This window comes from Canis lupus, chromosome 26 (genome assembly GCF_003254725.2).
Source record: "Canis lupus dingo isolate Sandy chromosome 26, ASM325472v2, whole genome shotgun sequence".
NCBI classification, from domain to species: Eukaryota; Metazoa; Chordata; class Mammalia; order Carnivora; family Canidae; genus Canis; species Canis lupus.
In genome coordinates, this window is record NC_064268.1 from 1,550,448 (window position 1) to 1,834,612 (window position 284,165).

The 284,165-nt window shown below is 50.3% G+C and overlaps 3 protein-coding genes and 1 non-coding gene across 13 annotated transcripts; 2 read left to right on the plus strand and 2 right to left on the minus strand.

Annotated features, from left to right (window-relative positions):
- The first annotated feature begins 871 nt into the window (after positions 1-871).
- Positions 872-976, plus strand: LOC112677058 (U6 spliceosomal RNA). Its single transcript, XR_003146827.1, has one exon. It is a non-coding gene; the product is annotated as a U6 spliceosomal RNA (small nuclear RNA).
- A 26,229-nt stretch (positions 977-27,205) lies between these two features.
- Positions 27,206-149,941, minus strand: ADGRD1 (adhesion G protein-coupled receptor D1). Of its 3 annotated transcripts, XM_049101763.1 has the most exons (26): positions 149,180-149,940; positions 149,050-149,086; positions 140,043-140,126; positions 137,753-137,848; positions 135,866-135,988; positions 123,583-123,762; positions 120,018-120,272; positions 116,314-116,378; positions 115,461-115,616; positions 111,622-111,681; positions 108,850-108,967; positions 107,671-107,781; positions 105,912-105,987; positions 100,822-100,963; positions 67,079-67,152; positions 65,681-65,804; positions 51,858-51,961; positions 50,317-50,428; positions 48,248-48,401; positions 44,942-45,008; positions 44,248-44,314; positions 35,312-35,403; positions 33,096-33,222; positions 31,793-31,834; positions 30,443-30,535; positions 27,206-29,192 (listed from the first exon to the last, which is right to left on the minus strand). In XM_049101763.1, the coding sequence occupies exons 1-26, from the start codon at positions 149,240-149,242 to the stop codon at positions 29,097-29,099; spliced, it is 2,718 nt and encodes a 905-aa protein (XP_048957720.1). In that variant the 5' UTR covers positions 149,243-149,940; the 3' UTR covers positions 27,206-29,096. The 3 variants fall into 3 exon arrangements, with proteins under 3 accessions (XP_048957720.1, XP_035562324.2, XP_025329335.3); XM_035706431.2 differs by lacking the exon at positions 120,018-120,272 and having other exon boundaries at positions 149,180-149,941; XM_025473550.3 differs by lacking the exon at positions 137,753-137,848 and having other exon boundaries at positions 149,180-149,939.
- Positions 149,942-206,574: 56,633 nt separating this feature from the next.
- On the minus strand, positions 206,575-210,297 carry RAN (RAN, member RAS oncogene family). Of its 4 annotated transcripts, none has more exons than XM_049101642.1 (7): positions 210,281-210,297; positions 208,822-208,867; positions 208,629-208,713; positions 208,430-208,555; positions 207,414-207,601; positions 207,074-207,244; positions 206,575-206,978 (listed from the first exon to the last, which is right to left on the minus strand). In XM_049101642.1, the coding sequence occupies exons 2-7, from the start codon at positions 208,855-208,857 to the stop codon at positions 206,934-206,936; spliced, it is 651 nt and encodes a 216-aa protein (XP_048957599.1). In that variant the 5' UTR covers positions 208,858-208,867; positions 210,281-210,297; the 3' UTR covers positions 206,575-206,933. The 4 variants fall into 4 exon arrangements, with proteins under 4 accessions (XP_048957599.1, XP_025329337.1, XP_048957598.1 ...); XM_025473552.3 differs by lacking the exon at positions 210,281-210,297 and adding an exon at positions 209,432-209,535; XM_049101641.1 differs by lacking the exon at positions 210,281-210,297 and adding an exon at positions 209,432-209,500 and having other exon boundaries at positions 208,822-208,892.
- Positions 210,298-221,011: 10,714 nt separating this feature from the next.
- Positions 221,012-266,595, plus strand: STX2 (syntaxin 2). 5 transcript variants are annotated; one of them, XM_025473557.3, is made up of 11 exons: positions 221,012-221,131; positions 231,382-231,456; positions 233,443-233,542; positions 239,225-239,299; positions 240,557-240,630; positions 241,390-241,498; positions 242,806-242,879; positions 242,991-243,128; positions 245,122-245,232; positions 265,254-266,235; positions 266,433-266,595. In XM_025473557.3, exons 1-10 carry the CDS (start codon positions 221,102-221,104, stop codon positions 265,425-265,427), a joined length of 960 nt encoding a protein of 319 aa, XP_025329342.1. In that variant the 5' UTR covers positions 221,012-221,101; the 3' UTR covers positions 265,428-266,235; positions 266,433-266,595. The 5 variants fall into 5 exon arrangements, with proteins under 5 accessions (XP_025329342.1, XP_048957730.1, XP_035562103.1 ...); XM_049101773.1 differs by lacking the exon at positions 221,012-221,131 and adding an exon at positions 230,743-230,876 and having other exon boundaries at positions 266,433-266,594; XM_035706210.2 differs by lacking the exon at positions 221,012-221,131 and adding an exon at positions 230,835-230,978.
- The last annotated feature ends 17,570 nt before the right edge of the window (positions 266,596-284,165 follow it).

Sequence of the window (284,165 nt, forward strand, 5' to 3'; positions counted from 1 at the left end):
GACCCGGAGGTACCCTCACACGGGGAGAGCCCTTTGTTAAATCACAGATGAATCAAGATGCCAATGTGCCCGCGGGCATCCTGGGGATACAGAGGAATCAAAGATGAAACCATCTGATCTGGTGGGAAAATTAATTTCGACGTATCATCGAGCACTGTTAGGAGGACTTGCTGGGGCTGAATAGGATTTAGAAGGTGGCTGCCAGGAGGGCCAGCAAGACCCGCCTGCAGAAGGGGGCGGGCATGGGGCCAGGAGGAGCAGATGGCCTTAACTGGGAGCCCCGCACCACTGGTTAAACCATGACCTGAGCAGAAATCAAGAGTTAGACACTCCACAGAGTGCCCACCCAGAGGCGCCCCGTCAGACACTTTTAAAGGTAATTCTCCTGCGAGGAAATAATTCATCCAAAGGGAATTAATTTATTCACAGGGGAAGTATAAATTATCTGGGGAAATTCACTCGGAGATTACTTTCGTCCGGGGATGAAAACGTGAGGCAGACTGGTGCACAGACAAGACCAGTGGAAAGTCACCTCGGGTGTAGACGACGGTTGTCCGGTCTGCCCACTATGGGGATCACCATCATGGGACCGTGGTGCCAGTGGGAGATACCGCACATGCATCTCACCAAGATGGGGATGTGCGGGGGCCACTTTCACCAAGACGTGTGCCCAAGGAGGAAGGTGCCAGCAGGCCAAGCCAATTGTTAAAGCTTCCCGTTTGCTTAGCTGCATAAGCAATGCATATTGATGGCACAGGAGAGGAGCCTGAGAGACGCAGGGGGTCAAAGAAGACATGGAACCACCCTCAGTCCCACCATCAGAACCCAATCACCGTTACCGGGTCACACCACATCTTTCCCTTATTTCTACGAGGTCTTAGATAAAAGCTCAGCTAGCGACCTGGAACCGTACAGAGGATTAGCACGGCCCTTGCTCAAGGATGACACGCACATTCCCAAGGCGCTCCCCAGTTCTCGGTCACGGAGGCAGAGCGCACAGCACAGGGACTACAGTCAGTTAAGAGTCTAAGAACGTTGTCTGGTGACGGGGCAATGACACCCACCTGTGCTAGTAATGCACAGAACTGCTGAATCTGTTGTACACTTCACAGTAACACACGTGTGCTAATTATGCTTCACGAGAAAGAGAGCACACACACGGTGCACGAATATATACAACCCTCGTTACACCTGAGTGGGACCATCCTGGAAATGACACCTCACCTCCTGCCCGCTGAGATCACTGTGTAGAGATACCACGGATCTGCAGGACCACCTGGTTTCTGCAGAATGTGCCATCGAACTCTGTCCCAAAATGCACTGGACGGTCTGGAGTTGGCCCCACAGGATTCCCCAGGGTTTTGATACCCTACACTGAGATGCAGTGAGGGACCTCAGGTCACACGCTCACCCTTCAGCATGACCCTGGCGGTGGCATGTGCGCTGTGCACGGTGACACCTATGACCTTGTCACCAGGCTGCCATTTCCATCCTGGGGCTGAGAGAGGCTCTGGAAAGCTCCCCCTACACCTTCCCTGCCACGGCGACCATCCTGACCTAGCGGTGGGGTTTAGGAGGGAGTCAGGACAGGGGGCCCAGGGAGGGTTCTCGGGCTGCAGGGATGAGGCCCCTCGGTCCCCCGGCTCCACCCCATACGCGTGTCAACTCTCCTCTCAGCAGGGGCAGCACGAGGATGGGGCCTTGGCAGCATGCCCTCCTTGGGCTCCAACAGGGGAGGCACAGCAGAAGTTGCTGCCCAAGCACCCAGACTCCAGTCGAGAGTCACGGCTGTATGCGTGGAGCTCCCGGGATTGTTTTGCAAAGCTCCCACTACACCCTATGGCGCGTTACTTGGATCTGCCCTGAATTTCCTTAAAATCTGCTCAATTACATTTTTCGCATCAGTCCTAAAACTGGCTCCAGAGAAATGTGCATCTGGGCTCACCCGAGTCTGTGGACTCAAGGTCCGGGCTGCCTGGCAGACTGTGGATCTTCTATCAACTGAGACACACTCTGTTTCCCTCCATCCCTCCCCAGATAGGCTTCCCTGTGCACAGCCCCCTAGATCTGCACCCAGAGTGGGATCTCGTCCCCAAGCACCTGTTCCTGGTTTGGGCCTACGAGGTCAATTCTGTCCAAGGACAAGAGACAGGAGGCGTTGTGTGTCGAACGCTCAGGGTTCTCCATTTGTGGACAGACTCACACAGGCCTCCTGCCAGATCCCAAGGGCCGCCCCCCATCTAACGATGAGCCAGCGTGGCTATGGCTCCTGCCTCAGGCTGAGGTCCCGGGTCACATCTGACGTCACCCAAGCCATCCATGCAACGTGGGGTGTGAGCGTGAAGGGACACGGGGCTGGGGTGCACGGTAGGCAGAGACTGCTCAGACAAAGGAGCCCCAGGAGGAGCTCTGGGAGGGTACGGAGGCGGGCTCTGCAAAGCCTGCTTGGAGGCAGCCACAGACCCCCTGTGCTCGCCTCCGCAAATCCCCTCTTCCCCCGCACCTCCACCACCTTGGGGGAGATGCCGTGACTACCCCTCCCTCACGCTCTGTCCTTTCTGCTTTCTCTGGCCAGGCCCCCGGTGCTCTGTTCTTTGTGGGTGAAAACCTATCCAACCTCCATGTCAGGTGATGCTGACATGGACCGACCACAGACCTGCGACCTTCCACAACGTAAAGCACACAAAGTGTGTTACTTCCGTGCAACTGTGCAGGATGGATGGTTAGCTTGACTGGATGATTCTCCTCCGCAGTCAGCCAGGGACCCTGAGTTCTGGTTGCCTGTCCGGCACCAGCTTGAGGCTGCTAAGGACATCAGCACCTCACTCAGAATGTGGGCAGGAGACTCCAGGGTCCAGTCCTGGACGGGGGCCCATCCCTTCTGCTCACGAACCGCTGGACATAACAGGGTCACAGGAACATGTGAATGCTAGGGAGACTGGGAAATGTAGTCCCACTGGGTGTCTGAAGGCAGGGGGGAGTGGATTTCTCCGGATAGCTGGAGGGGTCAGCCACAGCGCCTTACAAAACTCTGCTGTCTGGGCTAGATGGTGTAAACACACGCCCCTTGCTTCTCCCAGGAAATGCACCTACAAGCCTGGACTGAAGTGCGCCAAGCAGCTCTCTGAAAAGTCCGGGAGGTCCACAGTACAGGATGGAGGGGAAGAGAGCCAGAACTTCAAGTACAACCAGTTCAGGAGTAAGTTTCCTTTTTGCCTCTCTTGGTATCCAAGAGCCTCAACATACACAAGGAGTGAAAACGTGAACCACAAAGTACGATCACAGTAGGCCCTAAAACACGCACAGGGTCTGTATTCTGAACACCGACCTCATCGATGGGACAAGTCAAAGAAGGTCTAAACAAATGGAGGGATATACCACCCTCATGGATTTAAGGATCAGGCGTAGTGATCTCTTCTTCCCAAACAGTCTAAGCGTGTAATACAATACAATACAATTCTCGCAGGATCCACGGGGAGGGAGTGACAAGCTGATTCCAAAACTCCTATGAAAAGGCAAATGAAGTAGAAGAGTCACAATGATTTTGAGGGAGAAAAAGAACTGGGGGAATGCCCTACCCAATTTTAGTAATTCATATAACGTCCCAGTAATCAACGGAGTATGTATTGACAAAAAGCAGAAACATGAGGGAACAAAAGATTCAATCCAGAAGGAGACCCGTAACACTATGGAAACTGACTTTTCACAAAGTTGAGGGTACGTCAGCAGAACGAGTCTAGTCATTAGAACTAATGGTGTTGGAAAGACTGGACAGTCACCTAAAAGATCAAACATCGACCAGAAACCCCGTACCTTATACAAAAATACCGCAAAAGTAGACCACAGATGAAATGTTCCACAATTGGATGGAATTTACTAAAAACCATTGAGTTGTAGGCTCCAATAAGTCAATGTGTGGTACGTAGTTGGTACGTCAGACAGCATGTAGAAGTACCACTGCGTACCTACGAGAATGGCCAACACTTCCGACCCACGATACAGGGTGCTGCCGTGCCGTGAGCTGCCCGGAGCTCTCATGCCCTGCTAGTGATCCTGAGAGACGGTACGATTCCAGAAAAGTACTGGTGGCCCGTCGAACAGGTACACACGTCCACGCGACCCAGCCAACTCGCCCCTAGATTCTCACCCAAGGAAAATGAAAGCAAACGCCTAAATAAAACCAGGTCCACAGATGTGCACGGCAGCTTCGTTCGGAACGAGCCACACCGGAAATGACTGAACATCCACCCACAGCTGCACAGATCTACAGGCTGCGGCGCGTCCATGTGCGGACTTGCACAGCCACGGGAAGGGTGAACCACTGACACACAACTACATGGATGAGGCCACAACCATTATTTCGAGGAAAAGAAGCCCAAGTGAGGACAGATCGCAGGCTTCTGTTTATTCAAAAAGAAATCCTAGGAAGTGGAAATGTGTAATAGCGACGGCACACAGAGCGCTCGTCGCCAGGCAGCGGGCAGGGGCAGAAAAGGGAACAAGGGAAGATGGAGGTGATGACGATGCTCATCCTGCTGGCTGCGGTGATGGTTTCACACCGAGTTATCAGCATGAGCTTTGTTTTCTGTCCGCGGTAACTCAACAGAGCTGCGAGAAATAGAGAACAGAGGCAACATGGAAGATTCAGGGCTTTTCCCAGAACAGCGAGTGCCAAAGTCCAGCCTGCGTGAACTGAAGAAGCCTGCGCTGGGCCCGGGCGTTCCGGCCGCTGAGCTCTCGGGAGACGCTGAGCGGGGAGGGCCCCGCCGCGGCACCCGGGCCTGCCTGAGCCGCGCCTTTCCCCCACGACTGGTGGGGGGCACTGATATCTTCCACCGGCCAACAGCCCTTCCAGCCGGGAACAGGCTGCTGGGGGCTCGGCCTCTGCAGTGTGGACAGCTGGAGGGTCTGCCGGGCCTGAGCCTCTGCAGGTCGGATGAGCAAACCCATTGGTCGCACATCCGGTTCGTGCCCCTGTGGACTTTGCCGAGTGCCTACCCTCAGGAGAAAAGCCTCTGGAAGGGTGACTGGTTTCATCTCATGCGGGAGGCTTAGTCCACGTGTCTCATGCTGGAGAGCTGTCACTCAGGGCTTTCTCCCTGGCAGGGGGCAGCCGGTCCGGGCTTCCAGAGGAGGCCATCTCCGGCTCAGCCCTGACAGCTCATCATCCTGAAGGCAGGAGCTCTGAGCTGAGGGCAGGTGGCCCTCCAGGCCGTGGCCGCAGAGAAGTCATAGCTGGAGGGGCACAGCCTGATGCTCTCAGGGAGCTCAGCAGGGCGCACCCCGGTGAGGTGGGTGGGATGGACGTGGCTAAGCCAGGTGAGGCCCCTGGTGATCAAGGTGAGCACCTCCGTAGCCCGAAGGCCCGGGGTCAGCTCTGCACGTCTCCTGACCTCTTGGACCAGTGCGCGGCGGGCAGGCTCCTTTCACGGCTCATCAGAGGGTGTTTTCCTAGATGTGGTGACATCCTTCTGCAATGGGCCCAAACACATCGTGCCTCCGCCCAGTGTCAGGGGCAGCAGGGCACACTCCTGGCCGGCTGTGTCGGGGGAGGGGGACAGAATACTTGTGAATCCCTCCGAAGTCCTCTAGCCTCCTCCCTCACGCGCCATGTGTGGGCCTGGGGCCGCAGGCAGCACTCACAGCCCAGTCCTGCCTGTCCCCTCCGTGGCCTGGAGGCCCTGCCTCTCACCGCCCCTTTGAGGGGACGTGATGACTCCTGATCCCCTTAGGAGATTGTGCTGCTTCCTTCCTATGATGATCGGATAAGCACAAAGCATTTTTGCCAGCTCCTTACAACCTGCCACAGGCTCTGCTGCCTCAGGGGTCCCCGAATCAGTTCAGAGCTGGTGGTGAGGATTAGGAGTCTCTTCACCAGAAGTGGGGTGACTTCTCACACGTCTGACGTGTCACCAGCTTGATCAGATCATCCCACTGAGGACGGTTTTCTGGGTATGCCCTGCATCTGACCAGAAAGCTCGCTATACCCTGATCCCTCACGGAGGACATGCATCGCACATTACTGTTCAGGAGCCTGGGCTGGAGACTATTCTTTCCCACCAACTCCTGAGCACACAAGGTCTTTCCTATAACACAGTCACAAAACCTTCATAAGCAATAATGATGTGTTTATTACAGGACTCGTAAATTAAGCGTCTGAAAAGCAGGGTAGCCCCTGCATGGCTGGTGTCCTGGGGAATGCAGCAGACACGAGGCTCCACCGACTGTCTCAGAGTTGCTGTCTCAGTGGGATGAGGGGCCCAGGTCCTTGCAGGACAGGCACGCCCATGTATTCCTGGGTGCCCAGACCGTGAGGGGGAACGTTGTTGCTCAGCTGTTGCCACAGAATGCTGGGTAACAAATCACCCTCAACCAGAGGCCTAAGCCAGCAGCCACGTGTCCTCACAGGTCGGGCGGCACACACAGATCTCACCTCACACCCAAGACAGCGGCGGGCTGCCTCTGGCCTGGCCTGGTCTGAACCTGCTCCGGAGTCTCCGTGCCACGAGTCTCCTGTCCCCTGGGACCGGCGAGCGAGCCCAGGTATGTCCTTCTCCTGACAAGAGCGGGCACGTGTGTGGGTCCAGGAAACATCAGTGGCTCTTCTGTCCGAAGCAGGGAGCCGGCCCCACCCCTTCAGACTCCGTGTCCTGGTCCAAGCACCACACATGTGCCAACTCAAAGTCCAGGCCCAGGTAGGACGCACAAGGGATGAAGATGAGGGGAGCACGCAACCTGCCATACACTCGACCCTGCACCTCCGACCTTTTCCCCAGATGGGCTGGTTCCCGTTACAAGGAACGGACAGGGCTGAAGGAGAGGAGGGCCATCACAGACGCAGATCACCCCAGCTATTCCGAGCCGCGCCGCCCACCCTGTGCTGGGAGTCGGGGTGTGCGAGCATGAGGTAAGATGCCTGCAGTTATCGTGTGTTTGAACCAACTATATCTTCATTCCACTTCTGAGGATGAATGACCCACAGGAGTCTTTGAGGGAAGGAAGGGGTTTTCTTTTTTGTTATTATTTACTACACGCAGAACAAGGGAGCAGTGTTTTCCCTACAGACAGAATCACACTGTCACACCTACAAAAGACGTTTAATGTCCTAATCCAGTGTGTTGTAATCCAGATTTCATTTTAATTTTCCCCGAATGTCGACAGAATTTTTCTGTGTTGGCGTCATACACAGGGCCCAGCCAGGCCCACCATTACTGTGAAAGCTGACGATTCAAGGGACAGGACTCCACCTGCACCTGTCCTCCCACACATGGCAGCAGAATGAAGCCACTGGGGGCGGAGGCAGAGGAGGGGGGGTAGGCACGAATGGACGTCATTGTCTCACAGCCTCAATGGAACTGAATCCCTGAGCCAGGCCAGCTTTTCAACCACGGATGAGCCCACAGGTGGCCCTGAAAGGGCAATATTGCCTTCATGAAATCACAGACACCTCCGCTAGCCCCAGAGTGGACTCATCAGTTGTGTGAAGTTGTCCCACTTGGGAAATTTTGCTCATCAGATGAGGCTTCTCCCCAGGCCTGGCAACTTCTAGCACAGAAATCAGCAGCAAATCCACCAAAACTGGCAAGTATGAGGTGTGGCAGGTGTGGTTTATGGTTGTTAATTCTAAGCAAACAGACTCGGACCCGCAGAGCAGTTGAGCCACCCCCAACCTCCCACATGAGGGCTCCTCTGGCAGAAGCATCCTTCTCAGCAAGTGCTTCCCCAGGACACCCCCCTTCCCAGGCCTCACGGTGTCAGCCCCATCCCTGCCTAACCTGGAGACTCACAGGCCCCCCTGAGCAAGACCCAAATACAGATGCTGCACAGGTGAGAATATATTTATTGACCTGATCTCCAGAAGCAAAGGCCCGCAGAGGAGGGTGGACGGTAGAGGGACCACACTGGGTGGCAGGGAGCTCTCGCTGATGACTCGGGCCTCCCGCAGGACAGCTTCCCAGGGGAGGAGGACACAGTTCTTGAGGGATAGGTCTCCTGCCCCATGGGACTCCAGATGGGTCTGCAGCTGAGCAAAGGGCTCACCTGCAGCCAGGCCCTTTCTGACCTCAGGGAACATTCCAGCAGCCAGCACCTGATTTCTTGCAGAACTGCAGAGACAGAATCTGAGACCGGATAAGGGGCATTTGTTTCCTTGCTGTGTCCACGTGAGGCCCGCTCCCCCGTGAGTTTCTCCAGGGCAGATCTCACCACATGCCAAGCTCAGAGGCCCCGAGGGGAGCTGATCAGAGCCAGACTCAGCCCGACCCTTCAGGGGGATGAGCTGGAGCTTACTGGGCCCCTGATACGTGCCAGGGCCTCACGGGCACTTCAGGTGGGAGCCAGCAGGAAGCAGCCCGCCCCGAGACCAGGCAAACAGGAGTGACGTGAACAGCTGACAGGCACCCAGGAGTCAGCACGTAGTTACTGGGGCCCCGTGTGGACACGGCTCTGTGGGGAACCTGACAGGGGCCTGGATGCAGAGCCTCAGCAGACACACGTTATGCTGGCAGGGCCAGATGTTGTGTTGCATGGGACTATTATCTCCGGGGATCGAGGGAGGGGGTGACAGAAGATGCCACACTCTCCTGTCACGGAAGGAACATGGCCGCAGATAAGAAACCTTCTCCTTCAGACACAGGCAGCCCACCTCATGTGCTTCCATGTTAGAAGTTACCTTTCATTGCGAAAGTGATGCATGGACACAATTCTAACCCGCCATCCAGAGAGGGGTGGCTCGGGGTGGGGGTGGGGGGGCGTCTATGCCCATCTTCAGTGACATAGATGTGTGCAGACACCTTCTTCTTTTAAAGCTGAAGCACAGTGAGCGCAGCTTAGAGGACTCTCTGGTTGGTCCACGCCTTGCACGACCATCACTGCACCTTCAGGGAGGGCCATCCTCACCCACAGTGTGCCCTCGCCCCACAGATGTGCACAGACTCGTGGGGCTATTGGGGAATACACAGCCAAGAGCCATCTCCTGGATGCCTGGGCAGGACAACCACATCTTCCTGCCTGACAAGGCCTCAGGGTCCCTTCCCTGGTTGTGATGTGGTGTTGCACTTGTGCCACACGTCACCGCTGGGGGACCTGGGGAACCGCCCACAACATCTCCCTGCATTACAACAGCACAAGTCTCCAACTATCTCAAAACCAAAACCTTCCTTGACTGTACTCATCTGGACTGTTCCCTGGTTGTCTCAACTCTGTGCCTTGTCTCCTTGGGCCAGTGTCTCAGGCACAGGATTCCCCATGTTGCACCTGCCTGGTAATGAGCCTTAGTTCAAGGATGGGCATGTGACTCAAGCCAGGCCATTGGGAGACCAGGGAACTGAATTCTGAAACATGTACTGGAGCCAGTGGACAAGTCAAGCACTTCCACCGGGGTTTCTAAGCAAAGGTGCCAGCCCCCCAACTTTACGAGGTACCTTGACACCACAATGAGGGACATCTGTCTGAGGATGCAGCGAACCCAGAGGAAAGCCCAGTACTCTGAGGAGAGAGAACCCCTGGAGAATCTAGGAGATCCATCCATGCCCGAAGCTAATAACCCGGGATGGTTCATCATCTGCATCAACAAACACTTTCGCATTTAAGCCAATTCTCGGTAGAGTTTTTGTCACTAATAACTGAAAATAAATTCTCATTCCACTGTTGTATCTCGAGCACCCACATGGAAGAAAGTGCAGCCAAGAGTAGTAGAGAGACAGAATCCTGATGATAGAAGCTGGTCTCCTAGTCAGCATGAAGGACATCTGGACAGTTAATTAATGAGTAGAAGAATGAAAGCAGACACGTGTGCCGACCCCACCATGTGCTCTTGCTGACCACCCAGGAGAGGACAAACCAGGGCTCTGGGAGGACCCAGCAGATCTTGTCACTGCAGACGGAAGACTCAAGACTGGTGACCTTGAGCTGGAATGTCAAAGAGGGCCCGGGTTTGCGGGAAGCAAGGGTGCTAGGGCCTGCCTGGAGGGAGACAAGAATCTGTAGGTGCTGGGGTGCAGATGCGTGAGGGTGGAGGGAGGAGGGAGGGGGGAGGAGGCTGTAGAGGCTCGAGTCCTGGGCAGGAGCATGCAGAGCAGGATCCAACCAGGTAAAGAGGAATCACTGCAGGTGCTCCACCCTGGGAAGGGTTAATGCAGGCCTCCCTGTGGGTATGCTGGGAGGGCAGACAGCCATTGTGAGGCTAGGGCAGCCAGCCCAGCAAGCTGCCACCAAGCCCTGGTCAGAGAGACCAAGAAAGGGATGAAGTTCCCACACTCTGTGCACAGAGGGCAGAGCCCTGACCGAGATGCAGCCACTACAGGCACAGGGCCCGGACAGAGAGGGGACACTCTGGTTCTCCCTTCCTTACCCACCACCACTGCCTCCTATGACTAACACAGGCAGAGACCAGCTCTGCCAGGGTCTGGGACATGCAAGGGGGAAGGAAGGAGTCTGAGGGAAATAGGCCCAGAATGAGCACTGTCTTTCAGAATGACTCACCAGGGCAAACCCTAAGAGTCCCAGAGCTTTCTAGAAACCCGCAAGGGTGCAACTCTGAAAATATCACTCTTCATGAACGAGGCAGACAGCTGTTAGAAAAACAGCCATCCTCCTGAGAGCTACAGGAAATGTAGTTAAATAATCAAAACTCAGTTCCTCTTAGTCTAGACATGAGATTTCATACAATTATAATTTCAAGTGCAATATATGCATAATGACTCACTCTTTTTTTTTTTTTTTATGATAGTCACAGAGAGAGAGAGAGGCAGAGATACAGGCAGAGGGAGAAGCAGGCTCCATGCACCGGGAGCCCGATGTGGGATTCGATCCCGGGTCTCCAGAATCGCGCCCTGGGCCAAAGGCAGGCGCCAAACCGCTGCGCCACCCAGGGATCCCTAATGACTCACTCTTAAATGTGATTTTCTTCCCCAGAACCGGCTTACTGGGACAGACATAGCCAGGGCACAAATCGTGTTTACAGCTAATTGGGAACAGGTGAGGTCCACACCTCTCTATGCTGAGGCCCCTGTTGATGCAGGAATGTCACCGGCCAGGTCACCTACCTGGGGGCTCAGCGTGGGGCAGCCCCTCAGCCCTGTGGAGGGCCGTGGTGTCCACCACACACACACACACACACACACACACACACACACACACACACACGCTCCCACTTCCCCCTAAAAACCCATTAGCATTCGATCCTTACTACAGGGCAGCCTGGGGAACTGGGCCCAGTGACCCTCCCAGGCAGAAGCAGCAGCTCCAGCATCCATCCGGCCTGGGGCAGTGACTGCTCATTACAGGGTCCTTCTCCCAAACCGGCCTCCACTGGCTGGAGGGTGTTTAATTCAGTTCAAAGGTTTCGTGCAGCAGAGAGACCAAAGTCGGGCAGGCTGGGTTCCTGTGTGCAGCTCCAGGGAAACTCGGGATCCAAGTCGCCCCGTCTCTGCCTCTGCAGGTGTGCGTGAATGAATGACTCTGATTTGCGCGTGTGAGGCCCGTGTGTGCACCAGGGCCCAAGCGCGCAGGGTGTGCCCGGGCACTTGCTCGGGCCATGCGCGTGCTGGCGCAACCTCCTGACCACGGGTTTTCTCTGGACGGGTCCTGACCGCCCGCCCTCCCGGCCGCCCCTCTGAGCCAGCGGCAGGGGGACCCGCAGAGCATCTTCCGGCCCCGCTCCCCAGCAGTGCCTCCCGGGCCTCTGCGCCATCAGGTCCCGCCTGCACCGACCCGCCCGGGGCTGGGCCAGGGCACACAGCACACAGCACGCGGCAGGCGCCCCCAGGCCAACGTGCACGCCCCGCCCCCGCGCCCGCGGCCCGCGGCCCCAGACGCACGGGGGCGGGGCGGGGCGGTCCGGGCATGCGCATTCGCAAGGCGCAAGGCGCTCCAGGAGGCCGCCCGGGCGGAGGTGTGCGCGTCCAGGCGCTGTGGGGCGCGTGGTGGGCGGGGACTCGCGCTCGGCGCTTTGGCCGGCCGCTCCGCCAGCCCCGAGCCGAGGCCTGCAGCGCCGGGGCCCTGCCGGGCTGCCTTCAGGCCTGGAGGCTCACAGGAGGCGTTGGCTGGCGGGGCTGGGTGCCGGGGAGGCCGGGACAGCAGCGGGAGCTCTCCCACCTGGTGCTCACTCAGCATCAGGGGCGTGTCCGCTGTCCACGTGGGAAGGGAGCCCCGGGAACGGGGCTGGGCCTCCTCCACGCGGGTCCTCCCACAGGCCGAGCTGGGGACAGGACCGGGGGCCCCGCCTTGCACCCAGCGCGCACCAGGCCCACCCACCTGCGTTTCTGGAGCATTCTGTCCCACATCTCCATCCCTGCCCAGCTCCGTGTCACACCCTCGGGGAGGCTCCGACGCGTCCCGAGCGGGCACCTCCAGCCCCCATGCCAGGACCCCTCACCAGGCCCTGAGCGCCGACCACACTGCACACGTGGGTCCCCCCTACCACTGCCCTGCCTCCTTCAACACAACATCGGAGACAGGACGAGTCCTCCCTCACCCTGACCTCAGGACCCCAGCAGACCCCCCCAGATCCCCGCCTCGGAGGCTCGGGTGCACCTGGTGCATCTTCCGCACAGACCGCGGCTCCTCGGGGAAAGCTGTCCTGCGTTTCCCCAGCAGGTCCTGCCCGCAGGCTCCCGACTCAGAGCCTGGCCTCTCATGGCTGCCTTGGGGGGGATGGGGTGGGGGGGCGGGCAGGGCCGGTGGTGATGGCAGCTGCGCAGACTGGTGACCGGTCCATGGCCTCTGACGGCAATAGAGCGTCCTCTGGAGACCGCTGGGGCAGCTAGTGATGCTTATGCTGGTTTGTCCCCAGGAAGGCCTGGGGCGGGGCGTCTCTGGCAGGACGTGTCCAGTGGGGGGTCGAGCCCGCTTCCTCCCTTGTGTGGGATGAGGGGGCAGCAAGGAGAGAGGATGGCGAGACACCTGCATCCTGGGGTGCTGGGAACACCTGGGCAGGGCCATGCTGCTGGACCTCAATGCCCTGGTTCCCCTATCCCTCAGACCCAGGCTCTGCGTCATCCCAGGAACATGCCAGGAGTCCTTAGAGGAACCTATCACCTGCCTCAGTCCAGGAGGACATTGTGGGATCAATACCAAAGCTGGTAGAGCTGGTAATGACCAGAAAGGTGGAAGTTCCCAGGCCAAAAGATAAATAAATAATAGTGTGTGCATCGGACTTGCCAGGAGAGAAAAAAAAATGAGCCCTTTACAAAATGAACCGTTTACAAAAAAGAACCGAGAACTTTACAAAATGTGTGAAAAGCGCAGTACATAAAGACTAGGTCCCTTCATCAGCTCAATTTTTAGATGTATCATTTCCACAGGATAGAAAAAGGATGAAGATGAGAACCTTTTAGAAAATACAGAACTTGAGCACATCACACATTTTCAAAATCTATTTCCTTTCTCGCCACTTCTAGGGAGGTCAGTGCCCAGGCTGTGGGGACAGAGGGGCGCAGCCCGTGCGGCCTCTGACCTCCCTGCCCTCTGCGACCTCCTCAGCTTCTGCTGCCTCTATAGGCTCCCCTATCCCCCAGGCCTGTGGCCCCCGCAGCCTCCAGTCTCCCGGCCTCTGTGACCGCCCTGCCCTCCGCAGCCCCCGGCCCGTCTAGGCTCCCTGGCCTCCCTGGCCTGTGCTGGCCAGTGCCTCCGTGGCGTCCACCCTCCCCGGGCTCCCCGGCCTCCGCGGCCTTCCTGCGGCCCCGGGAATCCCGGACGCGACGACCGCACGGGGCCGAGCGTGTCCGCAGCAGACGTGAGGTCCACGCGGCGGGAGCGCCGGGGCCGCGGACACTGCTCAGGCGCAGCGTCATGGGCGGGCCGTGGATCAGGAAATCGTGCAAGCGCTGCGGCCAGCTCACCTGGGGGCAGGTGGTAGTAGGCCTCTCGGAGCCGCAGGCCCAGGTGTAGGCCACGCACAGAGATGCGGTGTAGAGAATCCAGATGTGCAGCACAAGTAAGCAACAACACACAGCAGGCCGAGCGCAAGTCCTGCAGGGGGAACACTCAGGGGACTCTGAGAAAGCGCGGACACAGCGGTCACTGACAACATTGGAGACATCCCCACCACCACCACAGTGTGCACCTGCGGGCTGCACACAGACGGCTGACAGGCGGGCAGGGAGGGTGTGAGCACAAGACTCGCACACAGTGGGCACCTAGAGCTAGCTCGCACGCGCATGAGATGTACGCTCAGGTAGCATGGAGGGAGCATGGCCTCATCAGACACGCTGGAAGCACCTCCTCTCTGTCAGACACACAGGTAACACAGCAGCAGCAGCCCCTGACACCGTGGGAAGTTGAGTCGGCAAGCAGACCGCCAACCTGCAGGCAGTTCCCGCAGGTGACCCAGACGCCTGGAGAGTAGCCACAGCGACAGTGCTGCTGTGACCCGTACACTGGCTGACATGTGTCCCTGGACTCAGACGTCAAATGGCAAGGACCAGGTACCAGCCCAGATCCCTTCCCACCTGAGAGTGGGACGCTCTGGGCCAGGTATTTGCAAACCAGGGTGTGGGGTGGAGAAGGGCCCTCAGCTGGTCTTCAGTGCTTGGTCCTGAGAGACGGAGGTGCTGGTCTGAGTCCTCCTTTGGGAGTCCTCCTCCTGGCACATCCCAATCTAAATCATTACGTTTTGATCTTCCTCAGAGAAAAACATCAGTATGTTTAAGACAATCCTCGTGTGTACATCTCCTTGGCTTCAACCGTGCAGTAAAGATTTGCAGTGAAGCCTTCATCGGTTAGATAGAAAAGCTTAGGTGGAAGTTCCTGGTTGACTTGCTGCATAAATCTTCCCTGCCTGCATCCTGCTGCCAAGGCCTGCCCAGCATCCCTCCCATGAGCATAAATGGGGCTTCCCTGGGAGGCAGAACTGCCCAGTAGGTGGGTGGAGAGCCGTGGGATCCCTGGAGGCCCTGGGTACCCTCAGGGGTTGGGATGAGGGAGGGCCATTAGATGAAGACACACTCAGGTCGCCAGTTGCCCGTCTTGACAGCTCAGAGAAAAGCCAAGCCCGGGCCCTCAGGGGATGGAATGGTGGGGAGCGAGGCTGCACTTGCTCTCTCCATCCTGGGACTGGCTCTGTTCTATACCTTTGAAGTGACCTGCGACTGCTCCTCCTGCTGTGGGTCAGCACTCACTAAGGGGAGGATGACTCACCTGGCTGGACCAATGGAGGAAACTGTCCCTGGGAAGTGGTGTCACCGGCCCAGGAGGGGGCAGGAGGATGTTTGCCTCTGAGGCCCCTCTGAGCCAAGCGCTCACCCTCCTCTTTCCTTCACACTGTGCATAGAGTAGCAGAAAATGGGAAGGACTCTGAAAAGCCATTACATTTCCAAGTGTTTTTCCAGGTTTTCTGATGCTGGGCCCTGGCTGTGGCTCAGGTCTACAGTTTGGACCCAAAGTACTGTGACCCATCCCTGGCAGAGATGGTCACCTGTGGGGGTGTGGCCCTGGACTGGGTTCCTTGGGAAGTGAAGGCCCCTTCCGTATGCTTCCATGACTTCCCCGGCTCGGCCACCACAGGACGGGGGCCCTGAGCCCTCTGCATCCGGATCCTGGACTCCCTAGGGTAGCCCACCCTGGGGCAGACTTGGGAGCTGGGCCATCCCCTTAGGACAGTGCTACCCGAGCTCACCCTCATCTCTGCTTCCACCATGTGCTGGTCCCAGTGCACCTGGCAGAGCACAGGGAGCTGAGAAAGAAGGCTCTGGTGAATTCAAAATGTATGAAGGCTTGAGAAGACATCAAAGTCCATTCCGGTTTTCAAGAACAAAATGAGTGTCTCAGAACATCACTGCAGTGACCTTCTGTCATCAACACTAAGCTCTCCTAGCAATCTATGTCTGCATCCTCTCAGTTCTCACGTGTGATCTTAGGACTGGCACCTGCCTTAGTTTTAAAGAAAAGCTTGTAATGTCTGAGCATATTTAGAGGGAAAAAGGACACCGTTCTCTCCTCTGGGGATAGTTATGCACTTGTTAGAGCCCATTTACTGCAGCCCAGGGAGTGTATGACAGCCCACATGGGCCCCACTGTGCACCCTGCTAGAGCTTTGTCACTGGCTCCAGGTGCCAGGTGGGTCCACGGACAAGCACTTTCCCTGTCAGGTGATGAAGAATATGGACTTTCGACAGCCCTCAGACTACTGTGTTTCAGCGTGTGGCACACGGCCCACTCCTGCAGCCCTGAGTGCTTGGACTGTTCCTCACAGCCTGTGCACCACAGTGACCCTCGGCCCTGGAATCTCTGGGATGTCAGCCACAGTCAGGCACAGTTTCCCAGGCAAGAAGCTGCCCCTGAGTGGCCAGACTGTTCCACTCGGTCATTTATTTATCACATGTTTCATGAGGAGCCAGACTCTCTCACTGGTATTGATGAATCAGCAGTACAGACTCATCCCCTAACGTCAGGGTCACATCCTGGAGAAGGATTCAGAAATGGAATAGCTAATCTAAAAACACAGAATTGCAAACTGTAATGTATACCAGGACAGAAGATTACTGGGAATTCTGGGAATACACAGGAGGCGGCTTAGAGAGCTGGCATCTGAAACTTGCAATCAAGGAGAGGGTTTTCTGTGCAGAGGGAACAGTGGGTGCCAAGTCCCTGAGGTAAGGGGATGCTGAGTCGTCCATAGATCATTGTTTGAGTCCGTGACACTGCATGAGGCTCATCATGAACACATGCAGTTCTTGCTACTCTATGTACGGCGGCTCATCATTTGGCCCCCAGTTCAACATTAGTAGTAAAGATGATGATTCTAGCACTACCACTATCACTGTTCCATAGATGAGGTAATTGAAGTTCATGTAGATAAATGACTGTCCTAAGGTTCCAGCTCAAGAATGGCAGCACCAGGATCAGAATCTGTGTGACTCCCTGTGTTGAGCTTCCTTAAGATCTCAGTGTGACCTGTGCGCCAAGAGGAGATAGAATGTGGATGGTTGGTTGCAAAGAGATTGGGTGTGTGCCCAGAGCCCGTTTGTCCTCCCAGGCTGTTTTGCAGGCTTTGTCTGCCAGGATCCATTCTTTAGGAGCAATAGCACACCTAAACCAAATCAGCATAAGTAAAAGATAAATCATTGGTGCACGTAGTTGGGAAGTCTAGCCTGATTTCAGGCCTGGCTTGACCTAGGGACTCAAGTGACATGGGCAGAGTCCATTCTTTCCTTTTCTGTGCTGGCTCAGTCCGTCGTCTTTAACATCCTCTGATTCAAGATTCAGAAGTCTCAAGAAATGCTGGCTGCCTCTTCACGGCCGTTCAAACAGAAGGCCAGGGTTTCCTCCGCAGGGGCCAGGAGTGCCAGCTTGAGGCATTTGACCTTTCTTAAACCAAGCACTGTTGTGCAGATGGAAGCTCTAATGGGCTCAGACCTCCTGCGTGAGCCCAGAGGGCCCAGAGCAGTGTCACATTTGGAATCCTGGGCCGGAGGAGAGGCTCCAGAGGCGAATGGAGGTCTGGAGATGGAAGAGGAACTGGCAGCTTGAGGCACAGCAAACCCCTCTCAGGCCCTCAGGGTAGGGGCTGGTTGGTACCCCGGGCCCTGTACACAGAGGGCAAGGAGAGACAGAGGACAGAGGTGGCCACTCCAGATGGGCAGGTGGCAAGGGAATTTCCATCGGCGGCTGTCTTGGCCACGGGACTAGGAGATCTCTGCCCTGCCCCCCAAATCCTCAAATCTATAGAGAGCCCTTAGCGGGGCTCCACTGCCACACTCATCCAGAGGGTTTCGGTGTCACATCGTTCTTTCAAGGCCACTTTCTTGGAACAGACTCTCACAGTAGGAGCAGTGGGCAGACGGGACTGTCCAAGGACGGAAGAGTGGGGAGCCCCGGATTGCCTGGGGCCAGCTCTGAGGTTAGCCAGGGGTCACATCCTCTGACCGCCTCCTCCAACAATAGGGAGGAGGTCTGTACCCAAAGAAGAGGGTGTGGCTCTGGGGAGGGGAGGACAGCTGCCAGGACACGGTAGCTCCAGTGGCAGCAGAGCCTGAGCCTGCCCAGCGTTCCACTCGATCCCTGCCCACCCAGTGCTCAGGCTCAGGTGGGACAGAAGTTCCCAGAGTCCAAGGGAGGGGGAGCGCTACACCAGTGGTTCTCGAAGTGGCTGCCTGTTGGAATCACCTGGGAGGCTCTAAAACGACTGGTTCCTCCAGCCTTCAGAGACTCTGGTTTAGTTGTCCTGGGTGCAGCTTGGAAACCAGGATTCTGAAATCCCCCAGGTGCCTCTTGTGGGTAGCCGAGACTGATCCACAGACAGACACGGTCTGCGTGCACAGATGGCGTGTGCATGCCCCAGACCACCCAGGACCCTATTCTGTGGAAGATTGTCCCCTGCCCACCTGACTCTGTTAATTTTTTTCACACCCTCCCTGAGGCTCCCCTGGGGGACAAATCAATGTCTGACCCAGACAGCCCTTTTTTTCTCATACTGTGCTTATTTGTTAAAGGTTTTCTGGGTGACGCTGAGACTGTGACTGGAATTACATGGGTCCTCGCTTTTCCAAGGCTGACCAGAAAGGAAGTGACCGAGAGGTGGCCACTGACTTAGCTTTCAGGGCCATACCAAGCTGGTCATACACAGCGGGCCAAAGATGTTTCCTCCACCTGCATCCACCCATCCATCCCTCTGTCCATCAATTGCCCATTGGTCCATCCATCCCTGCATCCCTCCCTCCAGCCACCCGGAAGAACCAGCTTCTGATGGACATCTCTGCAGACATCTATGTGGAGGGACTGACGGTGGTGAAACTAGATGCATCCAGCCCTGCACCTCCTGGGAGATGGAGGTATAGTCTGAATGACTGGGTCCAATCATGACGTGACACATTTACGCAGAACTGACCAAGACAGGATGTTGTGCAGTCAGTTAATTTGAATGTAGAAATTCAAATTAGGTGAGTTCTTAAAAAAAAAAAAGTTTCATTTTTGCATGGCTCAAAATTTGAATCTGCTTCATACAGGGTCAATGGGGGTGGTTCCTGAAAATATGTCCCAGCTACATGAGTCAGAGCACCAGGTTGAGCAGGTTCAAGTGTGGATGGAGAGGAAAGATCAGGATGGGAGTCAATGAGAATCCAGGCCTTTTAGCACCATGTTCTGAGATCCTGGATATCGATGTACACAGTAAGTACTCAGCAGTGGCCTGGCAGCATGGATGTGTGCAATAAGTTCTCAGCAATGGCCTGAGACTGTGGATGCATACAGTAGGTGCTCAGCAGAGGCCTGGCAATGTGGGCCCATGCAGGAAGCACTTAGGGATGGTCTAGCACTATGGGTATATGCAGTACATGCTCGGTAATTACCTGGCAGTAGGACTGTACACAATAGGTACTCAGTGGGTCCGCTGGCTTTGTCTCCGAAGCCAACTGCTCAGCAGATGCTTGAAGGGGTGCCAAACATGGGGAGGGGACTCCTGGAACCCCTGACAGGTGACATGCCCTCCAGGTAAGAAAGGGGTTTTAAAGTAGCATCTGGAGTGAGGAAGTCCCCTCTGAGGAGGGGTCAGTGAGCAGTGACAGCCAGGCCCCTGGAGGCTCTTCTGAGTCACATGCTGCATCGCAGATGACCCACTCACCCTCCTGCATACACTGAACGCCTACTCTGTGCAGGCCCTCTTCTGAGTACTCTTCCACTCAACTGAGTAGGACAGGTCAGGGGCCCGTCTCTCCATCACAGTGGAGCACAAATTTATTCACAAGAGAAAACCATTTGAGGTAGTCTCCACTGTCAACAGCATGGCGCCAAAGGAATACAACTGAAATCCACAGGCTGTCGCGGATCCCACATCAGACTCACCCGGTGCGAGTCTGCAAGGAGGAGCCCAGGGATCGCTGACTGTTAGAGGCACCTCATATGACTCTGGCCTTCTGCAGAAGAAAGCCTCATTGTCCGAGGGGCATGGCTAGTGGCTTGAGACAAAGCCACGTATTACTGAACAAAAATGGTTACAACAAAGTGCACACAGTGAGCTGATTTTCCTTTAAAAGACTGACCTCAGGGTGCCTGGCTGGCTCAGTAGGTGAAGCGTCTGCCTTTATGTCCAGGCACACGTTTAGAGGTCTCGTGTTCACATGGACAGGTGCACCCATACCAAGTGCCCCCAGTGGTTCCCTCTGGAGAATGTGATGATGGGTGATTGTTTTTCCTTTTACAGTATTTTGTAAGAAAAGAATTATTTTTAATACCATGGGAAAATTTAAAGTTTAAATAACTCCGGAATACTCTTAATATATATAACTCTTAAATATATAATTATATATTATATATATAATTATATATAAGTTAATATATAACTCTTAAATACTCTTTTTACACAATGAAGTGTATATGTTAGTAAAAGGAAAAACTGATAAGATTGGAAGTGGATTTAAAGAAATACCTCCAGTAGGAGTTTGATGTTCACAGGTGGTTGGGAGATTGCTCAAGCATCTCCCTTAAAAATTGTTTTAAACCAATAATAATAGATCATGCTTTTGGCATTAAGGTAAAATTTGTTTTTTTTTTTTTTTTTTTTTTTTTTATTAAGGTAAAATTTGATTCCTTCTTCCAAAACACCACAAGTGGGAATGTTCTGCTCAGCAAGTGACAGAAACGTCTCACAGGGTGGGAAGAGTGTCGGATAGAGGCATCCGAGGATGAGCCCCAGAGACGGGGGATCCCAGGAAGTGGGATGCCAAGGAGAGGCCCCTGAGGACTGGGGGTCCAGAGAGGCCAGTGGGAAGTGAGAGGGTGATGGCTCTGGTCTCAGTCAGACCTGATGTCATGGAGAGTGTAGCATCCTGAGACGTGGGTGTGGTTCATCAGCCCCCGCCCACAGCCTCCCCGTCTCTAGCCAAGCATCAGAAAACACAAGTGAAGCCCATCCTAAGCCCGCAACCTGGACACCCACCTGCCGCCTCTTCACCATCCACTGGCCCTTCCTGGGCTGTTTGCAGGCCTCACCCGCTGACGCCCCACATCCTGTCCACGGGTGTAAGTCTGTGCCATGGCATGAAGCCAGCGGGAGCAGCCGGGGGAGGGAAGCTCGTAAGGCTCTGTCACTCGAGGCAGAAGAGTAACGGCCTCCAGAAGAGTAACGATCGGTGCTGAGCCCTCGCACCCCAGGGGCCGGGCCGTCCACATTCAAAGCCTCCCTGCTGGTTGCTGGGCTACTGAGGGCAGCAGGTGGACAGGAGGTGAGAAGGCCCAGGCCGGGACCCCTGCTGCCCCCGGTGTGGTCGGGGCCCTGCAGCCCGACGGGCCCGGAGCCTGTTGGGATGCAGGATCCCCGGCCCCAGCCCAGGCCGAGGAGTCGGCTTCCGCCGTGGCGCCAGCCCCGGCCCGCTGCCCTCTGAGCCACAGCGCAGGGCAGCCGCCTTCTGCAGTGGCGCGCCCGGAGGGGCGGGATGCGCCCGCCCGGCCCGGCTGCAGGGACCAGGGACACAGTTGGCTGAGAGCCTCGGGCCCCACAGTCCACGCAGGGGAGCTTAGACAGGATGCAAGCGACTTGTCTCTCACGCAAGCCGAGCGGGAGAAGTGTAGTCCAGGCTGGCTCTTCAGTTCAGGGGCGTAAGGGGAGGACGCTGCTCTATCCCGCCTCTAGGAATGTCTCAATATCGGATTCCTCCTGGCGTTCAGGGGCTGCGTGAGCTCCAGTGCCCACATCTACATTCCAGCTGCCCGGGACAGGCAGGTCGCCGTCCTGTGTGCCCCTTCTCCCCGCCCCCGACATTCTGCAGCACCCCCCCTCTCCCAGCTTGGGGAGCAGCCTCACGCGAAGCCCCGGCAGCCGCGGCCTGCATCCTGGGAGGAGCGCTGGGAGGGCTTGGTCATCCTCCCGGCAGGGCCAGGCAGGGACCTTCTGGGGGCCCCGTGCGCCCCGCCCCCACAGGCGGAGAGGCCACCCAGGGTCCATGGAGAGGACTCACCAGGGAGAGAAGACAGGTGGGCCACTGAGGCGCAGTCTCCCAAAACCCGGGAGATCCGTAACACCAGGAGAACAGAGGGACAGAGCCGTTTGCAATGTGACAAACACGGCTTGTTAACCTAATAGAGGCAGAGGAGGCTGCAGAATATCCAATTATGAGAGCAGGCCACGCAGCATGCAGGGTCAGGCCGCTCTCTCATTTATCGGGACAGACTCCATTAGGCCCGTTAATCTTCTTGATTAACTGTCCTGAAAGGATGCCGGTGGGGAGGGGTAGTCCCCCATGAGCCGGGGAGACAGGAAGGCAGCAGGTGGCGGCCCGCCGGGAATGGCCCTCACAGCCCCTCCACCCCCAGCCCCAAGGCCATGAGGCTGCTTCACTCTGCTCTCAGCAAGGAGTGGTCTGTGACTGGGGGCTCATCTTTGGTTTTCGTGGTATCAGAGCTTGATCCCACATGGGGGGGAGGTCATCCCTTCCAGGTCCCCTGGTCTTCCTCTGTCCCCAGAATGGGGAGAAAAGTCTGCTCACTGGAGAAACGTTCCTGAGGGTCACCACCCTAGACACAGACCCAGTAAAAGATGAAGATTTATCATAAGATCACAGCAGTCCCCCTGCCCCATGTTGTCACCACCATGGCATGAGGTCCAGAGGGTACCCGTGGCTCCAGCTGACAGTGCTGCAAAGCTGCAATCTCTCTGAGGAGCACACATGGAAAGCCCACACTCAGGGGCAAGGGCAAGAACATGGACCATACAGGAATTAGGAGCCTCAGGCACCTGCAGCCCCAGGTGAACAACAAACACAGCCCAGCTCAGGCCAGATAAGTGCAAACCCTGACCCTGACCTCTTCCTACCTCGGTCCCTAGTACCCAATTGAGCCTCAGTCAGCGGCTAGCAACAGCAGCACTGTGAGGCTTCCCACAGTCAAGGAGGAAGAAAGCACCAGAACCAGACTCACACACTGTGCAGAGGTTGAAATCATCCATATGTTAGGAGCTGTAAGAGAAGTAGGCGATACATGAGAACAGATGGGGAATGGAAGCAGAGAGAACAGGAACTCAAAGGACACAACAGCAACTGCTGGAAGTCAAAACCCTTTGAGAGAAATGAAGAATGCCTGTGGGGATGCCTAGGTGGCTCAGCAGTTGGCATCTGCCATTGGCTCAGGGTGTGATTCCAGGGCACCAGGATCACATCTGCATCAGGCTCCCTGCAGGGAGCCAACTTCTCCCTCTGCCTGTGTCTCTGCCTCTCTCTGTGCCTCTCATGAATAAAAAAATAAAATCTTAAAAAAAAAAAACTGAGGCACAACTGACTGAGCCACTCAGGTGCTCCTAATTAAACAAACAAACAAACAAACAAACAAACAAAAAAGAATGCCTGTGATGCTTCATCAACAGGCTACAGGCAACAGAGGAGAGAATCCATGTGCTTCAAACATTACTTTAAGAATCAGTTAAAATAAAAAAAAAAAAAGAATCAGTTAAAATATATATTGGAATCTGTCCGAATTCTACCAAACATTTAAAGATGAAATTATAGCAAATTTCAAGATGTAAATAAATGGAGAGATACTCCATAATCAAGTGTTGAAAGATTCAATACCATGAGGAAATCAATTGTTCAGAATGATCTACAGATTCATCACAATCCCAATCAATATCCCAACAAGTGATTTGCAGATACTGACAAAGTGGCTCTAAAACCTTTATGGAGAGGCAAAGTATCTGGAAGAGCCAACACAACACGAGGAAGAAAAACCTCCTTTGGGGATTCCTGCTTCCCTGTCTCAGGACTTAACACAGCTACAACAAATGGTGCAGGGTCGGAAGGAAAGGAGAGACCGACAGATCCGTGGACGGCATGCAGATCCCGGAGCCAGAACCTCAGATGTTGCATTCTATTTTGCAGACAAAGAGTTTTCTACCACTTTCTGTGTAAGGGACACCAGTGTAGCCAGTCAGCACAGCTGGCAGCCCTCGTGCAGGTCGGGGAGTCCAGCAGGGAGGCTGCGGCACGCGGCTGGAGCTCACACTCTGTGCTCAGCCTCACATCACCCGGGCACCCCGACCCCCACACACAGCCTGCTACCAAGTCACCTCCTGGCCCGCGATTCCTCCCAGGGGTGAAGGGAGAACGTGTGAGTGAGCTGCCCCACTTCCTCAGCTGCGTGGATGCTGCCAGACACCCACTCCTCATCCTCACCGGACTCATCCTCACAGGCCGCAGATGGGAGGACACAGCCAGGGCTCTCGGAGAACATCTAGAGGACACAGATGCTACCAAGCACACTGCAGACTCCATCAGGAAGCTGCACCATGATACCCAAACTGGCCCACAGGAACCCCCAGCACTCAGCACCCTGGCGGGCTCCCTGTGTGCACTCCCCAGAGCAGCAGAACGGCTGTGGAAGGGTGGCTGTTGAGCATGTGTGCGCCAGCGGGTGGGAGGCTATCGGCACCTGGCGGGCTTGGCAGGATCGAGGGAGGGGGTATGAACACATAAAAAATCAACACCAATCCTTCTCAAACCCTTCCAACCAACTGAAAAGGAGGCAACACTTCCAAACGTATTTTATGAGGCCCACATTATTCTGATACTGAAGCCAGAAAAGGGAACTAGAGAAAGGAAACTGCAGGCCACTATCCCTGATGAAATCCTCAAAGAAACACTAGCGAACTGACTTGTGAAAACAGCCATCCCTTACGATCAGCTGTGATTCCTCCCTGGATGCTACGACACACACAGACCACGTGCCACGCCACAGCAGCAGAATGAAAGAAGGGGAACAGACCACCATCTGGGTAGATGCAGTAGTAGCATTTCACAAAAGTCAGTATCAATATGATTCAAAAAACTCTTGACATAGTAAAGTCCACAATGTGATGAGCCCACAGGTAATACACTCAAGAGTGAATGGGTGGAAACACTGTTTCCCACATCAGGAGTGAGACAGGGAGCCCGTCCCCACCCTCCTGTCCAGCCTGGGGCCCGGGGCCGTGGCTGGAGGGTCAAGCAGGAGAAGAAAAGGCACCAAATCCTACAGTGAGGTTGTAGGACACGAAATCCACATCAACGGGGGAACAAAGAAGGAAAACGTACACACAGTGAGCTCTGGCTGCTGGGACAGCATGGATGGACCAGGAAGGTGTCATGTGAGGGAAGTAAGTGAGGCAGTGAAAGATAAACACTGCACCATCTCACTTAAATGAGATAAAAGAAGGCCAGACTCATGGAAGCAGAGTAGGCTGGAGGCTGCCAGAGGCAGGGGCGGCAGGGCAATGGGGAATGGGCATTCAGAGGTGGAAACATCCAGGCATAAAGCAAGGAAGCCCTGGATGGAACAGAATGCGTGGTGGCCACTGTCTGATGCCGTGTCCGTCATCCAAAGCCATGTGTGGTGGCAGATGGGCTCATGGTGGGGACCATCTCACAACGTACATGACCATCAAATTGTGACATTGTCCACCTGAAACTAGTGTGATGCCGTCTGTCAATTCTCCCCCAATAAAAACACAGGAAATGATACTTTATCTAAAGGTAGGGATTGGGCCCATGGTGTGAACAGAGTATCCCTACCCCCCACCCCCCACCCTCACAGCCAAACTCCCTGAACATGGGAGGAAATACCGTAAAGGCCTAAGTGTGCCCAACAAGCTAAGGACCCGCATGTGGACTCCAAGGCGTGCAGGGTCTCTGCAGGATCAGCAAGGTGAGTGGGGGCCAGCCACTGTGGGAGGTGGGGGGCTCCACCTGGGGTGGCCCTCTGCCCACGCTGCACCCCGGCCTCCTATAGCTACCTCTGCAACAGGGCAGGAGGAATGAACAGGAGCCGCACCCCAGATAGACCAGATGCTCAGAGAAGTGCCCAGGCATTTCCACAGGGGTCAGCACTGGTCCATGGTCAGTCTGAGAGCAGAAGGCCTGGAACTACGGTCATCCTGCTGTGGCTTGGGGATGTGTACACACACACACACACACACACACGCACACGCACATGCACACCACACCAACCACAGGATGATGGGACTGGGGGAAACTCAGGGCACAGCAGGTGAGCGCACTTTGTAAGGACAAGGTGTTCAGAATGGCCAGCCCCCTTCTGAAAGAAAGACAAAAAAATAAAGGCAGAGGAAGATCCACTTAGTCCCCGCAGGGATCAAAGAGAGAGATGAGAACAGGTCGCACATACTAAGTTGGCAACAGAAATACTGACAGCAAACACTCTTTGCTGGTAAAATGCTAGAAAGATGAACATATCAGTAATTTCTCACTGGCACTGAGCACTGGCCCCCCACAACTGGTTTGTTGTTTTTCGTTTGTTTTTTTTTGGTAAAGATTTTATTTATTTATTCATGAGACACAGAGAGAGAGAGGCAGAGACACAGGCAGAGGGAGAAGCAGGCTCCATGCAGGGAGCCTGATGTGGGACTCAATCCCAGGACCCCGGGATCATGACCTGAGCCAAAGGCAGACATTCAACCACTGAGCCACCCATGTGGCTACCCCACAACTGCTTTGGGAAGCAATTGGGCAAAATTTTTCAAGAGCCATGTAATTATTTCCTTTTTGATGCAGAAACCCAATTTGAATTTTCAACTGGAAAATCATCAGTATGAGAAAAGAAGGCATAAGCAGAATGACATCAGAGACGTCAATATCTATGGATCCCCTACCTCATATGTGTAGAGAAAAATCTATCAAAACAGTAACATGATATGCATACAAATAAAATACATACATGCTGTACATAACACAAAAGCATGGAAAACATCTTGTAAAATAATTCACGGATTTAGTAAAACATCACACGTAATTGGATGTTTCATTGCATATCCACTACAAGCATAATTATGAATAATATGTAGCAATATGGAAAGTCATCAAGAAGAGCATGAGGAGCCTAAAAGCAGGTGGCTGCACAGGGCATATGATATTGGACGAGGAAAGTGTGCCTGCCTGTTTGCAGGGATGCCAAAGCAGACTGGGTGGCTGGTGCTGAGGCTCCCCCACACCACACATCTATGCAGGGGACACAAGGCTGCACAGACCCTCTCCTTGTCCTCCTTCCCTGGGCCCAGGGGCTGGTGCTCACCCCCCGCTGCCCTGCCCTGAGGAGGGAGGCTCCCAAGAGCCAAGACATCATCCGCCACGATATCCCAGAGCGGATGTGCTGAGTACACAGTGGGCGCTGAATAAATGTCTGCCAAGTGAGTCCCAGGGCAGGATTTCCTCCATGTGTGTTTCTGTACAGGTTTTTGTCATGAGACTTAGTCCCGTTCACATCCCATAAGCAACAGACTTTAGGGCCACAGTTTATCTTAAGGACATTGAGAGTTTATTTCATACAAAATCACAGCATATTTTTCACTGCTTAGTGGCATTCATCATCTTTACTGTGCTGTGAACTACTCTAAACACATGATTCTTTCCAATTTCTTATCTTTGGCCAAATTGCATGTAGATAATAAAGCACTGCAGAAGCCAAAATCTTCATCTTATAAATAAAGTGCACTGCTTTCCTTCATTAGAAATAAAAAGTTATTCCTTCTTTCTCTTGATATATTAGCTATGTAGCGCGAATATGCAGAGTGTAAAACAAAGAATTCCAGCTAAAGTAAAGACACTTCCTTACTTGATTTGCTTCACCAGAAATGAAAGAGACAAAGGTGCAAGTGTAGATCTCAGGAATACAGTGTTCTCACTTCTAAGTGCTCCCGGGCACGACAAGGATCCAAACGCCCAGTTACAAGTGATCTGGTTTCTGGAATCCCGAGAAGCCTGGGCAGGGGCTGGGCACACCTGGGCTCTTCACTACGAGGGGTCTCGGCAGCGCTCTAGCCCCCAGCCCGCCCCGGGGGCCACAAGGTGCCTGCCCTGTCCCCCCTGTTGAGTCAGCTGCACGCCGGGCCTCACTGGGATAGAACAAAGATCCACCTGATCCACATGGGGCTCTGGGTCGACCTCCCCCACGCAGGGCACGCCTATGCCTGACTGTGGCACCCATCATGATCGGGGTGCACTGTTTGGAAGGCCCCCAAGTTCCGGCAGGTATGTGGGGTGGGCAGGGCTTGGTACCACCACGGTCACAGTTTATAGGAAGGTTTTCCAGTATCGGCTCCGGGTCTGAACGTCTGACCTACATGGCTCATACACCGATGGATGGATGCCCTGTTCTGAGCTTTCACAGATATTCAATGGCATTGGGGGTCACATATAGGGTCACAGGCTCCGGTGTCCCAAGGACCCTGCCCACACACGCAATGGTAACAGTCACTCCATTTCCTACAGGGCCGAGTCTCAGTCCACAAACCAGTGGCGATCCGTTCCCAGGCCCCTGCATCAAGCCACCACCCCCCCAGGCCCCTGCGGCCACATGGCACACATACCACTGGCATCTACCCATCAGAAACACAGCAGGTGTCTATAAGTGACCAAGAAGCAGCTCTGGGAAGCGAGGCCGTGGAAGCCCAGTGGCAGGGCAGCAGCCAACTCTGGAGGCCGGGGCATGAGAGAAAGCTCAGGAGCTCATAGCAGGGCCTGGAGTGTGGGGAGAACTGAAGGAGGGCTGAGAAGCTCTCCCCAGTGGCCCCACCTGGCTCTTCACCCAGAAGAGGCATTCCCCTGCGGCCAGGGCCCCCAGCCCAAAGACTCCACACAGCAGAGGCCAGAACGCCAGAGTGGCCTGCAGGGCACCAGCCTGCCAGGGCCCCTCTTCAGTGGGCGCTGGCCTCTCAGAGCTGGTTGTGGCTGATTCAGCAGGTTGAGGACATTCCTCATGCTTCTCACATGCCCCTGTCTGCCTCTGCCTGACCCTCTGGGGGTGCCTGGGGGCCTTCATGCCCTCAGGACCTTGCCCCTTGGTCCTAAGGCCCCATCACGGCACCCAGGCCCACTTGCCCTGCTGGTGCTGCAGCCCAGGGTCCTGTGTGCCCACAGGGGCGGGAATGCCCGGGGCACAGTCACTTGGCCACAGGAGGATCAGAACCGGGAGGGCCACCCACTACCTTATATCAGGCTTTGGGCCCAGCAGGGGGCTCCATCACACAGGGAGTGTCAGAGGCGAGGGTGACCATCATGGGGGCCAGGACACCGTGTCCAGACAGCAGCGAGCAGAGGGTCCCATGGTGAAGGCAGAGTGTATCTTGTGGTCAGTTTGAGGGGTGTGTTCTGAGCAGCAAAATGGCCCATCAGAGACCTCCTGGCTCACACGGTAGACAGGTCCATGCGGTGGGCAGAATGGCTGCCCCTGTCCCAGGGGCTGAGCTTGGTGGACACTGTGCCTGGCCGGGTCCCGTTTATCTGTAAACCACAAAGGAGTGAGCTGGGAAGACACTATCCCCAGATGGGACACCAGATCCCAGTGAGTATAGAAGTGCTGGGCCAGAGAGCTGCAGGGGCTCCCCCCACCCCCGCTGGCCATCAGGACCCCCCTGCTCCCCGAGGAACTGCAGGGGGCATGGAGCTCTCTACCTTCTGCACCGACTTCTCATGGCTTCCAGGGGCTGCTGTGCACACCTGTTCTGGCACAAGTGCATTCGTTCGCACCCCTCCCCATCTGTGCCTGCACTCACTCTGTGTTTACCAACCACACCCCACTGCTAATGTAGGCTCTGGGGTCACAGGAATGAACAAAGCCAACCAGACTCTTGTTCCCATGGTGTACCCGCCAGCAGGAGGTGGGAGAGCCACACGTGCGTGAACAAACTGAACAGTGTGGATGGTGGCAGCAGCACCACACCACATGGGGGGCACCATTACTGCACGCTGCCTGGGGAGTTCTTCCTGAGGACAGCACCCCAGAGCCAGGCCCTGGGCTCAGGTAGCAGGCAGCAGTGTTATGGAAACACCATCATCTGCCCCAGGCAACTGGGGGCCCTGCCTGCCTCTGCATTTCCCACAGGGGGAAGGTGAATCAAGCCTGGTGTTGAGATGACAGGCTTGTTGAGATCCCTGAGTACCAAGAGTCCAGATCTCAGGGGATAAGAGACTCCTCTCAGGGAGAAGCTTCCTGAAGGCTGGGCTGTCCTGGTGACTCTCAGCCTCCCCAGGCACCAGCAGCATGTCCAGTGTCTGCCTCCTGGTCAACTGATGCTTCCTTCCATCCTCCTAAATCAACATGGACCTGGGAACATGACCCTGGGAAATGGGCAAAAGGTGGTGTGATACCACCAGGACAGAGGACCCTGCTGTTTATAGGGCCAAAGGGCATAATGTCACCCCAGAGCACACGCAGCCTGCAGGCCATGTCAGGTATGAAAAGGCTGAGCAGGAGCCACTGGCACCCAAGCCACACCTCCACAACCCCGGCCTGGGCAATCCCCTGTACGACATGGCCCTACCCAGGACAGGCTCAGGGAAGGAAGGAGAGCCCACTGGAAGCTCTGGGTTTAGAAAGCCTAGGAGGGCACAGGCCTAGTGCACCTCAGCAAAGCTGGAAGCCACTCTGGCTTTCCAGGTAACAAGGATAGAAGATAGGAGTCTATGGGTCTGTAAGGGTCAGGGTCAAAGCAAGAAGAGGGGACGCAGACAAGACACTGCCTGGTACTCACAATGTCGGAGCTGAAGGGCTTCACGTTAGTGTTGCGGGAAGAGCTACTCGTGAGGGTCCATACCTTGGTTTTATGTTTGAAGGCAGCCCTCACCTTTGAAGGCAGAACAGAGGACTCGTTAGAAGAAATTTCAGTGGTGGAAAGAGCACCAGTAAGAGGTCATCCTCAAAGGTCTCTAGGTTTTGTGTTGAAATAAAGTCCCAGAATACCAACCACAGGGTATGGGCAGGATTTGGAAGCATCCTATCCGGACTCTGCCTCATTCGGCAGGTGCAGACTTTGTCCCACCCCTGTATCAGGGCCTGCACAGGGAGAAAGCTGGATCTGGTGTGGTCCCTGCTGGCCTCATCACAGTTCTGGACAGGGTACCAGACATGCTCAACAAGGAATGGGGAGGGAACTGGACCGACCAGCCACAGAAACAATGGAGAAGAAAGTCAACTAATGCAAACACGGGGCCATGCACAGCTCAAGGCCACGTCTCCTTCCTACCTTACAGACCATAGTTTTGGGCCTGGGGGCTTCTCCCTGGCTTGGCAATCATGTGACCCCCTCCATCCCTGGTCATCATCATCCTCAGTGACTCACCCTGTCTCCCCAGCATCCCTTCCCTCCCTGCCTGACCTACATCCCTGTACCAACAGACCCTCTAGAGAAACAGCACAGATGGGGTGGTACCTCTCTCCTGTTCCCACTCACCACTCCAGAGGTACCTCCCATGACTGAGCCTGGTGGGGTCTCATACATCAAGCCACAATGTAAGCATCAGTATGGGTCTTGAGAAATAGGATCTGGAGCAGCCTCTACCCTCCCCATGGCCATGTGCACAGCCGGTGCAACACCCAGACTGCACTTGAGAATGAGCCCACTTCCACTGCCCCAATGCCCGTGAAGGACATGTGACACAGTCCCCCCTAAACCCTACAGTCAGGAGACCTCCTTCTTACACCCCAGCCAGCTTCCTCAAGCCTTTGGGACTGTTGAGAGGACATCTACATCTTACTCTCCCTGATGTGCCAGACAGCAAGCAAGCAGGTGTAGATTCTGCAGTTCAGCTGCCCCCCCTCCCCACTGTCTCCAACTCCCCTGTCCTCCACAGAGCCAGCAGGGCCTGTATGATGCTGGAGGCGGGGGAGGGGGAGGAGGCCTGGATGTTGCTGAGCAACCAGGATGCAGGAGAAGGGCTGACAGAAAGCAGCCCCACTGCACACAACTAGTCACCACTACCAAAGCCTATCCAGGATTATGTTCCCAGACACCAGCCTAATGGGGCAAGACTGTTTCTGCTCTCTATGCCCTTCCAGAAATGAAAAACCATCTTCATGTTTTCAAGAAATAGAACAAACATACCTCTGAATTCAGAAAACAATGGAAAAGGAAGATGAAAAACCCCTGGGGAAGAAGGAGAACACAGGATTAGGGCCCTCGCATTTTGTCACAGCACTTTCAGGGGCTTCTTCCCAAGGCTACATGGGTTCTGGGAGTGGCACTGGTGTGGCTCACTGCTGGGGAGCCTGCGAGTGAGCTGTGTGCCAATCCTGTGGTCTGGAGCCTCTGAGGATGGAGGGGCGTCCTGGATCCCACCCTGAAATCTAGCTTAGAAGCAGGCACCACTGTGACTGCTCTGCTGTTTGGGGAAAGGTATAAAGAAAGGTGGATTCCCAGGCAGGACAGACCAGATAATGATAAAATGCTGGGAATGAACAAAGGTGAGGACATTAGACAATCAACTAAACTGAGCCCTGATGTCTTCATCTCAGACAGCATGATGGTAACAATGAGATGGGCATGAGAATGTCTCCCCAAAATTGGAGACAGCTGCAGTGTGTCCAGCACCAGGCAACACCTCACATGGGTTGTCTCATTTAGGGCTGAAGCAGCCCCTGAAGTGGTCCTGTTATTGTTTGCATTTTATGGAGGAGAAGCTAGGACACAGGAGGATAACTGAGGTGCCCCAGGACCCAGGGTGTGCAGGGCAAGGCTGCAGCCAGGACAACTGATCAGATTTTTTTATAAACAGCCAGAGGGAGACAATGCATGGAGCTTGTTAACAAATTACAAGCCCAACACACTTCCGTAAGATGCAGTCCCTAGTCAGAAAGATGCAGATGCAGCAAGGACCACGCACGCTGAGGGCTGGGTGGGCTGTGCTTGCGCTCTCCAGGATTCAGCCTTAGACTCAGCTGTGTGGACTGTGGGTGGTGGCAGGTGCTCACTTCCACCTTTCTTCTGGGGGTTGTGGGTCTAGGGACACAGGCTCTGAGCACCCCAAGTCTCTGGTTTCCGGGCTGCTGACTTCCCCACCCCTCCATGCAGGAGACACACATGAATCCAGACCTGAGGTCCACACTATCACCACCTCTCTATGCTGGGCTCCCTTTCTGGAGCTGCATGCACGTTGATTGTCTTCCCTTTAATTAAGGCCTAGGTGTGCCTCCCAGGGGTACTGGTCAGCACAATGAGGCAGCCCTGCTATGGACATGGGGACGGTGCTATAGGCCCTGTGCGGAGACCCATCGGCCCCAGGCATGCCCATGCTGTGGGCTCACAGATATGTGGCAAGAACAGAGAAGAGAGGATCTCCCTCCTGCCCCAGTGGCAACCTGCTCCATACACATCCGTTCATAAAGCTGACAGTCCCACAAACTCTCACCTGTAAAGAGTTGAGTATAGCAAACACGTACTGGAAGGCCAAGGCCTGGCTGTTGACGGCAAGCACACCAAAGACCCACGAGGTTCCCAGGATGGGCAGCAGCACGGCCACAGCTTTTGCTGTCAACCTGAAAGAGAAGTGGAGATGGCCATTCTGGGGGCCAGGCAAGTGGGGGTGGATCGGCCTCTGCAAGGCCCCTGGATGAGAGCAGACACAGTCCTGCAGGGGGCCAGACCTGGGCTCCACTTGCAGGTAACCTTGAGAAAGGAGTTGAGCACTCAGGACCTGAAACGCGGCCCCTGCCAAGCCAGCAGCAGCCGTGCTTCTGCCCTCTGGCAGCTGGCCCTGGGCACCCAGCAGCCGTCACACCCACTGGGCACCCTTAGCTCATCACCCTGATCCAGCCAGCAGCACTAGTGGATCGAAATGCTGATCCCAGACACCCATGAAGGACAGCAGAGCAAGACTTCAGTGCAGTGGACACATAAGGGTAGGAGGCAGGCCCAGAATCAGCCTCATAGATTCCTTCTCAGAATGTGGGTTCCATGAACATGGTCCCTACTGTGGTCTCTCTGCAAGCCCAGGGCAGGGTCAACACCCAGTCAGCTCCCAGTGAACCTTTGCTGAATGAATGATGCAATGACCATGAGGTCATTGCCATTTCTGACATGTGGCACAGTCTATCCTGACTTCTGAAACAGCTCGGCTTTGTACACTGGGGATTCTGTGCCTGGGCTTCACAGGAAAGCCTGCAGACAGCTGTGAACTGTGCTTGTCACTGGGAACACCGGCTGCACGTCTGCCTCCCTCACTAGACCAAGAGGTCCCCAACGGCTGGACTGGGGCTTCATCTCTGTAACCCCAGAGCACAGCAACGCACCAGGGCCCAACACGCTCTCAGAAAGTGACCCCTGAATGAAGAAATAAATGGGCAAGTGAATGAGTGATGGACAGAGCCCTGGGCATGCACAGTGTTTGGAATGGATTACAGAGTAATTGTCTTATCGATTTGCTGCTGACATATTTACTGCTTTTGCTCTCAGATCAGAAGAGACACAGTGTGACTAAAGTAACTTTAATTACGTTAGGGCTTGGGAAATTGAAAAGTTGCTAGCGTTTTAAATATTTTAAATTCTGTAACATGGAAATGACCATCCATGACCAAATCTCAGCCCAGTGGGACCAGTGCCCCCAGTGCCCCAGTCTGTCCTCACAACTCAGGCCCCTTCTCTGCCCGCACCCAGCTCCTGGGCAAAGGTCCCCTGTGCATTCCCGTCCCTCAGCTGCAGGCTGGGCTTCCCACATCCCACATACCTCCCCCCACCCCCGCCCCATTCTGGAAGGTCTCATCTCAGCTATCATGCCCACGAGCGTCCCTGTCCTGAATGTTCACAACAGCCTCCGGGTGCCCTGTGAGGACCCACCTCCCCCCTTCTTGGCCCTGTGGTTTGGGGGTGCTGAGTGCACCCCAGAGCCAGGATGGACCGTGGGACTCAGGCGCTGGTGAACTGGTCACTTGCATTCTGCGTGACTGGTGCAGGGGTAGGCCCGGGACCCGATGCGAGCCGCCAGCCTCCAGGCTCGGACCTCTGTCTAAACAGGTGGGAGGGAGGGTGTTCCCGTGTCACCAGGAGGCAGGTCCATGTGAGCATGAAGCCGACAGGGCACACAGGGATGCAGGATGCAGGAGGAGCCGGGCCCCCTGGCCTAAGCAATTCTAGACTCCCTCCTGGACTCTGGGACTACCTGTGTGCATCAGTCCCCCCTTTTCTTCAGCTAGTTTGTGTTGGCTCTTCTGTCACCTGCAGTCAGCGGAGCCCTCATGATAGGAGGTCAGGGACCCTCGGGTGGAGCCCCTCCCCAGGAGGACCAGCCCTGGGGCACCTCAGGGAGTTCTTCCCTGAGGAGATTCCTGTGCATGACAGCCCTTTACAGACAGGAGAGCAAGACACTGAGGGGGCTAGTGGCAGGGGCTAAGGAAGGGTGGAATCTAAAATCTTCCTCCTTCGCCTCTACAAGTAGCCTCTCACCCCAGGGATGGAGCAGAGCCCTGCTTTACACATGGGTCAGCCAGGCTGGTAAAGGCTGGTCCTGGTCAGAGGAGGTAGACAGCAGCCAAGCAAGAACACAAGCCTGGGTTCCCCAGCAGCCACCCCCTGCTACACTGAGTAGCTCTGCAGGTAGGACCACCAGCAAAGGCCCAGAGTCCAACTTACTTGAAGGCACTGGGGTCCCCATGTATCTTGTAGTTGTCAGCACTGATCTGCGAAATGACCCTGGTCACAGCAATAAGGATGCCGACATTGACCTGCACGAGGGAAGCGACAGGATTCAGAGTGAGGGCCGGGGCTGTACCTGCAGAGACCCTGATCCCACCAGGCAGCTATCCATCCGCCCACCCCCACCCTGCCCAGAGCTCTGAGCCAGCAGGTGGTGTTTCTGCAGAAACCTGACTCACCTGGGTCCCTGAGCATTTACCTGCCCTGGCCATATGCAGCAGCTGCACTGTCTGGGAGCACACCTGCCCCCCACCCCCCACCCCCGCCCAGGAGCACAGCGAGGAAAGGCCTGGGTTCAGACCTCATTTCAGCTCTGCTCACTGGGTGGGCCACCACACAACACATTTGTGTATTTGCTTCCCCATCTGATGGGAAACAGCAGTAACACCCACAGTGTGAACAGATCATCTGAAAGGATAAGAAATCATATCCATAAAAACCCCTGCATACTACGTGGCTTTCACTCCCTGGCCCACCCAGGCCTGGGGCTGTCTCACCCACAGAGGCCACAGCACCGGGGACTCATCTGCCCAGTGGTGCCTTCTGGCTGGCTGGGAATCTGCAGGAGGCTGGTGGGGGGGTTGTCAGTGGGGCTGGGTGTCGGGGTTGAGGGGGATCTCTGCAGAGGCTCCGGCACAGCCTGTCGGTCCCGCGGGCAGCTCTCCGGGGCCCTGACCTGAGCCTGGCAAGGCAGGAGGCAGCAAGGGGAAGGAGGTGAGAGCCCGGATTTCCTGCTGCTGCTACAGCTGGATTCAGGGCTGCGCTGTGACCAGGACCCTCTCTTCTCTCTGGACGAGTCAGGAGGTCAATGACAAAGTCATTGGGGAGTCCAGCTCCAGGCCAAAATCCTATGTGCACTTTCAGGCCTGACCACAGGCAAGGACAAGGCCGGCTGTATGGGTCTGCAGGCAGGGATTTGGGGCTCCCACCCTGGCAGCCATGCCCATGAGCACAGGTCTGCAGGCCCAGCCCAGGCACCTACATCTGAGGCCTCCTTGTGGGGGCCCAAGCCTGAGGTCTGCCTGAGGCTCCACTGCTGACACCACCTCACGCTACAGCTTGCAGAGACACCCCCCAGCAGAACTCAGAGCTCTTTCACTGCACTCTTCTCAGCCACCCTCCTCCCCAGCCCTGGACACCCGTCCCCCGCCACTCTGTGCAGGTCATGGACAGAGGACCCAGGGTTGGGGGGGTGGCACCCACCCCGCTCAGCTCCAGCCTGTACTATTGCAATCCACCAGGAAAGAACATGTGCTGCAGCACATGCAGCCTGGCTCCGTGTCTTCACTGACACTTCAACCCCTGGCAGCTCGGCTCCTGGCATCAGATGCACATCACTGGCCCTCCTCTCCCCCCGCACAGGAGGATCCTCACAGAAGTCCCCCAGCGCCACGGAAGGTGAAAGAAGTCAATGGTGTGAATGTTCACCAGCAACAGTGCCTTCCACCACTCCACTCCCCCGCCAACCACAAGAAAACCACACTCAGCTACGCTGAGAAAGAGTGGGCAGGGCCAGGGCCCAGAGGTGCGGGGGCTGCTTCAGGGGTGGAAACTGCGTCCAGACTGCTGCCGCTCACAGGAGGCTAAGTACCGCTGAGCGCCAGAGCCGGGGCACTCACACTCCGCAGCACACCTGCGGCTCCCAGCGATCGGAGGGCGGGGCCACCAGGAGCCTGTGTTACACCATGGGACTTGGCTGTTTTCTCAAATAAATGCTTCTTTACTTTATGCCTTTGGGTAAAGCCTAGAGTTCTGAACTGTTTGTGTTTTTACACGTATGATTCTTGTAGGACTTTCTAAGCATTTCAAGGTGAGGTTCATCTTGGTCCTGTCACCTGCAGGCCTGGCCTCTTCCGCTCTGGGATTTACATCCTAGGTTCCTCACACTGGGCAAAGCTGAGGCTTTGTTTGGAACAACAGAAGGCTGGAGATCAGGTGACTGTCCACAGCGGGCAGTGGGTTTGGGAGTGACCGTGGCCTGCCCGCTTTGCAGGGGCCCGTGTCCCTGGCCACTCTTCCCACGCTATAAAGCCAGAGTCCAGTAGCCATCCTGTGGTAAAGGCCCTGGACGGGTGTGTTTGTATTTCTATTTGCTTCTACTGACATAAAGCCCTGAGGATACGGGAGCAATTACCAGCAAGGGTGTCTTTTGGAGGCGGTACAGACAGGGGGGCTGAGAAAGAGAGGTGGGCAGAGGTTCATGTACTTTAAGCTTTTCTTTCAAATTCCTAAGCATGTGTGTTAGAATTCCAGAATCACATTAGTCCCCCGTCAGCCAGTACCCACACGATCCAGGGCCTCACCTCGGGCCCCGCTGCTAGACGAGGCCATGGGGCTGCCCCCGGCGGAGAAGTGGGGGTGCAATTGGGGCTGCCAGCCCTCTGTCACCTCCTGGCTTCTGCCAGGGAGCATGGCAAACGTGGTGAAGCTGCTGGCATTTCTGGCGGCCACCTTTCAGCATCACATGCTGTTTCTATAAAGATTTCTCTGGGGTTTATCCCTCTGTCTCTCTCTCCCCACCAGGCTCGTGTGTTTCTCTCTGGTGAGTATGCTCCCCTGCTTGGGAGGACAGTCTTACCTGCCTGGATAGCAGGAGAAGAGGCGCATGGGCAGAACCCCGACCCCACAGCTCATTCAGGCGGAGGCTGTGCTGCCAGCCAAAAAACCCTAGTGTTTCAGGAACAACCAAAACTGAAGTGGGCCGGTCCCCTCACCCCGGCCACCCATCCTGGCCGGTGCCTGGCGCCTATGGGAGAAGCCCAGGAGGCCCGTGCTCCACGAACACTGGCTGTTTCATCAGCCGGGCACCCCTGCCTGATATCGGCCAGCAAGCCACTGCTGACAGATGCCAGAGGAATAATTCAAGGGCCACGTTCCAGCAGAAAAGAAGTTGGGGAGAGGATAAGCACTTGATATGTGGCCACAGGAGGGGGAAGGGCTGGGCAGGGCTCTGGGGTTTGCAGCAGGTCCTGCTGCTTGACCTTGGGAGAAGCCACTGGGAGGCATGCCACGACTCACGGGGAAAGCATTACATGTAAAAATACAGGAAACACAGCGGGGTGCCTGCACAGCTGTGCTTCCGTTCCTGTGAACCCCTGGATCTGGGCATCTGTGGCCGGCACCATAACCCTGCTGCATACATGCTTCTACAGAGAGGAGAAGGCTTCTCCTCAGAGGTGAAGGCTACAAAACTCCAGAGTTTCTCTCTTCCGGGAACCCGAGGCCCTTGCCCTGTCGGGCCTGCACAGAACAAGCCCCTGGGGGACTTAGGCAGAGTCCTGGGGTCACCATAGGGTCCCTAGTGGGGGTGGGGGTCCAGACTCGACAGCTATACCTGCTGGTCTCGTGGGCAATCCACACTCGGGCATCAGGGGGGGCCATCCAGGGAATGGCAGCCACTTCCCTTCCCGACGGGGGTTGGGGGTGGTGGGAAGAGTTCACATGCTGACAGGCGGGCTGCTGCTCACTTCTGCACTTCCTCACCAGCACGAGGCCTCGCAGGACCAGCCTCACCAGAACACACAGGAACACCAATCCCAACACAAACAGGCACCTTTCAGGGGCATGGTCCAGCCACACCTGGGATTCTGAAACCCCAGGTCTTCACTTGGAAATGAGGGTGCGTCTGGGAAATATGGACAACCCCAGACACAACCAAGAGTCCCTGTGGGGGTCAGAGGTGAGCCCCGCGGGCCAGGCTGGCGTACGGCCAGAGTCCACAGGACCCCAGCTGCAGCCCCTCGCCTCAGGCCGCGTGCTTCCTCTGTGATGGCCCTGTAGTACGTTCAGCTTTGTGCCACATGGTCCCAGTTACAAGTCAAGTCGGCTGCTGTAGCATGAAAACCACCACAGACATGTGCAAGGACCTGGTTGTGGCTGGGGGCCCAGACACTGTTTAGGAATGCAGGCAGTGGGCCACACTGGGCCATAGTTAGTGCACCCCTGCACTTGGCTCGGAAACCACTGAACCCCTTTCAGCCATGCCTCCCTCTCCTGGGCTCCAGGGCTCCCCTATGTCCCAGGGGAGCACTGGGAGCTTACAAAGGCCCAGGTCCTATCAAACCAAAAACCTCCAGAGATGGGGCTCAGGTGGGAACCAGGAATTCCATTATGTGACAAGTCTGAGGACTGCTATCCTTCAGGGTTGATGTTACAGCCAGAGGTGGGGCTGGGCGGGCCAGGAGCTCACAGCCTCTGAGGGACGGGAACGGGCTCCTGAGAGCCTGGCGACACATGGTGCCAGGACCCTGTGCAGGACCCCACACCCTGCTGGGTGCTGGACAAGGATCAAAGCAGGGCAGCCTGCGCGTCCCCAAAGTCAGGTTAACACTCTGGTCACCCGAAAACATCTAGGACAGGGGCTGTGCTCGCCCAGGGCCTCGGGATCAGGAGGCCGAAGGTCACACAGAAAGCACGAGGCACGTGGACTCACACATTCTGTCCCTTCCCGTCTTCCCTCTCATCTGTGACGTCCCTTCACACCCCCTCCCAAAGTCCATGCTCTGCCCAGAGGACTTCGGTCGTCCAAGGGCCGGGGGTCTGTTCTGAGCCTGCTTCTACCTTTGGGCGTGAACTACTTTGGGCGTGTGGGCAGCAGGTGAACTGTCCACCCAGACCCCAGGAAGTGGTGGGAGCCCGGGATCTCTGACCCAAGCCCCTGTGATCCCCTAAATGGCTGGTGAGAAAGTGACTGTGGCCGTGCCTCCCACAGCCCCAGGGACAGGGGACAGCCCTGGACTTGCCGGTTCAGACCCAGTCACTGCATTCCCTCCTGTGGCTGAAAGCCATTCACTGAACACTGGGCAGACTTGGGGCCCCTTTTTCTGGCCGTGGAGGGGCCTTCTGGGCCACATCCTGTCCCGTCCCCGACCTCTAGGCCCTTTCTGAAGGGGAGCCCATACAATGCTCCTCTCCCCCGAGGAAGCTCTTATGTGCCAGGTCCGTCCCCAGAGGGCAGTGGCCTGGCCTTGGGAACCTCATGTCCCCTCACCTCACTGTGATGGGGCCCTGAGCTGGTCGCACCCACGCTGCCTGCCCACAGGTCTCACCACCTGCCCCAGAACAGGGCAAGTGGTGGTGTTACTGGTTACTCTGGTCTCACCACAGACATAGCCAGAAACACCTAGATCTTTACACAAGATCTCCAGACATGTGATGCTAGCCCTGAATTTAAATTTAAACACAATGAAGCTGTGGGTAGTCTCTGTGGGCAGAGCCACCCCTCCATCTGCAAGCTGGGAGATAAACTGAACTTTCCTTCTCTCCTTCAACCCCACATCCAGCACCAGGATGGTCATCTCACCACCTTTTTCTCCCAAATGGCCCTCAAACCTACCCCTCTCTTCTTTCCGGGACCCCAGCCTGAGGTAGGGTCTTCACCGCTACATGTTGGGTCTCAGCAGCATCTTCCCACCGGCTAACCCCCCCCCCCCACACACCTATCTATTCAGGGCATGCCCCCTGAGAACCTTCTTGTTCCCTGGGGGAAAGGCCCTCCTAGACATGTCCACAGAGGGTTCTGGGGAGATGGCAACCAAATGGCCTCTGGTATCACTGTCCCTACAGCCTCTCCTGTGCAGAGAGGCCTTTGGGCTGGTGGGCGGCGTGGTGAGTCACCCCTGGGAGGGCCCTCCACCCCTGGGAGGACTGCAGCCTGCTGCCTGGGACAGATGCTCCCAGCAATACCTGCTGCCCATCCAGGACACAGAGGGACTGAGGGGATGGGGACAGGACACGCACGTGTGAGTCAGTACCCACACCAGCAGAGACTGCTGTGCCCCTCCACCTGCAGAGATACCTGGGGAGCATGGTGGCTGGGGCTGTGACCAGGGGGTGGCCATAGAGGATGGAGTAGCCTTTGCCACCTAGGGTCCTGCACAGAGGAGCCTGAGGAGAAATACCTGGCCTCACTCCCCTCCCATCCTCTCATCTCCTGCTGACACCTTCACAGGCCAAACTTCCCCAAAGCCAGAGAGCAGGAGGCTGGTCCAGGTCTGTCAGACCAGCCCCTGGGGCACAGCCAGGGCAGCAAGGAGATCCCACTGGGACGGCGATGGGCTAATGTCCACACAGCCCCCAACTCCCTGTTACCCAGCCCTTCCATCAGGGCCACTGCTGGCCCACAAGGCTCAGAGCTCAAACCACAGCCTGGCCTTCCAACGCCTCTCCTGTAGCACAGACACTCAGGCACTGCGGCCACAGAGGACCTGGGAGGATCTCGGGACTGCATGTGGGAAGGAAGTCACCTCCATCACCTGTTTATCCCTGTGGACACCCAAAGCATGTGTCACCTGGTAGGAGGTGGGCATAGGGGCCAAGTCAATGCCATGGAACAACAGGGCTGGTATGTGGGGCTGGCACCACCTGCTGTCCCTCTCCTCCCACACTGTCCCTCTGGAAAGCCTTTACCAAGAAGGCACTGCCCCACCAACATGCGGCACTGTCTGCACAAAATTTTAATTAGGAAGGAATAAACAAGTCCTCAAGCACCTTCCTTCACATCCACTTCTAATTAATCACCAGGGCCAAAGGCTTTGGCGGTGCCAACAAACTTGGAATGAAGCCAGGTGGGCTTTCAGATGACAGCCGGCGAAAGGAACAGGGGTGAGAGGAGGAAGAGTATGGAATTTATGAAACCCGGACCTGTGCAGGGAGAAGTAGTCCAAGTCCCTGCTGCCCGTTCTCAGTGGTCACCTGTCTTCAGGTGGTGACAGGGGGTGATGAATGAGTACACTGAAGGGACAGGATCTGAGGAATGTCCCTTCCCTTACCCATCAGCATCAGTAGCCCCCAGCCAAGGTGGGACTCCACACCCTTCAAAGGCAGCAGCTCAGAGGCAGTGCCATGGCCCGGGTGACTGCCCCAGGGTGCATGGAGGGCACGTCCTGGGGTCCCAGCAGAAGGGGTTCACATGGAGAGCCTGTCTAGGAGTCTGAAGATAGGGGTGCACATGGAGGGCCTGTCCTGGGGTCCAGAGATGGGTGCGCATAGAGAGCCTGTCCTGGGGTCTGGAGGCAGAGGTGCACACAGAGAGTGCATCTGGGGTCCTGGCCCAGTGTGTGGAGTGTGTATTCTGAGGTCCCACCTGGGGTTATGGAGATTATACACCATGGATTTGCACTGGGTGGGTAGGAAAGATGTAGGGAGGCCCTTTTGCAGGCCACCCCTTCCTGATATCAGTGCCCTGAACCTCTGGGGAGAGATGCCCAGATGCGATGGCAGAAACACCTGGTCCCTGATCAGGTTCATGCTAGATACACACCCAGGTATTCACCAGGGTGCAAGAGCATCCCACAGCTCCCCACGGCTTCCTGGGGACCCCCTGGCTCTGGCCCCTGGGCAGTCAGGTGATCTTGGCCTGGCCAACCATCTACCTCCATCCCCAGTAACAGGCTCTGGAACAGACATGTGACCCACAGTAGCAGATCAGAACTGCCCTGGGACTTCGGCTGTGACTGCTGGGAATCGTCCTTGTCCCTGCCCTACACTGCACACCTGAAGGACACGTAGAGTGTGGACTCCATTGTACCCCCACAGGGAGAGTCGGCCTCAGGTGCAGCCAGACAAGAGGCATGGAGCCAGCCAGACATATCTGCTGACTTCACTGAGTCCCTGACCCCTGCACTTCCCAGAACGGAGCCTTTTCTACTTATAGGGGCTTTAATCTGGTTGGTGTCCCTGGGGTGGGGGAGGGAAAGGGGAGGAGGAGGAGGACACCCTGACTAATGTTGCTGCCCCTACCCCCAGGCCCAGGATTTGGTGGTTCTGCACTCCCTGCCCTAGGATCCTCCGCAGTACCATCTGTGGCACCCATTCCCAGGGCAGACAGGGACACTTCACGGAAAAGCATGACTTCGGGGAGACAGTCGTACACTGAGCTGACTTCCCAGGAAAGCGCAAGGACACTGTGGGACTCTCCTCCGACTTGGCCAAGAGGACCCAGCACCACTGAAGCTCCCCTGGGCGCTGCCCCCATGTCCCCGAGTCAGGAAAAAGTGGGGCCCCCCGCCCAGACCAAATAGGGGCACAGGTGCGGGCAGAGGGGCCCCATGGCACTGCCCCTCCTCCGGGAACTGCACCCGAAGTTTCTCAGAACTTCATCCCCGACCTGGAGTCCTCGTGCTTCCTGGGGAAATGAACCCCCTACTCCAGCCCCAGGGCTAGTGCTGCGACCCAGGCCTGGCCAATCAGAGCACTCTGCTCCTGTAGCAGCAGCCAGGAGCCGATGTTGGGCCATGTTCCAAGCTAGGCTGATCAGAAATGATGACAGGCACTGAGGGGGGCACTTGACGGGATGAGCACTGGGTGTTATGCTATATGTTGGCAAATCGAACTCCAATAAAAAAAATACACACACACACACACACACACACACACACACACACACACAGAAAGACATGATGAAATTTAACCCCAGAGCTTTCATGGGAAATGTAACAGGAACAATAGCTAGAACCCCGTCCCCCGCCAAGGCGGGAGCACCACACCCCCAACTGAAGACGGAGCCTCTAGCTGGAAGCGGGAGCCCCACCCTGTGTGGCAGCCCCCCTTAAACACTGGGCAGGGCAGAGCAGCCAGCGGCAGGCCTGCCTGTGAGCTCATGGGGCCCTAAAGTCATGCTCTCTGTCCCCTGGGTCTTGGGAAGTCTGCAGGGTGGCCCCCAGGCGTGCATAACCATCTCTACTGCAGGCTGTGAGGAGTACCAGGAGGGAAAGACCCTGGGGGCACACACTGCCCCCCCACAGACTGTCTGCATGCACCTGCCCTCCCCACATGCCCTCTGGGGTCTGGGGGAGGGGGCACTGCAACAGGCTGTAGATGTGGTCATAGGGCCCACACGCCCAGCCCCTCCACACTCACCGGCAGGGACTTACCACAATGATGGACAAGGCAGGGGCCACAAAGGCCCAGACAGCCCCGGTGCTGATGGACAGCCAACAGCTGTGGGCAGAAGCAGAGCATTAGGTTCACCCACTGTTCCTCTGCCTGGGGTCCCTAGTCACCCAGAACGGTTGCTGGGACAGTATCTCTTTCCACCATGGGGTCAGTCTGAGCAGCCAGAGTAACACTGTCAACCCCAATAGGTCTCTGCATCCTATCCATGATGATCTCATGCCTCTCATTTTTGGGGTGCACGTTCCAGGTACCTCCCTGCCCCCATTCTCTCCAGCACCTCCAGGACCATGACACACAAAACGCCCGAGGCAAGGGCCAGCATCTGTTGGCGCCTGCTCTGAGAAAGTGGTTTCTCCAGGGAATACACAGGTGTCTGAGTGGCCCTCTGCAAGCTGGGCAGCCACCCAGGCTTCCGAAGACAGGTGACAGACCCAGAGTAGTGTGCTTCCCTCACTGTCCTGCAGACCTCTACCTGGAGGAGGATCCAATGGTCCCATCCTCTGGCAACCTCTGCAGGCAGGGAGAAGGCCCAAGGCATAGCCAGGCTGCTGGTCACTCTCTTTGGCCTCCTTACTGCCAAGGCCTGGGGTGGGAGCAGCCTCGCACACCCAGACCCGCCCCCAGAAGTACATGGGGTGCTCCCGCCACATAAGGCCACATCCCTGCACTTACTTCATACTGGTTCCATAGCTGCTCATGGCGGATGATACTGAAATGACACAGACCAGGAAAGGAAAACCTGTGCAGAGAGAGCAGGAGATCAGGGCAGCTTGCCTGGAACCCCTCACTCCCCAGGTCACTTGGTCCTTCATGGCTGCTGCATGTGCAGAGCCAGCAGGAAGTGTGGAGGTGCCGAGCAGCCAGCCTCCACGAGCTTTGGTCTAGACCAAGGCTAACTCACGGTCACACATGCACACTCACTCACATGCACACAGGAGCACAGAACTCCGAATCACATCCCCTACAAATCCAAGCCTGGTTCCACAAATGACCCACAGTGGCTGCAGAGAAAGCAGCACATCCTCGGGCCTCTGACCACAGGGAGTAGAGCACATCCCCCCAGCTCCCCAGCCATGAAGGGGGTAGGGGAAGGGCAGCGAAGGATCCATCTACCTGCAGGCTGGCTCCTCCAGGGTGCCGAGAGGAAGGGCTCCTGATAAGCAGGCTGCATCATGCTTGTTCCCAGGACAGAAGCGGGGGGTGCTAACCATGCATGAGTACCCCGAGCCTGTGCTGAGCCCACAGGCCCCAGAGGAAGGATGGGAATCCTGACTCTGCCTGGGTGCCTCATAGCAGCCACCCCCCGGATCTTTCTAAATAGTTCAAATGCATTACCATGAAGGTCCATAGTCTCCTCGTGGAAATGGACATAAGAGCATCGTGCTCCCCATGCTGTTGTGAGGACCCCTGTGCTACGACCACACGTGTGAATAACAAGGCTCCAACATGTCAGGTCAGGCCCTCTAATTATCTGCACTGTTGTTAACCAACTCAGTCCCTCCTCCACTGTCACTGTCACTGGAAACTCGAGTCCCAGCAGCCTCGAGTCCCAGCAGCCTCGAATCCCAGCAGCTGTGCAGGCACATGACATGCTTCTGCAGATGGTTCCGGGTCGGTCTGGCCCTGTCCCATTAGATGTAAGCTTCTTAGAGTTGAAGACGCGCTCCCTTTGGAATATGGTGGTGCTTCCCTGGCATGGGCCTCCTGATGCTGGGGAGGGCCGTGGGAGCTCCCAGCCAGCACAGAGCAGAAAGCCCAGGATGCAGAACATGAAACCTGACACGGGGCAGAGGCCTCCAGAGAAGGGCAGAGAGGCAGTCAGGAGACAAGGGGCTTGCCCTTCTACCAGGGCAGAGGCCCTGGTGCTATCTGCAACATGCTTCCAGGTACCTCTCTGGGCATGTGGGAAGCTCACACATGTCACCCTGAGGCTGTTGGGGCCTGCAGGCTCATTCTGGGCCATAGTTATGGAAGGAAGTGCCGTGTGTCTCTACAGGCTATTTCATTTCCAGTGTGGGGTCCTTCCATGAACTCTCCTCTTTCCCAGCAACCTGCAACCTCCACGCAGTGACCCCTCCACCACCACGGGACTGCCATGGCCACTGGGGACACAAAGTGGAAATGAGAAGTAAAGGCCTGTGGCTTTGCAGCAAGAGCTGGGTGCTGCTTATTACAGGAGCACTGCCTGGTGGCCCTGACCCGCGCACTTGGGCTCAGCACCGCCCAACTCCCCAGAGCTCCAGGGCCACTCAGGGAAAGGTGGGCTGCGTGAAGCATAATTTAGAAATTGTGTATGTGCACCAGATGAGTGTGTGCTCACCAAAGAAAGTGGTAACAGGAAAAGCAGTTACATTTCCCTCACTTCTGAGCTGGTTAGAGATGCACAACTGCTGTACGGATGTGCGGGCTCAAACATCCCTCACAATCTCCCCTCCTCTCCCATGGGGACACTTGGAGGACAGAGATTATAGTTCGTTCACCCTACCAGTCCAACCTACAGCCTGACATCTAACAAAACCTCAAGGTATATTCTTGATTTGACGCCTCTAACCCCCAACTCAGCGTCAAAACAGCCCTGAGGGTTTCAAGCCCAGGGCAGGCCCTGCAGGGAGAGGCCTCTGTGCCAGGCGCTCCCTGCAGCATGGTCTCCCTGTGCCCTGGGTCTGCCTTAGCTCCTTAGCTCCTTCTGCATTAGAACCTGCAGGCTGAGAGGACCTGACTGCCTGCAGATTGTTAGGCCCAGCACTAACTCCACCCTAGTCAGAAGGAGAGATGCAGTTCACAAGCCCTGAGGACATCAGCATGGGGAAGCAGATGTGCAGACCAGCTGCTAGGACCCTGGCCAGGCTCCCTCTACCCTATAGCAGCATCAGGGGCTGCTTCCTCACACACCCACAGTGACTACATTGGTATGAGAAACTATATAGTCCCAGACAGTGCTGTCAAATAGGATGGTAAACTCAGGGTTCCCAGATTGCCTCACTTTTCAAAAGATCTCTAAAATGCATATAAAATCTCAAATATTTTAAATATTGGTAAAAATAATTTGTTTTTTTCTCCAATACTGCAGACCAAATAGAGCCCAGAGTGGGCACAGGCTCTAGGGGTGCACAGACTGGGTGTGGGACATCTTGGCCACCACGGGCAGCTCCCTGCATGGCCCCAGCAGTGGGGAGATGGCCGCGGAAGCCATGAGGGTACAGAACATACCTCCACCGTACTGCCAATACACTACATCAAGCAGCTCAAACCACAAAATAAACATGTTTATCTGCTCCTGCCTGATGGCTGTGAAAATTAAACCCATTTGAAGAAAAGCAGGAATAAGCCTCAGGTCCCTGATGCTGGATGAACGTTTTCTAGCAAATGCAAGCATGGCAGGTGTCAGTTCCACAGCCCATTCCATACAGACTCTGGCAGGAAACGAACTCCTTGGGTCGGGGTAGGCAAAAAGGGAGTTCACTGAGTCAAGTAGGGAGCTGCAAGAGGCAAGCTGGTATCAGAGGCTGCCCGCCCCCCGCAGTGTCGCACTCTAATGCTGGGGTACTGTCCAAGAGAAAGGACCATGGTCCTTGCCCCAGCTCCACAGCAGTGCTTCAGGGACTCTCCCCAGGTATGGAGGAAACAGATTAGCTCAGAGAACCACAAAGCACTCTCCACAGGAACTGATCTTTTTTTGGAACAGAGCATGGAGAAGTTCAAGCCTAAGGGAATCGGATTTCCTGGAGGTGTGTCATATGAAGGTGAAATCATATCCAACCTACTACAACCTGCCCCTTCCCACCCCCCAACCTGCCCCTTCTCATCCCCAACTCCGCCCACCCACCCCCACCTGCTCCATCCCATACCCCCTACCCTCACCTGCCCCCTCCCATCAGCCACCTGCCCCATCCCATCCCATCCCTCCTACCACCACCTGCCCCCTCTCGTCCCTGCCCATCCCCGCCCACCCTCTTACCCCCTCCCACCCCCACCTACCCCATCCTATCCCATAGTAGTAGCGGTGCTTGCTGTTCTCTGAACCAAAGACCTTGATCACCATGCTGTAGAGATGCAGCCCTTCCACCAGCATCCACGCAAAGGCACTCAGGAAGAAGTAGTGCAGGAGCATGGCCATCACCCGGCAGGGCACCTGGGATCAAAGACACAGAGGGGACACCTCCCTTGGGGTGAGCGGTGGGTGAGCAGTGGGTGGGCTGTGTGGGGCATCTCTGGTCTCTGTCCTCCTGCCCCACCCCCAGGGGAGGGGAGGGGTCCCCGCGGTTCAGGGAGGGCACGTGACTCCCACACACTGATGGGCTCAGGAGAGCGTGGGCAATGAGGCCTGGCCAGTCAGCATAAAGGCCCCTGCCCTCTGCAGCCGGGTTGGCTGGGGCTGGGCACTGAGCACAGCAGCCCAATGGGTGGGCTCTGGGGGAATGGGCGGAGCCTGGGCTCTGTGGACACGTGGGGGCAGCAGCTGCCCCAGGTCCCTAAGCTGGACCTGCTCCCAGTCTGGCAGCTCTCTGGCCATGTCCATATGGGGCCGGGAAGGGGGTGGGATAGAGGGAGGAAAAATAATAAGTTTAAATATCACCTTCAAAAATTACAGTAAAGAGGGGAAAATAAAAAGAATTAAAGACAGAGTCGGGGAGGGTGTGATATCTGTTGGGCACCCCAAGCTCTGCAGTCACGGTGGTACCGACATCAGCTCATTCTAGGGAAGGCATCGTGTCCCCGGCATCTGGCTTCCCAGACAGGGCAGAACGTCCCCAATCCACCCCAGGTGTGCACAGAGGAGGCAGGTGTCACAGGTGCAGTGCTCGTCCCCATGGCCCCTTCCAGGGGGCGTCGCTCACCCACCCACCGCTCCGGGACCGACCCGGGGGTCACCCCCAGTCCACCGCGGGCTCATCCCACAGGCCTGTCCCTCCAGCAGGACCTCGGAGCCCTCCCCCGGGGCTTCAGACAGGCGGGCCAGGGGTGACAGGAGCCCGGAGCCCGCAGACCTGCTTCCCTTCCGTGGCCTCGCCCCTCCCGGGGGGTGAGTGGGGGGCTTGCACAGGCAGCATTGGCGTCACTAGACGCCTGATCAAAATTCGCAATTCCAGGCCCCACCCAGAGCTACAAACCCAAACCTGTGTTCTAAGAAAATCCTGAGTGTTGACACCTCCAGAGAATGAGGCTGGTTCATGCCTGGTCCCCCTATGGCACCTGCGGGACTTTTCAGTGGCCCCTCTGGGCCCCTAAACCTGCGAGGGAGGACCCCGAAGCCCAGTAGGGTGGAGCTCTCCCTGGCAGCAGCCCTGGGACAGGCAGAGAGAACAGGAAGCTCTGCTGACCCTCACTAGTGTAGGATAAAGAGCTCACCCTGTGTCAACCAATCCTGCATGAATCTTAAGACCACTAACCTACACTGCTCTTCCCCAGAAGGGCCTCTCCTTCTCTCCTGGTGGGAGCAAGCAAGAGTCCACTTCTCCTTTCCACCAGCTGGGATTAACACCCACATCACCCCAAGCCTGGGTCATTTCACTTTTAGCTCTTAATCTTCAGGGGGTCTAAGACTTCCTAGGTCCCCAGCACAAAGGACAAGGGGAAGATAGGCCTGGGTCTTCACATTCCTCTTGCCGGCAGTGCCCGGCCTCACCCTCAGAAGCAGAGGTGGCTGGGGGTTTGTGGTCAGTGCACAATGAAGAGCAAGGGGTCAGACCTTTACCAGAGTCTTCTGTCACCAGCTCCCACATCTAGAAGCAGGACGCTAGGGCTGTACTGCCTCGGTGGGCCTCTCTTCAGGATGGGAGGGCTGGTCTGTGTCAGCTCTCTGCATCATGCCCTCATGCCACCAGTGCCATAGGGTGAGCTGACATACCAGCAGGAGCACCAGCATCTTTGCCACTGAGGCGATGGTGGGCAGAGAACTCCACTCAGGCAGGCTTGTTTTGTGCCTCTCCTGGATGAGCCACTGCCCAACTATCTGGGGAATGAGGTCTGAATTCTGAGTTGAAGAAACTAGCAGAAGGTGCCAGCCCTGGTGACATCAGACAGCGGAAGGAGAGGGGCTTACTCACCGTGCCAGGCTTGAAGCTGAAGCTGACCAGCAGGAGGATTTGGGCCACTAGGACCGCGAAGGAAAGGTTGGCGTGGATGTGGTAACGCTGGTTCCGGATGGTGCTGACAGAGCTGAGGGCAGAGAGGCAGGGGTGAGGCCCAGGCCCAGCGCCAGCTCGGCTACTGCTGCTCCCTACCACTCCCCCACCCCCCGCCTCCAGAGAGCCCACCCAGATGCTGTTACTCCCTGCTCTAACACCTCGATGGCTCCCTATTGCTCTTAGAAAGGATCTAGTGCCTTCCACAGGCGCTGGCTCAGCACAGCCTGCCACCTGCCTCCCCCTTCCAGCCTCTGCTCAGACTCAGCTTGCTCCTGCTCACACTGGCCCATCTGGCTCACAAGCACCCCAGTCCTCTCCAGTCTCTGGCCTTCCTGGGAGAGGACTTCCTGACAGGGAAGGAGCTCCACCTTGTCTCCCTCAGCACTGCTGGCCTGGAAGTGTGTGCTCCTGCTTCTAAACGCTTGCTCCTGCCCCACCCCCACCCCCGCCCATTCTGTGTCCTGTCCTCAGAGCTGCCAGCCTGGCTGTGGCAGACTTCCTGAGCAAAGCTGAGGGGCGGAGGAACCAAAGAACAAAAGTCTCAGCTCAATGCTGGTCCAGGCTCTTCCTGTCTGGCTCAGATGCCGCCACCCCTATCCTTAGTTCAGGGGAACCAAGGGCTCCTTACTGATCATGCTATAGCCCCTGACCCCGGGACCCTGTAGTCATAGCCAGGACAGGTGCCAGGTGTCCTCAGGGAACCAGAGCAGGTGAGGAGGGGATTCTGAGCTCCAGGAGGAACCCTTGGAGCATCACCACCCCACTGAGGAGGGAGGAGAGGAAATGCCCAAGCAACCTCAGAGGGAGGGGGCCCCATCCCAGGTAAGGCCAATGGTCCTAAGCAGCAGCCAGCATGTCCTCACAGTTGTTTTGCACAGGCGGACAGCGCTCAGTTGTTTTTCATCCCAGTTTGGAAAGGGCCACAGAGGACTCAGCTGCCACCCTCCCCCTGGGGGCTGCGCAGACTCCCTTGAGCTCTGACCACATGTGGCTTCAGCTGGGAGGGGCAGGGGGCCTCCTCAGAAAGGGCTTTCCTGCCTCTCCAGCTGATATCAGGGATCCCTCTCAGAGCTGCTGCTTTGATGCCTTGGGGAAGGGGGTCGTCAGTTCTGGCTCTCGCCAGCCCAAGGGCCAGAAAGCCAATGACCCTTCCAAGACTTTCCGGCTTAACTAAAGCAGGGTGCCCTCCAATGCCACAACCCCTCCTGCCTCTTTCTTCTCTCTTCTCCAGCACCCCATAACCCCTCCCTGCACCCCAAACCTCAAAATGGAAAGTAACTTTGGAACAGTTGTCTAGCTGTAATGCACCACGTGCAGGTTCTCAAAGGGGCAGTCACGCGCCGCCTCACCAGTACAAATGCCAACGGGAAATCAAAGTGGGGCAGGGTTGCACTGACGTCTACACGAGGGCACCAGACCGCCCTGGACACAGACACAGGAGAGAGCAGAGGATGACTCACGAGAGCATGGCGAAGGTGCCCAGCGTGAGCACCAGGCAGACCAGGGACACGGAGCAGCCGATGTAAGTGATGGACAAGAGCGCCATCTTGTGTTCATGCGTGAGCTGCGTGGAAGGCAGAGCAGAGGCGTCAGTGCTGGTCCAGGTCCTGGAGGTGGGAGGTGACCCGGCTCCTGCTGGAGAGGGTCCCAGAGCTGGTGCACAGCTGACTGTCAGGCAGCCGCTGTCCCGGTGTGTGTGTGTGGTGCTGGTCACCAAGTGCTGCCTTTCCCCCACCCCCAGATGCCCTGTTATCACCACCCACAGAGGTTGTGGTGTCAGCCCCTGGATTTACGCTGGAACACTCAACCCGAAGCGCCCCACCAATCACTCAGATTCCTCCACCCCTCCGGCTTCTTTCCTGCTAATGCATAACTCCTGCCCTCCCATCCCACCCCATCCCCACTCCCGCCGCCCAGCCCTGCCGCCTAGTCTAGCCTGCAGCATCCAGGGTGGATCAAGACTTTGGACCCATATGAGCCTGGTTTAAGACCTGGGGCGTGTATGGGGCGGTGGGGGGGGCGGGGGCTGACTCCTCCCTGAGGATCCCACGGATTTACACATCTAAAGTGCCAGAGATGAAGATGAGTCATCTGACAGTTTGTGTATAAGCTGGCTATCATCCCTGATGGCAGCTAGAACATAAAGGAACTTGGTAAATGAACTGGATACAAAGCCACAGAGGATGGTGACACAAGCCAGAGCTCACCTAGCAGCACAACCCCAAATGGTGGCTCCCTCGGCTCCAAGAGCCACAGCCTCAGATCAGACTCACTTGACCCTGGGCTCCAAAGCACTCCATGCTCCCTGAGTCACATGCCTAGGAGACCAGCTTCCCAATGCCCATCCCTGCAAAGGTGGCTGCTGTGCTTCCTGCTGCGGCCTACGGCTGTGTCTGCCCCAGAGATCCAGCCAAAGCCCCTTCTCATCGCCACTGTCTGCTCCTGCACCAGACCTCAAGGTCCCTCCAACCCTGGCCTGGACACCCTGAGGCTTTCACTGTGGCTAAAGCTGCCCTCTTCCCTGCTCATCAGGACATAATCAGGAACAAAAGGAGGCAACTCAGAGGATGTAAGAGAGTGGTCAGAGGACCGTGGGCCCAGGAGGCCCCAATGCCACAGACCAGGGACAGTGAGTCGTGCAGAGCAATTTGGCCTATGGATGGACAACTTAATGGGCTTTGCTTCTTCCAGATCTGAGTCACCACCAGTCAACTCACTCCCCAAGGGCTAGAAAACACTTTAGGGCCTCGATCGAATGCAGGTGGGGAAGGAGAAGCCTGAGCCCACAGCCCAGATGCAGGAGGGGGTGAGGGGGTTCACCCACACGAGTCCCCTAAACAGGAGGAATGCATGTGGGCCAGTGTGTTCTCACAGCAACTTCTTGGCCATGTTGCAGGACCTGGACCCCCAACACCCTCTCTGCACATGAGCAGGCCGCAGACATTCCAATTCATCAGATCCCCAGGAAGGCAAACAAATGTGTTCTCAGAGCCACCTTCCCAGGCTGCATGGACAGATTCTAGGTCCCGCAATGTGTTGTAAGCAGGTCCCTGTGGACTGCTCTGGAGTCTCTGGTGTTAGACACAGCAAGGGAGAGCCACGCTCTCTGTCCCCTCTAATGACGTCAGGGGGTACAAGCATAGTGTCTTCTGAGAAATCTTGCAGGTAAAACCCAAATATTCAGCTATGTTTACCCTGGCACTTGTCACACACTTTGAGAGAGGAAATGAGAAGCTACACAGCATCTCCAGACACAGTTCTGGAAGAAGTGCTCTTACAGAGGTTTTTGTTTTTGAGAAACTAGGAATAAAACCACACATGAAACATTACTATTAAACCAAGAATGTCATCTTTCTTTGCTGTGACAGATAATTGAAAAATCTTGTTGTCACCATCACAATGATCTCTATCACCTCAATGGGACCCACCAAATGGAAATGAATTTAAACAGCCACAGAAGTATGAGCACATGGAGGGTGACAATTGAACCTGCGTCTATGGGCCAGCCTGGCTGTATGACATCTTCACCCCTTCGCCTCTGGGACACTCTCTCCCCGGTATGGCCCTGAGCTGTTGTGCTCCATGGGAATCTCCACAGCGCCAGGCCCCGGCCCTCCCCACCCCACCGTCACCTAGATCTTTCTCCCAGAGGGATGGTGAGATCACTTTAACAAAACTCTGTGTCACAACCATGGCTTTGAGAACACCACTGCCCACAGGTGTCTGCTGAATGCTGGGGTGTGGGAGGGGGCCTGCAAGCCTCCTTCCCTGGTTCTCTCACTGATCCTCCACAAGAGACTGACCTGATCCACATCAGCCTGCCTGCCTGTCCTGTAGAGACAGCAGGACTCTCCTGCCACCACGCACAGACTTGTGGGGATGGCCCGGGGCAAACGTGGGCAGGTTCACCGTGCGCTGCAGCCTGCCGGCCGCTCATCGAAACAAACCCCTGCCTCTGTTCTGCTTGCCTGCTCTGCCTGGAGTTCTAGCCCTAGCCTTGGATCCACAGCCGCCCAAGCCCACTGCCAGAAGACTGGCTGGCTGAGACAGGAAGAACATCACAGCCCTGACTGGGCGCCTGCTACGCACGGCAGTGAGTCCTTACAGCAGCCCTGTTCGAGGAGGGGTGGCACCATGGTTCTCATGTGCTGAAGAGGAGACGGCACAGCTAGTAAGGATGGTGTTATGCCCCAGCCCATGCTTCCACCTGCAACCGGCATGCATTGAGCACCTACTGTGTGCCAAACATGGAGCTCACAGTGTAGTGGGGAAGCAGGCAAATGCACGGGTGAATAAACAGGTTGCTAGTTCCTGCTTGGATGAGGCCTTGATGGACACAAACAGGGACCAGGTCATTGGCGGCCTGCAGAGGACAGGGATTCAGGCACAGCTCTCACATGACCTCTGATCTGAGGGTTCTCTGGGTCGCTCCTCCATCTTGGAGCCCATGCATACCCGAGTGTCTTTGGTTTCTCTGTTAACCCAAGCCACATTCCCTCTCCCCTTCCTGGATTCCCAGAGCCCCTACTCTCATCCTTCCCAGTGCATCAGGGCCACCCTGGGCAGGACGTCACCCCAGCTCACTCACTTCACAGCCCCTGCCTCAGATGAGACCACATTCCTTCCCTCCATGTACATCTCTGCCTTGCACCTGGCCTTTCTGTCAGAGGATCCAGACAGGAAAGGTAGACCCTTCCAGTGACTCAGTGGATGGGCTCTACGTGGGACATGGGTCACAAGGGTGTGGGAGACCCTGGAAAGCCAAAGCAATGAGGTATCCCAGGAACAGGCATAGCCTCCACACCTGTGGGGCAGAAAGGTCAGGGGAGGAGGGGACAGGAGCAGAGCCTGGGGTGGGGCCAGGGAGAAAGCAGGGGCCACAGAAGGGGCCCAGCCAAGGCCAGGAGCAGCTGACAGCAGATGCATCACCCCAATGCCTGTCTCTTGTGGGCTGGACTTGCTGGGAAGCCAGTTGTCAAGGGAATCTAAGGCTGAGCAGAATGAAGGATGAGTGGGAGCCAAGCAGCCCCCTCACTGGGGTGCCCGTGGCCATGCACACATTAAACCCTTCACTGCTCCTGACCCATGTGGTTTCCTCTGCTCCCACAACCCACCCTGGTTCTTTCCCGACTTCTGGTCTCCCAGTGGTCTGAATCCAGGCTCTCATTAGCCTGCATCACTTCAGACCAGCTCTCTGATCCTGGCTGAACCATACAGCTTCCTCCAGCCCGTGGACAGCAGGGGCATGTGGCTCCATGGGCCTCCTGGGTTTGGTGACAGTCTCTGGGCTTCACCAGATGCAGCTCTGCTGGCAACACACAGCCAGCAGAGCATCCAGCTGCAGGGGCATGCCACATTCTATAGGGGTGACGTCCTGCCCAGAGTGGCCCTGATGGAATGTGGCATAGGTACGAGTCCACAGGTCTGAGGCCAGGCAGAAACGGGCTCCCCGGCTGGCTGAGGGGCACTGTTGGGAGCCAGACCTAGCATCCACAGACATGCATTGGAGGGATCTCCCACACACACACAGCCCTACCCCATGCACAAAGACATGGCTCCTCTGTCTTTAAAAAGACTTGTGACTTGCCTTTGTCAGGCTAGCTGCCTCATTAGAGGAGTGAGCTAATGAAGAGCACTCATTAGCACGTGGAACACTGAACCATGTCAAACACACCACCCCCCTTACCCAGATCATCCCACCCAGGCACACACACAGCTGGGAACACAGAAACCACTGCAGCCTTTCAAAGACAGGAAAATTTCAGACAGGGAAGTGTTAACAAAAGGGAGGGGAGTTGCCGTGGAGCTGAAGGGGCAATCCTGGCAGGAAGCCCAAGCCAAAGGCCCATAGTCACTGGGAGAAGCTGGACCAGGGGCTGGAGGAGACATGGCCACTGCCAGGAAAGCTGCCTGTGGCACACTGAGGGAAGGAGGGCACCTGGCCTCAGCCCCTCCCCTGATCTCCTGCCAGAGCCCCAGCTGATGGGGACCCAGCCCAGCAGAGGGAAGCTCTGGGGTATAGACCCCAGCAGGGGCAGGGTGTGGGCCTGAGAGCAAAGGCCCAGCCCCAACACAGCTAGGGCCTGGGGGATGAGGTCCCTAGCCCTAGTCCCTAGCCCTAGGCAGCCACACCCTGGGAGGCAGGGAGCCTGTGGCCCCATCCCTGAGACCAAAGGTGGGACTGGGGAGCTGTAGGCCCCCAAGATGCAGATGGAATCTGTGTGATCACCAGCTGTATACTCAGGGCAGAGGGTGGGCCATGGCAGGAGCTGCTTCAATGCTGCTGCAAAAAGCATGTACATTCTGTTGGGGGCGGCAAGTGCCTGGGGAGCCAGGGACCTAACCCAGCTGTAAGCATTTGTGCAAATCTAAAACTGCACACTGCTTGATGTGCCAGCCCACTGTAGTGATGCACTCGCAGAGCTGTCTCTTGTCTGCAGGGGCCCAGGGCTGTGACCACCGGATCTGCTGCCCAGGATGCAGGGAGCCATCAGCAGCAGGCAGCTGTGCAAGGGTTAACACGAATGAGGCAGGTCCGCCTGCTGACTGAGGAAGAACTACAGAGAAGACACAGAGATCCTGTTTAAAAAGTGAAGCTCTCCCCTGCACAGGGCCGGCCTGGCCTCTCCCTCTGCTCCCAGGGCCACAGCATCTTCCCCACAGATGTGTCTTATCTGTATGGACACAGAACCCTCCTCCCCAACACAGGCCTGGGAAGAGCCCTCAGGCTCCTGCAGGGCCCCACAGACCCAATCCTCCCCTTTCGGCTCCCATCACCATGATACAGAGTCCTGATGCTTCTGACAAAACCTGGTGAACCATGTGAAGCTCCCGCATCACAGCCCAGAGCTGCCACCCCAACCACAACCTGAGCTCTGGGCCTCAAGTCCCTCGCATCAAACTCTCCTGGATGGAGACTGGCCTGCCCCCCCCCGCAATCCTGAGGCCACTGTCCACATCCCCTCTGGAGGCCAGCTCCGACTCCCAACAGCAGCGAGCAGACACTTCTTCCAGAACAGTCTTCAGTAAATGAAGCCATGGCTGCTATTCCTCTAGAGTAGCAACCCGGTCTGGTGGGAGGAAAACTAAATCTGGCAAGAGGGGATCCTGACTCTAGAGGGGCACAGTCCGCAGGGCCACAGGGCCCATGGAAAAGCTGAGCTCCCAACAGCACCCAGCCAGGTGCTGCCCCAGAGTGTGTTCCTGTCCCACCTCCAGGGCCTATTTCCATACATCCTGGGTGCTGAGCACAGGGGTCTCCCTATGTGACAGGAGTGTTGAGGGGAGGGATGGGGCTGCAAGCAGTGGCCCAGAGCTTAGTCAACATGCTTGCCCCAGAGAGGCAGCAAGGTCATTGGGGGAGGGGGCACAGGGGATGGAGGGAGAGGGAGGGGAGGGGTAGGGGAGGAGTATGATAAGAGGGCAGGGTATAGGGGAAGGGAGGAGAGGGTAAGGGAGCAAGGAAGGGAGGGAGGCAGGAGCATCATTAACAGGCAGATGGGTCCTCCAAGAGCCTAGGACTCTACCATCCTTCAAAAGAATGAGTGCAAAGGGGTAGTGCAGCATGGGGGGACTCAGTCTTGACAGGCCTGCTGCACCACCACCCAGTCCTGCTCTTCTGGGATGTCACCAGGCGCCTCAGGCTGGCTCTTCAGCCACTAGGCCATCCCTGGGCACCCTCATGCTCTTTTGGAAGTCATTGTCACCTCAGTCAGGCTGGGTGCTTGGGGTTCAGTTCTTGGGGTTGGTTGCTCAGAGCTCAGTACTCAGGCTGGGTTTGACCCTCACTCAATGTCACAGATGGGGAAACCAAGGCTCAGAACAGGCACTTAGGGAAGGCCACAAGGTGTGTCAGCAGAGGGACCCTGAGCATCTGGCTGACCAGGGGGCAGAGTGGGCCCACTGCAGAGGCAACCAGCAATGGGGACGGGGCCACACACGGTAGGTGCTCGTCAGACTGCTTAAGTGACAGGCATACACGGAGACCTCCACGCAAGGACCCTGCTTACCTTGGTGAGCCAGGCATGTTTGTGTGCTGGCACGGCAGGCCTGGAACACACCCAGCAGGACCAGAGATGCAGCCCCAGCCACGCCTTGCAATTAGGTCCTTGCTGTATGGCCACTCTCGCCCTCCCTAGAGGCCAGAGTGGCTGAGTGGCTTTAGGCAGCTGCACCTGGCAGGATGGCTGCTGAATGCAGGTCCTATGGCCGTGGGCCCAGGGTGGACCAGGGGACTGAGGGATGGGGGTGCTGCAGAGACGAGACTTCCTCCACACATGCGCGCAAGCACCCTGCATCTCTGGCCTTGGGAGGCGTGCTGTGCCCCCGAGATGCCCTTCCTTCCCCATCCTGTGGCTAGATTTAGAAATGCCCAGAAAAGCCTGGAGTTTGCTTTGGGACACAGGCTCCTCTGAGTCACAGACCACAGACTCTGAGGCCGCTGGAGAGGCATTTTACATAAATTCATGAGGCCAGCTGGGAGCCTGCATACATTAGGTCTAAGGGGACTCTTATTCCAGGGAGAAATACTTGTATCTCCCGTTTCCTCCAAAAGCCCCACATAGTGGATATGTGATTTTCCCACCCTAGGAAAGGGCAAGAAAGGTTTTGCAGTCTTCCCTCTGTTCTGGAGCAGAACAACAGGGCCAAGGTGAGGAAGGATGGAGGCTGGACCCCAGTGGGGAGGATGGTAGGAGGCGCTGGGGACTGCCTATACTAGGGGCTTCAGCTGTTCGGTCAGGAAGCTCCATGTGGCCAGACCATTTACTTTAAGAAAATCAAATCCAAAATTTTAGATAATTTCTCTTTTGAGATCTTGGCAAATGAGCTAAAGGAATCATATCCATTGGCCAGCCTCTGGACCCAGGTCTGCTGTGTTGGCGACTGGCTTTCCCAGGTGTACCCATCCTGGCACAGTGCTCCTGCTGTTCCCCAGCCCCCCGCTCGTCCAGGACAGGTGTCCCTCCTGGACTGCTCCCAAGGAAGGGACCCTCTAGAGGAGCTAAGCAGGGGTGAGGGGGCCTGCGTGAGGCAAAGCAGGGGTGAGGTCATCTGTGGAAGCAGCGTACAGGGTGGGCCTCTGGCTTCTGCCAGCTGAGGGGCTGTGCCCACCATGACCTGGCCTTGGGTGGCACCTTTGCCACTGGCTGCAGCCTTGGTGGGACTGCCCACTATTATACAGACAACCAGACTATGCCCCTGGAATGTGAACCTTGGGTGGGGGTCCTAGAAGCAGGGGGAACTGGTTCGTCTCTACAGCTTCCATAATGTCAGCCCCTCACTCCCTCTCAGTCCTCATGGTCCCAGTTTTCCTTCCTAGGAATGCCATCTCTAAGTCGGCCATGGCGGCCTCGGTGACTCCAAACAGGGCCAGGTGATCCGAGACCCACCCCTTCCTGGGTCTGGCTGGCCAGCCCACTGTAGCATCCACCACTGTGGAACCCTCCGTCCCAGTGCCCCTGCTGGCCAGTCCTTAGAGATGACAATTCCAGCCCCTGCCTCCCTGCCCTGGTCCCAGGAGAACAGGTCTGTTTGCCCAAGCCATCGCTATTCACACAGCCGGATGTGGCATCCTGGTATCCCTAAGTTCCTCTCCTGCAGGACTGACCCATTTGTTCATGCCTGGCTCACAATACACACCTTCATGCAGCCTCTGCCGAGTGCCAGCTCCAAACTACTGGGCGTTGAGGAGGGAAAGCCCTCAACACCCCCCACATCTGAGACTGGAACTTATAAACTGCCTTGTCAAGCTGTTAATTTTATTATTCACTCTCATTACCTAATTCCACACAGATGTGTGCACAACAGCCAGGGCTTCAGTCCAGGGCCTCCCGACCCTGCTAACAGCCCAGACATCACCTTTGTACCTTTCTCCTGATCACACACCACAACATGACTTCACCTAGGGGACCTCAAATGACTTTATAGAGATAAGATATTTGGGGACACCTGGGTGGCACAGTGGGTTGAGCATCTGACTCTTGATTTCAGGTCATGATCTCAGGGTTGTGAGATGAAGCCCCACATTGGGCCGGAGCTCAGGGTGGAGTCTGCTTGAGATTCTCTCCCTCTGCCCCTTCCCACCCCCACTTCAAATAAATAAATAAAATCTTAAAAAAAAAAAAAAGATGTCTGTATGCTACTCTGCATCCTGCCCTTTTCACATGATAATGCCTTGGAAATCCCTCCAGATCAGCTGGCATCATTACAATTCACTCGAAAAACTGCACATAAGCTCTTGATGGGATCTTTCTCCTCTTAATGAAGAGGTGAGGAAACTCGTTGTCCTCCTGGCATAGAGGTATCAGAACCTACCCACTCCTTAGCATTAGGTTCGTTAACACTTCGTTATTCTATATGTTCACTACACATAAGGTGGTAAATATTTTACTTTCAGCCTCTACATGTTATCTTGCTTTCTGATTCTTTAAATTCTACGATGCAGATACTCATGGTGTGCTGAAAAGCCTCACTCTATTCTAAACTCTGTTCTGGTTATCTGCTTTCTTGGACTTATGTCCACACCATGTTGTTTTGTCCACAGGAGCTTCATAAGGATCCCCTTGTGCCATACAAAGTCTCTCCTACTCTTCTCCTTAATTTTCTCAACTACTCTTGGAACATACTATTCCAAAATTAATCTGAAGATAATTTTATCCAATAGGAGAAAACTAATTTCTTGGGATTCTTATCGGATTTGGGTTCAATTTTTAAAGATGCAGAAAGTGAGTTTCAGAGGGGGCCCAACTGGCACAACTGGTCATGATCATGGCCCCAGATCTATAGGTGTCAATGCAAGGGCTCACTCCCTGCCCTCCTCCTAGAAATGCTCCCTCTGACACACCTGTATGCCCCTCACACAGGGCTCAGAGCCACCTTTCCAATGTGCAGTGTGTTCCCTTATGCTCCCACACCTCTGCCTCATTCTTGCCGCATCTGCTGCTGATCATGAGATAGGGAGCCCTGGCTCTGGGCTGCTCTTCCGGTCACCTGCTGACAGGAACTAAGCTGGCTTGCCGTCCTCGGCAAGTTCCGGCAGCTCGGTGGTACATGGGCCAGTACACACCACTCTAGGATGACTTCCCGGCAGGGGGCTCTGGGGCACAGGGCTGGACACTTACATAGCTGGTGTGACCAGTGCTGCAGGTCAAGGGGGCCCCATGAACCAGCTGCTGGGGGGACCTTGAGGGGTCAGTACTCGGTGGGAGGGGGTCCAGGCCTGTTTCCTGCTCACCGTGTCTGGAGAACAAAGCATGGTGTTGTCCATCTCAAGGTCTTGGTTGGCGGAGCCCATCGCTGCTGATGAACAAGCAGGGGGCCCACATTGTACTCCCTCCCATAGAGAAGAGCAAGCAGAGCAAGGCCTGGAACATCCTCCTGGGTCCCAGCCCAGCCCCCCAAGCTCCACGCCGGGGAGTTCCATGGGAGACCTGCTGGGGCACGGTCCAGGGCAGACATGCAGATGGGAGGCGAGGTGCGACTGTGAGCTCCAAGGAGAGACCCTGGATGAAGATGTCCCTTCCCCAGAGGCACCCAGGAAGACCGGGAAAAGCCATTCCTCTGTTCTCACTAAATGAACTGCGTCACAGATTCGACACCTACTTGTAACCGCCTTAATTTTTTAATGTTCTTGAGAATGTTCATTTTTAGCATGGATAATTTTGAATCATTTTCAAATCAACCTTTCCTAGCAATGAGCAGATATGATTTGCTTCCACAAAGACACCCACAGACTGTCCAAATCTGGTGTCACCTACATTGAGTGGTGACAGATTTGTATCATAAATGCTGTGTCAAGTTTTTCTTTTTAAGCTCACTGGACTGAGCTGCTTCCTTTCCTCCCTGTCCCACCAACATCCCAAACCCAACTTCCTGCCACACCCACCACCCAGCCGCTCCTTCCACATCATACAGGCTCACAACTTGGACCAAGTTCTCTGCGTACCAAGGACCCAGAGGACCATCTGGACGCCCAGCAGCAGCCCTAGCTTTAGGATCTGGAGAGCACAGCCGAAGCTGGGGCTCTGCCCCTGGTGACCTCTGGCAAGTCTCCAAGGCCCTCACCTGTACCAGAAGGTGGCCCTCACTCTTATGGCTACATCCAAGACAAGAGCAGGCTCCAGGGAAGGTGCCCACATGGGGCCTGTCTTGCCCACACCAGTGCTCATAGGCGGTCTGCTCCCCCACTTCCATGACGTCCTCTCTGCCCCCAACATTTCAGTCTGGGGCTCCCACTTTGAGCCCCTGGCCCCCGCCACTGTGTGCATGAGCCTCGGCACCTGCTGCTTCCCCCTAGGCCCATGCGGCTGTGCGCTCCTCCCTGAGGTTCCTCATCTGCACCAGCTTCTCAGGGAGCCCTGCAGGCTACCCCTCTTTAAAACAGCACCGTCACCAATGGCCCTTCCTCGCCCTGCCCCATATAGCTTCCACATGCACTCTTTGCCTCAGGACAGAGCATGCTTTCAAGTGCAAGGGCATTTGCAACCCCACCCTAGGTACCATGATGATTCTGCTGCTACGCTCCTAAAGCCCAGAGGGAAGGTGTCACCTCAATCCAATCCTTCATTGTTGGATGAATCAATGACCTCAGTCCATCCCCCTCTCTGGGCCTCAGGGTCTCCACTTGCCACAGTGCCTGTGGATTGCCCCCTCCCCCCTGGCACATATGTAGGTGGCAGCCTGGTGCCTTTCCCACTGGAAGGGCTAAAGCAGGTTGCTGACCCCCATGTGGCACCCAGAGGGACATGCTGGAGGCATGTGGGCTGAGGCTCGGGCAAGACAGGCAGAGATGAAGGCACGAGCCTCATGGCAGTGGTGCCCCCATCTCCCTGGTGACAATGTGCAGAGCAGGAGAAGAAGGAATGAGGAGAGACCCGGAACAGGTAGAATTTCGGAGGGCAGCCCATGCAGTCCAGGTAACTGAGGTCCTCTTTCCACTTTGCAGCACTGGTACCTTCTACTCCACCCCTATCCTCTGGTACCTTCTACTCCACCCCTATCCTGTGGGACCTCACTGTCCCTGCACTGCTGGCACTGGCCCACCACCCTGACCTCCCTGCATCTAATCATGCAAAGCCAGAGCACATGCCCCAACTCGGGCAGTACAAGGTAGAGGAGCTGGGGAACACAAGAGAAAGGGGGTGACAGAGGGCCTGGGAGGCAGGATCCAGGAGGAAAGGATGCCTGTCACCTGAGGGACAGCTGCTGCCCATATATCACTCCCACTGGGACCACCTGGGGGCCACAATTATCTGAACATAGATTTACCACGCCGGCCACCAGGAAACAGATGGGCTTGCACCCTCAAGCTGGAGACAGCACCAAGTGTCCAAAGCTCTGAATGCTCTTGCTTGAAAGACACCTGACCTACAGGTGCCCAGTTCCGTCTCATGTGTGGCCAGGACTGCCCTCAGCGACTCGAAGTGACGGGCACTGAGACGTCTGCACACCCCCACCCCCCAAAGCTTCATCACAGCAGAGTGAAGGGGACCACTCGGCTCTGACACGTGGACAGTGCTGGTGTGTCTAAAGGGGGGACTGTGAGGGGCACATGGCACTACCCCCACCCTGACCTGTCCTCCTAGGGAGGTTTGGAACTCCCCTCTCAAGTCTCTATAAGCAATTCACAATCAGGACACAAAGTCGATGGTACGTGTTGCAAATGAAGGGGCCTTCCTGTGCTCACTGCCTCCACCCAGGACACTCCAAGCCCAGTCCTGTCTCCTGCATCTACACTTGCCATTCCTCAGCCTGGAATGTTCCCCTCTGCTCCTCCCCCCGCCACACCATCAAAATGCCTCTCGTTTGGCACATGCACCTTCCACAGCCAATCTTCAATCGTCCCTCACTTGCTGCTGCTGGAAATCACTTGCTGCTGTTTGCTTATCTATTACCTGTCTTTCCCACTGGAATATAAATCCTCAAAAACAAGACCTCATTGTTTTTCTTATTTACAACTGAACCCCCAGAGTAGGTGCTGATAAGTATTGCTGAATGGCTGTGGATGAGGAGTCAATGCTTAGGTAACACCCCTGAGGCTGCTAGGAGTCCTGCCACACCAGACAAGACTCAGTCCTGCAAGGATCAGGTGCTCTCACCAGTTCCCTGGACCACAGAACCCAGGGAAGGGGGTAGGTTAGGAAATAGACAGACCCCATGGGGTTAACATGCCAAAGGAAGGGATAGGGGTGGAGCAGGTCTTGACAGTAGAGGGGGCCCCTCCAGGCCCCGGTTCATTTCCTATGCACAGTGCAGGGGAATGGGAGCTCAGGGCACCTGCCCTGATGAGTGGGGGGAGTGCATGGCTCTGCAGGAGGAGGAAGCCTCTGCTCAGTGGCTCCCTGTTCTGTGCAGAGTCATCAGTACAACTTTTCAATTTCCAAAACACAGTCTGGGATGAGACAAAACCTGTCTACATAGGTGCCTGGCTTTCCAGGGGCCCCAGGAGATCCCTGGACTGATCCCTATGTCTTTTCCATCCCCCTGCCCTCGGCAGAGAAATTCAAGTTCTACTGGGGTCTAGAAGCCAATCAAGTCACTCACACGCAGGGCTCAGGGACTGATCACAGTTGAGAGGATCCCATCCTGGGGTATCTGCAATTTATAAAACATTTTTTTTCTCATCCAAGCTGTGCTTGCCTTAAACCAATGACATGTATGTCAAGTTCTTAGGGCTAACGGTACAGCCTGCCAGATTAGAAACTGAAGCAGAGAAACCCAACCAGTCTCCAGGGAGGGTCATGGCCTATCTAGAGAGGACAGAAGGCTGTGGGAAATCACCTCCCCCACCACAAGGCTTGCTAACCCTGGAGCTGGAAGTCAGGTTAGACCAGTCCAGATCTCCATCTGTAACCCTGTCCCTCTTGTCCCACAGCAGAAATGCTCTGAGGACATGATGTAGCCCCTGTGACACGTTCTCTGGACATTCATGCACCCTAGTATCAGCTTGGGACTCCTGCTGCACTGGATGCACCATGAGTGTCCCACAGCACAGAGGCTCCACAGCCCAGGGACCGAAGGCAGAAAATGCTGACACACCTGCCTTCTGCACACAGATCCTTGAGAAGAATCTCAGGTCTGCACAGGAAACCTGAAGCAAAGTTTTTGTTTTCTTTTGATTTTTTTTGCTAAAGAAAAAAAAAGGAGCTTCAAAATGTCCCTAATTGCAGGACCCCCCTAATGAGTGGGGGCTGCCTGTCTGCCCCAAGCCACACTGTCCCCACCTGCAGCCTAAGGCAGGAAGGGCACTTTGTTGGGGTCCAGGACCCCAACGCCTGGCTCTTACCTCCAGTGGCACCACCTGCATCAGGATGGCGAAGTTGGTGAGATGAGTACAGTGGCAGATAGAGTAGCTGAGGTTTCCTTCAGCAAGCGCACAGCCCTGGTTGGACCAGACCCCTTCTCCGGAGCTGGGGACACAGAACAAAGGAGTGGCCGCTGAGAGAGCAGACATGCTGGTGCCAGTTGGGCCACAGGGAGACGGGCGGGGGGGGGGGGGCACATCCATCAGTCTCACTTCCAGAGAACTCTGAGCTGGGCACCCAGGGGACATGCCTGGGGTCTTTGCCGAGTGACAGGTGATGCCACAGAGAACATTAAAGCAGCCCAATGCCTGCTGTGGGGTGGGATAAGCAAAGTGTGGCAAACACAGATGTGATAAAATGTGATACATCAGTCGGAGATGGGTGTCAATGCCCTGATGCATCATGGTCTGTGCACAGCCGGGGTGGATGTGCAAATGTGAAATAGAACAAGATCACAGATGCTCCGTGAACGTAGCCATAAGCTATGTCTACGGTACTGAGGACACACCCCAGACTGGCCACCTCTAGAGAGGGGGTATGAGGGGAACAGATGGAGGCATCTTTGCCTTCTTATGTTTTACTTCTTTACAGAATTGATTTAGGACTTGTGTCGCTTCTTAAAGTATAAATCCAGACCAAAATGACCAGGAACAAACATGCTCAAGTGCTAACTGTGGTTTCTTCTTATGGTAAGAATATCAGTGATAATAATTTTCTACGGTGTCTCTCTCTGTATTTTCAAATTCCTAAGAAGATGTTTCCATGGTCTATTCAGAAATGACAACTTTGAGTTATCAGCAAAGACAGATGTTTGCCTCAGCCAAAGGCAGGACCCTTGGGGAAAGCTTTTATAAAGGTGAACAAATTAAAAGGCAGGAGTTTCTCTCTGCTTTACATTCTATTTTAAGCTGTGGACGTAGCAGATGAGAAATGTGGCCATCCCGGAGGGGTGCTCGTGTCCCTGGGAGCACACACTGGGGGCATTCTCATTTCCATGCCTACCAGGAAAGAGGGGTTCACCCAGCCCCTCCCAGCCACCTTACCAGCACGACATGAAACCTCAGATAGCCAGCACTGATGGGACCATCCCGAGGCCCCAGTGTTGCCTCGGCCAGACTGGCTGAGTATTTTGAAGTGCACCCCGGGCTTTAAGGGCTGAGTCCTACTAGGTCCCAATGTGGTCTCCAGAGAAAACCTGTCCCTTCTCCAGCTCCATGTCCTGAATGTTCCGGCTTTACAGATAATGCAACAGTGAGGCTCCAGAAGGGTGACCCAGATCATGACCCAGGTCATAACCTGGACCAGCGTGCAGCAGGGCCTGGCCCTGGGCACCATTCCCCTCCCCCACCCTGCCCCAGGGGGCCCCATACAGGCAGTACCTAAAGTCCAGGAAGGCACAGTACAGGAACACCTGGTTGCTGCTGTTGGTGGCCTCGTTGCGCTGCCTGCGGGACTGAAATGAAAGGATGGATATGCTTCATGAGGCCGCTGGAGAAGAAGCCAGGCTCCGACACTGAGCTCAACTCCCCACCCACAGCCCACAGGACCATGGGGTGATGCCCCAAGGGGCCACTGACTCCATCTCAACCCTGTCATGGTCACAGAGGGCCATGACATCTGGCCCACCTCACATCTCCCTCTCCTTTGTCCACACCAGCCCAGAAGCCAGGGCTCTTGCCACAGGGCCTTTGCACCTACCGTGTCCTCCCATGAGAATGCCCTTCCCCCATAACAACACATGCCTGCCCCCATTTATTATAGGTCTGTGCTGCATGTTACTCCCAGAGCAGCCTTCCTGCTCATTCAAAACGGCACCAACCTGGGCAACCCACACCCCTTCCTCTTAGTAAGAGCACACAACGAGCCCCTGTCCAACCTGTGTGCTGCTCTATCCCCCGTGCCTGGCCAGAGAAGGCACACAGCAGGCACTCACTACAGACTGGTTGAAGAAGAGGACAAAGGAACAAACAAGTGACCAGCTCAACCAGCAACCTTGTTCCTAGGACTCTTATTCTCCCCCCAAAAGAGAAACTTCTAGCCCCTGGACTCTTCTGGGATGCCAGCAGGGGCACTTAACTGCAGCTGCTCTGCCCAAAACAAATCACAGGGGGTTGGCCAGGAGCCACTCACAGGAAGCTCGGGGAGCTGGAGCACTGCCGGGAAGCCAGGGCTGCTCCTGGACACATGATGTGTTACAGATTCCCAATAACTAAGTCAGAACCTCTCCTGTGGCCGCCTGCCACTCACTCCATTGTCTCATCTGCTCTCGAGACCCCACCCCCACCTCCATCGTGGGGCTTCACGTGCCAGCGTGGCAGTCAGCCTTCTGCAGGGCAGGTGAGCAACTGGATGGACAGCTCCCTTGTCACCCCAGCACCAGATACATAAGCTCTTCTTTCTGGGTGCCGGTCTGGGCCTATAGCAGCCCTGACAGGTACCCTCGGGACCCACAGCAAACACCAGATGGCTCATCCATCATCTTCTTCGTGCTAGAACCATGGATGACGGACCCCAAGTGCACAACACAATTATATTAATACCATTTATCCCTGATATTTGGGCAAATGTTATCCTTATTCCTTTTGTTTTCCCTTCTGGTATCTTAATGGTTACTGTCATACATTATGGGGTTTCTCAAAATTGCCCGTGCCTGGAAACTCTGTAGAACCTTCCTGCCCAGGACCATGGCTGGCTCCTCCAATCACTCCCATTTTCACCTCCTAGAGATGTTTCCCCATCGCTGTCTCCTTTACCTGGTTCATCTTTTCACAGCGCTCAACACTATATAAACATCCCTGGTTATTGCCTGTCCATCTGCTTATCGCCTATGTCCCTCCACTAGAGTAAGGCCTCATGCAGCAGGAATGCCATCCGTCCCCCAGGGTTAGCCCCTTGCACATGCACAGCATGTGAAAGTACTCACTGTGTGAGTCAGGGTGGAAACACCCCCTTCCAGACAGGTAGGAGCAATTCCTGATTTCCAAGAGCACCTATGGGGATATCCACTCGGCACGGCCCATGGCACTGGACCGCAGAAGAATGTGCCTCAGAAATCTCCGAGTACATGCCAGGTCAGGGCAGAGGGACTGGTGTTCAGGGAGATGAGTCTAGCTGAACCTCACACCCTAAGAGAGGGCAGAGTGGCCCAAGCAGCACAGCCCAGACTCAAGAGATCCATGCAAAACCCTCAAAGGGCTAAACCTCTGTTTATTCTTACTCTGTTCCCAGACTCTGACCTTGTCCCTAGTGCCACCTGGGCCACCTTCTGGTGCTCTTTCCCACGCTCACCACAGAGGTTGGTTTTACAAGTGCATCACCCATCCCTGGAGCCACCACAGGCAGAACCCGGGCTGGGGCCAGTGCCTGGGCTTCTCAAGCTCTTAAATTTGAGACACACGTTCCTCCCCGCCACCCCTCACTCCCCCGCCCATCCCCTCAATGTCCCAGCTGCCGTGAACACTGCACTCAGATACAGAGAGCCCCATCCTGCAGCCACTTGGGAACACAGAAGGTCATTAACAGGGTAACCACAACACGCAATCCCACAAAATCCAAAGTACAAATGAGGACCAGGTGGTGACCTCCACCTGGAATCACTGAGGCGTCCTCGGCCCTGAATGGCCTTGGACTCACTTTCCAGGACACATCAGGTGTCACTGTCCACAGGCAGGTGCACTAGAGTGTTCCTGTGCCCTGGAAAGGCAGGTGGACACCAGGCAGGACTGGAGAGTGGACTGAAGCCAGGATTACACGGGACCAGTGTGCTGAGGCCTCGAGGAAGAAGCAGTGCTCTCTCCCACTGCCTGCAGTGTGGAGCCGGCTCCCCTCACTTCTGGCAGAAGGGACCCCTCCTAGTCCCAACCCTCTGGCTCCAGATCCAAATTCGAGGGGATTTAACAATCATCCCCGAATGCAGCAAGCCAGCATGTGTGTGGTCGAGAGGGTGGAGGGGCAGACGGCGCTCCCTGGGTCCGAAGCCAAGGTCACACCCTGCCAGAGTTGGGAAAGTCCGATTCTGACATCCAAGGTTCCTCCTGGCACGAGAACAGCAGACCGCCTCCCCATGTCTGAGTTTGCAATGCAACTGGAATAGAAGCCCTCATCACGTCTCCAAGAAAGGAGGCCTAAAACATTCCCAGGAGCATGATTTATGAACACACGGGGAGCAGTGATGCCAGAAAGAGGAAGGTGAGTCATCCATGTTATGGCCTGATTTTCCGGAAAAATGTGGGAGGCGTCAACGCCCAGCAGCCTTGCATGTGCCATGACCAGGGAATGGGGTGTGCTCACATGGGTGATGGGGAGAGCCATTATCTGAACCCCTCCTGTGCCCCAAAGCCGAGGCCTGCAGTTGACAGAGAGAGGGCCTTCCAGCAGAGAGCTAGCCCTGCTCTCTGCCCCCTGACTGCCACAGACAAACCCCCCTTCCATGTCACCCAGACCGCAGAGTGCCTCCTGCAGGAATACTCCCTTGGACAACCCTACCGTTCAGTAGATGTCAATGGGAGTAGTCAAGTATTTATTGCCTACTGTTCATAATCAATGTTCAGAAAGGCGTCTGCTCTGGGAGACACATATCAAGAGAGGAGAAAAATCTATCAGATAACCTGTAAATGTTCCTTGCTTAGAAACTTGTTTGCTTTTCACCCAAGTATATAGTTCTTCCTACAAACAAGGTGAGGAGACACTTGCTGTCACTGCCCCAAGCAAACACACAGAAAGCTCCATGGTCCTTAATTCTGACCTCAGTAGAGCAATGGAAGGAGACAGAGGCCCCAAACCCAGCACAGGGGAAGGTGCACGGGAACGTCACCTGGCTCATCTCATAAGCTGGGGGCCAGGGCTCCAAATGGCTGAGATGTCCCAGCTTGGAGGAAAGTAAGACAAATGGAAGTCATGTTGGAAGCTGATGAGGAAACCCTTCAATCAGCCTCAAAGTCCTGGTGTTGGAGGACATTTCTTGCCTTTGTGAGCATGGGAAAGTGGGCGCAGTCCCTCCCAATGGATGCTCACACAGGCCCCAGCAGCAGGGGCAGGGCCCTGATCACCTCCAGAAAGGGCAAAAGGTCGAGGTGGGGGAGTGAGGCCTGTGACCCAGTGGATTGGGGTCTCAGCACCCCCAGCCAGGGCCCAACACAGGTGGGCAGTGCAGGGACACTGAGAACACGTCTGCGTGCTGTGCTCACATGCACACAAGGTCCCCTTCACCCCAGGCTGCATCTGGACCACAGGCACCCTCGTTCAAGGCATCAGTCAGGTCATCTGAGGACACCCTCAAGACCCTGACACAGGCCCCTCACCCCTTCCCTGTCCAAATGTCGCCTGAACCTCCACCTTCCCCAGCCCTTCCAGGCCAGAGGCCCCTTTGAGCTGGACTCAGCTGGACGTGGGTCTGTCCTGTCCAGGGACATGTCGGGAGCACACGATGCAGACGTGTGGTGCCTGCAGGAGCTCATGTCTGTCTTCAGGTGACAGCCCAACCTCCCCACCTGCCTCTTCCATCCACCTGCAGCTGAGCACGGCCTGGAGGTCAACACGCACCATGGCCAGCCTGGACCAGGTCAGAGATGTGCACTGAGCCCTGGGGACCAGGGGCCGTGGGAACGTGGGGCTCGCACGACTCTAAAAATGAGTTTCTCTGTTTTTTTTTTCACTGCCCTGTGGGATTCTGGGACACTCCAGAGGGAACTGAACTCCCAGTGCGATCCTGCAGGGCCTCTCCCATCCCCTGTCCTGAGGACTTGGGACCCCCGGTGGGGAACTCACAGTCAGCACGTCTGCCGGCACCTGGGGGGGGGGGGGGCGCACACGGGGGACGGTGCTGGCAAGTCCCACACGGTCTGCAGCCCACCTCGAGTCATCCCTGGCCCTGGTGACACCGAGTCCTGAAGCTTTCAGGGAAAAGTGTGCCAGACGGGGCCAGACGGGACCCTGTGTGCAGCATGGAGCAAACCAGGGGAGCCAAAGTGGGCAGGAATGTGGAGGCGAAGGCAGCTGTGCGTGCACTCTTATTGGTGTTGGACTTCGGGGATGTTTCCAAAAGTCTCCATCCCCATTTCACGCAAAGAAGTTGCAGAGATTCTTGTTTTTTAATAAAAGGAAGCTCTTGTGTTGAGCCACAGACACTGTGTTTGTTGCTGCCCCTTCCAGTGAGGTGCACGTGGGGTCATGGCACCTTCCTGGCCCCGATGTTCAGTGTTCACCTCGCCCTTGGAGCCAGCCCTCACTGCCCTCCCATTCCAGTCTGAGAGAGGACGCTGGAAAACACATCAGGATTCATCTAAATGAAGACAAATTCACACAAGTTGCAATAATGTATTTCCTCTGCAAAACACGGGATCCTCAGTTTTCTTGAATCATTTCCTCCCATTAGAAAATAGGCTCCTTAAAGAACCAAGTGCCATTCGTGTCTGTTCCGATGCTCCAGAAAGTACCTTCCATGTGCACTTACAAGCCCAAGATCACACGACTGCCCCAGCACATAGGCTGGTTTCCTGAAGGAAAATGAGTTACAAAGACAGGTCCTGACTGGTAGCCCCAGTTGGACAGAACAGAGTAGAGAACCCAGGAACAACCCCGCATGGTGCCGTGAACTCACATCTGATGGAGCAACAGGGTGGCTCCATGAAGGAAGCATAGATCTTCCCACACACAGCACCAGGGCAAGTGGGCGCCCACAGGCAAATACATACAGAAACACACACCCCTCAACCTAATGTCACATCTTATACAAAATTAACTTAAGATGGATCCTCTGTGAAGCATTAAACATGAAACTATAAGAATTTATGAGGTAACACAGGAGAAAACCGTCCATACCCAGAGCCCATCAAAGAGTAGTTGGCTAGGACACCAAAAATACAATCCATAAAATTTTTAAAATCAATAGATCAGACTTCTAAAAATTAAAAACTTCAGCTCTCTGAAACACCCCGTGAAGAGGACACGAAGACAAACCACATATCTGACATGGGAGTGATGTCTAGAATAGAGAATTCTCACAATTCAACTCTAAAAAAAAAACCCAAGAATCCAGTTAGACAATGGACAAAGGCAGGCAGGAGACATCACACAGAAGAGGACACACAGAGAGCCAGAAAGCCCGAGAGCAGATGTCAAGCTGCCAGCCATCAGGGAGTGAAGACCCCCGTGGGAATACCAGGAATAAAAACCAGGCACTGTAACAGATGCTGACGAGCACATGGGTGTTGACTGCTCACACCAGGCTGGTGGGAACGTGCAATAAGGCAGTCACTCTGGAAAACAGCCTAGAAGTTTTAAAAAATATTAAGAATCCTTACCCTATGACCCAACAGTTGCATTCCTGGGTATTTATGCCAGAAAAATGCAAGCTGTTTCCACAGGAAAACCTGCACATGACTCAACATAGCAGCTCTACTTGCTCAAGCCAACACCTGGGAACACCCATAACCTCCTGAGCAGGGGGTGGGTGCTTGAGCACACTGGGAACCCCACTGCCAGGGGCTACCACCCGCCCTCACAAACACCTATACCTGATATAGCAACAACCTGGACAGGCCTCGGGCATTCGGCCACGTCACAGAAGGCAAGCTCAAAAGGCGACACACTGTGGTTGTCTTTCTCAGGAGGACGGATCCTCCAGATGGAAGGCAGTATACTGGTTAAGGATGAGGCAGTGCAACAGGAGACCGTTGCAGGGTAGAACAGGTGGGCAGCACAGTGTCCATGGTGGTTCTGGGAGCCCCACCTGACTTCAAATGACAGCCAATGCTCCTCTGGTTCTGCAGCTACACAATGGGTTAGAGCAGCTCTAACCACAGGGCAGACTGGGTACGGGGTAGGGCGGTCCTCTTCCTACCACTTCTGCAAGCTCCTGTGACTCTAACCTTATCCTGAAATAAGAGGTTTTAAATGGGTTAAACCACATCAGATCAACTCTAAGAAAGCCATGTTTTCCAGCTGGAGGAGCACAGGCTTGAGGGGGGAGCAGGTATGTGCCTGGCTAAGCAGAGCTTCGGGATTTAGGCCTCATGAGGAGGACCTGACTTCTGCACAGCATGTACAATCCTCCTGTGCAGCAGAGGAGCCCCTGGGCAGCTGACTGTTACTGTCACCACAGTGGAAAATATGACCCCTCCCCCGGCTCCCCAGCACCTCCTGCCTGCACAAGCACACACACAAGGCACACCCAGGACCCTGCTCCTCCCGGGGGCTTCCTCCCACCTTCTGGGGCCCTGGTGGCTCTGCCAACACCCACGTCTGCATCCTGAGGTGTATGCTTTGTCCTCACTGAAGCACAGGATCTCTTGTGTGGTCTGGGCCAGAAATGAAAGAAGCAGTTATCCCTTATTCTGCGGAGGGTCCAGCCGCAGCCCCTGTGTCACATTCCATCCTCCACCCACATCAAACAGTCAGACTTTGCTCCTAGACCTCTTTCTGAGATGCTTTTTTCCCAGATGCCTCTTGCTCATGGAATATTTGTGTTATAAATTATTTCTCCCTAGACACCTGGTTTAAATTTTTCAGAAATGTTCTACAAACTTAATTTTGATGTCATCTGTACTGTGATATAAAAACGAAGAGCATCAGAACTTAAAACACAGCCTCAGCAATGGTCTGCTGATCTCTCCCCGACAGATCTCTGCCTTCCCCTCTTGGCCCTCCCTGCCTTGCATGGCCCGCACACCCAGAGCTGCAGTGCCAACACAGTCTCCATAAGGGTAGAAGGAGTGGCTGGTGATCCTGAAATCAATCCTCTCTGTTGGTCCCTGTTTCCAGTGCCACACATGTAAGTGTTCCTACAGCCAGAAAGTCTTCCTGATTTGTGAACTGAAGTTTGGCCTCTAATGTTCATCTGAAACAAAGGGCTGGCAATCAGAACAGATTAGCACTGCTTCCACGCAGATCAGCCCTCCTCAACTGGGAGGGAAATGTATTGTTTTCATTACACAAAGTACAGAACAGAAATAGCAATATAAACCTGTAGCTGCAGGATTTGCAGATACTCAGAAAATTGCAATTATAGGTGTGTCCCAGGGGGCCACACCAGAGAGTCTAATACTTTTATTTTTATGCAGATAATGGTATGGGTTGGAAAGGTTGTAAAATTCTGATCTATTTTACAGCCTGATTCTGTGGCTGCTAATAACAATGGGGTCGTGTTGATGATCTTGAACTCGCCTATAAACCACATTAAAAACGATGCTATTTCCCTGAAAGGTGAGTGGTATGACTCAGAGGATGCAGGAACAGAACCCACCATGTGCATTTCAGAACCGTGCATGACACAGGTGCTCGGGCAGCCTCCCCACCTGAGCTGGGATACATCTCCATCAACCCCCCCACATTTTCCAGTTTGCTACTCTGTTATACACGTTCACAAGTAAAACAGCCTAATCCAACTTCTCCTAGGCCTTAAACACACACACATTCTTTTAATAAAGAATATATAGTCCTCCCTTTCAATTATCTTCCCACGTGTTAAGAGAGCATCTTTCACAAAGGTGAAATCATGACTCTCCAACAGACCTGAAATGAACACGTATTAAAGGAATTATTTAACTCACTAGTGAGCAAGGCAAGTGTGAAGATGTTACTGCCACTTCTCAGGATCCCAATAATCATACAGGAATGAGCCATGGGGATGTTGAAATAAATGTGCTTAGCAGACATGGAGCTGGCAAAGCTGGTCACCATCCCCAGGGAAGTATCATTCAGGTGACTGTGCACGCCCAGCAGATGAAAGCTCAACAGGCAGAGCTAAGAACATAAATACCAACTGCAGACAAGCAGGTAGCGGTCCAGCGGCAGGTCTGACCGAGGTGGACAGGAAACGGTTTGTATGACCAAAAGCCAAAGGCCCTGGCATGTGAGCACAGCCCCAGCAACTCCTGAAACAAGCTCCTGTCATTCTCGGGGCACAAAAGCCATACCAGAGCCTTTCCAAACCAGGGAGGAGCTTCTAACGACACAGACCTTCCTGATCTGGCAGGGCACACTGGTGGAAGTGAGCAGCCATGAACAAAGAATGGCTCTGAGAAAAAATAACTAAGACACGTGTAACACCTAGGGGCATCAATACGAGGGCGAGACATCCGCGAGCCAGCCAGGTGGGCAGGAAGCAGCGCACAGAGTACACGGCCGTGACGCCCTGGTCTAGCAGTGGGGCAGGTGTGACCCCATGGGAGGGCCTCAGAGGAGGATGTGTCCTAGAACTCTGCTTCCAGGCTGCCCATGACCTCGAGTGCTGGGCTCTTACCTCAGTTCCTCTCTCTCTGCCTTCTGTCCCGAGACCACCCCCTGCCGTATCTAAGCTCGTTGGTGCATTTTTCTCCCCGGCTAGTCCTTGGAAAGAGAAGCCTGTCTCTGCTGCAGGAGCGACCTGGACTTGGCAATGTGGCGCTGCCTCACTGTCACCCCCAGGAGCCCTGGAAGCCATCCCTGGGTTCCCCAGTGTCAGTGACAATGATGTGAACCAGGGCAATAACTCCCTGAGGACACAGCACTCCTGCTCCCAACAAAAGGTGTGCGGGCTTCAGAGCGCCCTTTGGGGCAGAGTTCAGGGGCGGATGGGGACATAGACGCGGAAATGTGCTGTGACTCATGGCTGGTCGGTGGCCCCTGACTTCTTGGAGCAGGTGGTGGGAGCTGGAGCAGCTCAGGCCACTGGGCCCTTCCCAGGACTGGACGCTCCGGTTCCCTCAGACACCAGCTGGGCCCTGAGCTGGCAGCTGCAGCAGAGACCGTGCACCATCAGACACAGGGAGGGGGCTCCTGGTCAGGGGGGCAGAGTACAGCCTTTCCAGCTGGTGGTGTGGGCAGTAACCACCTCCGCTCTACTCCTGAGAGCTTGTCCTTTCCAGTCTAATCAAGGGAGTGCTGTGTAGACACACCCAGTTAGGTCGGGAGGCCCACAGCTCAGAGCTCCCAGGGCACAGAAGCTGTGATCTCTGTCTCTGGAGGAGCGACACAAACCATGTGAATTAGGGTGGGGGGGACAGAAGAGGCTACAGCCACCCTCTGGCATGGGCTCCAGCCCATCTCTAGGCAGGTCTCAAGAGGGTGTTCTGTCCAGCACCGGACAGAACACCCTCTCTGATTAGCATATGTTGGTCAGGAAAGGCTATAAAGCCATTGGGGCACCTGGATGGCTCAGTGGTTGAGCACCTGCCTTCAGCTCAGGTCATGATCCTGAGGTCCTGGGATCGAGCCCCACATCAGGCTCCCCCACAGGGAGTCTGCTTCTCCCTCTGCCTGTGCGTCTCTGCCTCTCTCTGTGTGTATCTCTCATGAATAAATAAAATCTTAAAAAAAAAAAAGGACATCTACTGCTCTCCCAAAAATTGTACACTCCAGAAAGTATGTCCTTACTGGGATTTTCTAATCATTTACAGAGAGGACACCTAGCAGAAATTTCCCATTTAAACACAAACATCCAAGTTGTTTCAAATAAATAGCAGAAAATGAAATGGAGCATGCCATTGGCTGTTGCTGGCATCAATCAAAGGAACAAGGATTTCTTGTTTCTTGGAGCACATCAGTGTAACCCTACATCTCACACAGGTGTGAACATCACAGGAGGATGGACCACCATCATCCATCCAGCTGAACCCCAACACTGAACATGGAAGTAGGCCACAGTTCATGATCTGGAAATTTGGGCTAGAAACAGCTAGTTGCATTTCATGTGAGCAGCTCCGGACACCTGGCAACCCTAGGAAGGCACTTCCCAGCTACACATGCGCCAGGGTGTCCCACTGAGAACCACAATGCAATGCTGTCGATTCTCACTCAGGGACAGGATGCGGTTGTATCGTGGGCCGCTGGTAGTCAGCGAGTAAATGCCGCCCTAGTGGGACATGCTGAGTCCACAGCCTCCTGCACAAATGCCTGGAACCGTAAGGTGCAGTATAAGCTCCAAACATTTGCAAAAGAAGTCTTTTCGCCCAGTTTCATCGGGACCAGACCACAGGGACAAGACCAAGCCAAGGCAGAGGAAGGACAACTTCCTGACCACCAAGTGTGACATCTATGAGCCAGAAACAATCGTCCCACTTTCCCAGTATCAGTTCAGACCTTCTCCAGCTGCACCTCCCACTGCACTACTTCTGCCTCTGGGCCAGGGGGCTGCCCATCCCACCACCAGCACCCAGGAGAGGCAAGGCCAGTCCCATCCAACAGGATCCATTCCCACAGGAGGCCCCCAGTTCAGTCCCCCTCTCCCTGCCACTGGCACGGGAGCCCCTATAGCACACACTCAGTGGCTCACAATGATGTCCCGTGGCTCAGCATGGATCCTATGACCGACATTTGCCAGGAGACCGCTCCTCTGAGCACCCCTGCTGCACAAGATCATTTCGGGTGGTACATAGACTTTGCACGTACACCAGACAATGCCAGGACAGGCATTCCATTCCCAGAATCTCCAGCCACAGCTACTTAGAAAAGCGGGCCTTTAGGTTGAAAAGAAGTTTATCAATATAGCGGCAGAGAGGTGGGTGGGGTATGACTGTGCAAACACTGTCGGGTGGAGCAGAACGGGAGATCCTGAGAAGAGTTAGGGTCGTGCACGGCAGTGCCTTGCCCAAGAGCTTTTCGCTGCGCAGTGCCAGCCACCACACTCCACTCTGCTGCACCTGCCTCACACCGTCCGCCGGTGCGGCCCTCACATCAGCCCACTGTTCAGAGGAAGCTGAGACCAGAGACCTCAAGGGTCCAGCCTGGGGCCACACAGCTCACATGTGATGGAGCCAGGACTTGAACACAAGAGTTGATTTCAGAGCTTGCTCTCAGCCCCATGCAACGTGGTGGCTGCTCTCTGTGCTCACATGTTCTCTATTTCCTCCTGCCTCTCCCATCCCTCCACACCAGTTCTCTCCTCACTCTGCTCCTCTTCTCTCCTGCGTGTGGGAGAGCCATGGCCTGGCCTCGCCTCGCCTCAGCAAGGACCCCGGGGCTGCTGAGGGAGCTGGACCCCCGGCACTCAGGAGGATAGGGAGGATAGGGAGACTCGGGAGGAGAGGCAGGCGGCCCTGCTGCCCGACCCAGCAAGACAGGCCCAGGTCAGACTCCCAGCCCCCGAGTGTGGGTTTGTCCCACAGAGCACAGGAGGGCCATGCCAACGTCTAAACATGATCCTGTCCTGCCCAGAAATGAGGAATGGTTTCCCAGAGAACAAGAGTCTTTTATGTGAACTATAAAAAGTTACTGGATCAACAACCTATTATCATCGTAGAATAAATTACCGATCTAAGCGTCATGTGGGACAGCGCCTGGTTCAGCCCTCCACCCTGCACATCCAAGGAGCACAGGTCATGGAAACTCCCTGGAGGGCCCCCACCCGGTACCGGTTCTTCCAAGGAAGGGCCGGCACGCCCCCTGAACAGCTGGGCCCCATCACATCTGCTGCCATGGATAACGTGGAGTAACACACAGCAGGCAGCTCCCAGCCAAGCCCCGAGGATATGTGGCTGATCCCGGGACTCAGGATGCCAGGCTTCCAGCCAGCAGGCCAGACTGAAAGGAAACACTCACCCTAGGGAAGGGACTCAGAGATGACTTGTGCCTTCCACCTGGCACCATCCCCTGTCCCCCTTCATGGCTCCAGGAAGGCTGTTGGCCTGCCATCTCCTGCAGCCCCCCTTCAGCAAACAGGGCCCTGAGTGCCCCTGTAAGGGGCAGGACAGAGCTCTGTGACAAATGTACACCTGCTCTCTGCCATTCAGAGCAAAGGCTCTGACCAGTGGCATCAGTGGACACATGCTGTGGGGGCCTCGGGAGCCTCCTTCTGAGGAGCTGCAGGAGGTCTTGCTGCCCCACCCCCAACCTGTGACATGGAGGTGACAAGCGGAGTGCCATCATCCTGGGCCCAAATCCTGGAAGCCCAGGGGGCATTCACCTCCAGAGGAAAGCAGCCCACCGTGGAGACCACCGTTCCTTACTGATAAGGACACAGGTTTATGGGAGGCTGAGCCTCCTCCTGCAGATTCGTGACTTCCACAAAGCCCCAAGGTGAGTGTTGATGGCCTAGCCAAGGCACCCCAGAGCATGCAGACTAGACGGGAAGGCCCCTCCTGCGGTGGCTAACTTCCACCTGGAGAAGCTGCAGCTACAGACCCATCCTGACCCAGCGGACAACGCAGATCGAGACCGGATAGAGGTCCACATCCCACAGCCAGCAGCAGAAGGGTGTCTGGCTCTGGATGTCCCTATCAGTGATGAGGCCACGTCCTGCTCCCTCTGGGCACCTCCTGAGGCCTGAGTCCAAACTTATCTCCTCAGCGGCCAGCACCCTGGTTTTCTGTGCCCAGTGAAGATCCTGCTCCCCAGCAGGAGGAGGGCATTCCCAGGAAACAGGCTGTCAGCAGGTGTCCCCAGGGGAAGCTAGCTGGGATGATGGCCCCTGGCAGGAGTAAAGGGCACGGTTATCTCTCCACTCCGACCATCCTGCCTCTCAGCAGGACCGGCACAGCCAAAAACCAGAAAATAAGATGTTTGGGTCAAAATGCCAACTCTGAACATTGGCAACAGCTTCGAAATATTTGAAACATAGTCCAGGTCATCTTTGGGCTGCGGATGGCATGAGGGCCATCACCTTACAAGCTCAGCTCCAAAAGTGGACACAACTTTGCAGCTTTGCCATGATGCTCCCCATCATCGGTCCCCTCCCGCTGCCCCATGAGGCTGGGTCACATGCTGCCACCATGTGCTCTGTGTCCTGACGGTCTCAGGGCAGGCACTGTACCCCAAATCTCAGAGCGTGTCCAGGACTACACCAGGGGCTTGAGTTGTCTGACTCCAAACCCCTGCTGGTTCATGCACCATTTCCCCTGGGGCCAGCTGCCCACCCCACAGACTGCAAGATGACTTTAGATCCACATGACTGAGAGAAACGGGCACACTCTGTTTCATTATAACACCTGTTTTCACATGTATTTGAGAAACGTACACTAAACACGTGGGCTTAAGGCTATTACTGCTTATTGCTGTACCCTTACCTGAGGAAGGACACCAGCTGCAGAGAAGGAAGGGGATGAAGGAGGGGGGAGATGGAGGGAAGCCATGGTGACAACTACCCGCCGCCCATGTCCTCACCCGCGGTCCATGTCCTGCCGACCACTGTCTCCAAATCCCCATCAGATGAGCAACAACGCTGGGAAGCCAGCACAGCCACCACAGAGCCTTCCCCCAGAGGCAATCACATCACAGATCTCAAACATGGGCTCCCCAAACAGGGGTCGCCATTGTCCCGGGCTCCTGAGACCTAAGGGCCACAGATCCCAGCAGTTGGTAGCTCAGGTGTGAGTCACTCTGCATTCTCAGAGCCTCCATTTTCCAAGGGAGAAACAGAGAGAAATTCTGGTTTTTACGTGAAATCTCCAGATTTTAAAATGTTTGCAACAAAGTCATGATGCAAAAGCAGGAAAAGGTCTTTGGACCCCAGGGGAGAGGCAGCCTTCTGCCCAACAAGCACTCCTGCCCACGCCCAGATACTCCCTTGGCTGGCTCGGGGTGCTCGCAGTGGGAGCGCCAGGGGAGAAGCTGCAGAAACAGCAGGTGCCAGGCCAGATGTGCTGGGCTGTCCCTGGGCTGGAATCTCTGCTGGGAGTGAGGACACAGGCATCCTTGTTTTGCTTCTTTCTTTCCAGACACAGCTGGCGTGGCCTCAGCCATCATCGGACCACCAGTTGGAGACCCTCAGCTCAGGCTGGGCTGGACTTTCTCCTTCCCGGCCTCCCAGACACCAAAGCAGATACTTTTGCTGTGCGGGTCCCTTGGGATGGGGGGTCCCCACAGGGTTGCTGTGCCACCTCCCGCAGGCAGGGAAAGAATGCCAAGGTTGCACTCAGCCAACTCTGGGCCCCCTGGGGACTCGCAGCTCCAGGGACCTGAGGGAAACGTGGCTCTTCCCCTGACCTTACCTCGATCTCCCCCCGCCCTGCACATGAGGACCCAGCATGTGCCCTATCCACCTGCGTGCTGTCAGTCACATCCCGTTCATGTGTGGCACATGTAAGAATCAGGAAATGTCACATAAAAGCAGTCCCTCTGGGAAAATGGGCAGCCCAGACAATAGGATGTATGCGCACTCAAGGTTGCCCGGTCAGTAGGGTGGGGTCCCCCTGCCAGGTCCAGTTTTCTCCTGGCTGCAAGGTCAAGGATTGGCTGCAGCTCTCACCAAAGCAGAGGAAGGTGGGCCTCTCTGGTCACCTGGGACTCAGGCCAGGCAGGAGCATGTCCCACCAACACGTCTCATCTACAGCCACGTCAGGGGCCACCCAAGGATGGCAGGCCCAGTCCCTCTGTTGTGTGGCCTCCGTCAGGGAGGAGAATGTGCTCTGCTGGCCAGTCCTGGGTGGCAGCAGTAGCCTCCTGCCCTCGTGGGCAACTCTGCTAGTGCCAGACTCAGGAAGTGTCCCCCACTGCTATCTGCATCAGGATCATGGGAGTGGGGAATACATGGACGTGATGTCCACCCTCCTGGGCAAGCAGGCTCACCCCTGATGGGGGCCTGAGCTGACCTGCCCCTCCACCACCATCTGACCACTGTCCTTCCAGGCATCCTAATGCTAACCTCTCCCACCCAGACCTGCGCATCCATATTCCCACCTCGGTCCAAGCCCTGGTGGCCACGTGGAGATGAGCACCTTCCCCCAAACTTCACCCACAAGCCTCACTACTAGTTGACTTTGTGTCCTCTCCAGGCAAACGTCTGGAAAAATCTGAAGGAACAGCAATCATGCAGCTGGCTGGCTGAACCGGATCCCCACATGTGTTTGATGTGGCCTGAACCATGTTCAAAAATTTTTTTAAACTGCATACTTCACAAAAAGTATTGATTCTCTAAAAAAAAAAAAAAAAACACCTGGAAAACTTGTCAACTCTAGAAAATATGTGAGCTGTCCATCAACCACCCCTATACTCTCAGATGCCAAATAAGAGAGACAACACCCAACAGTCAGAGTAAGTGGGATCGGAACTGGGAGAGAACCCCGCCTGCTCAGGTCTGAGCACACCTACCCACTACCAGCCATCCCAAGATCCTGGTCTGTGTGTGGGGCATGAGGCAAGGTGCTAGGTCACTTTAGTCCATCAGCATGGGCTTGGGGATGTGTTTCCAAGAGATTTTAAAGTTCAAACAGAGGAATCGGGGCCCTGCCAGGCTGCACACATGAGCTGCCACGAGGATGTGGTGGGGGGGCTCCCCACATGTCCCTCTTGGGCCTGGCCCAGCCACTTGCAGCTCAAACCCCCAATGCTGGCCCATCTGCAAAGCCCACGTAGGCTTTGCTGTGTTTATGCCAGCAAACAAGAAGGGGAATGAGGTGGGGTGCCTGGTGGTTCAGTCGCTGGAGTGTCAACCTTCAGCTCAGGTCATGACCTCATGGTCCTGGGATCAAGCGCCACATCGTTGGGCTCCCTGCTTAGCAGGGAGTCTGCTTCTTCCTCTGCCCCTCCCTTCACTCAAGTGTTCTCATGCATATAAGTATTTTCCCTGTGTTGTAACCCTGACAGGTGACATGCTCACACATGTGTAAGGGATTGAGAGATATATGGAAAATGGGTATGTTCTTCTTTTATTTTGACTTCTGTCAATGTTATTCTGGCATGGTTTCTTCTGGGGTGGCTCAGTTGGTTAAGTGTCCAACTCCTGGCTTAGGTTCAGGTCATGATCTCGGGGTCATGAGATCAAGCCCCGCATCACACTGCACTCAGTGGGTTATCTGCTGGAGATTCCCTCCTTCTGCCCCTCCCCTGCTCTCTCTCCCTCTCTCTAAAATAAGTAAATACATTTTTTTAAAAAAAAGTTACAGTTTCTTCCAAACATAATAATGCCACAGTTTCTAATCTCAAGTGTCAGAACGACCAAGTGTGTGTCATATTTGGGGGCCAGCCACTAGCCCCGTCCCATTGACCACCTGCAGAAAAGCTCATTGTTCGGCATGGGGAAGTTTGCCTGCAGGGGCAGAAAGCAGAGCAAGTTTGAGACGCAGGTGACGTCTGAATTTATGCCACAGACAGACGTGTCCCACTGGCACGTGAACATGGAGCTTCACAGACCCCCCGAGCTGCAGCCCTGATGCTTGGCTGTGTCATCTGGAGGATGTCACTGTGCTCTCCTTGTTCGCAGTCCCCGTCATCAGGGGTCTCCTGAGTGCCACACTCTGTGCACAGCCTGACAAGCAATGACGTGCACAGGGTAGAGGCTGGTGGAAAAGATAAACCTTCACAAAACAACCACACGAGATGCACAGTGCCACCCGAAATGGGAAACAACAGTGATATCCATCTCATCCAGGACTGACAGCAGAGCTGAGACAGCGAGTGGGGGTGTATCCTGAGGGGCCGGGAAGGGCAGCAAGAAGAAGGTGCCAGGCAGAGGGAACAGCACGTGCACAGACCCTGTCACTGGAGCAGGGGAGGTGGGGAAGGTGGTACAGGGGGCTGAGATGGGCACATGGGGCCAAGGGAGTGATGAAACATGCATGTTACCCATGTCACCACAACTGCAATCAAGATGAAATCAGCTGAGGGCAAAGCCAGCTTTGGAAGCTCTGCCTCCCAGACCCCTCCCTGCCCACCCCAGCCCCTACCTCACAAAACTGAAAATCAGTTCCAACTGGACTTGGCCACGGGGGACACAAACCACAGCCCCACCCATCTCCCTGTTGTCAGGGGCTTCTATGGCAGCAAGGGCCCAAGGCAGGCACCACACCTGGCACTGCTCTGCACAGACCTCCAGCACGGCAGAGCTCCGTGGGCTGGTGGGAACACACCATCACTTATTTGGGTAGGAGCATGACTGCCAGCAGATGAAGTAGCTGCTGTGAGGGTCTCTGTGTTTCTTGACTACACATACGTCCAGGGCGGCAGAAGGAAGGAGAGACCACTGGGAGACCTGACAAACCACACGTATGTGACCCCTGTGGCAGCGTCCACCAAACCCCGGCTGCCGTCCCTCACAACAGGCTCACAGCAGCACAGCTGGGAGTTCCAGCTGAGGCCTCAAGTCCCTCTTCAGAGAACCAAACAGGTGGGGAACCTGCTACCAGGGCGAATGCTCAAGTAAGTGTTAGAAGCCACTGGAGGACCAGGGATGAGCCGCAACTCAGACACTGAGGATGCACGTGTGGGACTCTCTCTGAAGAGAGCCGAGTTCTGCCGGCCCCCTGGGTGTGGGACTGCTACCTGCCAACATGGGCCACTCCAGCAGGGCTCAGTGCTGGTGCATGTCCCTGCTGGCGCGTGGGTCCTCGGGGAACCTCCTATGGCCAGTGCCTGAAGAGCTGCATCTGGAGAGAAACATCACCTGTCTCTGTGAGTCAGACAGTAGGAAACTGGGACCAGAAGGACAATCTGCGGCAGGAAAGAGGCCACTCGGGGGCCATTTTCCGAGGCAACCTGCCCAAGTGGCAGCTAATGGAGGAGTGGCTAGAATGGCTTCACCTGCTCCACACAAGTTGGTGGGGTTGGGGAATAAACACAGGGGCTGCAGATGTTTGGAAGGAAGCTAGCTCACTGGGCATGAGGAGCCAAGGTCTCTGTGGGGACGGGGAGTCGGTGCCCAGACCTCATCCCCAGACCCACGTCTCAGAGCTCTACAGAGGTGGGCCTGGTGGGCTGGGGAAGACCAATGGCAGAGCAAGGAAATGGGGCCCCCATTAAACTACTAGCCTCTTGTGTCAGGGGGGCAGGCATCAAGGCAGGTGACCCAGGAAGGCTGGCATTTGCTAAGACCCCACCTGGTAGAGCACAACAAGCAGGTGGGAATAAACCTGACAGGTAGGTGCATGAAAATGGTCAGGGGCAGGAGGGGCAGGGGGGTACTGAAGAAAACATGTGAGTTGTGAGGCAAGTCACCTTAAGGACGGGTCAAAGCAGCCCCGCTGCATGGTCTACCTGGACCCATAACACCCCCCTGGGCCCTGCAGACTCAGATCCTGGAGGAAATGAAGCTAGGCCCAACAGAACAGTCAAGGGTTTTCGATGGCTCTGCCGTCAGATGTTCAGACCCGATGACACTGTGCTGCAAGACAGCGAGACCAGGGAATGGTCCAGAAAGGCATAAATCAGCAAACATGAACCTCAGCCTCTTCCCCCAGAGGAGCTATGCAGACTACAGGTGGATCCACCAGGGGGACGAGGTCTTGGCTGGTGCTTAGCCTTGGGTGTGGACAGACAGCTTGAGTAATGAGCATTCTGGCTTGTCCCCATGGCCCCCTGCAGTACCTCCCAGGAGGATAGCAGCAATTAGGACACTGTTCGGGATGCCAGGCACCTGGTGGCTGCACCTGCCCCTGAACCACACCATCACCAACTTCTCTGGACACAACAGACCCCCTGGGTTCAGCAAACTCCTGCTTACTTAAGGGCTGGGCTTGGAGACAAGGGTAAAATAACTGGTGTCCCCTGTTTCTTCTCTGCCTCATGGAGACACACCGTAGCTGCCACATGTCAAGCTGTCCAGCAGCCATGTGTGGCCACACATGCCAGGGGAGAGCACTCTGCTGTCTCACTGAAGTGGGCAGACTACTTGTTCCTTAGGATGTAGGATGCCACTGCACATCCCAGCCCTTGACAAGCAGCTGGACAGTGTCCACATCGGGCCCAGCCTGGGCGGAAAAGGGATAGATAACACACTGCCAATGTTTATCAGTCCTTGTCTCCTGTCACATCCATCAGAGTGAGGAGGGTTGTATGCAAAAAGTCTCAGGGGGGACAGTGCCCATCTTGCAGTGGTGGCTGTGCACACTCACAAGTCTGACCACCTGCCCCAAGGATTGGGACAGCATGGATCTGCAAGCGGCTTCCTGCTAATCTGCAGTATCCAACACAGTGCCTGTCCCCCCAAAGATACCCAGAACCTGAGGATGTTCCTTACATGGCAAAAGAGATTTTGTACATGGGCTTAAGTTAAAGATCTGGAGGCGGGGAGGTTATTCAGGTGATCCATCAGGGTCCTTTCAAGAGGGAAGCAAAGGGTCATGTCAGAGATGCAGGCATCACTATGAAAGTGGGGTCAGGAAGACAGGTTTGAAGATGCTGTGCCACCAGCTCTGGATGCAGAACCTAGTGCCTTGAGGAGCAGCAAGAGGCAGGGAAACATTTTCCTCTGGGGCCTCCAGAAGGAGAACAGACCCGCTGATGCTGGTGTTAGCCCCACAAGACTAACCTCAGAGGTCTGACCTCCTGACTGCAGGATAGTAAAGGCCATATTGTTTCAAACCATGCACGTTGTGGTAAATTGTTACAGCAGCAATAGGAAACTAGTGCACCCTTCTTCTGGAGAAATAGTGGACATACCCGACAACACAAACAATTCTGACTTGCATATGGCCAAAGTAGTCAGAATAAGAAACAAGGCTGGTAGATGATGCCACAGGCAGGAAGAACTTGGAAGCCAGTGAGGAAACAAATAAAAATTAAAACTGCAAACTAAAAAGACACCAGCATGATGCAACTTTGTGCCTGCTGGAATGTGCAGCCCTGGGGGAGAGGTGGGTGCCGGCAAGCCCTTCTGGTGGCAGGACACATCACTACAAGCTCCTGAAGGGCAGTTGGCAATGGGTATCAAATATTAAAATGGGTATCTCACTCAAAATGGCCAAGGCAGCCTGGAAGAACGAAGCCAGGGCCCTGAGCAGGTGGCAGGGCCAGTTGGAAGGCTGTGGCATTTAGGACAGCAGACACAGGCAGCAGAATAAACAGACAAGAAGCAGGAACAGAGTCCAGAGACACAGCCACACAGACATGGTCACTTGATTTATGGCAAGGTGACCCTGCTGTGGAGAGGACGCTGACTTTCCTGGAGAATGAAGCCCCGACCCTGCTTCACAGAACACATGGGGACAGTCAGAGAAGTGCTAGAAAACAGTGAAACTTTAGGTAGCCACAAGAGTGCCCTTGTGACCATGGGTGGGGTGCAGATTGCTGTGAGAGCACAAGGAACATGCAGCATGAAGAGGAGCTCAGTGCATCATATTGCATACAGGTCAAAGCTGTGGCTCACCAGGAGAAGCCCCAAGAGTAAACAGGCAAGACCCAGGTGAAAAAGATATATGCCAGTCACATATCCAACAAACGACTCCCACCCAATATGTAAAGAACTCCTAAAAAATCAATAAGAGAACAAAAGCAGACCACCCAACAGGAAAATAGGCAAAAGACTTGAACAGGAGAGACAAAAAAGGGACATCAGGATGTTCAATAAACATACCAAAAGGTAGCCAACTTCAGTAGTTGCCAGGGCAAAGCAAATAAAAACCAAAATGAGACACCAAGAGCCACCAGAACAAATAAGCTAGAAACGACAGACACACCAGATGCTGGCCACTGGGACTGTCATATGCCGATGGTCAGGGCTAAACCAGCATCCACTCTGGGAGCTGGCTTGGCATTTCCTACTCAGGTTGAATACACACGTGCCCTAGGAGCTGGCAGTTCCATTCCCCAGTTCACACCAAGCAGAAATGCATGTGCACTGTTACCAAAAGCCACGCAGTGCTTGAGGAGTGCTGTCATCCCACCCATGTCAGACTGATGGGGCCTTCTGGGAGGGGTCCTTGGTGGGGTGGGGGTGATCTCACCATGTGTTCACCATGCCACACACTCATGCACACACATTTGCGTAAGCTTACTGTACTTCCCTAACACCTACTTTCAAAACTGTGGGGAGAGAAGCCAGGTCTGGAGAGTATGAACTCCAGCTGTAACACATGTTCTAGAACCAACACAGATCTGCCTTAAACACCCACAATAAACTGTAAAGTAGAAGGACAATGTGCAGGCTTTAATGGAGCCGCCCTAAGATGTTTTCCTAAAGTGATAACTGAACAGGAACATGGTGGCTCATTATGGCATTGTTTATGATCATGAAAACATGGAACAAACAACATGTAGCCACACAAAAGACATGAAGAGAAATCTCACAGAGGAAGACATAGACATGGCCAACATGCACATGAGAAAATGCTCCGCATCACTTGCCATCAGGGAAATACAAATCAAAACTGCAATGAGATACCACCTCACACCAGTGAGAGTGGGGAAAAATAACAAGTTGGAAACCACAAATGTTGGAGAGGATGCGGAGAAAAGGGAACCCTCTTACACTGTTGGTGGGAATGTGAACTGGTGCAGCCACTCTGGAAAACTGTGTGGAGGTTCCTCAAAGAGGTAAAAATAGACCTGCCCTACGACCCAGCAATTGCACTGTTGGGGATTTACCCCAAAGATTCAGATGCAATGAAACGCCGGGACACCTGCACCCCGATGTTTCTAGCAGCAATGTCCACAATAGCCAAACTGTGGAAGGAGCCTCGGTGTCCATCGAAAGATGAATGGATAGAGAAGATGTGGTCTATGTATACAATGGAATATTACTCAGCTATTAGAAATGACAAATACCCACCATTTGCTTCATTGTGGATGGAACTGGAGGGTATTATGCTGAGTGAAGTAAATCAGTCGGAGAAGGACAAACATTATATGTTCTCATTCATTTGGGGGAATATAAATAATAGTGAAAGGGAATATAAGGGATGGGAGAAGAAATGTGTGGGAAATATCAGAAAGGGAGATAGAACATAAAGACTCCTAACTCTGGGAAATGAACTAGGGGTGGTGGAAGGGGAGGAGGGCGGGGGGTGGGGGTGAGTGGGTGACGGGCACTGAGGGGGGCACTTGACGGGATGAGCCCTGGGTGTTATTCTGTATGTTGGTAAATTGAACACCAATAAAAAATTAATTCATTAAAAAAAACATGTAGCCACAGAACGGTGATAAAGAGACTGCAATGCAGTCATGAAAATGACTTATGGTCTTCAACTATTGGCACAGAAACACACACGTTAAATGAAAAAACGGAGGCATAATACAGCATGGAGGGTACCCCACTTATAAGAAATTATGTGTAGAGCACACAAGTGTATCTGCTGAGGGAAGCACATCAAAATGTTAACATTGGTTATTGCTGGCTGGTGGGATTTCAATGATGCTACATATGCACATGTGTCCATATGGGCACATGTGTGCATGTATGTGTGCCTGTATGTACATGTGTGCGCCTGTGTGTACAGAGGTGTGTATGTGTGTGCCTGCATGTGTATGTATGTGACTGCATGTGTGCCTATCAGGCATGTACCTGTGTATATGGGTATGTCGTGTTTATGTGGGCACCTCAGTTCCCATCATAGTCTGCAGGGTAGGAATATTCTAGGTCCCTAATGCACCAAAGAGTGACCATAAAAAGGCAATGAAGTGTTTGTCCCACTCACAACAAACCCTAGAGAAGTAACAGCTGCACACAACCTGCCAGGAGAGTTTGTGCCCCAAAGTGAAATCGACCCACTTGCTTGCACTTCTCTTACATCTGGTTCTGAATGTTACAATTTAAGCAGCATAGAAGTGACTCTCACAGTCCACACCCAGAAAGAGCCAAACCACAGGCAGCAGCGCTGAGCCACGACCTTACTGTGTACAGTGATGCAGCCCCCCAGTAGGAGGACCCCCAGCTCCACTCCCCAGGAGCCCCAGGCACTCCCCACATGGTCTGGAGACATAAGTGGCTGCCACACGGGGGCGGGGGTGCCGCTAGCTTCAGAAGGATAGAGGCCAGGGAAGCTGTTCAACCCCCGGAATGCACAGAAACAACAGCACCGCAGCAGGGAAGCCCTGACAAGACGAATTCTGAATTCTTACAACATGACGGGGAGCAAAAGAACCTAGAGCCCTTTGAGTTGGGAGATCCATGCCCAGAAGACAAGCAAATTCCAGAGGTTGAAGCTCAGACTCCACCCTGTGCCTGTGTATCTGAGCCTTGTTCTGCTCACAGGCACGTGGGCGCCAGAGGACTCAGTGTCCCTCGGAGGCCACTGCGGACACTGCTCCTGGTGCTGATCCGCCCTGGTGGACCAGATGCAGGCATGCCGACTCTCAGTGACCAACCACCCCACCCCCCCCACCCCCCCACCCCCGCCGACGGCAAAGCAGGCGCTTTGGGAGGAGAGACTTCTGCCAGGCTCAGAAGGGAATGCTTAACACATCCAGTGAGCCCCCTGGAGGGCACTGGAAGGCCCAAGGCCATGGCAGCCCCAGACAAGACAGCACCGGCAGAGTCATGCCGCTCCCCCCACCCCCGCCGGGTCCTCATTGTGCATGCTCCAGAGCCCGGGGTCTGAACACAGTCGGGGCTTGCCGGCCTCCTGTTCCCACCTGTCCTCTGCAGCAGGACCATCCAGAGTAACCAGTAGCACCCCGAGGTGCACTGGGCTACAGACGGAGCACCCTGAGCGAGGGGGAGGGGAGTGGTTAATGAGCTGTCCTCTAAGGGACTTCCAAGATAGGCTTGGGCTGGGCCAGCTAACACTGTCCCTTGGAGAGCCCTCTGAGTCCACACCGCATTCTGTGCCTCAACCCTGGGCCTCAGGCCTTGGTCCCGACGTTGGAATAAACATGCTGCAGCCTCCACACCACGCCTCCCCCGCCTCCCCTGCGGAGTCAGGGAGACAGTCTGCACACCCCGTGTTTCTTCTCTGCTCACCCCACACAGCCTGTGGGTGAAGGCCTTGAAAAATGCTTCCCATCAGATGAATCATTTTAATTCAAAAAAGCCTGCCTCCAAAAACATCCTCAGAAATGCAAAAGCAACCTTCAAAAGAAAAAGCCCCAAAACCCTAGAGAACGCTTGGCGAAGACAAGCCTCAATTAGCATCCTCTTTGGGTATGATAAAAATTCCTCTCTGCCCCTCCTCAAGATGGGATTCTTTGCTCAAAATCTTTCTCTTTTAAAAATAACTACAGTAACCAACCATTAAAACAAGGACTGCATTTTAATACACCCTTTCTTTTTCTCTGGTTTTGAAACTGGCACCTTCTAACTTCACAGCAGACACAAACGCAGACGCCTATGGAACACCAGCACTGCTGCCCAGGGCACCAGATCCAGACCAGCAGAGCCGGAGCGCTGAATGCTACGGGGATGCAGGAAGAGTCTGAGGAAGGCTGGCCCTGCTCCATGCTCACTCACACTGTCTTCTGGGCCCATCCTGATGCTACTGTGGCAAGAGACTGTCAAGGGCCAGCAAGAAACATCACAAAGCCCCTGCCCTGAGCCTTCTAGAACAAAGAGACACCTTTCTGCCTCTCCAAATAGTCTCTCCTTAGTTTCTTGCATGTAGCATCTTGAGTGGTGCCCCAGTGGTTTTCAATCTCCCTGGAAGCCACTGCCCCCTCTGACATCTACCAGGACCCAGGTCACACTGAGCCCAGGCCCACGCAGCCCAGCAGAGCCGTCCACACCCACTGCTTCCCAGCCTCTCCTTCAGGAGCAGCTAATTCTAGGCTTCACCGCTCCCCAAACCATGGTGAGATACTGACCATCCATTCCTTATTACCTGTGGTTGACAGTTCATAATGTCACATCTTCAAAGGTGAATTAAACACACATGTAGATCTCAAGAGAAGTGGAGGGGATGGAACTGGGCCAGAAGTGCTCATCTCAGAGTTAGCTGACTTGTAGAGACCAAGTATCTCCACCTTCTCTCTGAAGTCTGTCACTCCACCATCCCTGAATGCTGCCAGAGGGTAGCAACAAGGGAGGGAAGGGGCAGGCCTGAGAGAGCTCATTCGCAAAAGGCCTGGCCACTCCCCAAAGGAAGGGGCAGGTTCCTTTACCGCACAAATGCCTAGATGCAGCAGAGGAGCCAAACCGACCCCAAGATAGTTGAAGAAAGCCACACAGTGGAATACTACACAGCTGTAAAAGAGGTGGCTTACAGCAATTTCCAGGATTCCCCATAAAGCAAAAATTGCAACATGTAGAAGAGTTTCTATAGCATGCTCCCCTTCATGGGAGCAGGAGCAGTGAGAAAACACACGGGTCCATTCATTCAGCACTAAAGGACATGAGCCAGAAGTTGGGGGGGGGGGCTGCTCACCTCCAGAGTATAGGTGGGGAGGCGGCAAAAGCTCAGAGGTGCAGACGGAGCAGGGCAGGACTCATCTCACCCTACGACCGTGCTGTGTTACCATCACATACCCCCAAATAAGTCAGTCACTGAGACTGACCAGAATGGGGGCACAGGCAAATATCACTGTATCATCAGGGAATCATAAAGCCACTCAGAAGGGAAGAAAACCAGCCCAGCTAACTCTGTAAAACAAGTTTAACTGCATGGCGTATGGCTTACAACAAAAAGAATGTGAACAAAGACCATCCTCTGGTGAGTACGCTTGCACCCAGCATCTGGACCCTGGTAAACATCACTCCCCAACAGAATGAACCAGGGCTCCTTGAGAAATGGTTGCTTCCACAAAGCTAGAATACCTGTTATGCCAGAAAGGAAGAAAGGACTCCAGCATAAAGGGGCATCTCAAAGGACCCAGAAGCCAACTGGAAAAGGCTCCGAATGGTCAAAGCTGGGATAATCTGAGCAACAAAATACATATGGTAGCACTGGTTTACAACCTATGGAATAAAATAAGTCTTCTTGAGTCATGTTGATATAAATAAATAATCGAGCACACAAATAGCAAGTTGTCCTTCTAACAGAACTCCACTTAAGCACAGAAGCAACAAAGGAAATGGAAAATCGCCTCTGGACATACAGTACAGTGCCAACCTGCAAGCAGTAACACCAAGAGAGGTAAAATTCATGGTGAAAATATGATGAGACCAAGGAGCTGTGAGGTTTTGTGCTCCCCTCCACAAGAGACTTATAATTTGCAAAAGGAACCATAAGTTCAAGGGGATAAACCTAGCAGCCACCACCCGGCCAAGCAATGATGGGGACCATTTGTACTGCCTGTGTCGTGGCTGAACTGTGTCCCTCCAAACCCACACAGGGGCCCCTGAGCCCCGCACTGTGGGATGTGACTGTGTGTGGAAGTGACAGGTGAAGTGGGGTCACCAGGTGGGCCTGTCCCACAGACTGAGTTCCTGAGGAGAACAGGGCAGGACGAAGATGCGCATGGGGCACAAACCCTGAGGACGCAGCCCAGGGGAGGCCTAGGGAGGAGACAACCTGCCACCCTAGGATAGGACCCTGTGCTGTACCTGGACCCCGTGCAACATCTGGACCTCAACCCCATGCTGCACCTGAACCTGGACCCAGTGCCACCCCTGGACCCCACACCACACCTGGACCTCAACAGTGCACCTTGTCTGGGACAGGGACCCCATGCCTTCAGGAATAGGAGAGCATACACCTCTGCTGTCTCAGCCACCCCAGCTGTGGTGCCTTGTTACAGAAGCCACAGGAAACTGATACAGGCTAATAAGACATAGTAAGAAAGGGCCGATTTCACTTCTGTATTTTCCTTGTCAAAGACCCATAACCTCAACCTAATCCTAAGCAGACATCACACTGTTCCAAATTGAGGGATGCTCCACAAAGTGACCAGGTCACGAAGGCAAAGAAGCTGCAGACCCACCACAGGCTGGAGGAGCTCCCAAGAGCCAGATCCTCAACAGGAAAATGCCCTAAGTGGGTAAACTGACAAAATCCAAAGCCTGTCTATGGTGAGATAATATCACCATTTCTAGGCTTCAACAATTATACTTTAAAACAGTAGCATTAAAAAAAAAAAAAAAAAGTAGCATTGGGGTAAAGTAGATGAGTGGTACCTGAAAGTCTACTGTCCTGCAATTTTTCTGTAAGTTTAAAATCATTTCAAATAAAAAGCTAAAAAAAAAGTAGAGCTTACAAAGTGGTGACCTACTGGCTGAACTTCAACCCACAGGTATATTTCAGTTGACAATGTCAAAGGCAAATGTGAATTAGCTGCCAACAATACAAATGCAGAGATATAATTTAAAAGCCAGATTTATGGCTTCTCTTCACAAAATCACAAGTTGTGGCAATACCCCAAGGAAGCCAAATCCCACAGCGTGAGCCGCAGGACCAAGGCAGAGGCCCCCAGCGCCACGTTCTCACGGCCGTGGGCCCTGGACGTCCCAGCTCCTGAAGGCGCTCAGGGCCCCACGCTCAGGAAGAAAGCCTCCATCCACGAGCCCAGGACGTCTCCGACACTCAGGGTAATCTGGCTGCTCATGAGAAAGGAAACCTTCCATGTTTCCGGCTGGGCCCCATGCCTGTGCTCCCAGGTCAGAAGGGCTTCCCACCCTTCAGAGCAGGGGGTCCATTTCTGTCCCGAGCACTCGCTGTACATCTATATCATGAACAAATAACCCCCAAGAAACACATCAAAGTGGAGTAAAAATCTGCTGAAGGTCCCATCCCTCTGAGGCCTGCAAACTTGCATGCGCTAAAAGCACAAAGTCAAGTTTGTTATTTTCTGGAATGTCTGCAGTCACCACACTTTGTGACTTCTGAAGCCACAGAAGCACACACTGCCCCGTATTAAACATCCCTGCCTCAGCTCTCTTCTTTGAGAAGGTGATGCATCCTGGGCAGCAGTCCTCACTTGGGCTCTGATGAGTGTTCTTCTTTGTCTCTAAGAAACTCTACTTTGTTCATTCAACACCAGAATCTGTCACACTTCTGTATGTGTGCCCCACAGCCTGCACAGCAGCATCTCCCCACCGGATGGGGCAGTTGTCAAGTGCACACAGGCATTAGTGCTGGCATGCGGGCCTCCTGCCCATTTACCCACCTCCTGCAGACTGACACTGCACCACGTGTGCTCTTGGGGGAGCGACACCCGCATCCCTGCCACCTACTAGCCACAGTCTCTCACTCTCCCTCCTGGGGCTTTGTGTTTGGATTGGAGACATGGGCACAGAGCACAGGGCATCACCCCTCACAAGGCTGAAGTAACAAAACCACCGCAGGGCCTCTGGCTGAGGCCCCTCAGTGCTGTGAGCTATGAGGTATCCTGGAAAGTTAGCCAAGGCTAGCTCTGTTTCTGCACAGAAGACCAGGGCAGAACAAGAGCTAACTGGCCCTGAGGGTGCAGATTATCAGTCCTATGTTTATTATCATATATGACGAAGGGGAAGCACAGACAGGCTGGTCGCTCAGTCGACATCACGGAGCTGGTATCTATGGAACCAACATATGAGCCTCTCAGACGACTAGCATACCTTCATGTTTACCCATAATGGGTTCACCCTGGAGTTGCTTCACGGCCACCAATATTCCATGCTGCTCTTATCCCAAACCAGCACGGGCTTCTGGTTCGGGGGGGTATGGACGTTCTGGTCGCCGCACACAAGGATGGCAGGCACTGAGCCTGAGCCTCTGAGCCCACCCTGCCCCACCTGGGCAACCTCGCCAACTCACCACGGACAGCCAGATCACAGTCTATGCTCCAATCGTGGACGCTGCACCAGGGGTAATGTCAGGACACACCAAGGGGCAGACCATCCCTTTGTGCCAGATCTCAGAGTCCTGCCACCGGAACACCACTCATCCCGTCATGGGACTCAATCCCTTCCAAGCATCAGGACAATCCTGACCCGTGGTCTGTCTTTGGGATAGATAGTCAGATGGGGTGAAAGCCCATTTGATGAGTGAATTTTAGACAACAGCAATAAAAACTGGCAGCACTTAGCTCTTTGAGGTACTTATCTTGCTTTCTTGACTTTCAAAGTTTCCAGAGAATCTACTTCTCTCTAGCCTTGCCTTTCGCCATCACTGACCAGGGAAAGGTGACAGTTCGATCCTGAGCTACAGATTAGGATTCTGATTAAATGCCGTGAGCAATGTTGGCTGACAAGAACACCATTATTCCAACCCACATTTAGTCAAAAATGGCGGCACCTCCATCCGAGAGAGCTGTGCACTCGGTCCTCAGGGATATCTCCCATGTGGTGTGTATCTCCTTGTGCTCCCATCCCCCTTGACAGACTCTAACCAGCGGCCTGGCCACGGAGTCTGAGCTGTTAAAGTTTGGCAGTCTCCCTAGAGTTGGACGGGAGCACATCCACTGAGGCACCAGTGGCTGCAGATCAGCACAGCAGGGGTGGGCCGCAGGACAGAGGCTGACTGGATTACCAGGGAAGGAAGTAAACATCACAGTGGGGTGTGGACCCCAGACTCTAACACGCACACGCAACTCCAGCCTCAGTCACAGCGACACCGAACAAGACTCAGAGAGGTGCCCGGCCACACTGGCTGCCTCGTCTGTCTGAGCCGGGTCCCCACCCGCAGGCCCATATGGGACCACAATACACACGAGGACCTCAAAGCAAAACCCCTCAATATCAGGGAGGTGGGCTCTGTTTTCAGTTTTGCTTTGTTCTGGACCAGTAACTGACCCAGCTTGTTTCCCAAGGCAGCAGTGAGATTATCCCTTTGAATGCAGGAATCCTGTGTCATGCAGTAGACTGATGGCACAACATCTCACAGAAGTTAGCTGAGTAGAAATACCAGCTGGCGGGGCCTGCTCACCCGGGGTAATGTTTCAGTTTTTGTCTCATCGGTTGAAAAGTCTCTCTGGGAAAACCCTTGAATGAACCTTCCTCCAAAAGTACAGTTTGGATCAGGTGGGTGCTGAGGAGGGTGCTGCACAGAAGGGGTGTGACGGGAGGGTCTCAGACCCAAGCACCTCAGGTGCAGGCTCCCCCAGGAGCACGCAAACATCAGCACCACAATCTAACGATACGCAGTGATCCAGGTTACCTCCTTGCTGCCTGTGGGCACTGGTAAGGAGGGGTCTGTGGGGTTGGGCCGTGGGTCAGCCCCGTTCTGAAAGAGGGGAAGGGCAGGAGGGGTGGGGCTGCACGGTAGGACAGCAGGCAGAGGGGCGGGGGCGGGGCAGCACCCCAGTAAGGAAGGAGCCCTGATAAATAGGACAAATTCTCTTCCCTCTCTGCAAGTTCCAGGGCTCATGCCAGCCTGACCACACAACAGCGGTGGGTATGGGAGTTGTGTGTGTGGGTACATGTGTCCATGTGACCTCACTGGGTGTCTGGACACCACAAAGCCTAGCACCTGAGCTCCATGTCTTCCTCATCGGCACCCCCGAGGTGTGGGTCCTTCACCATCCTGCTCTGTCTCCCACCTTGGCTTCAGGACGGCGTCCCCGTACTCCTGCTAGCCGGCACCCCTCAGCCCCAAGCCCAGTCTGGGCCTCGAAACCCGCTGTGATTCCTGGTCTCCGCCTTCACTAGAGTAGCCTCAACCTCAAACACATGAAGGTTCCAGAGTCTTTCAAAACAGACCTTCTCTGCATTTATAAGCGCTTGATTGTAGACTCGAAGTATCTCTGGGCCACATGATAATACCCTCAACACAGAAGCACTACAAACGTCTCTATCTTGCACCGCATCAAACCTCCACAGCCTCTGGGCTCATCCTCCTGCATGGCAGCAGCGTTCCCACTGTGGCAGGACCTCCACCCCAGGGGTGAGCATTCTCTCTGTGCAAAGAACACCGTGAGCAATGCAGACGACAGACAGCACAGCTCGAGAACAAGGCTACTCACTTGGGGTCTCCAACTTGCAGTGCAGCCTTCACCCACCAGGCTGTACTGAGCTGCTGCCCTGCACCAAAGTTCAATGCCAGGTACTGCAAAGAAGGGATCAGTGGTTCCAAACAGGCCCAGGGCAGCTGTTCAAGAATGCCACGGGCCAGCTCCAGGGTAGGGATGCACAGTCCTCTGTCATGGTGCTGGGAGGGTTTAGAGGGCTCCCGCAGGGGTCTGTCTGGAGACAGGAGGAGGGCATGCCCCGACACCGAGACCAGAACTTCCACTTCACTGGAGGGACAGGTTGACACCGGAAATGAGACTGGAAAGCTTGGCCAGAGATCCACCCCTGAGGCCCAGAGCTTAGATTCTTAAGAGAAACTTGGAAGATTCTAAATAGGCGAGTAGGGTCATCTGGTCTGAGCTTCTGGGAAGATCAGTCTGGGCATGTGGATGGGATGGAGTGAGGCAGAGGTCAGGAAGCCCCTGGCCAGCAAAGCTAAGAATAAGGACTCTGAGCTAGGGAGGGGACAGTCTGACAAGGTCACAGCAGGTCCCACATGGCACACAGACACAGGAACCCACGATGGCACGAGGGCTCAGACCCAGAGGGCAGGAACCCACGATGGCACGAGGGCTCAGACCCAGAGGGAAGGGCAGCAGCAGGGTGGTGGCCAGGAGCACAGAGGATGGGCAGGCCAAGGGGAAGTGTGCCCTGCGGGGCACTTGTAGCTCGGAAACCTGCCAGAACAGGGGCTTTGTGTCAAGGCCCTGGGGCCACTGTGGGGTTGTGTCCTCAGTGACATGTATACACAGTAACACTGACATCTCAGCATTTCTGTGAATTCAAAGAAGTAAATATGCATGTGGTGGTGTTAGGATATAGAGGAGGTGACACTGGAGACAGGTCACCAGGTACAGGGGTGGCACCCCAAAAGGGATGGGTCCTGGAAGCAGTGAGGTAGGGGCAGGGGGCCGAGGGGGGCCGAGGGGGCCTGGGCTTCCATGGGGCCCCGTGCTGCCCATATGTCAAAGACAATGCACACTGGCAACAACCCTGAGCTGGCTGGGCCAAAGCTCTCTGGACACTCTGAGCATTTCTGTACTCAGGAGGGCAGCTTTCATGCAAAGAGGGCAGGAGCACAGTGTCCTCTAGGACTCGTGACCTGGCAGTACCACTGCTTGGCCCACACCCAGAGAGACTGAACACAGGGTCTGGGAGCGATCCCCACACGCCCAGGTTCACCGCAGCCCTGCTGCTGGAGGTGGGGGCAACCCAGTATCCACACATGGCGGGTGGGTACAGAACACGCACAGTTCATGTACACGAAGACAGAACGTTATTCAGCCTTCCACAGAGGAAACTCTGGCACCTGCAACAATGTGGACAGGCCATGAAGACACGGTACTGTGTGAAATCAGCCAGAACCAGCGGGACATGTAGTGTAGGATTCCACTCACATGAGGTCCCCAGAGGAGGCAAATTCAAGGTGGCAGAGAGCAGACTGTGGGTGCCGAGGCAGGGGCAAGTCTGGGGATGGACGGCTGTGCTCACAGCTGCACAGCAGCATGAACATGCTTTGTGACCTTGGACTCTGCACTTGAGAATGGCTAAGATGGCAAATCGTATGTATATTTTACAATAATTGAAAATTGCTTTCATGTTTTGTGATTTTTTTTTTTTTTTTTTAAAGAGAGAGAGAGAGAGAGAGATGCTGTGTGGCAAGGCATTCTGGGGCCGGGACTGCGTGTGCAGGTGGGTAGGAAAGGCCCAGCAAAGAGAGGGGATGAAAGCACACCTCCACATGGGCAAGTGAGAGGAGCCCTGAACCTGGTACGCAGGGGTCTTTGGTTGAGGTTAGAGGGTGGGATGGGATGGGATGGATGAAACAAAATGGAAAATCCTGGAGGGAAATATCTTCAGCATGACTCCAACGACCAAAATCCCAGTGAGTTCTTAAATAAATGCCTTGAAAAGCATGGCGTTCACTGCTGAATCAACACTGTAGTCAGGGCATATACTGGCACAAGAGAAGCTGTGTGTTGTTTAAAGGACAGAGCATATCCGTGTCCTGGTGTACCTGTCATTCTTTGCCACGGACAGCAATGCAGGAAATATGGACAGAATTCCAGTCACGATCCAGCAGGACCAAGAACTTATCAATCAGAACAGTGTAGACGTGACCTACCCTCAGCTGCAAAGTGTGTTTCCTTTTTTTTTAAAAAATTTTTTTTTTAATTTTTATTTATTTATGATAGTCACACAGAGAGAAAGAGAGAGAGGCAGAGACACAGGCAGAGGGAGAAGCAGGCTCCATGTACCGGGAGCCTGACGTGGGATTCGATCCCGGGTCTCCAGGATCGCGCCCTGGGCCAAAGGCAGGCGCCAAACCGCTGCGCCACCCAAGGATCCCCAAAGTGTGTTTCCTGTGGAGAACACAGCACTCCACGTTGCTAATGGCTATGCTCGGGATGAGTGAGAGCTGACCGCCGCACCCCCTCCTCCAGGAAAGACATTTACATGAAGCAGAAACATACACACACACACATCTGCGAAAGCCTTTCCACCCAATGTCAACCTGCATGGCCAACCCCGTGCCGTCGGAGGGACTTCCCGCGGCTGTGTGAGAACTGTCCCCTCGAAAGGCCTCCAAGGAGACAGAAGGGCCAGCACCACGCCATCTGAGGTTTTTTCTCCAGCCCCGGGTTCCTTGGCTTCCTCTATGTGACACTGAAGCAGGGAAGTGAGGCCGCGTACGCTTTCACTCACCAATCTGTGCCTGAGCTGGACTGTCACCAGAGGAGCTCCTGACAGGTTCTGGGAGAGCACGGGTGGTGGGGACACCTCCAGAGAAATCAGGTAGCTGACTGCAGACAGTGTGTGGCTTTTGTAATTTGCTGCCTCTGCAATCCTTGGAAATGAAAGAAACATCATTACAAAAGGGGAAGTGGGGAGGGGCACGCAGCCAGAACCAGGACTTGGAACTTAATGTTAAGGCAGATTTTTGAGACTGAAATCCTCCTTGGATGGAACTTTGTCTAGTGGGGTACACGCTGCTCTCTAAGGTTGGATGCTGGCACCCACAGGGGGATCTACCCCTGGTGCTGCCTGGACTCCATCAGTGGGCTGCATGCCAGCTTCCCAGGCAACCTGGGGCCCTTGACCTCACCCAGTCGATAATTTAGCAGAAGTCATGGCTCAGGGAGTTTGAAGAACAGAAGGATCAAGGCACCACGTGTGACTCTTAGCAATCTCACCTGCTCAGCCGTGTGTGTGACCCTGGGTGAGGGACTCACCCCGTCTGAACTTTAACCTCCTATTTATAAAATGCTGTGATAAATGGTAGTGTGGTGAGCACCTGCTGTTCTGCCACCCAGTGTGCATTCACTCTCCTGAGAAAGGCCCACACTTTCCTCCATGTGACTGCCCCCTGCCTCACTTCTGGCTGGGGAGTAAGCCCTGCTGTCCAGGTCTGGACCTGGAGCGCACGGCCTCCCTCGGGCCATGGTGATTGTCCAGAGGTGAGTATGTGATCTGGGAAGGTCCAAGGAGATGCAAAAGGACTCAGATAGAAAATGCTGGGTCAGGGACCCTCATATCTCTCTGCCACGTGTCTGCCCTGCAGGAGGAGGCCCTGGCAGTGGCTTACAGCCATGAGCGGAGAGATGAACTAGGAAAGGAGCCCATCCCAAGGAAGAAGAGAGACAGAGCTGAGTGACAGCAGCTGGGCACTGGATCAAGCCGCCCCTGAAGCCACTGTGCCTGTATACCCTGCAGCTTACATGATCCAAGTGCCCTCTCACGAAGACACTTTAAGCCACTTTTTCGACATGTACAACCCAATCAAAGGAATCCTGCCTGATATACACGGTCCTTGCCTCACACAGTTACAAGGTCAAAGTGATACTCAGGGCCAAGATGGGGTACAGGATTCAAGGAAGCGCCCAAGCTCAGGGCCTGGCACATGTGTGCAGTGTTTGTATGACTCCATGGATGAGCACCTGTCTGAAGTCGTGCCCTGCTCGCTGCCCCACAGTCCTAGCCCCGCAGTCAGTATTCAGCAAACGTCTGTTGGCATGAATTCGACTTGGGAAAACTGCTCTCGGATGCCTGAAATGTGGAGTCACTGGGCCCACATAGGCCGCCTGGCCCTCTGCTGCTGTCTTGTCTCATCAGGACCTCACTTGTCTCCCACTTGCTCCCCAAAGCCTGGTGCAGGATTCTCCCTCTGCCCGTGCTTGCGTCCACACAGCCACCTTCATAACACCTAACCCGGTCTCTGGGGGCTGGGTATACGAGCCTCCTTCTCCCTTGACTAGTTTTACCTAATAACTAAACTCAAGCCCCTCTCCTTCTCAAACCTACAGAAAATTTGCTAGAAAGAGGACAGTGGACACTCACTCTTCACCTAGATCCCTATCCCCTACCATTCTGTCACATTTGCTGCGACTGGCAGGCTCATACACACACACTCCTGCTGAGCCCCGAGGAAGCACTCATGACACCTCTCCCCCTGAGTACTTCAGCAAGTACCTTTTAACTCTAGAGACAGCCCCCACCATACCACAGCACCATCAGACACTGCTTCAGTATTGTGATGCCATGTCCAATCCCCACCTGTTGCCTCAGAGCTCTGCTGGTCCTGATAAGGTCCATGTATCTGCTAAGGAGATCATCCTTGCAGGCCCACAGCTCTTTCTCCATCATGCCATGGGCATTCAACAGTGCCAGCCACACTTTGCAAAATGGCTCTTTACATTTGCTGGTTCCTCATGAGGAGCTTCAGACCAAGTGTTGGGGTAGGATTATTCCACGGGCCTCGTTAACTCCCTCCCACCATATCACATCAGGGGACATAAGACATCACGTCCCACTGTTGATGTCTAGAGTGGCCAGCTGGCTGAAGGGAATGAACGCCCAATGAATGAAAGGATTTAATGTCCTCTCAGTCCCCCTTTGGGGTGACCTTTGCCTGATAGGTAACTAACTACAGGTAGGGCTGCAAGATGGTGTCCTTCTGATCCTGTCATTCCTTCTGTACCAATTGGCTGGCATTACTCTACAGAGACGATCAAGTGCAGGGAAGGAAGCCAAGCCAAAACCTGTGGGAACTTACTCATCTGAAGCACATGTGAGTCTGCCAATAAGACATTGAGACCTGGAGCATCTCTAGACTCCCTCCCCAGCTTGGATTCCCAGTTGCTTGCCTGGCACAGCATGACCATCAGTAAGAGCTGAGCAGTCCTCATCATGACGGGGCAGGTGAGAGCCCCCGCGTGCAGGCGGTATAGCAGGGACTGGCTAAGTGCCCCCTAGGACCCAAGGACACTCAGACGCTGCCCCTGGCAGTGATTGCTTGGGCCCCTGGCGTGGCCCACCCAAGGCTTGGCTGTAAAGATGGAGACCCCATCCCTGACCCCCATCTTCATGCACTAAACTCATGCACTGACTCCACCCCACCCCAAAGGGGGACTGAGAGGACATTAAATCCCACTGCACCTTTCATTCTTACAAAAACCACAAATGCATGAAGGTTACAGCGCATGAAAGGGAAGGGACTCAGATGTGTAGTTGAGCAGGAACACCAGCATGCTATCTGCTGATTCTACTCATCTACTCATCTACTCCTAACTGTGCATGGAATTTGATAATTATCTTACAGTCAATATGGCAGGAATGCCCAATCATCTTATGAGGTGATAATAGCACCAAGCTTTGTTTAAACAGTTAACTCACTTAGTGCTCATGACAGCCTCACACTTCAGTACCATCATCATTGCTAATCCAGAGGGGAGCACACTGCCAAACACAGCCAGGCACTGCCCAGGTTCACACCACTGATAAGGGCCCCGCTGGGAGAAGAAGGCCAGGTGCCCAGCACCCAATTCTGTGCTGCTAATAACAACACTGTTGGTCAATTCTGTCCCAGTCCAAATGCCACAGGAGAGAACACAACACATATAGGGACTGTGCTTGATGAGCTATCTGGATGATTTTTTTTCAAGGTTAATTTTGATAATAAGACACCTTTGCATTAAGTGTTGACCTTAGAACTTCACCCAAGCTGATGATTTCACACATGAAAAATACATTCTCATCATTGTAAAATATTTCTGTTTTGACTTTGGGAAACCAACTGAGCATGTCAATGGGTGTTCATGCTAGGTAGAGGGCTGTGAGGGGGGGCCCATATGCCTGTGAGAGTCTGAGTCTCAGAGCCCATGACTTGCAGGGACAAGAGGAGCAGAACACGGTGACCCAGGTCATGGCAGCACAGATTCTGAGCCTCCTGAGTGCCTTCCCTGTGGGCACCTGAGGCAATGAGGACAGCAGGGAGGTGAGGCTAAAAGGCCCTGAGATGGAGGGATGTCCTATTTGCCAAGCTTCAAGCACATCCCTGGACTCCCCAAAGCAGGATACATCAGCAGGCTCACCACGATGAGCCTCTTCCCCCATCCATTCCAGCTAGTGCTGACATAACAGGGCATCTAGCAGGAGGATGTGCAAATGCAGGCCTGGGTGGCTGCCTGGTGGTCTCATAAATAAAGCTTTATTGGCACACAGCCCCTTCCATTCCTTTATGTATCATCTGAGGTTGCTTTCACATTCCCAGGGCAGAATGAATAGTTTTGACACAGACATTATGGCCCATAAAGACGAAAATATTTACTATCTGGCCCTTTGTGGGAAAGCCTGTCTAGCTTGTGATGATGATGGCATTTCCCTTCGACAATTCTCCAAAAGAATTCTGGAACTCACACAGTTAGTGACGGGTTCCTTTTCTTTGGTTATAAGGAAACCTGTTCAAGTGCAGGCTCTCCTGGGGCAACTGACCCTGTCCGCAGCAACATCGTGGCTATCATCTTCCCGCCGTCTCCCCAGAGGCTGTGACCATCTGGGCGATGGGGCATGGGCTGCCCTAGGGACATGCTGTCGGGCTCAACTATCTGCACACTACAAGCCACTTGTAACCCATCCTTTATCTGGAGGCGGCTCAGAGGGCTGCTGCTTCCAACGCCCCAGCAGATGGCAGCACCCAGAGCCCACTGCGCAGGGCAAGAGGGGCACCTGCACCCAGCAGCCTTCACGGGTTCAGGCATTAGGGCATTAGAAGAGGGGCCCTGCCCAGCCAGGGAAGGGGGATCCCGTGACAGGGGCAGAGAGGAGCCCTTCCCCTCCGAGGACCAGCCTCTCCCCATGGTCTGGGTGAGCTGACCCAGCATGAGGCCACAAGGGCCAGGAGCTGACCCGGCCAGTGAGAGACCAAGGTGATGGGGCCACCACGATGAGCGAGGCCAGATGGGCACATGACCCAAACGGGCCAATCACAGACCCCCCCCCCACCAGTGTCCACAGAGCCACGTGAGCAGACCTAGCCAATGACAGAGCAGGGTGCTCTGGCCACTGTGATTTGGGGAGCCAGGATGGGCACAGGATCCAAGTGGGACAATCACAGCTCTCCCTGAGTTTCCACGCCCATGTTCGGGCACGAGGCTGTTGTCCTTTTGGAACCTGAGGCACCCAAACGGCTGGGTCCTGAGCCCCCAGAGCCACCAGGCCTCCGCAGAGAGCCCTGCTCAGAAAGGGGCCAACACGGAGGAGTGCATGGGCAGGGGGTGCAGCGAGCAGGTCAGAAACACTTCTCCCACCCCCGTCCCAGTCCGGGGTTCAGCCATGGCCTGCAGCCCTCCCGGCCCCCTACCCTCGGCCGAAGCACACGGTGGGCAGCAGCGCTCAGGCGCTGAAGGCACAGGTCCTTGGCTGCCGACGCGGTCCCCAGGCCACTGTCTGTCAGCCCGCTGAACCTCCTCCCCGTCGTGACCCACTGTGACCCCACTGTGTGACCCCCAGACACTCACGTGGTCTTGGCGGGCAGGATGTTGTCCAGGTAATCATGCATCCTATGGTAGAGAAGGCCCACGATGGTGACCCAGGCTAGGGAAGAAAAGGGGCCGAACACCTATCAGCCTCCAGCGAACCGCCCCAGCCAAGCCCACGGGCCCCACCCCTCATACTCCAACCAGGGGGCTCCTGGGGGCAGTGAGGGCTTCTCTGTGAGCCTGAGCATCTCTGTGACCCGGCAGCTCTGGACGCAGCCGTGGCAATGACCACCCGCACCTCCCCTGAACTGACTCCAGACACGCAGATGCTGCGGCTCCTGGGAGAGCCTGCCTCGCCAGGAATGCTACAGGTTCTCAAGGCAAGAGGCCCTGCAATCTGTCACACAGCGCCAGTGTCCAGCCTTGTCCTCTGGGTGAGCATGTCCCCTCTGCTGTTGTCATGTGAGCATTTGCAGCCCCGTAAACACCTGAGCGAGGCAGCGGGTGCGGGATTTACAAGTGGTGGTGACCACACAGGTGTCCTTCCTGCCTTTCCACTATATCCCACCTCTGCTATCTGATGGCTTTGAAACAGGAATCATGTTCTGTGCTGTGTCCCGCACTAGCTTAGCAGAGGATGCTTGGGGAAGGAGGGGATGAACTGGCTTCTGGAGTTGGGCGGGGATATTCGTGAACATGTTAGAATTTCAGGAATGTACTTAGCATCATATCGCTCTCACAGTGTGCCAGGTAGTTGGGCTTTGCTCATTCAATTCCCGAAACAATATCATGAGTCCAGTACTAACATTATCCCTGTTTTATAGATGAGGAGACTGTAACACAGGCAGGTTCAGTAACAACCAGCAACTGGCTGAACCAAGAATTCCAGCCGCCAGTTGGTCCTTGTGACCAATAAGTTCTGCTGCCACAGAGGCAGCACATGAGGCTGCCACCCTGCTAAGTGTGAAAAACCATGGATTTCTAGATCATGCAGCCGAGCTGAGTGGTACGAGGTGACCAAAGATCATGTCAGATTTTAGCATCTTCTCCAGACACCCCCCGTTCTGGGGTTCCCCCCATGTGTCAGGAGTGTCATTTGACATCTCCAGGCACCTTTCACACAGGTGACAACTCCTTGCTGGGGAGGAGAAACCGTGATCCTACACCACCTAGGCTGCCCTTGGTACCCAGTCTCTAAGGCAGAACTCTGGGAATCACACATCATCTGGACAGATTGTCAGGAGCTGAGAATCCAAGACTCCCCTCAGGCTGCCTGAGGGACAAGCCTGTGGACGCATTCACTTTTCAAGGGACCAGAGGGGACTGTCACCACAGCAGAAATGGCCACGGCTGCCTGAGCCCCCTGAGATGAAAGTAGAACCTGGACCCCTGGACAGACAAACCCCTCACCTAGCCTGAGGCCACCCTGCACGGGGTGGGTGAGGTGGCCACATCTCTTCACATTTTGCTGACGCATCACTGTGCAAATCTGGGAGGACACAGGTGTCCTTCACAGTGAACCAGAATCACCCAGAGAGCCTGTCCAAATGCACATTCCCAGCCTTCCAGTCCCAGTTCACCAGGCTGGGGTACACTTGGAATCAGCATTTTGAGTGAGATCTCAGGCACTTCCCAGGACACCCTGAGAAATGTTGGCCCAGAGCCACTCCTGCAGGAATAGGCAAGCAGGCTCCAGGGTGGTCCTCCACCAGATAACAGCTGACAGCATATCTACAAGGGCCACACCTGAGACAGCTGAGTCCCGGGGGTCCTGGGGTAGCTCAGCAGCAGCACTCACCTTGGCTGCGGAAAGCGTCATGGGGAACCTTGATGTAGCTCTGCCCCTGGGCTGGGAAGCGGTAGTGGGAGGAATTTATGGTCTCGGGTAGGAGTTTGGCCACAGAAAACTCTGAGAACAAGCCAAAGACAAGAAGCCAGTCAGTAAGCTCCACAGCGCAGGAAATTAGGCTGTAAAACCCCATCTGCTTCTGCTTTTGTTAACAGAACAAGCTCCCCTGGGCAGTGTAATTACCTCTAGACAATGACAACCTACTAAAAAATAAGAGTCCAGGGAAGTCATTTCCACTGTATGGCTGACACAACCATCAGACCCACACGCTGGAGGGGCTTGTGGCCTGAGGCGACCCCTCCTTCCCTCCGGGCAGCCCATCAGCTCTCAGGGCTTCCTCCTGACACACAGGATGAAGAAGTTGCTGGAGATGCTGGCCTTCCAGCCACCAGTGTCATGTACAGATTGACTCTCAGCCGACAAGTGTTCACTAAAACTAACCTACATTCGGCCTGTGTCCCAGAGTTTGGTTCTTGTGCTGGAGTATTAGCAGTGCAAAGCTCCTGAGATAAAGGCTTTTCAAATGGAGGGGCCATTAAGTCAGCATGTGGGGGACTATACACCAATTACCTCGGAAAAACAGGTTTAGACCAAGCCTCCAGGCGGCCCTCGGAAACCTGATTCTGCACCTTTTATTCTACAGGCACCCAAAGGAGCTGCTGCTTTTTGACTCTTGTTCTAAGCAGAAGAACTGTCACATGAGCTCATTCTGGCTCCCAAGTCACAATCAAATGCTTCTGTGACTTTGCGTCCACATCACAGCTGACCACCTGTGCCCCAATCTCACTGCCCCTCCAAAGTGTAATTTTGCATAAGGGCAACATAGTTTAGGAAAGCAGAGAGGTCTGAGCTGATGGTGTGTTTACTGCTACGTGTGTGTGTGCACCTGTGTGCGTGCACACCTGCACGTGTTTGCACCTTTGTGCAAGTGTGTGGGCACCTGTGTGTGAGTGTGTGTACACTGTGTGTGCGCACGTGCAAGTGTATGCGTGCATCCATGCAGATGTGTACATGCAGGCGTGTGTAGGTGAGCACGGGGCCGTCAGAGCAAACCTCACAGGCCAGCTGCCTTCCTGAGTCCCCAGCCCCTGCACCAAAGGCCCCATCCCACACCCAGCTGACAACTACCTGCCATGGAAGAGGAGCCTATGATGGTGACCTGGGGCTCGTTGGTGACCAGGCTGGAAGAGATGTGGCCCATGACAGTGTCAACAGTCTCTATCAAGCCCACCACCATAGCATTGTCCTGGAAACAACACAACACAAGGAAACTGAGAAAACAGAACCTGCACAGTGACCATTCTGAAGCCTACCCTCCAAACACATGCAGCCTGGCCCTGACACCACCAGCACCCTCCAAAGGAAGAATGCCCTGTGTCTGTGGTGGCCTAGGCAGGCCGCCTGTCCCCTCAATGAGCAGATGAGCAGGAGCAGGGGAGAGCCCACAGCACTACCCTTCTCACAGGCAAAGAAGTGGCCAGTGAGGTCACCCACCCAGCTGACCTGGTAGAGAGCAGACATCCCAGTCACCTGGCCGTCAGCCACAAGGCTTCTATGCTTAGACACAGGTCACAGAGACCTGGTGCTAGCTACCCTCTGGACTCACCTCAGCAAAGCTCTGACCAGCCCCCACCTTGCCCCCTTCCGTTTCAGGAGGAGAGGGCTGATTGCCCCCCAAATGCCCTCCAGAACAAGGACACCAGAAGCTTCATCCTATTCTCCATGCAGGGGAGGGATGCTTTGGAGGTGCCAGCGCCCCAAATCCTCTCTGGCCTCTTCAAACCCCCTGGTGCATCCCTTCCCTCCAAAGGCCATCTTCACTCATTCTGATTCCCCAACACAGAGAGGATCCCAGGGGTCCCTCCTGGTCATTCCATATCTCAGCAGCAGCTCAGATCCAGCTGATGGGCCCTCGTCAGGCACACCACTACAGGGACAGGACCTTTCAGTGCCCTGGGTGTGCGGTGGCTGTGCCTCTCTGCCATCATGCCCTTTGCCTCCTTCCTGCCTTTCTGAAAAGCATCTGTCTGCTAAGGATCCTTAGCGCTCTCTCACAGATGCACACTCCATGAGAATCTAATGAGCTGGGAATAGAACATTGAGGCCAATTTTAGACATTTTCATTGAGGCCTGTGGCCTGATTTCAATCAGCAGAGCATGGCTAAACACATAGAAATCTGTGTCTCTCTGTAGTTCTGTGGGCAGTAGCTGATTAATACCTTCTCTTGAATGCACATTAGAGCCTTCCTAAGTCTGAATAGTTTCATGATTATTCATATTTTGTGGCAGAACATTAAGAAAAAATTACTTTATAATGATGCTGATAAAATAGGTCTGCTCAGGTCCTCCACTGGCCATTTTTTGGGGGTTCCCCATGCCGCAGTTCTGTACACAGAGTCCCTCTAGAAGCCTCCAGTCCCTCTGGATGGTTGTGCATTTTAAAAAAAAGAAATTGTTTCTAGGTAATACTAGATCAACTGTAAATTCAAATCCCTTGTTTTCCTCCCTTTGCTAGTGTTAACTCCATCTCATTCCATTTGAAACTGTTTAAATAAAAAGTTCATTAAATGTAAACCATACAGCAATCTCATTAATAACATTTCTGCCTCAAACTGGCAAATATTTTTTAAACCTTATAGGATATCAGGAGAATGAGCACTTTAATATTACAATGGTGTGGTTGCAACTCTGCTAAGCAAGGCAGTTGAGAGTCCTCCCCACTGCTGGACTTTGGAAGTCATGTTAAGACCACAGCATCAGAAAATGGACAGAGCCAGGACCCCAAAGTCACTGGACTGATAGGCTCCTCGGACCCACTCCAGACTTTGCATGAGTGAGAAGTAAGTTTCAACTGTGCTATGCCACTGAGATGCAGGGGTCTATTTGTTACTGCAGCATAGCCTAGCCTAGCCTGACTGATCTCCCTACTGTCAGTGGAAACTGTCCTGCAGAGTCAAAGACAACCAGGTTAAATCAGACACACAGCGTATTTGTAGACTATGTGGGCAGGTAAGTGAAATAAAAGCAGAACGGGAAGGGGTGTGCTCAGGGTCGTGGTCCACCTTAGGACTTCAGGTATCTATTCTTTTATACATTTTTTACTATCTACAGTTTCTACCTTCACAACATATTAACTTGTTTTATTCATTAAATAGTAGGATCAATTAAGTTATTTTTAAAAAGAAAAAATTCTATTCTCCTTTCTAATTCTTTGGAGTTCAGGGGGAAAAGAAGCTTTTTTGGTTTTTACATTTATAACCATGAAATACACATTGTCACGTGTTCTACTTTTTTCACTTAATCTAGTGATCTTTAAACATAAAACATGTTTTTTTTTTATTACTACTCAAGAACAATGTGATGGTAAAACATATCTTATTAAAATGATAAACAGAGGGATCCCTGGGTGGCGCAGCGGTTTGGTGCCTGCCTTTGGCCCAGGGCGTGATCCTGGAGACCTGGGATCGAATCCCACGTCGGGCTCCTAGTGCATGGAGCCTGCTTCTCCCTCTGCCTGTTTCTCTGCCTCTGCCTCTCTCTCTCTCTCTCTCTCTCTGTGACTATCATAAATAAATTTTAAAAAATTAAAAAAAAATTTTTTTAAAAATGATAAACAGAGGTCAACCAAGTATACACTCAGGAAGAAATGCAACCATTTCCTTGCTTGGTGTTGAGGAGAATAATGTATCACTGACACATTCTTGAGCCATACAGAAGACATGGTACTTCACATCAGTTGTATCTGGTCAAAATGTGCTCTAATATTTCAGATTACAAAACTAAAAGATGCATCATTTCTCTTCAAGATGTGAATTGGGCCATATTTACACCAGTTCTAGGAAGTCACAGTGGTTCCCAAAGTGCATACGTTTTGAAGATCAAAATGTTCTTTTTTCTTACCTCTGATACATCAATCCAACTGGGCAGTTGAAGAACCTCTTCCATGGCTTTTAAGAAAGCCTAAAGGCAGACAAAATGACACTTCTTAGCATGTATCCTTAATCCTCAAAATCTCAAGACCTTTGATTACTCCATGTCTATTAAGCAATGGCTGGTTTGGATTTTACATGTAGTAATAAACAAAAATAGCTGATATCAGCATATTGGGTTATATTTTACAAGGTCCTTCAGGCCTACTATCTTACTTGTTCCCTGTGACAATCCATTCATCAGTGATAAGCATTCAGCTTAGTCATGGAGACTAAGGCACACACAGTGCCTAGGAGATAGAAGCAGCCCTCAGTAAATGACGGTTGAATGAATAAATGAATGAATGAACGGATGAACAAATCATGGCCCACTGAATATGCTTTCCTTGGGTAGAGAAGCCAAGCTGACATAAAACCACATGTGTTCATTGGAAATTACCTCTCCATAAAGAAGTTACTTGGGGACCTTTGGTCAAATCACCTTAAAATCATATTTGGTTTGGCTCACCATTTAAAAAAAATGAAATTAGCTTTTGACATTTTCAAATTGGAATATTTAAATGAAAATGTTAATTTCCTGCTTCTTTTGAGAAAAGCAGAAGCTTTGACCACCCCTAACCCACAGTCCCACATGGCCACCATTGGCAAAAGTGAAGCAGCAGCTTAATCAAACGTGTTCCTCAGTGTACCCTAGTCCTCGCCACTCCCTACTGCCTGACACCTAGTCTAGTCCCTCATTTACATCACTCATATCAGCCTTTAACTGTTTGTCTTCTATTGTAGACACAGAATTAAACTTAGAGCCTGAATTAAATCTCCCACATTTCCACCAAACTGCCATTTCCAGAAAAATCACATTCTTCCTCACTTTTAGACACTAAATATTTAGAGAATACATCATCAAAACCCCTCACTCCTTTATTATCTTTGATAAATACTTATTAAGACCCTGAAGGACAAAGCCTTAAGAACTAAGGATGAACAAAATATTGGACTTGAGGTCTAGTGGGGAAAATTTATAATCTAGTGCAGGAGTCAGCACTTCCTTAAAGAAAGATCACCTAGTATTTAGGCTTTAAGGCCATACAGTTCTGTCAGAAACACTCAACTCTGTCATTGTAATAAAAATGCAGCCACAGACACATAACTAAATGAGCATGTTCCAATAAAACTTTCTTACAAAAACAGGCAACACAGATTCGGCCTAATGGCTATAAACTGCTGACTTGTACTTTAGAGCAGTTTGGTGACATAAAAATATAATGTGAGCCACATTTCAACTTTTAAACTTTCTAGAGGCCATATTTTATTTAATTTTTTTGAGAGAAAGCACAAGTTTGCACAGGAGCTGCGGGGAGCCGGGGGGAGGCTGGAGAGGGAGGAGAATCCGGATCTCAGGACCCTGAGATCATGACCTGAGCCAAAACCAGGAGTCAGGGTTTAACCAACTGAGCCATCCAGGTACCCCTCTAATAGCCATACTCTAAAAGAAAAAAAAAAAAAAAAAGGTGAAACTAATTTTCATTAGTTTTTACAAAGTAATTTCTACTTAGTCCAATATATCTAAAATAGCACTTCAACATGCTAATATAAAAATTATCAATTCAATATTTTACATTCTTTTCTGTGTCCTCAGTGTTAGAAATCTGGCGTGTATTTTAAGCACATCTCAGTCTGAGTTGACCACAGCTCAAGCCCTCCCCAGCTGGATGTGGCTAACGGCCCCCGTATCACCTGGCACAGGACCTGACTTCTCACCATTTTCCTGCCCGATTGCTAGCGCTGAGAAGCCAGGGGACTTCATGGAAAATTAGATATTACTTCTCATGGAATCAGAGATGGGCAGGATTCGGGGCCAATCTGCAGGATTCCTCTGCAGGACACCCGGAGTCAGATCTCTCCACTGAGGTCCACGTCACAAGTCCCAAACCGAGGGCCCGAGGCTGAATGCGCCTCACAAATCTGCACGTAAGATCCAGGTACGGGGCCTCCCTTGCACAAGCGGAAGGGGCAGCCCTGCAGGTCAAACCCGGGGCTCCGAGCAGCGAGCCGCCACCGCTACGGACCGGCCGCCGTCCCTGCTCCCCGCCCCGCTTGCGGGCCCTGAGCACTTGGCCCGGGCAAGGCCAGGTGGCCCAGGGAGAGGCAGGGGAGAGAGGAACCCGGAGCTTCCAGAGGAAGTTTGCCGTGCTGACCTGCAGTGGCGCCTACGCTCCAACAGGCACCCCCTCTCGGCTACAGACAGGCCCTGGCCTGGGTCCCCCACACGCCGCGGACCCTCGGCACCTTTGAACCCAGAGGTGCTCCCGCCCCGCAGCCTCGGCCCCGCCCCGCAGCCTCGGGCCCGCCCACACTCCTTGTGATTGGCTGAGCCGTCGTGCCCCGCCCGCTCCCCTGGGCCGGCGGTCACGTGACCGAGCTCCGCCCAATGAGCTGCGACGGGAGGTCTGCACACGGACCGCGGGAAAGACTCTCCTTCCGGGTCAAGACGCGTGGCCTCGTGGACTCCCTCAGGCACCGGCTGCCGGCGCGGGGCCTGGGGGCGGGTTGTCCCCGCCATTGGGTAACACGGAACTGTGCTGCGGCCGCAGGCCCCTGCTGTGCGGGAAGACCAAGCACCGGAACCCGGCACCCGCAGTGAAGCAGGCGGCCACCTGCCTGCACATACTCAGGGCTGGTGCGGGTTGTGGGCAGCCGGAGCCGCTCTCCTGGGAGGCCGAGGAGGTAGGGCGGCGGGGAGACCGGGGAGGAAGGGGGGCGGCGGGGGCCGTGGGGAAGCAGGCACAGCGCCAGGCCTCAGACTCCGCAGGCCGCGTGCGCCGCGCACGCCTGCACCCGGCTGGCCCCAGGGGTGGATGGGGACGCCTGGGAGGCTGGCTCTTGCTTCTCCCCGCGGGGGCAGGGGGCCGACGATGCCCTCTCTCCACGTGGGGGGCATCCCGCGCGCCTTTGCACGTGCTCCTCGGACCTGCCATCAGCCAGCAAGCCTGGCGGAATGAAGGAGCCTCCCAGAGCGCTCGCCGCGCGCCAGACGCTGCTCTCTGCAGGCGCACGAGCGCAGTCTCCTGTTGTCTCCCCGTATTGCCGCAGAACAGAGTGACCAAGGACACAGGGCACAGGGCAAGGAACCCTCGGGGAGATACAGCCCTGCACCCTGCACCCTGCCCCCCGCACCCAACGTGGGACACTTTCCAGAAAAAACCCGCCCAGACATGCCTTCCCTCTCCACTTCAGCCAAGAGCCCCGGTGCTGAGATGGAAGTTAAGGCCACAGGAACCTTACCACCTCTATCTACCTCGACCCAGGAAGTATTTGGAGCAGAGTGGAAAGCAACCACACCTTGATTCCATGCCATAAATGGCCAGTTCACAAAGTGCTCTAGGTAACTTTGGCAATTCCCACCGGCCCACAAGTCACAACACTGTGGGTCACAGTGTGTGCAGACTGCAGCCTAGGGCTCCACAGCAACATCGACCCAAGACCCAGTCCCACCCTTTACCAGGTGCCGAGGTAGCCAGCAGAGTTTAGAACCAGAGATGCACGCCCAGATGGCCTTTGGCCAGGTAGATGCCGAGGTGGGAACATGACATGAAGGGCTAAGGCAGGGCTAAAGAGGCCCCAGCCAGCTGGGTAAGCTGGCTGGAGAGGCCACCCTATCCAGTTATGCATGAAAGTCTAAAATGCAGACTTTTATGTAAAAGCTCCTAACTTTTCTATAACTTTGTGCAGATTAAACAAAACACGCCTGTGGGCCAGGATCTGGCACTTTGTCATCCCTGATCAGCTAAGCACAGAAATGACTAGCTTTACCTTGGTGAGGTTCAGTGCCATTTCCTGTGACAGAGGCTTATCAGGTAATTTGTGAGACATGTTTTGCAGATAACTCAGTACAATTCCTGGACTCTGGAAGTTTTTTCTTTTCTCTGTCAAGTTGGTTATGATAGGATGGTAGGCATTGGTGGGCATCTGAAAGAAATGAGAGGCGTGAGTTCCGGCTAGGGACGAAAGCCAAGAAATCCCCTGGAAGTTCAGTGTGTCCTTTTGGTCTCGTGCCTCTTAAAGCCTATGACAACGGCAGTTGCACCTACTGCATATCAGGAGGCACTTTTGTGACACTAACACATACTAACTAACCTTTCATCCTCTGGACAACCTCAAGAAATATGTGACTACTTGAGAGATAAAACCAAGCACAGAAAGGCTTACCCAGAAATAAATGTGGAATTGGGGTTTGAACCCACATAGATGGTGTAAGAGTCTGTGCCCTCACTATTCCCATAGATTTCCCAAGTGAGGTGTAGTGGTGTGATTACAGGTAATGGCAGAGTCCATTTCTGTATGGACTGATCTTTCCTCAAATGTTGGGAGAAGCGGCAGAAAGAAAACAAGCATCAACACAGGTCCTGCCTGCCCAGAGATACTCTCAGCATTTGTGTCCCTGGACAGTCTGCTTTACTTCCTTTTGACCCCTGAGGCCACATAGCAGAGGGTTTTCCCTTTAGTCAGCCTGGGTATCCGGAATTCATGCCAAAGTTAGCTTCTCCTCCAGGGATGATTTCTTCCCAGACGCTAGACTGCCTACTGAAATTCAGTCCTGGCATAGAGGCTAAGCAGAAATTCTTCAACAAGGGGAGACAGAGCCGAAGTCAAAGTGCATGCTCACCATGGTGTTGGCTGGAGGTGTCATGAAGAAGCTTTGTGGTGTTGAAGACAACAAAGCATTCTTTCCTGGAAAAAAATCAGTAACGCTTAATTAAGGCCTGAAACGTGGTCAGTCTTTCACCATGAGGAAGACCTGTCTTTGTTCAAAATTCTTCAGCTTCAGACACATCCAAGAGAGCCTGAGAATGTTTTGAGTAGGAATGGTGCTGGAAAGATAAAGGGCTAGTAAATTAGCTCAATAGACAAGATTGTATGGATTTTCCCAGGTCACATTACTTTCCTATTTATGTTTCAAATTGCTTTTGAACACCCTTCATGCAAGTCATCATATAAACGATGATTTTATACAAGCATTTACTGATTTCAAATAAATAGAGAACCAAAAGAAACAGCCTTCAACTACGCCTGGACTAGTTGAAGATGGAATAGAGAGGGCTGTTAATCTCTGGGCTGGGACGAACAATCCGTCCAGTCAAGCCTTCTTCCCAGACAGGTAAAACAAGACAAAGTAGTGGGGGGACTCTCCTCCTGAGCCCCTTCAACCCTGAGGATTCTAGTTCTTTCTACTCCATTTGGTTAATCATAAGTAATTACAAATAATGAAGATATCCAGCACCAAAAGCCATATTTGCTCTGCTCTACCTGTTTTCCACTGATGATTTCTAATTTAGCATTTTCTGGTAAGAAAACAGACTAACTAGATACTCTACCTCATTTGTGGAATATCCCTCAAGGTTGCTTGGGGTGACTTAAGGAAATGACCTCATCACCCCTAGCTAGTTGCAGTAGTAACCGGCCCCCTGGGTTGGGGAGGGGCCAGGTAGCTGGGAGACAGACACGGAAGGGGAGACACTGCCTGAACAACAAGAGCCCCAAACATTCCGTTCCCCAAGTCAGAGCGATATTCATTCAAGTGCCAAGGAGTGACAGAGGAGTCACACTGAATTCACGTATAACTCACATGAGTCCACAAAATAAAGTGCAAGACAGTGAGGATCAGCCTAGCCATCCTGCCCACCCTCAGCTGAGGACCGTGTGAGGCTGAGAGAAGAAGGGAGAATCTTCTGTGTCCTCTGGCAGTCTCAGGTCCCAAAGGGCTCTTATTTTGTTGGCCTCTGTTTGTGTGGGTGTGTTTCTAGTGTCCAAAGATACATACTTGAAAATCAAGACTAGATGCAGCCTTCTACTTCCTCTGGTTCTTTGTGTGGCAAAGCCTCTGTGTGAATTAGAAAAGGTCACCCCATCTGGTCTGTTCTGGCTAATAAATTAGAAGAGGATGCCCCCTCTGGGCAAGTCACACAGAGAAATGCCTGCTCTGAGCACATGTTTTGTGTGCAGACAGGGCTTTATGCAAAGAACAAGTTCTGCTTCCTGCGGACCAGCCCCAGCAGAGCCCTGGCCTGGGGTAAGAGATGCTGGATCTCAGCACAGATGTCTATCTGCCTGCTGCTGACCTGAACCTGTGGCTCTGACAGACTGACCCACATGAGCAGTCCAGGGGACTCCAGGTCATTTTCTATATATGTGCTTTATGTCATGTGACCTGTCTTCAGAACTGAGTCCCCAAGCACTATGGGGTCTGATGGGTCTAGTTCTGGTTCAACAAAGATGCATGCAAATGCTCCCTGGGACACACAGATGTTAATGCAAACACCTTTCCTAAATACCTCCCCCCCCCCAAAAAAAAAAAAAACCAGACACCACCTTCAGAAGGCACAGAGGGCGAGGTGATCTGAAACACTATGTCAGGTGTGGGGCTGATGCTTCTCATCCCTGAGCCCTGGGATGTCCTGGGGACAAGGATTTGTTGGGATAACTGCAAGAACCAGAAACAGCAACACCTCTTTCCAGTGTTAATAAAATGGCAAAGTATCAGGAAGGCAGGATTTTTTTTGAGGCTTTCAATAATACATGTACAGATGACATCTTGGTCTCAAAATGACAAATTTCTGAATCTTGGGCTATAAAATGCAGGAGATTGACATCCTTTTTTATTATACAGGACCTATATATTGTCCTTATGTCACTTGTGTGAAAGGAATGAATTCTACTTTCTCAGTGAAAAATGGGTGTCAAAGGCTGCAATGGACAGAGACTTCCTGCAAGCACAGTGACTGTGCCCTGCTTCCAAGACCAGCAGCCACAGTCATCTTTGGGGAGGCTGACCACACTGCCATGTCAGGTGGACTATGATGCAGACTTAAGGCAATCAGCATATTCTCCACCCTCAGCCACAGTACTTGGTTTCTGGGAAACACCAGATCAATCTGATGAAATGAGAGTCATGGCCAGCCCTGCTGCAGGAGATGACAGAAAAAGGAAGCCCTTCGTCTTCGGCAGAGGATGGGATGGAGCCCTGGAGGGAATGGCAGCCATGCTGGCACCACAAGAAGGAAGCAGAGAACACAGAAATTCCTAATGATATGTGAAAACCTAGAGCAAACGGGTCTTGAAGCAGATTTTCTCTTCTTGTTTCCATTGTGTGAGATTTTTTAACTTTGGCATAAGTCACATTAGTTGTGTTTTCTGTCATGTAACCACAAACCCCTAACAGCTAAGGGATTTACTGTCAGAAGTTGAGGGGCGGCAAGCCTTTCAGCTCCTGGTCCTGGCATTCCCCTGCTGCTCTGGTGTCCACGCAGTGGCCAGCTGACAAATGTTTATGAGTGACTGTTGTTTTCTGGCAGATTATTTCTTGTTGAAATAAAGATTCAGTACATTCATGTGTTGGCAGAATGAAAATGGAATGAAGGGAAAGTATTAATCTTAAAAACAGTGAAAATGTTGCAAAAACCTGCCCCATGGCATTCTGCTGATGCCTTACACCTGTCACATGATATCTCCATAGCCCCCAGCTTTCTGGGACATAGGTACTACTATTTCCATCATTTCAAAAAAAAAGAATGCTGTGACTTGGAAAGATTAAGACACAAAAAGTCACATATTACATGATTCCAGGTATGTGGAAGACCCAAACAACAGAAGTCTGTAGACACAGAAAGTGGATTGGGGTGGCCAAAGGCTGGGAGGGGAACACAAGGAGCAGTAGCTGGTGGGTGCTGGGTTTCTTTCAGGGTTCTGAGACTGTTTTAAAACCAGAGAGGATGGCTGCACAATGTAGTGAACATAGTACCACAGGACTGTATACCTTCAAATGGTTGAATTTATGTTACATGAATTTTACCTCAACAAAAGTAATTTCCCAAGTCCCACAGGTCATCATGGCTGAGTGAAGATTTGAACCCAGGCTTCCTGTCCCTCAGGCCCTATTTCTGAACAACCACTCTGTACTGAGCAAGAAGGGGGCATCCTTTGGGGTCCCTGAGCACCCACCAGAGTCTGGCATACAGAAGGCACCCGATAAACATTTGTTGATCAAATGCATTAATGGATCTGGAATATCTATCCCCAAAGCTGTCTGTAATCATCCATCATGTACAACTTGAAAACCCGTGGTGACCAGCAGGATATTCATCTCAGTGTCTCTCCTCTAAGTTGCCAGTTACTCCATCTTAAGAAACAGGTGTTCTAGAGAAATGACTGTATTTATGAGGTTCATCAGGATTCCTCGCAGCCTGCAGCACAGACGGCCACCTCAGGAGAGTGGAAAGTGAGAAATGCTAGTAAGGGAGGTGGACAGAAGGAGCCTTTCCCTTCCAGAGATGGGCAGAGCTGGCCTGAGCCCTCCCCGCCATGCCCACTGACCAATGGCAGCTGTGAAGTACATCGCGATCTCGTCCGGGGTCAGGACCCGCTCCCAAATGATGAACTCATCAAAAGCTCCATCTTCATAATGCTTGGTCTCATCCTGCTCAGACCCTATCACGAGGTTGACGCTGGGCTCCCCGTAGGCATGAGATACTTTGCCACTTGGGTCAGAGGTGCTCAGGGTCCCATTGACGTAGACTTTCAAACCCTCCTTGGATTTCCATGTAAACAGGACATGAGTCCAGTAGGGACCTAGAGAGAGCAAAGGTCACTGTTCTGCTGATGTGAGAAGAGCTCCCCATGCATGTGTCTCCCAGTTGTTAAGCACATCCCTTTTGAGATGATTAGTCACTTTTAACCTTGGTGGTGAGTCATAATATGGATCACTTTCCTGAGTCTTTTGAAGTACAGGGAAGAAATTCCTGCCCCTAAAATCCCAGAAGCAGTCCAAAGAGACCCTTTGCTATTTTAAATTGGATCCTTTGATATTTAAAATTAAAACTAGGTATCCCTGGGTGGCGCAGAGGTTTGGCGCCTGCCTTTGGCCCAGGGCGCGATCCTGGTAGACCCGGGATCGAATCCCACATCGGGCTCCCGGTGCATGGAGCCTGCTTCTCCCTCTGCCTGTGTCTCTGTGCCTCTCTCTCTCTCTGTGACTATCATAAATAAATAAAAATTTAAAAAATAAAATTAAAAATAAAATTAAAACTAAATAATAGGTAGTGGTCATGACTTGTTCAAAAAAATTTTTTGGTCCTGCCTAGGCCATCATAGTGCAGGTCAATAAAATCTATGTGGCAATAAAATTTATCTAAGAGCCTGATTCAGCCCACAAAATTTGGTATCCACCTCTGCTCCAACATAGTACATGTGATATTAACCAACACGGTGGTACCATGGTAGGCAGGGCCACCCTCCTGGCTCATTCTCTCTGGCATGAGAACCACGGTCACCAATAAGAGGAATGTTTGTCAGACTTTGACAGAAGCTTGCCCCACAAAGGGCCTCACTTCATTTTGCAAGTGTTGTGTTAAGACATCTCATGGGCTTGCTTTTGAAAGGAACAAGGCAGCTCTTTAAAGGCATGTATCACTTCAAGCCAGGCATCATCTTAAATCACCCAGCAATCGAAACAACCACCCTTTATTTCTAGAGATGGCAACTCCAAGAAGATTTTTCTCCAACCTAAGTCATCAGAATTATACTTTTGGTAAATTGTCCCCAAATCTTCCCTTATAATAATTACAGAAATCTGAGTAGACTCTGGTGCAATTAGCTATTGGGACTGCATCAAAATAAAAGCTTCTGCACAGTGAAGGAAACAACAAAACCAAAGGGAAGCCTACAGAATGGAAGAAGATATTTGCAAATGACATACCTGATAAGAGTTAGTATCCAAAATGTATAAAGAACTGATACAACTCAACACCCAAAACAAATAATCCAATTTTTAAAATGGGCAGAAGATATGAATAGACATTTCTCCAAAGAAGAAGACATCCACATGGCCAAAAGACATAAAAAGATGCTCAACATCACTCATTATCAGGGAAATGAAATTCAAAACACAATGAGATATCACTTCACAGAATGTGTCAGAATGGCTAAAATCAAAAACACAAGAAACAACAGGTGTTGGCAAAGATGTGGAGAAAAAAACCCTTGTGCACTGTTGGTGGCAATGCAAACTGGTGAGGCACTGTAGAGGACAGTATAGAGGTTCCTCAAAAAGTTAAAAATAGAGCTACCCTATAATCTAGCAATTGCACTAGGAGGTATTTGCCCAAAGAATACAAAGATACAAATTCAAAGTGATACATGCATCCCTATGTTTATAGCAGCATTATCTACAATAGCCAAATTATGGAAGTGGCCCAAGTGTCCATGGACTAATGAATGGATAAAGATGGCGGATATATATAATGGAGTATTACTCAGCCATAAAAAGGAATGAAATCTTGCCATTTGCAATGACATGGATGGACCTACAGAGTATAATGCTAAATAAGTCAAGACAAATACCATATGATCTCACTCATGTAGAATTTAAGAAGCAAAACAAAAGGAGACAAACCAAGAAACAGATTCTTAACTATAGAGAACAAACTGGAAGTCAGAGAGAGGAAGGGGTTGGGGGCTGAGTGAAATAGGTGATGGGGATTAAAGAGTACTCTTATCATGATGAAAAATAAAATAATTTTTTAAGAAGATCAAGTTCTGTAAGTCAATCACCCAGCAATTGCTCAGGATTGTGCAGCTCTCTAATTTTGAGTCCCTGGAGAGCGCTTGGGTCCTAAATGGGTCCAAAGTTTTATTGCCTTTGAGTTCAAAGCAAGAATAACAAATTTCTTCAATGAACAAACAATGTATTTGCCAGGCAGAAATGTTTACAATTCTTAAATCACCCAGCAGTTGATTTAAGATTTTCTTCTTCTGGGAAGAAAAACAGAGTTCAGTAGACTTTACCTTAAAATATGTTGAAGAAACCTACTAGGTTTCTACTAGTAGAAACCTACTAGGTGCCCCCATTCAGCATCAGCCCCAAGGAGCAGAGATAAGACTCTTATAGAAGAACCAGACCTTGGGTAGAACATGATAAGCACCATGAACAAGATACAGGTAGTTCTGTATAGGGCAGGGGAGGCAGATTCCCCCTGGCCTGGGGTCAGAGAAAGCAAGTAGGCAAGATTGTCCCAGACCTGTTACAGAGGCAAGGTAGAGGTTCAAGCTTGGGGTGAGTGAGTAAGGCTCCTGGCTCACAGGTAGGATGGTACAGAGAGGGGTCTGACCCAGCCTGTTTGGCTCCAGAGTCATCCATGTCTTTTAACAACTGAGACACACAGCCTCTTGAAATGGCCCAGAAAGTGAATTGTCCTTAATATCTCAGGTACCATTTCCTACTGGAGGCCTTCCTTCTATCCCCCTCCCCCTCCACGCATCCCTCCTAGCCTTCAGCCCAGACTGGACTCACCCTCAATGTCACCCCAATACTTCTCTTCCTTACCCAGTTTCCACTTGAGACCCTATGCTCCTCCAGCTTCCTGCCCCAGGCCTCTGACCCCTGCCCTGTGGCAGGACCTGATCTCATGCCACAGAGAAAGCAGGAATCTCCAGACAGAGCCACATGGCCCTGCAACACCCACCTGCAAACTCCCCCACTGTCTACACAGCCCCATGATGTCCCCCATTCGTCCCAGAGCATCACCACCCTCACCCCCACTTCCTTGCCTAGTCTTCAGCCTCTGTTCCAAAAGATTTTCATATCCTAAATATTGCCATATCTATACCATTTTAAAGGGGAGGAGGAGGAGGAACAGGAGAAGAAGAAAGGCAGCAGGGGGAGAAGAGGGAGGGGAGACGGCCGGAGGGGAGGGAGCCAGGGAGCCAGGAGAGGAGGGAGAGGTAGAAACAGTATCCTGCACAACCTGGTCAAGTCCCATCAGCACTTCCCCTCTAGGACAGGGCAGCTGAGGCCGGCACACAGCTGGGGTGGGAGGGAGTGCGGGCACCTGGCTGCCGGCTGCTGGGCCTCTCCAGCAGGTGTCCCCAGGCAGGCCCTTACCTGGCGGGCTGAAGGTGGCTTCCCACGTCATGGAGTTCTCCCGTGTATACAGCTCCACAGAGCCCTTGCCACCACTGGAGCAGACTTTGAAGCCATCAGAAACTACCTGTCCCCTGTAAGCAGAAGGGGTGGGCCTGGACTGCTCTCCTTGTGTCTTCCAGAAGAAAGAAAACGTGACTCCTGAAGGAAGGGAAGGCACAGGGTCAGGACTGACAGACCACAGAGGGGAACCCGCCCTCAGAAGCAGGTCCTTGTCTCGGCTCCTAACATCCATTTGAGAAGCCATCTTTTTCTCACTCTAGAGATGATGCATGTTCCAATCAGACAATATTTATCAAAGCCCAGTAAGTACTGGACACTTTCCCAGGAGTTCTGAGTGAATCATCTCCTTCAGTATCGTAAACCCTGGTTAACATCCCCATTGTGCAAATGCGGGCACTGGGGCCAGCTTGCCCAAGGTCAGCAAGCCAGCATCGAAGCAGGATCCAAGAGGAAGCCTTGTGGCCCCAGAGCCCACAGATCTCAACAACCTGCACCCTTCTGTCCTTACCCCTCCTTTCTATCCAGAAGCATCCATATGGTCTGTCCCTCTAAAACCTTTCCTGCCAGTACATTTTACAAAGAAAGGGACCAGCTCAAGCATACTAGCTTATAAGCCACATCTTTAAAAAACTTCCTGCATCATGAGCTTCCTCCAATGTCCATAAATAGACTTTTCACACCGTCGTGCTGTATGTCTACACAGTGTTATATTCTAAATCAGGGTCACACAGCTTCCTTCAGCTCTTCATTCTCCAGACAGAACTGGAAGCTAAAACCTTCTGGCATATGTTTGGACTCTGTGCCTTTAGGATGTGTTCCTAGTGGGGAATTCCCAGTCCAAAGGGAAGCCCACTTTTAAGGTTTTGGCATTTACAAATAGTTCCAACAGAGGAACAGGGGGAGTCCGCGGAGGCCCTTTGAAGACACCCTGCATCCTACCACGTGAACTAAGTGCTCTTCACTCAGATGTGACTATGAACAAGTTGGCTCCATGGTCACTGCATCTTACCTGAGAGTAAGTCCAGTTCTTGGTGGTGGAGACCCTGTTCCACAGTCACCCTGCAGGCCTGGAGGCTGGACTCCTGGGTGAGGGACATATGGGCGGAGCTGGCCAGAGGCTCAGCTGCATTTCAGGTTGCCTGCCACTGTTTAGAGTTCTGAATCTGAGCCTCTGTCCTGCTTGTCTGACCCCAGTGACATTAACCCTTTCCTTGCATGAGTAACTGTGTGTGTAGATGTGTGTGCCTGTGTGCCAGAGAGCACACACACATGCGAGTGCTGAGCCAGCAACCTGCGTGGACTTCGGGTGGGAGCCAGAAATAATCCCAGCTGCCCTGACCCTCCCAGTCTGGCCCTGAGCAGGAGAGAGGAAAGAGCCTGAGACTCCTGACTCATTGGGGGGTGGGGGTGGCTTTCATGTACAAATGGCACCTAACTTCGACTTTGGGCCTTGTCTTCAGATGAGATTACAGACACAGCCTGAGAGAGTCATTAAATTAGCAGACATTGGCCATCAAATATAAACGTGTGTCCTGTCCAACCACCTTTCCTGTAACACCTTATGGGCTGACACATACATTATAAGCTGTTCAAATGTCTTGTGATCATCAGATTGCATTATACTTTGGTGGGCTTGGAGGTCTAATCTGCTAATGAGAAGCATGTAGAACAGAATAATTTTATAGCCTGGTTTGGAATTTCTCCATTTTTTTTTAATATAAGAGGAATCTCATAATAAGGGCAGGGGCCTGGCCCTTTCCTTACCTCTGAGAAGCTGGAATAGAACTCCAAGTCATAGGGGTGAGTACTTAGGGCCACTGAGGAAAGCAGACAGCCCCCCAAGTGCCCTGAAGGGCAGAACCCTGGATGGAAGACTGCTCAGAGGCAATGGGCTGGTCCCAGGACCCTTCCCGGAGCCTGCTCCCTGCGCGCCCTTGAAGCAGAGCCCAGCACAAACCACGGCCCTCCTGCCATGCTTCCCTGCTCTCAGAAACAACCCATTTCACCAGGAATCAAACACATGCATTGTGAAATTTTTGTTATGAAATGAATTCCCAGAGGATTCATTAATTTTTTCCAAACACTTTGCTGCATTTAGAAATTCCTTTTATTCAATCCCATCTTGGCCAAATGTCTGTCCAGGAAGAGAAACAAAAATAAGGCAGTCGGTTTGGCATTAGGTAAGGATAAGGCGAGCATTTCATTTTCATCCATGTAACCTGCGTGAAAATCGCTCCCAACTGAGAAATATCCTTATCTTCTAATGTCAGTTCACATCTCCCCAGAGTCTTAGGGAGCCCTAACACCGGCATCCCTGGGAGCGTGGCTCCAGGCACGCAGGTCATCAACCCAAGGAAGAAACAAGTTGAAGGGGTAAAAAGGAAGTGTGATCACTGATAAGTGATACCACACTTCTTTCTCCATATGAGCATTAAATCTGAATCTACCCAAAGAGAAAATGAGGATGCTGTCTTTCTCAGCAAGATCCAGAAAAAAAGTATCATCCAGATGCCATAAGAAGAGACGGATACATTCAAGCAAAGAAATACAAAATTCTGCAAGGCAAATAACTTACCATAACAAAGCCAAAGTACAAATGGTGATCCAGGAAGAAAAAAATACATGTGATACATTTAACAGATACATTTCCTTACTATGTGAAGACACTTCACAGAGAAAAATGTGATCACTAGCATTTAATGGGAATTTCCTAGGAACAAGGAAGATGGTTCTAAGACGAGTCCGTATGTTAATTCTTAATCCTTCCAACAACCCTGTGAAGTAGGTGTGCTCAGTGTCCCCATTTTACAGGCGGGAAAACAGGTAACACGTGCAAGGCCACACAGCTGGTAACAGGCAGGATTTGGACTTGTCAGGGTGATTCTGGACTCTGCACCTGTGATCACCGTGCTGTTCTACTCTCCCCTCCCACAGAGAGGACATTGTGTGTTCAAGAGCACCATCACTCAATTGCTGAACTAGACAAAAAAAAAAAAAAAAAAAAACTCAGGAATTACGGGAAGAAGAAAAATGCACAACAAAGACCCAGGCCAAGTAAGGAAGTCTTGGTGAACACACTGTCTTCTCTGTGTGTCTGTGGTGGGTGTGGGTGAGGGAGGAGTCCTTCCAGGTAGAGGAGCAGCCCTTCCCATGCCTTGTGGCCAGCATGGCATCTATGCACCCTTCCCCAGGAACAGCACCTCTGTGCCCCAGGGAGAGCCATGCTGCCCACCCCCGTTTCCTCCAGTTGGGTAGGGCCAACCACACACACCCCAGGCCGACACTGGCGGCACCCATAAGGGTCACGCTGGGCCTGGATGGAACCTCTGGGCCTACAGTGCTCTCCCATCTGGAGAGCCCTGCTGACAAAGGTCAGAGCAAGGAGAGATGCATACTTCTGATGAGAGTATTTGAGCATCTGCACCCAACTTGATGCAGACAGCCACGATGCCCCCCATTCCACCTGCTGTCGGACCCCATGACCCCACCACTCTCCAGCAGAGCCAAGTTCCCCACTGCCTTGTGCCCAACTTGACCCAGAGGGGACACAGAAGTGACATTGGCCCAGCCCCAGCTATGGTTACTGTCTAGCAGCTTCAGCTCTCTGCCTCTTGGAGCTCTGAGCCGACATGGGAGAAGTCCAGACCACACCGCTAAGGAAAGACACCACACGTGCACGTGCCAGAGTGAGAGGGAGGGAGCGATCCTAGGAATCCAGCCCAGGTGAGCCTTCAGGTGACCCCAGGCCTGGCCACTGTCTGACTGCAGCTGTTGGAGGCCCCCAATGGGAAGGGCCCGCTGAGTCCCGCCAGTCCGTGAAACTGGGAAAAGTGACACCAGTGGTCTTTTGTATTGCAGGGCAATGGCTAACCAAACACAGTCTCACCTGAAGCCATCCCTTCCATGAGCCAACAAATTCCCCCTTTTGTTTAAGCCTAATTGAGTTGAGTTTCTATTGCTCACCATGACTTTTAACTGACATTTCCGTTCCTGACCCCACTGTCCCCCCCAGAGGCCAGCACAAGGAGTGCACATGGCTCCCTCCTTCCTTCCTCACCAGCACTTTGGGTAGAGGGTTTGGGAAGGATATACCAGAGTGGCTGCTCCAGACCCTCCATCCTCTCCTGCTTACAAAGGTACTTGGGTCCCGCCAGAGGTGGTCGTGGCCCATATGAGACCATGACAGAGGGGAACAGCCTGTCCATACCATCAGCCCTGGCAGCTACCTGGAAGCAAATCAGCACAAACAGCTACCCTGAGCCCAAAGAGCAGGCTCAAGAATGCTCTAGAGTGGGAAACTGAGGACATCCATGTCCAGTGCCACCCACTGTCCCCACAGTGCCAAGTTCTGGTCTGAGAGAAGCCCCATCTCGGTGCTGCAGCAGAAGACACTGACTGGCGGCCTCCAGAGCTTCTCACCTCCTGGAAGCTGGACCCCGGTGAGGGTCCTCTTCCATGGCCCTTCCTGGTATGCTCGCAGAAGGCATTAGTCCCACCTCCCCCAATCCTGCCACTTGCAAAGGCCCACTTCCATCACCTTCCTCTTAGGGACAAGGCTTCAACCTATGAATACAGAGGAGACACATTCAGTCCATGGCAATACTCTCAGTGCTTCCTTCCACGGATATTTATTTGGTGGCTGATGACATCAGACACGAGGAGCAAGGATCTGCCTACAGAAGGCTACACAGACCCACAAGGTCCCGAGCTGCTGGCACTAACTGCCATGCAGGGCAGGGACAGACAGACAGACATGGAGTCTGTTCAGTGACACCTGGATCCAGTGGCCTGAAGACTAAGAGTGGCTTCCCCAAACGGGTGGCTTTGGAATTGAGATCTGAAGGAGTGGGCATTCTCCCACAAGGAAGGGACCAAAATGCGTAGAAGGAACCCGACTCACATAGGTTTTCTGGCCACATGTGGTGGGGGAGGGGAAAGAGAAGCAGAGAATTAGGTGCCAGGCACAAGCACCAGGAGGGAATTGGGTCTGGTACCTGTGCCGAGGTTCAGAGGGAGACAGGAGGCTGCATGCCTGCCCGGGTCTCCCAGGGCTGCTACAGCAAATCCCACCCAAGTGTACAGCCTTGTAACAACACTCATTGCTCTGGAGGCAAGATGTCTTATGAGGCTAAACTTGTGGTGATGGCAGGGCCGCCTTCCCTCCAGAGGCCCCAGGGGAGAACGTGTTCCCTCCCTTTTCCGCTTCTGGAGGCGCTTGCATCCCTTGGCTCAGGTCCCTTGCTCCCCATTCAGAGCCACCTGCGAATGTCTGTCTTGGACTCTGCCCTCCTGCCGCTTCAGAGGCTACACCAGGGTCACACGCAATCCAGGACCCTCACAGTCCTCATTCACCACACCAGCGAAATGGGCAGAGGGTATGTGGGAACTGTCTTGTGACTTTTTACAAAGCTGTTTATCCACAGATATCTCTAAATAGAAAGGTATTTAGAAAGAGGAAGAGACTTTGTGAGGTCAGGAAGGTCTTTAAACAGCTCTGGCTGGTTCAGTTTGTCAGCACACCCTAGGCAGGTGAGCTGCATGTTCTCCCGGTTTCAGGGTAAGAGAGGCCTCCCAGAACTGAGGCCCTGGTCACTTTGTCACATGAACAGAGGATGTCAAGGGGACCTCCCAACTACTGGGTTCTTGGTGGGTTTTCCTGAAACGTGGTTGTGCAGGAGAGGATCTGGTTGTGCAGGGCTCCCACAGCCTCTCCTCTCCTGGACGGGGCAACACCTGCCAGGTACTTCCACAGAGCACAGGCTGGGAGCAGAATGAGTCTGACAAGTTTGGGTTTTCTGGCTCACCTGGGGAAAGCTCCCGACACCCAGTGATGGTTGATCCACAAGTTTGCCATCTCCCATCCCAAACCCTGATCTCCTAAGACACTAAAATGTAATCTTCATCCCATGTTTCAGCATAGGGCCCCTTAAAATGACATTGTTGGTAATTGCACACCCTAGGGTCTGGGACACTTGCTCCAAGAGAATTTTAGTACAGAAACATGCCTTGACACAACACAAATCACAGTGTAAGAAGCTGCGCCTTTCTCAAGTTTCTCTCTGCTCTTCTGACAGCAACAAAGAGACAATCCATCAGAGTGTAAAGAACAATCACTAATCCCCACATAGCAAAGAAATGCCACATGTCAAATGTGAAGCCCTTGATGGGCAGTGATATCCAAGTAGAACTCAGTAATGCAGGTGCCCACTGCCACTTACAGGAATTAGTACTGGTTTTCAATTCATGGGGGTGACATGGTTTCTTTTTTAATTAAATCCAAGCAGGTGAAATTTAAAGAAAAACACTAAGTATAATAATAGTTCAGGTGGTACATGTTTGTGGGTAAAAATTATAAAAGTGGTTAAAAACTTAAGAATCATTGGTCCTAAAAGACATTCCATCATTACTGGAAATGTAAATAATTGCATCATTCAACCCAAACCAGTTAAAGTCAATGACCCTGCCTTGGACTTATTCTCTGGTGTAGACACCGTCACACCTCACTGCTACACTGACTCCACAGTTGGCACTGCGTAGGCTGAGTTAAAGAGATCAGTATGCCCCTCTTCTGCCCACATCAAAACTGTGGGGATAGAAGTATGTCTGGCTCTGCAAGCTTCCTTGGTACAATTTCCAAGTAATTCTCAATACTGTGGAGACCCATGTGCCTAAAAACATAAAGAGAATGGCTCATAAGACTTTCTAATTGATCCCAAAACGCGTAGAACAACTGAAGAGGAAAGAGTACAGCTATGTATGGTTGTCTGTAAATACAAGAGGTCTTTTTCCTAAGGTGGGAAGTTAACAGGTAGCGACTCAGTGACCCAGAGTGCAGTGTCTTCCCTCACATCTGACTTTGACCCAGCACCAAGAGAACGTGAGGACAGTGAATATTCAACACGATATCCTAATGAGGTTTTTTTTTTTTCTGGCTCCATAATTAGAAGATGAGAAGTAAGAGCCAAAGAAGGTGAGAGAGATGACACCACAAAGAGTAAAACAGAAGAGCTGAAGGTCATAGCGGTGAAGAATCTGGACCTCAGATACTAGGTGACTGAGGAGGATTTCCATCCTCAGGGATATCTGAGATGGAACAGAATGAGAGACACAGCAGAGACACAGAAGAGGCACAGCAAGACAGTGTCTCTTGGACTCCAGTGTGCATGACAGAGCCCATCCGGCCAGGAGAACTGCATCCATGAGCAAGAAAACCAGGTGGTTTCATAAAGGAAGCTCGGGCTGTGTGCTTTCAACATGCACCATGCTGCTTCACAGAGCAAGACTTTTCCATATCAAATACTTCTGCCCATGGGCCAAGAAAAGGCTCTCTCTAGCTTCTTCTTGACACACCTGGCACAGTGGGACTCTCTTCAGCTCCTCCATCTCCCCATCATTGCCACTTTCAGAGAGAGACAGCACAAGCCACAGTGCCATGTGCCAACTGCCCTTCAGTCTCAGCCCAGGAGGCAGCAGGAGCACTGGGGACCAAGAAGATCAAGAGAGTATGACCTATCTGAGGGACAACCCTCGACTCCAACCAACTGCTGCCAGGTACACAGGAGTGTTGTTGGATTTTCTGACTTTCTTTAAGAGAAGTCAAAAGTATAGATTTTTTTAACTGAAATGTTCCCTTATACAGGAGTTAAATACAAAAAAAAAAAAACACATTTAAAGCACTGTGGGAGGCTGTTTCTGTAAATTTACTGAGCTGGGATATTTGGCTAAAAACAGTTTAGAAAATTCGCTAATATATAAAAACCAAGAGGATCAACATAATGCTATCAAATAAAACACATTTGTGGGATGGTCAGCTGTAGCCAATTTGAGGACAGGATCCAAGAGAATCACCAGGAGGTCCCGGCTACAAATACAGATTCCAAGGCTTTGTCCACAGAATGGATTCAGTAGATCCTGAATGCAGGAGCCTGAGAACTTCCACTTTCAACATCTCCGCAAGTGGCCCTGCTGCCCGTAGTCCATAAACAATACTTAGAGACTCACTGCACTAAGTCAGTGTGCTGCTCTCACAGGTCTTGCTCACCTCTGGGCCTCAGTTCCCCCATCTGTAACCTGAGTGTACAGATGAATGCTTCCCTGAGGATCATCCACTCATGCTCCAATATCCCTGTAACCCCAGACCATCCCAGGAAGACGGCAGCTGGATCCATGCCTAGCCTGCATCCGCCAGACCTCTCTGGAAATTTCTTTCCTGAAACTCCATTCTGCAAATATCTCAGATATTTTCAGATATTTTTTGACAGCTGCTTGGATTTAGAAACCTCATACAAAGGAGAAGTCACCTCAGAGCTAGGAAGGAGGGAATGTGAGTGCTGAGGGTTTCCACCTGCCACGATGGGGTTTCATGGTCAACTTGGTGTTTACAAGCAGAGGAAGTTCTGTGCACAAGAAGAAAATGAGGGGCATATGTACAGGGAGCCAAGGTAAGCAGATGAGTAAAACAGGAAGATGTCCTTCCTGAGAGCAGCCCATGTGATTAGAGCTGAGCTGGCATCAGAGGTAATGGATAGAAGTCACCCCAGGTGGAATTTGGTCCAAGATCAGAGACAACATCTAAAGATCAGAACAGAGAGGCCTTCGAAGGGATGGAAACATTCAAAAGCCCCACTAGATGTATCTGCTCACCGACTCGTAGGAAGCATCTATGAGGCTGGTTTTCATCCCCAAAAATACAGTGGTGACCAAGACAGACACAGTCCCTGGCCTCACTGTGCTGCTGTCGCTAGGAAAGATGGATGGTGAGCAGGCCCTCATGGGCCAAAGGCATGCTGGAGAGGAACACGGTAGCGAGCCAGGGGAGCACAGACAAAGGGACTCACCTGTCTGGAAGTAACACCTGAGCTGAGCCCTCAAGGTCTACGGGTGGGTGAGACCAGGTGCTAGAACATTCCAGGAAGTCTCCCTCCCTACACTGAGTTTCCCAACTTGTGCCCTTGCAGGTTGTGGGGAATGAAGGACAGACACCTCATCCTGAAGGAACACAGACTGTGTTTCCTTAGGTTCACATTCAAGAATGGCCAGGCATCCAAATAGCCTTTTCCCCTCATAATAGCCTCAAAACATTCCCCAGTTTACACATGATGCCCATGAAAAACTTCCTGAGAAAGCACCATTTGCCAAGAGGCAGGAGTGTTTGCCAAAAATGCAGGAAGGTGGAGCACAGATGGAGATCGGGTCCAGCAGGAGTGGGCATGGGCACAGGAAGCAGCGGTGGGCGGCCTGGTGGAGGGCGTGCAGGGCTGGCGGTCAGCTGCTCAGGCGTTTAGTCCTTTTTTGAAAAGCTCAGACTTCAACTCTGCTCCTAAAAGCATCCTCTTTTTTTTTTCTTCAAAGAGCAGCCAAAACCATGAATGGAGACCACAAGAGAATTTGGAAATAAGAAATATAAAAATAGTTGACCTGATGGATGGGTCTCTCTTTATTTTAATGTTAGTTTTTATCACAAGAGTAATGGACTATAAGTCTGAGCCCACTAACTGTCACCACCAAAAAACTCCAGAGAAACAGAGACAAATGTGTGGAGGAGGAGGGGATGGATGGATCTGGAAAGACCCCACATCTCAGGTTCCCGCATTCTGGTCACTCACAACCTTTACACCTGACCACTCCCTTCCTCCCTATCGTTACTGACGTCATTTCTTGAAGTCAGCCCATGCCTAAAGCTCACTACGTACTGAAGTCTCATCCTAAATCGTATCTAGAAAATCACATTTCTGATGAGCTATTTGTGTTCAGACAAAAACATAACCATTAATGTTTTTAATTGCCTGGTGTCACCTGAAATCATCCCACACACTCCATGCGCTTCAGAGACTTTAATGTGGAAAGTACTGGGCAGACCTTCCCTGTTCGCTTCTTGTTTTTCTGGAACCCAGAAATACAAGCTCCTGCCAGCTGCGCCAGCTGCGGGGAAACCCGTTCGAGCTAAGGGCGCACGCGGAGGCGTGCACGCAGTGGTCCTCAGATGGGATGCCTGCCTCTCCGTCTCCGGGAAACTGAAATGCAGACAAAGGGGGACAGACCAAGAAATGTCCAACCTCCGTCTGTTTCTGCACGAAGCCTCATGCCAGCACTGTCTCCGGAAGCCAAGGGTGATGTAAGGCTTCCTGGCTTCACTTTACATCTGGCCATACTGTAAAGAAAGTGGCCACGTGATGGTTTGAAGGGCTCCAGTTAACTACAGCACACAAGAAGCCGCTATCGGAGAGGGACCTGAAGCCAAACTCCGCAGCTCTGTCTACCACCCTGCACTCTTGTCTCATTTTTTTTTTAAGGATGAAATGAGCAAATATGTGTAATGAGAATGGTCCCGTGATTGTCACATCATCAGCAATCAATAACGTGGGGTCGTGGTTGTGGGTTAGCCCCCCTATGGAGGGGTTCCCTCCAAGCAAGCCAGCTGCGGTCCTCATTAGGACAGAGGCCCTGGTGAGAGGAGCCAAGTCTGCAAATATTCACTCGGGGGCCATTGCGGAGGGGGCTGCACACAGCTGGGCTGCACCTGCCAGGAGCAGGGGGGCTCCTTCCAGCTCCACAGCAGACTTGTGAGCCCACACTCACCCATCTGACAGACACGGACTCAGGTGAAGCAGTTGCCTGAGGTCACCGCAGACGGAATGAGAGCTGGGACCAGAGCCCATGCTCTCACCGCACTCTGCGTCCTGCAGGCACCATGACTGCTAGGGCCAGGGAGCCAGTGACAGCCTGGGGGGCAGTGTCCGTGATGAAGGGGTGCGCTATGCAGTTGCCTAACCAGAGTCAGTGGGAGGCAGGGGTGATTTCTCAAGAGAAACTGGAAATCCATATATTTACATGAAACTTTTCTATTTTTCCATGAGATGGCAGCTAGTTAAACATTTTGTAGTTCCATGCCTGCCAAGCCAAACACGGTCACAGGCTGGAGCCAGCCCAGGGTCCTGAGTCTGTGGTCTTGGTGTTCAGGTAAAACTTCCCAGAACTCTGATGCCCTCTGTGGTCCCATCACAGTGGCCCCATGAGGGTTAGTGGTCCCCAATGCCCGCATCATCACAGTTCCGGGGACCCACGCCACCCACCTCCTGAACAATCTAAGTCCCCCCTGGGGGGGGGGCAGAGCAGCAGAGAACCTGTCCCCTGAGAGATGCTGCTCCCCAAGGGCCAGGCCCCCAGGCCCCCAGCTCTGCTGGCACTCCTAGTGGCCACAGCTGAGCCCGGGCTGTTACTCATTTAGAGAAACAAACAAGCCTGATGTGTTTATAGGGCTATCCAAACTCTGGAATGGCTCAAACATTGGTTTGTAAACCTGGCCATGGTTTTGGACCTCAAAACCATTTCTTGAAATTCTGGGTTCTACAAAGTCCAAAACATACCCCCACACACACACCAGCATGTTTTTGCCTTGTTAAGCTTTCGTTTGTTTTTCCTGGAATGAAGTCCATATGTCCCCAAAACTGTATAGGACAAGTTCACCACAATGCTGTTTTGAGAAAGCCATTGGATGCCCAAAAGGCCTTCACTTTCAGACAGGCTTACCTTAAACTCTTTATTTTTCCCCCCAAATGAAAATTCTTACTCTGCCCATAGTAATGGAACTTGAAGGCTTGAAGCTGATTTGGATGTCAGACAACAACTTTTCAGAGAGGTTTGAGATGTGGCACAAATACCTGTTGTCTGAACCTCTGATACTAGAGAGCAGGTTGCTTTTCACAGGTAAAAGGGGAAAAGACATGCATGCCAGCTCCTCTGCTGCCTACATGTGCTGTGTCCCTGACACTCTTCCAACCACGGGCCTGCAGCCCTCTGCAGTGGGGGCTCCACCCACTGCCCCCCAAAGCTCTGAGATAAAAGAAACAAGCCCAGGGCAGGAGTGTCACAGGCTTGCCCTGCCCAGGCCCACCGTCAACATCCCAGAGCCAGAAATAACGTGGTGGGAGCCACACCACCAATTTACTCCCCACAAAGGCCACAGCCCCGTCCAAGTCCCAATATGACATCACTGCGTCTATTTCTATGGCAGGGTTTTTTTGTTGTTGTTGTTACAAAATTAAATAGTGTGCTCTCAGGTCTCTGAGAGACAGTATTTCAATGCTTGGTCTCCAGGACATAGCTCTGGTTAGAATCCTAGACACCTGCACCCCCACCTCTGCCTCCCCTCCCACCACCCACTCTGTGTCCACGAAGGCTGTTGCAGCTACAAGGTCCATCCCCACCTGCCAGCGCCCAGAGGCAGCAGCGTATCACTCACCGTCAGGGTCACATTGTGCTGGGCTGCTGATGCAGGAAGCTTTGTACCTCCCATAGTAGAGAAGGGTGACTCCTTTCTCCTCCTTGAGGTAAATGCCTTTGCTGACCTTCCCTTCCACGATGTCTACATAAGAAGAGCGACAGCGTCATGTGTAAGCAATCGTCCAAGATTGCATCTAAAAACGCGTCAGACTTAGAAACAACATATACATCAATGTACTGTACTATTTGTCCTTATAATATTATATATAATAATACTAATATTAATGCTTAATAGTTAACATTTATCTAGTACTAGTTATAAATAGTATAACAAGATAATGTGAATATTGAATAATTTGATAACATTAATATTCTATCATCAGTGGCTACTATAGCTGTATGTAATATGCGCTATACTGTAAAGACACTCTAACTATAACATTTTCCAGGAGCAATGCAGTGACAATCTTCTACTGTCTTCTACTGTCCTGAATTTCAGCTCCATCCACATGTTTCAGGGGCCCTTCCCTCCCATCCTCTAAGTGAAACACTTAGGTATGTATTTGAACATGAAGAGACGCCTGAACTCTCTCTCCCTGTGAGTTCTCCTTGGAAGCCCCCATTCCTAGGTGTGGGAACCTACAATATTGAAAGAACTCATGTTTGGACTCTAGGAGAAAATCCCAGAGCCACGCCTCAGTCCTAGTGGGCCTGCCAACTCCAGGCAGAGTGGCCATGGGCCCCCTGGGGGTGCTCGCTGCTCCATCCATCTTCTGTCTGGTCCCATTCCCATGGCAAACATACCTGATGGTGTGAGTGTAGGGTAAATGGTTTACAGGACTGATAAGTGAAGACTATAAAAACCAAGTGTGATTAGGTATTTATTATTCATTGGGGTCAAAGTCACCCAGATACCTGCTCTTCTGTATGCCCACTGCCCTTGAGCTGTCAAGCAGCAGGAGATGTACAGCAGGGCTAACTGAGCTCTTTGCACCTGACAGCTACCATGACTCAGGTTTTCCAACAACCACTGTCAAGTGGATAACCCACTCAAAGGGCCTCAGTGTTCTTCCTTACTGTTTTAAACTCATTATTTTTTGCTTATCTTATTTATTGTTTGGGGAGGACTGTATGTTACAAAATTAAATTTATTGCAAAATTAACAGCTGCATAACTGAGTTAAGCTGTATAAATCCCTCAACAAGGCTGTCTGACTGGAAAAGGTAATTTTGGAAGCCAAACATCTTGCATCTGAGAGCAATCAGATTATGTGCTGTGCTAAAAATCACTGAAGGCATGACACCTGAATTATCTGAACTCACTTTCTATACTGCTTGGGGTAGAGGCCACAATAGCTACCAGCTCTTTTACTTTGAGCTGTGTAGGAAAAATAGGAAACATATGGGCTCTGAGGTTATTAAGATAGTAATTTAACCCTGACTCTACTGGGTGTTTTATAATAATTTTTTTAAAAATCCAGATACAGAAAAAATGCTGATTTTAATATTTTTAAGAGATCAAATTTTTGGTGAAGTATTTTTAAATCAGCTCTAATTTTCCATTCAAAGGGTATGATTTTCCTCCTCCAAAGAATTTACTCCATTTAAAAATCTAAATAATTTCTATTTGTAGAAAATATCTCATGTCTGTATTGGTCTGAAAAAAGCAGCTGATCAGGTGAAAGCTTGCATGCCCCTCCTAATGCATTGCAATCGGTGGCACTACCTCTAGACCTAGCTGGAAGCAGTATTTCCAACACCCTGGGTCTTGGGCTGTGTCCTTGGGGATATGCTTTTTCACCAGCCAAGACAAAGTGAATTCATATGGGATCAAATCAAACTGGCCTCGAGACTCATGGCAGATCCAAACTCCACAGAACATGGAACGGAAGTATACAAGTGCTCACCTACGGTTGCAGAGAAATTTGAGTAGGCAGAGTCATTGGTACGAACAAAGGTAGAATTATGGGAAGGAAGCACAGTGAGGTTGTGGGTTCGCAACACTAGGTGGGACAACAAAAGAAAAAGCACAACAAATGAGTGACGTGAACAACAAATGGAACCGACATATCTCTCAACTTGAAACGCACTGAGAAGTGGTCTCTCACCTGGCAAGTACCCTGGATTTTCTCTCCCAACTCACCTCCCTCCCACCCACTGCCTCTCCCATGCACTGGATGCCATCCTGGCCAATGCCCTGGCCTGCCATCCCAAACCAGGGCGCAACAGCTGCTAGCTTTCTCCACAAATGTGGGTTCCCATCTGCTGTATCCAAGTACCCTCTCAGATACTTAGTTGAGAGATATGGAACTGAGCTCAGCCATAAAACAGCCTTAACAGGACGGTTCGTGGTGGTGATGTCACAACAACTGGTGAGCTGGGAACGCAGCACGGAGGCAATGGCATGATATCACGACACATGGACAGAACAGCAGAGGATTCAGCGACAAATAACAGAGCTGCGAGAGCACGAAGTGGCTTCCAAAGCCATTCAACTGTCCCCAGCAGGAAAATGTGCCGATGGATCCTATTCTCTCTGTTTCTTGAGGAGCCTGTGATGGAACTGAAATGTGCCAGCATGGCACTGTGACATGGAGAGTGGATCCAGGGGACTGCAGTGATGCCGTCACCATTCGCGTGTTCTAGGACACACATGAACACATTGAGCTTCCAGGGAAGTCAACACACTGGTGAACAAAATTCAGCCACAACCTGGTGGTGTCCCAGTGACAATATGACTTTATGAAAATTCCCCACAGGTGTTCAAGACACCAAAAGTTGCTGGTTTGATCACAACAGTGAGTTGTGTTGAGAAGTTAGGAGAGGAATATATTTGAGCTACTGTTTGAAATAACTACTAAAACATTAGTTGCTGTGTCCTGTTGACTTACTCAACAATGAGTTTCCACTTGGGATGATCACTTTTCACAGGCTTTAAAATGAAGGCCCCGAGAAGAGAGATGAGATTGTAATGAGGAGGGCGCAGTCCATTTTAACCTGCACTGGTCATGTAATGGCTCCCACAGGGAGCTTACATCCCTGCAGCACAGACCATGCAGAGAAAACATGGAACTCCAGGCGCGTCTTCATGGCCACCATGGTTTCCCACACGCAGGCGGGCAGAAGGGGAAGCTGAGTGCCCCAGGCTGGCCTTCCACCCTCCTGGAGGACCCTGCTCCTCCACTGCCCTCACTCTGAGGACATCAGTGGCCCAGACTCCAGCCAGAATGCTTCTCAGTTTGCAAATTTTAAAGGAAACATTTTAGAATCTTAGGCAGCAATTTAACAGCAGCATGTTGAGTCACAGGGGTAAGGAAAATGCAGTGTGCTTCTATGGGAAGCATAGTAGTCAGCACTTGGGTTTTTTTTTTTTTTAACTCCATTGCACAGAACCAGAAGAGACACAATGTGAGCATGTGCTAGGATGGGTTGCACAGTAAACCCGTTGCTGTGTATGTCAGCCATCTGACATAATGAAGAGCAATAAGGAAATAAAAAGCAAAATGTAAAAGTATCTATCCCAAGTCTCTCAAAACTTATAATGGGAAAAAATTTTCTTGCTGGAATGGGAGAAAGTGCTCAGGGGCATCTGAGGTTTCTCCCTATGGCAAGTGTCTGAATTCAGTCAGATAGGGACTGTATTTTCCATGAACTTAGGGAGCTTGGGAGCATCTCAGGTGATATTGGTCTTTTCAAGGGAGCCACCAGTGACATGTGCAGAAGCTGAGTGGTAAGTGGGAGTACCTCCGTGAGTGAAACGATGACCTCACAAATGTGCGGGTTAGTCCTGGTTGGCACGCCCTTTGACCCTAGACTCAGAGCGACCCCTGTTTTGGCAGGCTTGGAGAGAATGCCCATTTCGTCACCTAGAAAACGTAAATCTAGACTCATGGGTAGATTAAACCACAATCTGCAGAGCTTTAAGCTCCAAACAGCTGCTTTCACTTCAAGGTTATTGTGGGGGAAGCACACACGTTAATATTTCGAATCATAAGTTCTGTCTTTCAATGATAAACATATATCACTGTTCTAGTTAAATACTTTGGGTTAACAGTGACTAGGGGGAAACTGCACAGTGTGTGCTAATCTCCACTGTCCTGGCATCGAGGTGGATGCTGTCCACGTCCATCTCCCGTAATCCCCCCAACCCCAAACCACCAGTTCCTGGGCCTGGGATTTCTCACGACCCATGTCTACCTCCAGTTGTATCCTGAAGTTCATGGATCCCATCCACATTTTCCAATGGCCAGTAATGGGAAGCAGAAGCCAAGATCTCAAACCCTCGGGGAAAGAAAAGAATAAACATGTTAAATCACCATTAAGAGGGAAGAGCGGCTTACCTTCCACATTGTCAATGGAGGGAGGAGTGACAATATCACAGTGACCGTGGGATTCATTGAAAAGGAATTTGAGGAACCTCCACCGTTGGGGATTTACCCCAAAGATACAGATGCAGTGAAACGCCGGGACACCTGCACCCCGATGTTTATAGCAGCAATGGCCACGATAGCCAAACTGTGGAAGGAGCCTCAGTGTCCATCGAAAGATGAATGGATAGAGAAGATGTGGTTTATGTATACAATGGAATATTACTCAGCCATTAGAAATGACAAATACCCACCATTTGCTTCAACGTGGATGGAACTGGAGGGTATTATGCTGAGTGAAGTAAGTCAGTCGGAGAAGGACAAACATTATATGTTCTCATTCATTTGGGGAATATAAATAATAGTGAAAGGGAATATAAGGGAAGAGAGAAGAAATGTGTGGGAAATATCAGAAAGGGAGACAGAACGTAAAGACTGCTAACTCTGGGAAACTAACTAGGGGTGGTAGAAGGAGAGGAGGGCGGGGGGTGGGAGTGAATGGGTGACGGGCACTGGGGGTTATTCTGTATGTTAGTAAATTGAACACCAATAAAAAATAAATTAAAAAAGAAAGAAAAGAAAAGAAAAGAAAAGGAATTTGAATAAATTCAACACACGCTCTGGGTTTAAAAAAAAAGAACTCTTAATGAATTATAAATGGATGAATACTTCCTTAGCAGGATAAAGTGTGATGAATAGGAAAGAACAGCTATCTCTGACCACAGGGAACAAAAGCCACCAGGCATAAAGGGGCCACACAAGAAGCGTGTCCATTAAGGTCAGGAGAAAGGCAAGAGTATCCACTATCCTATGATTGCTTTATAACTGTTTTTTTATAACCTTATACAATCACTTGAGAGAAAGAAATAAGGTTAAAATGATTTGAAAAGAGGGAGAAACCAGCACCAATATTACTAACATCGTGTAAGGCTTTTGACAAACAACTCCTAGTTTGATTGTAACAATAACCTATAAGGTAATGATATTGTTTGCCTATTTGTAGAGATGAGGGGCCGATGATTCTTCAGAGATCACCCCACTGGGTGGTTTGACATGAGGCTCACCCCAAGTCTCCCCAGGATGGCTCCTGGCCTTTCTTTCTTGCCCTTCTTCCAACATACTAACAATTAACTGCTTCAGGATTTCCTTTATGACCCTTGTACTTTGAGTAGACATGATTTCATGCAGATAGACTGTGTCCTACTCTGCTCGTCTCACTCCACACCCTGCAAACTATTTGCTTGCCCCTATCCAGCTCCATGGTGGGGTCTTGGGGACAGTCTCTGGGGGCACCACACCCCCATGTGCTCAGCCCCCCACCTGACTCCAATCTGCTCCCGGGTCAGCTCTCTGTGATCAGTTTGCAAAAGTGGACTTAATGGCCCAGATGACTACATGATCATCAACCACCCGAAGTGTCTGCCAGGTCATCAAGAAGTAAAAATAAAGTAGTCTCTGAGTTATACATGGTAGAAAAAAAATGTTGAAAGAGGAGATAACACAACATTATTTTCAAATGAGGTATGCCTAATAAAGAGAATGAAAAAATGAAACATCCTTACAAATAAGGAAAGAATTTGGTAAATGAAGACTTGTTAACACACCATGAAAGCAGCGAGTAAGGAAGTTTATACAGATGTGATGTGTGAAAGTCAATAGTTTCCCTGTATTCAAACAATAACACAAAAACAGAATGGAAGGAAAGTTCTCATTTGTAAATGCAGCCCACAAAGAGAAGACATTTAAGTCCTAAAGAATAAGAGCCATACAAAACTCTCACCAAGAAAACAATAAGATAATACCGAGGGAGGTACAAGAACCCTTGAATAAATGAAGAATTGTTTAAGCTATTTTTGGAAAAGAGAACTCAAAATCATAAGAATGCCAACCAACACTTGAATTCATATATAAACACGAGGAAATTTGTTGTAAACATGCTGAGAGATGCTGTGTGAGAGGAAGCTCATTATGGAGCTTATCTAGAAAATGAAATAAGCAAGAATAACCAACAAGCCTGTAGGGAGCTAGGAAAGGGTGAAGGGGGTGACCAGCTCTCCCACAGAGTAAGACCTGTCATGAGGTCACACTGACAAAGACCATCTAGCACCGCAAAGGAATAGACAGTTCAATGGAAAACACCCATAAATATCCCCCAAGCACATATGAATCTAGTTTATGATAAAAGTGGTGTTTTAAACCAGAGGAGAAACACTCAACAGAAGCTTTCAGAGCCAACTAGCCATCTACAAAAAAACAAGATCCTTAACTCACCCTCTACCATAACAATTTCCAGAAGCATCAAACCTTAAACATAATAAAAATAAAACACAAAAGCTTCTGAGGAAATCAGGTGATAAATCTATGTAATTTTTTTAAAATTTCTGTACATAAAAATAAATCAAGCTACATTAAACTGGGGAGTGATGTTTATGGAATATGAGGACAGAAATGTACTGATTTTTTTTAAAAATTGCTTTAAATTTATTGCATTAATTAAAACTCTTGCTATTAAGAAAATGTAAACCAACAGAACATTGGGGGCCAAGGAGATAAACAGGCAGTTCTAGAAAAAAGAAATGCAAAATATTTTTTAAATCTATGAAAAGATGTTCAACCTTGCTCATAATTTTTAGAGGCCTGTTAAAGTGACAAGGAGCTCACGTGTCCCAGCTTACCCAGCCGACTGACAAACAGATGTAGTAAGGCAGCGAGTTCTCCCACATTTTTGGTGGAAAGTACAGCCTTTCCGGAGGGCAGTACATCAATGAGTATACAAATTTTAAGTGCACTTTGATTTAGTAACTCAGCTCCTAGAAGTCTATTCTAGAGATAGACTCACACATAGGAACAGAGAGCTATGTACAATGGTATTGGCTGCAGGATTTTTTTTATAGTATCGAAAGTGTGTGAACAGGCTAAATGCTCATCAGGAGAGGGGGTGGGTGAGAAGTACAGAACATCTACATCATGGATCAGCATGTGACTAGGAATAACCAGGCTGATCCACCTGTCCTGATGTGAAATGTTCCTTAAGCTGTGTTGTCAAAAAATCAAGGTGAGAGAAAGAAAGAGTTAGTATCAATTACTTGCAGAAAACGCAACTATTCTGCAGGAAGGAAGAAGGGAAGAAATGGGAAGGGAGAGAGAGAGATTTGCATAGATAGCCTGGGAATGGATGGCAGTATTTTAGTGGTGAGGAACTTGAGGAACTGGATGTAAGATGTAAGAAGAGTTATATTCCTTTGTATTTCTGCTCTTTTCAAATATGTGGACATGTATTCCCTTAAAAACTTGAAATTTGAAGACATGTGCCTCAAGCTGATATCTGCTAGGTCCTCCTCTAGCAATGCAACGTTGAAACTCTGAAATGTAAAAATCAAAATACTCATTTCCATTTCTACTATGCTTTTTTCCCCCTAAAATGTAGGATATTCATTTTGAAGATGGGAAACATCATTGACTTGCTATTGAATTCATTGAGGGCAGGTGGGGGCGGAGAGGGGGGATCAGAAGAGGGAATGACATCCATCGTGCAAAGAACAGGTGTGATATCATCACAACACACATTGTGATAAAGTAAATGCTATGGATGGTAAATCCTTCCCCGTTAGCCCATTTACAACCAGCCACCACCTGTTCTGTGCAGAAAAGCTGACAAGAGGCGAAGGGGGTGGTCCCCCCTGAAGGGTCTTGCTCACACAGGAAGCCCCCCATGCTAGCAAGAATCTGTGGGAGAAGGGGGCTGGGGTCCGCAGAGGGCCTGCTATCCTGTTATCACCGCACTCCAGACTAGCACAAGGCCCTGCTGCACTGCCCAGTCTTGTTCCAGCAAGTTGGCCCGACAGACTGGAAATACGTAGAGGAGGGGCTGCAGACTGAAGTGTCCACAGGGGCCGGGGAGAATATTCACGAGGTCACCCACGTGGCAGGCCCAGTGGAGCAGAATCACAGCAGGAGCTGGAAACAGGAGCTGCTGCTGCTGGGCCACGGGGCTCAGGAGCTGGGCTGCACCTGGGGCCCACTGGGAAGCATGTGTCCTGTCTGAGGACCGGAACCTCTCGGACCGGGTCACTGTGGCTCTGCAGGGAGGTGTGCCTAGCCAGCCAGTTCTTCCACTTTTAGAGAGAAGTCAGAAACCCCAATTTTGCAGATTCTTTGTTTGAAGTCTCCCCAAATCTCAATGTTAGCAACTAAGGTGATTATTTTAATTAAAACATTGCATGGTGCTAACAAGATGTGCCTAGGAACGAAATTCTACATGTAGGTCCCCCTTTACAACCTAAGACATAAACAACCCATGGCCCTAAAAGTGTCATCAGAACAAGCAAATCACATTCTGTTGGGAATAAGAAAGACCTTCTGAGATCTCCAGGTTATACAAGCACCCTGGTTTCCACCAGATAAAGACTACATGTCTGTTAGACAAGAAAGCAAGCCTAGTGATGACATGGCTCATCCTGGGACCTCTGACCCTGAAGAATGAGAGAGGGGGAGGGGGTGTCCAGCCTAAACCACCCAGTTATAAAGAGTTCTCCAGAAATAATTCTCATCTCTATGCAATGTGTCTTGGACTCAGGTTGGTGAGGAGCAGGGAAACAGGAGAGCTGATGCTCCAAAGGAGTGTTAATAAAAACTTCCCTTTATTGTCATCAACTTTTCCTCCAGATCCTGCATGCCCACCCCTTCCCTATGACTCATTCTTGGTGTCAGCCAACAGGAACCCTCATCCCCTGAAGCTGTAGGGAAGAATGTCCCAGAATCCCATGGCTCCATTCAATAGATGTCTACACTGTGGAGGTAAGTTGATCCTCATCTGTTGCTGAGCTGGCTCCGCTCCATCTTTCTCGGCTGCACAGGACTGGCCTGCTATGCCCACCACACTTGCGGTCTGGAATGCTCTTCTCACGGCCAGCACAAGTGTCCCTACCGTGGGAGCCTCAGCCTAGGTGACAGCCACCACCACGCTCAGCTCTTTCTGACAGCTCCTCACTTGTTTGCCCATGGCACTTACTATTATTTGAATATTTTTGTTTGTTAATATATTTGTTGTGTCAGACTCTCTGATCCATCTGTACCACATTCTCACGTCTAACACCAGGCCTAGAGCGGGGGTGTCTGCCTGTCTGTGTAATCCAGACACTTGGATTCTCCTCAAGATGGTACTCTTAGTGATTAATCTTTTTAAAAATATAGGCAGAATGAAAAATATAGGCAGAATGGGTGATGAAATGCAATCATGAATAAATGAATGTATAAACATAGAAATAATATATATACATATAATTCTGAAACTATATACACCCCAAAAATCTCTATTGGCCAAATTTCCATTTATTCAATAGACTATAGATATTATTTTTTAAAATTCCATCATAAACACTTTTCTTTGCACTAGGAAGATGAAGAATGACGTTTCTACTGAGGCTTACTGGTTCTGACCATCCCTTGCAGACCACACAGCACTGTGGTGGTGACAGACATTAACCCACCTATTGTAGTGATCATTTTGCAACATGTGCAAATATCGAGCCATTACATTGGATGCCTGAAACTAAAATAAAGTTGTATGTCAATTATACCTCAATAAAAAAATATATATATATATATGTAAATAAAGGAACAAATTGTTGATTTGCACAGAGAAAATCTAGTAGGGACCATAGGGAATTACACCACCACCACCATTGGCATTGGTCTCCCAGACCTGCAAACAGGGCCACAAGGGTAGCTATCTTGACCTCCCAGAGTTGGGCAGGAACCAGCTGTTCCGTGTGCCCTGGGGCCAGGGAACTGTTGGATAACGGAGTTTTATAAGGTTCCTTTTCCTCATTAGAGAAGCTATTTAAAAGACATTTTGGTAAACTGTTTAAATGTCCGGCAATTTCTTGGTTGATGCCATTTATGGGTTTAGGATTATCAAGCATCAGGCTCCCAAGCGCTACTCTCCAAAAGGAGAAAGGACTCGGCAGCCTAGGGCCAGGGGAGATGTTTAATGCTGTAACCCTTCTCCAGAATGACAGCCCACAGTCATAGATAAACACAGATAATACAAAGGCACAGAGTGATCTAAAGTTGTCTTTCAATTCTTTACGGAGCTAAATATCTATGCGGTAGAGACACACATCTGGCAAACACCTCATCACCTGGGCTAGTGTGGATGGATGAGGCCAATGACCATGCCCCCAGGAGCTGCCATGGGGCAGGCCGGCCCTCCTCACCGATTCCGCTCACCCACAGCTGGCGGTGCACAGTCAGGCCAACACCGGCCAAGCACCCCCTGTGTGTGGGGCGGTGCACTAGGTCACGGCCAGGCAGGGAAGGCTTGTGAGTCCCAGCAGGACCTCAAAAAGGCAGTCTGGAGTGGCCACAGTGGAAACAGGACCCTCCTGGAGGCTTGCCCGAAGTCCTGTGCACACCTCCCACTCTGCACCTACCACAGCCTCGTGGCCCTGAGTCCCCTCACATGGCTGAGCCCGCGGGAGCTCCCGCAGCCACCACCGCGTCCTGCCTGGCGAGCTCAGGCCAAGCACCTGCTCTCTCTGGAAGATATGCTGCTTGCCTGCAGGAGAGCGTGGGCTCCCTAAGAGGACCCTGTGAGGACCCCACAGAATCTATGTCCGAGCACCCATTATGTTAGCACCTTTATATGCCGCTCTGAGTTTCTTAGACTTCAAGGCTGCAATTCACAGAGAGGCATCCCAAGGGTTTGCAAATGCTCCCCCTTCAGGAACAGGCTGCCTGCACGGCTCTTGGTCTGTGAGGGGCGCCCTTGACAGGTGCTGGGCCAGGCTCTCCTCAGTGGGGCTCCCCCCTGGGCCCTGACTTTCACCCCCAGAAGCCTGAAGGAGGGCGGCCTCCAGGCACCGGTGTGTACACAGACTGTCAGGGGCAAGGGCTTCTCTGCTGGAGATGGGGTGAGCAGAGCGCACAATGTGGAGAGAGTAGATGGCATAAGGACCAGAGAGGTGGGGGAGGGAGGAGATGGGGCAGAGAGATAAGGGGAGACGGAGAGAGACAGAGCGACAGAGACAGAGAGAGATAGAGACAGAGAGATGGAGATACAGAGACAGTGAGAGACAGAGGGAGATAGAGATGGTGAGAGAGAGATAGAGACAAAGATAGACACAGAGATAGAGATACAGAGAGACTCAGAGAAATAGAGACACAGAGACAGAAATGCAGAGAGAAGGAAGGAGGGGAGGAGGAAGAAAACACAAGCAGTTGGGTCTTGTCCACAAGGGAACACCCACGATCGTGTCCAGGTGCGTCAGCCTCTGTCATTAGGGTAGAGAAGGAGGGAGGAAGACCAGGTGATGAACTATCAGCAGGGTGGTGGCGAAGGGAACAGGTGAGACCTGGGACATGGGAAGTGAGACAAGAAGGGAACCCATGGGCATGGACGTGGGTAAGAGGGCCGAACAGCTTCAGCTCTCCAGGAAGGCTTGCGTGCTCACTGTTATCCACGCTCATCTGCACTACTGTCACATTTCCAAGCCACTAGTTATGGAGGAGACTGAGTGAGCTTCCACCCCAAGTTAGAGTGTGAGACGAGCAATGTTTCCACTTGGAGCAGAGACTGAATTCAAACCACTCCTTGCAGCTGAGGGTCAAGGGTATGTGGGTAGGTGTGTGTGCATGCATGTGGGTAGGTCTGGACAGGTTTGGACACATGTAAATACATGTGGGTGGGTATGGACACGTGCATGTGTGTGGATACATGTGCAGATGCAATGTGGCCAGGGCACAATCTGCAGACCACATCCCGCTTTCTTGCCCACACTGAGCAAGCAGCCTGGGTCTCGGGGGCTGCCTTGCCCCCATCTGCCTACCGGCACCTCTCATCTCTTGTGTACTGGAGATCCAGCAGAAGCCACAGCTGGCCCCAGCAGGAAGGCGAGAGCTTCAGGGAGACACACACTGCTCGGTGTGAGCCCTTATCTCTTCCTGTGAGCACTGTAGTTGGGGGACAGGGGCTCATGGAAATTCAGGGCCTTCACACCTTTTCAACAGAAGATATAACTTGGATGTGTGGGTGGAAGAGAAATGGCAGCACCACAGCCACAGAAACAGGTCGTCTGGGCCATAACAGACGTCCAGCCTGGCTGGATCAGTCATGAAGGAGACAGGCCCAGCCCCACGACCGAGGTCCCAGCGCTCCTAGCAGAGGCCTGGTCTTGCACCTGGGTGGCCCAGAACACTCTCTGTACCCAGGAGGAGGCCGGGCTGCAGGTGACAGTGGCCAGGGCGGCGGGGCTCAGAGGCAGAGGCTGCTCACCAGTGGGTTAGGGTTTGTTGACATGGCTCTGGGCACGGGCTCAGGGACCTCGGTGGGTTCCTCACCCGCATGCACAGATGGCCAGGAAACCGACGGTGTGGCATCTGCTCACCGGGCCCCCTCCTTCCATATGCCTGCACCTGCGACACGGCCAGACCACTCAGGGACGACGTGCAGACTGAGGACTCACACCGGCCCAAGGACCATGAGCCCCAGCAGGGACGGGGACAGAGAGGACGGAGCCCTGAGTCAGCATGAAGGCTCACGGCATGAGTTAGGACAGCAGACAGACAGCGTGCACCTTCCCTTCATCGTGAGGTAGCAATGACCAAGAGCCAGAGGCCTCTGGGTGGCAGCCGTGGCTGGGGATACCCAGGTCTGACGCCAGGATGAGCAGAGCGCCAGGAGACAAAGGGCAGGGCAGCCAGCGGGGACGGGACGGAGGGAACCACGGAAGGGCCGCTGTCTGCTGGCCTCGGGGACAAGCAGCCACACCGTGTGGGGATCCCCGAGCCACATGGGAGGGCAGGTGGTGGTTGGCGCAGGAAGCACCCTCCCTTACCTGGATGGGCCGGTGACCCGGAGCAGACTCGATGCACCTGCACACAAAAGACGGGAGCGTCAGCCGTGGCGGGATAGCCACAGGCAGAAAGGTTGAGTCTCCCCCCAGGAAGAGCCCCTGGGGCCCTCACCTGGAAAGCGCAGTAGAGCAGCAGCAGCCAGGAGTGCCCGCGCCGGAGCCACAGCTTCCTCATGACTCCTCCAAGGCACGGACTTCCCGGGATCACGAGAAATTCCCGAGGGTCCCCGCGGAGACCGCTCCCTAACTTTCACTTCCCTGGGAAACCAACATCCTCACAAGTTCCACAGAGAAAAAGACCTGCTTCTCTTCCGCGGGTGACGCGCTGCTGTCCTGGAGAGCTCCCAGTGTCTCTTCCCGGTCCCCAAACCCGAACCAAGAATGCTCGGGCCGGGCGGGCGGGGAGCGCAGAGCCCCGCGGGACAGTCCCCGGGCCTCCTGCTCGCTTTCCCCCCACGGGTCCCAGGCCGGCTCCACCGGCTCCACCCTCCACCGTGGCCTGGAACCCGACCCCTCTCGCACCCTGCAGTGGGCAGAGCAAGGCGACTTTGGAAGGAGCGGGTCCCTGCGCCCCCGCTGGCCGGCTCCTCTGCTCTGACTCAGCCGCAGCCCTGCTGCCTCTGGCCCAGCACTGGGTGGGGAAGGAATGATGTCAGGCTCTCTCCTCAAACTTTGTTCTGCTCTGCCTCCCTATTTATACCCCTCGCTGCTGCGTCCTTTCTGGGTCCTAACACCAGCCTGTGGACAGCTGGCGCACCAACAGGCTTGGCGTCTGCGGGGATCAGATGCTCCCCCGCCAGCACCCTCGAGCTCAGAGTGAATGTCCAGAAAGGGAAAACGTACAACAGACCGCAACTGTGTTGAGAGCTGAGCCTTGTTTACCAGCAGACAAGATGGTGATACACAGATGGCAAAGGGAAATAAACCACACCCACGGGTCCCCAGATAAGTGCTGACCACATTTTTCTCCTTAACCCTTTCAGAGGCAATGATTATTTAGAGGGTCCTCAGTGTAATGACACCAAACCCCATATCCACCAGCATCCAGGATCCTGTCCTCCAGGGGATAACAGTCAGACCCTGAGACATCCCAAGCCTCAGTTTACTCAAGACGAAAAGTTGATCATCTACCCCAGATCCAGAGGTACACGAGCACAGTCAGGGCTGCAGTTTGCTCTGACTTGACCGGTGCTCACCTTCCTGGGCTGTCTCCAGCACCTGCCAGCTGTGTGTTCCCAGCAAGTTACTGACCCTCCCTGTGCTTCCGACTCCTAGTCTTTGAGCTGGAGGTGGCAATTCCTACCCCACAGGGCTGTAATGAGAAATGAGGTGACACAGAGGAGGCCCCTGAAGCCATGCTTGGGAACCACGTAGCACTCCATAAATGTTCACTATCATTTGTGGGAAATAAATGTCACTCAATAAAAGTCAGCTGCGATGACTATTCTAAAGTAGACAGTAACACCCATTAAATGTTAGTTGAGAACATTGTCTCCTTTGTCTTGACTTTAAATGGAATAAAGTCCTGAATCCAAGCACTTCCTAAAGAGGACACGAAAATGACTTCCAGTCTCTGTGGCAGGAGGGAGGTAAGGAACCCCCCCAACTCATGATGTTAAATGTGAGGTGATTGTCTTGGTTCCAGGTGCTGCCCCAGCCTCCCACGGGCCCTTCGGCCTCCCCACGTGGCCACAGAGGGTTCCAGGCCCTCCAGGAGCAGTAGCCTATCTCCCGTGCTGGAAAGCCCTGATGGCCAACTCCCAGGGCATTTAAACAGTGACCTTTACCCTGCTACCCTAGGCTGACCTCCCAGGAAAACCATTTTACTGTCCGTGTCCTCACAAGTCCACCTCGGGCTGCCTCCACAGACACGCCGGCAGCACGGACATTCCTCCCAGGTCCGGACTGACCATCACTGGACAGACCTCACTCTGGGTGGACACATCCCACTTCCATGGCTGAACAAAGCCCGCGGGGGCCTCTTTTATAACAGCAGATGTCATCAGATCACGGAGGCACCCAACTCGATGGCAGGAATAAACACTGGAGAGAAAGCAAACTCAGCAGCCAGTGTCTACACTCACCCTCAGACTGGATTTTGATCCGAGCCCAGACCGGGAGCTTGTACTAATTCACCTCACCTGCCCCTTCCCACTTCTCCTTCTGATGCTGAGATGAGCCCACCTTCACTCAAAGTGGCAGTTCCCAGAGGTGTGCCGATTTTGGAGGTGCGGGCAGGAGCAGGGCTGGGGCAGCATCCTGGCCCCAGGGCCCCCTCCCAGAAACTCTCCCTGTCGGAAGTCTGCGATGTCCAGCCTTCATCTCGCGGCTGTGACCGCAACGCGAGCCCCGTGTGAGCAGGGACATTCTCTGCCTTGTTCCTTCCATATCCTCAGCCCTGAGAACAGCCCTGGTCTTGCAGAGCCATCGGTGACACCCCGCCACTCGGTGTGCGTGCTGCTGTGACTCATGCGCATCGTGACATGCTCGCCACCGCTGGCCCTCTCTTTCAGACATACACAGAGGAAAAGAAAAACAATGTTTCTTCCTTGTCCTGAGAACTCTCAGAACCTACTCTCCTCCAGGACGTTCCCGTAAACACACGGTGGTGGTCAGCACGCTGGGCGTGCGTCCCCTGTCCTTACTTATCTCACTTGTTTGGACCGTGAGCACCTTCCTCCACGCTGCCATCCCGTTGCTGCTGATCTCTTGTTCCAGGTGTTGAGGGCTTTGTTGTTCTCTGAGTCCCCATGGAAGGGAGATCATACAGCATTTGCTTTTTCCTGTCGGACTTATTTCACCCAGCATGATGCTTGTTGCAAAAGGCAGGATGGCTCTTCTTGTGGCCGAGCAATCTGCATTGCATCTATACCCCACATCTTCTGGATCGGACCACCACTGGTGGGCACAGGTGGGTTCTGCATCTTAGCCACTATACGTAATGCTGTAACGAATATGGGGGCATATTCGTTATGAGATGAGATGAGATGAGATGAGATGAGATGAGATGATGAGATGTCTCCTCACCACAGTTGTTATTTTCCTGGGATCTATCCCCGGCACTGGAATTGCTGGATCATATAGCTCAGTACCTAATAGGTATCCAATATTCAATATTTTCTGAGTGTCTGTGTGTTTGACATAAAAGAAAAAAATTTTGTCATGCTTTGGTAAAAGTATATCGGGTTTGTATTGAGATAGACATTAATTAAATATTTTCCATGAAAATATAACATCACTTACATGCAGAATCTAAATAGTTATACTCATAGAAATGTGGTAGAATGGGTTTGGAAGGGGCTGTGGGGCAAGGAAGGAGGGAAAGGCTGTAAATGGGTATGAGCTTCCACTTACAAGATGAGGAAGGTCTGAGGACCTAAGGGGTAACAAGGTGAGGTGACCATAGCTGATAATGGCATGTGGTGTCACTGAAATTTGCTAAGAGAATAGAACTTAAGTGTTCTCATAAAAAAATACATAAATAAATAAACAAGTAAATAAGCCAGGTATGAGGTAATGGATGCATTAAATAAATTCTATTATGGGAACCCCCCCATATATAAATGTATGTATCAAATCATCACATCATATGCTTTAAATATAATGATCTTATTCGTCAATTATACCTTAATAAAGCTGAAAAGAGAAGAAAAAGAAATGACCCTAATTCCCATTAGGCTCTATATTCAGTAAGTGTTTCCAGGGATGAAGCAAAGCATGAAGCTGGCTGAAAATGGAGACATAACTAGGTGATGTATGAAGAGACAGCAGGTGCAAAGTGGACACGTGTCCTCATGCCCATGGGAGGGCAGCCTGGGGCCTCAGGAACAGCATGGGGAGCTGCCCAGAGCAGCTTGGGAGGCTGGAAAGGTTATGGAACCAAGAGTCATTAACGCTCATTACCATCACCCCTTAACAGCAGCTCCCCCAGCCACAGTGCCTTGCAGAAGCCAACGGACCTGTGAGAAGCTGCCAGAGCTGGGTGTGTCCCCTATGGCTGGACATCGCCTTGTGTTAAGCGGTGCAGGCAGCACACGGGTGCTGCAGAAATTGTTAGAGAGCTGGGGGAATGAGCTCAGCCAGGACATTTCATGAAGGAGTCAAGGAATTCTTCCTCTTAAGGGAAGGAAAAACATTCTGGAAAAAGTTATGGAATGGGCTAGCATCCTGGATGCAGTGTGGAGTGCATGATGGACACGTGCTATTCCTGCCAGTCCAGGTTCTGTCCCCTTCTGTTGACAAAGGCATGTGGTCTTCTGGAGAGCACTTCCTTCACCAACACATGTGCTCCTGTTGGCTGTGGGTACCATTGCAGGCACAGGACTGATGGGAACACTCAGCACCTCCACGCCCCAGGTCCTGTGACTGTCCACAGGTGTGTAGGTGACCTACTTGATATCACTGATGCCTTTCCTGGATGGACACCGATCTTTGGGAGAGAAGGCTCCCTCCGCTCCCCCACTGGAGCTGCTAACCCAGAATAGCCTTAATTTAAGGCTTTTGATGACCATTTTTTTCTTACTACAAAGGAAAAAATTATCAACTGTAGAGGAAAAATGGTCAAACTGAAAAAACAGGCAAGGGAGGGATCTGATGAAGTTGGCTGAGCCGCTGGATCCTGCTATACCTCAAGCCAGTTCACTGACCGGCACCAGTAAATGCACACCTGGGTCAAGCAGTTTTGAGCCTGGTTTCTGTCGCTTGCAATTAAGAGTCCTGGCCAGTTCGAGACACCGCAGTAATTTGGCATTCATTGAAACACAGGAACAAGAGGAAAGTGGAGGAGCTGGGGGCTGAGGGAAAAAGACATCCACCCTGCTGGCCTGGTTTCCCAGATGCCTCTCCTTCATCTCCCAGCCTCACTTCTTATTCCTGCCACATTAGGACAATCAGCACCACAATTGCTTCTACCAGCCTCACTCCCAGCAGCGATTCTCCTGTGGGCCAGGGTGGGCCTCTCCCACCTAGCAGGTGCGACATCTGGGGAAGCCCATGGGCACAGGAACAAGCATGCAGAAATGGGGGTGCTTCATGAGCACCACTGAGCCAAGAGTAGGGACTCAGCAGATAAACATGGCCCCTTCCCCTCCACTGTAACATAGCAGCTCAAGTCGCCTGGAACCAATGTCCCTGCCTGCTTGCTCCCCTGGTATGCCTTTGCCCCCAGAATCACACACTCAAGTACACTCACACATAAGTCTCTGCAGGCTCTGCTTCTGGAGAACCAGGGATAAGACCTTACACCAGGCACGGTCCCATGGGTCTCAGGCAACCACGGACAGGCTTCAAAAGTCAGTGACTGCCCTGATACTGCACACGCAGCTCTGCTTAGAGGCTCACAAGTGACCTTTTGGGGGGTAAAGAAACTGTTTAGTTGGCGAGGAGTGTTTCAGCATGAAGATACATGGCAGATATTGCTAACTGCCCTCTTCTTCATTCTCTCGATGCAGAATCCCAAGTGTATTTGATTAATACTGGTGTATTTAAGCTCAGTTAAAATGATCACTTGTCACAGGTGGCCAACAGACACCTGAAAAAACGATCACCATCACTCATCATCAGGGAAATGCAAATCAAAGCCACAATGATATATCCCCTCACATCTGTCAGGATGGCTAAAATCAACATTTCAAGAAACAACAGGTGTTGGTGAGGATCCGAAGAAAGGGGAACCCTCTTACACTGTTGGTGGGAATGCAAACTAGTGCAGCCACTCTGGAAAATAGTGTGGAGGTTCTTCAAAAAGTTAAAAGTAGAGCTAGCCTACTATTCAGCAATCACACTACTAGGTATTTACCCAAAGAATACAAAAATAGTAATCCAAAGGGATACATGTGTCCTGATGTTTATAGCAGCATTATTTAGAATAGCCAACAAAGATTTTATTTATTTATTTATAAGAGATACAAAGAGAGAGGCAGAGACATAGGCAGAGGGAGAAGCAGGCTCCATGCAGAAAGCCCGAAGTGGGACTCGATCATGGAATTCCGGGATCACATCCTGAGCCAAAGGCAGATGCTCAACCGTTGAGCCACTCAGGCGTCCCAAATAAAATCTTCAAAAAAATTTTTTTAAACTTATAAATAAATAAATAAATAAACAAACAAACAAACAAATAAATAAATAAAGATTTGGAAGCTGGAAAAAATAGTATTGCTTCCCTTCCAGCCAGGGTAGCCATGTGATTACACAAGATGCAGATGGAAAGGTCTGGCACAGGCTTCTGAGGAAAAACTTTGAAAGCCCAATCCCATTGGCTCTTTGCTCTTCCTGGTGGTTTCTGACCTTGACTCTTTATTCTGGCTAGAATATGGCAGCAGTTAGTAGAAGTGGAGTGGCTCTCAGGCTACCACGGGAATGGAAACCACAAGCTTTTTGTCCTAGGACATAGAAAACTAGAAAAAGCATCACCCTCTACACTAAGAACAGTCCCCCAATCTATAAAATCATCACTTTTCCTGAACCCCATCAGTGAGCAGGGGTCCAGGGAGATTGCCCAGCCTGAGATCTAAGGAAAAAGAGAACATGAGCATTGGCTTGCATGTGTCAGGGTTCAGGAGGAACATGGAGCCCCAGCAAGTGAGAAGAATGCAGTGAAAGACTTATGATGAGTTTGGAATGGCAGGGTGCAAGCTGGTATAAGAACCGGACCCCAGGCAGCTGCAGACAAAGGGGAGCATGCACACCCCCTTAGGCACTTGGCAAGCACTGAGAGGAAAGATGAGAGGCATCTCTCAGAGGAGCACATATGTACAAGTGAGCAGCCCCCACCATGCAGAGTCAGGACGCCTGCTTTGACCCTTCTCCCCAAGGAACAAAGTCCTTAAGTCTCTGGGAGGAGAGGCAATGTTGTGCCCCTAGGGCACAGGAACAGGACCTCTACAGCTAGCGAAAGGCAGAAGGCATGAGCCCCCAAGATCCAAAACATAGGGCCACTAAAGGCTGCAGCTGGACCAGGAAGACAAATTCCTGCACCCCCACCTCATACCAGGCTAGCCAGCAGTAGCAGCATGGGCGTAGAGAGGCCAGAGCACAAGGAGAGACTCTGATGTCCTGGCACACAAGGAAAGCCTGAAGCTGAAGTGGAGCAGGAACACGGAGACATCCCCTCTGCCAAAACAAGGCCTACCCAGAGACGAGACTGTGCCAGAGAGATCAAGCCAACCATGCACTGAATGTGACACAGCAGGAGAACCCAAACCCAGCTCCACTCCAGACCACATGGACTTAACACATGTACACATACACACATGTGTACACATACACATCCATATGCATATACCTATGCATGTATACAAAAACTGTGATGTGCATGCATTTATACAGACACATGTACACACTTGCGTGGAAACACACATACATATGTGTGTGCATATGCACTCTTGCATACTTGCATACAAATACACATACAAGGCATGAATATGCACATACCCACAAATGTGAGCACATGCACATGTATGTGATATGTACATGTGTGAAGTACACATACATGCATCTGTCCCTATGTATACACATGCGCATGATCACATACACGAATAGCTTAGCAAAAAACAGTTGTGCCCATTTTCCAGCATGAATACCACATATGTCAATCTCCATGGCCTTATACACGATGCCCGGCATTTATTCTAAAATAATGACACACACCCAAGAAAGTAAAACCAACCCACCATCAAGAAACAAAACAATCACAATTACAAGGCAGAAAATTTTGAATAACTGTGACCATCACATTCAATGCTTTAGTGGAAAAGAAGGATAACACTCACGTGCAAATGGAGATTATAGGAAGGAATACATATTTCAAGCAGAAACGGTACCACTGAAAATAAAATTGGTAACAGAGCAAGCACTCCTTTTACGAGCCCATCAGGAGACTCGACACAGGCAGGCAAAGGACCAGTGAACCTTATAATAGGCCGATTAAAAGTATCCAGACTGATGTATAAAGTGAAAATTAAAAGAATATTTTTTAAAAAACAGCATGAAGGGGCAATATTATCATATCAAATAACCTACTACTTGCGTAATTGAAATTCTAGAAGTAGAAGTGTAAAAAGGAGACCAAAAATTTTTTGAAGAGAAAATGGCCAAGAATGGTCAGAAATAATTAAATACACTCAGTTCCAGACTCAAGAAGTTCAGACAATCCCAAAGCAGACAAATACCTCACACCACAACACAGCCCTAGACACATGATCACCAAACTTAGAAAGATCAGACATAAAAGAGAGATGACGAAGGCAGAGGAGGGAAAATACATACAGAGGAACAGAGAATTACAGTGGGCTTAGTGGCAGGAACCACAGGAGCCAAAGGACCATGCAGGAAGCATCTGACGCTCAGGGTGCAGAGAGCTGAGCATCAGCACTGTATCCGGACCTCTCGCTACACCTCTGTCCATATCTACATGAAGGAAAAAGTTTCAAAATGAAGGGGAGGGCAAGGAGTGGAGGATGAGGAATGACTCCCCGTGAGTATAGAATTTCATCTGGGGGGGATGAAAATATTCCGAAATTGGATAGTGGTGATGGTTGTACTTGTGAATATATTTGTGAATATACTTGTGAATAGACTCATGAATGCACTCATGAACATAGTCGTGAAAACACTTGTGAATACATTCATGAATACACTTGTGAATACATTTGAGGATACACTTGGGAATGTACTCATAAATACACTGATGAATAGACTTGTGAATACACTCATGAATACACTCATGAATATAGTTATGAATACACTCATGAATACACTTGTGAATACATTTGAGAATACACTTGGGAATGTACTTGTGAATACACTGATGAATAGATTCGTGAATACACTCGTGAATATATCTGTGAATGTACTGTAAATATTGTGACTATGCTAAGTATCATTAAATTTTATGAATATTGTGAATATACTAAAAATCACTGAATTTTACATTTTAATATATGTGCTGCCAAAGTGAGCTGAATTTTCCATTTTAAAGGAATGAATTTTATGGTGTGTTAATTATATCTCAATGAAAAATAAAAGAGAAATAAACACTTTTTCAGATGAGCACACGCTGGGAGAATACAGTACCAGCAGACCAGCACAACAAGAAGTGTAAAAGAACATGACATTGGTCACACCTGGATCTACAGGAAGAAGGAAGATCTCCAGAAATGGTTACAGTTGATGTAGACACTGTATTAAGAAAATACACTTTAAGAAAAAGACACTTTTTCTTATTTTTGATCACTGTAAAATGAAAAACATCAAAGGAAAAAGAATAGAATATGCTGTGGGTTGACAGCAAATGTAAAAGTAAAGTGTAGGGAAAAAATCAAAAAGGTCAGGAAGGAGGTGAAAGTATAAGCTGAGGCATGTGAATACACTACACATGAAGTGCTACACGATTATGGAATGTAATATGTGATTATTTAAACAGATATATCCTTTGCTAGTCACTGCAAAGCCATTTAGTAAACCTTAGGGCAACCACTGGGAAGAAGATGTTATAGAAGGGCAAATAATAAGGTAATAATAAGGCCTAAAATGGAATCATAACAAATTCTGGATTAACCCAAAAGCAGCAAAAAAGGATAAAAGGAAGACACACACACACACAAAAAAAAAAAAAAAAAAAAACAGATAACACAAATAATTGGCACGAATGGCAGATTTAATACCAATCATATCAACCATTCAATTGAATTTAGATGACCTGAACACACCAAATAACAAAGATTCCCAGACTGGATAAAATAGAAAGACCCAAGTATATACTGTCCACAAGAAACACATCTTTAAATATAAAATATCTAGCTAGCTTAAAAGTAAAAGTAGACAGGAAAAATGTACCTTGAAAATACAAAATAAAAGAAAACTGGAATGGCCATGTTATGAGACAAAATAGAATTCAGAACAGGGGCTCTTTTCAGAGATAAAGAGGATCACTATACAAGGACCATGGAATGAATTCAGCAACAACACGTATATATCTAACAAAAGAATTACAAAATACACAGTACAAAAACAGCTATAATTGAAAGGAGAAATAGACAAGCCCACAGATGTATTCAGAGACTCCTCTCTCAGTAATCAATAAAATAAGTAGACAGAAGATCACTAAGGCTATAGAAAAGCTGACCAACATTATCAACCTAATTGGCTTAATAACATTTATAAAATACTCAGCAACAGAGAAATGACATCCTTTTTAAGTGCACACAATACATTCACCAAAATAGACCATACTCTGATCCATAAAAAAAACCAGCAAACATGAAATATCAAAAGCATATAAAGTATATTCTCTAATCATTATAGAATGAAATCCAAATGAAAAAAAGATGTCTGGATCTGGGGTGATGAAATGTTCTAAAAATAGATTATGATAATGATTATGTGGTTCTGTCAATTAACTAAAAAACACTGAGTTGTACAGTTTAAATGGATTAGCTCTATAGTATATAAATTACTAGAATGAACAAATGAGCTTACTAAGGTCATACAAGAAATATGGCCAACATAAAAAAAATCTATTGAATTTGATATGCTAGTAATGAATGATTGGAAATTTAAATATGAAAAGATCATTTGTAATAGCTCCCAAATGAAATAGGTATAAATCTAACAAAATACATGCGAAAAGCACCTACATAAATGGAAAGATCTACTGCATTCTCAGGCTGGATGAGTGAGTATTGCTAAAATGCCAATCCTCCCCCAGATAATCCCACTCAAATCCCAATCAAAATCCCACCAGGATTTTTTGATAGAAATCAACAAGTTAACTCTAAAATTTATATGGAAAGGCAAAGAAACTCGGATAGCTTTCAAGCTATTTTGAAAAACATGTACAAAATTGGAACACTTCCATACTAATTTCAAGACTTCCTATAAAGTTGCAGTCCTCAACAGAATGTGATACCAACAAAAAGTTAACACACTGTATGGATGAAACAGAAGAGAGAACACAGAAATAGACTCACGACTACACTGCTCATTGGTCTCCAATAGAAGTGCCAGGGATCAAGATGGAGAAAGGACAGTCTTTTCAATGCATTGATTGGAATAACTGGACGTCCATATGCAGGAAAAAAAGACGCTTGAGGTGCCAGTGTGGTTCATTCAGTTAGGCAATTGACTCTTGATTTCAGCTCAAGTCATGATCTCAGGGTCATGAGATCTAGCCCCACATCGGGCTCCACACTCAACAGGAAGTCTGCTTGGAATCCTCCCTCTCCCTCTCCCTTTGTCCGTCCCTCTCTAAAAACAAAAACAAAAACAAAACAAAGAAAAGATGTCCTGTAGGCTAAGCTACTGGAGTGTACTTTCAGTTACGTGCACTTGAACATAATCTCTAACTGTTACGGTTGACATGCTGATTTGCGGCTCATCTTGACGATTCATCTTAGATAATTTCTCTGTGCAGACTGAGTTTTCTGCTTTGTCTCTGGACTCAGCTGCTTAAATAGTCATGGGGTACCCACCTACAAGTCCGTTTTCATTAACAGATGGGATCTTAAGAGACAGTGAAGCACTAAGTAATCATCATCTGTCATTACCAGGACCGTCCTCATATAAGCAATTAGCATATCATCCAGCAAACAGTAGCGTTTGCTATTTAGGAGTGAAATCGGCTGCAGAGAAAAAGACAATTATCTTGCACCTTTTAGAAAGTCATGCTGAACCATTGCAGCAAAAGTAAGAATTAATTCTTTACTCACTGCCTCTGCGAATAACAACGTCAATCTCCATAGAAACCTTCAAAGATGGAGCTGTGTTTCAAGAGATCCATTCCTGAGAGAGCCTATACCAACAAATAATAGAATCCTGAATTTCCTAAAGATCCTACAAATGACACTAAACCAGACATCAAAAAAAGACAGATGTTTGGATTTGAAATCCAGTCAAATTTCACCACTGAGTAGCCTAGAATAACTCAAACTGTAACCAACTATCATAATTCCATTCCCCAAACCTTCTCCTTTAAGACTGTGTCAATCAGGGTGCTTCCTGTTGCAGATGATAGAAAATCCAACTCAAAACAGACTTAAAGAACAGGGGGGAAATGTTATGTATTTACTCAAGCTGTGGAAAGTCCAGAGGCTAGCAGGGCCACATTCAGGACTCACTCAAGCTTGCCAGGAAGTTCACTCCTATATCCCACTCTTCACTTACCTTCCTTGGACTCCATTCTTTAGAAATGGAGATAGTGCAACAGAAACGGTAGATACGTGGGTAAATATAACACACTGTCTTCCCCTCACAATGTTTAAACATGTTTGACAGTTGATAGCAAAGACAAAAACAAAAAAATTTTCTGGCAGAGACTTTAACATCTACAGACAAGACCTGTAAGACAACAGAGCATAAAGAGACCATTGAGAGACAAGATTTCTTTTTTATTTAAAATTTTATTTATTTGAGAGAGGGCATGAGCAGAAGAGAGGCAGAGGGAGAAGCAGACTCCATGCTGAGCAGGGAGACTGACATGGGGGCTCAATCCCAGGACTGATATCATAATCTAAGTCAAAGACAGATGCTTCACCAACTGAGCCCCTCAGGCACCCCCAAGAGACAAGATTTCTATATTCAAATTGAAGTGGTAAAACAGTGATTCCAAGTAGGCTGTGAAAAGTGGAGGATGTATTCTGCAATCCCTACAGCAACCATTTAAAAAATTATGCAAAGAGATATAGTCAGAACCAAAATAATAAATAAAATGAAAACTAAACTCCAAAAACCAAAAGGAAGTCAGGAAAGAGGTAACAACAGGAACAAAAAAAAAAAAAAAAAAAGGAACCAACAGAAAGAAAAAAAAATATATATATATACATATATATGTGTGTGTGTGTGTGTGTGTGTGTATAATGGTAGACCTAAATCCAAACTTACCAATAATGGAGTGGTTTACAACACAGGATGTACACCTAAGTACAAGCTATCCACAAGAAACTCACTACAAACGTAATGATACAGGTAAGTGAAAAGAGAATGGAAAAAGATATACCATGCAAATACTAATCCCGCTCCCCCCAAAACCAGCTAGGCTAGTTATATTAATATCAGACAGGACAGACATCAGAACGAAGGAAATGAGCAAAGATGAAGAGGAGTCATACATAGATAAAAGAGTCAATGCAGCAGAAGACAAAAGAATACTAAATATGTGTGCACCTGACGAAAGAGCTTCAAAACACTTGAGGAGAGCCTGACAGAATGGGAAGGAGGAATAGACGGGTGCAGAATTGCAATTGGAGACGTCGGCCCTCCCCTCCCGGCCATAGGTAGGACAGGGAGACAGAAAATCAGCAAGGGGTTTAGAAGAAATCAACACAATGGACCATCTGGATCTAATTGGCATTTATGAGATACTCCACCCAACAACATTAATTGTACATGAGTACACAAGAGTACATGAAACATTCACCAAGAAAGACCATATCCTAGGCCATAAAATAAAATCCTAATTAATGTAGATAAGTGAAGTCAGACCAGGTATGCTCTCTGGGTGTAATGAAATTGAACCAGAAATCAATCACAGAAAAATAATAAGTAAATTTCCGGCTCCTCAGAAATTAAACAACATGTTCCCAACTAATCCACAAGTAAAAAAAAAAAACTCTCAGGTGAAGCTAGAAAATAGTTTTGACAGGGTGAAGATGAAAATCCGACCTATCAGGATTGGCGGGATGTGCCCTTAGGGGCAAAATCACAGTCCCAGATCAATCCTCTGAGCTCCCTCCACATGAAAGAAATAGAAAAAGCAAAGAGAAGGAAAAAAAATCAAGCAAAAGAAAAGAAGTGAGCTTTGCCAAGTCATTATATGTCACCAAAAATTTCCAAGCAGGTAAAGCTCTTGCAGAAAGTAAGGCATCTCAGCAATTTCTCTGCTTCCAAGTCCTCAGTGACACACAATTACTCTCAGAAGAGATTACATCCTAATCCTGTCCCTCCTGTCCCCTCTGTTCATGGCGCCGCCACCAGGATGCCCCTGCCCAATTCACCCTAAACTCAAACAATATTCCATCTTCCATCCCATGTACTGAATACTAACATTATAGTGCTATTTTAACTGTCTTATTTGAATTGTTTTGTCTGGTGTTTCTGATAATCCCATTATGTAGGTACTAATAGTTTCTATGTATTACCAGCAAGGAAACGGAGTCACAGACCAGTTGATAACTCGCCAAAGATGACACAAGTAATAAAAACAGGAACAGGTGATTGAGCCCAGACAGCCTGGCTCCTGAATTAATGCCCTTAACCCAGCACTTCACAGTCAGCCTCCCTCTCTGAGCACCCAGAGCATCACAACTGTGCCTACCCCCTGGCATCCATTACTTTCTGCCTTGAATTTTGAGTGTTTGCGTCTTTATCTTAACTCTCTTATTAGATTATTCGTTCTTAGAGCACAAAGGCCACATCATATCAACTTCTATGGCATCAGATTCAGGCTTCATACATGTATGTGGAGTGAGGGAGGGAGGGAAGGTGTATTAGGATTCTGCAGAGAGAGAGAGAGAATCGGCTCACGTGAGTATGGACGCTGAGAAGTCATGAAACAGAGCTCAACATCCGCCTTTTTACTTAAAACCATTGCCTCCATTTGCCCAATGAAACTTTTTTTTTTTAATGTGTCTGAATCCTCACAGAAATTCAGCTACAGCCAGGCAACAGCAATCTGAGGATAGCTATGCACGTGCTCATCAATCCATCAACACAGAGACAGAGCAGCCCATCCTCTCTAGTCCATCTGCCACTATATCTCAGGGAATTTATCATTAAATATTTATGGAGCATCTCCTGTACCCTAGATGCTCTTCCAAGCCGTGAACAAGAAAAATCAGTGTCTACTCTCAAGGAACTTCTTTCTAGGGGGGAAAGGAGGGGCGTGGAAGGAGAAACACACAGGTACACAGAAAGTGAGAAACGTGAAAACATTGATGACTGCTTTAAATGAAATAAACTAAAATGCCATTTGCTGTTCCTGGCTGCGGGGAGGGCCTGGAGGTATGGCTGTCGTTGATGATCTGGGAGGAACATCCTGGGTGTTATTGGAGCTGGGTGCTGAATGATTTGATGGATTCAGGCACGGGAGCTCTGAGTGAAGACGATGCCACACGAGAGAACACCAGATCCTTAAGGCAAAAACGAGCCTGATATTGATGAGAATCAGAAAAACTGATGTGGCCAGAACATGGTAAGCAAAGGAGATTGGATGCAGGCGGGGCTGGCCTGGGAACAGCTCTGGAGGCCAGGACAGCGGCGGGACTGATGGATTGAACCTGGCCTGGGAAGGTACGGTAAGGTTTCAAGAGGACAGCACTTGACTTCATCTTCATCTGTAAAAGATGGCTGGGGCTGCTGTATGGATGGTAGACTGTTGGAAGGCAGACCACCCTTGGAAGTAGAAAAGTGTAGTGGAGAAGCTTCTTGGAGACATCCAACCAAGAGGAGGTTGTGGAGGCTCGGGCCAGGATGGTTGGGGTGGGGGATGTGGGAATGCAGAGAAGAGGAGGATCCAAGAATCCAAGATGTGCTTTGGTGGGGGTGTGATGTAAGAACTGGATGAGGCCAAGAAGGGCCTCTGAGAAGCCAACACTGACTCCTGGGGACTTGGTTGGGCAAGTAGGCAGAGGGTCACATGATTTAATAAGAACAAATCTGATGAGGAACAGGCAGGCAGGACTGCCATCGATAGGACAGAGATGCCAGACCCATCGGAAGCCCAGAACTAACGGGATAAGCAGCCCCCCAGGGGATCCCTGCTCTGTCAGAGCCCGTGTGCATCTGGGAAGGTGACCGTTGCAAGCTGAGGGCAGGGGGAAACCCATCCTCGCTCCACCACCATGGTGGGGGCCCTTTAGGAGAGGCCCAGACACGGCCCACCCTTGTTGGTTGTTGTGAGAAAAGCAACAAAGTGGGAGCCCTCCTGGGACCAAGGCCCCCCAGTGGCGGCTCCTCACCAGGGCAGAGGCAGGGCCACCAGGACCCCCGTGGGCTCCTGGATACCTCCAGTCTTACGGTCCAGTCATCTCTCCACATCGTGGGCTCTGGCGAAGCTCTTGAGAATTCACACATGGCCCACAAGAACCACTTCAGAAACCACTTGCATAACTACAAATGTTCTCATTGAGTTTCTGGGTTGTAATTTGAAGGGGGTGGACATGCCCACTTCTCAGCTGGCTTCCTGCAGCATGTCTGTACTTCGGAGGAGCAGCCCCGGGTCCCGCCTGGGTCCTTCCCGGCAGCTGGGGCTGTGAACAGAGGAACCTCTCAAGACCACAGACATCTCCCTCCTGTCCTCCTGCGGGCTCACCCATATTTATTTGTTTTCAATGTGCTGTTTTGTTAAGAGTCTATGGAATGCACCTCCCTTGCCAATTGAGTTGGAACAGAACAGGAGAAGACGCAGCTGACGCTACACTCAATTCCTTAAAAGTAACTCCTTTAAAAAACAAGGGAGGAAGTGCCTCTCTGCCTCTCTTCCTTGCTCAGCTGTCACGAATCTTTCCAGAATAAAAGATACTTTCCTCTTACCTTTTCTTCTGAGACCCAAGAGCATGATGAGCCCCAATAGCAACCTCTGAGCGCTTACATCCCCAACCAAAGTCTGTTCTTTAATGAAATCACTTGGAATCCAATAATTTAGATGTTATTTTGGCAAGTGGATATGACAAAGGGGAGGGAGATGAACTTATTAACACTCTCCCCATTTGAGCCAACAGAAATCTCACTGGGGTGGGTTTTTTTTTTTTTCACCTCAAAAAAGATTATCCATAGTTACATTTTCAAAAGTCAAAAAAAGACGAGTTTTCTTGGAATTTAGTTGATAATATAGTTCAGAGATTCCCTATGCATTCCTGGTCTTAAAATGTTTAGTAAATCCTGAGAGAGAAGAGTTTAACGAACTCCCAGCTGTTCAGTTTCATTCCCGCCTGAACCCATTTCCTACAAAGCCTTACAGCCCGCTGAGAATTCCCGAGAAGATGGCTTATCTCCTATTGCACTGTTTCTAAAATAGAGTGGCGGTGCCGCTGACTACCTAATGGGCCTGACACTCCTCTCGTCAGAAAAAGAATTAAAAAGATGTTCTAATGAATGATTTTATGTTAGGGGGATGGTTCAGGGGACCGGAGCCCCCCACAGTGCCCATGTTGATGCGGGTACGGAGGTGGGTACGCAAACGTTCAAACTGTACTTTTGAAGTAGGGCTCAGCGCCCTGGCCTCAGGGGAAGCGGGACCGTGGAAGCACACGGCCCGCGATGGCTAGTGGTAATTATCTAGCATTCTCATGCGTGCCACAGATAGGACCATCTGGGTCACAGAACTAAGACACCTACATAGTTCGTGTGTTTTCATCCAAATTATTTTATTTCCTTGACCCTGAATTTTGGGTGTCTAGAAATCATGCTTGAGACATCGCCTAACTCAGAATGTGCAGAATTGTCGGAAATAACAGTTTTTACACCCTGGACTCATCTATTGCAAGTTGTCCCACATCGCTAAATAAAAACACACCATTTATGAACGATTTAACAACATATTTCCTGGGGCGCCTGGGTGGCTCAGTCGGTTAATGGGCTGACTCCTGGTTTCCGCTCAGGTCATGATCTCGGGTCATGGGGTCGAGCCCCAAGTTGGGCTCCGGCTCAGCAGGGGGTCTTCTGGAGGTTCTGCCCCTCCCCCACTCATGCTCTCTCTTTCTCTAAAATAAATAAATAAATCTTTAAAAATAAAAAAATCATATATCCTGACTCTTGAATGTAATCATTATCTTACAAGTTATTTATTTATTTATTTATTTATTTGCATATGTTTTTACTGGAGTTCGATTTGCCAACATATAGCATAACACCCAGTGCTCATCCCATCAAGTGCCCCCCTCAGTGCCCGTCACCCAGTCACCCCATCTCCCCTCCCACCTCCCCTTCCACTACTTGTTTGTTTCCCAGAGTTAGGAGTCTCTTATGTCCTGTCACCCTCACTGATATTTTCCACTCATTTTCTCTCCTTTCCCCTCTGTTCCCTTTCACTATTTTTTATATTCCCCGAATGAAGGAGACCATATAGGGGATCCCTGGGTGGCTCAGCGGTTTAGCGCTTGCCTTTGGGCTGGGGCATGGTTCTGGAGTCCTGGATCAAGTCCTGTGTTGGGCTCCTGGCATGGAGCCTGCTTCTCCCTCTGCCTGTGTCTCTGCCTCTCTCTCTCTCTCTCTCTCTCTCTCTCTCAATTTCTTTCTCTATCATGAATATATAAATAAAAAAATCTTTAAAAAAAAAAAAGGAGACCATATAATGTTTGTCCTTCTCCAATTGACTTACTTCACTCAACATAATACCCTCCAGTTCCAACCACGTCGAAGCAAATGGTGGGTCTTTGTCCTTTCTGACGGCTGAGTAATATTCCATACTATATATAGACCACATCTTCTTTATCCAGTCATCTTTCAATGGACTCCGAGGCTCCTTCCACAGTTTGGCTATTGTGGACATTGCTGCTATAAACATTGGGGTGCAGTTGTCCTGCTGTTTCACTGCATCTGTACTCTTGGGGTAAATCCCCAGCAGTGCAATTGTTGAGTCATAGGGTAGTTCTATTTTTAACTTTTTGAGGAACCTCCACACAGTTTTCCAGAGTGGCTGCACCAGTTCACATTCCCACCAACAGTGCAAGAATGTTCCCCTTTATCCACATCCTCTCCAACATTGGTTGTTTCCTGCCTTATTAATCTTCACCATTCTCACTGGTGTGAGGTGGTATCTCATTGTGGTTTTGATTTGTATTTCCCTGATGGCAAATGATGCAGAGCATTTTCTCATGCTCTATCTCTTTCTTATTGGTCATATGTATGTCTCCTAGCCTCAGCAATCAGACAACAAAAAGAAATAAAAGGCATTCAAATTGGCAAAGAAGAAGTCAAACTCTCCCTCTTCACAGATGACATGATACTGTATGTAGAAAGCCCAAAAGACTCCACCCCAAGATTGCTAGAACTCATACAGCAATTCAGCAGTGTGGCAGGATACAAAATCAATGCCCAGATATCAGTGGCATTTCTATACACTAACAATGAGACTGAAGAAAGAGAAATTAAAGAATCAATCGCATTTACAATTGCACCCAAAAGCATAAGATACCTAGGAATAAAACTAACCAAAGAGGTAAATGATCTATACCCTAAAAAATACAGAACACTTCTTAAAGTAATTGAGGAAGACACAGAAAGATGGAAAAATATTCTATGCTCATGGATTGGAGGAATTAATATTGTGAAAATGTCAATGCTACCCAGGGCAATTTACCCATTCAATGCTATCCCTATCAAAATACCATGGACTTTCTTCAGAGAGCTGGAACAAATCATCTTAAGATTTGTGTGGAATTAATGAGATACCACCTCACACCAGTGAGAATGGGGAAAATTAACAAGGCAGGAAACAACAAATGTTGGAGAGGATGCGAAGAAAAGGGAACCCTCTTACACTGTTGGTGGGAATGTGAACTGGTGCAGCCACTCTGGAAAACTGTGTGGAGGTTCCTCAAACAGTTAAAAATAGACCTGCCCTACGACCCAGCAATTGCACTGTTGGGGATTTACCCCAAAGATACAAATGCAATGAAATGCCGGGACACCTGCACCCCGATGTTTATAGCAGCAATGGCCACGATAGCCAAACTGTGGAAGGAGCCTCGGTGTCCAACGAAAGATGAATGGATAAAGAAGATGTGGTTTATGTATACAATGGAATATTACTCAGCTATTAGAAATAACAAATACCCACCATTTGCTTCAACGTGGATGGAACTGGAGGGTATTATGCTGAGTGAAGTAAGTCAGTCGGAGAAGGACAAACATTATATGTTCTCATTCATTTGGGGAATATAAATAATAGTGAAAGGGAATATAAGGGAAGAGAGAAGAAATGTGTGGGAAATATCAGAAAGGGAGACAGAACGTAAAGACTGCTAACTCTGGGAAACGAACTAGGGGTGGTAGAAGGGGAGGAGGGCGGGGGGTGGGAGTGAATGGGTGACGGGCACTGGGGGTTATTCTGTATGTTAGTAAATTGAACACCAATAAAAAATAAATTAAAAAAAATGCAGAGATCAGAGGCCCTAAAAAAAAAAAAAAAAGATTTGTGTGGAATTAGAAAAGACCCTGAATAGCCAGAGGAATATTGAAAAAGAAAAGCAGAGCGGGGGCATCACAATGCCAAACTTCAAGTTGTACCACAAAGCTATGATCATCAAGACAGTGTGGTACTGGCACAAAAACAGACACATAGATCAATGGAACAGAATAGAGAACCAGAAATGGGCCCTCAACTCTATGGTCAACTAATATTTGACAAAGCAGGAAAGACTATCCACTGGAAAAAGGACAGTCTCTTCAATAAATGGTGCTGGGAAAGTTGGACAGCCACGTGCAGAAGAATGAAACTAGACCAATCTCTTACACTATACACAAAGATAAACTCAAAATGGATGAAAGATCTAAATGTGAGACAAGAATCCATCAAAATCCTAGAGGAGAACACAGGCAACACCTTTTTGAACTTGGCCACAGCAACCTCTTGCAAGATACATCTATGAAGGCAAGGGAAACAAAAGCAAAAATGAACTATTGGGACTTAAGATAAAAAGCTTTTGCACAGCAAAAGAAACAGCCAACAAAACTCAAAGACAACCTACAGAATGGGAGAAGATATTTTCAAATGACGTATCAGATAAAGGGCTAGTTTCCAAGATCTATAAAGAACTTCTTAAACTCAACAGCAAAGAAACAAACAATCCAATCATGAAATGGGCAAAAGACAAGAACAGAAATTTCGCCAAAGAAGACATACAAGTTACTTTAACTAGTTTATTACTATTAGTAATGCTAATATGCTGGTTACATGGGTATCATTTATGTGACCTGTTTCTTTTCTGTGCCTTTATCAAATTATGCCTATAATGGCAGGAAGTACCCTGTTTTTATTTCTCTCATACATGTATTCAGAGACTATCAGACAAAAAGTGTGCCAATTAATAATTATAAATGTAGGAAGTAATAGCATTTTTAATCTACTTAAATTACTGGTATTAAGCTACTGAAAAATATATTCCTCTGAAATCATTTGGTTCAGGTTACAAATCATAGCCTGTAGCGGGGGACAGTGGATTGGCCAAAGTCCATTGAATATATCCTAGGGCATACACTGACAATTTCAGGAAAATCTTTCCAAGGTCATCTGCAAGATCAGAATGAAATAGTTCTTTGGAGTACAATAAACTCAGAAAGGTATTGTGTGAGGAAGGAATAAACCACTGATTATGAATCAGCAAAGCAGACTGATATTTACTCTACAGACTATCAAGCATCCTATTCAGACCTACAGGAACAGCCATGACATAAGTGAGAGGAGAAACCCTTGCTGTAGCCCTGCTCCTAAAGTATTGCAATGTCTACACCCCATCTTGTTTTCCTTTGAGTAGGAAAATAACCTTGAGTCTGTGTAGCTGCTGAACAGAATATACAAAGGAAGGCAGAATCTAAGACCTCTGAGCACCATGGAAGAGGCAGCAGAGCAATGGAGTCTCCATATATATCTGGAGATTGTGAACTTTTTGAGAATTTTACTACAAATATATCTTTAGTTTGATCCTAGACATTTTGTCTTCTCTTGATGAGGAGTTTCTCAATCGGGCTATACCAGGTAATGCAAAGTCCTGGCAGAAGGAGGCAAGATTATCACCTTTTCTTCATAGCCGTGTTTATCACTAAGCATCTTCAACATCATAAACATCACCTTCATCATCATCATAGACAACATAACCATCACCTTCACCTTCACCATCATCATCCTCATCACCATCCTCACAATGAACATTTACAGCATGGCAATGATGTGCAGACCTTGTCTGAAGGGCCTACCTACAGTATTTCATTAAATCCCTACAATGACCCTATTGGGATATATGTGATTTTTCACCACTACTCTGCATATGAGAAAGTGATGTGAATCCCAGAGAGGTGACTTAGTTCCCAACCTCACACAGTTTCTGAGCAGGGGAATAAAGATTCACACCAGAAAATCACACTCCAGCACCCATGTTCCCAACCACTGTACTATCCAGCCCTTCTAATATTCCAAAAGAAAAATATTTTGCAAAAAGAAATGTACATTTTTAAAGTCTACCATGGCCTTGCTTTTCTATTCTACTAGTGACTTTCTTTCTCCTTGTTCCTTATGCACTCGCCTCAGACACATGGCTCACGTTCACATGCACCACCAAAGGGATTATTTTTAAGTTTTTATAGTGATTTTGTGTGCAATGATTCAAAGGCTTTGGAAACCTTCCCAGTCTTGTGGCATTTTCCTTGTGAAATAATGCTTCTTTCTTTAATAGAAAAAACACTTCATATTCCACCCCTGCTTGAGCCTTTATCAATGGTCCCTTCTGGTACGCCACAGTAATAAAGCATGGGAACAGTGGGCCAATATGCCCAGCACACTCTCATTAAGAAAGAAATAGTACCACTCACACGTTGCCCTGCCTGAAAAAAAGTCTGAGGCGCCTTACCAAGAATTTTAAATTTGTGAGTCCATGCGGAACAAGAAAACAAAATCGCCGTGCAATGACAGTGTTTATAACAATTTACAAAGCACACTTTTTTTTCTATTTGAGGGGGAAAATATGATGTAGAGGCAATTAGATATAAACTTTTGGCAGAGACCCAAGAATGACGAATACAAGAAAACATAAATGTAACGAGAAGCCAGCAAAAGTTCGCCATATGTTACTTTCCCAGCACACTTGAGTTAAGATGACTATAAAATGCGTTGCCAGATAGGTTATGCCATCGTTGCATAGAAAAGAATTCTTGCTAGATCTTTTTTTTTTTTCAGTATGACCTAAGCCAAACATGAACTAATACACAAGCATGCATAGTAACCATTAGGCAGTCAAACAACTAGTGATTTAAGCTGTAGACACAGTTGGCAGTTTGGTCTTTTGCAAGGTTGAGATAAATAGTGAAGAGAAACCTGGTATCAAGGAGAAAAACAACTTTGTGAAGGACGCTGAAACCAGAAAGAAACATACCAAGATAGTGACAAAATCTGAAACTGGAGCTCTGTCAGGGAGGGCCCTGTCTGTTGCCAACCCACTTGATGGCAGCAAAAGGAAAGTGTATTCCTGGTCCAGAAGAGGGGAAGGCCAGTGGTGATTTCTGGCTGCAGGCACAGCTGCATCCAGGAGTTCAGGCAAACTGGCAGGATGTCCTGTCCCGCAGCTCTGCCCTCCCCACGTCTGTCTTATTCTCAGCCCCTCTTCTCATGGTAGAAAGATATTGGGAGTTTTTAGCAGCTCTAGGCATGGGCTCCTTCTCTGACTCATTGTGATTATGTCTTCAGACTAGTTTCTGATAAACACCATAGAGAAATCGTGACCACTTAAATCTCAGTTATCAAGGAATGGGAGAGAGTGCCTAATTAATTGATGCAAATGAATATACAAGAGAAAGAGGGCACTACACAGGGGAGAATGCTACCAGAAGGAAAACTGGCTTGCTGCAGATATTTAGGGGAAAAATCCTCAAAACGTTAGGGATTTTAGGAAATATAAGGAAATCCAAGATTACTTATCGCCTGGTAATAGAAGCAAATCATCAAATTGTATAAATTTTAGAAGCCTCAGAACTCCCCCAAATGGTTCAGAACTGGAGGAATAAACACTCTTGTTTTCAGGACTGCGTAGCAGCTGCAAGAATGAAGAAGGCCTACAGGTGCTAACACGGAAGCTCGCCAAGATAAGCTGCATGAAGAAAACAACCTACAGAACCACTGGAATAATGCGATACCATTGGTGTAAAATATACACACACACAGAAACACTCCACACTCTCTCCCTGGGTACCAGTTCTGGTATGTAGAGGCAAAAGAAAATTCTGGAAAGATAGGCAGAGAGGAGAATATGCCTTGTGGGAATGGAGGAGGGGGCCGGAAGTCCGAGGCCCTGGTATGTACTGTGTTAAATCTTCACAAGAAGCGTGGATCCAATGCATGACTTGGGTCATTAAAATTGTTTTATAAAACTTTGGAGCACACAGGTAGGGCATTTCATTTTAAGAAACCAACTGCCACATGCTCCTTTGTTTTTCCACATAATCATGATTCACTCTTAAAGCATTCAAGAAGTTGAGGTGAATGGTGGAGACACAGCCTCTGCCCCAACCTGCACAAACTGGGTGGATCTCCTGCCTCTGCTTCTGTGCAGAAGACAAAGGCTGTCCTCTACCAATGTGAGGACTTTAAAATAGCAGATGAGGGCAGCCCGGGTGGCTCAGCAGTTTAGGGCAGCCTTCAGCCCGGGGTATGGTCCTGGAGACCCAGAATCGAGTCCCACGTCAGGCTCCCTGCATGGAGCCTGCTTCTCCCTCTGCCTGTGTCTCTGCCTCGTTCTCTCTCTCTCTCTCTCTCTCATGAATAAATAAATAAAATCTTTTAAAAAAAAATAGAAGTTGAAAGCACACCATATGTTCTTAAAGCTCCTGACCTCTTGCCCACGTCTATATTTAGCAGGAGGTTCTTCAGATGAGTAACTGCTTGTTTGGGGAAACGTCAGCCACCCCACTCCGCATCTGCCTTCTTTAGCCAGAAACGGGTGTGTGTTTGGAAAACCACAAGTCCCTACTTTGTGTCATCCGGCTGGTCCTCATGGGAATCAGTCTTCTGTCGGAAACACGCTCCCAGGCCAGTGCGTCATTGCCCACGGAGTGCGGGAAGGGACATGGGTGAGCACGGCGCATGACTCCTGACCCAGAGAGTCCACAGTCCTGCTGGCCGGACAGTGTCGGCCCACCTGCAAGCAACACTGAGCCCCAGAAGGTGGGGTGTGCAGGGCAGCCCACCATCTGTCAGCTGTGGGAGGAGCAGGGACGGAGAGGCAAAGGAGCTGGGCAGGCCCTGCTTCACACCTTAAAGTTCTGTGAGGACGTCCTCTGGTACATGGGCCCCAACACCACATAGGAGGGTATTCTCAGCACTCGTGTGGGTCTTGTCCCCACTGCTCCCCTGACCACTGTCCCTGCACCTGTTCCCGTGGGCCAACACATCCCTAATTTACTGATGGGACTCGACCTGAGGTCCCAGTGTGAGTTCCTGGCACTCTGTGGATAAGGAGGCTGACCCAAAGACACAGTGTCAACAAGGATGTCTTGCCCTCTGGCTTCGGGTGGGTTCCTAAAGAGTAGGGAGTCGGCCCTCTATGGGTCGGCAGCTGCCCAGCGAGGGCTGGGGTCCTCCAGGGGAATGCAAGGAACTGGTTCTGGGAGGGCGGGAGAGGCTGGAAAACTCAGGGTAGAGCCATTTCTGGGACAGTGATGCTTCAGAAAGGAGGAGGTGCAAATGGCCAGTCATCCCACGAACAATGGAACACCATTAGTCACAAGGAAATACAAATGAAAACCACAGTGACTTCCTGCTCTGCATACCCCAGAGTGGCTAGAATGACAAGGACTGACTATCCAAGTGCTGGTGAGCCCCGGTGTGTGCACTGCAGTGACGCAGGAAGGGACGGCCGCTGGCCCTGGGAGAGTCAGAAAGCAGGATGACACACTCTGGAGGAGACACACTTGTCCTGGGAATACACTTGTTTCTGCAGAGCAGATGTGACAGCTCTTTTGCGAGACTTCTGATTTCTGTGGGGTTTTTTGGAGAAGCTGGAACTTATTTTGTATAAAACCTTTGTATTGGTCCAACATTGCCAACTAATTTGAATATTCTGAAAGGACATGAACAGTCCAAAGAAGGCTTGAGGGCTGCCAGCTTTCAGACTCTGTGATGGGAGTGGAATGGACCAATTTACAAAAGGGGTTTGACAAAGAATTATAAAAGCACCTGAGTCAGAGACCATCACAGACGTTTAAATGCCTAAGATGGCGAGCTGTGTGGCCACATCATCCCTTCCGGGTCCATACCCAAGATTAATCACTTTTTCACAGAGCTGAGTGTTGCTGGGCACCACCTGGCTGAGCTCTGCTGGTCTGCTCCGACGCACATCCCCACAGAGGTTCTTGGTGGCCGCAGTCCTCGCTCCCAGGATTGTCTTCAGTGATACAAAATGGGGTCCTAGGGGGTGCCCAGGGGGCTCAGTCTGTGGAGTGTCTGACCCTTGATTTCTGCTCAGGTGGTGATCTCAGGGTCATGAGACAGCTGGGCGTGGAGCCTGCTCCGGATTCTCCCTCTCCCTCTGCCTCTGCCCTTCCCCCACCCCTGCAAAAAAATGGGTGTTCTATGAACATGTGAAGACATCCATCCTCAATGAGGAAAACAGAACTTGCAACTCAAAATAGGACGATTTCTAGTTTTAGCTTTCCTGATAAGTTTGCATTCCCTCGTGGCGTTAAATGTTGCTTAAATTTATAATAGAAAGCAATTAACAGACAAATCCACCACCTCCAACTAATGTGGCTCCCTTCGAAGTGCAATGTTTCTCCAGAAACAGATGAAAGCCAGGCTTAAGGGATCATTGTGTGAGGCAATTCCTTTTTTATCTTTTAAAAAATGATTACAGACAAATTCACTTTGCCAAAAAAGCCAACGCCTAGTACACTTGTGCTTTATTTTCCTGGCACCCCTCAGTCCCTTAATTTTTTTGCAATTAGAGAAATATTTGATGATGATAGCAGCTCACTTTGGAGCCAGGTTATCCCCTTTCCCATCTCCTCCCTCCCTGGCCCCTACAACCCTTCTAGCTCTTTCCAAAATTGCCTCCCCCATGGGGAAATTTAACCTCTACCCCCTGCACCTTACTTTTACTGCCTGTGCATGATCCTGATCTGAAATGCAGAGTCGCATTCCAGTCTCTCTTGGCAAAAAGTAGAGCATATTTCAAGTCAGGGCTGACGCCCAGGGATCCTCACATTGGATGATAAATAGAATGGGAGCATGAGCTTTGGAAGAGACGAGACCTAGGCGTGAACCCAGGCTCTGCTCCTTGCTAGCTGAAGAACCCCCTCTGCGGCCTGTGAACTGTGCCTCCTCATCTGGAAAATGGAGAGAAAAGTATTTATGCCAAAGGGCTGTGCTCAGGATTGAGTGAGATTGTGCTTGCATGGTGCCTGATGCACAGCAGCCGCCCAGTGAAGGGGAGCCCCCTCCCCTGTCGCCTCAAAGCCAGTGTTCCAGAGACCCCAGCACATGCATGTCCAACCCCAGGCGCTAGGCACCTCCTGGGCCTTCGCATCCCAAATGACCTCGGCTAGTCCGCTCTCACATCCTGGCAGTGGCTGCGATTCCTCTGGCCCAGCCATCCCCAGGCACCTTGGTTGTTCCCATAACCCAAGCCGGACCCTCCAGCCCCACAACGATTCTGTGAACTCTCATCATGCTTTCAGAATGTTCCTTTTTGGGGGCACCTGAGTGGCTAAGATGGTTGAGCATCTGCCTTTGACTCAGGTCGCAATCCCAGGGTCCTGGGATCGAGTCTGGCATCAGGCTCCCCACAGGGAGCCTGTTTCTCCTTCTGCTTGTGTCTCTGCCTCTCTCTGTGTGTCTCTTATGAATAAATAAATAAAATATTTTTTTAAAAATGTCCCTTTTTAAATTGAACTCAATAAAATTAAAAAAAAAAAAAAGTCCCTTTCTGCACAAGAGACCAACTGTCAGTCTATGGCTCACAACCAAGGACCTGACTAATGTACTTGATATCAGTGAGGGAAAAATGTTTACTCATACTTTGCTCTCAGCCAAGCTGGCCACCCCCTCCTCCCCACAACTAGATGTGATGCAACGGCCAAGGGGGCACGCCCTTGGCAAGGTCTCCATGAACTTGTCTTATGAATTTACAACAGTCCAAACAGCCAGGCCTGGTCATCATTTGGCCATAAAACATGCACTGGCAGAGAAGGACCCACGAGGGCGGTGTTGAACTCCAAGACCACCTCCCATTCCTAAGCGTAGGGAGAAAACCCGAGTCTCTGAGGAGCGTGGCCGGCAAGGCTTCCTTCAGAGATTCTGCGCAGTGTATGTGTCTTCTGCAGATGGCACCTCAGGGGCGGGACTCTCGGGAGCCCTAAGGGACACCATGTGGTCGTGTTGACTCGGGCCAGCGACGGTCCCGAAGCCCGAGGCACCAGGCAATCAGGATGGTTGCCCCGTACGATTCTCCTCGTGCCGCTCTCTCCCAGGATCCGAAAGAAAGCCTGACTCTTTTAGACAAGACTAGGCCAGCTGCCCAAACAAGAAACCCAAAAGCATAGGACGCTCGTGCAGGGCAAATGTCTATTTCTCGTTCACCTGTACCCCTCTGCGTGGCGTCCTTGCGGGCGATCAAGGCCCCGGGTTCTCATCCCGCTGTGGACGGGAGGCCAAGCGCAGGACACAGGGGCCTGGCTGGTGACGCGGCAGATTGACAGGTCAGGACAGCAGTTCCACCCTCCAGCCATCGGCCACACCCAACTGCCCGCTGGAGCCCGGGTGTTGCGCCGAGTTCCCGGGAAGAATGGGAAGTGATGGCCAGCAGCAAGCCCTGCCAGCCGGAGACCCCAGGCGGGACGAGCAGAACCACAGCAAAGCAGCCACATGCCAGGTGCATTCCGAAGCCGTGTGTAGCCTGATAGGGCTGGTGTCTTGGCGGCGGCAGCCTGTCCGCTCCTGGGAGCTAAGCCCAGGACAAGGCGAGAGATGTGGCTCCAACCGGCCACTCCAGGTTCCGTACGGGAAACACAAGAGCATCTGTGAAGGTGCCGAGATGAGCACCGGGGAAGCTGGTGCAGCAGGCCTCACGCTGAACGTACGGCAGCCGCGTGAAGCCGCAGTGTTCTGGGCTTACAGGGCTCGTTGTCTCCTTATTTCCACCCACACGAACAGAAGGAAACGGGGTGGCTCTACCAGCACCCGGTTCACACGGTGTCCTTCACAGTCTGCACCCGAGGGCTGGCCGGCGGCAGTCGCCCCTGAAGGCTGTTTCCTGCCTCCACTGGGAGGTCTGTCTGCCACCAGCCCCCTACTCCCAGTGTGCATAGGGTGGGGGCCACCTCAGTGCCTCTAAGATAGGGTGAAACCATAGCACACCCAGCATGAGGCCTTGGGTCCCCAGCACTGCCAATCCACCCTGGAAGGGAGGGCAACTCCTGCTCCCCTCTGAGCCAATTCAAGATGTAATCACTTGCACCATCTGGCAGATCCTCTCTGCGCCTGCCTGGAATCCCGATGGCATCACGATGGGAATAACGCCGTTCTGGAGCCTGAGAGGCGTCTCACCCGTGCTGATGACAACAGACACAGATCTGGGAGGGAGCTCCGTACCTCTTCCCCCTGGGACCCCGCCAGGCTGCAGGAGGGGAATGGGACTCTTGGCGCACACAGCCTGTGTGGGACGTTCCCAGCTCCTCCTCAGTGCGGGCAGTGTGGCTTGGAGACTTTCTATGGGAGAAGCCTGCGCTGGCACCTGCCTGGGTTCAGGCCGCCCTCTGGTGGGGAGTCCAGGGTGCATCTGCTTTCCTGGGCCCAAGGTCAGGCGTAGGATCTGTGCTCACACTTCGTCCAAAGAAATGGGCAAAACTTCCTGTCAGGAATGGAGAGCTTTAATCTCCAGGTCCCTTAGTGCACAGCGTCCTGACATCACCAGCCGGGCCGCTGGCCCAGTGCTCTGCCCACATCCTGCCGGCCCGCGTCTTCTCTGGCCTCAGGAGTGAGCACTTCCCCTCCGGGTGTTTCAACCACATGGACCTCCTGGTTCCTCCTGCCAGGGGGTTTCGCACCATGGCTCCTTCCCAGGACCCCGTCCTCCCACAGCACATCCTCTGCCCAGCCAGCCCCATTCATCCTGCAGACACCTGCTTCCTGTTCTTCCCTGCCTCCTGAAACACCATCCTGCCCTCCACCGAACTACCCTGCTCATGGCATTACAAGTTAGCATCACCGTCTGGGTCTCCCACACCACACCAGTAAGCTTCAGCAGGATGGGGCCCAAGTTCCACTTCACTCATGATTTCTCTCCAGACACTGGTGCAGTTGGAGCTCCTGCCACGTGGTGGGCATTCGGTGACCCTGATGGAATGAAGGCCAGGAGCACTGCGGGGGAAGAAGCCATGAGGCACACCTGTGCTGTCACAGTTCTCAAGCGTGGTCCAAGCACTGGCAGTCGCAGAACCTGCCAGAGCTGGTCTGACACGAAGGCCCTTGGGCCTTGTGAGTCAGTCTACAGCCTGACCTGCTCCCCGGCAGACCCTCATGCCTGGCATAGCTGAAGAAGCTTCTGTCTCAGCCTCCTTCACTAAAACCCTGCCCCTTTCCCTCTTCCTCACATGGTGCCCAGGACACAGCTCGCAGCCCCACAAGCACCCTGATGGCTCTGGGTCTTTGCCAGCCTGAGCTGCCCAAGTGTGGGCCTCCCTGGGTGGCAGGGCTGCAAAACCGACGTCGGGAAGCACCACCACCTGAGGAGCCACCCCAGAGTCTGGCTCACACTGCTGCATCCTGTTTTATATTTTCAGTCATTCGTCTGCCAGAGACACAATCTCGTTTAGGCTCAAAACATTACAGTATTTCAGGATGTGGGGCCACACACACAATAATCTCCCTGAAAGCCTCCATCCAAAGTGCCCCCCGGCAGCAGCAAAGAGTCAAAGGCAGAGCACCTGCCTCTGCTTGAAATACAACTCCCAGCAGGGCTATTGGCTGATGGGCTGCTGGCGGGGTGTGCACATGGCAGGGGCCTCTGGGCCTCTCCGTGCAAGCTGTGGGCTCCAGCAGCTGGGGGGCGATGGGTGCAGCACGCCCTCACCCGGCATTCAGGGCACACCCGCCCTTCTGTCCTGAACCACAGGGACAAAGGAGCCCCGCGCCTGCTATAGCCCAGGCGGCCAGAGCCACTCGCTCACTGCAGATGACACACCTGCTGGGACTTTCCTTCCTGACAACTTACAGACTGAGTGCAGTCCCTGGTAACAAGGGCTCACTCTGTCCGAGAAGGTGCAGGGGAGGGATGACGACCGCAGACTGTGGTTTCCAGGTTCTCGCCCCAAGCGTGGCTGCCAGGGTGGAGCGTGAGTGCCGCCCTGTGGCCACCGGGGGAGTGACCGGTAAGTGTCGGAGCGACTCCTCGACACCCCCAGCTCTGATCCCTGGTGCTGAGTGGCCTGCTGCCCGAGGTCCCACACCCCCGACCCCCGCGCCCACGCTCTACGGGGCGGTGGGCACTTGTGTTAAGCGGCAGGCATGCAGGGCAGGACAGGACCCATCCGCTTCGCTCACCCGGCACCACTAGCATCAGGAATAGGGCCTGACACATGTACCTGGGAACAGATAAGGGTGGCAAAGCTTCCGGAAAGGGCCACAGTGGTAGAGTGTGGCTGGGTTGGGGGCCAATCGTGATGGACAGCGTCCCAGTGGGAGCCCCGGGGAGAGGGCGGGGCCCAAAGACCCTCAGGCAAGAGGCCGGAGGGGGGGCGACAGCCCCAAATGCCCCTGTCCCTGTCCTCAAACCCATGACAACACCACCTCAGGAGCAGAGGGGCTTGGCAGGGGTGATTAGGTCCAAGGAGCCTGATACAGGGAGGGGGCCCTGCCACCCAGGTGAGCCCAATGCCCTCACAGGGATGTAAAAGGGAGGAGGGGCCCCCAGCCCAGGAGCGGGTGCCTCTAGAAACCAGTTGGGGCAAGGGAACAACTATCCCTCGACGCCCCCAGAAGGAGCGCAGCCTGCTGATACTCAGGCTTTTCACTTCGGACCTCCAGAACTGTAAGAGGATAAACCTGTTCGACACCACTTAAAAAAAAAAGATTTTATTTAATTTATTCATGAGAGATACACAGTAAGAGAGGCAGAGACACAGGCAGAGGGAGAAGCAGGCTCCCTGCCAGGAGCCTAATGTTGGACTTGATCCCAGTATCCTGGCATCACAACCCAAGCAGAAGGCAGAGGCTCGACCCCTGAGCCACCCAGGTGCCCTGATTTTTAAAAAATTTAAATTACTTCTAACTACAATGCTTGAAGCCTCTTGTGGTGGCAGGGTCTGTGCCTCCCTCCTCAGCCTGGCTCTCGGGTCCTCAGGCAGGCCAGGTCCCTGCAAACCCCAGCGTGGAGCCTGCTTCTCCCTCTGTCTGTGTCTCTGCCTCTGTGTGTGTGTGTGTGTGTGTGTGTGTGTGTGTGTGTGTGTGTCTCATGAGTAAATAAATAAAATCTTTTTTTTAAAAAATTGTTTTAAAGATCACCTGTAAGTTGTTCTTTCCATTTAACAGAATTCTGTCTGTCTAGGTCCAGAGAGAGCAAGTGGAGCTGGACATGTGTACAAGCCAGGCAGAGCTATGGCCCCGCACACTCTCATTACCCAGGACATCAGCCAGGACACAGCCACTGGGCCAGGAGGACAATCATCTGATGAAAAAAGCACTTCATCATCTCGGGTGAAAGAGACTCATCTTGGTGATTTTCCAAACTTGACTGATGGGAAGGTAATTCTGGGGCACTTTTTAAAATTACAGAGTCCCAGGCCCATCCCCTGAAGATGCTGACTCAGTAAGTGCGGGGTAGAGTCTGGGGATGCTTACTTTCAGTAGACACCCTCGATGATTTCAAATAGAAAATCTGAGCAGACCAGCCACAAGAAAGGCTACTAATTAAATCCATCATTGAAAGCCTCCCCAGACAGAAAAGCCCAGAACCATATGGTTTCAGTGGTGAATTCTATCACACAGGTAATAAGGAATTAACATAAGTCCTTATCAAATTCTTTCCAAAAAATAGAAGAGAGGGAACATCTTCCAAATTCCCTTTACAGGGCCAGCGCTCCCTTGATTGCAAAGCCAGAAAAGGACATTATAAGGAAATAAACAGGTGCAAAAATCCTCCATAACATGCTCGCACACAATTCAACAGTACTTTTTTGTTTTGTTTTTTTGGTTTTTAGAGAGATGGGGGAGGAGCAGAGGGAGAAAGAGAACCGCAAGCAGGCGCCACACACCACGCAGAGCATGACCTGAGCTGAAATCAAGAGTCAGACGCCTCACTGACTGAGCCTGCCAGGCACCCTCAACGGTACGTTAAAAGCATGATCAAGTGGGATTTATTCCAGACGTGGGTGGGACATGCCACATCCACCAAGGAAGGATCAAAAGGATAGGGTTATCTCAGTAGATTCAGGAAAAGCATGTGACAAACCTCAACATCCTTTCTTGATAAAAACTCTCAGCAGAGTGGGATACGGAGGGAGCATGACAAGGGCCACAGATGACCAAGCCCAAAGAAGCTTTTTTCTAGCGCTATTTTGCTCCCCGTTCTAACGAGGAATGCACGTTGGATTTTGCCCAGTGCTATGATTCTACTGGGATGAGTGCACGGTGTATTATACGACATGTTAACACCACCGATCAACTTTTTCATGCTAAGCTAATCTTGCATTTCTGGGATAATGCCTCCTTGGTCACGGAGTGTTATCCTCTCTATGTATTATTGGATCTGGTTCGCTAAAACTTTAAGAATCTTTGCATACATGTCCATGAGGGATCATGATCAGTAGTTTACTTACCGTCTTTGTCTGGCTTTGGTACCACGGTAACACTGGACTCCCATGAGTGGGCAAGCAGTCCCTCCTCCTCAGTGTTCTGGAATTTATGTAGAATTTGTGTTATTCCTTCCTCAGGTATTTGGTAGAATCTGCAGAAAGCCTGTGGTTTTCTCTATGAGGATTTTAATGCATCTCAGTGTCTTTAATATATATAATCCTTGTGTCTTTAATAAACACGGGGCTGATAAGTAACCCATATCTTCTGGAGTGTGTGTCCAACTGTCTATGTGGTTGGGTTTAATGGCATGACATTATTCAGACTCTCCTGCTATTATCCCTATAACATCTTACTCTGCCTCCCGTTCCTCACGGTGCTTCTTGTTTTTAACCCTGATGAGAGGCTTATCAATCTTATTGATCTCAAGAAACCGGCTTCTGTTTTCATTGGATTTTTCCTGTTACCTATTTTTCTATTTTGTTGATTTCCACTCTGAAATTTAACCATTTTCTTTCTTCTGCTCACAGCGAGTTTCATTTGCTCCCCTGTGAAGAATTTCTTACAGTGAAAGCTGAGGTCACAGGTCTGAGACATTTTTCTCCTCAAATATCAGTGTTTTGCGCTATCACTGTCCCTTTCAGTAAACATAATGCCACAAAGTCCCTCAAAAGTCTGCTATAAGTGCATCTCACAAGTCTTGATATGCGGTTTCCATTCTCATTCAGTTCAAAATACTAATTTCTTGGGCAGCGCAGGTGGCTCAGCGGTTTAGCGCCACCTTTAGCCCAGGGCGTGATCCTGGAGACCCGGGATCGAGTCCCACATCAGGCTCCCTACATGGAGCCTGCTTCTCCCTCTGCCTCTCTCTCGAATAAATAAATAAAATATTTCTTAAAAATTACTAATTTCTCTTTTGATTCAGTGATTTTGACTCATGGGTAAAAGTGTGTTATTTAGTCTCCAAATACTTGGGCATTTTGCTGGACTTTCCTCCTATTGGCTTCCAATTTTTCATTCCATGTTGTTAAAGAATGTATTTTGTATGAAGTCCTTTTAAATTTACTACGACTTGTCTTATTGCCAGAATATAGTTTTTCTTGGTAAATATTTGCACGCACTTGAAAAGAACTCTTGCTGGGTAGAGTGTTCTAGAAGTCTCAGTTGGCTCAGCCTGGATGATAATGTGCTCTATATCTTCACTGAGCACCTGTCCTCTTGTTCTGCCAATTACTGAGAAGGGGCATTAATCTGGCTGTAATTATGGGGTTTTGTACTTCTTGTATCTTTATCAAATTTGCTTCATATATTTTGATGGTCTTGTATTAGATGTATGAAGTCTTACGATTGTTAAAACCGCTCGATAAATCGATTCCCTTTAGAATTATGAAATGATGCTTTTCATCCTGGTTTCTTTATTATAGTCTACTGCCTGACATAAATACAGTCAACCCCCTTCCTTTTCATCAGTGTTAGCATGGTAAATTTTTGTCCATCCTTTTGCTTTTAATTTATTTGTGACTATATTTAAAGTGGTTTTCCCAGGGATTTAATGTACAGCATGGTAACTATCATTAATAATACTGTACTATACATTTGAAAGTTGCTAAGAGAGTAGGTGTTAAAAGTTCACATCATGAGGCACCTGGGTGGCTCAGGGGTTGAGCATCCATCTTTGGCTGAGGGCGTGATCCCAGGGTCCCGAGATTGAGTCCCTCATCAAGCTCCCCACAGGGAGCCTGCTTCTACCTCTGCCTATGTTTCTGTCTCTGTGTGTGTGTCTCTCATGAGTAAATAAATAAAAACCTAAAAAAATTATCATCATAAGAAAAAATTTTGTGGTTATTTGTGGAGACAAGTGATACTTTTTGTGGTCACTTCACAGTATATACAAAATGTCAAATCATTATGCTGTAAACCTGAAACTGATATAATGTTGTATGTCAATTATAGCTCAATTTTTAAATAAATAAAGTGGGTTTCCTATAGGTGGGATGCAAGATTGCACAATTTGATCATCTCTGCCTTGCAATTGAGTGTTACCATTTACATCTAATGTGATGGTTAGTATGGTTAGACTTAAATCTACTACCTAGATATCTGCTTTCTATGTGTCCCATCTCTTCTTTTTCCCCTTTTCCTGCTTTCTATGGATTCTGTATTTTCAGTGATCCTATTTTACCTCCATTATTTGCTTATTGGCTACCGTTTAGTGGCTGCATTAAAGTATATGGTGCACATCTTAGAGTTGTTACAGTTTGCCTTCAGGTGACACTCCATCACTTTGGGTATAGTGTGAAAACCTGTAACAGTATACTCCATTTCATGCTTGCTGGCCTTTATGCAACTGTCACAGTCCATTCTACCTGTGTATAAACCTCACATTACAGGGGCACCTGGGTGGCTCAGCCAGTTAAGCAGCCAACTCTTGGCTTTGGCTCAGGTCATGATCTCAGGGTCCTGGGATGGAGCCCTGTGTGGGGCTCTGTGCTCAGTGGGGAGTCTGCTTTAGGATTTCTCTCACCCCACCCCTCACTCTTCTATTGCTCTAAATAAATAAATAAATCTTTACAATAAATAAATGAATGAACCTAACATTACATCAGTATTAATTTTGCTTTAAACAGTAAGTTATGTAACAAAGAGATTAAATGGTAGGAAAAATATATGCCCACATAGTTACCTTGTCCAGTGTCCTTTTTCCCTGTATAGATCCAGATTTCATCTGCTGTCACACGTGTGCTCTGAGATGCATTTTTCTCTAATCCTCTGGAAGTTCCCATCATGCCCCCAAATTATTGTTCAGATAAAGACACGAAGAAGGAGTTTCTGCAGACTTCTCTCCGCAACCCCTTCCCAACACTCTACCCTGCACACCCCAAGGTGACTCTGCTCCTCTGACCCCTAAGTCTGTCCCCTGAACTCCGGGAGACTCCTGGGCTCCACCTGTGTCACCCTCCCAGGCCACAGCATGCAAACTCTCTCAGGCAATGAGCTGGAGTATTTGAGATGCTCACCTCATTTTGTGTCTATATCAAGGATCGTGTTTGAAGTTCAATGTCTTAAAAACCACTGTTTTATCTATTTGGTCCAGGCTTTTTTACTTGTTTCAGGTGTGTGTGACAGGGGTAAGAGGAAAAAAATCCAGTCTCTGTCACTCGCTCTTAGCTGGCAGAAGTCTATGCTTCTCATTGCATATAAATAAATACTCTTTATTTAAGCCATTTCGATGTAGATTTTCTGTCATGTGAAATACAAAAAATACATTGACAAATACAGCCATCTGTAATACGTTGTTTCATTTCACTTTTTCAAATTGTCTTAAATTATGTCAACTGAAGATGTGCATGGGTTACCCAGAATCTTTACATGCCAATATTCTAGTGGGAGCAAAGAGCTACCAACTTGTCTCAAGTTAATACAAATTGTTTCTGATGGTTTCCCACCCAGTAACTGAGATTAGCCAGACTAAAAATGGAAATTTTAGTTGGGGGAAGTACACAAAAAGAAATCTGGAGAGGAAATAGAGTAAGCTTTGGTAGAATAATACACCTGAATGGGAAAAGGGAAGAGATGTGTTCTTTGTGAGAATATTAGTGAGAAATTTTTAAAGATCCAGAAAGATGCCAGAGCATTAGGAACAATCATATGAAATTGCCATTTTTTTACATCAAAGTGTAAAATAACATTACTTTCATACAGCTCAAAAAAATACTTTTTTCCCCACATTTTGCAGTGAGCTGACTGGCCCTCTTCAAAATCTTGTTCCGAGGATGAAGAACATTGGCTGGCACAGGCTAGCCACCTATACATTAATTTTTTCATTCACTCAAAGCCCTGAAGGCATCAAGAAGACAGAAGAACTCTCACGGAGCCTGCAGAGACACTACAGAAAGGGTGGCCAGTAAGGTGCGTCTGTGCAGAGACCCAAACGTTCAGAAGGACCCAACCACTCAAAAACCTTTCAGGCAAGTGGAGTGGAAGATGTAAAGATCCCAGGAAGGGTACAAGTCAGGCATATTCATGGAATGGATGGAATAATACTGTGTCTGGAGCAGTGTCATTTCAGAGTAAAGATAAGTTTATATCTTATTACAAGCAAGATCGGACATCATCAGGAGTGATCAAGTCTCACGGTGTGCCCTACCTCCTTTCAAAAATAACTCTAGACTGTGGTCAGATAACACATTCGTGGACTAACCCAGGAATTCAATCCCCTACTTTCTACCTCTCTATTTCCACATAACTTTCCACATGAAATGAGACTTCATTTTAGAAGCACAAGTCAATTCCTAAGTTGGAGAATAATTCTCCGAGCTTCAATAAAGAGAAACCCCCATTTTCATAGAATATACTGCTATTTAGTGACCTATCAAAAAAGATCCAGGTGAACCATGGGTTTTGAAGAGATGAGAGAGGGGTGCCTTGGTGGCTCAGTTGGTTGAGCATCTGACTCTTGGTCTCAGCTCAGGTTTGATCTCAGGATCTTGAGTTCAAGCTCCAGCTTGGGTTCCATGCTGGGCGTGGAGCTTACTTAAAAGATGAGAGAGAGCATGTCAAAGGTGTTTGCAGAGAATCTGAGAGCTACAGAGAAGAGCATGAGCTATGCCACCGAGTAGATAACCCTCACATTCCTTCTTCCTGCCCTTTCGGAGAGCGGAACAGCATTCCTTTGCTGTTCTTCCTAAACCAGGATCATGGGGATTTCTCTCTCTGCTTTGGAAAAGCCACCCATCAATGCCTTTTCTTCTCTAAAAATACTTCCAGGGGTGCTTGGGTGGCCCAGTGAAGCATCTGCCTTCAGCTCAGGTCATGATCTCAGGGTCCTGAGATCTAGTCCCGCATGGGTCTCCCTGCTCAGTGGGGAGCCTGCTTCTTCCTCTCCCTCTTCCTTTCTTTCTCTCTCTCAAAAAGATACAATCTTTAAAATAAATAAATAGTTTCAGTTCAGATCTTTCCTTCCCACCTCAGGTGTCCTCATCACTTCAAGACCCTGACGTGAATAGTTTATGCCTCCAGTACCAGGCAGAAGTCAGTAGACAAATTCTTTATATAATTCTGGACTACAGAAAATATAGAAAGATCTGCATTTCATTTTAAGAAGATAACACAACCTTTTCTGACATTTAAAACTACCATATGTCAACCCATCTGCATGCTTCTCATACCTCACCTCCTGCAATTCTCAGAACAAACCCGGGAGCTAAGTATCATGTGACGTCTCATCTCAGGGGTGAGGTGGCCAACAGGGAGAGAGCAAGTGGTCTGGGGTGCCCATCAGCCAGGCAGGGGGATGCAGTTCAGGCCTGGCAGTCAGATCCCAAAGCCCAGCACCACAACCTGATAATGGCAGTAAAAGTAGAAAACCTGGGCACCAGGGTGGGTCAGTGGTTGAGTATCTGCCTTTAGCTCAGGTCGTGATCCCGAGGTCCTGGGATCGAGTCCCACGTCGGGCTCCCCGCAGGGAACCTGCTTCTCCCTCTGCCTGTGTCTCTGCCTCTCTCTGTGTCTCTCATGAATAAATAAAATCTTTAAAAGAAAAAAGCAAAATCAAAATTATGGGTGGTTATCAAAGTTGTTATTTGGTAATAAATATGGTTTTAATTCTCTATAAGCCCCTTTGGCCATCCCCATTCTCAGTAGCAAACAGTTGACATAGTTATCAAATAGAATTCTGCTGTCACCTTTAAATCAGCCTAACTCTTCCAAATAAAAGCAAATGGCATGTATGGGTTTGCTTAAGTCATTAGAGATTTGCAGCTGATATCAGTTAATCCTTCTCCATTCATAATATCATGAAGTATTTGTATTTTAAATAGAAGATAGGAGTTCTGTGTTAAGACTCTTTATTTGTACTCTATAATTAAAGTCAAATGGTTTTAATGATTATCCCTTATTTCCTTTCTTGAAATAAATTGTTATGAAAATATTTTCTAATGAAATTCATCTTGGAAAACTAGAAAGAGAAACATGGCAAGGTAATTCTTGTTCTGTTTGCCATAATTTAGAAATTCAACACTTAAACAAGTATTTTGTAGTTTTACATTCCTTTTTAACCCATTCAGTGGAGAATGTCCAGCTTTTCTCCCAAGTTGTATGTTAATTCTAATATGTATCCAACATCAAAGATAAACATGTAATAAACATGGAAATAAAGTTTAGCTCTACTAGAAATGTTAAAAAAAAAAAAAAGAAAAAAGAAAAACAGAAGACCACTGATCAGTCTCCCTTATGAACACTGACACAAAAACTAACAGAGAATGCAGAAATGCTATGACCAAGCAGGGCTTCTTCCAGAAATTCAGCAATGATTGACATTAGGAAGTCTATCAACATTAAAAAGTCTCATAAGGGCAGCCGCGGTGGCTCAGAGGTTTAGCACCACCTTCAGCCCGGGGTGTGATCCTGGAGACCCGGGATCGAGTCCCACGTTGGGCTCCCTGCTTCTTCCTCTGCCTCTGTGTTTCTGCCTCTCTCTGTGTGTCTCTCATGAATAAATAAATAAAATCTTTAAGAAAAAAAATTACTTGCCAAAGACCAAGAATAAAGATCACTTAATGCTTTTTATTTTCCTTTTTTCTTTTTTTTAGGGGGGAGGGGGAATGTTAACATCTGTTTAGTGTTATTAGTAGAGATACAGGAGTTTGAACCACCTACAGAACAATTTTCTTGAGCTAACATTTTACTTTTTTCATTAAATGAAATACTCCAAACATAAAGAAGTATTAAGGGAATGATTTAACAAACATATCTATTAATCATCCTCCTCAGCCCTGAGCCTTTATTTATTTATTTATTTATTTATTTATTTAGCATTTCTTTCGACTGACATTTTTTTAGAATTTTTTATTCAAATTCAATTCAATTAACATATAGTTTACTATTAGTTTCAGAGGTAGAGTTCAGTGATTCATCTGTCTTATATCACACCCAGTGCTCATCCCATCATGTGCCCTCCGTCATGCCCATCCTCCAGTCACCCCATCCTCCAGTCTCCCTCCCCTCCAGTGACCCTCAGTTTGTTTCCTAGAGTAAAGAGTCTCTTATGGTTTGTCTCCCTCTCTGATTTCATCTTGTTTTATTTTTTCCCTCTCTTCCCCTATGATCCTCTGTTTTGTTTCTTATATTCTACAGATGAGTGAAATCATATGATAACTATCTTTCTCTGATTGACTTATTTCACTCAGCATAATACCTCTGGTTCCATCCACATCATTGCAAATGGCAAGATTTCATTTTTTGATGGCTGAGTAGTATCCCATTGTATGTATATAGACCACATCTTCTTTATCCAGCCATCTGTCAATGGACAGCTGGGCTCTTTCCACAGTTTGGCCATTGTGAACCCTGCTGCTGTGAACATTGCGGTGCAGGTGCCCCTTTGGATCATGACATCTATATCTTTGGAGTAAATACCCAGAAGTGCAATTGCTGAGTAGTAGGGTAGCTCTATTTTCAACTTTTTGAAGAACTTCCATACTTTTTCCCAGAGTGGCTGCACCAGTTTGCACTAATGCTTTTTCCACTGAAATCAGGAACAAGACATTAATACCCATAATTGCCACTGTCATTCACATTGATTAGTGGTTCCAGCAGATCCAAAAATATGAGAAAATAGTCAATATAAATATGAGAAACATAATACAGTCTCTTTTTGCTAAATGTGATTGAGGACCCAGAAAAAGCAAAAGACTTATCAAATGAGTGTGTGAAAGCAGTTGGATTAAAGACAAATACAAATTTAAAAAAAAAATTCTGTATGTTACCCATAACCAGGTAAACGTACAATGGAGAAAACCATTCCATTTGTTGAAAGGCATACCATATTAAGAAATAAAGTTAAAAGTGTAAGATGAATTTTAAAGTGTATCTCTTTGAAGAACACGAAAGGACAGCTTTGCAAATAGAAAAATATAGTGAGGAATGCAGAAGAGGAAGGAGAAGAGTAGTGGCTGAAGGCGGGGGAGGGGAGAGGCAGGTCAAAGGGCACACACACCTCCTTTCCCCCATGCCCTCAGGAATAGTACATCCTGGGTGTCCTGGGCGTCCAGTGGACAGCATGTGACCACAGTCAACAATGCACTATGTCCTCGAAAGTTGCTAAGAGGGTAGATCCTAGATGTTCTCACCATAGCAACAACAACAAATGAAATCACGTGAGGTGACCCTACTCCCCATTTCACAACACCCCGCCTATCCAGTCATTGCGCCAGACACCTCAAACTCAGCCAAGGTTATATATCAATTCTATCTCAATAAAGTGGGGGGGGGGGACACCCTTTGGGAACTGCTTAAAAATATTTCCTAAATATTTGTAAGAGCACTTAAAATAAGGGTGCCTGGGTAACTCAGTGATTGAGCATCCACCTTCAGCTCAGGGTATGATCCCAGGTCTTGGGATCGAGTCCTGCATCAGACTCCCTGTTAGGAGCCTGCTTCTCCCTCTGCCTGTGTCTCTGCCTCTCTCTGTGTGTCTCTGATGAATAAAAAAAAAAAAAAAGAGCACAAAAAATTTCACATTACATAGAAAGTGACACCTTTGAAACAGAAACAGTGCAAATAAGCAAAGCATTAATTAGATAAAAGTATATGGGTCTAATGTAATGTATTGACAAATAAGAATTAATGTTTTTAGATGTTTAAGGCTGAAATTAAAGAAATTTTAAAAAGATCCCACAGTTCCAAGTAAAGAAGAAAGGAGATGATAAAGAAGAGGGGAGGAATTAAGAAACATAAAAATGCGAGAGTGATCTTTAAAATCCAAGAATTTCTATTTTTCAACCTAAGAACAGTAAAAGAATGTTCAAGTGTAAAATAAATGATAAGGGAGGATTAATTGCAGAAATAAAATTAAAGAAAATTGAAGAGAGCACTTTACTTAAATCTATGGATATAAGCCAGAAGATCTCAATGAAGTGTTTATTTTTCAAAGGAAATGTAATTTAACAAAACTGCTTTCATAAGCAGTGACTATGGCTCAGGTGACTAGTACTTCACAGGATGATCCATTGCAACAGAAGCTCTTCTCCATGGCTGGTGGGAATGAAAAATAGTGCAGCCTCTCAGCAAGACAGTTTGGTGTTTCTTACAAAACTAAACATATCCTTGCCATAGGATCCAGCAATTGTGCTCCTTGATATTTATAACAAAGGAGTTAAAACTTGTGTCCACAGAAAACCCACACATGAATGTTCATAGCAGATTTATTCATAATTGCCAACAATTGGAAGCAACTAAGATGCCCTTTGGTGGTGCATGGGCACATAAACTGTGGTCCATCCGGACAGTGGAAAATCATTCAGTGCTTTAAAAAAAAAAAAAAAGAGCTGTCAAACCATGAAAGAACCAGAGATGCAAAGTCCTAAGTGACAGAAGCCAGTATGAAGAGGCTGCACATGTATGATTTTAATGATAAGTGAAGAATGGTGCATTCTCACTGGTAGTAAGAGAAACACAAATTAAAACCACGCTAAATTACCACTTTCCACCTATTGTAATGACAAAATTTTACAAAAGTTTAATAGCACACACTGTTATTGAAGCCATGGGAGAACGAGAACTTTCCCTCCCTGCCAGGGGATCATCAACCATACAGCAGCTACAAAAGACCAGCACAGAACAGCTATCAATTAATCTGTGACCCAACAACCCAGGCCAGGAAATAGATCTGCACATATGCAAAATGACAAATGCCCAAGGATATACCCATAGCAATGTCTTTAATAGTAAAATACTGTAAACAACCCAAATATCCCCAATAGAGGATCGGTTGCATAAATTCCAACACACCCATGCGGCTGCAATATGATGCCATTATTTAAAGAGAGAAAAATCTCAATACACGAAATGAAAAGATCTATAGGCTATACTGCTGTGTGCAAAAATGAAAATGCATAATGTCTAAATAAGTCAACTTTTATGTTTCTTACATGGTAGTAAAATAAGTCTGTATTTTGTTGGTGCATAAACAAGCATGGCAGGATACACAAGCAACTAATAAAAGCCATTACCTACTGGGGAGAGGCCAGAGCTGCATGGAGGGGGTGACTTTTCACCGCTCTGCTTTGTGGTGCTTCTTCATTTTGGGGCCAGATGAATGTATTATGCATGCTCTGCTCAAATAATTAAAGGTATTAAAAACTCATTAAATGTGTACACATGAACACAATATGATAAAATGGAGAAAGCTACAGACAATAACTTCCCAGTTTGTTGCCTTTGGTTACCTGGGTGGGAAGAGGATGGAAGGAAAATTAAATAATGAAATTTAAAAGTGCATGCGAAAAAGAACGCAGATGAGGACAGGAACCAGGAGGCCATGCAAGGCGCTTTTCTCACAGCATATGATTGATGGCAGATGGCCTTCAGATTTGTAGATATTGTCTAGATTTTTTTTTTAACTAACACTATACTGTATAACTAAAATGGGTTATTTTCATTCTTAAGAAAATTCTCAGCAAGTCAAAGATACCATTTATTTCTCAAAAAGAAAAACCAAATGGATTTTATATCGTAAAAACAGCCTTCCTTAGACAAAATGTACCCGAAAATCAGGAACATAAGTACCCCCTTTTTAAAAGGGAATTTTTTTCTTATTGAAAACAACTTAACATGGTTTTAGGTGGAAATAACAAATTTCCAATGCCATTGTATTTTTTACTTATCCTATACTTTTTTACTCTCTTAGAGATTTCTTGGCACTCAAGGAGAGAAAAACAGAAGACTTCTATTTTAGAGATCTAAGGAAATGTGCAGGAGACATCATGCCTGAAGCCATACAGTTTCAGGGCTTAGGAAACATTATTCGTATAATTTATTAAGTCGTGGGAGCATCAACTGGGAGCATCGAGGTTTCTAAACGTATTTGTTCCTGTCGACACTAGATGGCGCTAGACAAGGTTCAGGCCAGCCTCCTATCTTAACCATATGTTACTATACTAACTTTACTAGTCTCTCTTTCTTTTTCTTTCCTTTTTTTTTTTTTTTTTTATTTAAGATTTTATTTATTTAGGGGCACCTGGGTGGCTCAGCGGTTGAGCGTCTGCCTTTGGCCAAGGGCGTGATCCTGGGATCCTGGGATGGAGTCCCATATCCGGCTCCCCTTGGGGAGGCTGCTTCTCCCTCTGCCTGTGTCTCTCATGAATGAATAGGTAAAATCTTAAAAAAAAAAAAAAAAAAAAAAAGACCCATTAAAGCTCCAGTTAACAGGGATCAAGACAAAGTCATTGTTGCCTTGTACCACACCAGTTCTCTGAAAACTGATTTCTGACAGTTTTTCTGAAACCGAAAACACATATACTTCTTCTGTTATGTTCCATAATAAAATTTGAAAGTGGGAGGTGAATAAACAAGTCAGCCCTAGTCACTGTGGTAATAATGCTGGCATCAAGCGGTGCTCAGGAGACCCAGGGCGGTGGCAGGGGAGGCTGGATGGCGGCCCTCGCCCTGCGTCCAGCTGCCCACGCTCACCCTCCCGGGACCACGGCCTCGGGCAGGACCAGTGAAGGCTGAAGGAAGAAATCACTACTTACAGAGGGAAGTCGGGGCTCGTGGATTTCACGTGGTCTTGAACCCATGTCTTTCTGTATCTGGATTCGTTTCTTTTTCCTACTTCCCCAAATTACCTTATACATTGAATGATTTATAGGAAATGGCTGTGGGATCAGTAGCTAATATATAAATCAGCAATGACTGGGACTGGTGGCTGAGTGGAGAATGCTCGTCATGTCCTGTAACTTAAAACCCAGTCAGTACCTGAGTTGAAATCCTGACTCACTACTGTGTAGCTTGGCAAGCTGCTGAATATCTAACATCCAGGTTTTCATCTTAAAAATGAGGAAAGGGGATGCCTGGGTAGCTCAGTGGGTTACACGTCTGCCAGTCTGCCTTCAGCTCAGGTCATGATCTCAGGGTCCTGGGATCCAGCCCCGGCGGGGCTCCCTGCTCAGAGGGAAGTCTGCTTCTCCCTCTGCCCCTCCCCCTGCTCATGCTCTCTTTAAATAAATAAATAAATAAATAAATAAATAAATAAATAAATAAATAAATAAATAAATAAATAAATAAAATCTTAAAAAAATAAAATAAAATGAGTAAAGTTAAAGTGTGGATCAATTGGGATTGTTAAAAAGCATTAAATACACCCAATATTGTGCCTGGTGCATATATAAAAAACTGGTTTTTAAAAGATTTTATTTATTTATTTGAGAAAAAGAGAGAGAGAGCATGAGGAGGACAGAGGGAGAGGCAGAAGCAGACTCTCCGCTGAGATCATGACCTGAGCCAAAGGCAGATGCTTCACAGACTGAGCCACCTCCAGGCACGCCCCGAGCTAGCTGTTTTGATCACATAACGTTTCGCTGTCTACGTATGCATGTGTACTATGGTATTAGTCCCAGTAGGTCCCAGTAGGGTATGCCTTCCATGAAGAAATGGAGTTAAATTTTAACTCAAAGCCAGTTTATCTCAGTTATAATCTTTTGGAAGGCTATCCGCATTCTACCTGGTTGTACAGAGTGTGTTCCCGTGCATTGCACCCTCAGGGCCTTTTCCCAATTTTTTTGTATTTGCTTGAGTTTGGTGAAAAAAAACAGCCAGTATGGGATACAGCCATTTAAATCCTTAAACTAAAATTCACATGTAAGGCTTTCTAAAGATATGTATGTGTTAATATTGTTGGTATATGAAATGTGTTGGTCTTTCCAGAATGCCTGTCAGGAGGTGGGGCAGCATGGCAAGATGGGATAGAGGGCCATGGCACCCCACCACGCGCAGCTCAGCAGCTCACAGGACAATCCTGAGAATCCCAGGCAGCCCAGGGGGCCCTCGGCATCCGATACTCCTAACTGAGCTTGTGATTTATCAGTTGATGGGTTGGAGGCCAAAGCACCCAAACACAGGATTATCCCCTAGAGATCATTTTTAAACTATTGCTCCGCAAGAACCCCTGCTGTGCAGCTGTGGGCACCACTAGCCAGTGGTCCTGGGGACTCTGGTCCCCGATGATGAACAGAACTGTAGCAAAAATCAGGAAATTTCAAGTACTACAAAAGATGCAATCAAAAGATTTGATAAGCAATAAAAAAAGTCACGTGGAAGAACTGTCCAAAATTTCATGCAGAGTTAACAAAAATAAGAATTGGGCAGATTTAGACTCACTAAAATTGAAGAAATAAGGATGGTCACAGGGAATAACCCACATACTAAAATACTAACAAAGACCTCAGACCTTTTTATTTTAAAAAAGTATGATTATGGGAATGCCTGGGTGGCTCAGTGGTTGAGCATCTGCCTTTGGCTCAGGGCGTGATCCCGGGGTCCTGGGATCAACTCCCACATCGGGCCCCCTGCACAGAGCCTGCTTCTCTCTCTGCATGTGTCTCTGCCTCTCTCTCTCTCTCTCTCTCTCTCTCTCTCTCACTCTCTGTGTCTCTCATGAATGAATAAATAAAATCTATACCAAAAAATTAAATAAAAAAAATTTAAAGTATCATTATGCTGTGAAAATCAAGTGTGTGCTGAAGAATACACTGTAACTCTACCATACAAATAGTGTTCTTCCCAAATTCACGCAATTCATTTTTGGTTTGTTCCAAGAATCAGCGTGTAATTTCAATTACAAGCTCAATGGCACTAAATATAAAACTTGTCATAATTTTTACTTTCGTTTTTCAAAACAAAGTCCTAATCATTTTTCACTCTTCACTCTGAAATTTTGATGCTTATTTTTAATAGTTTATTTCAAGTTACTACTTTAAATACCAATTATCCTCAGATAACAAGGAGATATATTAAAGAGCTTTATTAAACTAGAGTATTGTTAAGGATTTAGTATTCCTAAACATTTGGTGGTTTCATTTTCAGAGGATTGCTCACCAGCAAAATCTACATCTTTCTTAGCATCTCAGTGACTTGCAACACCACTGCAAGTCTTTGTCCTCCAGACTCCTGGGGCAATTCTCAGCTGTTTGACATAAAATCCAGATTCTTAATTTGGATTTCGAGGTCAGGATCAGGCCACACACACACACCGGCTTTAACCCACGCAAATACATTTCCCTCTGTGCTGGCTTCTTATTAAAATTAATGTAAAAGTCCTAAAACAAAGGTGACAGTCCCACCATTTCAAACCCTACTCACTTTCTGTACAGTGAAAGTAAAAGTAAAACCCCGGAGACAGATGTATAGATTTAACAATAGGCTGATTCCTACAAGACATAAAAACTACAAACTGCTGGGCCCTGTCCACATGCACAAAAACACACACGCACACACACTCCCATACGGACTTAGATTTTCTCATTCATGGCCATTGAAAATTAAACCATGAAGTTCAACTTGTCACAAGAATTCACAAATTCAAATACCTACAGACCCACAGCTGGGGCGTGTGGAAGCAAACAGGACTGCTTCTCAGAAGCAGGAGTCATGACAACCCAGAGAACCCATCCCATCCCATAGGACTGGAGTATCCCCAGATCTTTCCATTTCCCAAGAGAGAATGGAAATCCAAATTTCATGTGACATTTTTAAAGAGGTGTCACTTTTTAAAAAAATTACTGCGGCCCAGACAGAATGCATTGCTGGTGGGATGAAGATCTGTGTGACCCTTTGGAAAGGAATTTGGCAATATCTAGCAAAATTGACCTTTGGGCCTTTACCCTTTGACCCCCAATCCCACTTATACAAAGATGCTCTGGTGCGACACCATGAAATTACATGTGTGCAAGACACTCTTTCTGAATGAAGACTGTCCATCAAGAGGGTCTATTTGAATATATCCCAGGGAGTGACAACAAAACATATACCTCTGCAGTTGTAAAAACAAATGCAAGACACCTTACATTGTTGTGGAGCGTGTCTAGGATATATATCACTTAAAATTCAGAAGAACATACACAGTATGAAAACATTTATGTAAGAAACAACAGAAATGTATGCTGCATGTGCTCAAACACACCCCCTCCACACACAGACACATGCTTATGTTACCAAAATAGATAAAAATGTACATTTTTATTTTCCAAAAGACACAGTGGAAGGATAAACCAATAAGCCAATAAACTAATAAGCCAATTTCCCATCAGGAGGGAGAAACAACAGAAATAAAATCTTGACCTCTCTAACTCCTTCTCTGGTTTTGGCTACAGAGCCATAAGTGTTTCTCCCCCTTTTAAACAAAAAGTAAATTAAAAAGAAAAAAAAATCCTTTAGGAAAGCTGAAGTAAATGAACCTAACTCTGTACCAGGTCGACGGTATGTATAACCGCGGAGAATTACTTCCAGTGATTTTAAAGCACCACATTTTGAGTACATGCTTAGTGGGACAGAAAACACAGAGAAATCACAAACCACATCATGTTATTCTCTTAAGTGGGACTATTGGTACTATTATCCTAGATCTATGATGTGTGGTAGGATAAAGCAATTACATCATTATATTGACATTGCTAAAAAACCAAGATTTCAAGCATTGAAAAAGATGTCAACACAAAGTCAAAGGAGTACAAAATATACTTTTATTAAAAGTAACAGTATGGACTGATTTAATTTTTCCCTTCAGAAAATACATATTTCCTGTCTCTATCAAACAAGGCTAGACATAAGAACCAACTGTAAGGACAAGGGTCCCCAACACCCAGAATCTGGCCTCTACATAGCATTCCTCCAGAGCTTCCTGGGGAAATTTTTGCTGCTGGGTCTAAAGCAGGAAAGGTAAAAGATGACCCCAGGGCATTGTCACACCTAGCAAAAATGCTATTAAAAGAGAAAAGAGGCAGCCCGGGTGGCTCAGCGGTTTAGCGCCACCTTCAGCCCAGGGCGAGATCCTGGAGTCCTGGGATGGAGTCCCACGTCGGGCTCCCTGCATGGAGCCTGCTTCTCCCTCTGCCTGTGTCTCTGCCTCTCTCTCTCTCTCTCTCTCCCTGTCTCTGTCTCTCACAAATAAATAAATAAAATCTTTAAAAGAGAGAGAGAGAGAGAGAGAAAGGTCCTTACCAACATGGAATGCCCTTAATGGGGTCCCTACTGGCCAAAGAGAGCACAATTTGACCATCAATGAAGAAAACAGTGACTCCATATGGAAGCACACCAGATATATAGAAATACATGCAAGCATGATGATACTACAAACAAAAACAATCTCGCTGGTCAGTTCTGGAGGGCATCAAATCACTACCCAGGAACCTGATAAAGGACAAGAATCAGTTTATTTATCCTGCCTGTCCCTATAGACCACTTTCCAGGGCAACCAAATGGGTGATGAAGAGTAGTCAATCTTCACAAGAGTCACAGCTAACCAACAGAGGAGGGGTGACCAGTTAGGAAATTGCCACCTTGTGGTCCCCAATGGGGGGAGCGCCGAGCCTGGTGGGCCAAGGGCTGATGCGGACCCTTCGTCTTTCAGGACAGAAACGTCCATTTGCAGAGAAAGCCGACTTTCAAAAAATGTGTGACATCAAAAGAGATCCACAGCAGTTCCTCAGAGTCGCACATGTGGCAGTCCACCTGGAGCTTCTTCAGCTGCCTGGCACTTCCGCTCAGAGTGACCGAAACACCAACACCAAGCGAGGTACACGGGTTGATTCCGGTCCATATTCATCCCGGGACTCCATTTATGCCATAATTTCCCCCTTGGAGGAAGTCGATTGTTCTGTTGAGTTTCCCGTATTCTGGGCTTTGCTGGTTAAATCTCAACAGTGTGATTCCACACGTTCCTCTGACCCCACACTTCCGTCATTTGGTGGTTAAGTGTCAGCAGCATTCACTTCAGTTTCAGTGCTCCGGCCGTGATGCTTCATGGGCCGGACTTGAGAGGATGGGGTTGGCGGTGGTGGCATATTTTCCTTCTGCCAGAGTACCTGACCAAGGAAGCAAAAACAAAGAGCTCATCATCTAACCAAACCAGCCAAGCCAAGGCCAGGGACAAACCATGATGCCCAGAAATCCCTGAGGGCGCTTGACATCTCTGGAGGGGAAGGGGAGGCTGACTGGAGGGTCCGAGGGCAGAATGCCAACAGGGTCGGCGAGCTCCCCTCCAGGCCGACGTGAGGCCCCTGCGGAGCGGGGCTGGTCCTGCACACCAGGGCTAAAGGGCCATCCGAACCTTGTAACTCACGAAACTAAGGAGCTGTGGGAACTGCACGTCTGTGCCCCCCAGGACCCCACGCGGAAGGCCCCGGCCCCAGGATGGCTGGTTTGGAGCTGGGTCAGCAGGGAGGTCATATAGGCGGAGCTCCAATGAGACAGGACTGGTGGCCTGAGACAGAGCCGGCTCTCCCCTGCAGTGCACTCCCACTCACAGGGCTGGCTGTGCGCCAGCAGAGGCCAAATCCTGCAGAATCTTGACCTTGGACCCTGACCTTCATGGCTGGGAGAAAACAAATGCTGCTTATGTGAGCCTCCCAGTTTGGGCCCCTGGTAGGCAGCCCAGCAGGACCAGCTCAGAAGCCTCCCCTCAGGCGAGCCCCACACAGAGAAGAAGCTTCTGGAACAGACTCCCAAGTAGGCAGGATCGGGAAGAAAGAAGCCAGGGACATCCCCAGCACTGAAAAAAGCAGGGAAGGTAAGAACCAGGGAATTTCTAAGTGTGGAGATGCTTCTTAAACATCGCAAATCTGGGACACCTGGGTGGCTTGGTGATTGAGCATCTACCTTCAGCTCAAGGCATGATCCCGGGGTTGTGGGATTGAGTCCCACATTGGGCTCCCTGCATAGAGCCTGCTTCTCTCTCTGCCTGTGTCTCTGCCTCTCTCCCTGTTTCTCATGAATAAAAAAATAAAATCTTTAAAAAAATTAATAAACATCGTGAATCTATCCCCCCCTTTTGAAAGTTCAGGGAGGGGGTTTCCCAAAAACAAGCAGGAAGGGATGAGGGGACGTAAGTGACATATCACAGATGATGAACGGATGCTGAAGGGATGCATCCTCTTTAAAAGATCATGACTATAAGCTTATTACTTCAAAATAAGCTAAGAGAAATTATTAAGATAATCCAAGATACTTAAAAAATAAATCAGGTCCCCGAAAAGTCATTTGATGACACTTTTAAAACACAATGACTTTCATAAACTCTGACCAAATAATATCCCATTCCGATTTCTTGGAAAGAAGACATTGTTCATACCACAAACATGAAGATGTTCATTTATGCAAAAAAAAAAGTTAACAGTTAAGTTGGTTAACAATTATTTGAAAAATACAGAATCATTTGTAATGCAGTGTGTGACAGTCCAGGGCTCGCTGCCTCCTCCCTGCAGCCCTGCAGGTGGAAACCCCACCCCCACCCCGGGTGTGGGCAGCCGGGAGCGATGGGCCTGAGGTTGGTAGCTCCCCTCTGACCGCCCCACTCGGAGGTCTGAGACCCTGCCTCCCACCACACCCACCCTAGGCCAAGAGTCAGCAGCTCCCACAGAGGACAGTATCCCAGACCCCAGCCAGCGTGGGGACAGGACACGGCCTCTGGAAGGGAGACGCCACGGCTAGAGCGTCTGGTGGAATGTGAGATCCTAGGTGGAGGAAGTGACGGCTGGGAACCAGAGCGTTAAGTCACCTGTGTGTTCACGGTTCTGTGTTACGACAAAGTTTACCTCCTCATCCAGCCGTGTAGCTACGGGGACTCCAATCACAGACGCTCAGGTCCCAAGACCCCAGGCCTCCAACTTACCTGCCCCTCAGCCTGTTCCGGTGGGACAGCAGTGGCACGGGGGTGTCCTACAGGGTGACGGGCAGCCGCGGCCACTCACCAGGGACCAGGCCGCTCACACGAGTACAAGTGAGAACCTGCCCCACGCGGGGCGCCTGGGGGCTCAGCGGTTGAGCCCCCCACTCTTGGTTTCGGCTCAGGTCGTGATCTCAGGGTCATGAGGTTGAGCCCTGTGTCTAGCTCCGTGCTCAGCGGGCAGTGGGCTTGGGCTTCTCTCCCTCTGCCCAGCCCCGCCCCCCACCCGGCTTTTGTGCTCTCTCTGAACTAAATCAATCTTGAAGGTGGCTCAGTGGTTGAGCATCTGCCTTCAGCTCAGATTGTGACCAGGGTTCTGGGATCGAGTCCCGCATCGGGCCCCTTGCATGGAGCCTGCTTCTCCCTCCACCTGTGTCTCTGCCTCTCTGTGTCTCTGGTGAAATAAAATCTTTTAAAAAAATAAATCAATCTTAAAAAAGAAAAAGAACATGCTGTACATGGTAACCCTACTGAACAAAGGACCAGTCAGCTCCTTCATATTAACACAGTGTTTTGAGGGATCTGGGCTGTTATGTGGGTTTTTTTGTGGGGAGTGGTTTGTTTTCAAGTTCTCAATTTCCATTTTGTCACCGCAGTTTCTGATTAGCCCTACTTTCCCCCCAGATGTTCTCCCTTTAAATCCAACCCCAACATCACCAGTCAATATTTTTCAAGCTCCAAAGGGAAGCATAACACATTACAACCATCTGAAGAAGGTGTGAGAGTACACACTGCACTTTGTATATCCTCGAAAATGCAAACTATGAATTCGCAGAAGTGGCAGCAAGGAAGCTATTGAATAAAGGATGTACCCAGCATGTATTGGTGTCTTTGCATCTCGTACCAGGTCACCCACTGGGCACAGGATGTTGAAGACACTATGGCAACACAGACACACGCAACTTTTTAAAAAAATAATTTTGATTTTCCATCTATTAGGATTTGGTAAAGCAGAGCACATCTTTCAAAAGTTAAAATAAAAAGCATGGCTGTGTGAGAGCATCTGTGAGGCTCAGTTGGTTAGGCTTTTGGCTCTTGGTTTCCAATCAGATCGTGATCTCAGGGTCATGGGATCGAGCCCTGTTTCAGGCTCGGCACTCAGCAGGGCATCTGTTTGATATTCTCTCCCTCTACCCCTCTCCCTCTGCACTCGTTCTCTAAAATAAATCAATCTTAAAGAAACAAAACAAAACAAAAACCCCAAAACCACAGCTGTTTGACCAGCATGGAGGTGAAAGAGCACAGCAGTTCTAAGCATTTGGAAATAAATTCCCTTTTTAACTCTGGAAGATGCATGGAGAGGAGGAACATGCAGAAACGGGGCTGACAAGGCCCATCAGCTGCTACAGCCGCCCAACCACACTACGGGTTCCTAGCAATTGTCAAAAGTGGTGTAAAACTATCTGGCCTAGAAACACCCATAGTAAAAGTGAAAAACGATCACAAAACAGTATTTTCCATAATCCTGCTTTTTTGGGGTAACATCTCACAGAATACATGAGCAAACATCAAGTTACCCCCCAACAGTAAGAAATATGATGAGTGTATGTTTCAACTGTCCAAATCCTCAACTTTTAATGTATGAAGTATGTAACTATTTTCACTTTGGAGGAAAAAATAGATGTGTCAGGGAATGAAGAGTGAAAAGCCAAGTTCCCTCACCTCAGCACTGCCCATCTGTTCGCCCAATAGTGTGGCTTCCCAAGGATCGGACACTGATGTCACATGTCAGTAACCTCAGGTATCAGTAATCTCCCACGGGTGCTATGGCTCGGGGCGGCAGGGATCCTGCCCTTTCACCTACAGGGCAGACGTCCGTGCAGCAGCTGAGCTGTTGCACTCAGCCTCAGTGTCCACCAGCTGAGAGGCCGAGGACAATGAGATGTCTGTGGGACAGGGAATGTTATTCAGCCTCAGGAAGGGGAATCCTACCGTTCAGACATTGATGAAACCAGAGGACACTGTGCTCAGTAAAATAAGCCAGATGGACAAGCGGTGTGTAGCTGTGATTCGACGTGAGATCACACTGAAAATGGATTTCCAATGATCTTATTACACAGGTAACAGAGGTGGACATGGTGAACGGTGGTAACCAGTCCACGTAAATCAAGCTATCACGTTGCACGCCATAAACCTCAATTTTGGTTGCCCATCACATGTCCAAGAAGATGGGAGGAAAAGGAGTTAATAAAAAGTTGGACCCTGGCATTCAGTATACGTTCATTCAGGTTGCTGCTGCACGTTTGCTGGACTAGTGGTTTGGTCATGACCATATGTCAACCTACCTTCCCTGCAATATTACAGCATGGAGGGGACCTCAGTGGGCTGGGACTGGATGGCCACTAGTTCCTGGGCACCCACGCCTGCTGCCAGGACAAGCTTTAAAATGCTTCTGGATCCCTCGGGTTCCCACTGTGCACTGAATCCTGGATTTGCTGTTGGGCTCTGGACACCCTCCACTCTCCAGCTGGCCACAGGGCAGGGCTGTTCCCTTCACCTCAAAGCCTTTTCTCCTCTCTCCAACCCCTTCCCAGGGACACAGCCCCTTTCAGAGGAGTCTGGTTCCGCAGATCAGCTCAGTATGGTCCTTGGCTGCCCATCTCCCCACTGGGGCGCAGCATCACCAAGCACACGGCTCAGGATGTGTGCAATCCTCTGCCTACATCTTAAAAGGACAGCTTACCTGTAATGGTTCCTATTGTTTTTTTTTTAACTTATTCATGAGAGATGTGAAGAGAAGGAAGGCTCTTTGCGGGTGGGGGCGGGGGAGCTGAGGCAGGACTTGATCCCAGGACCCCGAGATCACGCCATAAGCCCAAGGCTGACACAACCACTGAGCCACCCAGGCGTCCCTCCTACTCTACTTCTTGAAGGCAGGCAACTGGAAGCCGACTAAATCCAAGGCTCCCCTCCTTCCACCTCCCACAGCGGAGTGGAGGCACGACCGACCCTGGATCCCCGTGTCATCATGCACACTTTCCCTAAGACCCCAAGCTGGGATACATGCAGAGGACACTGCAAACTACAAACTCCAGGGAGACCCTCCCCGCCCCCACCATTCCACCCAAACCTCCATGTTCTCCCCCTTGAAACCTCTCGAAAAATGTAATGGGAAGGACAGGGCAGAGCAAGGAGCATCCAGTGAGGGGGACAAATCAAATGCCAGCTGACCCTTCCACCATGGCCACAGGGGCAGCTGAGCCAGTGCACATTGCCATATGAGACTACAGGGGCAGGGAAACATCCGCCAGGGACACAGGACCCTGAGCATGGTCTGCAGTGCTTAGGCCCACCTTTTACTCCAACAAGGCTCCAGGTCTCAAGGTCAGGGTGGGGGCACCTGTCTCTTGTCCCTTTAGAATCAGGCACAAAGCCTGCAGCCCCAACATGGTCAATGGTGTCACACCTGCTGAGGCTGGTCCCACATGTATACCTAACCAAGCCAAACCAAAGCAACCTTCAGCCCTGTGTTCACCTCATTTCCTAAGACTAAAGTGATGTTCATAAAAAACAAATTCTCAAGTTGCACTTCTCAATCAAGAAAGTAGTTTTTTGAAGTTTAATATATTTCTGCAAACCTCTGCCCTTTCCTGACCTGCCGAGAAGATGAAGAACCCACTGTGTACACTGATGGGACCAGACACCTTGCCCTCATCTTACCAGTGCTCTGTATTAATTCTGCTTCATTGTGAGGTCACCAAACAGGACAGACGCCACCCAAAGGAACGAACTCTCCACACATGACATGAAGCAAACTGTGCTGGCTCTCACTGCTTGTGCTTGGACAGACCTGTCCTTGTCCACGTCAACAGAGCCACGGCACAGGCTCTCAATTCAACGCTCCCCCATCACATCAGATTGCAATAAATGGAGGGAGAAGCATCCCCCACATGTATAACCTGCAGAGAAACACACCCTCACACGAAGGGAATCCCTGCTAAAGATCCAGCGTTTCCCAGGGAGTACTAGAGATGATTCAGAAAATCCAGACAAAAAGAAGCAATATATTTTGCAGCAAATTTTTCTTTCAGTAAGACTTGTGAATTCTCTCCCATCCCATTTTCAACAGGTAAGTGAAGTAGCTTCCAAATTTAACAGTTACATTTCAGATTTAGTCACGTCACACACACTTGCATTCCACACAGGTCACAAACACATATGCCTCCTATTACGTATCTGAAAAAGGTTTCATCCCAATGATGGGAACGATCTTTTCAAGTCACTTAAAATCTGGTTTTGAACCTAATATAGTGTAACATTTACAGTAATTGAAGTACATCTATTGATACATTTACTCAATATTGAAATTTATTAAATTCTACCCTCTGTATTTCATTTTTCCATATATTTAAGCAACCCCTTCCTACCTTCTTTTTAGGTAAGAAAGTAACCATTTAAGGAGAAATGGACATCTAAGGAACTTTGGTAAACAACCATAGCAGTGCTCAAGTGAGCATAATAGTTTAAGACTCCTAACTGCTACAGTATAGCATCCATGGGGTCAAAACTGAAGACAGACTCCACTCGTTCTTAAATGTGTAAATCATACAAAGATAAATGGTTTGATCCAACGAAACCTTTGCAATGTTTCACGTTTCAAGAAGCCATTCTAAGATCTACTTTTCTATTTAGTGTTCGTGCCTTTGAATTGGCCACAAAAATCCTTCAGAAAAAAAAAAAAGCATCAAAGCTGTGAGATGCCCAACTTAAATCCTTACTCTTCAGCATCTTTAACACTCAGAAATACTTGAAAGCAGCGGGTAATCGTGGAACATCTTTCTAGAGTACCAGCTTCACATTAGACGTTAACATTAAAACAAAATCAAATCAATGCATAACTTACACTCATTTTTAACAAATGAGACTCCTGTCAAGTCCCCACCGTCATCTGTTATCGTTCTACCAGATTCTGAACATCCCTACATGAGAGCACGGTTACTGGTCACAAAATAATGTTAACTGTAATTCTTAAAATGCCTATCCGAAACGTCTAGTAGTTTTGTTCCAACAGGTCACAGAAGTCCAAAGCTCTTCCCCAGGTGACACCACCCAGTCTGAAGGCAGATGCGACGGGCATCGTTTTAGCTTCACCACGGATGCTCACCCCTCTAACAATCTACCAAACGGAATACTGCGGATGTCTGCCCTGTCACCTGTGTGAGAGGATCCAAATGTACAAATAGACAAGAACTTAACCTGCAAAGATTCAAATTAAGGGAGAATAGCAAAGGCCAGTTCAACAGTAACGTGGCACAACTTTTCCTGTTAGTGGTTTTAAGATGCTTACCAAACAAGGGAGGAGTTCATTGGCTTAGATATTTGAAATACAACTTTATTCTGATTCTAAACGAAAAGGAATGGGAATGACAGTGACAAACGAGATTTCACCACTGGATATTGTGATGGGACTGTAGCAGTCTCATTATCTGAAACTCAGGAAGGAAACAACTGCGTTCCAAAACAGCTAAGTATGCAGGTCCAAAAAAATGAAGGTACTGTTTAAACTGCCACATTCACTCCGAAGCCCATTCATCTCCTTCAGCATCCCAAAGATTAAGCACATGTTCTGCTCAGCTATATAATAAAAGTGGCAAACACGCTGCACCACTGACATCACAGGACAGTTGCCTATAAAACTAGACTTCTGACGCTGGCCTCCAGCTGCACTTCTCACAGGTCATCATCCTCATCCGGGAGCGCGGTCGTCTGAGCAACCTGGACAGAGACACAACGTCAGGACACCATGGGTTAGAGCCGTCAGGACACGGGACACCCAAGAGATCCCACTGACGGACCCATCTGCCACCTACCTCTAGATCGTGCTCGTACTGTGCTGCCAGAGCTGGATCCATGACCACCTCTGGGGGGGCAAGAGCAGGCATGGCGACAAACTCCAGGTTAGGGTCTCCAATTAGTTTTCTAGCAAGCCACAGGAACGGCTTCTCAAAATTGTAGTTACTTTTGGCAGAAATGTCATAGTACTGTTCCATAAAATAAAATAAGTTTTTAAAAATCTACTTCTTGAGGATCATTGAAATGTTTAAAACTAAAAATAGTTTTTCCATCCATACCACAGACACAATTTCCTTTAGTGGATCTATTACCGTAGTTTCATCTTAGAGAAAAACAATTAAGTTTTAAAAAACATACCTGAAGGTTCTTCTTTCGGTGGAAGACGATAGATTTTGCCTTAACTTTTCTGTCCTTAATATCCACTTTATTGCCACAGAGCACAATGGGGATGTTCTCACACACTCGTACCAGATCTCTATGCCAGTTAGGCACATTCTTGTAAGTAACCCTTGACGTTACGTCAAACATTATAATGGCACACTGGGCTGAAACAGATGTAGGAAAACTGTTACACATGTATGACTTCTTGCACAAATGAGGAATGCTAAGGAGCACGGGCTAGGGGACAGGCCCAATCTGGCTACCTCTGCTTCTGCACTCACTACACCCCAATGTCTCTCTCTTCCAAGTTTAAGGATCTCCAACCACTGTAATACGTAACAAGATTTAAAGTTTCATTTTCTGTGTGAGTGTGAACTACCAGCCTAGCTTATCAAATCTCTCCCGTAATACTTCATTAATTCCGTCCCATCCCAGAATCTCAAGTAGACTACCGATAGAGCAGCACCCTAAGACAACTGGTCTCCTCTATTCTGAGGATCTCAGAACCTGCTCTTTAAATGATCCTAAACTACACAAAAGAGTATGTTATTCTGCCTTAAAACACGCAGGCCTACATACTGACCTATGAGGAACACAATTCTAATATAATTGAGACAACAAACCGAAGTATGTACAGTCTAGGAGTTTCCTAATTAAACACTTTTTAAGAAGAGAAAAAAAAAGCTGTGTATCTGTAACATAGCAAAGGATGCAAAATATGGAAGGACTCCCAATCATCTTTCATCACAAGAGATCCCAGATGACATTTTCTTCCTGTCTTTATCTGCCACTCTACAGTGCCCTTGAGGGAAAAAAACAAGCAAAAAAACCCCCAACCAGCCCCAACGACTCCGGCAGCCACAGCAGCACCTCGTGGGATGCTCATTGTCTTAGGTGAGGAGCCCGCTCCGGGTCCCGGCTCCAGGCTCCAGGCTCGGCGCTGCGCCCATCATGACACAGCACGCGGCAGCCGCCGGCCCGCCCTCACCCACCTTGGATGTAGTAGCCGTCCCGGAGCCCGCCGAACTTCTCCTGGCCGGCGGTGTCCCACACGTTGAACTTGATGGGGCCCCTGTTGGTGTGGAACACGAGGGGGTGGACCTCCACGCCCAGAGTGGCTGCAACACAAGCACGGCCGTCAGGTCCGCTCGCGCCCCGCTCCCGGGGGCCCCCGCGGCTCCCCCCACGTACCTACATACTTCTTCTCGAATTCACCCGTCAGGTGACGCTTCACGAACGTGGTCTTGCCGGTGCCGCCGTCGCCAACCAGCACCAGCTACGAGACAGGACGCGGTCGCGGGGGGCGGGGGGGGGGAGGGGAGGCCCCGGCGCCCCCCGGGCCGCGCCGCCCCGCTCCCCCCGGCCGCCCCCGCGCACCACCCACCTTGAACTGGACTTGGGGCTCTCCCTGGGCAGCCATAGCGCTGGTGCTGCGGGGAGACAGACGTGGGACGGCTGGCGGCGGGGCCCGGGCCCACATGGCCGGCCCGCCCCACGTGCCCGGGCCCACAAAGGGGCTCCGGCGGCCGGGCCCCACGCGCGCACGCCCGGGCCGGGGCGGGGGCCGCGGCGCGCTCCCGGCGGCGGGCGGGCGGGCGAGCGGCGCTGCTCCGGCGGCGGGTCTGGCGGCGCGCCCGTGGGGGAGGGAGGCCGGGAGGCCGGGGCGGAGGCCGGCGCGCGGGGCGGAGGCCGGGGCCGCCCGGGGCCCCGATCGCGCGCCCCCCGGCCCGCGCCGCCCCGGGGCCGCCGCCCGCCCGGGCCCACCGCGACTGGCGTCCCGGCCACGGTCTTCGGCCTCTACGGCAGGGGACGGCGAGAGCCCGCCGCCGCCGCCGCCGCCGCCCCGGCCCGCACGACTGCCGCCCGGCCCCGGCCCCGGCCCTCGCCCGGCCCTCGCCCGGCCCCCGCCCGGCCCCCGACCCCCCGGCCCCCCGGCCCCCCGGCCCCTGGCCCCCGCGGCCCCCGCGGCCCCCGGCCCGGCCCCGCTGCCTTACCTTCCAGAAGCGTCTCCGGCCCGTCTGACTGAGGGCTGGAAAGATGGCGGAAGCGCAATTCAAATGCCCGGAGACGCAGCCGACGCCGGCGCGCGCCGGGGGGGGCGGGGCAACGGCGCCGCGTCGCTCCCACGTGGCCCGGCGTGCGCGCGCACGCACGCCGCGGGCTCGGCCGGCCACACCCGTCGGCCGGGCGCGGAGGGGAGAGTCGCGGCGGGGCGGCAGTCGCGCTCGGCGCGGGCGCGCGGACGCACGCCGGCTCGCGGGGCCACGTGCGCCGGCCCAAGGGCGGGTTCCAGCGCGCGCATGCGCCGACGCCGACGCGGCGCGCCCAGCTGCGGCCGCGCCACGACACTGGGAGGAGAGCGCAGGCCTCTTGGGCGGGAAAGTCGCGGGGAGCGGCCGACACAAAGCCCCGGGCCTCCGGGCGTGGGGCCTCGCCGTGGGCGCGCGGGACGGTGCGCCGCGGGGGAAGCGGGCGCGTGCGGAGGCCTTGGGCCCTGCCCCTGTGGCCCTGCCCCTGTGGGCTCTCGCGGCACCCCGGGCGCTCCGACCCGCACCCTCTCCCGGAGCCGCCCGTCCATCTGCCACCTGCCTCCCCCGGGCCTCCATCACCCTCTCGGCCGCTTCCTGCGCCCCCGGCCCGGCCCGGCCCGGCCCCGGCCCTTCCTCCCAGACCCCGGTCCGCAGAGCCTGCCCTGGGCCCCCGCCGCACCCCCTCCTCTCACCTGGACCCCGCGGGCCCCTGCCTTGTGTTTCAGGCCCCCCCACCGCCCACACCCGGTGTCCCTGGCTCCAGCCAAAACCTTACTTGGGGGTAAAGGGTGCAAAATCGATGCTTTTTCTCACCCTAAAAGGCAGCCACCCTTTTGTTAAAGCATTTCCTTGGTCAGCAGCCTTTGTGACTGTATCCTGCGCACAGGATGACGAAATCGTGTTTTCAAACCTGGCGGCTCGCATCCCAGTTACAAATTTGGATGCAATCGATGAGTATGTAGGTTCCAGACTGTGGAGACAATAAAGCTGGCAAGAATGCAGACGAGATCCATGCACTCAGAAGTCACATGCTGCTGGGGATGCCCACCTCGTAGGGCCGGTGTAGGCAGAAAGTAAGATGAGCCACAAGCTCAGCAAGTGTTGACAGTTAACTACTATTCATTCTCAGCAAGGAAGTGGGCCAAGTGGAGTCCTCTAACCTCTTACCCTAAATCTAGGGCCAGTTTTTGGCATTTGTGTGGACAGCCACAGATTCTCCATAACCCAGATCCTCTCGGCCCCCTCTGCAAGCAAACATCCGCACTCGCGGCAAGAGTAGTACCGCTGGTGGCCCCATCAGAGTAGTCTGGTTGCTCAGGAAGGATTCCACCGTGGGGACTCTTCCCAGAGCGCAGAGAACCCAGATGACGGAGGAGGAGTTAGCCACTTAGTCTTCAGTGCCCTTTGCAAGCAAACCTATTGGGAACACAAGTGATGCAAATTGGGCACAACACTTGGGCGAATCTGCCTGCTGGGAACTCCAATCCCACTGCTCTCCAGGACCCTCAGGAAAACACCAAACAGATCTCTATGCTGCTTGGGTGTGACCATTGCTTTGGCCTCTCTGGAAAGCAGGAACTGATAAAACATGAGTGCCGAGAGCTGGCGACCCTGTAACTTCCACTTCTAGAGAGATTCTCTGGAGTTAAACTCACACATATGCACAGGGAGACAGTATCTCAAGCGTTCGCTACAACATTATGGCAACAAAAAATGCAGCTTCCAGAGATACCCATTGGTAGGGAAACTACAAATATTTAACTATTACAGTATGCCATCTGAAAGGAAGCAAGTTCATCTGTATCAACAGGGTTAGATCTCAAAGGATAATGTTGAGAAAGAAGGAAGTTCAAGAAAGATGTGATAATGGTCTTAAATAGTCCACAGTATATGTAGTTTTATAGAGAGATTGTACGGTACAATACCATTTATGTACACTTTTATACATATTAGTTCTTGAATGTTATGTAGGTAATTTTTTTAATTGATTACAACAATATACACGGAATCATGAAGCTGTTGTTTCGAGAGACAGTAGGAAGGGGTATGATGGGGCGAGCAGAACAGTCACAGAAGATTCCCTCTCTTCTGTTAAAAGAAGGTAATTGAAGCAAACAGGACAACATATTAACCACCGTGTAGCTCCAGGTGGTGAGAACACCGGTGCTCCCACCTTCTGGCATTTTTTTTTTAATTTTTTTTTATTTATTTATGATAGTCACAGAGAGAGAGAGAGCGCGGCAGAGACACAGGCAGAGGGAGAAGCAGGCTCCATGCACCGGGAGCCCGATGTGGGATTCGATCCCGGGTCTCCAGGATCGCGCCCTGGGCCAAAGGCAGGCGCCAAACCGCTGCGCCACCCAGGGATCCCACCTTCTGGCATTTTTGAAAAATATTTCTTCCCACCAAAAAAAAAATCCAAGAGGAAATCTGTCAAATATGGATATTAGTTGTTCTCCATGCTTAGCATTCTAAACGGAGCTCCTGGTGGTTTAGTTTGTTCATTAGCTGCAGATGTCATTAACTGGCCCTGTCCCAGAACTTCTGAAGATGATCATCTCAGAGAGCACATGAAAAAAATGGGAACACATACTCTGGCTGACATAGATAATGAGTTTCCCCAGTAAAACTCCCCGAGCCCATCCTTTTTTTTTTTTTTTTATAAGTTTTTTTTTTATTTATTCATGAGAGACACAGAGAGGTAGAGACACAGGCAGAGGGAGAAGCAGGCTCCCTGCAGGGAAGCCCGATGTGGGATTCAATCCTAGGACTCTGGAATTGTATGACCTGAGCCGAAGGCAGATGCTCAAACACTGAGCCACCCAGGTGCCTCTCCCTCAGCCCTTCCAAATGCTAATGACTTTGCAGTCCACAGGGGGTACTTCTGGTCTCTGCCGCACAACATGGATTGCAACTCCGTGCTTACCCGGTAATTTCAAACTTTGCAGCCAAATGCACTGAGAGGAAACAGAATTATAAAAACCCAGGGATTTCAGCTGTTACCTGTAATTTCCTCAAACATCAGCATTCCTCATTGGCCTTAGTCCTCCTCTCCTTCTTTCTCTCAGTAACAATCTCATTACATATATGATTTTAAAATATATATAGGATTTTTTACCTCTGGGATGTTTGAGAATATGCAGCATGCAGGATGCTCTTCTGTGTGTATTTCTTAAAACCAAGGACATTTTGTTACGTAACCACAGTTCCGTTACCCAAAGCAGGAAACAAAGCCATCTGCAATTGGATCGCCTCCTCTACAGACCAGAGTGCCAGTGGTCTCACTGCTGCCCTAGAGCTGGTTTGAGATTATTTGGGATTACATGTGACCCTCAGCTATTCACTCTGTGTCTTTTCCTTCAGTCCAGAGCAGTCACTTCGACTTTTATGCTTCTGCAGCATATTTTGTAGTCCAGGTCTTCTGTGGAATACCCTCCGTTTGGATGTGTCTGATATTTCCAATGGTTGGGATTTGAGTTCTGCAGTTTGGGCTGGGATACCCGAGAGATGGTTATGTCCTTCTCAGTGCATCTTTTCAGGAGCACAAAGTGACCTTCGTAGAACATTTCAGACCCCCCTCCTGCCCTTTAATGGCTCGCTTCAGATACATGAAATCCATGACTGGCCAGACCCGAGGTAAGCTAAGATGGGCCTACTTTTCCATCCTCTGCTCTAGCTTTTTTTTCCCTGTAACTCTTCTGTAGCCATGCAAACCTTTCTGAACGTTACCTCCCCCAAGTTTGTCCCTGCCTTAGGGCCTTTGCACTTACTGGTCCCTCTGCTCTTTTTCTACATCCTTGCCTGACTGGTTCCTTCTCACCCTTCAGGTCACAGCTCAAATGTCACCTCCTCAGGGAAGCCCACTCTGACTGCCCTCTTGAAAACGGTGTCACCATACCAGCCATTTTCCATCTCAGCCCTCACTTGATTTTCTCCCAAGCACTTACTCCTACCTGAAAATAGCTTGCTTAATAATTTACATGCATACCATTCTGTCTTTCTTTCCCTCACTAGAATAAACAAAGCACCTTGCTTGGCACAATCCTCAAGGTATCTAGCACAGTGCCTGGCTCATAATGGGTGCTCAGTAAATATGTGTTGAATTATTGAGTGAACTACTCTTAACCCCATCTTAACACAAAAAATCAGAAATAGCCCCAATAATGCTAATAAAATAGTAATAACTTACATATACAAGCTTATCAGAATTTCAATATGCTATTTCTTGTCAAAGACTAATCATTGAGGAAATAACAAACATTTAACAAATACAGAGTCAACCTTTCCTATTTGTGCAGTTTCCATCAACTTCCTTGACTTTGCAAACCAATAAGGGAAGATCCCATTATCTACTTCACTCATCACTCCAGCTGGATATCAATGACTTGTCAAATGAAATGTTTTCCTTACTGGACACTCACTTTTCTATATAGGGAGCACACTGGTGCATAGATTACATGCTACTTCTTAGCATTAGTGCAGAAATTATTTCCCCTGACAGCAAAATCGAGAGCCTTGTCATATACTCATGCCAGATATCCATCCAATCAATGACCAGGGCAGCGTAGGGGGTACACTTTGGTGGCCCATGAGCTAAATCCTGCCTTCAGTATTCTTTGTCCTATCCTGGGGTGGATCACAACATAATTTGTATCTAAATGTGTTGCTAGCACTTAACAACGTGATGGTTTGGGGGAGATCCCTGGGTGGCTCTGCGGTTTGGCGCCTGCCTTCGGCCCAGGTGTAATCCTGGAGTCCCAGGATGGAGTCTCGCGTCGAGCTCCTTTCATGGAGCCTGCTTCTCCCTCTGCCTCTCTCTCTGTGTCTCTCATGAATAAATAAATAAAATCTTAAAAAAACAAACAATGTGACAGTTTTTAAAGTGATCCCACAGATTCTTTGAAACTTCTCTCTTTAAGGGGCACCTAGGCGGCTCAGTGGTTGAGCATCTGCTTTTGGCTCAGGTCGTGATCCCAGGGTGCTGGGATTGAGTGCTGTATCGAGCTCCCCACAGGGAGCCTGCTTCTCCCTCTGCCAAGTCTCTGCCTCTGTCTCTGACTCCCATGAATAAATAAATAAAATCTTTTTTAAAAAATCAAGATTGGGAGTCACTGGGCCTGCTTTCTTGCATGGCTACAAGCATCTGGATTAGATCCTGCCTCCCAGGGATGGGTGAACACTGCCATTTGTCTCAGGCTCTTCTGATCCCTACTATGTCTCAGACCCGAGGCATGTTGTTTGCCCTTGGCACCTGCCCTGAGACCCTACAGGATCTGAGTTCACAACCTCTGATTTGGTGTCTAAGACACAAAGATGATGAAAAATGCACCCATTAATTAATCCATTCAGCAAATATTTAGTGAGTACCTACTGTACTCACTATGGCACCAGCCATTCCCTAAGGACTGGGGTAGTGAACAGAACAGACCCAAAAGGTCTTGTCCTCCTGGAGCTTTCATCCTTGAAGGAAGAAACAGGAAATAGATTTGCTAACAAAGTAAAATATATAGGATAGTAATAACTGCTAAGTGAAGAATAAAGCAGGTAAAAAAGATATGAAATGTCAGAGGAAGAGAGGAGCAACCAACAGGTCTTCCCTGAGATAGTGACATTTGCACAAAGGCCTGTAGAAGATGAGGGTAGAAAGCACGTAGATATTTGAGTAAAGATAATTCAAAGGCCAGGGAATGGCCAGTGCAAAGGCCTTAAGGTGGAAGCCTGCATGGAGTTGTCGGGGACAGCATGGAGGCACATGGCCAGGGCAGGGGTGCGGAGATGATGAGGGGCCCCCATGCTGGCCATGCTTCTTTGTGAACCCAGGGTCTTAGAATGAGTGCAAGGAGCCTCTTGTATTAAGAACAACAATTGCTTCTTTATAGCAAGAGGAACTTTCAAACCAGACTGTTGGCAGTTCATGTAGGACAGAATGCTCTCTGTGCAAGGACTTTCATGTGTCTCATGTCACTTTAGGGCAATCTGGTCTAAGAAAGAGGATAGAAAATGGTTTAAGAAAACACAGGTATAGAACAGAGCAAAACAGTTCTCAGAGGCTGAGACAGGCCTGGGGCAGTTCAGACCACTACAGATATCATGTTTCTGCATATCTAGCTAGGTTTCATCCATCTAAAGTCCAGATGCTTATATTTACCTTCAGATCGATCTAGATCTAACATCTATACAAAATATGGTATAGCAGCTCTACAGCATCTCTGTCTATACAGATACAAGACCTGTAGATATAAAGATATATAGGCATTTATATATGGATGTGTAGATACACAACTTTTAAAGTATATGTACGAAAAATTTCAGTGTATATGTTTTCCAGTATATTTTTAAATGTATGTATATTTAAAATTTCAGTATACATATTTTTCCAGGGTTTCAAAAATTGTGGCAATTTTTAAATGCTTACTTTTAACAAACTGGCCTTTATAAGATGTAGAAATCGCCAGACAACATAACTCTGCTATTTATAAGATAATTACAGGGTGTATTGGTTTTGAGGGGCTGCTGTAACAAAATGCCACAAACTGCCTTAAAATAGCAGAAATTTTATTCTCTCACACTCCTAGAAATTTGAATTGGAGGTGTTGGCAGGGGTGTGCTCTCTCTGGAGGCCTTTGGGGAGAGTCTGTTGCAGGCTTTTCTCTGAGCTTCTGATTTTGCTGTAGATCCCTGGCAATCTTGGCTTGCCCCTGCATCAGCTTGCAGTCTGCTGGGGTATCACATGGTTTCCTATGGTCTTCCCTCTGTGTTTTTGCATCCTAATCTCTTCTGAGGAGGGCACCAGTTGTATTACATCAGGACTCACGCTAACAACCACATCTTCTAACAGACTCATGTTTGTAAAGACTGGTTTCCAAATAAGTCACACTCCCAGGTATGGGGGTGAGGACTTCAGAATATTTTTCTGGGGGACGTAATTCAACCGTAACACAGGGTTTATAATTTTTTTTAGTTTTATTTAAAATAAATAAAATGTGTGTTGTTAGTTTCAGAGGTAGAGGTCAGTGATTCATCAGTTGCATGTAACACCCAGGGCGGGAGCACCTGCGTGGCTCAGTGGTTGAGCATCTGCCTGCCTTTGGCTCAGGGCATGATCCAGAGTTCCAGAATCAAGTCCTGCATCGGGCTCCCTGCAAGAAGCCTGCTTCTCCCTCTGCCTATGTATCTACCTTTCTCTGTGTGTCTCTCATGAATAAATAAAATCTTAAAAAAATAATACAAGATTATTTATTTATTTATTTATTTATTTATTTATTTATTTATTTTAAGATTTTTAAAGTGATCTCTCCACCCAAGGTGGGGCTTGAACTCACAACACTGAGATCAACGTTCCTCCAATCCTGCCAGCCAGCCTGGCGCCCCTGTCACACCACAGTTTTAATCAGCATTTCCTGATTATCAGGGATATGTGTATCTTTTCCTCTCCATGGGCTGACACTTCAGCCTGCAGGTCAAAAGGTGGCTCCTGGGGACTGATCTGATTATAGTAGCCCTTCAAGTAGTTTTTTTCTCTTAAATGACATCGATACGAAACAAAAGTCATGAGTCACAATCTACGAAGTATTTCATCCTGTTTCCTTTCCATTCACGTAAAGGAATACATAAAAAGTTCCCTGAAAAATAAGCCAAGCACATGCGTAGTAGGCAGACTACTGGCCCCAGGGACGTCCATGCTCTTGTCTCAGGACCTGTGACTCTTTGCCGTCCCCAAAAGGGACTTTGCAGAGGTGATGAGCAACACAGACGCTGAGAGGGGACACTGTCCGGGGAAGCCCCGGCTGATGACAAGAGTTCCACATGGTGGAGAACCGGCCGTGGGCAGGCAAAGGGATGGCTGCGGCTGGGGCGCCCACGCCATGCTGCAGTGCTGGCGTGAAGGAGGAAGGGCCACCGGCAGGTCACGTGGCGCCTCCAGGAGCCCAGGAAGGGGAGGAAACAGACTCTCCACAGCCTCCAGAAGAGGCTGAATTTAGCCCAGTGAGACATCTGGTCCTGCAAATGTGAGATAATAAACGTGTTTTGTGTTGAGCCACTAACTTGGAGGTCATTTGTTACAGCAGTGAGATGAATCCAATATGTGACATCACAAGGCTCTTTCCAGATAATACATTCGGCCCTGTCTTTAAGAGGGTAGCCTATTCTAAGCTAAGCATGATGATCAATTAAAAAGGCACCTGTATTTCCAAATACCCCCCAAAGGTATATGCAGGATCAGGAGGGGACTGCAGATTCTTCCATGAATGGCCAGAACAAATGCTCTATGGTCAACTGACAGTCATTCTGCAGAAATCTGACTTTGAATCTGGATTTTCGAAATTTCCCCCAGTATTTCATGAAGTCCAATGAAAATACATTAATTTAGAATCACAGAATTTTAAAATAGGCAGGAACCTTGCTGGGTTCAAATCCAGACTCTTTGGCCCAAAGTTCCGTATCCTGTACTTTGCCATCACTTTCCCATCACAGTAACGACGTTTACAATGGGTACACATGCTAAGCAAATTTTGTGGCATAATTTTTTCATTCATGTAACAAATATTTATTTCATGCCTAATGTGTGTTAGGCTCCATTCTCAGTGTTGGAAATGATTAGGGAGTAGTGGACAAAAATCCCTGACTTTGGTGGAGTGGACATTCCAGAGGAAAGAGATAAGCAGCAAACAAAATACATACATGTATGATGTAGTTCATCAGAGGGCTGTAGGTGTTAAGGGGGAGAAAAAGTAGGGTAAGGTGGTTTGGAGTATGAGGTATGGGGTGCAATTTTCAACAGAGTGGGTCAGGACAGGCCTCACACAAAAGACATCATTGGAAGTGAGGGATCAAGCTACACATAAATCTGGGGAGAGAGCAGACAGGAAGAGCCTGTGCAAAAGCCCTGAGGTGGAACGGGGCTGGGTGGGAGTGAGTGGAGGGAAGGGTACCAGAAAATGAGACCCTGGAGGTATTGGGGATAGTCGGATGGTGCAGTGCCTCCCAGGCCACTGTGAAGACTTTGGTTTTTACTCCAACTGAGTAAATAATTTACATATAAAAAGTATAAACTCTCCCACAAATCTCTATACCCTGTTACTGATGTACTGTAACCTCCAGAGTGTTGGCTTAAACCTCAGTGTATTGAAGAATCAAACATGGTGCACGCAACTGTTTCTAATGGATGAGGCAGTGTCTAGAGGCAATGTCTAGGCTACAGAGAAGAAAGTTGGAGACAATGTCATTAGGCTATCTATGGCCTGTAGGCTTCTTACCTTGATATCAGGAGGCACTGAATTCTGTTCTAACTTTACAGAGGCACTTCTCACTCCCTGGTCTAAGTAGATGATTGATTCATTCATGTCCTGTCAACCAGAGACACAGGTATACTGGTAGGAAGGAAGGACACAAAGATCAGTAGCCAGCAAAGGTGTCCTCCTCATTCCTTCATTCATTACCTGTAACATTCCTCCGAAAGGGGCAAGTAATACAGCTTATATGCCCTATCCAATGGGGGCTAAATTCCTGATTACAGTAAACCACTGTGTTACTGTTTTTCAGTTGTTGTAACAAATTATAAAAATCCAGCCGCTTTAAACAATACCTATTTATTGGCTCACAGTTTTAAGGGTCAGAAGTCTGGGGTTGGGCTCTCTGCTCTGGGGGTTCAGGAGGCTGAAATCTCGATGTCAGTGGTTCACTGTCATTGGGGGCCACAAGGATGAATCAGCTCCCAAGCTCAGGCAGGGTGCGGGCAGAGCGTGGGTCCTTGTAGTTCAGGACTGACGTCCTCATGTGCTTGCTGGCTGTCAGGTGGCAGTTGGCATCCACCCTTAGCTCCTAGAAGTTTGTCTTCAGTCTTGTATATGGACCCCATGTTTCAGAGCCAGCAGTGGAGCACTGAATCCTTACCACAGTTGGAGGTCTCTCTGATGTCCCCTCTGCCCGATCTCCTCTTTCCGCTGCAGAAAAGTCCTCTGCTTGTGAAGGTTCAAGTGGTTAGACCTGGCCCATCCCCATAACCCAAGGAAGTCCATCACCTGTCACCATGAGGCGACATGGTCACACTGCATATGTATGTATGTGATAGAGACAGCAATGACACATTATGTACTAATATTCACACTGTTAATCTTTCCCTGGCAGGGTAAGAAAGCTCTGGTTGACAATTTGACATTATCCAGTTGCTGTCCACATTACGTGTTTGGGCTGGGGCATGAGGAAGACATGAGGCAGGACCAGCACTCACCAGAGACGGGGTTAGCCCTCTGTGCTGAGAGAGGGGTGCTGGCCCACCTGCAGGGCCACATCCTGGAGGTGTGCAGGGCCCAGGAGGAGGTGGTCTTGGAGATGTGTAGGACCCACGGAGTTCTGCGACTCACAGGAGGTAAGACATGGAGCATGAGAAACTATACACAGAGGACTTTAAGTGGGATGCTCTGGTCATAGACGTTCTTTGGGATGCCTTAATCAGGACTGGACTGGGGCCTCCCATATGTCAGAGGCACCTGCACGCTGCAGACTTGGGCACGCTGCAGACTTGGATGCCATACTCAGGCTCCAGGGGCACTCCGGGCTACATCACTGGGTTTTCACGAAGTAAGTGCTGTCCAGAAGAACCTTTGCTAGGGTCCTTTGGTGCCCCACATCGCCCCAAGTGGTGTCCCTGCAGCAGGGCGTCCCTGCACCTGCCCAGTGTTCCCAAAGAAAGTGGTGTGCGTCCTTGAGACAGAGCCCCTCCAGGTGCATGTGTCCAAAGCTGCACCCAGCCCTTTCCCACGGCCTGGCTGAATTGCTCACCAGTGTGTTCACGATTTTTAAAAATAAATAAAATGCGTGCGAAAGCACAAAAAAACAAAGTAAATCAAGAAGGGACGAAACGGGACTGAGCCTGGGGGGCTCAGCGGGTGAAGCATCTGCCGTCAGCTCAGGGCGGGATCCCAGCAGGATGGAGACCTCACGTGGGCTCCCAGCTCAGTGGAGAGCCTGCTTGTCCCTCTGCTCCTCCCCGTGCTTGGGCTGTCTCAAATAAATAAAATCTTAAAAAAGAAAAAAAAAAAAAGGAGGAAGGAAAGGCCAAGGCGGTTCTTGTACAACTCCGCAGGGTACCCGGGGGTACCCTCCCCTGCGGGCCAGCCCCCAGGCCCCACCGCTTCCTCACGCAGGCCCCGCCCTCCTCCCGAGGCCCCGCCCCCTCCCCGCCGGGCCGCGTCAGCTCCCCGCCTCCAGGCCCCGCCTCCCCCCCCGGGCCCTGCCCCTGCCCCTCCCCTTCGACCCCGGCCTGTACCCAGCCGCGCGGGCCCCGCCCTCCTCCCAGGCCCCGCCCCCTCCCAGGCCCCGCCCCTCGCGGCCTGGCCCTGTGCGCTCCCTTGCCTCTGGGCCCCGCCCCATCCCGCCCGGCCCCCCCGGCCCCGCCCCTCGGCCGCGGCTTTCACCGCGAAGGCTCCCGCAGGCTGCGTGGGCTGGGCATGCGCAGAGCGTGCCGGCGCGGTTGCCGTGGCAGCGCCGGTCGGGGGGAGGGCGGCGGGAGAGCTCGCCCCGGGCCGGCGACCGGCAGGTTGAGGCGGCTGCGCGGCCCCTGAGAGTCCGCGGCGGCCGGAGGCGGCGCCGGCCAGGCCTGAGCGGCAGGGCGTGGCGCCCGCGCCCGTGGGGATGCGGGACCGGCTGCCCGACCTGAGGGCGGTGAGCGGCGGGCGGGGGCGATAGCGGTTCGGGCCGGCGGGGCGGGCAGGGGAAGGGGCGGGGGCCGCCGGGGCGGGCGGGACTGGGCGGGGGCGACCGGGTGGAGAGGGCAGGGGGCCCCCCCAGAGGGCGGGGAGGGAGGGAGGGCAGGGGGGCCCCCGGGGAGGGCGGGACAGGGCGGGCAGGGGGCGGGTGGGGAGGGAGGGCAGGGGGGTGGGGGGGAGGGGGGCGGGACAGGGCGGGGGGCGCGAGGGGGAGGGCAGGGGGGCCCCGGGGAGGGCGGGCGGGGGGTGGAGAGGGAGGGCAGGGGGGCCCCCGGGGAGGGCGGGACAGGGCGGGGGGGGGCGAGGGGGAGGGCAGGGGGAGGGCAGGGGGGCCCCCAGGGAGGGCGGGCGGGGGGCGGAGAGGGAGGGCAGGGGGGCCCCGGGGAGGGCGGGACAGGGCGGGGGGGGGGGAGGGGAGGGCAGGGGGGCCCCCCCGGGGAGGGCGGGGCAGGGCGGGGGGGGGCGAGGGGGAGGGCAGGGGGCCCCCCAGGGAGGGCGGGGGGGCGGGGAGGGAGGGCAGGGGGCCCCCCCGGGGCTGGTGGGGAGGGAGGGCAGGGGGGTCCCCAGGGAGGGCAGGGGGGAGGGCAGGGGTGCTGAGGGCAGGGGGGCCCCGGGGAGGGCGGGGGGCGGAGAGGGAGGGCAGGGCCCCCCCCCCCAGGGGGCGGGGAGGGAGGGCAGGGAGGGTGGGACTGGACAAGGGGGAGGTGACTGGGTCTGCTGGGTCCGGGGGCTCCCGGGCTGGGCGGGGCTGGGTGGGGGTGGCGGCGCTCGGGACTGGCCGCCCCCTCGTGGGTCACTGTCTCCACGGTGTTCTGGACGCCCCCCCAGCCAAGAGACAGAAACACTTATTCTGTCGCTGACAGATGGGGAAACTGAGTCAGCCCGGGGCTGGGGGGCACGGGGCAGTGGCTGGGCTCCGAAGCCCCTTCTGAGCCGCGCCGGCCCAGCTGCTTCCCTAGGCTGAGGTCGCTCCATGGCATCGCCTCTTGGACCCTCTGCAGCAGTTAGGACCACCAGAAGTTACTGTGCTGTGGGTGGGTGGGAGCTCCCGAGAGCAGGGGCTGGTGCGGGTGCTCCTGTCCAGTCCCTGGGGCCTAACACGGGACAATGCACGTGGGAGCAAGGAAGGCACTCGGTGGTGCCACCTGCCTGTGGGCACAGGCGGGCCCTGCGCGGTGCCAGTGCCTCCCGGGAGAAGCTGGCCTTCTGAGCGCGAGGACTGCTCGCCTGCCCTTTCCTAGCGGCCAGTGCACCAGGCTTGGCCAGTCCGCCCGTGTGTAGACCCTGCCAGTGACCTCTGCGAGTTACCCTTTACTACGTGAGAGTAATGGGCAAGTTCTGATGTACTGGCCTGTGCTCATTAGGGCAACTCCGGAATCAGACAGGCAGTGGGACCACCGTGGGTGTCGGTAGAATGTGGGAGAGATGAAACATTTTATGCCAACGGTTAATGATGACTTTTTTCTTACAAATGCAAGTAGCGGTTAGTGCCGAGTCCGTACGTAGTGTGTCGCAGCTAGTGTGTCGCGGCGCAGAGGGAAAGCCTGTGCCCTGTGCAGGCAGGCTGCCTCAGAGCAGGTTGTCTGCTGCTGCCCAAGGCACCCATGGCATGTGGTGAACTACCTTCTATCCTTTGCTTCTGGAAGGTAGCTGGTTATAGGCCATGCTTTGGAAAGTAGAGGGAATAGTTGTGGTTCAAGAAGGCAATGGTTGACTCTCCCTTGGGATCATAGAAATTATGCTTTACACACATTGTAAGAACCTTTCTTCGAAGTGATTTTCTTCTCTTTTTGTGAATGGTCAGATACTCTGATCTCTGCAGTTTGCAGATGAACAGCATCATGTTAAACTTAACAAATAACCACTACCTCACCCTATAGAATGTCTTTGCCATGCGCTCAAATGTCTGTTGAGTGAACAAATGCTGAATGTATCTGCACATGAGAACTGTAACTGTTTTGGCACACAAGAGAACTCCAAACATATGTAATATTGGAGAATAGTAAGAAAAATCTGTCAGCTTTTCTTGGCTTGATTAGCAAAAATGAATTGGGCGATTATTTACCACTGTTGAAGCTTATGTGACCTCCAGCTCTCCCTGCTGCAGCGTGAAGAGCATGTGACCTATTTTGATCTAGAATTTCAGAGCTAGAAGTGGCCTTCTCTAGTCTAGTACCATCCTGCTCTAGATAAAGACACTGAGCAATTGTAGAGCAGATTGCTGGAAGTTTCTACGCGTGTAGTTGTCTAATCTTGGGCAAATTATTTTTAAAGCTTTCAGAACCTTAATTTTCCTGTACATAAGGTGGGGGATAATGATATCTCTCTTGCTTAGTCATAGAAGGAGTTGTGAAATGTGAAATTATCTCCTGTGTGTGATACTCTGGGAGAAGGTGGGAGAAAGTGCTGTGTAATTATAAGTGCTATTAATATTTATTTGTTTTTTTAAATGTTTGCTGGAAGTTCTAAAAAGCAATATTCTATCTAGAGTAAAATATTAATTTAAAATGCAATTTGACATTTTTAAAGTTTAATAACGTAATATTTAAAAACATCTGAAAATTATCAGAAATAAAAGTTAAACTTTTACTTAAAGAAATGTATCAAAAAAAAAAAAAAAAAAAAGAAATGTATCCTTTCCAAGTAACCCTGGGAGTAGGTTGTGTTTTTTGTTTTTTGTTTTTTTTTTCACTTTTATTTGACAATCAGCGATTAGTTCTCATCCACACAACAGTCTGTAGATTTTTGAAAGTGGTGACAGGTACGTAGGTAGCCCAGCGTGTAGAGCTTGTTTGGTGAATCATCATCCTTGTTACATTTTCTGGACAACTGCACACGGATACGGTATGGAACATTCCTTATTCCTTTGGCCCGGACAGCTTTGTTGAGCCTGGTGTCATTGTGCACAGCTGGAGTTCCCATCTCCTTCATGGCAAATTTCCAGCTCTCTTTGAGTGCCCAAGGGGCACGCTTCTTGAAACCCACTCCATGGACATGTTTGTGAATGTTGATGGTGTATTCTCTGGTCACTACCTTGTTGATGGCAGAACAGCCCTTCTTCTCACCACCCTTCTTTGCGGGAACCATTCTGCCGGGCCCTAGTTGGCGCCCTTGGAGTAGTTGAATGTCTGTTCATAACCATGTTCCTAAACAGCTCATGTTTTTTTCCTAGGTGAATTTTAAATTTTAATTTGGTAATTAACATACCCCATCAACAATGTCTAACCTGGCCAAATAGTTGTTTTTGGAAACCTCCAAAAAGTTTCCTTTATTAGCTATGAGTGCTTCCTCCTGAGAAGATTACCACTGATAACCATTTGGAAAAGACTTAAATGTTAGTGTGTCCAATACAATTTATCAAATACAGACTTAGCTGTTTCTAAGCAATTATTTTCTCTTTTTGAGCAGCCAATTTATTTGGGTATAGAAAATTTAAGTGACTTGCCCAAGATCTTCTAGGCTTTAAATCTAGAAAGATGTTGTTTCTGATTTACAGAAAGTAAAAGAACCTTCTGTTTAAGAGATATGTGAGTGCTAGGTGTCTACAAGGTGATGTGCCAGATGCAGAGAAACTGCATCCACAAAACTGATATGGGTGCATGTGTAGAGGTATATAGCCAGGGGAGGAGTTGGAGAGGCAGGGTGGCATATGTCTCAGGATGTAAGTATATATAAGTGGAATATCTGTTCTATGAGACAGGGATTCCAAATGTGTTATGATTGCCTTTTTAAAAAAAAGTTTGTATATGTAAATAGATGTATTTATTATAGTAAAGAGGAGAGAAGCTATGATCTCAACTGTGGGTATTGTTTACAGGATAATGAACATAAACACACGGTCCTTACATGTCTTTATTACTAGATCTAAGAGAAATGAGGGAAATGAGAAAAATCAGTATTTTTAATCCCTGGATTCAAGGTGACGAATTGCAAATACAGTTTTTTAAGGGGCAAGAAAAACTGCCCAGATATCTTAAAAGTTATTTTTTGACAGCTTAACCTGCACATGTGGTGAAGAATGTTAGAAAGATTCAGAATCCTGTTTGTAAAATGAAGCATTTTTTTCTAATCGCTTCACTGAAACTTAAAATACTAAGAATTATATAGTAGATTTATAATTTCCTATATGCGTATGTTTATAATTTAGAATTTTATGGTTTATTTGGTCCTGCCAACTTTTTATATTTCATTTGTTGTCATAGAAACAGTTCTCCCATTTGCAATCTATGGGTCCTCTATTCTTAACTATAATAAATATATTTGTTGGTATACATAATATCTCTTTTTTTAAATGACTTTTTTTGAGACAACAAAACTTTGACATTTCTACAGATTAATACTTCTTGTTTTTAACTTCAGGTCTGTTGTGAATTTAAGGAATAGCAAACCTAGGAGAACCAGTTCACAACAAGCCTGATCATAAAAAGGTTTCCTCTTTGGTGCACACTTCCCACGGCTGCCTTGGTCCCTTCATCGGGTGCTGTCTGCTGTTCCCCATGCATTCCCCCTTCTCAGCCTGCCTCACACCTTCATGGTCTCAGTGCATGCAGGCATCACCACTGTAAGGTCTTTCTGTCCTCTCTCCTCTTATGTCCCATGTCATAAGAGGTCTTATGGCCAATGTCTCCAGAGATGGCTATCCTCTTGTCGCTGAGCGCCCATGCAGTCCTGTTTTCTTCTAGACTCTTTACCCTTTCCAGGGTGGACCTGGGTGGCCAGTTCTACTCTGAAGCCTCAGTATTCTCTGCACAGAGCACCTGCCAGGTGTTGAATTGGTGTGTGTCTGTTTGAAGAGTCCATGGTGAGAAAAATGTAGATGACAGTGGAGTCTGTTGTCCTCAACGTTCTTTGGGTTGCAAAGTGCAGAAGCCCATTAGCTACAACAGAGAAGGGAGGGAGATTGATTACAAGTTAAAAGGGTGCCTCAGAATTGGAGGGCAGAGTGTGCTGCCAGACCCCCTGAGGAGTAGAACCCGGGACCAGTGAGCACCTAAAACCTCCGCCCAGGTCACACCTGCTTTGTCTCAGCCATGCGTGCATCTCTGCTTCTTGTGTCTTCTGTCCTTCCACCCTCACTGCCCTCACCTTGGTTTCATCCCCCTTCTTTTCATTTGCTCAACTGCTCCCTCTGAGTGGGTCCCGGCACTGTCACAGGCCTGATGCACGAGCTGTGAGAAGATAGGTATTGTCCTTGCTCTTGTGGAATTTGTGGGGAGTGGGGCAGGAATCAGCCAAGGAAAGCAGGATGTGGGGCTGTGGGTGGGCTGCTTGGGATGGGGCAATGGGGGAGAGTCTCTGAGCTGAGGCCTGAATGAGGAGGGGGACGAGCCCCGAGGCTGCAAGCTGGGGATAAACTGGCATTGCAGGAGGAGAGAGGACTAGTTTGTCCGTGAGTGAAGGTGAGAGAGAAGGAGAAATCTTTAAACAAGTCATGGGGAAAGACAGGGTCAAATTGCAGAAGCATCTGTGCAGTACAGTTCTGTTTATGTAAAGACTCAGGACCTGTAGAAGGTATTTGTATGATGTTTAATAGTGGAGACAAACTAGAGTAAAAACATAAAAACATGAAACGATGTGACATCCTACCATAGGGCATAAACCATAGTGATATAAAAACATGAAGAAGGCATGTTACATACAAAGGCTAGTAGACAGCTTTCACCTATATTCACTTACAGGCACGCTTTTCTCTTCTTCAGGTGATATAACTTCTATAAGTTATAAGCAGCAGAGGTATAGGTGCTGAATATATTTTGAGAAGATTTAGTTGATATGCCCAAAATTACTATCTGTGCAAGGCCCTCCTATAGGTGCACGTGGAGAAAGAAGTCAGTGTGTTTTCAAGCTTGGATTCTACTAATTTGTGATAATTCAGCTTCTGTTGAAATCTAAACAGTGAGCATTCCAGTGATGACTTATTCATGTCTGTTAAATAGTCTCTAAACACGGAAGCTATTCACTGTCTGCTCCTGACAATAGTCACACTGGGAGAATTTTATTTTTTATATAATGCTACTTTTAAGGAGACCTCTTTTAAAATCTAACAAATGGAATGTTGATATTTGAATGTTTATCTTGCACTTTGACACTCTGGAAATCAAGTGTGTCATCTTGGAATATTCCCACTGCCTTTAGGAAATGCTTTGGCATGAATCGTCTTGTTATTCACAGTGAAGCCCATGCCCCACTATCCCCACCAGAGGGACTGGACGAGGGCGCTCTGTTCACGGGGCTGTAAGGTGCCTTCAGTGAGGCAGCAGTGCCCTGGCTGCTCTGTCTCTGTTTCCCGTTTTGAGGAATGGAGAAGCTAAGAGCGATATGAAGCCTGTCTCCGGTTACAGAATAGCGTTGAGAATTCCCATTAGAAATAAGTAGAAGTAAAGGTTGTAAGATAAGGATAGATAAAGTGGAGGAAATGCATTCCTAGTCCTCTCTTTCGTGGCTGTGGGCAGAGAGGGCGGTCTGTCACCCACAGGGCTGGCTGGGGATCAAGGCAGGGCACGGGTCCGACGGAGGCTGTGTCCAAGGGCGGAGGCCACATGGGCTTCCTGGGTCAGGTTTACTGGTGGCCCCATGCATAGAGTGCAGTCAGCGCACTGTGTGACAGTGTGGCGGTAACATGCACTCCCCTGGGGGAATGGGGTCTGGACCGTCTCCCCAAGCACCAAGGTGGGCAGCCGTGTCTCCTGGACTGGCAGCTGGAGTCTTCTGCTGAGTGGGAACCCCCAGCGGGCATCTTCTGTGTGGGATTTGCCTGGGGTGACCTAGTGCCCTGGGGGTGGGCGTGGGGACAGCAAGTGGAGTGAGACTGGCTGCGGGGAGATGGTGGTTGAACCATGGAATGGGTACATCCAGGGCTCATTGTAGTATTCCTTCGACTTTGTGTGGGTTTGCAATCTTCAATACGAAAAAGCAAAACAAAAGCCAGTGTGTGTGAGTCTAGAATTCCATTCAGAGCAGTGAGACCTGGGCAGCTCTGTGAGGGTCTGGTGGGCAGATGCCTTTCTCATTTCCCTGTGCTCCGGGCTGCGGGTAGAACCACCGGCACCAACTCCTACCCGAGTTCACTCCCCTTCACAGTAAGCCGGCTCCTCACGTGATGCTGGTTCACGCTGTTCCTGGCCTGGAGCTGGACATGACAGCCGTTTCCTTGAGACCCCAGAGCAGAGGCAGGAAGATGAACAGCCACTGGGAAGTAGAGTCATATAGGGCCGAGTTAAGAAGAGTGAGCATGGAATGTGCTTTCTCAAAGGCCAGGGGTGAGGCTGCCACCAGGACTGGGAGGAGGGCCTGGCAGCTGGGCTCTGTCTGGCGTGGAGGGCCTGTGGGGAGGCTCCTCTGAGGCATGGGTGGTGAATGTTTCAGAGCCAGGGCATTTGGAGTCCAATTGACAAGGGCAATCCGTCTATCCTCAGCACCTCCACCTCTTCCTTCCGGGCAGCATGGGGACAGTAAACGGGACCATTGCTGGGTGCTTGAGCTGGAGATGAAAAGCAGCCCCTGCGGCGAGAGTCAGGGGGTGGAACTGTTGGTAGAGGGTTTTGTGGATGCCCATGCCTGCCCAGGCATCTGAGCTCTGAGGATGTGAGCACTTTTCCTTCCCCGTGTGTTTTGTGTTCTGGAGCATGACTGGGGATGCTGACACCGGCCGTGGGAGGCAGCTGGAGCCCTGTGCCCGGTGCACAGGCTCTCCATGGCCATTAGCAGTGCCCTATTTCCTCAAGATGTGTGAGCCTGGGGGAGAGGGAAGAGTTGGTGGCTCACCGTGACGTTGGTTTCTGTGGAATGCTTTCTGATTGCCAGTTTGTCTTTAAGTTCAGCATTGCTCACAGCTGATACTAGAATGATGTGAAAGCCTTTGCCAGTTTATGTGCCCCTGTCACACTGAGGCCCCTTTGGTCACATGGGTAGATGGTTGTACTTAGGACCTGTCTCTGTAGGAACTGGGGTCAGTGGAGCCTGTGTTTCACAGACCAGAAGACAGAGACTTGGAGGTTCAGCTGCTGCCAGTAAGCAGGCTGGGAAAACTGTCTTGATTGGTGAGTTTGGTTTATTAGAGGGAGGCCAGTGCTCGGCAGCCCTGACTTGCTGGGTTATTATCCTCAGGCTGTTGGAACAAAGTACCACAAATGGGCTGAGACATGGCAGGAATGGTTCTGGCTCTGGAGGCCAGAAGCCTGCAATGGAGGCATAGCAGGGCCGTGCTCCCTCGATGCCTATGGGGGGGCTCCTTCCTTGCCCTTGCAGCTTCTGGTGGGGCTGGTGGTCCTTGGGTGCGTCTCGTCACATGCCCATCTTTCCCTGTGTGGCTGGACGAAGGGCCCATCTTGCTTGGCATGACCTCATGTATCTATGCCACCTGCACAGCTGTGTTCCACTGTGGTTCATGTGCTGAGGTTCTGGGGTTAACTTGTCCTGTTAAAATAGCACAAACAAGACATTCTCCGTAGCAGTCATTGCAGGCATCTTTCTCAACAACTGGTGTCATGTGAGAGCAGGGTGGTGGCTCAGTCTAACTCAAGATGCTACTGGGAAAGCCACAAAGAATGGATGCTCTGGGGAGCCCCCATTCTGGGGAGCCAGGGCAAAGGGAATAAATAGGGTTAAGGGAGTGTGTGACCACGCCTGTCTGAGAGGTGCCAGCAGGTCCCTCCCCAGTCCAGCGAGTGTGCAGGCTAATGCTGTGTGGTGCTTCTCCTTCCCTTTGCACATTGTCCTGCTCATCCACACACTGTCACCCTGTGATTACAGCTTCCTCACAGTCTCTTCCTACAAGCTGCTCCTCTAAGTCAGCCCTTCCTCTCTTAGAGAAACCTCTCTTTTCCCTTGGCCTCAGCAGACATGGCTTATCTTCACCCAGAAGTGGCCCCAGGCTGAGAGAGGTGACATCCGGAGACCTCCCGAAGTGATGAAAGATTGTTGACTTTCAGGCCAAATCTCCTTGTTTCAGTGAGGGTCCTGGATTGATGCAGAGGGAAGGCTTCCTGTGCTTTCTTGAACATTTGCTAAATTTGCAGATTTTTCTTAGCCAAATTTTAGTAGAATTTTGTCTCCGAGTTACTCCTAGGCTGTAGATCAGTAAAGCCACACTCCAGACTTGGTTGAATAGGTAAAGACTTCAGTTTTCCTAAGGGTTCTGAGAATTTCTGAAACCCATGGCTGCCTTGGCTTTCCCAGAGTTGGCAGAGAGCGGAGTCAGTCATCTGATGTGTGCTCAGGGAGGTGGTTCAAAGCCATTCCCTCCATTGTCTTTCTGGCAGGTTTTCTTTCCTTTTTTTCTTAGTCCTGCCAGCTCCACTAGGGGATGCTGCATACACAGAGTGACCTCGGGGAGCTGTGCCCTGGGCTGGCGGTGCTCTGCAAGGATGCTGTGTACAGCCATTGCCATCTCCCCAGTGCAGGCTTCCACGGGTAGATAGTTTACCTCCCTGGAAAGTGGTTCTTTACGCAGGGTCCCTGGACCAGCAGCAGCACTGGAACATGTTAGAGTGCAGCAACATTCTAGAGTGTTCTAGAATGCCCCACCCTGACCTGCTGAGTGAGAGACCCAGCCTTCCTATGATTCTCCTGCAACTCAAGTTAGAGAGCTGCCCTGGAATATTCTTTGGTGGAAGAATACAGAATCTGACTGCTGTGTAGCATCACTATGGCTCTTCCAGTGTTTGGAACAGTTCTTTTCCTTCTGCATTTTATTTACTAAGGTCTTTGTTAAGTGTTTCCTTATTAAAGTGCTTATGGATTATTTGCAGGAGCCCCTGGGGGTTACTCACCTAGGGAAAAATGAGGAATGCCAGTTAACATGTGTAAGTTTCTTGAAAATTATGTGCTTTAGAAAAGTTAGCGGTGTCAGTGTTTTTAATCTTTGTAACAAATATGCGGTACCAGGGGCTCACTTCATGTTGACTTTCATGGGGCGCAAATGAACAGCTCCCTGTTACAGAGTGCTGGGGAGTTCCTCAGTTGTTTCCCAGGACGTGGCCACGCTGCCCCTAGGGCTGTCCATTGCCTCCACCCTGTCCCCGCCTCCCCCCGCCCCCCCCCCGCCCACATCCTGGTCCACAGTGGGCAGACCCAAGTCCTTGTAGACAGCACCATCTTGTTATAGTTCTGCGCTCTGTTGGGTTGCTTTTCTCTTTCAGTTCGATGTTTGTGCATACATGAACATTTTTGCAATCTGAATTTTCCTTTTTGTATTTTCTATTTTAGTGTACAAAGAGTGATGATGGGGACACAAGTGTTATTGTTGAGAAGGACCATTTCATGGATGATTTCTTCCATCAGGTAAGAGCCATTCTGTGAAGCCCTGCCAGAATTTCTTCTTTAAACACAGTTAATGTAACTGTATGGTGGTCACATTTGAAATAATACTAAAAGTAATATTTTAAAAACTTGCTTTTGATTATGTAAATTCTCTAGGATATTTCGTGCCCTGAAAATATTTGGTAGTATTGAGCCATTCTTCCTGGTATAGGCTTGGGAGGGGCTGGTGGGAGTGGTGGTTTGCATACCCCGAGCCCCAGAACCCCTGTCTTCCCCAAGGAGGAGCTTTATGCTCCTGGTTGAGTGGTGCTTGGCAAGGTGCTTCTCAGTAATGTGGAGCTGGTGCCATGAGATGGCTCCTCCAAGGCCAGGCTACCTCTGGGAGATTCTGCCATGCCCTGTGGTAGGTTTGTGCCTCACAAGTTCTCACCCGAGGACTGGTGGTGTTCTCCCCTAGGCTATCTGGTCCTTTAGAAAGTGACAGTGCTGGTGGCAGGGGTGTCCTTCAGCTGACGCCTGCTGAGTCAGGTGTGCACAGAGTACACACGGTGATGCTTCGGTCATTTATTCCAGAATGGCAGTGAGTCCCCAAATGGTGACCATATGTGTCAAAGAGCTCATACTGTATATTTTCTAAAATCCTCGAAGAAATCTTAAATTTCTCTCTTGAAAAGTTTTATACGTAAGCAGGTATATAACTATGGCAGCACTGCTTTGCCATCTGTCAGCTTGCCCTTTCTTTGAGGTATTGGCCCAGGGGCTGCTGCTCTAATAGTTTCAATTGACTCTTGAATCCACGGACAGTCCGAAAGGAATTTTCAATGTGCAGATTTGAAAAAAATGTAATATATCGGATCACTGGATGGCCCAGTCCATTAAGCATCTGCTTTCGGCTCAGGTCGTGATCCCAGGGTCCTAGGATTGAGTCTCCGTTGGGCTTCTTGCTCAGTGGGGAGTCTGCTTCTCCCTCACACCTTGGTTGTGACTCACTCTCATAAATAAATAAATGAACAAACAAATAAATCTTTTTAAGAGGTGTAATATATTAATAAAATATATTAAAAGTTATTAGTTTTTAGTTTACCGAGTAGCTAGCATAAGCATAACCATTGAGTTGCTTTGGGGCAACTCAGACAATCCAGGATAATTTCCCGTCTGCACAGTTCCCTTTGCCCGGTAAGGAAACACTCATGGGATTGGGATGTGGACTTCTGTCACAACGTGGAATGATTTTGTAATTGCTACTTTAAAATGAGTCAAATATTTAAGCTATTTTTCCAGTGTCGTGATTATGGATGCATAGATCCACCTGGATTAATCGCGCTGATGAGTACCTTACATTTTGAAACAAGTGTTAAATCATGTATTTATTTATTATTTTATTTTATTTTGTTTTATTTTATTTATGATAGGCACACAGTAAGAGAGAGAGAGAGGCAGAGACATAGACAGAGGGAGAAGCAGGCTCCATTCACCGGGAGCCCGACGTGGGATTCGATCCCGGGTCTCCAGGATCGCGCCCTGGGCCAAAGACAGGCGCTAAACTGCTGCGCCACCCAGGGATCCCCAGTGTTGACTCATTTAGATGATTAGAAGTAAAAACAATGACTGAAAGGCTTCGCCCCATCACCTGTAAACACCTCCCCACATGGAGTATTAGTGCTAAAACACCCTCTTCCTTCTTGACTGCACAGAGTGCTGGATGCATGGCCGTGTGCTTCCTGTTGACACCATTTGTAATAGCACTTGGGTCTTGACTGTAAAGGTTTTTACAACCTGGTAGGTTTTGTTGGTGTATCTTGATTGATATTGCCTTAGTCATGTGGATATGGATCTTAACATGGTACATTTTTCTTTATCTTTCAATTAACTATCAATGTGAGCATGGAAAAGCTGATATTTCTTCATGTATTTATTCATTTACTTCTTTCTTTATTTTTAGGTAATGGAAAGTGGTAGCAAATTTGAATTTGCCATAATAGTAATGGCTGTTTGTATCTGTCTTAGGTCGAGGAGATCAGGAACAGTACAGCTAAAATAGCTCAGGATGTTGAAGAAGTAAAGAAAAACCACAGCATCATTCTTTCTGCACCAAATCCAGAAGGAAGTAAGTCATTGGCTTTAAAAATGGTGCCCCTCTCTCTCTTGTTTGTGAAATAGGCCTCAACCCTGACTGTGCATGAGGTCACGCAGTGCGCTTGTAAAAATCCTGGAACCAAGCAGGCTGCCTGTCTGTTCTGATGCCCCTGACTGTATGAGCCAGAGAATCAGATGGTTTTGTGCTGTTGTGCTTCCAGTGCCCTGCCAGACTGGGACCACTGCTGTGTCCTATCCAGAGGAATACACAGAAGTGGCTTTGCTGAACTGTGGGGCCTTATCAGTGAGTGGGCCTAGATGGGTACTTTTTATGTCGATAGTTAAATAGGAATGACAGAATTCTGTGTTTAGATGAAAGTTAATTAGAGGAGTGCATGGGTGGCTCAGTCAGTTGGGCGTCCAACTCTTGATTTGGGCTCAGGTCATGGTCTTGGGGTCCTGGGATCAAGCCCTGCCATGGGCTCCACACCTAGTGGGGAGTCTACTTGTCTCTCTCTTTGCCCATACCCCCACTTGCACTCCCCCTCTTTTCCTAAAGTAAATAAATCTTTAAAAAATAAGTGAAAGTTAAAAAATTGACTTGGAAAACAGCATTTGTTAGGGTAGGTTTTCAGGCAATGGTAAGTCTTTGGGAAAGGCTTTTGTATGGAGTATGCTGTCTGGATGTCTGTTAAGGACAGCGTGTAAGAAATTATTTTAAATTAACCAAGAACAGGGGCGTTGGCCATTATAAGGGAGTGTTTCCTTGATCTGGAGAGATAAATTTTGAAAATTTCAAAGGTAAAATGGATCTAGATAAGCCAGAGATTGTGAATTAGAATCCATACCTCATTTTGGGGAAGAATTGGTATCTTTACAATACTGCATCTTTTAATCCATGAGAATGTTCTGTCCCTCTACAATTTACGTCTTCTTTAATCTCTCTGGTAGCGCTTCACGGGGTTTGGTGTAGGGACCTCACACATCCCGCATTGTGGTTTTGCTAGGTGGTTGAGGTCTTGACGTTAATGTGAATGGTATCTGCTGTAAACTTTATTTTCTCTTTGTATAGAATTACGATGGGTTTATATGTAACTCACCATTAACTCACCTAATTACTTATTAATGCTACTAACTCCTGTGTAGATTCTGTTGGGTTATTTCTGCACCCAGTCATGTCATTTGTGAATGACACTTTTCCCTTAGCTCTATGCTTTCTATTTTTAGTGGGCATATGTCAAGACCTCTGGTATGGGGTTAGGTGAAAGTGGTTGTGTGGACACTTACTCTCAACTTTGGAGGACAGTTGAAAGCAACATTTTGTTAGAGGGTTATTTGGTGTAGCCTTACATTGAAAAAATAAAGATATTACATGGGAAAAGAACACGTTTTTAACTTTAAGATTTTTCATGTCTTGTAAAACAATGCTTTGACCTTCATTAAGCTCCTTATTTTACAGTTTAGAAGAACATTTCCCAAAGTGTGTTCTAGAGCATGAATGCTGTCAGCTAGCCTGTGAAACAGGAGGTGTGTCACCAGGTGCATCTGGGAGCCTCATTATGCTTTCTCCCCTCTTGAGAAGTTACAGTGTCCTCAGCAGTAAAGACTCTGAGCAATCCTGCAATAAAGAAGCCTATTTAACTTAGTGTACAGTGTTTTACACACTTATTTGCGCACAGAACTTTTTATGTAACACCTATTAACATCTTAATTCTTGGGAAAATCAAGTTTGAATAAATATTAGTGTATTTTTTTGAATAATTTACCTCCAGAAAACTTTTGCTGCCAAGAAATAGCAGATAGCACTAATATTTGAATACATGTAGAACTCTTAATGCTTCACAGTAGTCCCTTCTGGGCTTTAAATAAAACTATTGCTTTTGCGTGAACCAAAATGTGGGAGGCAGTGTCCAAGTGCCTATTTAATTCCTCTCTGCAGAACTGGTCCCCCAGGATAGGGAGCCCAGGTGATGCAGATGGCAGGAGCCTGATGCCCCTTTCAGCCCTCTGCCAGGTGGGAGGGGCGGCACTCCTGGTGCTGGGCTCCTGGATGTCATACAAGATGGGTAAACCTGGGTGGCCAGCCCCACCAGCCTCGGGGCCGTTTGGTGCCTGAGCACAGGAACCAGCAGGTGGCGCCTGGCCGCACCCTGGTGCCCAATTCCTAGGCTTGTACCTGAGGGATCAAGGGCTGGTACCATTAAACATTCTTTTCAGACTTTTAGTGTGAACATTTTCAAATCAATGGGGAAGTTGCAGTGACGGTACAAGGAAATTCAAATTTCCTTCACCTAGACTCACTGGCTGTCCCCATCTGCCAAACTGCTCTGTGCACGTATGTGTACGTACCCATGTGCATGCCTGTTTGGACACACACTGTACACACTGTGGTGTTGATACGTGTGTTCCATGTGCCCGTTATTTTTGCTGACCTCTTTCAGAGTGCCCACTTGGTATTTATCTCCACGGAAGGATACTCTCTTCTATGCCAACACTGTGTTCATCTAACTGGGAGAAGGTAACACTGATGTGCAGCCTGTTCTCATCTCAAGCCTGCTCCTGGTGGCGCCCTTCATAGCTGGCTGTTTCCTTCCTTCCAAGTCGGGCCATGCACACGTGCATGTAGAGCTGGGGGTGAATACCTTCAGAACTGTGAAGTCTTGTGCTGCGCTGGGCCTTTTTTTTTTTTTAAAGATTTATTTATTTATTCATTCAGAGAGAGGCAGAGACACAGGCAGAGGGAGAAGCAGGCTCCATGTAGGAAGCCCGACGTGGGACTCGATCCCGGATCGCCAGGATCACACCCCGGGCTGCAGGTGGCGCTAAACCGCTGCTGTCATGGGGGGCATCTTTCCTGTCCCCACAGATGGATGTTCTGTGCCCTCATGGCCGCTTTGCCCAAGTGAACAGAGCTCCCTGGTTTACCTTGCTCAGTGGGAGTGGGATAGGTGTCCTGCTATTTCCTGTTAACCTTTCTGGAGCCTTGCGTCTTGTCTCTTATGAATAAAATATTGTGGGGCTTTGTCTTTTTTCCAGTTTCATCATTTTTTGTCTCAAAGTGCTTTTAGGTGGTTTGCTAGAATTATTGATATATTGGGGCGGACATTTGTAAGCTTATGTGCTTTCCGTTTTTCTTGCTTGTTCTCTGTTACTTCTTTCTTTTAATGCTTTCTTCTGGATTGGGTTTGAAGAGTTTCATCCCTTCCACCACTAGCTTGTTGATATGTAATACTGTTGTTTTAATGGTTGTCCTCTGGGCTATACTACACATTCTTGACTTAAGGTCAAATATAAATCTGTATTTTTACTATTTCCAGGTAATGCAAGGATCTTAGGAAACTAACCCCATCATTTTTTAGTGCTCATATTGCTGTATGTATATAATAGATGAAAGTGACATAAATATTTGTACTATGGCTGCTTTGCACCATTAACATCTGTTTGGATCTACCCATACCAGTGCTGCTTATTTTTCTGTGAGTCTCACAACTTCCTTCTGAGATCATTTCTTTTTAAAAAACACCCTTTGTTTACTGCTTTTAGTAGGGAATATACAGTTCTCTGAAAATTCCTGTCTGTAATCTTGTTTTTATTTTTTTTTATTTTTATTTTATTTTTTTTTTTGTAATCTTGTTTTTAAAAGATGTTTTTGTGGAGTGTAGGAATCTGTTGGGAAGTTATTTTCTTTGACCCTCTTGAAGATTTTGAACTAATCTTTCCAGTTCCTTTTTTTTTTTTTTTTTTTTTAAGTCAGGTGTTGAATCATAGCTTTTAAGATACTTGATGTTTGGTCTTTGGTTTAACAATTTTGCATTGCTGTTTCTGGATGCAATTTTCTTTGTTTGTGCTGCTTTTCTTAAGGTGTCCTGGATCCCTGGGGCTGCACACCTGGCCACCTGGGCCACTTTCTCTTTGAGAGCTGTCCCTGCCCTGTTCCCGTTCTCTGTCTTCGGGAGACCTGGGATCTGTGTGTTCCAGCCTTTCCACAATGCCCAAGGGTCCCCAGCCATCCATTTTGTTTCCCACTACTGTCTTGTCCTTCTGTTGGGAAATCTGTTTTCTGCTTCATCCACAGTCCTCTTTTCACCTGATACTTCTGGGTGAGATATTTTTCAGTCTTAGAATCTTACTTGGTTCTTTTCTGTACGGTCTGATTTTTTTAAAAAAAGATTTTATGTATTTATTCATGAGAAACACAGAGAGAGGCAGAGACATAGGCAGAGGGAGACGCAGGCTCCATGCAGGGAGCCTGATGTGGGACTCGATCCCAGGACCTAGGGATCATGCCCTGAGCTGAAGGCAGACACTCAACCACTGAGCCACCCAGGCATTCCTACTTTCTGATTTTTTGACAGAATTCCTGATGTTCTCTTTCACCCCTTTGAACATGATTTTGCTGTCTGTGTCTGATAGTCCATTAACAGTGCCCCTGGGTGGGTGGGGGTCTATATACCTCATCTGTGGTTCTTTGCCTGCCTGGCTGTTTTTGATTGGGCCCTGGGCTTTGTGCATAAAAGCTTGTGACAATAACTTGAGCCCGTGGATAGGATTTTCTTTGTTAATAGATGATTTTTAAACATTTCTACAGCAGTAGTTCTGGGTCCCTGTGCAAGGGTTAGATGAGCTGCATCTTCCCCCTCTAGGGCAGGGCTGTCTGCATCTATGTGGCTCTCCTCTCCATTGCCTGCAGCCAGGCCACTCCTGTGGCTAGCTTCCCTCTTAGGGTATCTTTCTTCTGTATCTTCGTACCTGCCTTTTTAGCTTTGTATGCCTTTAAGCTGATTAAAAACGTATTTTGTCCAGCTTTCCTGATCTCAGTAGGAATGTTGATCACACCACATCCTTTTCTCAGTGGTTTGAAATGCTTCCTTTGCCAAAGATAACCTCATGGCCGCTTCTGTAGTTTGAAGGGTCAGATATGATCATACCTCTTTCGTTTCCCTCACTGACACCTGAGCCCCTGCCTGCCCACGTGAGCAAGAAGTCCAGGATCTCTGAGTGCTTGAACAGCCCAAGGGCTTTCTTGTCCAGAGCAGGAAGGGGGGCGGGGATGTGTTTCTGGGGAACACCAGTGGGGACGGAGCTCTGATCCACCCCAGGTTCAGTTCTCAGTTTGGAGGTTTCTGCACCTTCCATTCCCCAAGTTTGGTGTGCCTTGTCCTCAGCTGGATCACATGCCTGCACATGCTCTCTGGCTTTGTGTGCATTCTCCTATAGATTCTTGTACTGGCTCTCCCAGTGCAGACACAGTGCCTGGGTCTAGGGGCTTAGCCCCAGGTCTCCTGGTGTGGGGACCAGCATACCTGCGAGGGGCCTGCTCTGATTAAGTAGAGATGAGCACAAAAGAGATCAAACACATGAGAGAATTTTTTCCCAGAATATGATTACATTTCTGCTTCCCCTCTTTGGTCTAGATGTGTTAGTGATGGACTCAGTGAACTCTTTCATCAATTAATTGCTATATACCACCTCTTCTCAAGTACAGGCGCACATATAGTCAGTCCCCTGGGGGCTTATTAGGTGGGATTGCTGGCCGCAGAGGTCTATGCGAAGAAGGTCTGGGTGGGCCCAGGAATGTGTGTGTCTGCCAGGCCCCACATGGTTTGGGGGCCTCACTTTGACAACTAAACACTTGAATATTTACCGAGAATGTTGTTCCATTTAAGTTCATTGGATACTATAGCTCAGATGCCTTTTTTTTTTTTTTTTTAAGAAATAAAAGAAGAGCTTGAAGATCTGAATGGAGAAATCAAGAAAACTGCTAACAAAATCCGAGCCAAGTTGAAGTGTGAGTTTATGGCTTTGGCTGCATGTCATCAGTGATGGTGGCATGTGGGTTGTCTGTATTTCCTTTGTAATGTCTTGTTCTTGGACATTTTTTCAAGTCAGAACTCTGAGCACTTTAAATGATCTGTATGAACTTGGAGTAGTGGCCTTTATGAGATGCATCGTTCTAGAATTCTTCAACCTGTGGCTCTAAGGGCTGTGCCAAGGCTCCTGGTTGCTGATCCCACAATTTAGGATAGAAGTGTTAATTACTTTGTATTCAACAAGGTTAATCATTTGCTTATAAATTGTTGCTGTCTTATAGAGACCTATTTTTAGCTTTTTGGCTAAATCGTAGATATTTGAGAAGGTGAGTAGCCTTTCATACGTATCTCCTATTCTTCTTAAATGGTTCCTTAAATTTGCAGGAGTTTAGCTTCCAGTGCTGGAGGTTCAGCACTGAGAGGTGGCTTCTGAGAGGTTCGGGGTGTAAGCAGGGATGCCAGGAAGACACGTCGTATCTGATTTGACAAAAGATCACTGAATCCAGACAATCTCTGTGGATCAGAAAGAACTTTTGTTAGGGCACATTTCAGACAGGTGGGGGCAGGGAGATGACCACCTGTAGCTGTGGTTGCACCCTTCTCCCTGCATTCTGGGGTGCTTGCCTGCCCACGCACTTCAAAGCCATCCATATGGCAGCTTCATCAGTGTATTCCAAAACAGAAGGATTTTCACCCAGAAATACAACCACAGTGCCATGACTGTATCTAGGTTAAATCATTGTGGTTATTATGAAATATCCCATCAGAATTTACACTTCTCTGTTGTCCTTTGAATTTCTTTTTACAGTATGCTTGAATTGGGTTCCATATAAAGACTATACCCTATGATTGGTGGTATGTCACTTAGAGTTTTTAAAACTCAGACTCTCCTTCCATCTTTTCCCCCACTTTTTTCTTTTGGTTGGAGAAGCCAGGACATTGTTCATTAGAATTTACCATGCTTCAGGGTTTGAAAGTTGGTTTCCCCCATAGTCCTCTGTACTGCCTGTAGATCGATAGTTAAGTTCTCTAATCTCCATCAGTCAGGTGGTTTCTTTGTTCACTTTTATTTTAAATGTTAAGATAGGACATGTTTTATCTTGTGATAATAGCAATAATTAATGCTTATTATTGAGGTCTATGAGGAATGGAAAAGATAAAAGCAGTTGGAGGTTTGGCTTGAGAAACTTCCATTTTTTTAGTTTAAAAGGTGAGTCTTGTCATGTTTTTTTCAGCTATTGAGCAAAGTTTTGACCAGGATGAGAGTGGGAACCGGACTTCGGTGGATCTTCGCATACGGAGAACCCAGGTTTGCTTGTCAGCTTCGTCCAGACCGAAGTGATGTGAAGAATAAGTCTTTCTCTATTTCCTTTTTTTTTTAAAAGATTTTATTTATTTATTCATGAGAGACAGAGAGAGAGAGAGAGAGAGGCAGAGACACAGGCAGAGGGAGAAGCAGGCTCCATGCAGGGAGCCCTATGTGGGACTCAATCCCAGGACTCCAGGATCACGTCCTGGGCTGAAGGTGGCGCTAAACCGTTCAGCCACCCCGGCTGCCCTCTATTTCCTTTCAAATTCATCTTTATGTCACATTGATCCTTATGACATCTCTGCAGAAAAGGAGGTGATCTCTACAGATGACTTCCTTATTATGAAGAAAAAAACGTATTCATCCATCCACAGAGTTCTGCTCTGGAGAGCAGTGTTATCTGAATTATTAGAATCCCTAGAGGGTGTGGGGTGAGGTGAGGTGTGGTGTGCAGACAAGGGGGTCCAGGCTGCTTGCTTCTGTTTGACAAGGGGGGGGGCACTGTGCAGGCTCTGGGGTGCCAGCTGAGGTGCCAGGCTCCATCTGGTCAGCGGGGAGTGGTGGCAAGCTCTGAGTCATGATGTCCACCCATTAAGTAACAGGTGCTGGGAGAGTCCAGCACGGTGGTGCTTGTGCAGCTCTCAGTGTGGTTGCTGCTCCTGTAACAGTTGTAGTTTACCTGATACAATGTTTTGTATGTCACTTTCAGCAGAAGAAATGACTATTGTGTATTAATTTAATTTTTCCCATGTTTAATAGCATTCTGTACTATCTCGGAAGTTTGTAGAAGTGATGACGGAATATAACGAGGCACAGACGCTGTTCCGGGACCGAAGCAAAGGACGGATTCAGCGTCAGCTAGAAATTAGTGAGTAAAGGAAAATGCTACTTTTGTTAAAAGCATATTTTTTTCTGAAGTTCTGACATCAAAGTACTGTAAACATTCCATCTTTTTTTTTGCCAATATTGCAAAACCTAAGCTTTCTTGTAGCTTCCAGTTCATTGAATCACCAAAACTTTTTCTTTATTTACATCCTTCAGAAAATCCTTGGTAAATGGATTTTTTTTTAAAAGGATTTTATTTATTTATGAGAGGAACAGAGAGAGGCAGAGACATAGGTAGAGGGAGAAGCAGGCTCCCCACAAGGAGCCCGATGTGGGACTCGATCCCGGATCCCAGGATCATGCCCTGAGCCAGAGGCAGATGCTCAACTGCTGAACCACCCAGGTGTCCCTGGATTTTAAATTACTTTCTAATTAGCATTATTCTTAGAGTGCTAATCAGATTTGGAACACTTTCAGCTATCATCACTTCACACACTTTCCTGTTGCCCCCAACAGGGGGGCAGATATGGTCTCTGTGGGCCTCAGGGCACTGCATATAGGGCGAGGCAGCACAGACTGCCCTTTGTACCAGCTTGCCATAAAAGGATGCATGCAAAGCCATCAGCCTGGGAAGGGGGGCTTGGGCCTCCCTCTGGGCAGGAGGCAGTTTGCTGATCATGTAAAGGTCAGTCAGGTGGGCCACCTCCCTGTGAGCGAAGACTAGGGCTCCACAGCCAGGGCCCAAGCTCATGATGGGCTAGGTGGCCACTGGGGCTGTGCACACCTCCCTAGGGACTTGGGGAGCCTGGAACAACCACAAGTGGGAACTTCATCAAATGACATTTCAGCGACTTTACTGAAATATAATTCTATGCCATGACGATGATGTGCAAAGGATACAGGTCAGCAGCTTTTTTTTTTCTTTTTTTTTTTTTTAATTTTTTTTTATTTATTTATGATAGTCACACAGAGAGAGAGAGAGAGGCAGAGACATAGGTAGAGGGGGAAGCAGGCTCCATGCACCGGGAGCCCGACGTGGGATTCCATCCCGGGTCTCCAGGATCGCGCCCTGGGCCAAAGGCAGGCGCCAAACCGCTGCGCCACCCAGGGATCCCCAGGTCAGCAGCTTTAGTGTATCACACAGTTGTAGAACATCTTTGTTGCCCCCAGAACTACCTACCATCTTTCACTCTCTGCACCTTTTCTGTGGAGCCCTAGCCTCTATCAATCTGCCAGAAAAACATTGTTTGAAAATGTTGACAATTCAGATTTTAGTTGCTAACTTAACAGTTGAAAAAGTTATTTGTAAGTGTTGGCATGTCCTGAGTGGAGGCTCTGTTCATCTTGCAGCTGGAAGAACCACAACAGATGATGAGCTGGAGGAGATGCTGGAGAGTGGAAGTCCTTCTGTCTTCACGGCAGACGTGAGTACCTGGGAGGTTGCGGCTGCACGCCTGCATGCACTTGACCTGCATTTGATTTCCAAAGCGGCCCTGAGTTCATCAGTATTTCTCTTTTGTGTTTGTTTTCCAAAGATTATATCAGATTCACAAATTACTAGACAAGCTCTCAATGAAATTGAGTCTCGTCACAAGGACATCATGAAGCTAGAGACCAGCATCCGGGAGCTGCATGAGATGTTCACGGACATGGCTATGTTCGTGGAGACCCAGGTATCTGCACACATGTCCCTGTCTCTGGTACGGTGGCATGGACTCGTGAATTCTCACATGAGATTCCAGTATAGCCGAGAAAGCCAGGATTTTGGATCCAGTCTCAAAACTCAGAAGTTGATTGCAGTTATATTGTGAGACAGGAATGCTTAAATACTCAACAGTACGGGATTGGCTTCCTTACTTAAATTCCGTGTGTCTGCTGGACAACTTACTAGGCAGCCACAGGTGGCAGACTTTAGTTTAGAGGGATATTTAGAAAGACATAGAAATATAGTGTTGGAATTATAGGTGAAGGGGGAGATACAAAATCTTACGTGTCTATGTATACACACATCTGTGTTATCCTAGATTATGCTTGCACACATGTGTATGTCTGTGGCATGAACTCGGCTCCATAAAATAGTATTCATAGAAGGAAAGAAATATACCAAATAGTATAATAACAGTGAGATGGTGGGGATTTTAATTTTCTTCTCTAAAGTACATGTATTTTCAAGTGTCTGAAAGGAGTGTGTGTTAGAATGATAATTGGCAGAAATGTTTAAAAGAATAAGCTGGGAGCTATAGTTCATGATCAACCAGGGATGTGAGGATGGAAGGAGCATAGGCAGTTCCTCACAAAATCCAAAATCCAGCATAAGATACAAGTTGGTGTGTCCTGTTAGGTGTGTGGATATGTTCGTTCTGACTCCTGGACCTGAATCAGGCTCTTGGTGATGTTTCCAAGATGGAGTGAAGCCTGCATGTGGCCATCCACTGATTCAGGGGTTAGGATTGTGTTGATGCCCATGCCATGGGAGTGTCTGTGTCTGTGTCTTAGGTAGATTGTGTCCTCATGCCCCCAAAGGCTAGTTTTGGAATCTGCTCTGGGAGGAGCAGTCTGCTGAGATGTTTTGAACCTGATCAGTTTATTTTCTGGATTATGTGAGGGAGGACAGGAAGTCCATCCTGTATAGGACTCTTTCTCCATGTCACTGACCTTTGGAAGAACACTGTTGATTTTGAGGAGGTTTATCATAAAAATATGTGGAAATCTCAGGTTCTGTGTGATTTCTGGGAAAAACCAGTAGCCCCTGGGGCAGGGGGCGGGTTCATGGGGTGGAGCCCTTGCTTCCCCACACTAGAAGTTTCTGCCAGCTTTGTATTTTCAGGGAGTATTCTGAAGAGAGCCACTAGGCAGTAAGGACAGTATGTTGTGTTAGTAATTTTGAAAGATTTTAGAGTACCAGAGACTTTAATCTTGATGGTTCTACACCCCATGTATGACCTTAAGCTTCAGTAGGAAGATGGCTGTATCAGTTTTGTTTCACCATGTCTCCTTTTAGAAGTTTGTTGGTATTGTGTTATTTTTACTTCTTTAACTCAAACTGTGTGCATAGTCAGAACTGCTAGTAAGCTTGAGGTTTCAACACATGAGGTAATTGTACATCATTTCCCACTGCTGTACTGTCACTGCTGCAGACTGTGTGTGCTGTGGACACGGAGGCAGGTATGGTTCCCCTTCCATCCACCTCCCTGCACTCTCCTCACCCATACTCTTCCTTCATCTAGTCTACTTAATATTAAGCAGATGGTGGTCTAAGTTTACTGACATTTAAAGAAATCACCACAGTTTTCCACCCACTGGAAACGACGTCATTATACATTGTGTGTGTGTGCGTGCGTGCTGGGAAGGTGTCAGACTGTGCTCACCTTCAAAAGGCACTCCCATGCGAGAGCACCTCTCAGAATGGGCTTGATACGCCTTTAATCATCTGCATTGTCACCCGACCCTCTCATCCTCATTCAATCTTTTTAAAGTATAAATTTTGATTACTTTGTGTTGGCATGTTTATAACATTCTCATCTTTTTGTAAATGTGAGCAACATTTGGTGCTCATTCCTTGCATATGACATCCATGTGAGCACTTTATCAGTGCTCTCTATCTGCCTTAAGATATGTGCTCAGGTCATTCAAAAACATTCTCTGAATCTGAAACTTTGTTTTAAGGGTGAAATGATCAACAACATAGAAAAAAACGTTATGAACGCCACAGACTACGTAGAGCATGCTAAAGAAGAAACAAAGAAAGCTATTAAATATCACAGCAAAGCTAGAAGGGTGAGTTTGGTTTTTAAGAATTAAGGTGCATTCTTCTCTTCATTTGGCTTTAAGTGTAATAAGTCCACGTAGTCCTCCTTTAAAGGTCTTCCAGTAAATAAATTCTTATATTCTTATTTCACTTTAAAACTGAAGTGATGATTTTGCTAAAAATTTTTGAAGGTTATGTAGGCAAATGTGTTCTGTGACCTTTATGTTCTGAGTGGCTGACCTCATGTTTCTCCAGAGGCCCCTGTGCCACTATCTGGAGGGGGATGGAGAGCTAACAGGATGGGAATTTTAGAAGCTGTTGGTTACACACTTTGTTCAGTGAACCGTGGCTTCTTTCCTTGGGTTGCTTGCTAATTCTCTGGTTTGGAGGGTGAAGGGCGCTGCTGAGACTGGACATGTGCTATGTGGCTCCGAGTTCAAGCTTTGTGAATGAGTTTACCTGAATCCCGAGTGTGTGGTGTGTGAGCAAAGCTCTTCTAAGAAAACAGTGAAATGACAGAATTAAGCTCTGACTCAGGGACAAGGAAGCTCTCTATGTTCCATGGGGGTCCTGGTCTGGTAATTCTTGGCTTCCTTCTTCCCAGAGTGGAGAAGGCCCACACAAAGCACACACCACTGCTTCCCTGTCCTGGTAGAGGGCTGTGAGGGTTCACAGGGTCTTTCTGGTTGGGTGGTTTCCCTTGCACTGCCCATGGCAGTCTTGTAAGGAGGCAGTTCCAGAGTGCTGGGAGGAAGGGAAGGGTCAGGGTGCAGAGTGCACTGGGCAGGGTGCTGGCCTCCACTCAGGGGCATGCCTGGGCTCCACTCTCAAACTGTAGGGCACCACACTCTGCTTTCTCTTGGGCATATCTGTGTTCGTTCTTTGGAACATGAGAACTGCTTGTGATGTTATTCTGTATTCACACTTTTTAAAAGTACTCCTCCATGAAGTGAGGTCCTGAGGTCCACAGGTGAGTTCTTAGCCGACTTCCTGTAAAAGTCACTCACCAAGGGCAGATTGCTTCATTTCACTGTGACATAACCAGCACATCAGTCCAGTGGACATGTTCATGAACAGTTGATGGGTTTTACAAAGATAACAGCCCTACTGGGAAGTACAGACTTATCCACTGGGCAAGCCTCACTGTGCCGCACAGTGTCACCTGCTCAGAGAGGTGGGCCTGGGTCAAGAATTGTCACCATTTCTGCAGGGAAACAGCTGACACCACTTGTTCAGACTTCTCACTCTGCTCCCCAGATGGCAGCTGTCCCCCTCCTGGGCTCCTACTTTCTCCCCTGCACTGGGGGTGCTGTGTTTTCTGGGGTATGGTGGGAGCAGTGAAGGGTTTAACTGCTGGCAGTGAACACAAGTGGAACAGAAGAGGGTGAGCTTATTCCCTACATTGCTGGTCTCCTGTTGTCCTGAACTGGCCCTGTAGCTCTGTCCCAGGACTGTCGTGGGTCTCAGCCCGGGAAACTTACCCAGATACTGTGACCTGTAGATGGAGCTGCGTCCATCTCATTGATGGAAATGGATATCCTCAGGGTTCTAGAGCCATTCATCTCCAAGCCGTCTGACCTGTGAAATTAAACATCACCCTTTTAAGAACTAAAGACTGTCAAACAATGAATCAGATGTCCTGTAACTTAGATTTTAAAACCGCTTCCTGTGGATTGTTTTACTTTCAGTGAATGATGTCTTCTAATGTGGTGTGATAGGAAATTACCATAATGTAATCAGCTTGCTTTTCTTTGACAGAAAAAGTGGATAATTGTAGCTGTGTCAGTGGCTCTGGTTGCTGTAATTGCTCTAATTATTGGTTTATCAGTTGGCAAATGATGATGTGGATCACGTCCATGTGCATGCCCCCCTGCCAGCGAGGCAGTAAGTAACTAACAACTAATCTACTTATTAACTTTGCTGATGAGCTAGTAGTAATGCTTGCTCAATTTTAATGTACTTACAAGTCCTACCAGCCTGCCAGCAGAGCAGAGCGGGGCCAGGAGTATCACTTGGCAGTGCGTGTCCCTGGCTGCAGAGGCCAGTCCGGCTACCACGGGTACTGAAGGTTAATGGGCTGGTAGAGGGTCATCTCTAAACAGAGGCCTCTATCTCATGTGGCCTGTTAAAGCCTCTGGGTCCCTTGCACTCCTGCCCAAGGTGCACTCATGCTCCATGTAGCGACTACAGCACAGAGGCACTTTCTCCTTGAACTGGCATTTAATAGTTGAATGTACCTTTTAAGTTTTTAGCTTTTGGAATAGCTGCAATACCTGAAAGTTTCTTTGTGCGATCTACCCACTGGTGGTGTTACTGTGGGTTGGAAGGAGTGGAAGCAGAGTTCTCTGGAAAAGTCTAGGGCCTGAAAGTCCTTCCTCTCGCTGGTGCCCCTGTGCCAACTCCAGTGATTTTCCCATACTTCCTTACAGAAGCAGACTGTTCAGTTAGCATGCCTGGTAGTTCAGGGATTCTGAGGAGAAAAGATAATTACTGATGAAAGTGTTTTTGTCCACCGTTATGTCATCTTTCCCCAAACTTCAGTACATTTTATGTTTCCCCTTGGGTCTCTTGTTCATTTGGGAGCCTCCTCCCCATGGGAGCGCTCCGGTGAGAATGCTGGCTGGTGTGCTGAGCCCCTCGGCCTAGCGTGCCAGTGCCCCCATTTTGGGGTGCTGACGGCTGCCCTGGAGGAGCTCATTCTTTTGTCGTGAGAGCCACTGCAGCCCCAGGACAGACAGCAGACTAGAGAGGAGGTCTGTGTGCGGCTCCACCACTGTTGTCAGCCTGTGAGAGTTCTGTCCCTGAGTGCACCCCGGAGGCCCTGGGTGCGTGCTGCGTGTGGGGAGAAGCTAGCGCGGTCCATGTGCTGCCCTCATGCGCCACAAGATCACACTGGAACTTGTTTCAGAAATAGGCTTGGGGATGGTGAGTTGGTTGAAGTTTGTTCTTTAGAAGGAAGGAGGCTTAAAAAAAAAAAAAAAAGGGAAGGAGGCTTAGCACTCTGTTAGGACATTGATGTGACTTTCCTGATGCTGTCCTGTTAGCTCTGCTGGAAAAATAGCGTATATAATTTCCTTCACTAACATAATTGCATTTAAAAATATTTTTATGATTGTTTTGGATATGTATTTTCTTAATTTTTCCTGGTGTTCATAGTATGGTTATAGCAAAGATTAAAAATGATTTTTAGATTGGACCCAGTAATGGTGTTTGGTAAGGCCATTGAATAAAAGCAGGTTTTTCAGTGTGATTCTTGGGGGAGCAGTGGGCTTACTGTGGGCCCTGGGCCTGCATGGCTGGTGTACCCTCATGTCTTTCAATATGAACATAGGACAGCCCTCATTAATAAAAACACACCAAAGTGCACACCAACAATTTTTTTTTATAGAAATGCAGTGGTTGATACCTATAATACTTTGGAAAAATTAACTTATTCTTTCAGCAAATAGTTCAGCAGACCCTCCCAGTAGGCCAGACACAGAGTGTGGGCACACTGTGGAGGTGATCCTAATCCCACAGCCTGCAGCGTGGCCAGGATGGTCGATGTCCTATCTGGAGACAGGTGGAGAGCGTGCTGTGCCCATGGTTTATGTCTCCTAGGGGGTCAAGCCATGACTTTACCCCAGAACAGGGCTAGTGCCCTGGGCTGTGCTCTGCCCACTAAGGGGTGGGGGGCAGGCATGTGTTTGGCTGGAGCTGTTAGGGTGTCAGACAAGAATGTGGTGCAGTCTGTGGCATCTGGGGTGTGGGAGTTTGGGAGAGCACCTCCTCAAGCCAGTGGGAAAGGAAGGAGACGTGTGCACAGTGCCCAGACCCCCGCAGAGCAAGTACTGTGGGCAGGGAAAGTCCGAGCTCTCGGGCAGGGTGGCTGGTTTTCCCTGGGGACCTCAAGTTCATGAGCAGGCACTGAACCTGAAGGGTGGCTGCCGGTGGGAAGGAAGATGGGACCACAGGCTCGGATTGAGGTGCTGAGTGGAGTTCACGGGGCTGTGGTGGGATGAAGCTGGGGCTGTGGTCCTCATGCCAGCAACATGTGCAGCTCAGACGAGAGGGGACGTCCCCAGGGCCATGCTCCCTCGCCCCCTGAGTCGCTGACTAAAAGGTTCCCGAGGGCCTGGCCCACGGACTGTTGAGAGCTTGGTGGCTGCCAGAGCTCCTGGTGCACATGCTACCTTGGAGTCGCGGTGAGGCCTGCACGGGCTGATGGTCAGTTAGGGAGATGGCCCTGCCTCAGTGTCCTGCAGCATCCTGCAGCAGGGGTGCCCTTCATTGTTGTCACTTCTCCCAAGTCCTGGGAGGAGAGCAGGTTCCTTGAGCCACAGGTGGTTTAGCTTCCCTCTGGGCAGGGTTGCTTGTTAACTGAACCTAGCGCAGTGCTGTTGCCTGGGGGCGGGGATATGGTGGAAGACCCTCCTGGACCTCCTGGGTTTCTTACAGACTGCACGTGTGCCTTGGGCAAAACACGGCTAAGGAAGCTGTCAGCAGACGGGACCTTCATCTAGTGAAAGGGATTATAGGGAAAAGGAGGGGAACTGGGTAGGAAAAATCAGAGAGGGAGACAGGACATGAGAGACTTCTAATTCTGGGAAACGAACAAGGGGTGGTGGAAGGGGAGGTGGGCGGGGGGATGGGGTGACTGGGTGATGGGCACTGAGGAGGGCACTTGATGGGATGTGCACTGGGTGATATGCTATATGTTGGCAAATCAAATTTAAATTTAAAACATGTAAAAGAAAGTCTTGAAAGGATGTGCAGTGCGCCCCAGGAAACGCAGTCTGCAACTAGTATGATCAGTAGGAAGTGTTCATTAAGGGCCCACAGGGCACCAGGGAGGCGTTGCCTTTGCCCCGGGAGCAAGTAGCTGTTTTGACACCACCTATTTTCACTTACTGCATCCCCTTAGCATAACAGACACATGTGCATATCTCAGCTGGCCCGTGCACATTACCTGTCCACCTCTCCCTTGTCTGTGACCTGGAGGACTTGTATTTTAAACTCTCAAATTCCAGGAGGATTTTGTTAAGAAATGACATTAATGATTTCTTTCTTTGTATACCTTGGAAATTAATTAATGTTTTTCTTTATCTTTCAGAAAATGATGTTCATTATTATTTGTGTAATTATTTTGCTTGTGATCCTTGGAATTGTCCTAGCAACAACACTGTCATAGCAGCCAGATCCCAAGAGCCACTCTCTCTGGAGTCACACCACACCTGCAGCAAGTCCATGTCCTCCCAGTCCAGGACTGAGCTCCAGGCACTGTGACGTGTGGTGCTGGGTGCTGGTCTCTGGTTAGAGAAGGCCAGGGGAAACTCGAGGGACACATCATTCAGGGGAAGTCTGTGTGGGATGGGTGTGACGAGTTACCCCAAACATCCCTGGACTCTGAGCAGCACACAACAAAAATGTAACAATGTGAAACTTATTTCAATGGCCTTAAAATAAGGAATTATTGAAAATTTCAATTTTTTTTTATATTTCAGTGTTAAAAATGCATGTGAAGTTTAATAAGGAATATTTTGTTAGGAAGCTCGTAGATGTCAGGTCTGAGCTTTCCTTCCCTATCCCCTCCCAGCTAACATGCTAATTGAGACGTTTTTGTACTGTGTTTAATTTGTGTTTGTTTGCAACAAAAATTTTTATCACAGAGCTGTTTTGTAAGATATCTATAATTTTAAATGTTTATATTGTTTAATATATTAACATCTTAATTTACTCCATTTTTATATATTGAGTATTGCCTTTTGAAAGAAACTTCATAATATTATCAGAACCTCCTTTGCACAGCTGTTTACAGTTTGCTGTTGGCATAGCACACATGGGCTGCAAAGCCCCTGAAAAGTCTTTCAAGTGCCTTCTGTTGATGCTGATTTGTGAGGTTCCAGTGCACCTGACACCCCCAGGAAAGCCCTCATTGTTGTACTCCTGTCCACTCCTCTGTACTCACGTCCACTGCCCGAGATAATAAATCAGTTACTGCACTGTGAAAGACCACGGCCTTGTGTTTATTCATTAGAAATAGTGTTTATGTGCTCCTGTTTACTTCAAAGGTGGTGAGAAGACCGAGATCTCAGGCTTTCTAAACTCATAGAAATTATTTCCAGACGTTAACTCTTCTAACCATAAACTGTGTACAGATTGCTTAACTGCGCTTTAAGTGCTTACTGTTCTGCTGAACCTCAAAAGTGAATTCACAAAGTTGATAGGAATCTATGATAAACATTTGTATTGCCCATTAATGTTTTTTAGTATACTATGTGTTTTATTTTTTGACTTGTAAAACGTAGGAGTCTTACTAGCAAGTGGACAAGATCGCAGCTGGTCAGAGTTGTAAATGAATGTGAAGGATGCTCAAAATGTTACTAACTCACTGCTGTTTGTGCCTCTGTTCTGATGTCAGTTCTGACTGAGGGAGACATTTTTGATTTTATGTAGTAATTGTGAACATCGAGCAGTTTGGAGACTGCCTTATGTAATACAATTCTGCATTCCACCCTAACATCTGCATCCAGCGGCTTAGCTTAGACTCAGGTGTGAACGGATGCATTTCGTCTGTTTGCTGATTACCACTGTGTACTCAGTGTTAGGAGAGGAGTGTTCTGGCTATCACGTGTGTTTTTAAAAACCTTTAAATGGCCTGTGAATGGGGTGTGCTCACTGACATGTGCATATGTTGGAAACATGCCTTGAGGGATCTTTAAATATTTAGCAATCATGCTTGAATTAGTACAGCTTCTGTGCACTTGTCTGTGTAATCATGTCCGTGTGCAGATGGCGTCCCTGTGGATACTGGCCTGCGTCTTCCTCCAGTCCTGCTTCTGCCTCATACCAGTGCGTGGTTCTGGCCACTCACCCTCCATCTGAAGGCCTTACTGGATCTGTGCTTTTGTGGATGAAGTTACGGATTTCTTTTTAAATAAACATTTATGTCAGCAGCACGTCTGTGTGTGTAAGCCTCAAGCACCTGTTTGAGGTGAGATTTTTAAAAATATACCTACAGGTTTGTGTGTTACTTTTTATCATTTCTTCAAATATTTTATGTTTACATTAAAAAAAAAACTGCCAGAGAACCGAAAAAAAAATTTACTTTCTGTCTTGTCAATTCTGGAAAGATATTTGGGGAGATACTTAATTGCATATCCATTAATAAATTGTTCTACTAAGAAAATTACTTGTGGCCATTATTATGTATCATAATGTAATGTGATTTGATGATGTTAGGGCTTTTGATACATTTTGATTATTTGATGATTTGTGTTGTTATTACAGTTCCTCTGTGCTCACGTCTCAGATGTCAGCAGTGCGTGTGGAGAAGCCTGTCTGGGTTCTCTGCTTATGACAAACGCTAATTCAGGGGACTTGGGTTATACTTCAGAGTCACTGGCTTCAAAGGCTTATGTCCACTCGACGGATTCTCCTTTGTTAATGGGGTGGGGGATGGAGTGCCCCAAGCTGTTCATTGTCTGTATTTCTTAATCCTCTTTCAGAATTTTTCTTAAGTGGGATTTCCTAGATTCATAATCCTTAAATTCTAAAGTGATGTTCAAAACCCAGAATTGTAAAGAAGAAAGTGAACTCAGCCCTGGAGGGAGCAGGTGGTAGAGCCAGGTTGCCAAGCCCCTTCCTCACTGTGTCTCCTTTCTAATTGCCATCTTGATGTACACATTCAGTAAGCTCCTCCATTTGTACTTCTTATATGTAGTTTAGAAGGTAAAGTAATGGATTTTGTTCATTTGAACCCTCTGGAGCTTCTGGGGGGAGTCTGAAACTGGCCCACTCTGAGGACAGGGAGGGGCCCCAGATGGACAGGCGGTGGGTGCAACAGGCAGGGAACTCCCTCCAGTCTTGTCCCAGGTGACGAGGAGCAGGGTTTGGCCCTGTCTATCAGCATTTGGGGTTCACGGGGAGGCCTTAGTGGGGTCCCACACCGTCCACCTGGCCTCAGCGCCACATGCCCCTCAAGGCTGTGGCCTGGAAAGTTGCTCCCACTCTCCCACTGTGGGAAGGACAGCGGAGCCCCATCCCAGGGATGGGAGGGCGAGGGACCGCCCACAGCCCAGGCCCAGCTGTGGGTTGGCTGTCCTCTCTGTGACCTCTGCCAACATTTCAATGCATCTAAAGTAACCACCTCCCATGAGCTTGAAACAGGATCCAGTTGGAATAGAATTCATACCTGCAGGGTTGCAGGGCAGCCCCAGGCCGGCAGCGGGCCAGGGCTGAGGGGTGCAAGCTGGGCCCGGGCCAGTGCAGAGGGCATCCCTGGCGTCCCTCGGCCCCTCCCACAGCAGCCTGCAGTCCACCCTGCACTTGGCTAATCCCACTGCTCCCTGTTAGCTTTGGCCCGTGTGCGCGGTGCAGAGGAGACATGCAGGGCTCAGGGCTGATCACGGGCGAGCCCACTGGTGGTGCCCGCGATGGCCATGGATACATCTGGAGCTACTAGGCTCCAGCCGCCCTCCACCTTGACCTCAGGGCCATGGAGAGCCTGATGCCTCCATTTCTGCCCTTGGGCTGGGGCCACTGCAGGAGAGGAGGTGCGCTCAGAAATTGTAGAAGGTGGCTCAGGCCTTGACTTCCCCACAGGGTAAGTTCCAGAAAAGGCTGCCTGGAGTGCTGGAGAGGTCTGCCCTGGGTGTGCCCTTGGTCCCCTCTGAGAGAGGAGGTGGATGGGGTACTGAGAACCTCGAGGGACCACCAGCCAGAGCGGACAAAGAGTTCCACACCGCCTCTCCCCCAACAAGCGGGCCAGGCCTCTGCATGTTGCTTGTTTCCCACTGGGTGCCCGGGGCTGCAAGGCCTAACTAAGGGCAGACAGATGTGGGAGGTGGCAGGGGTGGCCTCTGTGCCATCTGCCTCCATGTGCTGGGGCTTGCTGTCTCAGGGTTCAGACCCTGGGCAGACCCTCCCTGCAAGAGTCTGCTGGGACCAAGCACCCCCAGCTCAGGCAGCTCCAGCACCCACCCGAGTTCCCTGGGCTTCCTTTGGCAGTTAGGGTCCGGACCTGGACCCAGGATGCCCCAGGCCACGGCTGTTTGTGCTGTAGGCTGGGGCAGAGCAGCAGAGTGCCATGAGTTCATCTATGATGCCTGTATACTTCTATGATTTTTGGTAAACTTATAGGCTTATGTAACCACGCACCCTCCGGCTTTAGGATATTTTACACACATGCACATGCACACACAGCACTAGGAACTTTGCAGAATGCTTCCTCTTACTGACTCTGTCTTTTCTGGACATTTTGTGCACACGGACTCAGTCCAGCTGCTTTTCAACATCCCGCTAGTGGGGTCCATCCATTCTGTCCCACAAATCCCTAGTTTATTCCTTTTTATGGTTTTTAGTGTAAACCACACTTTGTGTATCCACTTAGCACATCATGGACATTGGAGCCGACCGCACGTCTAGCCATGGTGAGTGGTGCTGCCTGAGCATTGCGTACATGTGTGTCTGTGGACATACGGTGTCCTCTCTCTTGGGGACATTCTAGGGCCACATGAAGGTGTAACTTGCTAAGAAACTGCCAAGCTGTTACTGCATCTGCAATACCCTTTCCCAGTCCTGCAGGCAATGTGCAGGGACCCCAGACTCCGTGTCCTCACCAGCACAAGGTGCTTTGTGTGACACCGCACTGTGCTGTCCGCTGTGGCTTTAATCTGCATTTCCCCCAGCTCGTGAAGTGGAGCACCTTTTCATGTGCTTATTTGTCATTCATTGATGTCTCCTAGTGAAATATCTGCTCAAACCTTTTGTGCTTTTTAAAAATTGGGCCGTTGGTCTTTTTGAATTATAAGAGTTCTTTGTATGATCAGACAATAAAATTACAATTTAAAAACAATAAAATAGGGATCCCTGCGTGGCGCAGCGGTTTAGCGCCTGCCTTTGGCCCAGGGCGCGATCCTGGAGACCCGGGATCGAATCCCATATCGGGCTCCTGGTGCATGGAGCCTGCTTCTCCCTCTGCCTGTGTCTCTGCCTCTCTCTCTCTCTCTCTCTGTGACTATCATAAATAAATAAAAATTTAAAAAAAAATAAAAAAAAAATAAAAACAATAAAATTATTGTTTGTACATGACTTGTGTCTTTCAAAGTCTTAAGAGAAGAAATGAGAAAGATACACCTGCAGTGCCTTTGAGGAATTCCTGTATATATTTTTTTTCCATCAAATTTGGGAAGTTTTTGGCCATTATTTCTTCAGATATTTTTTCTGATCCCTCCTCTTCTTGCCTTCTGGGATTCCTTTAATACATATCTTAATATTCTTATTGTTGTCCCCCCTGGCTCTGAGGTTCCATTCATTCTTTTCCACATTTTTTTCTTTCTGTTTTTCATATTGGGTAACGTCTACTGATGTAACTTCAGGTGCTCTGATTCTTTACTACCTGGAATCCACCACAAAGCAAATCTGTTGCTGATGCTGCACTTTTCAAACTCTGGAGTTTTCATTTGGATCTTTGTTTTTTTAAAAAAATAATTTCCATCTACTTGAGAGTCATTGATTCATTGCTGTCATACTTTTAATTCCCTAAGCATGATTTCCTTTGGTTCTTTAGTCATATACACAACAGCTGCTTTGAGGGATGCCTGGGTGGCTCAGTGGTTAAGTGTCTGCCTTTGGCTCAGGTCGTGATCCCGGAGTTCCAGGATCAAGTCCCACATCGTGCTCCCTTCATGGAGCCTGCTTCTCCCTCTGCCTATGTCTCTGCCTTCTCTCTATCTCTCATGAATAAATAAATAAAATCTTAAAAAAAAAAAAAAAACAACAGCTGCTTTGAATCTTTGCACAGTGAGCACCTGAGGACAGAGTCTCTATTGCTTTTTCCCTGAATAGGGACCTGTTGGCATAAAATGAATAAACTTTAAAAAAATTTTTTTTGAGGAAAAAGGAAAAGAATTTTATTCAAGCCCCAGTTAGGACGGCTGCTCAGGATATACAGTCTTCATGAAGAAAAGTCCTCTGGGGAAGGAACATTTGGGGCAGGGTTAGAATTTTTTTTTTTAACATAAAGTTACAAATCATCATGGTGAAAGACATTCCAGAGAGTTATAGACTATCCTGTGTGTTTAGTATGTGAGGCTGCATGGCTCCATCTTTTGGAAACTTAGGGAGATTTTACTCTTATTTTATGTTTGAGATTCTTCGCTTAAGGTAACTTGCTAGCGAACAGATGTTCAGTGTGTGCTCAGGGCAGAACCAGAGTCCCTACTTTGAGGGGTGGCAAAGTCCTTCTGACCTCAATAGATGTTATAGCTTCCCTGGGGGCCCGGGAGGAGGGCCTGCAAACCTAAAGTTGAAGATTTCCTTGAAAGTTTCCTATCTGGGGTGCCTGGCTGGCTCAGTTAGTGGAACATGCGATTCTTCATTTCGGGGTTGTGAGTTTGAGCTCTGTGTTGGGTGTAGAAATGACTTAAAAATAAAATCTTTAGGGGGTCCCTGGGTGGCTCAGTGGTTTAGTGCCTGCCTTCAGCCAAGGGCATGATCCTGGAGTCCCGGGATTGGGTCCCACGTAGGGCTTCCTGCATGAAGCCTGCTTCTACCCCTGCCCGAGTCTCTGCCTGTCTCTCTCTCTGTGTCTCTCATGAATAAATAAGTAAAAAAAAAAAAAAAATATATATATATATATAAACTTTTTTAAAAAAAGGAAAATTTCCTTTATTTTATCATAACACACCTTAATGTTGTTTCACACATCTTACAGCCTATTGTTTAAAACTGGACACTTTAGATAACATCTTATGTCTGCGTGTTGTCACAGTGAAAGCTGCAGAATGTGGCTGTGTTCTGGCCCCTCCGTGCTGTGTCTATCCTGGTTCCCTAGTCAGTTCTGTTTCTTTACTTCTTGCTTTTCCTTCAAGTCTGCCTTCCAAAGGGTTCCCTTTGTCTGCATGTGTTAGTGGTCAGCCAATGATTTGATGGAAGTGGTTCAACCGCCTCAAGCCAGGAGGGCTTCCCTTCTCTGCTGATGAATCTGAGCTCAGTGGGCAGTGTTTTCAAGTGTAGGCTGTTTTCAGGTCACCATGGCTTTTACTATCTCTGGGACCCCCCAAAGTATGTTTCGTGATGGGTGAGGGGCCGCAGTAGGCCGGGTGTGTGTGCATGCTTGCAGTCTCTATGCCACCCTTCCCCTTCCTTGCCCTCCTCTTGCCCCATGCCCTGGAGGCTGACCCCTCATGCCACATCACCTGGCCTCTTGCTCTCTGGCCTCTGGCCTGGTTTGGCCAATGGGAAGCGCAAGGAGGAGGAGACCGGTGGGGTGTTTGTTCGCTGTCCCCACCTTTCTTCAGGACCACATCTGTGTTAGCAGCTGGGGAGTTTGTTAGAAAATACTGCAGACGTGATAGACACGTGCTGTTCCCAGCTCTGGAGGTTGGATGGCCGAGATCAGGGTGCCAGCATGGGAGGATGAGGGCCCTGCTCCTGGGGACAGACATCTCCCTGTGCCTCATGTGGCAGAAGGGCTGGGAGCTCTGTGGGTCACACGTGAGGGCACTAATCCCGTTCGTGGGGGCGGTTCCCTCATGACACCATCACCCCCCAAGGTCTCACCTAACACCATCACACCAGGCATTAGGATTTCAAGATGAGAATTTGAGGGACACACACATGTTCAAACCACGGCAGCAGGGTCCTGCTCCGGTTCCCACCACATGGGGACTCCAGCTCTGGGAACATTAAGATCCCCAGCCTGCTGCATCCGTGTGCATCCTGCCCTTACGTCTGAGAAGAGCCCTCTCTGAAATGTCTCCTGGTGTAAGTAAGCTCTCTGCTATAAATTCTGTTTCTTACAGGGCCCTGTCTGGGGCAGAGAGAAGCAAGGTGGCTGCCAGGTGCTTGGCTCAGGGGACGGGGCGGTGGTGGGGCTGTCTGCTGAGGGGGAGTGTGGAGGGGGTGTCGGGGGCTAACAGCCGAGAGCTCTGCTTTGCCAGCACCAAGTCTGTCATGCCCTCAGGGGAGAGACCCCTGTTGTCCCAGAGCCACATCCAGGACCTGAGGAATGTCCCAAAGGCAGAGGGAAGGTGCCAGGCACTCGGTGCCGCATGGCCAGGAGGTCCCAGCCTCTGTCCCAGGACAGTGAGCCCACAGGTGCCAACAGGAGTGCAGCTGGGGGTGGAGGTGCTGCCACTTGGTCTCTGCCCCCGGCTCCTGGCTGCGGCCTGTCCTGGTGGGTCGGGCGACACTGCTGGCTGCTTCTGGTGGCTGTGCGGAGTTTCTGGTGTCGTTGCTGCTGGAGGAGGTTTTGGGGGTTTGTTTCCAACTGTAGATAAGGAGGGTTCGCTTATTCCCAACCCCCCCAATCTGTGGCACCATAGCAGTTCAGTGGGAGGATGTGGAAGCAGATTTTTCCCGTGTGTCCGCCAAGAGGAGTTGTCACGGGACTGTGATTGCAGGTGCCCACTGTACGGAGATGCCCAGGAGCATGCATCTGAATGCTGGGACATCTCGGAGGGTGTAGGGCTGGGGGCTCAGGGTGGGCAGCACCCTGGACAGATTTGAGCATCCTCCTCCCCCTGCCCTGGCTTCCATGGGTTCTTTGGAGACACTTTTCTAGAGAAAATGCTGTGACATCTGTGCTTCTGAGCTGTGCAGTGGGCGTCCAGACAGTGATCCGGAGGGAGGGAGAGAAGGAGGGTGGGCGGGCTACACGCAGGCTGTGGGGCAGGAGTGGGCAGGGCCCCTGCTGTTCGCAGCAGAAAAGGAAGGTAGGAAAGCCCTGCTCCCCAGCTGACTCCTGGTGCCATGCAGTTGGAGTTCTGGGCCTTTCTGAGCATCTGTGGCAGGATGTATAGACATCCTTATGGCTTCTGTGGTTTGCTCCACCTGCTTCTTAGTTCGTGTTGTTCTGATGTGGGAAGCTCTGCCTCCTTCCCCCCAACAAAGAGGTGGGCATGCTCCTCCCTCCTTGTTTCCCTGAAACATGTAGCTCTTTGGCTTGACAACATATAGTACACCTGCGTGCCAGGTGGTATTCCGTGTAACAGGGACAGAGTGGTGAGCCGTCCCGGGAGAGTCCCTGAGCCCACGGGGTTATTATCATCTCGAGGAAGGGGACGGGCAATAAACAAAGTGGTGAGGTAGAGTATGCAGTGCACTCTGTACGGTGGAAGTCTCACAGGGGGTGAGGAGGGTGTGGACCTTAGACACACGCATGTAGGGAGGTCCAGGAGATCGGACTAGAGGTGATAGCTGAGTGGTGGCACGAAACAGGGGAGCCTGTGATCCATTTGGATTCTGGGGGAGGAGTTTCCAGGCTGAGGAGTAAGTAGGCACAAAGGCCCTGCGGCAGGTGGCTGCCTGGGGTGGCAGGATGTGAATCAGACAGTAGTGTGTGTGCTGGGGGTGGAGGTGGGGAGCCCGTCATTCAGTGCCTTTAGGCCTTCCCAGGGACTTTGGTTCTCGCTCTGACAATAATGGAAGGTTGGAAAGTCATGTGTAGATGGTTGGTCTGGCTTTCATGTACTGAAGGCATCGCCCTGACTCTAGTACTGAGACCTATCAAAAGGGCCAGTTAGGAGGTTATGGCAGCACCTTTCACAGACCACAGTAGAAGGTCAGCCAGATCCCTAGGCCATGTAAGGAGATCCTCAGATACGTGAAAGTGCTGGTCCTGGGGCCCGGGTCCGGGGGCTCTGGTTCAGGACACTTGCTGAGGCCGGGGCCCATGCTGGGCAATTCATCGTGGCCACAGCTGACAGCTGAAAGCAGGACGTGGGCCCCACACCCTCCCACCTGCTGCCCATCTCACTGGGAAGCGGAATCCGAGTGGGATATTTGAGGAGCGTCTTGGCAGAGGTAACAGCAGCTCTATGGCCATCCCCTCCTGCTGGGGACAATGTCCTGTGGGACTGACTGTGCCTCGGACCTCCACGATCTGGCTCATGGAGCCAGAACTGCACAGCACAGAACTGGGTGGTCCCTGGTTTCCCAGGTTAGTGGATAAGCCCTCTCTGTGGAGAGGCTGACCCTCGGCCATGCACGCCCCCTGCCCCTGAGTTAGCGAGAGCCTGGTTCCCACGCTGCACCTATGAAGGAGATGGAGGGAGGGAGGGGGGAGGACCCCTGCCTGCGGAGGGAAACAAGAGAGGTGAGGCTCAGGGAGGTGGAGAACCAGGGAAGGAGGTCAGGAGGTGCCTTGTTAGGGCCACAGCCTTGGTGGTGGTGGGGCACTTAGAGAGGTTTCCAAGTGCCAGGAGCTGGGGTGTTAAGAAAGACCCCCAGAGATTGCCACAACCTCTCTGCAAATTTACAGTTACTCTGAAATAAAAAGAGTGAAAGAAAGCACTTCTTTGGATTAGGAGTCAGATGTCCCAGAGCTTTTGCAAGAAGCCAGCCTGGAGGTGGTAGCCAAGAGCATCCCAGCGAGGCTGGCCCTGAGGGACCGATTAATGGGTTTCTTCTCAACGACTTCCCACTTGTACTCTGTATTTGCCTTCCAGAGGGAGTTTTCACAGCTCCACCCCAACCCGGGTGACACAGCCAGGGTCACGGGCCTTGGTCCTCTAACCAGGGGGCATGTATTGTCTCTTTACATCCTGTGATGCCAGGAGGCCCCTGAAGGCTGTCTGGACCTCTTGGCCAAGTCTTGTGACCTTCCGGGGACAGGGTGCATGCCTGCACAAGGGGCCATGTGGTGCCCTTAGGCCCCTGCCCTGGCAAATAGGCTCCTTTGTTTAAAATCCTGCTCACTAGCCCTTCTCACATTTTTCTGATTAATTGAGGTAAATGCATCTGTAGGCAAAGGAGACACAGACCTGAGGGAAATCAGAGCCAGATACAATGTGTATGTAGATGATGCTGGGATCCCGATTTGAACAAAATCCACTGGAGTATTTCTGAGATAACCAGACAAATTTGAATTTGGACTGGGTATTATGGGCTGATAGGAAGGAATCAGCGTTAATTTTGTTGGATGTGATAAGGCCATGGTATCACATTAATAAAAAGTCTGTGTCCTTTTTTAAAAAAAGTATCCAGAATATCATCTGCTCCACGTTTTCAAAAAGCCAAAAGCAGAAAAATTAGCAAGGAAGTGTTGCCTCTTGTTGGCATCAGGGGGAGAGAAAGACTCTTGGGTGTTGGCCCCAAGGGGCGTATTTGCATTCGGGGTGAAGGAAGGTGGCAGGGCTCATGGGATGGGTGATGACCAAGTTGGGGAGGTGAAGGGTGAGGTGGGCCCTGGCAATGGGTATCAGGGGGACGTGTGGGACGTTAGGTCTGGGGAGGCAGGAAGGCCCGAGAAAGAAGGAGGGTTCGTTCCCTTTGCAGAATATTGAAAACCTAAAGCAATGATTCATACCTTTATTCTTTTAAGCTAAGAATCTACATTTTGGGGTCTTAAATGTGTAGATATGATTGTCCTCTGACCCGGATGCCCACCCTTGTTCATTTCTAAACAGTGTTTTCAATTTTGACTGTCTCGCTAACATGGGTGTCAGTGAGAGAACTTCTGAGTATGCAGGACAGAGGATGGCTTGCTTGTTTGAAGAAAACCAAGAGGCAACAGGGGTATAAGGGGACTTTTAAGTGGATGGAGATAAGCTTCAGCATTCTGGGTAGAAAGACAAATATTTTAGGAGCAATTTTTTTCCTCCCATATTTTTGAAAATGCCACCCAGTGATTCTCTCTCTTTTTAAAGATTTTATTTATTTATTCATGAGAGACACAGAGAGAGGCAGAGACATAGGCAGAGGGAGAAGTAGGCTCCCTGTGGGGAGCCCATTGCAGGATTTGATCCCAGGACCCTGGGATAACAACCTGAGCTGAAGGCAGACACTCAAACTCTGAGCCCCCCAGGCGCCCCACCCAGTGATTCTCCAATTCATCTAGGAAGAGTGAAAATGAGATTTCTGATGATAAAAGCTAATAAGGAAGGATCTCCCATAAATAACATTGAAAGGTATTGTGACACAATAAAGAAGACGGTTCAGCGTGGTGTCAGTGGCGGGGCATAGGAAGCAGTGAGGAAATCATTGGAACTTTCTAGCAGGTTTGATGGCCTGTTACGTCCCCTCCCATGACGTCCCCATTCCTGCACCACATCTGCCCATCTGTGCCAGGTCTACCGTTTGCATCCTCAGCATCCACGTGCATCCTTGGCCGGGTTGCCTCAACTCCCTGGGCCTCAGTTTCCTGATCTGTGAGTTGGATCTGATGGAGATGATGGCACCGGCCTTGTGGAGACGGTTGAATGCACTTGTGGTTGTTATTTGGAAGAGGTAGGCTGTAGTCACTGCAAACAGTAAGCAGGCAACAAGGTCTGTTTTCCATTCTACTTCGTGATTCTATCTGATTTACACAGACTTAATATTATTTATACTTGTTTTTGTTGGGGGGAACACATAACTTAGACATTTTATTTACTGTGTCAAAGTGGGGAAATCGTTGGACTTGGTGCGTTGACACTGTTGTGCAGGCAACTGTACTCGCTAGGCCCTCGTGTTGTCCACTGGAGGAACCCTGCGCCCCACAGCCTCTCACCTACTGTCTGCGTGGATTTGCCTGCTGTGCGTGTGTTGGGTCACACCCTGTGTCCCCCCCACCCCCGCCCCTCTTCCTTCTCCCCAAGTGAGGTCCTCACCACCTGCAGGAAACCCCCACCTGCAGGTACCCCGGCTCCAGTGCACTCCTTAGAGACAGCACCACCTGGTGGACCCTGCTGCTGTCTGCAGCCAGATGGGACCACCTGTTTTGTCCGGCCACCCAGCAGGTGGATGGCCTTCACCTGCCATCTCCTAGGGGCCGTGGACAGACAGGGCAGGAGGATCCCGGGGATGGACAGGGCAGGACGCTCTTGCTCACAACTTGTGCTCTGGCAGAGAGATGGACTTTGGATGCTCATAAGTTGGGGGTTGTGCAGAACGCAGCCTTGGGGAGTTTGCTTGTCCAGGGGTGTCCCTGTTTTACTGGGGATGGGTGTAGGGACATGTGCTGATCTCTCCAGAGCTCAATAGACCATACACTCACCTGTTCATTCACCAGGTAACTAATGAACTCACATGGAGATGTCTCCCTGGTCCCGCTGCCCCTTGACAGGCTGCTCTCTGCATAGACCCTGGAAGCACCCTGTTCTGCTGGGTGGTGTGGGGTCAGAGCCCAGGGAATTCTGGGCTCGCAGGCAGGGTCAAGTGGGGGAGCATGACAAGCAGGAGGGAGCCATTTGCCCAGTGTGCTTTCTGGGGTGGGACCAGCTCTATGGGAGCGGGGAGCAGCTGCTGGAGGCAGGACCAGTGAGGACAGTGGCATGATTGGCGGGGTCAGGTGGTGTCCTGCCTTCCTTCCTGCCAGGGTCAGGCAGGTGACATACCCAGCTGGTGAGGGGGGGAGCAGGAGGTGCCACGTGGGCTCAGCTCCTGGTTTCTCTTGCAGGAAGTGAGGCAGCTTTCTTGGAGTCATGGAAATGTGGCCACGTGCTAGGGACAGTGGGGCCAAGAGGCTGGGTTCTATGGCCTTGGGGCATCCCCATGCCAGCACTGAGCACAGGGCCCGTTTCACGAGGGAGAGAGCTGTGAGCCCACTAATTTCAATTCCCACTCATACAATAGGCACATCCAGAGTGATCCTTCCTCCCTGAGGGGACAAGAGGGGAGTGGTCGGGACATTTCATTTCTGAAAGTAGGGGGGTAGGCGAAGCAAATGAGTGTTTTGCAGCCAGCCAGTGCATGGAATCAGCTGTCCTGAGGAGCCCTAGCCCCCGGGACCTAGTTTGGGGGTAGCGTCTATGCAGATGGAAGTTAAGACCAGGTCACACGGCGGTGAGTGGGTCTTGATCCAATGACTGGTGTCTTCACATGAGAAAAGACTCAGATCTGTCCACATAGAGGAGACGCAGGGAGTGGCCCCTGAGGCCGGATGCAGGGATGGGAGTGATGTGTCCACATGCCCGGGGTGCAGGGGAGCCAACAGCCGCCAGAAGCTGGTGAGGAACCAGGAGTGGGCCCTACATCTGAGTCCCGGGGGGAAGCTGTCTGCGCACACCTGACTTCGGACCTCTGGCCTGCAGAACTGTGGGCACACTTCTCCGCTGTGTTTGGCCCCAGTGCATGAGACTCCCTAACCACGCTCCAGTTTGCACTGGGTCTCCGTGGATAGGAGGCACACAGGGAAGTGGTCTGAAGCTGGGGTCGTGCCTGATGTAGCAGGAACTGGAGCACAAGTGAGGTTTGGAAGCTTCCTGACCAGCCTGATGGACGATGGGCGAGCCCCTTGGCAGAGCTGGGAGCACCAGGGCCTGTTCCCCAGGGCCTCCCTTCATTTGTTCCATGTTGTTCAGGGCTTGGGGTTCTGCAGCCTAAATGGTGAGGTCAAAGGGCATGAGCCAAAGGAGGAGTTTTTTTGGCTCCCATGACTGACAGGTCCAAAGGGTAGCCCCGGCTTCGGCCGGATGGACACCAAGGCCTGGCTCTGTTGCAGGGTCCAGACTCTGGTGACCACCTCCCCCTCACCCCCCAGACCCTCGTGTCCTCCTGGGTCTCATGCTCAGCAGTTTCTCTGAGCCCCGGCTGCTCAGGGTAGTGTCCCTGTCCCCGTAATGCTTGGAGAGACCACTCCGTTCCCAAATGGCACCAGCCGATTCTGTGGTCGACTCTCAAGGGAAGACTTCACGGGATGGTTGTCCCACCACGGCCAGGGGGACACGGTCCTGTGCTCTGCCTGGAGCTGCGGCGTGGGTCAGCGGCCCCTGTGTTCATGGACGGAGCATGGCAGAAACCGGTTCTCAAAGGAAGGAGGGACCTTGTGTCCTGAAGATGGTGGAATGGGTACTGGGTGCAAGTTTGTGAATCCCAAATTCATGTGTTGAAACCTAACCCCGAGTGCGGTGGTGTTGGGAGGTGGGGGCTGGGCAAGGGGCTGAAGTCCTGAGGGTGGGGCCCCCATGCCAGGATTAACCCCCTTATAAAACAGACCCCAGCGCCATGCCAGGACACAGCGAGCGCACGACCATGGCGGCCCTGTCCCTACACCCCCTGTGACTGGGGCTGACCGCCTCCCACCCCGCTCTCTGGGGGACGGCTGGAGAAGAGTCTGCACAGAGACCTCGTCTCTCCTGTTTGGCAGGTCCCGGTGACCAACGCTGGGAGCAGCTGGAACTCCTGTGCGTGGCCGCCCTGTGTGGCCTGGGCTTCCACACAGCGTGGCGGTGGATCCCAAAGTGAGCATCTCCGAAGGACCAGGCAGCAGCTCTCCCCTGTGACCCAGGCTTGGAAGTCACACAGTGTCACTTCGGCATAATCATTGGCCAGCTCGCGTCCGAGTGGTAGGAGCACAGACACCACCTCTGCACAGCAGCAGCGGTGACATCCTTGTAAGGAGACCCCAGGGGACAGGGCCAGTGCGGACTTCTTGGAAACCAGGGTCTGTCTGGTGTGCTGGCTGCTGGCCCGGTATGCAGGAACCCCGCGCAGCCGGCTTCCTCCACCAGAACCTCCGTGACCCAGGCTGGAGTTCGCCCGTGGGGGTAGATGGCGCTCTCCACCCATGAAAGGGTATGTCCCCGTACTAAGCCGTGGGACACATGAGCATGACCTCATGTGGGACTACTGTCTTTGTAGATGTGATCGCATCAAGATGAGGTCCTAGCCCAGTGGCTGGCGGCCTCGTGGGAAGAAGTTCATGGAGAAAGTCACCAAGGGACAGAGGCCCCATGAGGGTGCAGGCAGAGAGGGGACTCCCAGGGGCAGGAGGATGTGGAGGGGGTCCCCTGCAGGCTTCGGGGAGACCTGGCGCCTCCCACACCAAATCCAAAATCCAAATCCAAAATCTGGATTTTGAACTTTTAGCTTCTGAACTGGAGGAGGATACGTTCCCTTCCAGCTGCCTGGTTTGTGTGCTTCCTTATGGTAGCCAGTGAACAAGACAGTATGTATGATTTTCTCAAACTGGAATTCCTCGTGGGGTGTCAGAGGCCCAGCTGGTCCATCCCACCTGCCTCCTTCTATCCCACGCCGCTGCCCGCCAAGCACGCCCAGGTGGGGTCACCTTCCCATCCCTGTGCCAGAGAAATGAGATGGGACGACTGCAGAGCCAAAGAATGCACCATGTAAGTTGGGGGAAGCTCCTCAGGAGACAATTAGGGGGCTGTTGCAGAGTGGGGGGGATGCAGGCTCAAGAGGGGACGTCAGAGGTGTCCAGTACCAGGAGCTCAGAGCAGGGGTGGGGCAGCTTCCTGAGGGAGGCCCCGCCTCAGAGGGGCCCACGCTGACCCTTCAGTGCCCTGCTGTCCTCCGCATGTCCTAGTGCGGCCACACCCCATGGACGGGACGGCTTGAATACTTCCCTGTGGACCTGGCCAAGGGGTGGAGATCATGGTCCTGTTACCTGATTTGGGGCTGTTACCTTACACGTCTGTAGCGTGGGACCTGCTTCTGTCCACGGAAGTGAGTGTTAACTGGAGAATAAAGCATGAATAATTGAAAACAAAGCTTTTGAAGTTACTGCATGATGTTTAAATAGCCTGTGGCTGAAGCAAACTTTTAAAACCAGTCTCTTGGTAAAAGAGGAAGAAAAGTAAAGTGAGGGGATATAGCTCAGAGCAGACGCTGGAAGGAAGCAGGGCAGGGCTCACATCCAAGTGGATAGTAGCATTCAGATGAGGCAATCTGGCTGCATTTAATGACCCATTGCTGGTGTATTTTTTGTGCCATATTTTGGACTTTCTAAAACTCAGTGCATATTTGTTAGAAGAACAAAACAGTCAAGGCTCAGAGCTAGGAGTTGCCAACCCAAACGTCCCCTTAAATAAGTGTCTGGAACAGGTGCATGGAACAGAGACATGGCCTTCACTTCCACAAGGGAATTATGTTTTCTCCCATCTTTTCTTCAAATAGATGGAGCTCTGGGCTGTTCTGCCTCCCAATTTTGATAGACATGGGAGTATGGGAAAGGTTTCATTTTATTATAACCTGGTGGTAAGTAAAACAGCTGGACAAGTGGCTAGTGCCCAACCTCAGTGATGGGGAGGCAGCAGGGAGCAGGGCAAATGCAAGCCTCACCTGAAGAAGCAGCTGCTCCCTGGTCCCAGCTCCAGCTTGTTCCACCAACCACCCACCTCTGAGTTTTCAGAGGCTGGACATCTGGATCTTGTTGCAACTGATTTAATTTTTAAGAACCACTCCCTTATACGAGTCAGATGTGGGGCAGCCTAGGGTTAACCTCTGAAGTGGTGCCCTAGCTCCCAGGATGGGGAGAATGCAGACAAAGGGATCTGTCTGTGGGAGGCAGGAGGCAGGAGGCAGGACCGCTGGTAGGAATGTTTCATGGGGTGGCTACTTCGGAGAAAAATCTGGCCCATTTCTTAGAAGAGTGGTCTCATCTGACTCAGAATTTACTCCTAGATATTTGCCCACAGGGGGAGAAAACGTACATACTCATAAAGACCTGCATATGAAACTTTGCGACAGCACTTTTCATAAGAGCCCTAGACTGGAGACACCTCAGATGCCCATGGACAGGGAGAGGGTACACAAGACATGGTCTGTCCACGCCACGAGACACCACCAGCACTTCGGGGAATGAACCCACCCAGCCAGAGTCAGCGAAGTGAAGGGAGGCAGACGCAAGAGGCCACGGAGGCCCCACGTAGAACAGTGGTTGTCCGGGGCTGCGGGTAGGGCTGCAGGTGGGAGGGGGCTTTCTGGGGTGAGGGAGGTGGGTGGGGAGCTGGGTTCTACCTTACAGCAGGTGTGTAGACAGTTTCTCTGGAGAAGTGTGTTCAAGAAGCCGTGGTCGCCCCTCCTCACGGGACGTGGGAGTTTGCATCGTCCTGAGGACACCCTCTGGACTTTTTCTCTGCGTTGGCTGGTGGCCTGCGGGGCAGCAGATGGGCAGCTGAGGGCGCTCGGTCACAGCCCCTGGGCCAGGCTCTGCGCCGAGCGGCGGAATGCGGCTTCTTTTTGTCCTTGGCAACTGTTTTCTTAAAAACCCTGGGGTTAATAGAATCTGTGTCAATCAAATCCCATTTTCTCACTGACCTGCGCGACCCTTTAAGAGCTGTTTATCACTGCTTCTGAAGGCGGGCCCTACAGGCTTCAGTCTAAGCCAGCAGTACATGAATAATTCACAAGGGTTACCTGTAGGATCCCTGCCGGGACCGCCTTTGTCAGTCGGAGACCATTCAGGCCCTGCAAAGGATCCCCAGACAGCGGGGACTCTGGTCAATAGGTGAAAGAAAAGGCTGGGCCTGGGCTTTAATAAGCCAGGCCTCCTGAGAAGGTGGCTTTGGGGAGTTTCCCACAATGCTTAGTGGCGTCCGGTAATCCCACTGGAGATGGGCGCGGCCGGAGGAGAGGCTGTGCAGGTGACCACAGCAGGAGCTGATGATTTAGCGCTTGGCTTGTCCAGAAGCCCTGTGGGAATCTGAGCCACTCTAGAATTCCCAAGATTAAAACACAAAAACAAATCACCTGTGCCACATAAATGTACTCAAGGCCCTGACGGCCGTCTTGTTAATCATCTTCCCTCTGCCGCGGCATGAAGAGCATGAACTTGCCCCTTCAGGGTGTTGGTGGGGTGGGGATGGGTGCCTGCCTTGCTTCAGTAGGACGGAGTTGCTTCCTGGCGGCCCTGAGGAGAAGGTGGTTGAGGGCTGCTGCAGCGTGAACGGCACAGAGTGAGTTCTCAGCCACGGGAGACGCTGGGTGGGCCTGCGTGGCCACAACCCCAGGGTCCTGAAGACTGTTGTGATCCAGTGGGATTGCGGACCTTGGCGGGCTGTGTGGCCCTCGCTGGGAGACGGGACGCAATTGTCAGCGGAGCCGTGTGGCTACAGCCCCCGAGAAGTGGTCTTGCTGGAGGAAGCAGATCGATAAAAGGTGAGGCCCCCTGACTTTCAGAATCAGAGAGCAAAGAAATGAATTAGGGCATCAACGTGGCTCCCTCATCAACCATTTTTATGGCGATTTCCAAACATAAAGAATACAGGAATGAATTGTTCAGGAACACAGATACGCCCACCATCTAGATTCTACAATGAGTACTTTGCTACATTTGCTTTTGCATACATTTATCCACCTGGCCATCCCACTGTCTGTCTGTGAATTCATCATCTTATTATTATCATTTTTAATCGAAAACAGCTTTTCAGATTCTAACATGCCCCACAATTGAAAGCTACTGGCTCATGTTAGCATCTTTTCCACTCCATTGGATCAAGTTTAGATCGCATCTCCCTAATGGGTCATCGGACCCAATGTTGCTCACAAATAAATGATGTGGTTTTAGGATTGCTGCCATGAGTCAGGGTGAAAAATGCAGACCCCTGAGCCGGCTGTTGAGAGAGCACCCTCAACAGACCCATCTCAGGCCACACACAGACCCATCTCAGACTCATGCAAACCTGTGAGGCACCTGTTCTCCCATTTTACAGATGAAGAGACCAAGGCACAGAGTGTTCTGGTGGCTTGCCCAGGGCTGCACACCTGGCCAGTGCTGGTTTGCACACGGCACCCACACAGATGGAAGCAAAGGGGCACCATTTCTGACATACCAGGTGGCTATGATTTCTAAAATGTAATGAATGCCAAGTTGTCAGTGTAGATGTTGGGAAGAAGCTCTGCTCATGGGATGCACATTGACACACCCTGGAAGGCAGTTTGGCAAAGTGAGTCAGGAGCCACAGAAATGCCTGTGGCAATTGGCTCCTAGGAAAGCATTGCCATGAAAGATGTGTAGCCAACTTTGCACCCAAGGATATTCACTGTAGACTCAGTGATGTTCTGGAATGTTTCTATAACAACAATGTTCAAACACCATGGTTTTAAAAAAAGGCTTGTATTACAGGGAAGTGTTAAATAGCACATATCTGATTACAAAACAAAATCCAGGAGAAATGAAGTAACAATAATCTTCCTCTCATGTTGTATGTGTATAGAAAACATGCTTAACAAATTAAAAATGCATAAACTACACAAAATAATAATACACACAATAGAATAAACTGGAAAGATAGATACCAAAAAATGTGAACAGTAATTATTTCCAAGTGGGGCTTTCTGGGGGCGGGGGTGGTTGTAGTTGCTGTTTATCTTGGGATCGTTTGTGTTTTCTGCAGTGGGCGTGCATTAATGGACTAGGTTAGGAATGAGGTGCCTTCCCTCTGCTCCCATAACTGAGGTAAAAGGGAATGTAAGCAACTCAGTCTAAACTTTTTTTCATTAAAAAAATAATAATAAACTTTTTTTCTTATTTCTGAGCGCAAGGTGGCTTTGGGAGGAGGGGCAGGGGAATCAGCAGGTGGCGCCAGAGGGTAGTGGTCTTGTCAAGCTGTGGCCCATGCAGTAGTGGGTGTGCCAGTGGGCGAACGTGCGAGAGCCCCAGCGGGGCGCAGTCCCCGGTCCAGGTGATGCAGGCAAAGCTGGCAGTGAGGCTGCCGCAGGGAAATGCCAAGCTAGATAAGGACAAATAGCTATCATCAAGTGCACCTGGGTGCACCTAAGGTTTTATAGACCCCTGCCCTTAAAAATCAGATAATCTCAGGCACACATGACACAGTGGACGAGAGAAATCAAAATGATTGATGGAGATGAACAGTGGGCAGTGTTGCTGAGGATTTTGTGCAGCTTTATTTTCTGAGGGAAAAGAAGTGTAACCGGGGAAAACCAAAAGTGGACCTCATTGGTCTAGACCCTTACCTGTGAGGAACGGTAATAGTAATGATGATGACGATGGGACAGGTGCAGTCTACAGGGTGTGGCCAGTCAGGCACCTGGAGCTGGATGCGGGGACATGATATGCATGGGTTGGGCCTCTTGGAGGAAATGGGATAGAATTTTTCCCCATTAATAAGAATAGATAAATCTTGGTCATCTAAATTCTAGAAATGTTCATTGAATACCTTTGAAATGATGATGATGATGGTAATAGCAGCTCTGATTACCACCGTCATTTCCCAGAATGCAGGCCCAGCTGCATGCTTCCCACACTGCTGCATCTGGTTCCCAGGAGGCAGGTGTGCTGCTGTCACCTCCACAACACAGGGGATGAATGGAATCCTGTAAAACCGGAAAGACCTTCGCAGGGGGGACCCAAAGCTGGAATTTATTGTACACATAACACGAGTTATGCGGAATCAGTCAGGGTAGGTTAGCTTGTGCTGCTGTAATAAGCATACTGAAAGTCTCAGGGGCTTAGAAATAGGACGACTGCTTGCTCACTGTGTGCCAGTCTCAACCCCCTGGGCTCTGCTCAGTGCAGCTCTGAGGGACCCGGGCTGAAGGAACTCCATCTCAGTCATGTTTCTGTGGTCATAGACACAAGGAAAGTAGATCATGGAAAAGCATTGTGGGCTCTGAAAGCATTTACCTGGTGCGCCCCCCTCCAAGAAGAGCTCCCCCCAGAGCATTGGCCCAAGCACAGCACATGGCTCTGGTCGGGTCAATAGAGGGATGTTCCAGATGTGCCATGCTCTCGGGAAGGGAAGCACCTGCCATGGGACAGATGTAGTACCTCTCTGAGCTCTCGAGGTGCCATGGGGTAGGCACTGGGATTACTTCTGTTCTCAGCAAGAGGAAGCCGTGTGCACAGCTTGCCTTGGGTCCTGCAGCCTGTGAGTAGAAGTCACATGGTTCACACTCAGCGCTGGTAGAGTCCAGAATCTAGCTGTGGAGCTCTGTCCAGAGCACCTCACTGGTGAGGGCGCTCCCAGAAGCACACCTGCTGCAGTGTACTTCCCACCTTTCCTTCATAGACATGCATACGCTAGAAACAATCAGTTCTCAGATATGTATTTAACCAGAAAATAAATTCTGGATCCCCGAATAATATTTTAAGCAAAATAAGCATCCATGGTCTCAAAATACACTTAAAATGCAATTGGCAGGAACTTAAAGTTGTGTGTAGGTATTTTGGAAAGGCTGCCTGGTGTCAGCAGAAGGGCCAAACACCTCAGATACTGTTTTCAAGCCAGAGGTACTGCTTTCAAACCCACAGTTACAACAATGACGTGAATCGTCTGATAGTCAGGAGTGATGTTTTATGATTTTTTAGCTGCTGATGTGACAGTCTGTGTATGTGGCACTTCTGTTGTTTCTTAGTTATGTTGTGGGAACGTGGCTAGGGTGTCTGGGTTGGTGTGTAGCACATATTATCTCTTGCAAAGTAAAATAAAAAGGGATCCCTGGGTGGCGCAGCGGTTTGGCGCCTGCCTTTGGCCCGGGGCGCGATCCTGGAGACCCGGGATCGAATCCCACGTCGGGCTCCCGGTGCATGGAGCCTGCTTCTCCCTCTGCCTGTGTCTGCCTCTCTCTCTCTCACTGTGTGCCTATCATAAAATAAAAATAAAAAAAAAATTAAAAAAGATTTAAAAAAAAAACAAAAAAAAAACAAAGTAAAATAAAAAGAAAGAAATCCTGGGGGGGGGGGAATTTTGCACAGAGCTTCTGACATGGAGGACCTCCCTCCCATGCAAAGGAGTGGATCATATGATCCAGCTGTAAAATTTTCACAAATTCCTGAGTTCCTGGCTCCAAATAAAGGGTGAGAGACCAGGGCTGCGTGTCCTGGAGGTGGTCCACCGGAGTTTAGGGAACGATCAGCAGCCTCCCCCCGCCCCCCCCAGGGCTCCGGGTAATGGCCGAGCCAGGCTGCGGGGCCACCTGCGGGCTCCATGCCGTGCGTGCGCAGTAACCCAGCAGACAGCACGCGGTGGCCTTAGCTCCCATTCACAGACACATGTGACACACACAAATACTTGGTTTGTGAACGTGTAACAGCATGCCTTGGGGAAATCACCATGTGGAGCCTAAAATCTCTAACACTACCATATAATGATTTTTCTGCCTCCCACAGGCAGATGGAAGCAGGAAACCTCAAGTAGGGCTGCCGTTGCCCAGCACAGATCACAACCGTCTTTGTGCCCTTCCATGGCTCTGGCAGCCCATCTCCAGGGAGGAAGGGGCCAGGTTGGGGCTGCCCCAGGGCAAACACTCCAAGACCAGATCAACTCTCAGATCAGGGGTGTGGAGGTCAGCCGAAGGTCAGTGGCACACGCTGGCCACCCAGGGGTGGCTCTGCCTCATGCTCCGTGGTCAGTGAGGGTCTCAGCCACCTGTCTCACTCTGGGGTACGGGCTGACAGCATAGCTGCTATCAAGGGCATGGTCCTTGTGTGACAACACAGGGGGTGCAAAAGAGGAAGCCCAGTTGTGTAAACATCTTTCACACATCTGATCTGGTCAGCCTCTGATGCCGCAAGGATCGTCATCAGGGAGGCCCGCTGCCCTGGTGTCCCCAGGATCCAGGGGAGTGGCGCCTGCTGCCCTGGCGTCCCCGGGATCTCTGGTGGAGTCTGTTCCCATAACACCTCCCAGCCCCTAGACCTCTGCCAGCTATGCCTGTCCCCCTGGCGCCACAGGAGTCTCTGTGCAATGATCGCTTCTCCACTCGATAAACTAGTTATTTTTCTACTTTTACCAGAATTTGCCCATTCTGTACTCCATTCCTCCATGGTTAGCTCTCTGCCTTATTTGATAAAAGCACTGAAGAGTCCTGAGACCTTTATTCTGTAATCTATCAAGAGAAAGTTCCAATTATTTGGGCCTTTGGGGATCATAACACCTAAACCCAGATGAATACTGGTCAGTGGCAGAATTTTCGGCCCATGAGCAATCAGCCGAACGAGACCCATCTGCACTGCTGTTTCTTTGTGGAGCTTTCCCGGTGCTCTGCTCCACTTTGTCGTTTCTGATTCAGTCCTGGGTGTTGCGGTTACTCTTGTTTCTGGGTCATGCACTAGGCTCTGGAGGAAGCAGCAAGCACCACGTTGACTCCTTCCTGTGCCCCATCTCGAGATGGGCTGGACAGAATCTGTTTCCAGATGTTTTCTTCCTTTTTTGCACCTGTGTCGACAAACGAGCCTCGTGCACCGCTTCTTGGCTGACGTTAGCATTGGCTATTCCCCATGGAGCCCTGAGCTCCTAACTGTTCTGAGGGTGATCCTTACTACAACCTATCAGCTGGCTGCACAAACAGACCAGGCGGCGGGCCGCCGACTGAGGAGAGTGTGGGAGGGCAGCTGAGAGCCAGGGGAAGGCCGGCGGGAGCAGTTCATCCCTTATTCATCAGCGTAATGGAAATCCTCGCTGGAATTTTAAATATACTTTATGCTAGGGTTGCATCTTAAATATATCTGCAGCATATTAGTAATTAAATGGAAGTGGAAAATATTGGGTTTGGGGAAGGAAAGGAGGAATCATCAGCTTTATGCAGAGAACACTCCCCACGGGAGTGCTGCCTGTTTGAGGACTTGCGAATTAGCCCATAGTTTAAGTGAAAATTACCTTCTCATGGGAGGGAGAACAGGAAGGAACCCGAAGAGAATATGACGCAGTATACTTCATCACAACCCTTCTCTGGAGCCCAAGATGAAAAAGGAAAGAAAATATTGTCATATCAATTAAAAATGGGTTTGACAAAAACAATACACAGCTAACAGTGTCTTCAACGAATAAGGCTTCATTTTTCTCGTGTGAGAAGAAGTTTCTCACATGGCACCAGGCAGCTGCTGGCCATGATTTAATGGGTCAAGGATATCAGGGCTGTCGTTATACTTCTCTTGGCCTTTCTTCATCTTGCATAATTGCAAGACAGCTGCCACAGCTCCAGCCATCAAATCTGTATTCAGGAAAGGAAATAGGAGAAAGAGGGATAACACTAACTTCATCAGGAAAGCAAAACACTTCCCAGGACTCCTTCCACCCGACACCCATCAGATGTCTGCTTACAGCTCATTGGCCAGAACAGTATAACTCAGCTTCCTCTAGCTCCAACAGAGTCTTGGTACATTGCCACCCTAAATTAATTAAATATCCTGTTTATGTAGAAAAAGGGATCAGAAAAAATTAGTACATCAGAAATAATTAGTAGTGTAGGCCACATTAGCCAAATTTTGCACACCACTCAGCATCTCCCTTTGTTTGTTTTAGGAGAGCTGTTCATCCTGTGCTCCTTACCACACCACAGTCCTCAGGTCTACTTCCCGCCAAACCCAGGGCCTGAGTTCCACAGAGAAGCCCAGCCCTGCAGCAGGTGCCCAGGGATGCCAGGCTGGACAGGCACCCAGGAATCAGCACTTGTGTGTCTCAGGGTGAGTCCTCTTTGCATATTGGCCTGTGGAAAATGGACCTGGAGAGAGCATGAGTCACCAAGTGATTCCAAGATGAGAACTTTGTCCTTGGGGGTGATTTGGGGATTTTTCTACTTTTTTTAAAAAAATTCTACTATTCTATTTTGGCATTTAAAAACTTTTATTTTGGGGGCACCAGGGTGACTTAGTCAGTTGAGCATCCGACTCTTGATTTTGGCTCAGGTCATGAACTTGGGGTTGTGAGATCGAGCCCTGGGTCAGGCTCTGTGCTGAATGCAGAGTCTGCTTGAGATTCTCTCTCTCCCTCTGCCCCTTCCACCCCCACTTATGCTCTCTTTCTCTCTCTAAATTAAAAAAAAAATCTTTAAAAAACTTTCATTTTCATATAACTTAACACATACAACAAAAACAGCATAAAGAACTCCTTTAGGGTTTAACCAGATTCATCTATTGTTTATAATTTGCCCCCAATTTCTTTATCATTTTACTGACCTACCTAGTCTATTGTATATCTATGCACAGGGAGAGAGGAAGAGGGAGACATTTGTCCCTAGAACCATCAATTTGAAAGTAAATCGCAGGTAGGTTCCCTTTTATCCCTAAATATTTATTTTTCTTTTCTTTTCTTTTCTTTCTTTTTTTTTAAAGATTTTATTTATTTGAGAGAGAGAGAGGGGGGGGGCAGAGGCGGGCAGAGGGAGAAGCAGACACCCCACTGAGCAGGGAGCCTGAGGTGAGATTCAATCCCAGGACCTGAGCCGAAGGCAGATGCTTCACCCACTAAGCCACCCAGACACCCCTAAATATTTATTTTTCTAAGAACAAAGATATTTTCTTACAGAATCACAGTATAATGATCAAAATCTGAAAATCTAAAACTGATGAAAAATGTTACCTAATCTGTAGTTCTTATCCCAATTTTATCAACTGTCTGATAATGTCCTGCGTTGCTCCTTTTTTCCTGGTCCAGCACTGATCCAGTATCTAACGCTGCAGATTCTCATGTCTTTTCACTCTTCAATCCTGAATGGACCCCAACCCCTCCTCGCCTCATGTGACCTTGATGTTTGCGAGGAGTACAGGTTTGTCATTTTCTAGACTGTTTGGGTTTTGCCTGATGTCTCCTCAGAGTGCATTTGGTTATGCATTTTTGACGTGGTCACTGAAGTAAATATGTGAATTCTTCTCAGGGCATCGGGCCAAAAGGCACGTGGTTTTGGTCTGTCCTTCTTCTGGGGATGTTTTGCTTCCTGGTTAAGATAGTGTCTGCCAGAGATTTTCCACTCTGAGATCACTGTTTTACCCTTTGTAAGTAGGAAGCAATTTTTTTTTTTTTTTTTTTTTTTTTTAGTAAGAAGTAATTTGTGGGGAGATATTTTGAAGCTGTGTAAATATCTTGTATCTCATCTACCTATCAGAAGTACATGGGTAGGGGTGTCTAATCAAAACATTTGGAAATCTTGGGATCCCTGGGTGGCGCAGCGGTTTGGCGCCTGCCTTTGGCCCAGGGCGCGATCCTGGAGACCCGGGATCGAATCCCACATCGGGCTCCCGGTGCATGGAGCCTGCTTCTCCCTCTGCCTGTGTCTCTGCGCCTCTCTCTCTCTCTCTGTGACTATCATAAATAAATAAAAATTAAAAAAAAAGTTTAAAAAAAAAAACAAAAAACATTTGGAAATCTTTGACCAGGAAATGGCAAACTTTCTTTTTTGAAGTGGGCTCCACACCCAACAGAGAGCTTGAATTCCCCACCTTGAGATCAAGAGTCATATATTCCACCTATTGAGCCAGCCAGGCACCCCAAACTTTTTCTGTAAGGGGTCAAATAGCAAATATCTTAGTCTGTGTTGGCCATATAGTCTCTGTCAAAACTCTTCAGTTTTGCCATTACAGTGTGGAAGCAACCATAGACATATGTAAGCAAATGGGTGAGGTAATATTCCAATAAAACCTTATTTACAAAAATAAGTGGTGACCCAGAATGGTTGTTGGCCTGCATTTTATACCACTGTCAACTGGTCTACCTCTAAAAGCCATGGATTTTCCCTTATGGGTGGTTTTCCTACTCTTCTAAGGTCTGACCTAGAAGTTTTAGGGTCTTAGATTTTTCAAAGGATGAATCAAATTATGCAGCAGCCTGATGTATAATTTCAAAGGTGCTGTGACATCAGCTGAGGTCAGAATGGCCCAGTCCCCTTTAGCTCTGTCAAGAGGTTCTCACCTAGAAACTGTCAAGAAGAAGGACCCCAACAAGGGACCAAACATGGATTTTGTTTGGTCTGCACAGTTTAAAATTAATCTGAATTATTTTTGGTGGCTTGAACTCTGTCAGTTACTGCAGGCTGCCCTCTTCCCCCTAACACTGCCCTCCTTACCACGTTGATGAGTTCTGCTTGTCTCTGAAAGCATGTTTATTTTCTACCCTTTTGTGAGATCCTGACAAATAGGGAGTCACTTTCTAGAATTCCTCCTATCTCTTGTAGCCGTAGAATGCTAAATCCCAGATGGAAAATTAACCAAACCAGGATGTTTATATTTGGTGCTCCAATTAGCTGCATTCCAAGAAAAGAACCTTTGTTACACTCTGGGGACTCTGCTGGCTTGGAAAGGATGTAGTTATGAACTTAATTTGTTTAGCTCTGTTTGGTTTTGCAGAGTGCGTGGTATGACCTGCAGTGCAGGCCAGCTCTGGTTTACAGTGCTGTGCTGGTAGCGGGTTCTGGGTGGTTCAGGAGCCCAGGCTTCCAATTCCAACCCATTTGGGGATGGGCACCAGAAAGGAGGCAGCTGAGGGGAATGCATGTGAGCAGGATTCTGTTGGTTTATTTCCCAGGGAAGGAGGTTTAAGGATCTTTCGTACCATGGGACTGGTCTAAGGTTACCATCCATCAGTCTGTCTGATGTTTGTCAGAGTGGTGTTCTCATCCCGGGTCTCCAGTGGAGGAAGCAGGGTGCCACCCCATGTAAGCACAGTAAGTGAAGGGATTCACTATCACGTACTGAGAGGACTCCCAGACGTGATAGTCCCTCCTTAGGACTCCCTTGGATCTGCCTAATGGGGAGTTTATATGGAGGGAAAGTGGAGACCTACATCGTAACCACCTTTTGTTGAAACTCATTTTTAATAGTTGAAACAGATGCTTTACCTTCACATTCTGCGGCTTTGATTTTGGGGTTATCAGAATAATGCAAGAAAGGTCAAGTTGATTCCATTAAAAAAACCCAATCATAGACTCTCCTCTCGAGGGAACATGCCTTTCACAAGAGATCTGAGCATGTCCAGAAAATGAAGAGCACCTTTGCAGAAAGAAGGTCCCATTGCCATCCAGGGGGAGGGCAGGTGTCAGGTGGAGGTCAAGTTTTGCCAAGAGCCCTTTTCTGGGCTTCCTGCCAGGGGTCTTCTCTGGGCAGTGGGGCCACATGGCTTGTCTCTGCTCCCACGTGGACACGCCTCTTTTCCGTCTTTCTCTGTTGTATGATACGCTGTACGCTGCGGTCTGCGCGCACATTTGGCAGATGTTGTCACGTGACTCAGAGTTCACAAACCCACATGGTTCCAGGGACTCTGAGTTAAGCCTACCAAGTGGGATCAAGTGAGCAGGAGGGGAGGAGGAGTGGCATCCACTATCAACCTGAGGCTGCAAGGGCCTAGTGTCGGCAGCCCTGACTTTTCTACTTAAGTCAGAAGTCTAGATGTACACATGTAGTCATGAGGTTTTGAAATCTTGTCCTCAAGTTCAATTTAAAAATTATGTGGATCATACAAATAACTTAGACCTGTGCCCAATTACAGATTATCTTGGGGGTGGGGTGGGATTCTGCTGTCATTTCTCCCATGAGAGATTGGCCAGTGCCCTCATCTCAGGCCGGACAGCAAACCCTTTCTCATCTGTCCTTGTCTTAGGTTCCACTGCTGTTTGTCACAAGCCATCTTCTTGGGTCGTGGGTCTGGGAGGCAGTTCTGTGAGATCTGAATCCTTGTGACTGTCTGCTGGATCCTCTGGTTTAGGAGCTTTTGGAATTCCCTCTGGGTGGGACAGTGACTGACCCCTGGTGTTGTGGGAGAGAGTTAGTTCACCCTCAAATCCTCCTGCTTCCTGCTTTATCCAGAACCCCAGGTGGGCTGGGGGAATGGTGGCTTGCCCCGTGTCACAGGCTTTGTCCTCCTGAGGTGCCACTAGGTCGGGAGTGTAGCACCATGACTGAGGTCCTGGGCATTTCATGCATTTGTCTGAACAAACTTCTATCAAGCATCTTTGTCACTTTGAATATTTATTTATTTGAGAGAGAGAGAGAGAGATCGTGTGTGAGTGGGGGGAGGGGCAGAAAGAGAGGGAGAGTCCCAAGCAGACTGCACTCAGTGTGGAACCTGACATGGGGCTTGATCTCATGGCCCTGAGATCATGACCTGAGCCGAAACCACAAGTGGGAAGCTCAACCGACAGCCCCCCAGGGACCCCCAAACATCTCTGTCATTTTAAACCACATGTTGCATCCTGGCAACCTGCACAGAGTTAAAATAATTGGAAGATGTCAGACTAAAACACAGATCCCAGTTTGTTTGGAAGAACCAGAAGATCCCATTCCTGCAGGTGACCCTGGGCTGGAGCCTCCATGAGGGGGCCCCCTGAGCAGGTCTTTTGCTGGCCTGCCCTCAGGCCCAGGCCCTTCCTTTCCTGTTCTGCTTCAGCAGTAGGACTGGCCTCTGAAATTACATGCCCAGCGTCCTTGCAAAGTGGTTCTAGGGAGGCTCAGCCGGGGAGGCATTGGCTGGAGGCCAGGGAGCAAGAGAAGGAGAAGATAGGGTATTTCTCTCTCTCTTCAGTGTCCCCGGGGTCAGCTCCATTAGAACCTGTCCTGTGGTGTGGCCCTGCCTCTGGGCAGCAGCTCTGTCCCTGGCAGGGTAAGCCCCCTCCACCCCACCCCCCTTCTAGGTGTGGCAGTGCCCCTCTGCTCCGGCTGGTCGTTGGTGTGCCTTCACTGCAATGGGCTGAATTGTGTGCCCCACAAAGCGTATGTTGACATCCTAACGCCCAGCCCCACAGAACCCTGATCCGATCTGACAGGTGTGCTGCTAAGAAGAGATCTGGGCATGGACACGCACGGGGGGTGGGCGGGGTGGGGGGAGACCAGATAAAGATGTGGGGGCCAGGTGTCTGCATGCCAGGGAGAGGGGTCTCAGGTTGGTTGACCCTGCTGACACCCTGCTTCCAGGCTGCCTGCCTCCGGGACGGTGAGCAAGTGGATCTCGATGGTGGAAGCCCCCAGTCTGGGCTACTTTGTTCTGGCGGCCCCAGCACGCTGATAACCTCGGCACACACCGTGTTTGGGGTCTAGCAACACAGACCTTGTGTTCTCTTCTCATTTTTATTATAGTAGAATTAAGTAGAAATGAAATGCTTTTAGCACCCACATCCCTATTAAAAGCCAGAAGGTTGTAATCCCAGTGTTTTGGGATTGAGTCCTGCATCGGGCTCCCCACAGGGAGCCTGCTTCTCCCTCTGCCTGTGTCTTTGCTTCTCTCTCTGTGTCTCTCATGAATAAATAAATAACATCTTTTAAAAAAAGCCAGAAGGTAAGAGATCCCTGGAGGGACATAGGATTTTCACCCTCAGTCCGTTTTTCCGTTCATTTATCAACTCACTGGGTCCCCTTAGGCATCTGACATTGCAAACCCTGATTTAAATTTTAAGCTGTTCTGCCAAAGCCTTGTCTGGGGGGAATGAGCCCCTGTTGCCTCAGATTGCTGGGTTTCCTGGGCTGCAGGCAGGGAAGCTGATGCTGATTTCACTGCTGGGATGATCTCTGCACTTGCCAAGATGCACACAGTTTTGAAATTCCTGATAGGAGTTTCCCAACCAACTGAAGACACCTGTCACAAAGACTCTCTTCCTGCCCATGAGCTGTTGGGGTAAATAGTTTCAGTTTTTTTTTGATGTGAGCAAACAAGGAGCAGCTGAAATGATTCATTGCTGCCCAAGACGGCCTGAAATGTCCCCAATACAATCCCGCCAAGAGGTCACCAGTGCTTTGTTTTGTTGGGCGTCAAGCCATTCTTTCTATAAACTTTTGGAGAAATTCCAAATGCTGTAAACAACTCTCAGCTTGTTCTTAAAGGGACTTGAGAAAAACACAGGCGCTAAGCAGAAGAAAGATAAAACAAGAGAAACCACGTCTCTGGAAACTTTGGGCTTGAATGTTATGTCTCGGTGCGTGTGGACTGCGGGCTGCTCCCACAGAAGCGCCAGGCAGCTGGGGTCGGAGTGTCTCTGCTCCTCGGGCCATTCTGATGGTGATGCCGGGAAAGTGCCAGCCACTGCGTCCGTGCCACTGCCCCTAGGATTCCTCGCCCCTGCCCTGGCCCAGAGCAACATCGCAGCCTCTCTTCCATCTGTGTTCTCTCTGCAGCCAGCAACTTTCTTGTTGACTGGCCTCCTGCCCCCAGACTATTGCTATGACCCAGTGACAGCAGAAGGCACGAGGTCACACCCTTCTGTGTGGAGCCTCTGCTGGTTCCTGTTTCTCAGAGTGAGCTCTGACTGCCTGGACTGTGGCCCCACAGGGCCTCTGCAGTTCCTCCCACAGCCCAAGTCCTGATCCTGGTCACCTTCTGAGGGTGGGCCTCCAGAACAGCGGGGGCTCACCCTCCGCACCCCTGGCCACCTCCCTGTCCCCAGCACAGCACCAGGAAAGTGGGGAGCTGTTTGCCACCGTGGCCTGAGCACCCAGGGCTGCTGGCACAGTGAGTGCTGGTAAAGGCTTCTTGATTGCCCAATTCCTCCGGCCAACACATCTAAGTGGAGAGACCAGCATGGTCCTTAGGCGGATGATGAGGGCTTGGAGATACTCATCCTCTCTGGCTGGCCATTCAGTCCATGACTCCGAGCAGGTGTCCGAGTGGACTAGGGACCTAAGGCAGAGTTTCAGTGGCCTGAGGTTCACCCGGCAGCCATTCTGAGTCACTGACCCACCACTGTCCCCTGGGGGACCGTGGTTTCCCTAACACAGAGCGGCTATTGAGGTGGGTGTAGAGGGAGCTGCTGGTTGCAGGGAGGGTGGGCCAGGCACCTGCTGTGTGAGTGTCCACCGTCCCTACATCCCTGCAGGGTGAGGGGGCCCTGTGTGGTCCCAGACCCCTGGGGTCTGGCTTCAAACTGAACATAGGTATTAACCTGCTGTTTTGAAATGTGGCGTATTGGGGATCCCTGGGTGGCACAGCGGTTTGGCACCTGCCTTTGGCCCAGGGCGCGATCCTGGAGACCTGGGATCGAATCCCACCTCGGGTTCCCGGTGCATGGAGCCCGCTTCTCCCTCTGCCTGTGTCTCTGCCTCTCTCTCTCTCTCTCTGTGTGTGACTATCATAAATAAATAAAAATTAAAAAAAATGTGGCGTGTTATCTTGGTGGATTTTCAAGTGTCATTTTTGTCTTAGGCTGCTTTTCTGTGTGTTTTTCTACCGTGTATAATTGGATGTGTTCAGACCAATTTTACGCAGGATTACGAGCTGCACCTGATGCAAATAGTAACAGTGACACACATTAAATCTGGCATGAATTTTCAGACTTTTCTACTACTCTGATCACCCATCCCCACCCAGTCCAGCAGCCAGAGTAAAACAAATGTTAAATAATGGGCACATTTCAGTATGTCTTCTGTGTGTGCACACACAATGGTATTAATTTAACATGTATTATGTATTTAATATGTGTATATATAATATCCATGACATACTATATAATAACACTCAGTAACTGCTTAAAATATCTATGATTTTTAAATTTTAATTACAGTAAAATTTACCTCTTTTAGGTTTATGGTTCAATAGGTTCTATTATATAATAGTGCTTTGAATAAAAAAATACATATATATGTATATGTATTACTATAATGTATAGTAATACCTGCACATGGAAAATATTCACACTGTGCCAAAGGAAGTGGGATCTTGAATACTCAATTCTTAGTTTCTCGTCCCTCTCTCTCTCAAGAGGCAACCACTCTTACTGTTGTGTATAAACTTCCTGAAATATCAAGTGTTCCTCTTTTATATGCAAACAAGGGAATACATACATACAGTATTTATTATTTTTTTCTTTTTTTCCACTTAATATGTATTGGACATTGTGTTGCAGCCACACCTCTTTTTTTTTTTTTTATTGGAGGGTACTGAACTGTGGATCTACATCCTTTGCCAATTTTTATACTGGATTGTTGGTCTTATTGATTTACAAGAGCTCTTTGTATATGGAGCAATTTAGTCCTTAGCTTGTCAAGAGGCAGATTTATTTTTTTTTAATTTATTTTTTTATTTATGACAGTCACACACACACACACACACAGAGAGAGAGAGAGAGAGAGAGAGAGAGAGGCAGAGACACAGGCAGAGGGAGAAGCAGGCTCCATGCACCGGGAGCCCGACGTGGGATTCGATCCTGGGTCTCCAGGATCGCGCCCTGGGCCAAAGTCAGGCGCCAAACCGCTACACCACTCAGGGATCCCAAGAGGCAGATTTATTGTGAAGCTAATGAAGTTTAATTTTCTGAGACTCTCACTTGTATGAACCCTCACAAGACCCTGGAAAGGATCTAGCAATGTGTTCATAAAATCCACTCAAGTAAGTTATTTTCACTGCAATAATTTAAGAGGATTGTACCTTTCAGTTGAGACTTTTCCTCATGCTGGTGTTCTCAGGCAGGCTGTGGGCATTTTTGAGATCTGACTAAGAGGCAGTTTTGCTTGGGTTACATTTAATTGGGATTTCATGGGATACATTTAGGGAGTTCTCTGTCACTTAGGGGTATAAAACATCACTAGCCATCATGGTATGGGATGACTTCCTGTAAGACTTCCTGTTTTTTTTTTTTTTATGGTGAAAAATTTATATTTAGATTT

Coding starts and splice junctions, on each gene's coding strand:
- ADGRD1 (XM_049101763.1), bottom strand. CDS start 149,242: ATGAGGAAGCTGTGGCTCCGGCGCGGGCACTCCTGGCTGCTGCTGCTC. Junction 48,402..50,316: donor TCAGCTTCAAGCCTGGCACG/GTGAGTAAGCCC, acceptor CTTTGATCCCAG/GTGCCCTGCCGGGTGATGGC. Junction 29,193..30,442: donor AGCCCTTCAGCTCCGACATT/GTGAGTACCAGG, acceptor TGTGGTTTACAG/ATAAACGGGACCCGGCCAGG.
- RAN (XM_049101642.1), bottom strand. CDS start 208,857: ATGGCTGCCCAGGGAGAGCCCCAAGTCCAGTTCAAG. Junction 207,245..207,413: donor ACCGAAAGAAGAACCTTCAG/GTATGTTTTTTA, acceptor TTTATGGAACAG/TACTATGACATTTCTGCCAA. Junction 206,979..207,073: donor AGTACGAGCACGATCTAGAG/GTAGGTGGCAGA, acceptor GTCTCTGTCCAG/GTTGCTCAGACGACCGCGCT.
- STX2 (XM_035706210.2), top strand. CDS start 230,910: ATGGATTATTTGCAGGAGCCCCTGGGGGTTACTCACCTAGGGAAAAAT. Junction 242,880..242,990: donor CTTCTGTCTTCACGGCAGAC/GTGAGTACCTGG, acceptor TGTTTTCCAAAG/ATTATATCAGATTCACAAAT. Junction 245,233..265,253: donor ATCACAGCAAAGCTAGAAGG/GTGAGTTTGGTT, acceptor CCTGTTTGGCAG/GTCCCGGTGACCAACGCTGG.